A 278,238-nucleotide genomic window follows, 5' to 3' on the forward strand; every position below is an offset into this window, starting at 1 on the left:
AAGACAGTGGTTGTACACCTACTGAAGTCAAGAATAGTTTTCTAGGTCTGTTTTAGTTGCCTTAGTTAACTTCACAGAAACAAGTAGGTGCTAGCTGCTGGGGCGCTTCCAGGAGCGGCCCCTGAAGCAGCCATCCTTAGCTGGACTGCACTTGTCAGTGCTGCAGTGGAGCAAATGACTGAAACACAACATTTATTTTAATGTTGTAATGTGAAATAAAAGCCAATAAGAACTACTCACTGCTCTGCTGGGGGCTCTCCTGCTGCTTCAACTTGCACTTGTTCTACTCAGCCTCTGCCATCATCTCTGAACATCTCCTCTGTGTGACAGGCTGGGGCAGTGAAGGAAAGCCTGGAATTTTGTGTCAGGTTTAACAGAAGGTGGCCCCATGGAGGGTTTGGATGTGTCTATGTGGGGAGGTGGATGAGGGCTTTCTGTGATACCTCATGCCTTTGCGAAGTCCCCGGGGCACGCTGTTTGAGATAGCTCTGTGGTGTTATGGCGCTTTTATTCTAGATCAGCCCTGGCTTCCCTGAAATCCAGGAGACCCCTGAGCAGGTTGAGTCACACCGGTCATGCTCAGGCTGCCACCACGTATCCAGAACCAGACACTAGCCTTCTGCTTTTGTTTCATGCTCTGGATATTTGCGTGCCAGCCTGTGGAACCAGACAGGCTCTTTATCTGCAGGTCTCATTCTTTTTCTTCCCTTTGACAAAAGGAAACTCCAGGCTCCTGCTGTTGTACAGGGCGAGCGGCAGGTTCTCAGCGCGGTGTCAGCAGCGTCCCAATAGTGATGAAGGCTATCGACATGTGGGCTGTGTCCGTGGGCCCACAGCCGGCTGCTGGAGCTGGGCAATGAGCTCCACTTTTACTCGGCGCTCATTAAATCACGTCTAAAACGCTGTGTGCGGTTTCGGACCCCCTCGATATGTGAAAGAGGTGAAATGAAGCGAGTCCTGTGGAGGCTGCGAGAGGGCTGATGCACAACGGGCTGAGGGAAGTGGGTGGACTGAGCTGGAGAAGGACTCGGGTGGACTCCGTGGTGGTCGTCCAGTGTCTGTGGGGAGGGTACGGAGACAGCAGAGTCGGATTCGTGGCAGGAGGATGAGAACAGCGGTTGTGAACGTAAACGGGTCTTGTCTGAGACTGGGTACGGGGGCAAAGCCCCCTCACGTGAGGCACCAGAGCCGGGGCTCTGTGGGCGGCTCTGGAGTTCCACAGCTGGAGGGCTTGAAGAACCGACAGGACAAGGTCCGGAGCCGAGCTCTGTGCTGCCCCTGCCTCGAGGGGAGGCTGGGGAGACCCCTGAGGCCCCTCAGCCTTAATTACCACTGGCCCCCGTGGCTAATTAACAGCATCTCGCGGGGGGGGTGCGTTACCCCCACGTTCCGTGCAGCCGCTCTCCTCGCAGCCGATGGCACCGGCGGAAGCAGCCGAGGGTCCCGCCGCTGAGCGAGGCGGCCGGGGAGGCCCCGCACCCCCCAGCCCCAGCCCTCAGGTGGGCTCCGCGCCCCGCTCCCGCGCCCGGCCGGCCGGCGGATGGGTCCCGCGGGACTCCGGCGGGCGGGGAGGGCCCGTGGCGGTGCGGAGCAGCCCCGTCCCGAGGCGAGCGGACCCTGAGGGCCGCGGAGGGGAGCGGGGCCTCCTCAGGGCCGGGGCTCCCGATCCCCCGCCGCGCCGCTGCCGCCGCCTTCCCGCCCGCTGGGGCCGGGGGGAACCTTTCTCCGCCCTGCGGAACCTTTGCGGCGGAGGCGCCTGTTGCTGCCCGGGGGATCCTGCGGGTGCTCCGGCGGGGGGTGGGGGGCCGGACGCTGGGTGATGCGGCCCCCGAGCGGCGGCTGAGCGCTGAGGCCGGGACGGAGGCGGGCGGGCGGCCGGCAGCTCCCGGGGCGCGCCGCGGCCCGCAGCCCCCCGCCCTGGTGAGAGCTTGGCGGGGCGGCGCGGTGGGGGGTGGTTGCCGCCGCCACAATGGGAGCGGGCCGGGAAGGGGCGCGCCGACAGAGGCCCGCGGCCGCCCGCCCCGCCCCGGCGGGGGTGTGTGGGGAGCGGCGTGCGGTGACGGCCACCCGGCCCGGGGGGTGCGGCGGGGGGCCAGGGGACCCCCAGGCCGGGGGGCTGGCGGGGCAGCGGCTGCCGAGCCGGGGGTGGGGGGGGTGCGTGTGGAGTGGGGGCGGCGGGGAAACGGCCACCGGGTCCGGGGAGCCGGGGGCTGTCGTGGGAGCGGGGCGGCCGGCCCGGGGACAACCGGGTCCGGGCTTCGGAGCCGGCGGGGCAGCGCGGCTCGCCCCCCCCCCCGCCCAAGCACCCGGGGCCTAAGCGGGTTTCTGATTTTGTGGGCCGCATGCGGGCTGCCGCTGCCTCCTGTGGGGTGCCGTGGGCCGGCGGCGTGGGGCCGTGCTGAAGGGAGGGAACCGAGCCGGAGGGGCCTGGCGGAGCCCGGGCGGGCCTGGGGGCAGCGGCTGTCACGCTCCCGCAGTCGTCTGCCGGGCTGGTAAACAGACACGCGAAGTAGTAATTTAGTGTCTGTGTGGGACTTGTTGGTGAGCTTCGGAGGGACGAGGCGCGGTTCGTTGAGCTGTTTGCCTCTTGTCGCTTGATGCCTTCTCGCTGCTTTTGAACTTGCTGCCTCCATGGAGCGGTTTGTGGGCTGCTTTTTCTGGTGGGTGTGTTGTGACTGGCTCTTTCGGCGCTCACGTTTGCGAGGTGCTCGTAAGCTCCGCTGTTTTCCCCTCCTGCCCCTTCATCAGTTTGTACAAACCCGGTGCTTTGAAAAGTTCTTAGTACATCGCTTTAGTCTACGTGCAGCTGGGGAATTTTTATTGCAAAAAAACCCAACAACTTTAAAAGCAAAAAATGGAGCTCTTTTTCTCCTCTTTTTTGTGCTAATGAGATGCTAATGATCACATTTGCTTGCCTTTTTAACTTTCATAACGTTGGATATTCTTTGTTGGATATTCTTTGTACAGTTATCCAAGCTTCGTGCCTAGTGAATAATCACTTAGCCCGTAGGAAATGCAGAAACTTCTGTGTTGGTTTAAGGTGTTCCTGCTGCCCGGCTGAAGGTGCTAACTCCCCTCCCCTACCGGATTAGAGTAATGGACCTTGTGTGCACCCTCTGTCCACCTCAATGTGACATCAATTAGTTCAGAATAAACAGCCTTTGTTTTGGTAGTTCTGCTCTAGGGGCAGTGGCACCCAGCGGAGGGATGAAAACAAAACAGCCGGCTTAGACCACTGCAGGTGCTTTTGATTGGGAGCTCTGACCGGCCTTGGTTTGCTAAGTGAGGTTTCTTTCCCCAGGTGTGAAGCTGTACATCCTGAATATACAGAGTGAACGATGTAGCTTCTTATCCTGTGACCTTATCAGCATCAGAATGTAGGGGTTGTTCATTAACAGTAGGTGCTGAATGCGACATTTCCAAGAAAAATACACTTGCTGCTTTAAGGAAGAGCTGTTGTGGACATGTGATGTTTGTTGGGGTAACACTACCTCAGACTAAGTACCACCTTCTCTCCCCAAAAAGCTGAATGTCTAGTCGCTGTGTTCCGCTTATACTACACTTGGGTAACTAATACCTTCTGCATCCTTAAAATCCCTTGAAATTCCCATTTTGATATTATAGAGTGTTGCAGATCCTGGATGGGAACATTATGTGCTCTTTTGAGGAGAAGAACCAAACAACATATTTTCTGTCTCAGCTCAATAGTGGTTGCATTTTAGTGGAGATTTGAAAGGTATAATATGGCGTAGAAAATTGTAACAGGCCATTATAGTCTTCTCTGGGATCCAAGTTGATGTCAGAGAATAATTCAGCTTGGAAAGGGCCTCAGGAGGTGTCTAGTCTAACCTGCTGCTTGAAGTGGGATCTACACCAAGTTCAGACCAGGGCTTTGTTCATTCAGGTCTTAAACCCTCCAAAGACAAAGATTCATCAGTCTCTGCGTCCCTGTTCCAGTGCTTGGCTGTCCTTGCAGGGAAAAACCTTGTCTGTATCAGGTCACAACCTCCACTGTTGCAGTTCATGTCTCGTGTCCTTCTGCCGCACACCTCTGTGCAGAGCCTGTGCACAGCCTTCTTGACAACCTCCATGTAGGTATGGGAGATCTGCTGTCAGCTCCCTTTTCTTCTCCATTCTGCACAACCCCAGCTCTCAGAGCCTCTCTTCACACAGCGAGTGTTCTATCCCCCTGAGCATCTTGGGAGCCCGCCACAGACCTCGCTCTCGTTTATCAGTGTCTTTCTCGTGCTGGGGGTGCCCGAAGCTGCACATGGTGTTTTAGGTGGGTCTGGAAAGTGCCAGGTGGAAAGGAGTGATCACTTCCCTGGGTTGGGTGGGCTGTGCTCCTGCTGGTGCAGCCCAGCGTGCTACTAGCTTGCGTCGCTGCTGACTCCTGCTGAGCCTGCTGTCCACCACGTGCTGCGTTTTGTGCTTGTGTGTGCATACACATGCGTGTGTGTATTTGTATACACACGCACATGACCGTTGCCTCTCATCCTCATGCCGTGCATCTCTGCAAAGAGCCTTGTTAGTGTGTATGTATCCACACGTGCGTCAAGTTACACCTTCTGCAGCACTGAACAAGAGTTTTTCCATCCTTTCCTGCATATTCCAGTTGTTGCTAGTGGTGACTGTTGGCTACTTGGCCTTTCCTAGCTCTGCTACCATCAGACGTACCCTGACTGGTAGTGCCTCCCAGCCAGCAGCTCTGCCTGGTGCATTGCCTTGACTTTAATTCTCAAAATTGTGTTGTTTCAAATACCTCTTTGAGACGTATCACTTTACTAGGTTAGGAAGGGAGTGGCAGCGGAGTGAGACTTTTCCTATGAGGACTGAGTTGAATCCCATTTGATCAAATTCAAAACCAGACTGTAATAACAAAGGAAGAGTGGTTTCAAATAATGTTGTTTATGGGTGTGAGTTAAAGGAAACGTCTAGATGCAATATTTAAATTAATTTCTGTGCAATTATATTAGTCTAATTTCTTTGAACTTGTTCCCTTCAGGTACTTAGAAGTTTTTGGGAGATAATACCCTGTAGGATAAATATTCTCTGCTAACAAAGTTTCTTATTTTAAACTTAATTCTGGAGAACTTAGTTCCTGCAGAGGCTAAATACCATTTGATATTCCCGGATACTTGGTACAGGTATAATTATGAGATGTGTGTTTTCTGTTTACACAAAATAATTTCTACGTAATATTTTCCTGATTATCAAGTATGTTGAGTTAATTACAGCTGGGCTGGTTTCAGAGAACGCTCATTGCAAGACAGGAATTTGTTGTGTTTAAGCAACATTTTTGGCTATATAAAAATAAAAGAATTTATCAAGATCTGTGGTTTCCCCTTCCCCCCCACATCAACATTTATTAAGTACTTGCACCAGCACAGAAGAAGTAGAAATCAATATTTGGGTTCTGACTTGTAGAATAGCACATGTAGAATCTGATGTTCAGGTAATTTGAAACAATGAATTAAAACTTAATTTCTTGTTAACTTTTAGAAACCATAAGTTTAGTTTCTAGGGTTTTATGCTTATTAAGAAACAGAATCTTAAAGATGAAGGGGTATGATAAAGTAACACCATTTGTTGTCTGAGAAAGGGTCAGAATTAGTTGATGAAATCAAGCATCATTACATACTGTGAGAAGGAAGAAGGTGGAAGTACATGTAGCCAGAGAAGGGAGTAACTGTTGAACAGGCACCTCTAGAAGCAGGTTGGACTTCTGAGAATACGGTGGTGGTGTTTTGTTGTTTGTTTTTTAAGTCATTGTTCTGTTGAAGTAGCTAGCTGGTGACTTCTCATTCTAAGTAATACTAAGCAAGTTACTGATCAATATTTTGTACGTGGTAACCACCAAATGCTAATTGCACATTTGCTAATGGAATTAGTAAGTATGAAATTGAAACAAGTTTTTTTTGGGGAAAAAAAAGGGAGTGAAAAGTATATGCTGCTTTTAACCATGCAGTTATGAAACATCCAGAGTTGTTGCTTTGAAAAATACCTCAAAGTACAGAAAATAGGCTTTTAGAAATTCTTGAAGGTCAGAAGTACCATTGACTCAATTTTTTGTCTGAAGTGGAATAGCAGAATGTCAGTTTAGTCCTGCAAGCAGGATTGATTCAGTGCTATTGTAATTTCAGAGTAGCTGTGATAATTTAAATCTTGTTCCTGCTTAGTGGTAGTGCTGGAGTTGAGGTCAGGCTGACACCTCCAAAAATCCGGTGGCATTTTGAAGGCAACTAGGACTGTCTTGAAGGGGGAAGGGGGGAAGTATTACATGATTGAAATTTAGTAACAGGATTTTCAGCATGCACTAAAATGTGTACGTAGGAGCAATGATTTGAAGCACTCTGTGGTGGCCTGGCAGCTTGTCCCAAAGCTGCTATTCGGAAAGTGTATCTACCAGCTGGGAGTGCAGAAAGGAAGAATGAACCAACTTAGGTATTATGAGAGCTGATTATTCAAACATCAGAAAAGACGCAAAGGCTGGTATGCGCCTTTCTGGAGGAAGCATTGATTCTGGGCTCGAGAAAAGTGCTGGATAACTTCATGACTGAAGATAGCACTCAAGGACGCAGAAATCTTACGGGGAAGACTTTTAGCCAGTTGCTTTAAAATGAGGCTAAAGAAATCTGTTAGATGCTATCAGTGTGGCTTGCAGTATAAACATGGAGCACAGTGTTCAAACCTTATAAACAGTGCCCTCTACTACTGTCCTAAATCCCAGGAGGAGCTTTTGAGCTGTGAAGTGCAGTTACCAGTAGCTTCCTGAACACCTGCTTGGGAAGAAGGAGAGTTGATGAGATGAACCACAAGTCATATCAGCTACTTGCTGATGACTTGATGTGACTCTCTCCTCCTCCTCTACAAGTGAACATGCAGTGGTACTGGTAGAAGCTTTATTAGATGCAATACACTGGCACAAAACAGTTTCTACTGCTGTGACTGAAATTTCTAGCCAAGGATTAAGCATATTAACAGAAGCTCTTTTCTGCCGCTGTAACTGGTTCTACACTGGTGAACTTTTGCTGGTAGATAAGTGGAAAACCGGAGCTGGAAAAGCCCAATATACCCACATGTTTTATTGTGTAACAAATACACTGAAACTTATGCTAAACATGAGGAGGGCTTTGATCGAGGCCTAACAAGCAAACCGATGTACTTTACATAACAAGAGAGCCTTAAGAGAGACACTAAACTTATAAAAGCAATGAAAGGGCTTTTGTGGTGATTTGGCAGACTACAGGCGGGATAACTTTACTCAGGCATTCTCTGTGTAAAGGTAGCTTGATCTAATTAACAAAGAACTGGAGCTATACCAGGGCACAACTGATTAACAGAAGCTGCAGAACATTTCTGTTACTTAGCCAATATGGCTGATCAGGTGCAAAGAGCTTGTAGGGCAAGCACAGTATGGGAAATAATTGAAGTGTGGTGGATGTAATATAGAACCATAGAATAATTTGGGTTGGAAGGACCTTTAAAGGCCATCTAGCCCAACCCCCCTGCAGTTAGCAGGGACATCTTCAACTCAATCAGGTTGCTCAGAGCCCCGTCCAGCCTGACCTTGAATGTTGCCAGGGGTGGGACATCGACCACCTCTTTGGCCAACCCGTGCCATAATCTTGACTTGTACTTTCTTCCATTGCCAATGAAAATTTTTGCCAAAAATTTTTGCATGCAAAGAAAGCTTTTCTAGCCCATTAGAGCTGTGGAAATAATGCTTTAGAGACATGATAATCCATCAAAGGTTTTCTCAAATCTCTGAGAAGCTCAAGTCTTATCCAGGATATCAGCATCAGTTAAGTTTGTGTTATTGTGTTTGGAGTTGTTGAACCTGAGATAAATAGGTTCTTAAAGTGTATTGATTTCATGTGAATTTTCTAGCTGTGTGTTGCACCCAAAGGCTAATGCAACACCCACCAACCAACCAAAAATCTAGGAACCTGACAAAGCCTGGAAAGGGATTGTGGGGTGGAGGTGCTGAGGAAGCCTGCTGAGCTGACATGGAGAACAGGATGTAGCTCAAAAAGCAATTGATTGAGGAGGGCTGGTAGTAGGATTTACTCAAAGTTAATGAAATAAAGGAAACTGGTACATAGCTGATGAGTGTCAGTGCTCTGGAAAATAAAAAAATTGGAATTTATGCTCTTGTGTCAACCATACGCTTACATATGGGATTTATAGGATAGCTATATTCCCATTCCTTTTGTAACGCTAATCAATGAGGGTATTGCAAACTGAATCTTGTTCAACAGATACGGTTTCGTATGTCGTCAGTGAGTCAAAACATAGATTAAAAATAGCAGATTTAGGAAATGGAATATGAATGGAGGATTTTTCAGGGTTTTATAGTAGTCTAGCGCTTTGTAGTATTTTGATCAGTGGCCTGGAAGAAAACATGAAATTAGAGCTGATCAAATTTGTGGAGTATGTAAAGGTTGTGCTGGGTGGTGAAGCATGGAGAAGGAATGGCAGCTGTACAGCGTCCTCTGAATTGTTTGGATAAGTCAGTCTGATATGGCCAAATATGTTTTTATAGAGCTGGAGCACAAAGTTATACATGTTGTGGGAAAGGCTGGAGGGTGTAGGTCTGGAATAAAGAATTGTGCTTCCAGAAACCAGTGACCTTGGAAAAGATGGCAGGAGTGGAGCAGATATATGGTAGTATGTGAGTCCTCAGAGTAAAAGTGTAGATGTGAGAGCTCCTAATATAATAAGCTAATTACTTTTTTTGTACTAACGTACATCCATAATAACAGGAAATACTGAATAAGGACAGAGAGGTGAAACAGGTTGAGGAACATATTGACCACATTTATAGTTAGTGTTTCTAAAGAGATGTTCAGAGGCAACGGAGATGTTGTAGTGTTCAATGTTGCCTGGGTGATGAAGTCACTCATTATCAAACTTTTCTTAAAGTGCTCAATTGATTTAGCTTATCATGAGGTGTTCAAAAGTTTCTCCATTTTCTTTGGGCAAAACCAACTGTGTACCAACGGGCTCTTTAATGTAGTGGAAAAAGATATGATAGCAGCGAGTGCCTGGAAGCTAAAAAGATTATTTCAAATTAGGAAAAAGGCACAGATTGTTAACAATGAATGTGATTAACCAGTGAAGGCATTAGGAAGATGCTTGTAACTATTAAGAGAAATTAGGATGTCTCCATCTCTCGAGGTCGTCAAGTCAGGATGAAATATCATTTGAAAAAGATGCATGAGCAATATTTGCACGTGTGCTGTACATGTGTGGTGGCATGTACACTCGTACATTTGCAAACACAAGTACAGGAGTATTTGCACATGCCAAACCTATCTTGCCCAGTTGTATTTAGACTAGGTCTCTCTCCGTGCCCAAACTGGAGTTAGTCAAATGATCTGGTTATGATAGTGGTTCATTTATAGCATTCTTTTAAATATATTAAGTATACATTTTCTGTCAAGGAAATAAATGTGCTTGTATGAACTGTGTGCTTAAATGAAATCAAATGTTTGTGATCTCTGTTTTTGGAAGCACTGTCATTTTTTGATGATGGGGAAAGGAAGGGGCTGTATGGGGAAGGAGAAGGATGCCCGTTTCATTTCCTGAACAAGCTGGAATGTCTGCCTCAGTCTTTTTTCCTCAAAAATCTGATAACATGCTCTGAAGAGTTCTGCTCACCAGTAGTGAGAGGTAAACTTTATATTGTCGGTGTTGGATGCTAAGTCATTACATTCTGTAAAATTTCTTTTTAACTGGGGGAAGAAGTTACATGTGCTCATGTTTGAGTGTGAATGTGGAAGGATGCAGTGTCTTGTGTTTCTCTGCCAGTATAAAATCAGCATGTTTCTTGTCCATCAAACGGAATAATTTCTGTTGTGTGCATATGCCAGTGGTGAAGGATGTAGAGAGGGGAAACAAAAAAAAAAAGCGGAGTCCTCTCCTGCCTTGGCCATTGCAGGGATGATGACACCAAATTGGGCAGGAGTGTCGATCTGCTTGAAGGTAGGAAGGCTCTGCAGAGGGATCTGGACAGGCTGGATCGATGGGCTGAGGCCAACTGTGTGAGGTTCAACAAGGCCAAGGGCTGGGTCCTGCATTTGGGTCACAGCAACCCCATGCAATGCTGCAGGCTTGGGGAGGAGTGGCTGCAAAGCTGCCCAGCGGAAAAGGACTTTGGGGTGCTGGTCGACAGTCAGCTGAACATGAGCCAGCAGTGTACCCAGGTGTTCAAGAAGGGCAACGGCGTCCTGGCTTGTATCAGGAATGGTGTGGCCAGCAGGAGTAGGGAGGTGATCGTGCCCCTGTACTCGGCACTGGTGAGGCCACACCTGGAGTACTGTGTGCTGCTTTGGGCCCCTCACTACAAGAAGGACACTGAGGTGCTGGAACATGTCTGGAGAAGAGCAACGAAGCTGGTGAAGGGTCTAGAGAACAAGTCTTGTGAGGAGCAGCTGAGAGAAGTGCGATTGTTTAGTCTGGAGAAGAGGAGGCTGAGGGGATACGTTACTGCTCTCCACAACTACCTGAAAGAAGGTTGTAGTGAGGCAGATGTTGGTCTCTTCTCCCAAGTAACAAGCGATAGGACGAGAGAAAATGGCCTCAAGTTGAGCCAGGGGAGGTTTAGATTGGATATTAGGAAAAATTTCTTTACTGAAAGAGGGGTCAGGCATTGGAACAGGCTGCCCAGGGAGGTGGTGAAGTCCCCATCCCTGGAGGTGTTCAAAAAACATGTAGACATGGCACTGCAGGACATGGTTTAGCAGGCATGGTGGTGTTAGGGTGATGATTGGACTTGGTGATCTTAGAGGTCTTTTCCAACCTTAATGGTTCTATGATTCTGTGACTGACTGCCTGTGGGCTCTCGGTGGCCCATCAGGACCATTGGTTTGGGCTGTTTTCCTAAACCCTTCTGGGAGTGTGATGGGAAGTAGTCCAGACGAGACAGCAGCTTACTCCTGGTAGCCACTTTTCCAGATTTCGTGATCTTCTCCCCTATCACAGGAGGAGTGCATGCCAGTCGTGTGAACAGAGGAAGGGCTGTGGGAAATGCAGCCTGCAGGAGCTGGATGCTTTGCTTCTGGCAGATTGCTGCTAGATGGCCTTTCCCCAGGCGCTCCCTCGACTTCAGTAGGAAATGGGTGCGTACACCAAACAGCTGTTGTGCAGAAGAGATGTTTCCAGCAAGCGTCAGACATAATATGTGTGTCCGAGAGCTCTGGTTTTGGGGAAGGGCAGGTGCTGTAGCAAATGGCTGTCTTATCACTGGAAGAGACTGACCTGCTGGAAGCAGTCGCCTCCTCAGAGCATTTTCCAGCAAATGCTACCTTTCTGTCTCGATTGCTTTTATTATTATTTCATCAAGACAAGGTCTTGTATTCTTTTCTTTGCACTCTTAGACTGTCCTGTGCAGGAAGACTTACAGATAAAATCCTGTTGTTGAGGGAAGCTGTTTATATTTTAATCTTTGACTTTCCTTGCCTCTTGGAGGGGGTGTGTCTCTCCTTTTGTGTATCTTGCTCTCCTTAGGGTTATCTTGTCTGACCCATTTTGCTGACAAAGAGAAGGCAGTAAAGAAAGTGAGACAGAAGTTGTAAGCGAACAGTTTCTTTAATTGCAGTCTTACAGCCACTCCTTTCTTTTTTAAAAAAGTGCTCTTCTGGCTTTTGTTTACAGTTGTCTCTGCTCTAGGAGTGTTTTAAGTTAGAAAGTCCTACCCTACACGTGCACTTTTCTCCTTGCCTGTGGCTGTTGTAGGCAGTTGTATCACTGAAGGGCCGTTGGAGTCTTGCATCTGTCCTGGGGTTTCATGCATCAATGCAAGCGTTGGAGAGTTACTAGAACTCGTCGTGTAGCCCTGAGATTTTGGTGATTGGCAAGAGCAGGGCAGCAATGGTGAGTTATAATCATAGTCTTGACAACATTTTTGAGCTCTGTATGTCATTCTGGAGGGCTGTCAGCCTCCACAGCAGACAAGACTTGGGAGGACACAAAGCTTAAACTCAAGGCTTTTCGCTATTTTTTTCTCTTAAAGATAACCATTCTGGACTAGAATGGTTCTGAAAGTAATGATCCTTCTATTTCTAAATCTGTTGCTGTTTTCTTTCATTTTAAAAAATATTTTGGAATATAGTTTTCCTTAAAATATACTGTCGTGTATTTTTAATGGAATTCTCCATTTTTTCAAGTCTGTCTGCTTTAGCTACAATGGTTTTATTATTGTGGAAAAATTGCACCGCAAGAACTGGAGAGATGAAAATAAAGCAGCTGCAATTTAGCTAACATTTTTTCCTGATTTCCTTAAGGAAACTCCAAACCGGTACAAAGAAAAAAATACAGATGCTCATTCTAGATATCCAGAAACAATGAATTTTCCTTTTAAACTTGTATTTTTTTCAACTTAATAAAAAATCCCTCACCTTTGCCATACAGAAAATGGATTTGAAAGTTTTAATTTGCGATGTCTTTTCCTTGAATAGGAATAATATTGCTATCTCACTTTGATTTTTTTTTTTTTTTTTTTTTTACTGTCTTTAGGTTTCAGGTTAGCTAGATTGTATTTGTTATATGCTAGCCAAAAGAAGTTCAAGCCTACCCTTTAATGGGCTTTTTGAACTCTTACAGATTCTAATTTTTGTTTTCTTCGTGTGTGGCTTTTTGACTTGTGTTTAATGTCTTAGAAAATAAAAAAACACAATAAAAAAGGATGGGGCAGAGGGGAAGAAAACAATCTTTGGCTGTTCCTCTGTGAAATCCCGTCAGCTTCATGCTGTTGCTCCCCATGAGTACTACCAGCTAACTCCACCACTTATTGTTTATTGCAGGGAAGACTGAGGGGGAACAGAGTTAATTGTCCAGGAGTCTGGATGAGATTTTGGGGGTGGAAGAAGGATTGCAGAACTCGGGAGATAAAGATTCCATTTTTTTCTACTTTGGTTTGTCCTACTGTGCTGGAACTCCTCCTGCGTCCTATGCTAGACCGATGTCTTCCTCAGGACTGCTGAGGGGGTCTATCTCTTCTCTCACCCATCTCTTCACTTGTCTGGAACATTAGTATGAGGTTGCAAAATGTGGAAGGGGTTACCTGTGGCCTGGGTCAGAAAATGAAGACCATGAGCTGGAGTGGCAACTTCATTCCTAGCAGGAGAAGGGATGAGAGAAGGCTTTTGGGACTTCATGACAAAGATGGTTATGCTCCCTTGAGTAGTTTGGGTGAAGTTCAAGTGTTGAGTGAAACGAGCACAAAGCGAGCAGGGAACATGCGTGAGAGGCTGTGTATACCAGTGTGTGTTTACGGGCAGAACTCCTCAGTGGCCCGTGGTTGCATAGGATGGGATGGGGGGCCCCTGCTCTCGTGGGAAGCTGAGTCCTCGAGTGGAGAAATCAGGGCATGCCAGGAGCTGTGGTTTTTAAGCAGGCAGCAAAGTATAGTGTAGATTGGGAACAAAGCAAAGGCTAAGAGATCAAGAATAAAATAAAGTATCAATTCCCTGAAAATCTTGAGGAAAGGTCTATGTTCAGGGACAGCCCAGGAATATCTACTTAATTCTTGTGGTTTAACCCCAGCTGGCAACCGAGCACCACTCAGGCAGGTGCTCCCTCGCCCCCCTCGCTGGAATGGGGGGGATAGTTGGATGAGTAAAAATAAGAAAACCCATGGGTTGAGATAAAGATGGTTTAATAGGTAAAGCAAGATCCATGTGTGCAAGTAAAGCAAACCAAGGAATTCATTCGCGTACTCCCCATCAGCAGGCAGGTGTTCAGCCACCTCCAGCAAAGCAGGGCTCCGTCACGCTTAATGGTTACTCGGGAAGCCAAACGCCAACACTCCGAATGTCCCCCCCCTTCCTCCTTCATACCCCAGCTTTACGCGCTGAGCACGACGTCATACGGTACAGAACATCCCTTTGGTCAGCTGGGGTCAGCTGTCCTGGCTGTGCCCCCTCCCAGCTGCTCCTGCACCCCCAGTCTGCTTGCTGGTGGGGTGGGCTGAGAGCGGGAAAGACCTTGGCTCTGTGCAGGTACTGCTCAGCGATGACTGAAACATCCCGGTGTCATCAATGCTGTTTCCAGCTCAAATCCCAAGCAGAGCCCTATACTAGCTCCTAGGAGGAAAATCAACTCTATCCCAGCCAAACCCAGCACATTATCCCATACATAATAAGGCGTGACATGAAAACAAAGAAAGGTAGAGGGCTGAAGCAAGTAATTTTCTTGTATTCAGGTACTAAATATTGGCCCTTGATCTCAGGCAAGAGTGTTATGGCCAAAGTAAATTCATCTTCATGAGATTAAAGAAATTACCCATTTGTTCTCATGGTGCAGATTGCATCGCTTCCCTCTATCACAACGTAGAGGTGTTCCTTTCACGAGTCCTGCTTGAGTGCGTTTAGCAGAGGACCTGCCCTGACCTGGAGAAATTTCTGCCAGTGCTAGTTACCAGTTTCTCTAGGTCAGGGTGGCTTATCCTTCTGCTCCCTAGAAAGGAGCCTTATCCTTTCTTTGCCCCTTTAATGCTAGTACCCACATCTAATTGCAAGGACCTGTGCAATGGAGGCTATTGTTAAATGTTAAGGACTTACATGAGGAGATCTGTTGGTAGTTTGCTTTGAGCTCTGGGCAGCTTTAAAGTATTTGCTATGGGGAGAGAAGTGTGCATGTCAAGGGAGTCTAACTGCATGACAATTTCTGGTACTTTTGCCCTTTGAGTGGCAGTTGCATTGATTTTTCAATTAAAAAAACCCAACAAAATGGACTTCAGAAACAGATACCTCTCCACACAAACCACATAGTGATGCCATGACTATTTAAAGAAAGAGACAACTGAGAGGATGAAGTATGAGAATGTTCATGTCTCGCCTCAGATACATGCACTATCCTTTTGATCGGTGCTTGTAATGAAGGTAAGGAAGCTTTATCACAAGGACCATCTCGCTTTCTCAAATCAATACACTGTCTGTCCCCTGTACTGGAGCAGCGTTGTGGCTGCTGACACCGTGACTCTGTGGACAGTGATGCCAGCTCGGTCAGGCTATACCCAGGGCTGTTTCTTTCCACCTTCTGACTGTTTTTTCCTCTGTGCCTGCACAGCTGTTCCTGCAACTTCGCAGTAAATTACATTTGGGAACTGGATTTTACTTCTGGGTTGTTTTTCAGCTGAATCAGTTTGCCGTCCAGCCACGCAGATCGTTGTGCTGGCACAATACAGGAGTGGTGCACTGGTGGGAAAGAGCAGCTGCTGCAGAGCCCGCCGAGGCAGGGCTGCTGCGGAGAGCCTGTGCGAGGCCTGAGAAGCTGCAATCGGCATGAGGGAAAATGGGTAATTTAATCATGACCAAATGTTTATTACCCTTCTGGTGCCTGTAAAATCTGAAAACTGTCTATGTCAGGACATGTCACTGTCTCTCTAATTGGTGGGATTAGCATCAAGCTTTGGTTGCCATCTTCCGTTTATCACACTCTTTTATGGAGGCTTTGCATTTATTATTTGCATCACTTGCTGATGAAAGTGAAAGAAACAGCATTTCTGGTGTGATGTAACTGTCCAGAGGTTTAGGTTACTTTTGCAGCATCCCTACTTACCACTTGTGTGAAAAGGCAGCTGGCTGGGGCTTCTCCTTTCCAGAAGTTGTATATTCCTTCCTTAAAACGAGTGCCAGGGTTCTGGAGTGCACCTCAGCAACCAAACACAAGCTTCCGCGCATAGGGGATAAGAGAAGTCAGATTGTTTTTGCAGGGGATGTTCGGGTGTGGCAGAGAGCAGGAACAAAGAATATTTTCTTACATCAAGAAATTGTTGTAGGATTGGTGTCATTGGTTGGATTTCAAGTTTCTTGTCCATAGGTGTCAACAAATTGAGGGAACAGGACCAAGAAATAAACCTTACAAAATCAGTGCCTTTCAACACTTTGTGTGTGAAGTGTGCTGCAAGCTCTACACAGGGTAGAGCAGTTGCCTTGAGAACTGGGTGGCAAGGTGACTAATGCATAGAACAGAAGATTTGGGGTTGAAGAAGCTAGCTGCTTTTGGGATGAGATATATGGGGAAAAGCTGTTATCCCAAAAGAGATTTTTTTCTGATTTTCCTTCAGTCCTGGGAATTGGTTCCTGAATTTCTTGGGGAAGCTGTGGGAGTTTTTTGGGGGAGACAGGAGGAAGCTCTGAACTCTGGGCAATGCATAGTAAGATTTACCCTAGCCAGCATTTTAAAGTTTCTGTCCACTGTAACTTCACATCCTGTTCTGCAAGGAATATGGGTAGCTAAGGTCTTTATTATGTGATCTGAATTTGTTTATTCTGTAATGACAACAGTTAACTACGTGGGAGAAATAAGACCCAGATAATGAGTAGAGAACACTGAGTAAATGGGCGATCTGCTTAGTCATGCAGACTCTGTAAGAAAATGGTTTTTCCTGACGTTCCCTTAAAAAAAAAAAAGTTTAGAGGTGCCTTTTTCTTCCTCCTGGACTCACCATAGCACTCAGGAAAAACAAGAGAGGAGATCTTATATTTCAACTAAATCAATACTTCTGGTCAGTGAAATGCTTATTGTAACAGAATGACTTACAGAGTTGCTAGCCTCTGCTGCTAGTGTGGAACGTTTTTGTGAATATATATATATAGTTTTATTGTGGTGAGAAGGTACATCCTCTAGAAAGCCTTTAACTTTTATCATTTGCCTCCTTCATTCCAGACAGAGAGAGAGCTATGAATGAAATTGAATGAAATTTTACAGCATTGCCAGTAAATCTGCTCTGGAAGTGCCACATAACTAGTTTTCACTGTCAAAGAATGCTATTAATTGTACTCAAGAACTCCCATTGAACGAAGAGTTATAGTTACTATTCAAATTTCTGAGTTCAGCCCAAAATAAAGATTGATGAAGAATTCCTACAATTAGGCAAATAGGTAACTTTGGTAAAATGACTTGGCAGCCTTGATTCGAGATTAATAATTCAATAATCCAACTAATAATTCAAGGGGGGGGGGGGAATAGAAACGGGACAAGAAATTCCATTCCTGTTACGTTTTAGGAGAGATCAGCAGCTGAGTGTAGGGATGTTGACCTACTCGCAATGTGTGATCCCCTTCGCTTGTTCGGATAACCTGTCAGCAGGACGCTAGAGGAGCTGCCTTGCCTGCAGTTCCTTCCGTACTTGCTCGCTGGGTACAGCTGCCAGTCAAGCAGCATCTGCAAATGCTAAATGAGCTTTGATAGAAAAAGTGTTCACTTGGGGAAAGCAGTTGACTGAAACTTGCACTTAACTTTGAGAGAAAGAATCCCCCAAAGGTTAGGGTTTTTTGAAGATTACATCTGAACGCTCTTTATCATTCTGCTTCTGAATCTTGGAAACATAACATTTGAATTCTGCATGGGTGTGAATATCGGTACGGTATTATCTGTTCAGTAAGAACAAGTACTCCAAAAGACGTTTCTAGCATTTATGAAAGCTAAGTGAATTTGTACATGTGGGACACTGACATTTTTGCTCTGTAAGAGTTGTGTCTAGTAGCCAGCAGCTACTTCTGTAGGTGACTGTCGTGGTGCTTGTTCACCATACAGTGTTTTTTAATGATTTGCTAACATGTCCCTTTTCAGTTGCACCTTCCTGTCAGCATTGGATATGCCTGTGCCTGTTCGTAGTGGTAGTTAATGTCCTGTTTAACATGCGCTGGGACTGGACAGTTGGGTATGTTTACCAAAAGGGTATGGTGACCCGCAGGGTATATTACCTTTCTGTTAATATTTGCATATCTCCTTAGACAAACCTGCGTTGTGCTGCTTTTAAAGCTCCTTTGAAAGTGAGCTAAGTATGTAGAATCGTATACTCACAATTTTATAAGCTGAAAATGTACTATGTGTATGAGAAGACTCATAGCTCGGTTTCTTTTGCACAGTAATGTTTGCCATCTCTAATTGGGGTGGTTTTTGTGTGTGTGTGCACAGCGTGTTGGATCGTGTACTGTCCGGTGAGAGGCAGTAAGCTGCATTCTTTTCCCTTGCAGGCCTGTCCAAACCGTTGGGAGGTTTTGAGTCAGCGAAGTGCAACCACAGTGGCAATTCCATTTCTAAGGACAAACCCACAGGAGGCTATTTCATCCAGTTGCTTTCCATGTGAGCTGCCTATAGTGTCACTCCTAAGTGTTATCAAAAGAAATGTATTTGTGCAGGATCGGTGTGAGTGTTTTATTGTGACCTGTTTTGTGGGAAAGGCAAAGATCAACAGGTTTTGGTGACTTAGTTCTCAAAACCAGCAGAAAAGTGAACTTTGTAAGTGGCACTTAATGTAAGTTTTTCCAGCACTGTGCAAGTAGAATGTTCTGTTGGAGGGAATGACTCTGAAAAAACTCCATGTTTCTGACTGTTTTTAATCCTTTCATGGATTTTTAATGTACAGTGGAATCCAGTAAAAATTAGTTTAACGTCTGATTGCTTGACAGACTGGAGCAACTTGGGTCTAACATATGCTAATTGTCATCTTCATATTGTGCGAGTTCAAAACTGTGTATTTCCATTTCCTCCTGCTTCAGGATTTCTTGGGTTTCTTCTTTCTTTTTTCGCTTGTGTTCAAGTTTCTTTGGTAAACTGTAGGTGGCATAAATAATGCTTTCTCAAAGCGTGAAACAAAGCCATGTTGAATTCTTCTTTTTTCTAAAAATTGCGTAAACCAGAACCTCAGGGTTTAAGTCCAGTTCTGGAGAGGAAGAAAGACAAGGCATCAAAAGCAAACTCCCAGACCTCTGCAACTCATCGTAGTGAAATGCAGAAACATGACCAAAGGAAGAGTTAAGTTGTGTTTACTTTGCGCTCTGTTGGTGACAGTGTGCAATGTGACTGGCGTCTGTCTCGCAGGGGATGGTGGGTTGCCCTGGACCGCTGCTGATGGGAAAGCTTGTTTCCTGAGCAGAGACACAGTCGTCAGAGGCAGTGAATCATTCCCTGGTAATGACACGTGCTTGACACGTGCTTCTCTGGGAGGCAAAGAAAGAAGAGTGTGTGAATGGGACAATTCTGAGAAAACAGACTAGATCATCTAGGCCTTTCAGCGTTGGGAAAACATGCAATTTTCCTCATTCTGAAAGATGAAAACATTGTTTATGAGCTGTATCAGTGTCTTTCTGTGGGATGCTCTTCAAAGAGGTAAGCCATAATGTTGGCATATCGCAATGACCAAAGCCATAGCTCATCTTCACGGAATGGCAGTGACTGATCCTTGCTTGAGAGGGGATTAGCTCTTTGCCTTTTCACTCCTCTCTGTCCCACTGCTTTTGTTTATTTAATTTATTCTTGATTTATTACATAACTTCTTCTCTGGCACCTATGTATAACAAAAGCTTAAACGCCTAGAAGGATCTTTTCAGTTATCTGGATCTTCCTTGCTTGTGGGAATTGGCTCATGTCTTGACATAGTTTAGGTACTCACAAAGAGAAGGCTTGGCATGCCTCTCCCATGAGCTGACTTTGAAAATCTGTCTTCTGGAATTTGAGAATGGTTATCATTAATGCAGGGTAGGCAAATTTTTCCCAAATTAATTTGCTGCATAAAATGTATTGAATATAATTTGGAATCCTGACATGCTATGCCCTGCTGTTGAGTCTTCCCCATCATTTGAAATATTTTCTCGGGATTTCATTCCTCTTGCAGATACTGGTTGTTTTACTACAGCTATAGCACCATGGGCAAAACCTGTAAAAGCACGCTTGAAAGTGGCTTTTATGTTGAAATGCTGTTTGCTTTAAAAGCAGAAACAGTGATCAGCAGAAGGGAATTTTCTTTTTCTCAATGTTTTCTTTAGCAGTGAATGCAAGTGACATTTATACAAAATTTGCCAGAGCTGAAAGCATAAGTGGAGATTCTGTGAAGTAAGAGACAAAGTTTTTGTTCATTTGTGGTGGTGTTAATCCAGATGAATATCAGTAATGACTGGAAGCAAAACCGATCACATGCTGCTTACCTCAGACAGCCTAAACAAACCGCTCTTCTAGATAGGGTGTTTCACTGGTGAGAACGTTTTGAGTATTCAAAGGAAAGAGTTGATTTATAGGAAGCCAACTTCTACTTTAATCTGGTTAAATAGAATTACTTTTAAAAGCAATGCCACATTGTTTAGGCAAATAATTACGTCTGTTCCTATATACGAACACAAAAGTAGTTTGCCCACTTCTGCTGGCTGTGTCCAGAGGTGAAGAGCTGGCCAGTGCCTTATGAAGCCTGTGTGGAAGTGAGCACTGACATTTTACAGAGTATTCAGTTTTTTTCTTTAAAGGCTACACGATGTTGACCCTTTCGGCAGTGGGGTGTACCCGCATCCCTTGCGAGGCGCAGGAGAGGAAGGGCCCAGTGGCAGGAGGTTCCCGCAGCGGTCGGTGGGTGAGGCCGGTGCGTGCCGCTGCCACCAGCCCAGGTTGTGTAACGATCTGCGGGTGCTGCCCTGGACTCGCGCTAGCTCTTTTTGTTCGGGATCTCAGTGGGAGCTAGGCCTTATGTAATGTTCATTGTCACATTCTCCGTTCCGGCACTGTCATGTCAGCAGAGGGGAAGGATTAGCTCTCCCTTTTCTTTCTTTGTGCGTTGGTTTTAGGAGGTTTTTTTGCTTTCTCCCACCCCTTCTTGCAGCAGCTTTTGTTGTTTTTGTTGTCAGAGAACAACCAGTTTCAGGCTGTTTTTAGTATTGTGGTGCCTTTTAGGAAGGAGATGGTTAACCTAGAGACAATAAAAGAGCAGGTCCAGCAACTCTCCCAAAACTGATATATGGAAGTGTTTTTTAAAGCACATGGTTATTTTTTCTCTCGATTTCTGCCCCCCACAAATTGTGGTGGGCTCCTTAGTACTCGCTTCAAATGTGGGTGAAGACCGTGCATTGTGCCTATGTTTACGTGAGGTGGGGAGAAGCACGCTTGCCTACCTTGGAAGAGTGGTCCAGGGCAAGCAGATCCGCTCCAATTTATGATTTTACAGGCTGCTGCTTTTCCCTTTCTTCAGTTTAATATTCCTGTAGTAAACACATCGCTTAGAGAGGGGATCAATGCCACTTAGTTTCATTGTGATTTGCACGAGAGGAAATGATGGAGGAGGATTGTTTTCATCCTTCCCAGCCAGCAGTGTGTGGCCACCAGTTATCTGTGAGTCGCAGCTGAAAAACTGTGTTGCTTGAGTCTTAACAGTCTCAGACTGCAAAGGAAGAAGGGATTTCAGTCATGAAGTAAGCAGTGAAGGATGGCTTTAAGTGCAATTTGTGGGGTTTATAGCCGGGGGAAAGAAGTTCCTGTTGATTTATTTGGCAGACACGTTTGCTTTGTTAAAAACACATAGGGGATCTGCTAGAGTACTCTTGGTCAGTAACACTGTTGGCTCTTTTATTTGAGAAAATATTTATCCTTTTAAGTGATTCCCACTCTGCTTCTGTTTTTACATAACAATGTAAAATAGAGGTGTTAATATGTTACATAGCATAAATTAGAGAAGTTCTAATGTTTATTGGAATCAAACTGTCCAAACCCACTGATCTCAGGTTTGTTTCTTATTAGATTTTTAAATTGAACAGAAAAGTATTTGTTATTTTGCAGTTACATTGCAAGTTTTTACTTGCAAACTGTTACAAGATTTTTCTGTTGTATGGAGAAGCTTAAGCTCATGACTTTTTTAGTGATCAGTCTGTATACTTTATAAAAATTTTCCATTAGTTATGAAGGCTACCTATAAGGTACCAAAATTGCGCTATCAGTGATTTAGCAAAAAAGTTAGATATCTCCTGAGGAGCCAGCAGTTACCTTTGTATGCATCCAGTTTGAAGTCTTTGTGTGCGAACGGAGTACATGAGACAAAGGAATCTTATGGCCCCAATCAACCAAGCATTTTGTAGTTTTGCTGCCAAACAAAAAAGAAAAAAGATAAAGGAAATTATTACTACCATAAAACACAACTGTATAGCAGAAATTGGAGAGCGTTATGCAGCACTGACTTTGAAATACCTTGAATTTATTAAACTGTCTGTGCAAATCCTCTTGTGATTTGCCAGCATGCTCAATCCTGCTTCTATGGCCAGGCACACAGGACCAGTGTGAAGTCTTGGTTACAAAACAGGCTTTAAGGGACAAATCTTGATGAGTCCCAGATATTGGGCTTGGCTGGAGGTTGGGGAGGTGATGGAATCCTCTTTAGTATTCAGCACCGTAGTAGCATTAGTGTTAAACCTGCGCTTTCTGAAGGGATTTGTGTGGGATGGGTGTGTACTCAGCAATGAGCGTATCCTGTGCCTAAATCACTTGTGTCGTAGCAGGCAAAGAGCTTCTGTAAAGCCACGGTGTCTTCTGTGTCTTCCTGGAGGTACCGGGGAATCCTGCTCCTGCTTGCTCAGGTGGAGAAGGACTCCAGTCTTCCCTGTCCTGCATCCTGGCTTTTCACTTGTTTATATTTGTAATAGTTACATAATTATAGAATAGTGTAGTTTTTATAGTACTGGTGAGTGCAGTGATGAAAGCGGTGATGTCGTACAGAAATGGGCATAGTCACCAGAGAGGGAGGCAGTCATCACCGCGTGGCCTTTACTTACGATCTGAAATATTCTACCTTAAAAAAGCAAAGCCCAAAAACCTTCTGAACCATTTTTATCTTTGCTGAAAGACAGGACATAATACATGAGAGAGGCTGTCTTGGATGTTAATTTGATGTGCAGTTGATTGCAGGGTTTAACTTCCTGGGTAGGATAAACATGACGGCTCTTTTTTTCTCGCTGAGTAAGCAAGAGGAATTTTTTCCAAGTGTTTTCACCCAATACTCCACCCCATTTTCTCAGCGGCCTCACCATGTGTGGAACTGGGCACTGTACTGTACGGAGTTCTGGTGTGAGCTGTGGTGCAGCAGGTTTGGTCTGGGTTTCTCGGTGCTGGTAACGCTCCTCATGGCTCACGGCTCGGGGTGCAGCTTCGCTGTTCGCAGCAGGGCAGGAGGCTCGCGGGTCGATCTGATGTGGGACAGCCGGGAAGTCCCGACAATGGTAACTTTGATTAGTTGAAGATAATCTGTTTATCTCTCACAAAGTGCCCTTCCTACAGCGATTAAACGTTGAGCATGGTGCGCCTGTGTGTGCGAAGGCAAGAGATGGGGCAGGTTGGAATAATTCAGCCATGAAACAGTAGCGGCAGCTACAATCTGGCCTGTTGTGTAATTCCCCTTGGTGGAAGGCTCCGAACTGGGTCAGATCGGTGTGGGAAACGAGGGCAGTCTCACGGCTGTGCGGTGCCTACCTGCCTGTCGTGCCACGTCCCTGCGGCGTGCCGGTGCCGCTGGACAGGGTGGGAGCCATCCCGCGACCTGGGGCTGGTGCCGCAGTGGAGGGTGGCTGCCGAGCTGCAGAACCGAGGAGGAGGAGGGTGGGAGGCAGGAAGACAGACAGCAGCGTGACAATAGGCACAGAGGAGTTCACCATCTTTGTTTCACCCAGCTCCTGTAAAATTTAATTGAAGTCTTTTTGAAAGCTTCTCTTTAACTCTCCTGCATATAGCTGGGGCTGCTGAGCGCATGTCGAGAGTTAGCTTATAAGCAACACGTGCTTACTGCGAAACAAAAATAAAGCTTAGATTAAAGCCCTTTTGTACTTCAGTCTGAGAGATAGCTGCTCTCCACTGGGTTTGATTTTATTTATAGAAATACAAGGACCCAGATCCTTTCCTTTAAACAATTTTCAGAAAGAGTTTTGCATTGTGTGTTTTTTTTTTTAAGGTTCTGCAACAAACAGTGATACGCGAGAGATGATACACAGGAGGGTGCAGATGGGAGGAACAGGAGCATGTGTCATTCTTTGACCTGGAACGTTTAGTGGCGTGACAGCACTTCTGCTTTTCCTGTTTGTAGATGAGAACTCATTCCTGCCATTTTAGTAGTGTTTGTATTTCTTCTTTTTGTTGCAGGTTTTTTTTTGGGGGGGGGGGGGGGAAGGCGAGGTGGTGGGTTTTTGTGTTTTGGTTTTGGTTTTTTTTGTAGTTGGTGCTTAGTTTGCTGGGATTGTAAAACACGGACATTTTTTAATATGCTTCTGTTGATATGGTTTCTGGCAGATAGCATGCGAGGTGCTTTATAGCAGAGTATGGACAACATGGGAATAAATAAATCCCCTTGAAATCCCAGGTGACCAGCAGAGACCCACGAAGGTAACACTACTGACCATCTCCTTTGGAAATATAAGGAAACACATGCAGCTTCACAGTTACAGGTTTGAGTACAACTTGTAAAGAGTAAAACAATGTTTGGGTTTTTTAGGGCTGAATATCAGCTGGAAGGGAGTGTTGTTGCTATTTAAAAGTAAAAATAAGCTGCTGTTTTGAAATACACGTAGATTTTAACACTGTGTTTGTGAGGAAAAACTTCTCATCCTAGAATGCTTTGCGTCTGCAGTCCTTGACTGAAATCACCAGATGTCAAAGCAAGCAGCACTGGAGCTTGCGGTGCCCGGGGGTCACCGTGTTGCAGCAGCCTGACAACAGCAGGGCCTGGTACCTGCCTGACAGCAGACCGCAGAAGCTGAATGAACCTCTTCGACGTGCGTAAACTGGCACAGTTCCACTCGAGCTACTTTAGATTTTGGCCTTTTCTACCATCTGCTTGACTAAGCCAACATATTTAGGTGACACCTGTAATAGTGTAGAGACTTCGGTTGTCTCTGCCTGGTTGTAAAGTGCTCCTGGGACTGAGCGGTGAAATGCTTCCTATTCCAGTACTGATCTCCACAAAGCCTGTTCTTCCCTTGTGTTTGTTTTCTTTCAGGCCACTCCTCGGTGTTACTGAGGAGCTGAGAGGGGCAGAGCAGGAACTGATGACTTCAGCTGGAATAATTCAGCATACTTGACAGTTAGATTTTCAACCCTGCTACCGGGGTGTTGAGTTGTGTCTTTAACCTTCAAATTCATGAGCTCATCTAGTTACTGGTGAAACACAGCTGAAAATGAATTTTTTCTGTTTCTTGAAGTGTTTGTAGATATGTATGCTGCCTTATCTATCTTCTTAGAGTTTCTTTTTTTTTTTTAAGTGGCTGATTAGTTCTCAAGCATTTTATTGTTTACATTGGAAATGTGGTGTAAGTAGGGGGCAGTGGAAAATGAATAACCAGGAAATGTTATTCTCTTCTTTCTATAATGCTTTCTGGGGAATGTATGGGTAGTAATTCTTCTGAGGCTTGATTTTTGAACACATGCTTTGCTTTATGTTCCTCGAGTTCAAGGTGCCTTCTTTATGTTCCTTTCTCGTTGTGCTTCTTTCTTTCTTCTCAGCCATCTTACACAGCTCCCTTAAGATAATTCTTTGCGCGTGGAAGAGGAGAGCCTGGTTAGGCATCACTGCCCAGAAGTGGCAGTGCATGGTCTGAACAGATAAACTTGTGACTTTGTGATTGTGCTGGCCCTCTCTTGAGGCTTTATTGTTGTTTTGTACCATGATTTCTGCTTTGATGCACTGGAGTAGCGTAACAGGGGAATTATGCAGAGCCGGCTCTGGCCTTGTCCTTTAGAGGAAGGAAATGCAAATTCTCTCTGATCCATCCTTCCTTTGTGTTTGCTTTGCTTCTCACCCTGCTTTACCAGGGGATGTACAAGCTTTAAAACTGGATCTTCATTGTCTTCTGTCCGTACTGTTGTTAAGGTGACGCTGTCTCTGCTCTGTTGGTTGGAACGGAGACTTCAGTCAGTCTGTGATGAGTAGCTGGGTGACCTTCGCAGCAGGGACAGCTAAGTTGGGAGGGTGGTTTCTATCTGCGACCCACGGTCTGCATACTGTGTGATGTTCGCAGTGCTCAGGGATCAGGGTAACAGGTGTCCATATGGGATTCTGAGACTGATCCTTTTTTCTGTGCTTCATGTTTGGACAGTAGTGTTCTGAAATTGTTCACATAATGTATTTATTTTTGCATCTTGATACTAGGACTCTTTCTGCTGTGTACATGTCAAGGATACCGAGAAAGAAGTGTTTTTTGAGTGATTAGCTAATATATTGGTTCTGATATTGATTTTACAATGCTGGGCCCGTATCGTTATGATATGTTGCTTATAGCATCCATTTTCTACATGGGATTTTGTGCACAGTGTGATATAACTGTTATTTAAAAGACTGGTGGCAGATTGGTGTTTTTATACGCAGTAATCCTGTTATGATTTTGAGCCTTGAGGCTCGAAGGCTGGGATTTACTGGGCTCATTATGTACCTCTTTACTTTTCTCGCAGGGCTGCCTCACGGTAGAACATGAGCAGGTAATGCACAAGGAGCACCACTGGGAATCATGTCAGACGAGTCAATCTCAGGGAGTGATCCGGACCTGGACCCGGACTTGGAGCAGGAGGATATGGAAGAGGAGGAGGAGGAAGATGAGGAGGAGGCGATGGAGGAGGACAATGACGGGGATGATGAGGAGGACTTACTTGATGAGAGTGGTAAGTGAATGGGGTTGTGAATCTCTGCGTGCTTTTGTTATCCAGAACTGGTGTTACTAACTTTGGTGAGTGACATCTTGGTACATAGCATAAGGGTTAGGATTTGTCCAGTGCTTGGTAGGGAGAAGTGCTTATGTGGGTGTTTAGTTTAAATAGGGATTTAATGTAGGTTAAATTTGGACTCCTGGCCAAAAAAAATTTCCATCATGAAAACAAGCCACAATCATAAGCTGTAAGTAGGATAGAAGTTTTAAAATAGCTGCAGGTTCTGGGGAAGCAGTTATATAAAGAAGTAAATAAATTGATTTACAATTACTTGTATTATTAAAAGGATCCAGTGAAATTAAATATATTTACTTCACTGGCTTGCCCATAGGTAAACAATTTAATGGATGCTATGGGCAAGTGTTGCTTACAATAATCGTCTTCAGCAACTGGGAAATGTTCTTTTCTGACAGCATGGAGGATGGGTTTATTTCTGTTTGTTTTACAATATGAAAGGTGGCACTGCTGACTAAGTTGTCACCTTCTATCCTCACCTAGTTGTAACTGCCTCACTCTCCTCTTCATTTGGGACCAATATAGCTGTTTGTCAACCTGTGCTGTGCAGGTTACGTTTAAGCAAGATTAGGCAGCTGTTCTGGTTCGTGACATGATCCTAGAGCTATTTTTGTTGGTCCGGTGGAAGGGCTGATGTTCTAGAGCACATACACAGGAGTGCATGGCTCAGGTAGGAATTCCTTTTGCTGTATTTGCCACCAAACGCCTTGTACCATAAAACTACAGCCTGAGCCTAAGGGGATGCTGTATTTGCTTCCTTTAAAATTGTGAATTTTGATAATTACAGAGGGTGTGTAGATTCTTGAATGCACGTACTTCAGCCTACTAAGAATAGTCTTCCTTAGCATAGAATTAGACAGATACTTTTCTTCTAGTTGCTAAAGTATTTTTGGTTTCAAAGTACATTGTTGTCCTCAAGTGTTGTTTGTGGGTTTTTTATGTTCTTTCAGCCACATGCTACTTGGAGATGCTGTTTTGATTTAAAATCCTTGTAAAACGTTTACACAAATGAATTTTATTCTTCTGGTTTTATTGACGTGATGGCTTTTTCTAATGAGAAAGCAGCAGAAATGGAAGTGTTAGTTCAGGTAAGAAACAAGGGAATTCCCGGGAGATAGAGGGCCACAGATTACTTTGTCTCAAAGAGACTGGCAGTGACCTTGTTGCTTTGTTCACAGGAACCTGCACCCAGCAGAGCAATAGGAAGCTTGATGTTGTAGACAAACTTTAATGAATAGGAAGGAGTGGCTGTATGTCATGTCCAAGTGGGTCATTCCCCATGGTTATTTTATCATAGACCTTGTATTTTATCATCTACATCTATATTATTGTGACTGAATACTCATAATCATTTGTCAGGATTATTCTTTCCAAAGCAAACAAAATTAATGTAGCTGTATCAGAACATCGCTGATTGTTAGTGACAGCTGTTTATTTTCATCTTAAAACACTAGAACTGTGTTTATGTTTTATATTTCTTTAGTGACCAATTAAAAATAAATTTTAACAAAGGTAGGAAATAATGAGGAAGAGTAAAAAGATAATTTACATATAACTAACATAAAGTATTTTTATAGTTGTTCATTACATACAGGAAAAACTCTCTCTTACACAATCTGAGCAAAGCTAGATTGCCTCTGAGGTTTCTTATTGTCTCAGCTTTAATTCTGTCTGCCAGGATATCAGGATGTTTTCTGTGTGCTTAGCTGTATAATTATTGTTTTCTGTGGAGGTGTCCACTCTGCTTTTCCTGATACCTCTTCACAGCTACATACTGTCTCAGAAATGTCATTTGACATCTGTGTTACCTTAGACCTAATATAAAACCAGTATCCTGCTATTTGGCCTATGAAATCATTTTGTTTTGCCCATCTGATGTTTATAGTCCGGTCTCTTTGTAGCTGACCCTCATTCATAAAAATACTCTGAGGAACAGAGAGTTACATTTATTCACAAGAAGGGAGTGCTCTAATGTTTACACTATGAAGCTTTTTAAAAGCTTAATTTTAATAATTGATGTTAAAAGGTTGTTCTTCCCGTTCCCAGCTGTGCTGTTCTCCCCTCCTGGTATTGTGGTTGTTCTGTAGATGTTCCACTGGGGGTCCTGGGGGGATCCTTCCCCTGTGGATGGGGTCTTGCATATTTCTAGTACTAGAAGATTTAGAAGATTAATAATCTTCCACAGTTATTTCCTTGGAAAGGCAACAGGCTGCATATACGTTTTCTCCAAACTGAAACTGATTACTTGTTTTAAATAATAAAGATTAGAACAATTAGAAAACTAACATTGTTACTGCTTGCTTGCAGACTAGCGGCTTTGTTTGAGGAACGTAGGTTTTCCGTGTTTTGATGGTGATTCAGATTACTTAAGAACCTTCCAGGGTTAAGTAATGTTATCCACACCTGTGGATGGTGGGTAGTGTAGTCTCAGACTTAGCACTGACTTGTGTTTTGCGCGTTTAATCTGTGCAAGGGGAATTAATACTTGTGGTGGTTTCAGTTTCAGAATTTTCTTGGAGCTCTTTTTACGTTCTGGTAATGAAGAGTTTTTCTCATTTCTGCGCTGAGAGCCTGACGTTTTGTTTGCATTTAGTATAGGCTGTCCCGTAGACGGTCTAGAGTGTAAATTAGTTTGGACTTTTATGGTACAAACTTTCAGTCTTGATGAAAGTAAAACCTTCTCCCCTGTCCTCAAGGAAGAAAAAGAGCACAGATGGCTAGTTTTCTGAAAATTTCTGAATTTGTGAGAGTTAATAACCACATGGCTTATGTCCTTTGTATACTTCTTCAGTGCTGATTGGTTAAGGAACCTCAGCATCATTTGTAGGAGCCCTTATATCTGTAGTCTTTTTTTCTAGAGCACTTCTTCCAGGATATACCTACCCTGCGACTTCTAGCCCCTTCCCAGTGGCTGCCAGACTGCACATCCATCCTAGCAGCGCGCTCCAATCCTAGCTGGAGCCTTCCACTGCTTTTCCAGCCTTGTCATCCCTACCCACTGCATCTGTTCTCTCATCACTTGTGGGTAGCAGCACTTGTTTTATCATGTTTGATGCTGTGATATCAGTGCGTGACTGCTAAGAATTTGTTTCATTAACTCTCTAAATCCTTCTCACTAGAAATGTGATGTACTGATGACTGTAGAGATAAAGGGCTGCTGCAAGTCCTGCACGTTTTCTCTAGTCCTGGTAGTTGCTCAGGGCTGTGTAGAACTCTAGGAATAAAAGCTAATTTGGGCCATGAGGCAACAAACCTCCAGTATGGATTTTACAGATCATTTCAAATGCAGGCACTCTTCATACCTCAGAGCTTTCCTGAGGAAAGCTGTTGAATGTTTGAACGAATCCCACTGCAGTGCTCTGTTTTTCCACTTTCTAAATGCCTTTGGATTATTCTGATTGAAGTCTCTGGAATTCATTGTCTCTTAGACACATGGCTGTAATTCTGCTCTTAATTGTGATGGCAAGTTGCTTGTTTTTTTACCTCTGAGTATGTGGGTTAAACACTTTTTTTTTAAGTGTAGTTCAGGAGTAAAAGTGTGGAGCTGGTTGTTTCGGTTCTCTGAAAGAATGAGCACAGGCGTTAAGGCATGGTTCTCAAAGGCTGCTAGTTGTGTTTGTATTACAGGGTCTTGTGGTACAGCAGACAGGGATTGGATTCAGTACTTCTGGGTTATAGCAGTGGACAATTTTCCAGGACCATGGTAGCACTGCAGTTCTTAATGTCCAGATATACCAGGCAACACCAAATAATAGCATATGAGATGCTAATATTGTGATATGACAATCTCCACACAATTGGGCTTGTCTTCTGCCCTGTATTGTCCACTTTGCCTTTTTTCTCCTTTCCCATCCCCTCCTCCTTTCCACAGGGCTGGGGGCATGCTAGCTCTGTGGCATCTCTGTTTGGCTAGTGGAGAACAGGAGAAGATGGAGGCCAGCTACACTCCCTCTTCCTGACAAAAAGCTGGAGCAAAACAAAACTGCATTGTGTGGGGTTTCTGTAGACATGTGGACCCTTAAAGAGAAGTGCATGAGGAGCACAGTTGTGTTGGTGGTACAGAATCACAGGTCCCAGGAGAGTGGAGGACACGCAGGTGCGCTGCACTGCAGCTTCTTAGTAGGGTGAAGACACCAGGGTCAAGTCTCAGAACCTCTGAAAGCTTGGCGCAGGAGGTTAGTGAGGGGAGAGAGAGACCCTTTTCCTCACCCTAGCCTCTTAAAGCTGTCCTCATTCTTGTCTATGACATTTGATAATATCATGACAGTTTCAAACAGAATTACCTCTTGTTTCTGGGGCATGATCCAGAATGTGTTTCAATGGCTGCTTTTTGTTTGAACTTGAGTGTGGCACTCAGTACTCAGAGTTTCGAGCTTCCCACAATAACAAGGCAGGAATGCTTGACTTCAGATGATAGCCATGGTTGATTCAGATTTGAAAAGTTCTTTGCTTTCCTTGAACTCTTGCAAAAGGAAGACCTGTTTAGTTACAGGGGTCCTGCTAGATCAGCTTCGCATACAATTTTCACTTGGTTGTTGGGGAAAAAAGTGTTGGCATGAAATTGTAGCAGGAGTGTATTTTGTTTCATGTGATGTTCCTTTGTGGCTCATCATCATGGTGCGTGCAGCAAGGGATGCAATTACATTGAAAGTGAAATCGATTTGTAGCTGCCTGGATAATGTCCTTGTCTAACCTGATGGAAAAAATCAGTAGTTAATGCCATACTTACTAGAAAGTTCATTAACACCTGGAGTTATTAAAGCTGAAACTATTTTGGAAATCTGTTTTTAAAATCATGTGGAAGTGTGGGTTAATATTTTTTTTGAATGATACATGAATGCATCCTCGAGATGCAGGGAACTGCTGCTCATCTTGAGAGATCATGTTATTCATGTGCTTCCCACCCTGAAGTCATTCCATCTTTTCTTCTCCCCAGCAAAGTGCTGGAACAAAACAAAACTGTGGTGTGTGTGGGAGAACCCAGCTGGATGTGTGGGGTTGGGAACAGAGCAAATTTCTGTCCTTACAGGGAAAGAGAGGAAAGTCTTTGGTAGAAATCTGTCGATTTAGCAGGCCCCGCCTGCTCATGTACACGAGTTTTTGCTTTTCATCTGAAGTTATTCTTATAAATTAGGTCATGTTATACTCACCTATATGAAACTGAGAGGCAGAGTATGGAGACAATCTCCTGAATGATACCCAGCTAAATGATACTCTATTCTGTATCATTTTTTATCCAGATTTAGGAAGGCCCATACTGAGGAAAAAAGGGGAAGAAAAAAAAAAAAAGGTGGGGGAGCTGCTGTTAAAAAGTAATTTACCTGCACTTTTCACTTGAATTGGATAGTCTTGCTTGTATCGGTAAATGGAGATTAGTTCCAGTAACCTGAAATCTTTTTGCTTTCTACTTTTGACCAAACAGCGTACCATTTTCTCTTAGGAAACACTGGTTTTAAGTTGTCCTGCCTATCTACTAGAAAATGAAATGCATTCCTTAAAAGGAGGAGGAGAAAATACATACTTATTTGTTTAATCTCTCAACTCCTTTTAGAAAGTAGCTTTTCACAGCCGTGTCTTTGGGTGGTATCGAGGGTAGATGGGCATCTCGAGGTCGAGGCAGCCTCAGAGACTATAGCTGCTCTTTGAGGAACCCTTTAACAAGATCCTTCCATCTGCTGCAGTGCATGGGCACAGTGGACTTGATTGCTTCTTGCTTGCTGCCTCAGACTGGTGATACATGTCCATGGATCTCTTCTCCTTGTTGTATAGCTGGAGGCTGGTGGCAGGGGCTAGGGGAAGGTGCAGGCCTGTCCGAGTAAGCTTGGAATGGAGAGGAGGCTCTTTTTGTTGATTGAAAGTGGGTTAGTCAGAGAAAAAGGTGTGGGAAAAAAACAAAAGTCAGGACTTCCCTAATTCTAGAAAAGCACTGAAGATGATCGGGAGGGTTCCTTCAATTTTAAGCTCTGCTGTATTCTGTGTGTGCATATGCCAGAGTGGTGGGTGCTAGTAAGTAATAATGCTGTAATTTAATCTGCAAGTTACTGTTTGCAGAGCGCAAGGTGGATTTCCTGGTGGGGAGAGAAGGGTGGTGAATGACATCTTTCAATGTTTTCCTTCTTGGCATACTTTTATCTTGATGCTTTTGTTACTTGTGGCTGGATGCAGCTCCCTCCAGAGTTCACCAGTACTGTGTCTAAAGAGGATAGTAGGGCATATCCTGGGGGAAGCAAACCTCTGCTCAAAGGTAAATTTGTTGCCTCCACAACAGCCCTGATCTTTATAAGCCTGGGAAACCAAGCCTGAACTTCTGACTACCACTGTGCACTTCACTGTTCTTAAACAACCAGATAGATTTTAATGCTTACAGTGACTTTTCGTAGACGATCTTCCAAGCCGATAGTTGCATGCAAGGAGAATGGCATGTGTGGTATCACAGAGATGCAAAAGTAATCACTACATATGAAACAATTGACTTGTGAATTAATATCCTGCATATTGGCATGTATTTAAACCTTATCAAATTGTTATGGGAAACTGCATTACCTTAGAAAATGATCCTCATGGATCACAGTATTTAAATATGCTTTATCATCTGTGGGGCTCCACCTCAAGTGAGGTGGTGGTGGTGAACTCAGTCAGCAAACCTGTGTTTAACTGCAGAAATTGGATGCATTTCTCAGGTGACTTGCTATATAACTATGAAGTTGTGGGGTTTTTATTGTTTTCTCAGTTCCTGAAAGGGTAAGAGCATCTCCAAAGTTGCCTTGTGGCTGTTAAGCGTAAGCTCTCTGCCTCCACAAATCTTACAATCGAGACTAATGTTGGTTTCCTAAGACCCAGAAAGTTAGGAGCTGTCTGTCTTAGATGTTTCCACAATCCAGCTGAATAAGATACAAAAGGTGTAGTTAGTATCAAAGGTGAAAAGAGACTGGATACCAGCATTTGCAGATGTAGCAGTCCTGGTTACTGAGTAGTGCGGAACGGTTACACTGGAGTTGCAGGGAAGAAGGTTTGCCTCTCATGTTTAGGCGAAAGCTCCACTGATTTCTCTGGGAACTTTGCTTCGTTACAGAAGGCTGCATATTTTGCCCATTATTTTTATTCTGGCAGTTTCCCTGTGGTACAGTCTGTCTTTCAGAACAAATGGTGTTTCTGTGTGCAGTCTGAGTGGTTTCGACCTGCCTGTCTAGCAAGTGGCTGTGTACCCAGCACGTTGTGTGGGGGCTGCTAATGCCCGTAGAGACCCAGTGGCAGGCACCCAGCTCCCTTGAAGTGGCTTTACTGGACTCACTAAATGGTGACATTAAAAAAAAATATCCTCTTGGGTGCTTTGCTGGGAACAGCTAGTACCATGTGCTTTGTTCGCTCCCGTTCTGTTAGCTCTCACTGCAGGGGGGTTGGACTAGATGACCTTTAAAGGTCCCTTCCAACCCAAACCGTTCTGTGATTCTGCCAAACCCAAAGCTGCAGATTGCCTTGGTGGGATTTTGTTTGTGTTGGGGCAGTTTTGGTTGTCAGAGGGGGATAAAGGCAGGTGGAAGTCCCTTGTCTACAGGTTCTTTGCCCATGAATCTGGGAGGGATAGGGGAAGGTGGCAGGAACGGAGTGTGGGAGGCGTGGTGCCTGGGGTTTGTGAGGGGTTTACTGACCGCTTCCAGCATTTTAACTAACCCTGTGAACTAGGTTGCTCTCAAGGGGGTGAGGTGTGGCTTGAAGGCTGCTGTGGGAAGGAAGGATGAGATCCTGACGAGCGCTGTCCCCCAGCCCCCTGCGCAGGGAATTACAGACTGACGATGTTGCAGGTCAGTCGCTGAGCCTTTTGCCGCCCGCCTGCTCTGTCTGAAAGCACGGACTCTTTCCTGGTCTCCTCTGCTTACCCTCAGCAGGGGGAAGCTCCGAATGAAAACGTTCGTGACTCCTCTGCCCCTCTCCAGGCTCTCTGAGAGGGTGACACAAAGTCGGAGTGTTATATAACCCGGAGTAATGACTTGCTGTAGTTCTTTAAAAGGAGGTGATGACGCCAGAGCTCTCCTTCCTTCAGACCCGCCGACTGGGCACAGGGACTGGCTAATGTCGTGAAATTATGTGGTGTTATAGCTATCTATGCTTTTTTTTTTCCTCTTTTCTTCCTCCTTCCCTTTGATCTATTGCGTGTGATGGAATACAAAATAGAAATCATTCTACGCAATTCAAGAACAACCCACACCCATGGCTCTGCATTTTCTATATATATGTATATGCACTTTTTCAAATTTTTTTTTTTTTAGCTGTAGCTACATGCTCGCTTTTCATAAAGCTGCCACAAACGTGAGAGTAGCATGAATGCACGGGGAGCAGGGTCAACGGGCGAGTGGTTATTAGCTGAACAAAGAATTGCTGCAAGACTTGTGTGGGGAGAGATATCTTGTTTCTTCCTGCTTTTCCGATAGGCTTTGCAGGATATGGAGGTTGTGCTTTATTGCCCAAAAACTTGGCTTTTCTGTTTGCACAAAGCAGCCAGAGAATCCCTAATGAGGGACAGTCACACTTGCTGCTCTGTCATGTTTGGTACCTTTTCTCCCCATGTATTTCAGTAGTCAGCTTTGTGCCGCACCTAGTCGTTGCTAACAGATACCATGCTCCGTCATCTGCAACTTCTGAAACCACAGTGAAATCACAAGGAAACTAATTGGCAGACTTGTAATGTGGTATTTTCCCTCTTGAACAGGTAAGGAGTGGCAAAGTGACTTTGCCGAGGTCACCTGATGAATGTGATGAAGCTAAAGTCAAAATCCTCTGCTTTACATTTTAGGCAGTGCACCTTGTATTTTCAAATGTACCGGGTGAAACGCTTCTCTGTATTGCATTTGAGTTTAAACTGTGCAAGGGGTCCTTATTTTCATTTGTCCTTAACTAATCTGGTATTGTACTGTTTTTAATGACTGGTTAAATAAAATGTGCATGTAGCTATATGTTGTACAAGTATAATATTTTTAGCCAAGACGCAGCAGCAAGTTTGACAGGAGGAGGAACTGTTTTAATCAAATTACAAGCATTCTTCAGATTTTAAAACACAATATCACATCACAGTTACTGTCTTTATTTGTCATTTTAATTTCCTGCTTAGACTTTATAGAAATCTGCAACACTGAACTTTCAGAAGTGTCTGGCTCACCATTTGGATTAAAGTTTATTGATACAATACTTGGTTTTTCTTGTAATAACAGTAGTTTGTGCTACAGATGTTGAAAGTGTCTTGTTCACATTTTCTTCAGCATGCAGTTCACTGACTCAGTCTGAATAAAATTCTATGTAGGAGTCAGAAGACATTATTTTCACTTGCAAATATGCAAATAGGAATGAGAGGAGAAAACTACAAGATAAAATCTTTTTTGAGCTAGGTGAACAGAAACTTCTGGTTTAATTCTCTGTCAAAACGAATTTTGCAATTAAAACATCTGTAGGTAACCTTCAGCTATGTAAAATATTTAAATACTTGAGCTATTGGAAGCAATTTTAAAATGGCACTTTTGTATACTCTTAGCTTGTGATTTATGTCAAGTTTGCACTTAGATGAAAACTGGAATGAAATTAAAGTTGTACAAAAGCACTCTTCTAAGGTGCACAAATACATTACGTCATCATTAGCAGCAGAAGTATAACAAGTGATAGGAAGAGATGAGAATCAGTTTATTGACTATAACTGGGATTGTAACTCAACGGATTTAGCTTTGATTAAGATGATGATAAATCTCTGTGGTATAAATCCTTCGACTTAAAATCATTACATCGTATATAATAACAGCTTGTTTTCTTCAGTACATTTAAACAACCTTTGAAAGCCTGTGCCTGAAGTCTGAAGTGGTGCATGTTTTGTCACAGTGACAATCTGAAAAGCATTTGCAGAAGGCACTGCGTTTCATCACTACCTGTATTTTGTGTGATTAGATTTTTGTCACGTTATGTACAACTTCCCCCCCAAGTTCTGATTTAGGTTAGTGTGGGAAAGAAAATAAACCAAGATTTATATGACTACAAGTAAAATGAGAAAAAAACAGATTGATGAAATTTTATGCCTTAGGGTTCAGTTTGAAACTCATTAAAATCAATGGAAAGACTCCTCTGGTTTTCCATGGTTGGTCTAAATCTTACTGCAGAAGAGTTTGTACTTACAGTGCAGTGTTTGTTTAAAAAGCAAATCATTCGCAAAGCCTAGCCAACAGTCAGTTGCAAACAAGTAGTATTGTGGAGTTTGATTCTGTCTGAACTGTTTTAAGTTGATAAACACCACCTGTACCATAACCAACTCAAAACTCATATTCCTGTGGGTTTGCTGTGTTGCTAAAACAACATGGAAAACAGGACAGGGAAAGTAGCCTTAACAATATTTGTATGTGCTAGTAGCAGCTGATAATCAAGAGTGAAGTTTGGCTGTCAAGCCTAGTTTGTGTTTAATAACTTATAGACAGTTCAGATTTGTAGACAGCCTCCCCAGCTGCTGATCAGAGGGGTGTGCAGAAGGAGCTGGTGGATGTGGAGCATGCCTGTGAGAAAGCTGTGGGATGGGGAAGGGACTGCACAGCCAGCGAGGAGCAGTCAAGGATGGGTGAAAAGGTCTCTTCTGTTCTGCAGGGTGGTGACGAGGGTGAACAGCACACGGGGCAGTCATCGGAAAGAGGGGAACCACCCCAGCTTGCAGGGACTGAGAGCATGGTGGCACATTATGGATCCAGTGCTTCTCACCCGTGCTGCTCTTGGTGGGCTTGGATTGGGTCAATATTGAGCAGTTTTGGAGCTACTTGGCCTGCAGAGCTCAGCAAGGGGAGCAATGCTTTGGGAGAACCATGTTCAAGGTGGAGAACAGGCATGGGGATGGGGAAGGAGTTACTCTGGCTTAAAAGGATGGGGAAAGAGAGTCACTTGTGATATGTTTTGGGATATTTTGATGAAACATTTTAGTTGAACTGAGTTTAGTTTGAGTCCCTCCCCCATCTCCAATGTTCTCTGCTATACAGAGCAGCTAGTGTCCTGAAAAACCTTACGATTGAGCTTCTTGTGTGTGTAGTCAGATTTAGGTGTGAGTTTTAACCCGTATGAATTTGCAGTTCTTAGGGATGCTGACATTGCTGAAAAGACTTGTCAGGTGAGTAAAAAACCATGTGCTGAAGGGCCTTTATCTTGTTATGCTATGAAAATACAGATTTTTTTTTTTTTTTTTTTTTTTTTAAACAGGGGAATCTCCTATGTTGTTTGCAAGGGAACCTGTCAAGTGACGACAGTTTCTTGAGAAGCTTCTTCTGATGTACAGTACAGTTGTACAATTGCAAAGAGCTTGTGGTTTGAGCAGGAGGTAGGTGAGGTATGATAGCTAGGTAAGATTTCGGACCTGTGGGGTAGGGAGAACGTTCTTCCTTACTGGCAAGGCTGGCCTCACAGAAAAGCTATTCAGTAAATGGGCTTATCTATAACAAGATTACCTTCCATGAGGAGATCATTTTATAAACTGACTGTTTCTGGCAGATCTAATTCTTGGCTGTGTGAATATGTTTTTATCATGGCTAACAGTGATGGCCTCACAAGTAGACTGTTGTGAGTAGAAAAGGTAGAAAAATTCCTTTCCGTTTTGCACACTAAGAGGAAGAAGGAAATTTCCTTTTTGTTGCTGTGTGCAGAAGGACAGGTATAGGTTGCCTGTTTCCCCCAGTGTATTGGACTGCCATTTTCCTTGTACTTGATTACTGTAATAAGCATGATTTGGAAAGTACCCAGTTGTATTTACACGAATACTTCTTTAAATCTTGCTTCCCAGTTTCATAAATATGTTAGGTCAGATGCTGAGGTTGTGTTTGATTATTTATTCCAACCCTGCAAAGTCCTTATAAGGCTTGCTGCAAGATCCTCTGCTATGTACTTGCCTTAATATATTTGTCCCTCTTTTCCCGTTTGATAAACACTGTATGGTCTTGTGTACCAGCCAGGCTATTTGAATCTGACACAGATGAAAGGCTGTCTTGTTACTGAGCCTCCCAATTTTAATACAGTTCATAATCTTTTATTTGGTAAAATTTATGTGACTTTCATTATGAAATTAGTATCTTGGGTTTGTTTCAGAGTTGTGGTGTACCCTGAAGCAATGAGGATATTTTGATGGTAGCAACCATTCACTGTGCTCTGCCACCCTCTCGAATGAAAGGTCTGATAAAAATGCCTGGAGTCACACAGAGGGTAACCAGGCTTAGTGCTGTGTTCGCAGACCTCGAGATCAGCCTTCGCTGTTACGAGCGCAGCACGTTGTGCTGTGCTGTCCTGGAGTCCTGCAGGTCTGTGCCAGGGCTGGGTGGACACAGCCTGCTTCGGGCTGCTTGTGTCTGTCCTGGTTTTCCTGACTCTCCAGTTGTTTCAAGCAAAGAGCTGACTTCATTACTTAGGCAAATGCTCACCAGGAGCAAGCTGATTTCATTACTTCTGTCAGCCCAGATTTGCTGTTTGTTACTGGCGTTGGGTATGCCTGTGAAGGGAATCAGGCACGGAAAAAGCCTCTGTAGCATTGAAGAAGGCTGGGCATGATTGTTAGCTTCTAGGAGTTCAACCACAGCTTTAAAGTAGTTATTATCTCCTGTGCTTACTTCTCTTCTATACCTGTCCTTCTGGTGCCAGTGGATGCTGGGGAGGAAGGCTCGCTTAGAATAAGCTTGTGCTTCACAGATTCTGACAGGTTGTTTCCTAAAAACCGAGAAATCTCATTCATAGTCCATTTGCTGCGCTGAGAGCCTTCTGCTGACTAACGATGCTGTGCAAGATGCTGATTTAACGAAGCAAACGGGATGCTCTTTCCCCTAACATTGTGCAGACAGGTTACCAGCTCCCAGCAAATTAGTTTCAGTCTCAGTTGTCCAGGTTTCTGGGAAGTTAGCAGGCATCATGCAAATATTTCATAAAATCACAGATATCAAGATCATTTTCAAAGGCTGAAAGGCAGTACTACTTTTTGCCACTCATTCCACCCTCTTTTCCTTTTGCGCTGTGAAACTTGGAAGTGGGGTTACAGTCCCACATGTCCCCTGCTCTGAACGTCCTGTTGTCTGTTGGGATTCCCCTTGCGTGGGGCCCCACCAGAGCCGGAATCGTTATGTAAGGTTTTTTATTTTATTCTCAGTCTTGGTCTCTGCCACTAGTTGAACTGGATCATGGGCTGAGTGAATGGGATCTGATCCGGACGGCGTGCAGCTCCGCCACTAGAGATGAGAGAGAGAGGAGAGACCTCCCCCGTACACACCCCCTCAGCCTCCCTGCGCTTGTTCTCGCTTTTAAAACTCTTTTCCCAGGCATAACTGAGGTAGCTCCCGCTGATTGGGAACACGTACCGAAGCCAAACCAGCTGGGCAGCGCGGCTCCAGGCATCGGTCACCAGTGGAGCAGCAGCTCCCTCAGGCAGGGCTGTGTTGTTGGACTCTCCACGCAGGGGAGGAGATAGTGACATTTTTTATTTAGGCTGAACGCGAGGCATATTTAACCAGTTATGTAACGGTGACCTGGTCCCTCTCGGCTGGGTGCGGGGAGGATATATGCGTGCTGACTCCTGTCACACCGGCTGGGTGGATTCAAGCACTAGGAGCTATTTACCAAAGTTATTTTCAGAAACCTTAAGTGCAGGTTTCCCTGCCTGTACCCTGGAGTCTTTTATCAGGAGGCATTTCCCACTTGCGAAGTGAACAGCCAGTGAGAGTGGATTTAGTGCTCGCTGGGCTGCGGGCAGAGACAAGGAGTTGTCGGGAGTGACTGGAAACTTTTTGTCCTGAAGACCCGGAGACAAGAATAGCAGGAGGGCTGAGAGCGTGCAGCCACACTGAACAAGTGTTGGGGCAGAGGTCTTGCCTCAGTGCACTGAGCAGCATGTTACTCTTGGATGAGTCTCAGCAATTTCCAGGTAGGACATATGTTGTTTTTATGTGGATTTTTGTTTGTTTGTTTTTCCCCCCCTGGTTTCTGTTCCTTTTGCTTTGCTGTTACAGACCATTTGTTCTCCCACCCCTGTGCTGGAGCACCCTACTCGCTGACTAGCAAAGTGCGTCAGGAACTGAGACTCTTCTGTGGGGCTCAGGTTTTAATTTGCTACCTACCTGGCAGGGATGGAAATGGTTGAATTTTCAGAGTCTTGCAGTGCTTGTTGGTTGGATGGAGGGGATATGAGAATGAAGCTCGCTCTTTCTTTGTGCTTTTAATTCTGAAGGATTTGGTGATGTGACATTCTGGGTCTGGCTGTTATTGTTTGTGCTGCTGTCATATTGTAATGCTGCAAAAGTAGTTTTTAGCAAGAGAGGCAGCAGCTGTTAATATCAGTATGATTTTATATCCAGTGTCCTCTCCCTCACCCCCTTCAACTTTTTGTGTATACTTTCCCCCAACATCCTACACGATGAGAGTTTTGAGAGCTACTTTTGTCAGTGAAATATTTGATGACTTGCTGACCAGGCAGTGGTCTGGGCACCAGGCAGAGCTGTTGGTGCTTGCTGTAGATCCCCTAATTAGTGCCTAATAGACTAAGAGCTACTTGGCTCTTCTCCCCCCTTCATCAAATAAAAGATGCTGGTGAAACCCTAACACAAGTTTACAGTTTTGGGATGGCTGCCGCTTAGTTTGTTTGCTGGTGGGAGGACGTCTGTTGGAGAAAAAACTTTGTTCGTCTTTGAAGAACTTTAAATTTATAGTTTAACTTACTTTGAGGTCAGGTACTCGGAGATGCTAAACTGCTTCCACCTTGTTCATGTGGCAAATACCTCCAAAGTGCATGTTATGAACCTAATAGGCTGATCAGAAATGGTCCCCAGGAGTTCTGGCTCTGGGTTCCTGGTTTTTTACAGGAGTCCAGTGCAGTGTGGTCTTCATGAGGAGTTTTTGTAGAAATAAGCCATGCAGTGTTTGTTGTCCATTAGTGGGAGAGGTAGATTCTAGCAAAAAAAAAATCCTTCTTTTCTTGCTTTCTTAGTGCTCTGGTTGTGGTGGCAGGATGAAGAACCTAATTTTGGGAGAGTGTAAACTGAGAAAAGAATTACGCTACAAAAGGGGTTTGGATAAATGAGGAATCTGGGTGATACAAGTGGCTTATATAACTCAGTCTAGATAACAGGTATAAAAAGAGAAGGCGGGGAGGGGAAGATGCTTTTGGAAATCAGACTGTAGGTCGTAGATGAAGGGAGAATGCAAGGTTAGAGGCTTTCCAGAAATTTTGGGTGGAAAGGCATTTTGGGGTCATTTGTACAAACTTATGTAAGAAAGCAAGAGTGCAAATGAACTCATCCTTGTGTAGCATTGTACTCATCAAGTCATGAAGTCTGGGGCAAGGTTTGTCACAGTCTGCTCTACCAGTGGGAAAATTTCCTCTGTTTGGGAAGCATTTGTAACCAATCTAACATGGTTGTGCTCTGGCTGGTGGATTTAGGAGGATCTCCGTCCCACTTCCATAACCGTGTTGTCCCCAGAGAGGGTGATAAAACTGCACAAGGTCACGGAGTGACTCTGGGTCTGGGGCGGAACTGAGACATCATGTTCTTCCCTGCCTTTGTGATTCAACTACTGGTCAGTATTTCTTTTCCTCTCTGGTTTATGTGGCTTTTTCTCACTTCAGGTGCCTGAACACTTCTCTGAGGGGTGTTCAAAGCAGCAAGCACTTGTATATGCAGTGCATAAAAGTTTCTGGAAAGTTAGAGAGCATTTTAATTATTTTTGTGGTAGCACCCACCAGCTAGTAAATCAAAGTTTTTTGCAATACACTACCTATCCCTTGTTTGAAAAAAGGCTGTTGCTGTGCAAGAAAAATCTCTTATTTAAAAAGAGCCCTGTCTTCTCCCCATATATATGTATGCTTCTTGTTTGACCACAGAGGTAGCTGTAATTTTAGCAGCCTTGTGAAGCAACCGGTGCTTGTCTTTTTTCCAGGCTGTAATGAGCGTGGTTTTTGGTTTGTTATGTATTTTGGATGGGGGTGTCCTTGTGACATTGTGGCTTCAACTTTTGTGAGTCTGATTGCTGTGAACAACTTTGCAGCCCTATGTCAAACTCCTTTAGCAGCACACAAAGCAACACCGATATTTTGAAAAGGAAAACTAGAAAGAGATTGTTCTTTGAGTGATGGTGTTTCATCCTGCTCTTATTAGCTTTCTCCAGTGCTTTCGGTCACTTTTCTGGCTGCACTTGATGGGAGAAGTGCCAGTGGAATGCAGTGGCACACAGGCTCAAACTCAACAATTTGTGTTTTTCTCCCAAGTGATGTCTCCCTCATTAAACAGAGTTTTTGAAAATTCCTCTGAAATTACTTTAGAGACTGAAGCAGAAAAAGGGAATGCAGCTGAAGTTCCGTGCTTTGTTACAGTTCTAAAAACATCCACAACTATGTTTTGTTTTTCTAAGTAGGAAATTATATTTAAGGAAAGGAAAGAGAGCCTGTTGGTCAGAACATAGGACAGGGAGCCAACAACCTGGGAGTTACTCAGCGCTGATGCCCACCTCATTTCTTTGCCTTAGTTTCCTCCTCTGCAAGATGGACATGAGGGTATTTCACAGGTTGTTGTGAGGGCCGTGTCATGCTTATAAACTCCTTTGACACTGAACTTGAGTGCAAATGCCAGGTATTATAGTTTTTAAATTTTTCGTATACCATTGCCATCATGAGCAACAACAAAGGAGCACTCAGATGCTGAAGGATGCTTTACTCTGGGATTATTTGCCATGCTGCTCTTTTAAATTAGGGGTGAGCATCAGGTGTCTTCTTCCCACTCCCTGTTAACAGGTCCTGAATGAAGCTACGGTGAGGGCTTGATGTGGAGATTAAAGTTTGGCTTGTGCTTGTTGTTTGTTTGCCATTTTGGTGGCCTTGGAAGTGTGTGTCAGCAATAATCCCTTCTTTATTATTTCTTATTGCTCTGAGGGTATCCTGGTATAAAGCTAATACCACAACTCCCAGCTACCTAGTGTAAACTAATGCTTATGTAATCATTGCATAATGCAGAATGCTCGCTCCCCTGCTCGTCCTCTTTTCTTAGTCCCTGAAATTTATCCCTAGAAGAGTCATGGGAGCAGCCAGCCTGGATTCACTGTGCTGGGAACATGTGAAGCCCCTGTGTGCATCTGGTGTCTGAAGTTGGGAGGGGAAATTTATCGTTATCTAAATCAATATTTATCCATCTTAATAGAAAAGAACAGTTTTTTTATTTTTTTAAGGTTTTGAACTATTATAAAAATAAGTAAGGTCTGAAGGTTAGATCTTGTTACTTGTGGTTTAGATCTCTATGGCAATTTTTGTAATCTGGCTGGCAAAACTGTGTTCTGGGTTACTAGTTAACTGGGATAAGCACAAAGGGGAGGTTTCGGTTCCCTCCTCTGTGCAGCTTGTTGAAAACTTCCCAGCTCTCGAGCCTGAACACTTCCCGACTCCTGTGCTGTCTTTTATGTAACTCGGTTGCTCTTGCACACCCCTGGCTAAAGGACAAGTGTAACCCATCCCTGCGCCGCTCGCTGCCCTCACGGGCACGCTTCCTGGCTTTGTTTCCCCGTCTTGACTGAGGCCCGCAGTGTCTGTGCGAGGCGGGGGGCTCGTCAGGAGGAGGCAGTTTCATTTTAGGTTTGAGGACTTTTATTGGGAAAAGTAATTTTGATTATAGATCTAGAATAGGGATGCCAGGTAGCAGTGTTCTGCACTTCTCCAGTTCTTGCCTTCCCAAAGCACTATGAAAACGTTTGATTTGAAATTTCACAACCCTCCTTAGAGCATATCGGAGCCGGAGACGGACAAGAGATTGCCCCGTGCTCCGGGGTGACCATCAGCCTCTCCTCCGCAGTGCCTGCGAGAGGGAGGACAACCTGTGGGGCACCCACCCACACTGCATGTCGGGGGCCTGCGCGAGGTCCCGCAGGCGCTGGGCACCGCTGCTGTGGCCCGGGACTGGCTGGAGCTGCTACCGGTGGCACGGGGTGCCGGTGGCTGCGAGCCTGGGCCATACAGCGCTTATATAAGTGCTCTTTGGTGTTTATGTAACCCGGGTCTCGGCGTGCGCAGCGTTGAGGCCCGGCCAGAACAAGAGCTCTTGGGTATTTGGGGCCCGGTTCTGCTTGCATAATCCCAGGACTGGAAGATATATTGTCTGTCACCAAAGTTGGCTGTGTTTGATGTTCCCGTTTGCCTCTCGGCACTTCTTGGCTGCTTCCTTTCCCTCTGGTTTTTGGGTGGTATCTTCCTTGCTCCTGCAGAATTCCTTCAGGTCAGGAAAGGGGTTTCATTCTGCAGCATACCCTTGTCAGTAACCGATATGCTCAAAGACCTCTGAAGGAGAAAATGAAGGGCAGTGCTGCCTTATAATTTGTCTTTTAAAGTTTTCCATCGATTGGGGATTACCTCCTGCCCAAGAAGGAGTCTGGAGACAGGCTTGGCTTTTGTGTGTTCCTGGTCTGGCTCCCTCCCCGTGCTCTGGCCCGCAGAGCCTGTGCTGGTGGTTTCTTCAGAGCCTGTTTCACATCGCTCCCCTCCGTCCTCTGGCCCTGGGCCGGGGATGGAGGCAGCCTGCCATCCCTCACCAGCAATCTGCAGATTTCATGTAGGTGTCTTGAACCCACAGCGACAGATCGCTTTACAGATACCTAGAGAACTGAGGAATGTGTTACTCAGACTTCAAGCAGCGCTGTTGGTTATACCATTATGACAGTCTCTGTGTCTGGTTACGGTGACAGGTATGAACGACAGACCCGAGCTGGTTAACTCCTAGATAAATCAGCAACAGGAGTGAAGATGTTAGAGCTGATGTATGTGCCGTTTGACAGGTGAGGACCGCTTCCCCTGGGCGCAGGCGAGCTCTGGGGCTGGGCAGGCTCAGCCCGACAGATGCCTTTGTGTCTAGCAGTACTGTGGCTGTGACTCAGCAGGACACCAGCCATCGCAGCAGCAGTGGAGCTGGGCTGAGGGCGCTGCTGGAAATCGGTTGTTCCTCCGATCAGGGGGCTGCATTGCGTTGGGAGTCGAGCGGGGCCGGCGTGCGGAAAGGGGCTGGGAGCTGCAGGTCCCGCTGCCCAAGGCACGTGGCATGGCTGCCCTCTTGGCCGGGGCGCAAGCATGCCTGGCCGGGGAGTTCACATAGCTGTGGCCCTGACGAGGGGAGGACAGTCACGAGGGACACCCGGAAAGCCCAAGAGTACCCCATGCACACGAGGAACCACCGGTGTGGGCAAAAAGCTGATGCTGGCTTGGCGCTGTCTCTTGTGTCATCAGCGAGTGGGCAGCTGCTCGCAGCTGGAGAGGGCAAGAGGTGCCTGGGGCACTGGGCCCCGACGTGCTGGCGAGGCGCTGGGCCCCGACGGGTGCTGTGGGGGGGTAGGTGTGCCGCCTTATACAATGCTTATGTAATTAGGGCTTTGTGAAGCAGTTGTGGCTGGGAGCAGTGTCCCACCTCCTGAGCCCGATTATTTTCCGAGGAGAACAAAATCTGGTTGCTAATTAGCTGCCCTGCTAGTGGCTGCAGGGGGTAGCCACAGCCTCGAGTCCCCCTCTGTCCCCCGCTGCGGGGTGGCTTTGCCAGTGCTTTGGGAGGAAAGAACCGGGCGTTGATGTGTGTCAAGCCGTGGGAGAGGGCTCTGTGGCTTTCCTGGGTGTTGCAGCAGGTAGGGCCTGGAGGAAGGGAGTCTGAGCTTCCCTCTTGCTCTCGCCTACGCTGCCCTGGAGGGGTTTCACAAGGAGTTTCCTACCTCCAGCCTTGGGGTGCCCAAGTGTTTTCGTAATGCCGCCTCTGTGAGAGGGTGCTCTGTGCAGGCACCTCTCCTCCCTTCTTGCATGGCATCCCTGCAACAGCTGCACCAGCTGCATACAGAGAAAGCATATTCTGAAAATACTGAATTTTTACTCCGCAGCTGAATACAGGATGAGCGAGAGCACTCTGGCTGTTGCCAGCCTCTGAGGTGATTGCTGTGCTGCTGTTAGAGTGCTGTTTTTCAGGTGCCAAGTACAGCTGAACTCTGGCATCACCTATGCACCTCTCCAGTGCCCAGTGCACTGGGAAAACGTCACACAACCCCAGAGAATATCTTCCAGCCTGTCAGTGCCTCTGCAGTCGGGCTTTCTCTGCAGAGTCGCTTCTCTAGCCTTTGGCACAGTTGTAGTTCAGTGTGTCAGTGACTGCGAGTGTTGCAGCTGGAGCTGTGTAATCAGTCTTTCTTCTGCCATCCCTCAGTGCTCCTCCCATTCTTGCTTTGACAGCTCAGTACCGGTTGTAGTAGTACTAGCTAGTACTAGCTGGTCTCTGACAAGCTATTGCCCACAAACTGCATGGAAGTTCGCAGAACGCCTGCAATAATATTTAACTGCTCCTTGCTCTTTGTGCAAGACAAAAGGGAGCTCCCAAAGCAAGAACAGACTCCTCGCTGCGCTGTGTGCAGCTACCGTCCTCACCATGCATGCACATCCCTGTCCTTAGGGTAGGAAATAATGCCCAAAGACTCAGCAAAATAATGCTATTCGGTATCCTGAGTTTCTGTAGCGAAACGATGTCAGAAAGAAACCAAGTGTGTGGTTTGCAGTGGTATGCCTTCCCTGGAGTCATTGAAGTTACCTTAGTGGAGAAGTTGGCCTCCCAGGTAAAGGATGAACCTCTAGCTAGGCATGTTAGCTGGCTAGTAACTGAGGAGGCAAGGAAGTAACCATCTTACACAGTGTTTTGTCTACTGAGGGGTCTCTTTCAACTTCTTCTGCACAGCCTTGTGTAGGGGACCCTCAGGTTTTATCCTGAATGGCAGTTTCTGTACTCCTAGGAGTGCTGGACCATTGCTAGAGCCATGGATATTTACTTATATGTCCACAGATACTTGGACTGACAGAGGTTTGCCTTGGAGCATGGAGATTGGATGCAGCTGTAACACAGTTTCTCACACACCTCGGTGTCAGGAGAAGGCTGTGTTAGTTACAGAAATCTCACACCCCAAAAAATGTACCTGCTGCTTCCTGACACTTCGCAGCAACCTGAGCCCACTTGCAGAGCAGACTGCATGTGTCGAGAGCAATTCACTGCTGAATTGAGGATGCTAGCAAATATTCTCCAGGCTGCATCCCATGCTGTTTTATGAGAAGCTTGAGAATATTCTGCAAGGAGGAGGTGATGAGCTGTGTTTTGTAAGCTTGGTTGCGATAGGAAGTGCCCCACTGTGGGACAGATCTTAGACTATGTTCTGCATCGTGAGTTGTGTGTGGTGTTTGGGGGCAGCTCTGGCAGTCACACCACAGGGAGCATCTGAAGCAGAGATATACAGAGCGGTCACAACTCTTCCTTACAGAGATCTCGAAGCTGTAATACGCAAGTATCGGTCAAGAAGTTAAACACCTTCCCCTGCTTGTATATGCAGCTGGGGGGGGTGGTTGCTGCTGCTTAGTGAGCAAAGAAAAGCGGCAACCCCTGGTGTGCAGCACAAACCAGAGCCATGCTGTAATCAGGTCTGCTGGGTTTTTGAGACCTGGAGTCCTGTGTTTAGCTTTGGAGCCCTCAGCACAGGAAAGACATGGGCCTGTTATAATGGGTCCAGTTCAGGCCACAAATATGATCAGAGGGCTGGAACATCTCTCCTGTTAGGAAAGGCTGGGAGAGCTGGGGCTGTTCAGCCTGGAGAGGAGAAGGCTGTGGGGAGACCCTATTGCAGCCTTCCAGTGCCTGAAGGACCTACAAGAAAGCTGGAGAGGGACTTTTTACAGGGGCACACAGGGTAGGACCAAGGGGTAATGGCTTTAAACTGAAAGAGGAGAGATTTAGATTAAATAGAAGAAAGAAATTCTTCACCATGAGAGTGGTGAGGCACTGGAGCAGATTGCCCAGAGAAGCTGTGGCTGCCTCCTCCCTGGCAGTGTTCAAGGCCAGGCTGGATGGGGCTTTCAGCACCCTGGCCTAGTTGAAGGTGTCCCTGCTCATGACAGGGAGCTTGGAACGAGATGGTCTGTAAGGTCCCTTCCAACCCAGACTGTTCTATGATTCTATGACATTGCAGGCATGTTTAAACCTCTGAAGTGCATGAGAAAGGGTAGTTGTGCCCCTCTTGGTGTTCAGGGTGCCTTGCAGGACAGAGTGCCTGGGTGCGTGTGGCAGTCCAGAAGAGAGGACCAGTGGGCACCTGTCAGCTGGAGAGCTGTAACCCACCTGAAGGAGCAGCTGCTTGGCAAGTTTGCAGTCTGTGTTGGTGCTATCACCACTACCCTCAGGAAACCCTCTTTGTAGATCTGGTGCCTATTCTGGTGAGCACAGTGCAAAACATGCAACAGAGCTAGTGTGAACCCAGCAGCTGGTGTTCCAGCTGATTGCTGGTGCCCACAGTGTCTAAGTATGGGATGGGTTGACACCCTCATTGGCAACCATCACTGACCCGTGACTGTCTTCTGCTGCATGGACTTGGGCCTGCTCTTCCCTGAGCTGTGCTTGGGCATATGTAGCTGATCTCCCTGTGCAAGGCTGTTCTGGGATGTTACCCGTGGGCTGGTGGCAATCTTTTCTCATCGAGGCAACGTGGATAACTGCCCAGGTCTTCCTAGAGTGCGCTAACAGCTTAAGCGTGATCAGGCAATTGTCAACATGCAAACGTGGCTGGTGAATATTTGTGTTGTGTAAAAAGCTGTTTGTGTAGCCATGTCAGAGTAGTGTGGTGAGCTCCTGTTACAAAACCATAATTGCATTTCTCTTGTAGATGTAGGCTTGGCAGAATTGGGGCAGGAATTATTCCATCGATTACCTAATGGGACCTGTTTAGCAAGGCTATTCCCACACTCCCTCCAGCCCAAAGACCAAACCTGTTCTCATACAAAATAGGTTTTGTGTGTGTAGTTATTGTTTCTTAATGCGTTTCTAGCCCAGTGTGGGTCGCAGTTACACGCCTTGGAGCTCACTGTGCTGGAGCGCAGCCACATGGCTGCAGCAGGGAGTCTCGCTCTTCAGACCCAGTACGATGTAGGCTGTGTACACATTCAGGAGTTAAATACAAAACAGCAACAAAACAATTCCTGCTGGTAACTGCCAGCTCGTGTCGCAGGTGTGGGGGGAGCTGTTGCGTGGTTAGAACGAAGTGACTTGTGATTTTATCATTGTGTTAGTTAAGCTTTGTGAAAAGCAGCTTTAGTCATTGCAGTGGCGAGGATGGAACCAGCCTCAAGAAGCCGGCTGTCCTCTGAATCCCACTGCGGCTGAATCAGTGTGATGCTTGGTACTGTCGCTAGCGTAGCAGAGAGCTCGATATCTAGATGCGTATGTGTCAGCAATGTGGGCTGAGGCACAGATTGTGTTCCTCACCTCAGAACTTGTATTGGCAGGACAAACACCAGCCTGAGCAGATATGGCTGTGGCGAATGAGGGCCTATATTCATGCAATGCCATATTTATCATCAGATTTTAGGCTTCAGGCTCCTACTCAGATGAGAATTATCTTTAAAAAAATACCGTCTGATCCACCTGTGTGTATGTTTCACCAGAGCTTGTATTACACATGATTAAGAGAAAAGTGAAATGCAGAGGTGGAATGAATATACATAGGGATCACACAACAAATATGAGAACATGCAGAGGAGACATGTAATGGCCTCACCTTTGGGCTGCTGAACCTTTGGATTTTGTTAGCATCACCCTTGTCCTGAAGGCACCGTTTCCCAGCACGGTGCTGGTGGCAGAGTCGCTGCCGAAGGAGGTGAGGTGGGTAATAGCTTTGGTGTGGGGAGAGAAGTGCTTCCTGTTCTGAACAAGTGTGACTTTGTGCTCTCCGATGCCTTGTCAAGGTCCCCTGGGCCCAGGCTGAGAGGGCAGCAGCGTAACCAAGGCAGTGTTTGTCTCCACGATAGTCACTGGTTTAATGACTCATCCTGGAGAATGCGATCACATGTGCAGCCTCCCTGCTTCCCTTTGCCCTGTTTCATCCAATCTTTTGATCTAGTTATACAACCAGGAGTCGAGAGGGGTAGGGGGGAGGAAACAGTGCTGGAGAATTGCAGGTAATGTGACCAAAATGTGTCTGTAGCACAAATAGTAGAGCTGTTGTCTGGGAAGCCTGGGAAACTGGGTTTATTCCCAGCACAGTACTCTGTCCGCAAGTGAATGCGATGCGTGATGTCTGAGCTTGTAAGTTTAAGGAGGCATGGTGGGAGGACAAGGCTCCAAGACTGTGGCTGTGGTAGGAAAACTACTGTGACTGCAGCAGAACTCCTTCCTGCATTCATCAGGAGTTCACTTTCATCACGTAGGTTGTGGATACTTGTTGTTCTGGTGTGTGTATGACTTGCTGGGACTGATGTTCACCGAAGTGTTTGAGCTGCTCTGCTGGTATTGGCCTGTGGTGGGGTGAGCCCTGAAGTCCTAAATGGATTCTGACATAGGCTTCGAGCAAAAGCGGAGGCAGGTCCGGTGGGATGTCTGGAGAGGAAGCTTACAAAGTTGGTGCTTTTGACTAAGGTGGGCATCTGTTATCTCAATTTTAAGAGGTGATACTGGTGGTAAGGTTAATTTGATAGGCGTATTAACATGGCAGCTGTGGAGATGCCTGTACATGGAATGTGCTGTACTGAAAGCATGCTCCATTTAAGCTCCCAGATTTTTGACAAGGGATGCTCTTTGTCTCCAGATTCTACAGAGTCACAATGTGATGCTTGTTGGTTCTGTATTAGTTCATCTGCCACATTCTTCTGCTCTGATGTCTTCTTTCCTTCAAAGTTCTGTCTAAGTGTCATTTCAGTTCAGTCATTAGCTCAGATACACAGTAGAAGCGAGAAAGCTGATTATGAGATGAGGTTCAGGGTATCTCTTTGCCTGACACAAGGGGACAAGATGCTTCAAAGAAGCTATTACAAGGCTTGTCAGAAACAGTTTACTTCAAGGGAAGCTTTAGAACAGAAACGTTTCATTTCCATACTCTGCAAGCATTAGCTTGGTCACTGGCAGCCTGTTGAAGAGCAAAATGTCACATAGAACAAGGTGTCATTTCACATAATGCTTGAAGACTGAAATCAGCCATTAGAGCAACTCTGAAAATAAGAGAATGTAGAGAAAAAGGAGGGCATGTGGTTTATAATGTGGAAAGAGTATTGCCACTTATGTTTTGTTTTTAAAAAAGCTTGCCAGAAGTTGCCATTTAAATCATGAGAAAGGAGCCTGGTGATAAAACTACTGAGCTGCCTGCTAAGCCATGACCCAGTGTTTGAACCAGACAACCTCTTGCATGGTATGTTCCATTAACTTGGAAGATGTTACACAGGTGTCATATAAATGGGAATTTCTGCCCCACTTCAATGTTGTGAAACAAAGAAAAAGAGATTTGAGTTCCTTGTCTTAGTTGGAGCTCATTTGGCCCCTGTAGGAATACAGGCCCTTAGGGGCAGCAAGCATTCTACATGGACTGAAATAATTTTGCCTTGTTGTCTTGTCTGGACACTTAGGGGCTGCGGTGAGTGGTGCTAGTCTTGCATTTTACTGGGAACAGACCCTTCACCATAAAACTTTTTAACACTCTTTGAGGGGCACTGCTGTAACAGACCCCAGGTTTGACCTTCAGAGAAACACACTTGCAAACAAGTGAGAACAGGGTTTGTTGTCTGATGAATGCTCATGTAAAGCCAGCTGCTGGCCTGGCACAGTTGTTCTCATGTCATGACCCCTTGTCTCTTCAGACCAACCCCAGGAAGCTGTGTTCAGTGGTGACCATGTTGAACACACGGAGGATGGAGAATGGCAGCGCTCTACTTCAACTACCTCATCTCAGAGTGAGCGGGCAGAGCGACTCTTGCAGAACCAGCACAAGAGCCTGGCCTCTGAGGACACCAAAAAGAAGAGGGCTCAGAAACCGTCTCACATGCGGAGGAACATAAGGTAGGCAGCAGCAGTACAGAAAGAGATAAGGTCCTATATAGCCTTTTGGGTAAAAATGGAATCTCTGGACTTTGCATCTGAGCTACATTTTGCCACTGCTGGCAAACCAGATGACTTTTCTTTTCCAAAACCTTAGGATTTCACCAGTAGGAGTAGCGTGATCTCAGACTGAAGCCTGAGATCATGCTGCATGTGGGTGCAGACTTGTTCGGTATTTCAAAAGAGTGACTATTGGCTTATGGAATATATTGCAAAAATTGTGTATTTGCTGCTGGCTTTTAAAACATGTAATTGGAAAACAGTACCACCATTAAGTAAATATCCAGTTTCAGATACATATCTGCTGATGAGGATCGCGTTGCAAACAGCCTAAAATATAGTGCTTTCCGCTGCTATCCTAGGTACTTGTTGACTGAAATCCTGGAAATCAGTTTCACCTGAATTTTATAAAGCAGTGTGATTGTTTGATTGTGTAAGTCACCACGTATATTCTGGGACAGGTTGTGAGGTGGTAATTCACTACGAAATTTTGTTCCAGGGGTTCTAAAATACTCAGAGGAGTCGTAATGGAGCAGGAACTCCTGTGGCAGCAAGTGGCTGTTTTGTCCTGTGTGTAATGTGCTGGTGGTCTTTGGTTCATATTTAAGCTTGAGCAGACTGATTTTCTTAAAGCCGAAGGAATGAGCATTGAGTCAGCCTTGGAAACTGAGACTTCTTTAGGATGGAGGAGATGTCCCTGCATGTGTGGCGTTGGGTAAATTTAAAGGCTGGTTTGAGGGAGCTGGATTTCACTACTGCTTGTGCTGCACCGCTCCTCTGGCCAAAGAGCCTTCATTTCCAGGGCTGCACAAGTGAAGCTGAAGGGGAGGGGAAAGCAACTTTTGGAAGTAGTGAAAATTACCTGTAAAGGAAAGGTAAGGTGCTTTGAGAGCATTCTTTGAAACAATTGTTAAGTCCATCAGAGGTCCTAGTTCCTGAAAATGCTGTGTCAGAGGGGAATCAGGATGATGACTTTTTGTGGGAGAATTAATGCCTTTTCTTCCCACGTATCTTCTTTGAGTGACTTTGTGCATTTTCTGTTTATAAAGCACATAGCAATAAACAACATCCTTTCAGACAGAACACCTAGTCTGTGATAACCTAGTTTAAGATGATACTTACCCAGTCACATTCTTCTTCCTTTCATTATTTTGCCTCTGTCAAGCTTTTGTCTTTTCCTTGAGTCATAGTAGTGTTACCTGTAGTTGGGAAGCACAGCCTTGAAATAGCTGTAGAAGTTGTCTATAGCTTTTGGCAATGATGTTCCTAGTCTGTGTAGCTGACAGGCTACCTGAAGCTTGTCAATCATCTTTAGAGACAGCTGTACAGCCATTCAAGTTTTTGGGAGAAATAATTTGAGTGTAACCAAATTATGTTTCTCTGCTCCTGTGTTCAGAAAGCTGTTGCGTGAGGACCAACTGGAAGCCGTGACAAAAGCAGCCCAGCAGGAAGAGTTGGAGAGAAGGAAACGGCTAGAGCAGCAGCGAAAGGATTATCCAGCCACTATCCCAACTGTACCCCTCGAGTTTCTTCCTGGTAAGCCGTGGGAGATGCCACCCGAAGCAAGATTTTTAAGGATAGAAGCTGAATGAAGAAGAAGGTAGTACCATACTTGTCCAGGATTGGACAAGGCATAATGGTTTTAAACTAAAAGAAGGTAGATTCAGACTAGATATAAGAAAGAAATTTTTTACAATGAGGGTGGTGAAAAGCTGACGTAGGTTGTCCAGAGAGGTGTTAGATGCCCCATCCTTGGAAACATTCAAGGCCAGGTTGGATGGGGCTCTGAGCAACCTGATCGAGTTGAAGATGTCCCTGCTCGTTGCAGGGGGGTTGGACTAGATGGCCTTTAAAGGTCCTTCTGACCCAAACCATTCTATGATTCTATGCTGCACTTGGACTTTCAGGTGCAAACTCTTGAAATGGCAGTCACAAAGCGCTTGTTGGTTCAGTGTAGTCAGTTCCACTTCTGAGCTAGTTCTGAATCAAGATGCTGTGGTCATATTTGTGCTGTGAGTGGTCTGGCATTTGGGATAGACTGGGTGTGCGTATGTTCATCTTGTAACCTTGTCCTTTCTTGCATGTTTCAGCAAGCACTGGAATACCAGGCAGTATAAGTGGTTAAGCATCACCCTTGTCTTCTGGTGAATGTCATCTAGCATTGTCTTCTAACCTGGGTCATTTCAATCATCTAGTTTATTAGCACAGCCTTTTAGACTGGTGTAGAGGGCAGAGAAGTGCATTTGGAAGTTGTGTTGGGGACAAGGAGCTCTCAAGTTGGCTTTGCCTCTTGAGAAAATGTATATTCTTGCTTAAGTGCAAGTGTTAAAAACATTTTTACATGGGGGGAAGGAATAAGAGTTATTGAAATACTTTAACTGTCCTGAGTAGGTTGCAACCCCAGAAGAATGTTGTTGCTTGCTGAGTCACTGCAGTGGTGCTTATTTGGCCGTGTTAGCTAGTCTCTCCCCCCACATGGCAATACTTAAACGTACAAACAAATGGCCTTCATCAGCAGAAGTTGTGTATGGTATGGGGGATATAATTATTGCAGTGTCCCTATTAACAAAGGACAGTTATCGTCCCTTCAGCAGTTGGTACTTTCTCTGCTAGATGAAAAACAGCTTTTGCTTCTGAGAACCACCCAAAAAACAGAATTTAAGAAAAAGAGGGGACTTCAGCCTGTCACATGGTCAGTGTGCCCCAGCCAGAGCAATGGGTGCCATCAGCAATGGGTTATTGTTTTGGCGTATTGAGAAAGGGGGAGATTGTGACCCGGGAAGCTGAGTCATAGCAGTATTGTAGACAGTGAAAGTCTGTTATGGAAAATTCCAGGGCTAAGTTACTGGAGCAAAAGTGGAAGGAAATACTGTCTGGTTTCCGAACAGTTTTGTCTCCTTCCTCGTTATTATGAATTACTTATTGTTTGTAATTAATGTTTGTAGAGGACATCGTTTTCAGAACAGCAGAGGCTACCCAGCTCCCCCCGCAGGTCCTGGCTGGGGAAGTGATCTGCCTAGATAGTACCAGCAGTGGCAGTGAAGATGATGCTAAAGGAAAAAATAGCATTAAAGATGGTAAGTGACCAATTGCCTCGCCCTGGTCTTCTTCCAATATGCTGTTTGTTTAGCCACAAGTCTCTTGTTTTCATTTAGTCAGATGCTGCAGTAATGAATCGCTCTAGATTTTTGTAGGCCTATTGGTTTGCAAATATATGGCCAGTTCTGGGCTTGGAGTCCTAAACTGACATCTGTAACTTGGCATGTCAGGCACTCTTGTGAACTTTTGTTTGTTTTTACTTTATAAATGCACTTAATTTTGCTCAGTGCTTTCTTTTGAAGAATGCTTACAGGAGATGTGGTGTCATCTGCTGTGTAGAGAAGGAGCATCTATATTCAGATCTGGAACTGAATGTGGTTTTGTGTCCCTTGTCCCAGGTGGATCTAACCCGACTCCTTTATAACACTCGGGTAGAGTACTTTTGCGTGATTTCCTTGGTGGTCCTTAGACATTGTTTTAACAGACAAAGTGCATGTCTGGATTTGGGAATTAAGAGGACACATGGAGGAGAATGTAAAACGCTTACAGAAATTCTCATGTTCTATTTGGGTCAGCCCAAATTAACATTCTCGGAAACATGGGGAAACTCATGCTTTTATATGCTGGCCTGAGGGGCCTGATGTGTGCCTGTATTGTGCCTGCTGGCTCAGAACAGGTCATTAGGCCAGTGTGGAACTGCAAAAGTGGTAGCCGCGTTTTCCACATATGAGGCTTTCTCCATGCGAAATCCTGGCGTCAAGTTACCCTTTGCCCTTATTCTCTCCTGTTTTTGTTACTTTACAGAAGTGATTGAGCTGAGCTCAGGAGAGGATGATGCTCTCCAAATCGTGGACAGCAGTGACTCGGGCAATGAAGGGGAGGAGGATGGCAGCGAAGAAAGCAGTGGCTCTCATGTGAATGATGCCTTAAATCAGTCAGATGCTCTGGGGCAGGTCATTGTCAACATCAATCACCCACCAAATGAGGAGGACATTTTCCTGGCTCCCCAGCTTGCACATGCAGTAAAACCCCATCAGGTAGGGTTTGTTAGCCTTGAAAATGCAATGAATCCAGGCAAGCCTGCTTTCTAATCTCAGCAGGACTTCTTTGGTGAGGTTGGTGACCAGTCTGGTTGTGGCGATAGCTGTTGTAGACAGTCAAATGATAAGGAGAAGTTAAAGAAAGGCCAGGGCAATGCATAACTTTGGCTATTTTTATCATCTGATAACCAGAGTATTTAGCTCTTATTTCAAGAGCCCAAACTCATCTTCAATGACAAGATAAGAGAGATCAGAACGTACTGCTTGTTTCTGGCTATGCTTGTAACAAAATTCCTTCAGCTCTCAAAAGCAAAATATTTTATAACAATTAGAGCTCGTTGTGATGCCCAGTAAGTTTTTTACCTGAGTGTTCTGGTGATGTTCAGTGTGGCGATATCTGGCACAGACAGGAATGTTTTCCTTTGTATGTTTAGATTAATATTTTTAAAAGAAAACTGTATTTATAAACACACTAATCATCCCCAATACAGATTTCTCTGGCTAGAAATGGATTTTGTTTCATTGTTATATTCTGAAAAAGTTTTAGGAGTATTTAAAAATAATGACTTTGAGTCTTCCCTAGATTAGAATACTGTAGTGAACTTGAAACATCCCATTTATATTTTCATAGTTTATGCAGTCCTAATGTGCTTCCCACTCTGTAAATACATACCCATCTTGTTGTTTTCTCCCACTGTTCTAATACCTTTTCTACTTTTCTGTCTAGATTGGTGGGATCCGATTCCTGTATGACAACTTGGTCGAGTCCTTGGAGAGATTTAAAACCAGCAGTGGGTTTGGGTGTATTTTAGCACATAGCATGGGCCTGGGCAAGACCATACAGGTCATCTCTTTCTTGGATGTACTTTTTCGGCACACAGAGGCAAAGACTGTTCTTGCCATTGTACCTGTAAGTAGCTCATGTGAAGGGCTGGCTGAGAGACTTCCTTGCACTACTTCTTTCTTTGTGTAGAGGAGATTGATTAGTGTCTCATCTCACATCAAGCTCTATCCTACTCTTGCTCTTCTGCTTTTTTCATTCGCTGTCTCCCTGAGTTTGCGTGCTGTGGTCTGCTCATTCTGTCTGGGCCCAGCTGGGAGTCATTCCCTGTTCTAATTTTTATTCTTAAAATCTTGAGTGACTCAGCTGAGTTTTTAATCCTTCTATGGCTAACTTTTTCAGGTGAATACTCTCCAAAACTGGCTAGCAGAGTTCAACATGTGGCTCCCAGCACCTGAAAACCTTCCTGCTGATTATGACTCCAAAGAGGTCCAACCCCGCACCTTCAAAGTCCACATCCTGAATGACGAACATAAGTAGGTGCCAGTAAAAGTCGTTTTGAGCCCTTGGACTGTGTCCTATGGAACTGTTATCAGAATTGCTGTTGCAGCCAGTTTAGTTTGGGCTAATTCTGTGCCCTCGACTCCCAGATCTTTCCCACTCTGCATTTGTTGTTGATGCTGTCTTGAGAGGAGGATTTTGGTACCTGGGAGAGATTTACTGTCTCTTTCATTCAATATCTATATCTTGTACTTCCTTCTTACACGGTTGATGTGCCTTTCTGTTCTTCCATATATGCTGAGATCAGGAACCCAGTTCCAGAGACAGAGCTACTTCTGCAGAGAGGAGAAGTGCTGTGGTTTGTTTCTGGTGGTACACTGCTAGTCCTGTCAAAGTCCTGGCACTTGTAAGGCATGTGCCCCCTATACCACGTCTCTTCTGTTTTCAGTGTTGAGTTTTTTCCCCTGAGATTTTTCACAGAATTATGGATTCCTCTACCTGACAATGTGACTTTCTGTGAATTGTGTTTTCCTTGAGGAATTCTGGCAAGTTATACAAAGCCTCCTTGTTCAGAAGGCGGACATCGGTGATTGCAGTTACAGCCTGATGTGGAGTGTATTCTTGGCTTGTGGATCTCTGCTTTTTTGTGGCTCACTTGTCTTGCATGGATCAGGACACTATAGTGACCCTAGGGAACTCTCAGTTCATTGGCTATGTTCATGCACTTATCTGCTGAGGTCTTCACCTCTTGGGTGGAATGTACTTTGAATCTGCTGATGCAGCTCCAGCCATGTGTTTACTATTGGATGGGATCTGGCGTGCTCTGAGAGGATGGAGTGAGGACAGTGCGTTCATCTGAACCAGTTCTGAGCAGGCTAGCAGGGAAGGAATAATTGAGGGACACTAGTGATGGAAGAGACAACAAGCGATAAACCACTAGGCACTTACAACCATGTACGTTAGCAGCTCGTTCTGAAAATGTTTTTTGCAGAGGCAGTCTCCTCAACAGCTCTTTAAAAAGGATGCTCTCAAGTTTGATATGCTTTTGTACATGACAAACTTCTACAGCTCAATTCTGTAAGGATTTGTCATTCTCAACCCTGCTACCTGTAGCACATAAAAGGCTTTTTTCATTTCCTCTGTACCATGTTGTCTCCTAAAGAAACTTCATTGTATTCCTCTGTCCAGTTTGATGTGAGAAAGTGCTTTAATTAATTGAACAGGTCTTTTTTCTCAGCAGACTCCATTCCAGTGGTTCAACTGGAAACTGGAGAGAAAGTTTATAATTTATTTAGTTTGTTTGTTTGTTTTTCAGGACAACAGCTGCACGTGCAAAGGTGGTGAATGACTGGGTGATAGAGGGTGGTGTGCTGCTGATGGGATATGAGATGTACCGTCTCCTCTCACTGAAGAAGTCCTTTGCCACTGGCAGGAAGAAGAAAACAAAGAAACAAGCTGGCCCTGTCATTATTGACTTGGATGAGGAAGACCGGCAGCAAGAGCTTCTGAAAGGTGGGAGGCCAACCCGAGAGAGAGAGAGAGAGAGAGAGAGAGAGAGTGATCCTGTTGTCCAGCTGACTATCAACTCTGGCAGCACAGGGAGACAACCTATAACTTGCTTTTAGCATCCCTGATGTGATCAGACTTTGCTGGGCAGGATTGTGTCTTTGGAGACAGCAGGTTGTTGAGCTTTGAGTCTTTCATTTCTTGCAAGTAAGCGTGGAAGTCCGTACACCGAACTTGGGGTGTTGGCTGTGTGAGGTTTACCAGTCTGATCTGATGCAAGACACTGAACTTGATGCAATGCAGGTCATTGAGCAGAAATCAAGGGACAATCTGAGCAGTCATGTCTGGTCATTACCACATTATGCTAAATCAGAGCTAGTGTCTAGTCACATTTTATTTCCTGAATCAGCCTTGTTGTCTGCCACCCATGAATACTGCTTTTTTTGTCTTTCAGAGCTACCCTTCTTTTTCTTTTTGTGAAGTTGGTGACCATATGAATCCAGAACTTTGTCTTATACATCTCTAACTAACACTTAATGTTCCTTGTCCTCAGGGATTGAGAAAGCTTTGTCTCGCCCTGGCCCAGATGTGGTTATTTGTGATGAGGGACACCGAATAAAGAACTGCCATGCCAGCACTTCGCAGGCCCTGAAGAACATCCGCTCCCGCCGGCGGGTGGTACTGACTGGTTACCCACTCCAGAACAACCTCATTGAGTATTGGTGCATGGTAGACTTTGTCCGACCTGACTTTCTAGGCTCACGGCAGGAGTTCAGCAACATGTTTGAGCGCCCTATCCTGAATGGGCAGTGTATTGACAGCACCCCTCAAGATGTCCGTCTCATGAGGTATCGCAGTCATGTCCTGCATAGCCTGCTGGAAGGCTTTGTGCAGCGGTGAGTCCACAAGGAGTTCTCAATGGTGTAGTCCATGCAAACAGCTCCTTCATCCCAGATTAGCCTGCTAGTTTGCTGAGTTTATGCAGTACAGCTAATCACGCTGCCTTATAGAACCGTAGAATCATTTAGGTTGGAAAAGACCATTAAGATCATCGAGTCCAACCATTAATGTAACACTACCAATTCCACTGCTAAACCATGTCCCTAAGCACCACATCTACATGTCTTTTAAATACCTCCAGGGACGGTGATTCCACCACTTCCCTGGGCAGCCTGTTCCAATGCTTGCTAAACCTTTTGGTGAAGAAATTTTTCCTAATATCCAGTCTAAACCTCCCCTGGCTCAACTTGAGGCCATTTTCTCTCGTCCTATCGCTTGTTACTTGGGAAGAGAGATCAACACCCACCTCACTACAGCCTCCTTTCAGGTAGCTGTGGAGAGCAATAAGGGCTCCCCTCAGCCTCCTCTTCTCTAGACTAAACAGCCCCAGTTCCTGCAGCTGCTTCTCATAAGACTTGTTCTCTAGACCCTTCACCAGCTTCACTGCCCTTCTTTGGACACGCTCCAGCACCTCAATGTCCTTCTTGTAGTGAGGGGCCCAAAACTGAACATAGTACTTGAGGTGCAGCCTCACGAGTGTGGAGTCCAGGGGCACGATCACCTCCCTGCTCCTGCTGGCCACACCATTCCTGATACAAGCCAGGATGTTGTTGGCCTTCTTTGCCACCTGGGCACACTGCTGGCTCGTGTTCAGCCAGCTGTTGACCAGCACCCCCAAGTCCTTTTCTGCCAGGCAGCTTTCCAGCCACTCTTCCCCAAGCCTGTAGCGTTGCATGGGGTTGCTGTGACCAAAGTGCAGGACCCAGCACTTAGCCTTGTTGAATCTCGTACAGCTGGCCTCGGCCCATGGATCCAGCTTCTTAGGTATGAGTTTTAAACAGGTACCTTATCTGTCTTTGTGAGAGAATCTTAAGCTACATAGAAACCCACAGAGATTCTTAGGTTAGCAGCTCCATGTTTCTCTCAAAATCTCTGTCTTGTTCAATCTGTCAACTGCAAAATGGTCTTTATGGCTCTAATTTGCCTTGGGGGTGCAAGTAAAGTTGGGTTTGCTTTGGTACCACAGACTCTGATAATGGAGAACAACACCTCTAACTGCACCAGAGTGACCTCAGGTTTATGTTGATTTCTTAATAGTTAATTTAGAGGTGCACTTTCTGACGTTCTCTACCCAAGGATCTGAAAGTGTTTCATGAACCCTCAGTTACGAAAAGTGACAGTCTCCACCACTCTGGAAACAAATCAGCTTTGTGTCTCAGAGGAGGATTCTAAGATGCTGGACCGGTGATTTGGATGGAGTGTCTGTCATTGGCAGAGCTAAAAAGAGACCTTAGGTCTTATTTCTGTTTTTCAGCTGCCATGGAAAACAGGACTTCCATCACCCTCTTAACACTGTGACCTGTGCTAGAAGACTGTAACATCTGAGATCTCTGTAATTGTGCTTACAGTTTGTATTTGGCTGCAGGGAGAATATCTGGAAAGTGTTGTGCATTAGGGAAGTGTGCAACTAGAGGTCTGTCTTTCTGCAGCCACGTGGGCAAGAGATCAAAATCTTACTCTACAGGCAGCCACAGAGAGATCAGATCGGGAAATTCCCTTCCCGCTGTTTATCTCTCTCCATTTCCTCCACAGGCGAGGCCACAATGTGCTGAAGATTCAGCTCCCGTCTAAGGAAGAGCATGTGATTTTGGTACGGCTTTCAAAGATCCAGCGGGCCCTTTATATGGAGTTCATGAACCGGTTCCGAGATGCAGGCAACAGTGGCTGGCTGGGACTGAACCCACTCAAAGCTTTCTGTGTCTGTTGTAAGGTAGGTTTTGGCAGGAGCTGCAAAGAAATATTCTAGTATACAAGGGAAAGGTAGGAACATGAGTGAAAACAGTAGATAACTTCTCTCCCCAGAGTGCCCTGCAATGGCCCAGCGAAATTGTTATGCCCACTTCCAGAGCTGGGGTGCAGGGATGTTAAATGTCTTTTTCAAATTTGTGCAAGAAACCTGCAGCCATCAGCTGAACCAGTACTGGGCTGATACCGTAACCACTTACCTGCTGCAGTGCCAACAAGCAGCTTCCTCTGTGTTTGTGCTGTGTGGGGTGCACAGTGACCCTCTGTTTTGTTCTCAAGGAAAGAATTTGACAGTTTTCAAGTCAGGAGAGCCTTGGTTAAGACAGTTTATACCTTGTGTCATGGCAGAGTCATGTTTTCTGTTTTCACTGCCTTAATGCAGTCAGACTGGTTTTGGCTGCAGTGCCTTACAGTGCTATGTGGGGATCGTGAGGAGATATTGAACATATTAGTTCTTCACTTTGAATAGCTGTGGGGGCTTTCAGTCCACAACCACTGGCAAGCAGCAGGCCAGTGCAGGCCTCCTAACCACTTTCTTTTCTTTCCCCTTCAGATCTGGAACCATCCAGATGTGTTGTATGAAGCTCTGCAAAAGGAGAATCTGACAAACGAGCAGGATTTGGATGTGGATGACCTTGGCACAGCAAGTTCTAATTCCCGGTGCCAGCCTCAGGGAATTAAAGTCAAAACAGAGAGTAATGCTTTGGCATCACCAGCTGGAGAAGCTACCAATAGCAAGTTCCTCCAGAGCGTTGGCTTCAACCCTTTTCAAGAGAGAGCAAATCAGGTCATTACTTATGAGTGGGTGAGTACCACAGCTGGAAAACTCTTCATTTGGAGAGTTATGATAAACATAGGTTAGATACTTACACTGAAAGACAGTACCTCTTTTTGTTAGGGCAGTTTTTTGAAGTAGAGAAAAAAAAAAGACTCTTATTTAAGAGCTGGGCATTTCTCTTACATTTTCTCTACCACAGAGCATCTTGATAAGCATGTCTGTGTGCTGCTGGGTAGGGGTTTTGGGAGTCTTGAGAGGCGGGAGTGCAGGCAGCGCTCTTTTATAGCATTGTTTTCATCTGACCGAAAAAGCTGTGGACTTTGTTATTCTGAAAAAGGTATGAGGGTGGAGTTTAATCTAGATAAGATGATGGTAAACCTAGTGGGCTGGAGGAGAGGTCTTGCTATAGGGTAGAGACTCATGAGAGCTTAGGAGGATGCTCATCCATCCATCCTCCAAGAAGTTTGTTGTTTGGAGCTTCTGGAATGGGAGATAGCAGTAGTAGTTGGGAGTAACATTGTCACCTCGACCTGGCTGGATGTATATAAGATCTCTGCAATGACTTATTTCTCTCACCTTGAGACAGGATTGTTGAGCTAAACAGGGAATGAGAAACTCCACCTGTAACAGTCTCCTGTTTCTCGGTAGGCCAAAGACATCCTGTGTGACTACCAGACGGGGGTCTTGGAGAACTCGCCCAAGATGGTGTTACTGTTCCACCTAATTGAGGAAAGCGTGAAGCTTGGAGACAAGATCTTGGTCTTCAGGTAAGCAAAGTATCAACAGCTGATCCTACAGTCACTAAATGCTGAAGTGGTTGGACCCCTCCTGGTACAAGGAAGTTGTTACATGGAGTGAATGGTGTGGCAGTTCCTCTTTTCTCCTTTGTTGTGTGAGATCCTGTTTTTCCTCTGTGGATTTTATACTTCTGCCACTATGAAGTTTACTAGTGAGAGGTGTGCTGCTACAGACAGGGTTTGACAACCATCAGTGCTGTCATGGTTGGGGAAGAGTTCTGATACTTCACTTTTGCTGCTGTGGGGGCTTTCTCCTGAACAGAGATCTTGGTTTTGCAGCCAGAGCTTGTCCACCTTATCTGTCATTGAAGAGTTTTTGGCAAAGAGACCAATGCCAAATCCTCCAGGCTCAGATGGAGCAGTTCACAACTGGGTCCGAAACATCAGCTACTACAGTGAGTACAGCCAGTCTTCCTCTCTTTTGGTGTGACACTGTTTGATCCTCTGTGATGGACTAATTCCTGAAAGTCACCCACTATCTTCTTGTAGTTGTCCCTGCATGTGAGAATGCTCTTCTGAAGCATTATTCTGATTAATTCTTTTTCAAGTTGTTCCTACTTTGGTTGCTTGGGAAGACAGTGTCAGATGGATAGCAACTGACTGATCCTCTTTTTGACATCTTACTTGGATGTCAGACATCTTTAACATCTCACTTACACACTAGTGCTTTTTTAAGTTGTAAAAGATACTTTTTACTTCCTGTTTGGCTATTTTCTAAATCTTGCTTCCCAAACCAGAGTCACTGTGGAATGCTTTCACTATCTCGGGGCTGTGAATTCCTCCTCCCCTCTTCCCCAGCTTTAAATCTTGTTCTGGCATGGGGTGTTGCTTTGTCTGGCTATTTTACAGGCCAGGACTGAGAGGAGCAGTGGATACGCTGTTCCTGATTTTTGCAGCGCTGCCAGAAGCAAGCTGCTGTCCAGGAGCAGAGACATGATACCTCCCTGCACTCCTTTAGACCAGTACTCTCTGTGCTCAGATCCAGTCTGTGGGGTCTTGCCAAATGCTTTCGCACTTTTCCTTTCTCTTGGTTTCTCAAGCTGCCAGCATACATGGGGCCTTTGTGCCTGCTGCTCTTGCTTACTGTCTGTCTTGCCTAATATGGAGCCTTAATGGGCTATGCGTGTTGTAGCACTCCCAGTCTTGGCCTTGCCAGGCTTGAGTAATGTTTTGCTTGATCTTTCAGTTGAACAAATCACAGCCTGGCTGGCTGCATTGCACCTGCTTGGCTGCGCAAATTAGAAGTACAGTGTGGTCCACTTGAAGTCCTGGAGTACATGACTTGAGGAAGACCTAGAATTGGTTGTGAACCAGTGCCAAAGCTCAGTGTTTGGGAGGTGGTTTTGTTCTGATGGGATTCCTCGAAACATACAGAGCTTTTAGATGTGTCCTTAATTTCATTCTCAGGACTGGATGGCAGCATCTCTGCCTCAGAGAGGGAACGACTGATTAACCAGTTCAATGACCCCAGCAACACCTCTGTTTGGCTGTTTCTTTTGTCTACACGGTAAGTTGGTTGGAGTGGAAGGGCGCAGTGGAGGACTTGCGCTGATGCTCTGTGTATATGCATATATGGGTTTTCAGTTCTTAACTTCCTTCGTGACATGCTCTCGGGAGTCTATGGGATGATAGTGCCATCTGCTTCTGAATTCCCTAGGGGCGCAGAATTTTAGCCTTAGTCCTTTCCAACAGCTTAACAATGGTCTCGGAAACCAAACATGGGTTTGAAGTTGCCTGTATGACTGGAGGGGACTTTCCATAGACACCTTATGGACTCTTGCCTGTGATGTCTGTCCTGCCTAGAAGCTTTGAAAATTAGCCAAGGTAGCAATTTGAAATTTGCCTTTATCTTCCAGTGCTGGGTGTTTGGGTGTCAACCTCATTGGAGCAAACAGAGTGGTGGTGTTTGACGCTTCTTGGAACCCGTGCCATGACGCTCAGGCCGTGTGCCGAGTGTACCGCTACGGGCAGAAGAAGCCATGCCACATATACAGACTGGTTTCTGATTACACCCTTGAGAAGAAGATCTATGACCGTCAGATCTCCAAGCAGGGCATGTCAGGTAAGTGTGGATGGATGTGGCACTCCACTTCTGGCTTTCACTCCTGCTAGCTCCTTAAAGTCCTGTTTCTGTGGTTTTCATAACTTCTTTTTTTAAAGTTGAAAGCCAGACAGCCAAAGAAGTGACAGAGACACTACCCTAGGGCTATCTTTGATGTTTATGAGCTGGCAGTGACATGAGACCCTGTAAGAAATTCATAGCAGAGCAGTAGGGGTTGTAGAGCCAGCATCCTGCAGCAGAGTTGTGCTACCAGTCCAGTTCAGTGCCATTTACCTTCCCTGCTACTCTCCTGGCTGCTACAAGAGACTGGAGACTTGGGGGGTGGTCATCCTGTTTTCCCCTGTGCCTGGGCATTACTTGTCTTAAACTGGGACTTACTTATTAAATAGCTCTGTACCTCCGTTTCTTCAGCAGCAAGGGAGGGAAAATAGCAAAATTAAAATATGTATTCATACCTTTGACTGATAGTGCTTGCTTAGGAGCCAAGAATAATTAATTAATTCCTTCCCTTGTACCAAAAGTACCTTTTGTGCTGGCTTGTGCCAGCTGTCGAGCTGCTCGTGTAGACAATCAATGCAGCTGAGGGTTATGGTGACCCAGAAAGAGTTCTGCTGTCTGTGTTCTTCTCTGTATCGAAACCCAACTTCTGAGGCAACAGTGCAGTGTGATCGGCTCAGTGTGCTGTCTTGCACTCGAGGTGGAGTCCCCTGGAAGCTAGCCTGGCTCCCAGGAGAGTTCTGGATATAGATGTTTTCTCCACATGCTCCCTTTTGCCCTGTGTGCAGGAAGCAACATCCAAGGAAAACTTTCAGGCTCTTGTGAGGGAGGGGTCATGGCTGCTTTTCTGAGCTTTCAACTCAACATGGTTCTGTAAATTTCAGCACCTGGTTATGAACTTGAGCGTTTTTGTGGGAGGGCACGTGCTGATGTGGCTGCAGTTCTGTCCCAGGGCTTGTATGTTTTCAGCCTTTTGTTGTGAGATGGGACACCATCCGTAATTAGCTTTGTGTTCCTGCACGCCAGGAGCTCAGTGACCTGCACTGCATTGCTGTGCAGTCTGGAGCACAAGCCTGGCTTAGTCAAACAAGGTCATCTCTGAACATGGCTGATGATTTTTATCCCTGCCCTGACATTTACAGAACACTTCTGAGGATCGTGCAGATTGCAAGAAGGGAGCTCTATTAGGACAGGAGAGTAGAAAGGGCAGCAGGCAGGAGTACCGATCTGTTCCCTACTCTGCTCATTCCATTCCCTCTTTTTTCCAGATCGGGTGGTGGATGATCTGAACCCAGTGCTGAACTTCACCCGACGCGAGGTGGAGAACCTGCTGCATTTTGTGGAGGAGGAATCCAACCCTGCTCAGCTCTCCCTCAATCCAAGCAAGATGAAAGAGTCTGTTCTACAATTAGCCTGTCTCAAGTATCCTCACCTCATCACCAAGGTAAGATCAACCTGATTCCTTGCTGGCATGGCACTGCACAGGCAAGAGTAGGTCTGGAGGAGTCTGGCTGTGTGATGGGGACATGGTGGCAAAAAGGACACATCTGTGTGCTGGTGGGAATAGGTAAAAAGTTCTCTAGAGAGGGCCCTAAGAGCCCTGCCCTTCCCTGTAATATCTTGTACACCTTTAGAGCCACCTCTGTCCTGGACAGGTTTGAGGGCAGGCCGTACAGCACCCCTTTCTTCAACTTGGTGCTGTGCCAGGAAGGTGGCAGTGGCATATCACAGCTTGCTGCCTGTTCTCTTCCTGGGGTGGCTTTAAAACAAAGCTGGGACAGCCAGAGTTTCACTGGTAGTGTGGTGCTGCAGAGTGGGCCTGTGGCTGGGTGGTGTGGGGCTCTGGTGGCTTTGTGACCTCAGGGCAGGCTCCGTGCTTGCGCACATGGTAAGCGATGGCCTTGGCTGGGCAGGCTTAGAGGTGGTAAGCGATTGCTTAGCTCGCTCTTCAAGCTGAGCCTTGGTCACATCCACAGCGTTGCCCCGCACACGCTTCGCCATGACCAGCTCTGCCTCCCAACTCCCCACTTCCCTGCTCCAGCCTGGGACAGAGACAGCGCTGATGCAGGGACCGGGTGGCAGCCGTTTGGGGCATGCTGGTTCCCTCTCGTGGTGTGTCAGTGTCAAAACCTCGCTGCTGTGGGGTTGCAGGAGCCTTTTCAGCATGAGTCACTGCTGATCGACCGGAAGGAGCACAAGCTGACCAAGGCAGAAAAGAAAGCAGCGAAGAAGAGCTATGAGGAGGAAAAGCGAGCATCCGTCCCCTACACCCGGCCGTCCTACGCACAGTATTACCCAGCCAGTGACCAGAGTCTGACGAGCATCCCTGCCTTTAGCCAGAGGAACTGGTGAGTACCTGCCTCTTCCCCTTCTTCCTGTGCTGTAGACATGAAATGAGGGGGCAGAACACTCTTAGCCCTGTCAGTGGGGGCACTACACTTTCACCCCTCCTCTCTTACTAGGCGACCAACCCTCAAGGGTGAGGACAAGCCGGTGGCAAGCGTCCGCCCAGTTCAGTCCACCCCCATTCCTATGATGCCCCGGCATGTCCCCATGGGTAGTGCAGGATCAGCCTCAAGTTCCAACCCTGCTATCAACTTCCCCATCAACTACCTACAGCGAGCCGGTGTGCTTGTGCAGAAGATTGTCACCACCACAGGTGAGTTGCTGATGCTCACAGTGAGTTGAGTTGTGATGCCCACAGTGAACTGAGGAGCAGGGCGAGTTGTGGATGCCCACGTGGGCTGGGGGCAGATGGACATCAGAGCAACGGATACTGCCTCTCTGCATTTGAGTGCTTCCCCTGTACCTGGAGGACTTTACCTGCAGATGTGCAAGGGGCATGGGCTTGGCGGGTTGTTGGGAGTGAACTCCCCATGAGAGGGCCTGCAATACTGTTGCTGGTTGTCCTTCTTGGGATAACGGAGATGCTGTGCCAGAGCTGTGTGGCTTTTGCTTCCTTGGAGCCTCTGCTGCCTGCCAGTGCTGCTCAGAAATAAACCCAGGGCTTGCTTCTAGCGCAACGCGTAGGAGAGACAGCTGCACTGCGAAGGGGCTTGGTGGTGCACCTCTCCGCTCCTGACTGTGGCTGCCGTGCAATTTCACAGACACTGTTCTGTTTCTTCCCCCCCTGCCAGATATTGTGATTCCGGGTACAAACACATCCACTGATGTACAGGCAAGAATCAGTGCTGGTGAGAGCATCCACATCATCCGAGGGACGAAAGGTAAGTCTCTTTGTCTCAGCAAGACCTGTGGATAGAGTCCTAGCCAATGCTAGGATGTAGAAGGGATACAGAAAAGGATGTAGGAGCATGAGTGGGTCCCTTGAGAGGAAAAGAAACAAGAAGGGGAGGAGATCTGGACTTTGCAATGGCTCTGTTGCAGCCCATGCTTTGGGTGTGCTGTCGTGGCTGATGCTTCAGGGCTATTGCAGCTGTGGCTGCTCCTGCCTCTGAGAGGAGCTGTTGGACTTTGTGGCTGGGTGTCTCATTGTCACAACACCCACTGCATGTATTGGGGCAGCCAAACACTTCCCAGTGCTCCCAAAGCAAACTTAGCCCCAAGCATGAAGTTCTCCATCTCCCACCGGCAGCACAGCACATTGAGAGGTGGTGACCTCCAACCCGGGAAAGCTGAAAGGGTGGAAGTGAGGAGTGAGGAAGGGGCAGAAGGCCCCCCCACTGATCTCCCTGCATGATCTGTGGGCTGGCCTGGTGCAGTGCTGCTGTCCTGTTCCTGCCTGGGCAGCCTTGTGGGCTTGTGGATCCAGGGTCCTAAGCTGAGACCAGAAACTGTGAATGAAGTTGTTCTGCCTCTGTTCCAGGGACGTACATCCGGACCAGTGACGGGCGGATTTTTGCTATCCGGACCACTGGGAAGCCAAAGGGCAATGAAGACTGTCGGACTGCTGCCTCAGGTAGGGCCTTGGAACCACTGTGAGGGGCTTGCTCACATGCTTTCCTACCCAAGTGTCTCAAGCAGTGTTCCCTGGCCACCTTCCGTCATGCCTGTGTTCAGAGCCTGACCCCACAATCTCCCTATGATATCCCCATCTTCCTTTCCACTGTTGCCTCTTGGCCCCTGGGGTTTTCCTCCAGGGTTGTCTTTCTCATTTGCTCCATCTCCTTGTTTCCAGGCTCCCAGAGCTCTTCACTGGAGTCCACAAGCAATGGCAGACACAGTGCCTCATCACCACAGCTCCCCAGCGCAGAGGAGCTCACTCGGCCCATATCCCCCGACAGCCCCGAGATCATCAGCGAGCTGCAGCAGTACGCGGAGGCAGCGGCTGCCCGGGAGTCCCGGCACAGCTCTCCCAGCACCAACGCAGCACAAAGCCACCCAGCCCGCATGGACAACGCGCCCGGCTTAGCACCCCGAGGAGCCGAGCAGCGTGTGGGGATTCACTGCATGGCTCCCTCCGTGTCTTCAGCCCTGCCTGCCACCAGCCAGCACCTCGACGCCCACTCGGTGCTGGACTTACGGGGCAACAAGCGCAAGTCAACCTCACCATCGGCTCCAGAGGAGCAAGCCCGCAGGCAGCAGAAGAAGCGCCAGTTGCCATCGTCTGTGCAGCCGTACGAACACGGGTACCCCGTCTCTGGTGGGTTCGCCATGCCTCCTGTCTCTTTAAACCACAACCTAACCCATCCATTTGCCTCCCAGCCAGGAAACTCCTTGTACATGGGCACTGGCTCCTCTTATTACCAGCTGCCCAATTTACTCCCAGACCCTCATCTGGTGTTCCCTGTGACTACTGACCCTCTGCTGACAGCCGGCACCGCCAGCTCTTCTGCTGCTACCTCAGCCACCGCCAGCGTCCCCTCATTCATGCTAAACCCTTCTCTGACGGGGGTGCTGCCCAATTACTCGCTTCCCTTCACGCAGTCACTCCTGCCCGAGCCCAGGATGTTTGCTCCTTTCCCAGCCCCCGTCTTGCCTAGCAGCCTTCCCAGGAGCATGGCATCTGCCTACCCTGGCTACGTGTCCCCTCACTCGGGCTACCCGGCCGGGGGCCTCCTTCGGTCCCAGGTGCCTCAGTTTGAACCCCAGGAGGTCCCAGAGGTGGGATGCAGCTCTAATGACGAGGACAAAGACGACGATGTTATAGAGATCACAGGGAAATAATGGGCCCAGCCCCTGCTCGGTCTCAGCTCCGCCAGGAGGCAAAAGTTGCAGGACCTTTTTGGGAGTCAGGATTTCCCCTCTGGGCCACGGCAGCGGGTGGAGAAGGATGCGAAGGGTGTGGCGTGGGGGTTGTTTTGTTCTTTTCGTTTTGTTTTGTTGTTTTTTAGCTGTCAAGGATCTGAATTGTATTAGGGGCTGGGAGGTGGGAGGGGGATAGAGTGGACCTGCGAGGGCCTGTGGAGCAAGAGCCAGGGGAGGAGGGAAGCAGCAATGCAAACCATAGGAGTGCCTCCCTCCCATGCTCTGTCTGTCTGTCTGTCTCTGTTCTCTGTCTTGTCTGGAAGGGGGAGGCTTGGTGTTGCGAGTCACTGCCCTTCTCAGGCCTGGGGGCACCGGCTTGACCGCTGGCAGGGCCAAGCTCCCCCTCACACGAACTGCCTTATCTGTGAACTGCTCTCATTCCGGGAGGCGTGGGCTGGGGGGGCGACTCCAGCAGAGCTTGGGGACAAAGGGTTTTTACCGGGGAGGGACTGGGGGGACTTCTATGTCATGTGTGTTGGGGATGGGGATTGATGTAAAAAAAAAAAAAAAAAAAAAAAAAGGAAAAAAAAAAAGGGAAAAAACACCCCACAAACAATTTGTCATCCTCTTCAAACTCACGTGAAACTAGTGTGAGGGCTCCAGGCAGGCTCCTGCCGCAGCAAGGAGGGCAGGGCTCTGGCGGGGTCTCCCCCCGGCCGTCCTGGAGGGTCCCGTCCAAGGTAGGTTGGTCTTGTGGTTCTGTTGCCATCTCTGTGTGCCAGAGGAGTGGAGCAATCCTAGACATCTCGGTGGCCATCAGAGGGGAATCCTGGTGACGTCCCCAGCTCCATGGCCCTGCCAGGCTGTGTGAAGGCCATGTCTCACCCCACCGTGGCCCACCAGATCCGGGGGTAGGTGGGCTCGCTGCTGCTTCTGCACTGCGCCAGGCAGTGGAGAAGGTTGGGAGTGGACACTGGACCCAGTGCCGGTTGCTGATGAATATGTGATTGGAGCGACTTCCCCCTGCACAGAATCTCTACATTAATTTATTTCATGAGGGCATAATATTTATTGTTTGGGGGACACACTCTTTCTACTTTTAAATTAATTTCCGTATTAAAAAAAAAATAAAATGCTAGCCTCCATCATGCAGTGGTTACTCCTTGGGTTGTCTGTGTGGGGAGAAGCAGGCAGTTGACCAAAGCGTAGCCTGGAAGCAGGGCCGGCTGCGGAGGTTGCCTGTAGCTGACCCGCATCGTGTTGGCTGGATGTGCCCCATCGGGGCATCGTGCCAGAGCAGGGAGGAGCTGCTCCGGGTGTTCTGCAGCAGCCGGAGGGAGGACGGAGTCCTCTTGTCGTGGTGGGGCAGGTGGAGGAGCACATGTGGAAGCCTCCTGTGCTCATTCCCAGTGAGGAGGAGGGCTGTGAGGTGTGCGGGGTTGGGAAGGCAGAGCTCCTGCTGGGGAAGCGCCTTTCCCCACGCAGGGAATGGCACTCGGCTGTGCAGAGGCTGGCCCTAGCCCCGACAGCGGACACGCTGGCTGCTCGCCTCGGTGCCCGGGCTCCTGAGGAGAGGCTGGGCTCAGTGAGTGTGGCTGTGTGTGTGAACGCGGTAGGATGGAGACCTGAAATCCAGGAACCTCCATGTCACGTCTGGGTGTCACCAGGCAGGAGATGTGCTTGCCTGCGTGGGATGTCCCCGGAGCGCGGCTGAGACTTTGGAGCTGTGGTAGCTTATAGGGGGGCTTCTTTGGCTGGGGAGGCTGCGTTTGCTGGTGTTTGCTGGGACCAACTGGGTGTAGGAAAGGGCAGGATGCCCTGGCATCCTCCATCAAAGGGGTGCTGGAAGATGGGGACCTCCCTTCCTGAGAGAGATAGAGAGAGAGAGGGGTGTGTGTGCACGCGTGTGTTATGAAAACATAATAAAAAATGTTATGGGGCTTTCCTAGTGTCTTTCTCTGTTTAATGGACATTGTCTGTCAAACATAACCACACCGTTCATAGAAGCCTTAGATCAACAATTTAGCTATGCAAATTATTTTAATTATTTTTTTTAAAAAAACAAACATTAAAATAGTGCTTTCTTCTTTAACATATCCTAGGAGTTGAAAACCGAGGGGTTCTGAGCAAACTGCTGGACAACTTGTCTTTGGATGCACCATGGAAATAAAAATCAAAACCCCCCACAAAAGTAACAAAGCAAATTAACTGATGGTGTTCATGCAAGTTTCTCCAAAGACTTGACAGTGCTGCGTCTGTGAGTCATGCCCTCCTGTGCTCTGTGTGTCCACCTCGTGCACGACCCTGTGCCGCTGATTGTATGACGAGCTTGCCCAGATGTCCATTGCATCTCTGTGAGGCTGTCAGTTTTCCGGTGGATTTGGGGGAATGGACCTAGGCAAGGGCTTTCCTTGAGAGTAGCGAGCGTTGAGACCCGTGGGGGAGGCTGGGGCGTGAGCAGACCCTGGCCAGAGCCCTGCTGTAGCCCCGGCCCTCGCTGATGGTGCTCAGGGTAGTGGGGTTCGTCCGAGGGACCCTCGCGAGGCCCCTCGGAATGGGGCGTTCCCATGGCTCTGTGCTGGCACAAGGTGTGAAGATTCGGCTGGGGGTGGTTGGCACCGCGGCTCTGGATGCAGTACCTGTGACTGCACGCTGTTTTCTCTGCTCCTTGCCTCTGCAGGAGAGCACCCAGGGCTTCCTGAGCAGGCCCTGGCACATCCCTGTGCTGCTGTCTGGTGTCCTCCCGGGGTTCCCAGGCATAGCCCAAGCCCTGTGCCCGTAGGAGCTGGAGGCAACTGGCACTTGGCATGCGCTTTGTGCCACGACCTCGCCACTAACCTCCGGCACCAGGGCGAGGTGTGAGGGCTCTACCGGCTCCTGCACGGCCGCGGTGGCTTGGAGACCCCTCTCCGCCCTCCTGTGCCCTGGCTGCCCCCGGCTGTGACCTGCTGATGAGGGTCTTCCTTGCTGGCAGGCACCCATGCGTCCGGGTGGCTGCAGCACGGTGTGGCACCTCTCTGCCCCACGTACCAGCCCTGAGCACCCCTGTAGCAAGGAGCCGAGTCCCCTGGGCCCCCTCTGAGCCTTGGCAGCGGCTGGGGCTGCTCCGAGGCACCCGCTGGCTGCGGCGCTGTGGAAAGATTTCCTCCAGCCCACAGAAGCCGTGAGGGCATGTGGGTTATCCGGGGGCTTTCCAAGCTGGGGGACCTCTCTGAGCCCTAAAACTCCTCTCCTGTGGGACTCCCTCTCCCCCTCATCTGCCTTCCCCAGACTGCTCTCTTCTGCAGCACGTGGTTCGGCTGCCGGGGGTCCCGTCTCGGTTTTCCTGAGCCTGGAACAGGGGCTTTCACTGCACGGGTTAAATTTTTCTTTTCCTGCTGAATTTCTGTCTCCAAGTGACAGGACGGAAGCAGCTGCCAGGGCTGCGGGTGACACTGAGGACAGCAGGGCAGGACACTCTGCTGAGGTTTTTGGACACTAAGAAAGATTTCTGAGCCCAGCCCCGAGGCCGGGTCAGAGCCGCAGGAGCCTCGGGGGCGGCCAGCTGCCCTCCGCATCGGCACCCAGCCCTCAGCCCTGCCCTGCGGTGGGAGCTTTCTGCTCCTGGGGACAGTCGGGCGAAGGCTGGGTACCGCTGCAGGACGCGATGCCACGGGGAGGACTGGGGCTGCTGTATGCCCCGGGTCGCGGTGGTCTTGTTGCCCTCCTGCTGGCGCAGCTCTCGGGGCGTTGTGGTCCTGGCCCATGGTGGGCAGGATCCCATCCGCTGCGCGTTGGCCCCTGGAGCGCCGGGGAGGTTGGTGGGGTGGATGCAGGCACTCACAGAAAGTAGATATTCTGGCAAGCGAAGGATGGGATTTCCACGGGGGCTTCGCTAGAAACAGTGTGTGGTTTGGCTTCATGATGTCGGCAAATGGCTGAATGCAAGAGAATTGGTGTTGGTTTGTGGCTGGCTTCCAGGCCAGAAGCGACAAGTACAGCACACACCTTCACAGCGGGTGTTTCTTGCCACTCTGGGATGAGTTTTGTAAATCCAGTCTTGGAGGGACAGGGGGAGGGCTGGGGTGGGGGGCAGCGGTTAACAGGGGAACGTAGTCCGGCTAGCTTACAGTGGGGCTGGTGGCTCCTGGCACTCGAGTCGAGCGAGCGCTCCCTTCGAAGGGCGACGGTGCGAGGGAGGGAGAGCACCCTCCGCCGCGGCTCCCGCCCTGGGGGGCACCCGGCGCGGGGCTGGACTCCCCGGCACATCCACGGGAGCCTGGAGCAACCCATCGCCCGGTCTCATTTTGGGTTTTCTCTTGGTTTGGGTTTTTGTTTTTCCTTTTTTTTTTTTTTAAGTTCCCTTTTCTTTTATATTGCCGCCTTAGTTTGTGGCCTGTCTTTTTGTGGTTGGAAAGAGGAGTATCGCTAGAAGGGTGGGTCGGTCGGTTGGCCCCGCGCGTGATCATGTGCTTCCCTCTTCTCTCTGTCGAACGGGATGTGCTCGCCTGATCTCCCAGAACAGAGACTTTGAACAATTTGTTGTTTATATGATGTATTTATTTTTACTTGTGTTTCATGTCATTTTTTAAAAAAATAATAAATTGTAAGTTGGTATAACTGCTTGTAGTTTCTCTTTTTTTTTGTTTGTTTGTAAAAAGAATGTCAAAATCTAAAAAAGCACTGTGGTTTGGAGTGGATTGGGGCCGGGCTGGGCACGGGCATCTCTGCAAACCCCAGGTGCCCTGTTGGTGGAGCCGGGGCTCAGCAAGCAGCCGTGCCCCGCTGCCTCTGGCGGCATTCGGGCTCCGCAGCTGCCCGGGCGAGCCCCTCGCCAGGACACCGCGCTGCTGGGGCTGTGCCGGGGAGCCCGTACCCCGGAGGGGAGCGAGCCGGCGTGCAGGGGCCCCAGGCACGCAGGCGTCCGCAGTGGGCTGGGTGCTGCTGGGTGCTAGGGAACCTGTTGTGAGAGCTGGCGGTTTCCCTTCTCGGTCCTCTGTGCTTATTATTGCTGCTGATAACGATCGTTATTAAGAGCCAGGGGAAAACAAGGAGAATAAATATTCTTGCAGGGTGTAAATAGCTTTGAGTCTCAGAGGGCCGGTGTGGGCGGTGTGCCGGGGCCCCGGCGTGCCCCGTGGGGCACAGGGAGAGGCAGCGGGGACTGGCAGGGTCTGAGGTAGTAACAGCGAGGCATGTTCTGCACGGGAAGCCAAGAGATGTCTCGGAGGTGATACCCGCACGCAAGAAGGACCCCGGAGAGACCGGGAAGGGAGCTGCGGGCGGCCCTGGCTCCCTCTGACTCCTCAGAGGGGCTGGGGGTGCCTCCGCACCCGGCCGTTCTTGCTGTCCGGGGACAGGTGCTGCCACTTCTGGTGCCAGGCTTTCTGCCGCTGCCTTTCCTGGTGCCGCAGCGAGTTGCAGTAGGCATCCAGGCTGGTGCCCGGCGCCCCCAGGGCCCGCGGGAAGCCCTTGTAGCCTGGGTTCAGGTCAATCCGGGGCTGGGGGCTGTGGTGGGTCCCTCCCGGCTCGGCCCCCTTGCTCCAGCTATAAGGTGGCACCTCCATGGCCTCGTGCCGGATGACGCGGAGGCTGTACTGGGTGAGGGGCCGAGAGAAGGAGCGCTCCACCGCCTGGCACTCGTAGGTGCCCATGTCCTCCCTCGCCAGCTGACGGATCAGCAGCCCTTGCTCCAGCACCAAGAAGCGGCCGTTGTTCCTGACCTGGGGCGAAGGCAGAGCACCAAGGGGTCAGTCCCCAGGGACCAAGCCACCCCTCCACCTCATCCCTGCAGCCCTGTGCCCCATACCTCGCTCAGGCCAGTCTCCTCGCCGTGCCGCACCAGCCACCGCACAGTTGTCTGAGGGGAGCGCGCCAGGCACTCAAGGAAGGTTGAGTTCTTCTGCACCCCAAAAACCAGCTTCACGGCAGCAGTGCCTGCGTGGGGGACAGGGCAGGGGAACGGGTGAGTACCTGCATGGGAGCTGCATGATGGGAGGGCAGCAGGGAATATCCAGTGCACAGAGTGCAGCTTGGGGTCTGTGGCGGACGGTGCTGGCACAACTGGTGGGCACTGGTTTCAGAGCGCCATGCTGCCCGCCCTCTCCGGCATTGCTGGCCCCCGGGCAGAGCCGGCTGCCTGCACTGGGGCTCCTTGACGGGGCTGGGGCTGGCACTCACCCTCTGCAGTGTCCTGGCACTGGCTGAGCGGGTCAGACTTCAGCACGTCCTGGCAGCGGGCACGCCTGTGGGAGAGCAGACAGGGCTGTGGGATGGCACCCGCCCTGGGCTGTGGGACCCCTCCATGGCAGAGCACCCAGGGAAGAAGAGGAGGGCTGGGGGATAGTCAGGCAAGGTGGCAGCGGTGTCTGTGCTGATGGATAAAGCTCCAGGGCCGGCAGCTTGCCCTTCCCTGCTCCTAATGCCATCGCTTCGCAGGGGGACGGCAGGGCTGGCCCGGGTGGATGCTCACCTCTTCTCAGTGAGCAGGTGAGGGGCGCAGGTCCTCCCGTCCCAGGTGCAGTAGGGGTCCCTGGCCAGGCAGCAGTCGGTGCAGGTTTTGCCGTAGAGCTCGCAGCGGTACAGGGAGAGCTGGAGCAGCCCGTGGGCGCTGCTCACAAACAGCTCCTGCTGCTCGGGCAGGCAGAGCGGCGACAGTCGGTACCCCCAGGCTGGAGACCGGGGCTAGCCGGGGAACTGAGCTCCCTGCCCTGTGCTGAGTGGGGGCACTGGGAGACACGGGGAGTGGGGGCCAGGGCCTGCCACCCCCCAGGCTGCCCTGGCAGGAGCCCGTTCCCTAAATGTGCTAGCCCTGAGGCCAAGGGACCCAGGCAGTGTGGCTGGGGCAGCAGCCAGCTGCCCTCTGTGCCCTGTCCCTTGGCTGCTTTAGGAAGGAGCAGGAGGGAGGACTCACCCGCTTCGGTGACAGCTTCATGTCCAGGATGGGAGAAGGCATCTGGAGGGGAAGGAGAGGTGCAGCAGTGTCGGTCCCTGCTGGATGCCCCAGCCTGCCAGTGGGACTGGGACCCTGGGGTGGCCCTGGCCGACGTCCCTGCTCCCAGCTCCTCCCGCTCCATGCAAGCAGCCCGGGCTGGCCCTGCTCAGCGTGAGCAGCACAGAGCAGCCCTGCCCAGCAGCGTGCCTTCGAACCTGGGCTCAGCCCTCCCATCTTAGTGCAGGCTCTGATGTGCCTCCCACATCCACCCTGGAGACTGGACGGGGAGCTGGGAGATGGCTTGGCTCCGGTCCCCCTGGCTGCCCTCCGTGCTAACAGCCATGGGGGGCACCAGCAGTGAGGCAGGGACCCTCCCCTGTAGAGGCCAGTGACTTGCTGCAGCATCTCGCAGGGAGGATGCCACGGGGCGAGGGGAGGCCGCCTGGTCCAGCCCTGGCCTGGCCTCCTGTACCTTAGTGACGCTGATCTCCTCCAGGCTGATCACCTCGGTGCCGCGGCTCGCCCCACCGGCCAGTCCCACCTTCAGGACTTTGCCTTCATCTGTGAACGCAGCGGGAGAAGGAGCTGTCAGGGCTGGGAGCCACCCGAGCTGGCGGGAGCGGTGTGCCACGCAAGCAACCGTGCGCTGACAGCGTCCCCAGAGCTGGGGTGCGTTCCCACCTGTGCCGAGGAAGAGCACGTCGTAGTGCCGGCTCTCCGTCTCCAGCCTGTGCACCAGCAGCCGCCGCAGCCGGTAAGGTACGTTGACCCTCACCAGGACGGGCTGGCGGCCCTGCGGGTACACGGGCTCCCACATCAGCTGGTGGGCGCGCATGAAGCTGATCACCTCGTCGGGGAAGTCCTTGGTGGACTGCAGCAGGGGGTCGTAAGTCTCGCTGGGGCACTGCGTGGCGGCACGAGGGGCCACGTTAGAGCCAGTCCAGCCCACCCCGCTCCCCTCACCCCTGCCCCCCAGCTCCTTACCGTGCCAGGACGGGGATAGGGGATGCGGCCCTTGTATTCCACCCAGCGGTAGTCAAATCCCTCCTTGTGAGCGAAGGGGCCGCTGAAGGCAGCTCTCACGGCTGCCATGGAGTAGACGCAGACGGCAGAGCCGCTGAAGACACCGCTGCGGGGGGACGTGGTGCTGTCAGTGTGCCCGCTGGTCCAGGGGAGACAGCCACATGCACACCCATGCCCCTGTGCCCACACTGTCCCCTGCCAGCCCCAGAGTCGCGCACGGCACCCTGGGGGTGACAGGAATCCCTTTGGCACAGCCAGTCCAGCCTGGGGGACCGCTGGCTGTGCCGATGCCAGACCTGGGAGTCTGGCAGCTGGGCTGGTGAACCAGCTGCAGAGGAACCAGTGGAATGGCCGGTGGCCCTTCCTCTCCCAGCTGGGTGCTGGTCCTGCCCTTCTCCCCCTCAGGGCTTGCCATGGGGCAGCACTGGTGAGGAGCTGGGGGTCCGGACTGCCCCGTGCAGGGCCCAGCCAGACCCCCGCGTACCTGGAGATGGTGAAGAGGCCAAAGACGAGGGGGTTCTGGGGGTCCCGGGTGCGCAGGAGGAAAACATCCTCTGCAAAGAGAGGGGTGGAGATGAAGTGCCCTGGAGGTGGAGCACAGGTCCAGAGGATGCAGGCAGGCGTCCTCGACGCCATGCCCACCGCCCTGGGGTGTCCTGGCAGGAGCGGCCGTGGTGGAGCAGCGTTGCTCCTGGCTGTAGAGCAGGCTGTGCGCTCACCGAGCTGGTCGAAGTGGGTCTCGGTGCCCTGGGGCCCGGGGATGGAGCACACCAGGCGGGCCTTGAGGAACGTGCTCCAGCGGTTGATGAGGCTGCGCTTCCCTCCGACGTCGTTCTGCCGGGCACCAAGAGCCGGGCTCAGCCCAGCCTCTCCGAGCCTCCCCCACCGCCGTGCGCTCCTCAGTCCCCACAGGGGAACACCCGCAGCCCTGAGCTCTCTGCTCTGTAGGGGGGCTGTGCTGATAACCCCATGCCTTGTGCTGGCCCCTGCTTGGGAGGTCTTGTGGCCCAGAGGAGGTAAAAGCCCACCCAGTGGGACACCCGGGCACAGCAGGCCGGCCTTTGGTGACTGACCTTGCAGACCCGGGCCACCCTGGCATGGATGTGCCGCCTCTCCCACTGCCCCGCTTCCGTGGCCGTCTCACGGAAGAAGATGTAGACCTTGTCATCGTGTGGGTTGTAGGTATCAGGGATGGCATAGGCGCCAACAAACGCGGGCTCTGCGGGGGAAAGGAGCAGCACAGTGTGGCCCTGTGCCCTGATCTGACCCTGTTGTGTTGTCCTTGGAAGCCCTTGGGAGCACAGTGAGATGCTGAGAGTAGGCAGGGTGCCCCATGGAGACCCTGCTACCTGCGAGGCAGAGCCCCATTCCTGGTGCTCGGGCTGCAGAGTGCATGCTAGTGCGTGGGTCTGGCCAGAGGATCCCTCAGTGCTTCGCCCCGGAGAGGAGAAGGGGGCCAGACCTCTGAGCTCTGGACCCAGTGCTGGCCCCAGCCTCCTCCCTGTCCCATGGGTCCCCCTGCTCCTACCGTGTAGCCAGTGGTCCTGGTTCTGCTCCGTCCGGATGTAGCTTTGCTCGGCCCCGTGGACCCAGGTCCGGAAGAAGGCAGCGCTGCTGCCCATGAAGTCACTGGAGGTGCCCGAATAGAGCTCCCCATCTGCAGGGTCAGAGTGGGCCGTGGGTGGGCTGGGTCCCACTGTGGGAGGGCCCCTGGCAGGACACCCCTGTGTCCTTGGAGTCTTGGGGAGTGTGGAGGGGGCACAGCCTGGCTGGCACCCTGCTCCAGACCCGTGACCCAGCACGGCTTCTAGCCCCCAACCCTCCTCTCCCTTCCACAGCGCCGGCACGAGGCGGGCGGGCTGGTGACACCGCACACCCCCATGCGCGAGCCGCTCGCTCTGCACCCCGCGTCCGTGATTCTGTGCAGGACCCGCGAGGCCGGAGTGAGCCAGGGCAGGACCAGGCTCTGCGGGATGGCTCCTCTCCCTCGCACCCGCTGGGGCACCAGCCCAGGACCGCAGCCACAGGCAGCAGGGCAGGGCGTGGGCACCGCTGCCAGCGCCTCCCAGCACGGACCGTTCCCAGCGCTCCCACTTACCGACGAGGAGCCCCGTGAAGGGTTCGTGGGGGCTGTATGGGCATCGTCCTCGCCCTGATTCCAAGGAGTGCGTCACCAACCGCATGAGGGGAGCCCCGGGACCCTGCCAGAGCCAAAGTGGAGAAGTCAGCCCGGGGCGGGGAGGCTGGAAGCAGGCTGGGCATGTGCAGCAGAGTGGGAAGGAGGTTGGTGTGCTCAGCTCTACAATGAGCGGATCCCTCGGGAGACTTCCAGGACCAAGTGCCATCCCCATGGGTCACCCTGGCACTGGCCAGGGCTGCTTCTTGCCATGGGCAGCAAGGCTGTGCAAGTGTCAGGGACCATGCCAGGCTGGCTGGCCACTGTCCCCCATCTCCGGGGCACCCTCTCCCCACTTGCCACCTTCTGCAGTGGGGAGGTGGCTGACCAGGGTGTCCCTCACCTTCCCCCTGGCTCCCAGCTGGATGAAGGCGCAGACGGGCTGGTAGGAGCCGGTCCCGCAGGCGAACACGTGGCTCCTGTTGAAGGGCTGGAGGAGGCGGATGAAGTTGGCACACTCGGTCTGCTCGAGGGGAGAGGTTTGTTAGTGGGTTGAGCCCAGCTCTGGGTGCTCGTGTCCAGCCCCGTGGCGTGTCTACCCGGGAGCCTGAGCCTGGCCAGATCCTGACCTGGCAGCCAGTAAGCTCAGCCTAACCCCAGCTGGCTCAACACTCACCTCAGGCAGACCCCCACGCTCCCTGTCAGGGGGATGTGGGTGTTTAATATCCGTGGCAAACCGCAGAAGGCTGTGAGCTAGGGCTGCCAGCACTGCTTACCTCCACGTTCTTCCCCGCCAGCTGGCAATGCTCGACCTGCTCCCTGGACGCCGGCCAGAAAATCTGCAACACAGAGACCCCACCGATGCAACCCTCCTTTGCTTCAACTGCCTGGGCTCCCACGGGCACCGGTGGGAAAGGGCTCAGCCAAAAGCTGCCGCCAGGCTCAGGCGCACGGTGAGGACGCGGGGCTGCTCTGCCACAGGTCTGACACCCCCCGGGGTCCGCAGGGCCCGGCCGAGCTCAGCAGGCAGCGGGCCAAATAGGCTCAGAGTGGGTCTGGCGTGGGGACAGAGCCTGGGTGGGCCACGGCACGCCCAGCCGGTGGGCAGGCTCTGCTGGATGCCGGCCCGTGGGAACGCCAGGCTGCAGCGCCTTAATGGGCTTCCCTTTCGCTGGGCTTGGGCTGCGCACCCTGCCAGCAGGATGTCTTGGGATGACATTAGTGGACTCGCCGCTGCGGTTGTGGTAGCTCTTGCAGCGGCAGCAGGGACTGGGTGTGATAGCAGGGCTCCGGGCACTGCCCTTCCACCGGCACCCGGGGTCCACCCGGGTCTCCTCTCCTGGCCAAGCTGCCCCATCCCTCCCCGGCTTCGGCCGGTCCCAGCGGGACTCAACACCGCCAGGGATGGGTTGGCCCCACTGATTGAGACATCCTGGTGTAAATGTGTCCCTGGTGATGTTAGAGCCGCCCGGCTCGGAGCACATCCACCTCCACGCCTCGGCACTGGAACAAGGAGCATCTCCCAGGGAGGAAGGGGCCAGCCTGGCCAGGGTCATGCTCACAACCTCCTCCCAGCGCTGACCTTCTCGGGCTCTCTGCTGGGATGGTCCAGGTGGAGCAGGAAGATGTGGTTTTTCGCTCCCACCATCAGCCAGGCCCTGTCTTCATCCACCAAGAGGGCTTGGAAATCCAGCCCTTCCCCTGAGGCCAGCAACAGGCGAGAGCTGTTGGATTTCAGCAGATCTGAGGAGCACAAGGTAGGAGAAAAAGAAACCCATCTGTGAGCGACACAGCAAGCAGCCAGCAGCCCTGTGCTCCCCCTCTCCGGGTCAGCTCTGGCTACCCACCCCTGCCCCATGGGAACACAACTTTCCTGCCACTGCCTTCGCAGAAAAACAGCACCCTTGATGCCCCAAAGCTCATCATGAAGCCTCCTCCCATGAGGAAAAAGCAGTGAGACACCCCTACAAAGGGCAAAACTGCCCTGACCTTGCCCTGGGCTGGTTTGCAGGGCGCGAGGCAGGAGAGCGGTGCGGGCCAAGGAGCCCAGGTTGCTCAACTTCCAGCCTTTGCCTTTCCGAGGAGCTCTTGGAGCCTGCAAGCCTCTGCACCCCGAAACCATGGAGAGAGGGCTGAGAACACAGGAGACTCGCTTGCTGTAGCTCCCACCTTCTCCTGGGCTTCAGACTGAAAGATTTTACATGAAAAAGGTTTTGGCTATTTGGTGGGACGAAGCATCTTCCCAAGGGAAGGCTGTACAGAAACACAGCTGCCACAGCCCAGCCTGGACGCCGCTCGCCGCCGCCCGTCCCCAAGCCCTTTCGGCTGTGAAGTGGCTGCTGGCTGCTGGGCTTCACCCCAGGCACAGGGATGGGCAGGCGGCTGAGTGCCCTGGGACGCACAGACAGACAGATGGACGGCCGGTCCCTGGCCCAAGGAGCTTGTCAGGGAAGTCCCCAGCTGCGTCCTGGGTGCCACTCTGACCCCGCAGCTGCCACCCCGCGTTTCCCCCGCTACGTCCTGAGGCACAGCCTAAACCCAGCCTTAGACCAGCTCAGGAAAAGGGCTCTTAAGAGCACCCCTTTGGCACTGCTGGAGGGAAAAGCCGCCTTGCCCAGGAGGAAAATGAGCCATGGACCCGGCGCGGTCCAGGAGGAGCAGGGACAGGGCAGCGGGGAAGGCTTTGCTCTCAGGCTGTCGCTCCTCCTGTGCGGCAGCCTGGGGGCGGCTGGCATGGCCCCTCCGGCACAGTTGCGGGTGTGTGGGTGTGCGAGAGGGACAATACGCTCTTGTGTCTTGGCTGACTGCTCCTGAAACAGCATCTCCGGGGCCCGCACCGGTCCGTGACGTGCAGCGCCAGGTTCTGGGGCTGGCTGCCGGGGCGAGCATCCCCCAGCGCGGCCGGGGCGGCTGCTGCGCCGGACACGGGATCGCAGCAGCTGCCGCCCCAGCGAGCGCCTGATCCCGGGGATCAAGGCAGGAGACACCAGCACCGAGACGGGCCTGAGGGCTGCCAGAAATTCTAACACATCTCTTTTCCAAGGTGGCGGGATCTGGCTTGGGAGAGGGTGCAGGGTGGCTATGAGAGCAGGGCTCTCCGCTTTGTTGCAGTGTGTGGAAAGGAGCCGTGGGACGGAGAGACGGGGACGGGCTGCTGCTGGATGGGGACAGGAGCGCGACTGGAAACCCGAGGTGACCTTTAAGACCCAGGCTGGGACATCACGAAAATCCTGTGGAGGGAAGGAGTGTGCCAGGAACGGAGGGAGGGAAGCTGTCACGGGGAGCCGGGTGGATGGGAGCGCAGGTGGGGCGTACGTGGGGACGGGCACGGCTCCTCTCAAAGGGGACCGGCTGCCCCGGGAGGTTGCGTCTCTCTTCCTTCCACCCCGTTTCCAGGGCAGGGGGGAAGCGTCGCCAGTGCCTGCGAGCTGGAAATGGCACTGACGTCTGCTCGTCCCCGCGGGGGAAGGACCTGCTGGGCCCCAGGCAGGAGGCAGGGATCGCTGCCCGGATCCACGCCGCCGCAGCCAGGCTGGCTCCCAGCTAGCGTTTCCTTCTCCCCTTCCTGTGGTGTCAGAGCTACCGCGGGACACATATCCCCTTCTCCCAGGAGCCGCTCCCAGCTGTGTCGAGGAGCTCCCGGCCTTCCTCCTGCTCCCACAAAAACTGTGCACAGCCCCACTTCACTCTCCCCTGTCCCTCGAGCTCGCATGGGGCGTCCTCTGGATGCCACGGCTATGGGGAGGCCGATTTCCAAGACATTTCCCACCAGCTGAATGGGATTAACAGCCGAATTCCTGTCCCTGCCTGCGGGCCATTGTCACCACTGGGTCACCAGAGGGCTGCTGTGTGTTGCCAACCCTCCTGTGTCTGCCAACACTCCCAGGACCTGCCGGATCCAGGAGGAAATGTCAGCAGGGCACTGGGGAGTCAGGTCGGGGTGGGAGGGAAGGTCGAAGGTTCGTCAGGTGGGTGGGTGTCATTGAGCGGAGTGGGGCAAGGCTGGTCCCAGGGGATGTCACCCGCTGGTCCCCCCTCTGACCTGTCCTGGCCCCGTCCAAGGACAAGGTCAGGCAGGACGATGGAGGAGCCCTCCCTACTGCTGAGAGTAGGACTCCCTGCCCTACACTTGCACAGTGAGACCTCTGGCAGCGTCAATGACCAGGAGGGCTCGAGCCTGGCTCTTTGGTATGGTTCTGCTCCCTCACCAAGCGTATGTCGAGTGTGGTGGATGCAGACCCTGTACGCGGGAAGCTGCTGCGCACAAACCAGCCTCTTCTTGCTCCCAGTCCAGCTATACACACAGGGTGTTTGCTCCAAGCCCCGACCCTCGAGGCAGGGAACCAGGCGTGCTCCGCAGCAGCTGCGCTGTGGCTGAACCGATGGGTGAGCCCAGAGGAACATCCTCTCCTTTGTGTTCATTATCTCCCAAGGCCACGGTGTTTTTCTTCATTGTCGGGACCACTGTAACCGCCTTGTCCCATCCATCATCTCCGCCTGCCCCTCAGCCACAGCGTCCTCGGTGCAGGGCGACCCTGGGCTTCCTGGGGTCAGAGCCCGGCTGTGCCGGGGGGCTGTCCTCTCCCCTTCCCCCAGCCACCAGACAGATCAGACCACAGAGGAGATCCCTGCAGCCCAGGGGAAGGTTGCCACTAAATCGGGCTCCAGCCCCTCACTGCCGTCGGCTGAGAAGGGACGTGCCAGCGCAGCTTTTGGTGCCGATAGCCAGAGACCCATCAGCCTCTCACGCTCCTGAGCGCTTGCTGCACGGTGATGGCTTCTGGGTCATGCCCGGCTGGGCTGGCTGCAGAGCCAAGGCTGGCAGCAGACCCATTTGCCAGCTCCTAGCTGTGCCTGCGCCGGATTATTACAGTAAGCGGAGCCGGGAGGCGTGCTGTGGTTTCACTGCACAGCTGCACTGCTGCATGGCCGCAGAAAACAGAGAGGCTCAGCTCCGGGCAGCGTCAGGGCTGACCCAGCCTGACCCAGCTTACCCAGAGGCTGCCTCTCGCGCGGCCGCGATCGCCGGCGTGCTATTATAAACCTCCTCCTCGCCTCCGCGGCAGGGTGGGAGCCGCTGCTGTTGTTCCTGGCCCCGTGCCCTGTGCCCCATCCTTCCTTTTCTCTCCCAGCCTTCGGTGCTGTCATTTCCTCCTCGCAAGCCTGCTTGCATCTTCTCCCCCTGCCCCGAAGGGCTCTGCCTGCCTCCTCCACGCTGGGATCTGAGGGCAAGGCTTATCCTGTAGACAGATGCTCAAAGGCCTCCTTGTATTATTTTTTTTCTTGGGGTTTTTAAACCTAAACTTCTCAAGGCATTGTGTCCTTGAACCTGCTGTCTGTGAGTCACATCCCCTGCCATTGTTCACATTGTCCTTGAGCCCTCCTGATGCTGGGAGCTTCCTCTCCTGCCTCTGCCCAAGACTTGAGGGCTCTGGGCATGTCTGACCCCAGCACACTGAGGGGCTTTGAAGTCTGCAGTCCCTCTGCGCTGCTGCTGCCCCAGCAGCCCTGCTTTGTCTCCTCTGGCTCCAAGGAAAGGCAGGCTCTGCACCATGTTTCCGCGCCGGGGTATCAGTGGGGACCATCTCCCCACAGGGATATCCTGCATCCCTGGGAGGTCCAGCCCTCTCCAGCCACCAGCCAGGGGCATCTTCCACACCACCAGTGACCACTGCTCAGGGAGCAGCTTCTCAGGGTGATGGAGCAGGCCAGGAGGATGGCCCCAGACCTTTGAGCGCGATGCCGATGGGCAAGCCACACTGCTGCCTCAGAGGTGTGGAGTAGGGCTGGTTGAGCCCTGCCGACTGCCGCGTCCAGGGCAGCACCAGGGATGTGCTGAGCTGTCTGCCTGCCAGAGCAACTTGCTCTTTTTCACATAGGAGAAGCTGAATGCAGGTGACTTGGCCAAGTCCTTGCTGTAGGTCCATGGCAGGGTGACCGGGTGCCGGGCTAGCAGGGCTCTGCTCTAACCGCTCGGGTCATTCCCCTGCAGAGAGCCTTTCACTAGAGACTCTCCCCATCCGTACTTCCCTGCCAGGCTGTGTACTGTGCTACCTGTCAGCCTGCTCCTGTTGCATCTTCAGATGACAAGGGAGAGGCCCCCCTTTGCATCAAACACAAAAAGAGCAAACTGTGCCTCCTCTGAAGAGCTCATAATCTAAACAGAGAAGACAGACGCACGGGGGAAGGGTGAAGTGCAGCAGGGATAAGATCTGTCCAATGGATCAGCCTCAGCACAGCAGAAAAGGAGGGATAAGGGCAGAAGGGCTGACTGGGGCAGGACTGTGCTGGTGAGAGGCAGAGGAAGGGGCCAGCAGCAGTGCCTGGGGCTCAGTGTCCCCGTTGCAGTGTGAGCATGACAACCTGGGGCTACCCAGCTCAGCTGCAGCCCAGGACACGCCAGGAGATGCCCAGAGTGAGTCTGAGCAGAGCCATCCCTGCTGGTCCCAGCATTGTGCTGGACCAGGGCAAGGTGTTCGCCGCTCAGCGCCCTGCTCTGATGCCAGCAGCACCAGTGCAGCATCCTCAGGGGCTGTGGCCATGAAACACCCCAAGGGCTCAGCGTGTGGAGAGGTTGCAGCCATAACTGCGCGGCTGCTGCCTGCCTCCCCCCAGCCCCGGCTGCCCCTTTGCTCCCCGCCCGCAGGATGCTCTCCCAGCCCTTCCAAGCAAGGCACAGACCCCTGGGAAGCCCACCTGGGTGTCCTTACCCTTGTAGGCGAGGCGAAGGCGTGGGGCATGCTGCTTCCATGCCTTGCTGCTGCCTGGCTGCTGCAGGAGGAGGCCGAGGAGGAGCGCGGCAAGGGGCAGCCTGCGGCCGGGGGCACTTTGCATCCTGGCGCTTGGCAGCAGCTCACCCTCACAGCACCATGGTCCAGCGCTGAGTCACCGCCACCAGCTGCAAGCAGAGAAGGGGGAAGGCTGTGCGTGGGTCGGGACTCCTGTCCTGCCGGGTCCTGGCTGTAAAGGGTGCTTGAGGGACGTCAAGTGACAGCTCGGTGGGCCAGCCCATCCCCGAGGAGATCACAGAATCACAGAATCACAGAATCACAGAATAGTAGGGGTTGGAAGGGACCTCTGTGGGTCATCTAGTCCAACCCCCCTGCCGAAGCAGGGTCACCTACAAAGGAGATGCCAGGAGAGACCCGTCGGAGAGGAGCCACCAAGAGCAAGTGGCCAGCCCCCCGCACACCCGAAACCAGCTGGGGCTGCTGGGCAGCCTGCTGCAGGGAGGAGGCAGTCAGGGCCACCACGAGCTCGGCGTGCTGGGCTGTGGCTGGGAGACACTCGGGAGCTCCAGCCCCTGTCACTCAGCAGGGACTTCAGCAGACCAGCGATTGCAGCCTGCCTAGGGGAGGTGTGCGGCACGATGCCGGCACGCCCATAGCATGTGGTACTCAAGAGCACTTGGATATGAGCATCCTGGAAGAGACTGACATGAGGTAAGAGACGAGGAGTGCTTGGGGAGTAAGTACACCCTCCAACATGCTCTCAGAGCTTGGGCGTGCTTTGCTAAATATCTGCTCAGAACCCAATGCCTGGCCAGAGCCTGGTGAAGGACCCCTAATGTTCATCTTAGCTCAGGGTTAAATCTTGTCCCTCTTACTCCAGGGAGAATTCATATTTTGGAGTGCTGTCCATACAGCCCACGTTTGTGATCCCTTCGGCATCAGCTGCGGCTGTGTGTGTACACGACACACGGCTCTGGCCGGTAGCTCTGCGAACTGCCGGGTCACCGCAGACCTCTCCGAGGCCGCCAGCATCCTCTGGCTGCGGGCGCTGCAGGCTGGAGGGACTTGCTTCCATTTACCCCCCCTCGGAGGGGCACAGGGTTTCACAGCCCTGACCGCCAGCTCCCACACCTCCGCGGGGAGCGGGGCTGGCCTGGCAGCTCTCACCAATTAATTCAGGCAATTTAGATGCTTTTTCCCTGCTCACAGATGTCCCAGTCCCTAAATGGCAGCTTTGACTGACTCCCCCGCTTGCTGCATGTGAAGTTCTGCCAGTCCCTTGGTTGAAAGATTTAAAATGAGCCTTTTGGCTCTTTCCTGGCCAGAGGCTCTTGGCACCAGGCGCAGGGATCTCTGCCGCCCAGCGAAGGGCTGTGTAGGAGGGATGGTGTAGCCGAGCCTTTCTGACTGCCTTGGCCTCTGCTTTCCATAAGAAGGAGCACTCGGCTCTGCTTCGGGAAGTGGTTTCGGGCTTGCGGAGTTGGGGTTTCTCTCCCTCCCAGCAGGCAGGGAGCTGGCAGCAGCCCACGGCCGGGCTGGGGTGCAGCCCCTCGGCACAGCTCTCCTGCCCGCTCCCTGCCCTCGCTGCTGCCTTGGCTCTTGCTCTGGCCAGCTCCGGAGCCTTGCCCTGTCCCAGGAGACCTGGCACCAACCCAGGACCAGGATGCGACCTCGGGGTGGAGGCTGTGCTGGTTTCTGTCTCTCTCTGCTTTGGGGCTTTCTCAACCCATCTATCCTGGTCCTGGGCACTTTTTGACAGGCTAACCGCCTCCTAGGAAAGAAACCCACAGACATGATGGCTTTAGCTAGGTTTAACTTGCTCGTTGCTTGACCCGTTGACCGTGGAGAGGTGGGTTTCCCAGGTAGGAACCCATCAGCCACACTGGGGACCCGCTAACAGAGAGCGCTGACCCTGCTTCTCCCACAAACCCCTTCCCAGCAGGCAGAGACGACGAGCGGCTTTCCTGTGCCAGGGATGCTCCAGCAACCTTAGCTCTTCCCCGCACTCAGCCGTCTGCAGCAGAGTCTCCCAGAGCGTTCTGCACGCCCCGAGTGAGCACTGCTGTCCCGGGGTTCATCGCAAGGACATGCTTGGGATTTAACAGGGAATTTTTTTCTTTGCCAAAGTGCATTCGGTTGCTGGAGGACTCGGGAAAATGCTGGCCTCTAATTGCAGTTTTCTATAAATGGAGCAAGGCCTGTGCTAGGCTTAGGTTCGGGCTAAGCCAGCCCTGGAGGGGAACCTTTCGTGACCCGGAGCTCCACGCCGGGGTGGGTCGGGATTCTGTGGATGGCAGGCAGGGCACGGCTCCTGCCTCTGGGACACGCTCACGCATGGCACGGGGAGAGCTGTAGGGATGCTTTGCATGCCCACAGCCGAGGCCGGGGTGGTGGGGTGGGCATGCACGCTCCCATGTACGGCTCGGCTGTACCAGCACTTTTTCTCCTCGCCCCGGTGATGCCAAAGGCAGGTTTGATGGAGGCAGGAGCCGCAGCCACACACAGGAGGAACCCAGAGCCCTGGCAGAGCTGGTTGCAGGGTCAGGAAGGGTGAGGATCTCACTAGAGGGGCTTGCAGTAGATGAGGAAAGAAAAACCCGTCAGAGGACCACGGCCAGGAGGAGAGGCTTCCCCTGTACGCCATTTGTTCACCAAGCCTTTGGGGCTCCCCGCCATCGTGCCCAGGCAGCGGCGAGGGACTCGGCACGTCCGCCTCCAGACGCACAGCTAAAATCCCAGCAGCAGCTCCCGGACCCACTGTGCCCGCAGCCCCGGGCGCGGGGACATCCCTTCGCTGTGCCGGTCGGAGCGGGGACGTCGAGGTAAACACGGCAGGGCCACGGCCCCTGCCTGCAAACCTCTGCCCGAGTCTGCCCGGAGGGGAAGAGCCCGCCAGAGGCAGAGTTTACACTGCGAGGGGGAGCGCGGGTGTCTAGTGGATGGAAACAAGCTGCGGATGATGAATCCAGGGTTAAATTAAACACTCCCGACAGCTTTAAATAATCAACTGTCGGGAGCTGCGACTGTTTCGATCTCAGTTTGGGGAAGGAAGCGCTGATGAGGGCAGGCTGCCGGGCGAGGGGATGGCTGGGGGTTAAGGCAGGAGGGGTTTCACACGTGTGGGATTGCAGCCCTGTTTCGGGGGGCTGGCAGTCGCCAGCAATGCCTTGGTGTAGGCAGTGTGGGCTGACTTTGTGCCAGCAGCAATCCAGCTATGCCCCGGTGCCAGCAGTTACCCGGTGCCCTCCCCTCCCTCCCCTTCCCCTGGGGACCTGCAGAAGTCCAGCAGGTACGAGGCTCTGGGCTGTCATCTAGAATCACCGTTTCATGGCACTGAATTTTTCCCGTGGAGACAAAGTCCCTGGAAGGTCTTATCAGAGACTGAGCAGCACAGGGAAAAGACAAATCCCTCCTGTTTAAGCTGTGCGGGTATGGGAGGGAATTGCTTACCCGTGAAAGCACCAATTTCCTCCTGACAACGCCTATTTGCTGCGATGCCACGAATAGTGCAAAAACAGCCCAAATTTCAGAGGCAGCAGGGCCCCGGCTGTGGATTTATCAGGATATGCATTATCTCCGAAGGGGGACGAGCACGCTGAACTCGAGCTGCTCCGCGTTCCTGCGGCACTGACAGCAGCCCCCGCGCTGCCTCCCAGCCCGGCGCAGCCCGCCATGTGCTCCACCACTTCCACAGGCCCCGATTGTGTCCCAGCTAATCCCCACACGCCGTCCACGGCCCGGTGCCTTCTTCAGTTACACCGCAGGGCTGACTGGGCTGTGGGCAGGGGGTGAGGTGCTGGCCCCCAGCAGCTGGGGCACCTCAAGGGAGAGGAGCTGGGGAGGGGAGAGGGGCTGCACCCCGGTGCCAGCACTGAGAGACTTGGGGAACTGAGACCCCCCCCTCCCTGGGGCTGGTGCTGGCCGAGGCTCCCCAGCAGCCAAGCCCCAGCTCCCGGACCCCAGCCCCATGCTCCTGCCTCCCCTGCAGAAGCCCTGGGTGCGGGTGGTCCCCTCGCTGCCTGGGAGGGCAGGTGCTGCTCTCCCACTTTCGGGAGCTGGGGGAAAGGCGTCTCATCTCGGCAAAGAAACTGGGGGGCAAAGCCAGGCGAGGAGGTCCAGCAGACAGGACAGCCGGGCCCCACCATCAGGGAGTCTCCTGCGCTCCCTCGCCTCCCCACAGCTCAGCCCGCGGGCCCATCCTCGGCACGCTGGCTGTGCGCGTCGGTCTGCGCCACGCGACTGCGGGGCCACGCGTGCGGGGAGCGTGCCCGGCTGGAGCTGTTGGGCGTGCGCCTTGGTGTGCGCCCCTGCCCATGGCTGCCCCTCTCCCTAACGCACTGCCTGTCCGCTCCCTGCCCACGCAGGCACAGGAACCCTCCCTGCTCAGCCCAGGGCATCGGTTGCTCCCTCCATCCCGTGCAGGATGATGGATGCCCCAGCAGCTGCCGCGAGAGGCAGCTGTCGTCCTGCTCCAGCTGGGAGGACAAAGCCACCGGGGTGGGCCCCCGGCACCCAAGCTGCCTCCCCCCGAGCTGCCTGGCTGCGGCAGGACTGACGCTGGAGAAGCCTGCCATTGCTGAGCTCTTTGGGGCACAGAGGCACGGGGTGCTCCTGCAGCGTGACACCAGAGTTGGGACCACAAAAGCCAGAGGTGAAGTGGCACTGGAGTGTCACAGTGTGCCCTGAGAAATGGCAGGTTTCAGTGAATCCCTCGGCAACAGAGGTCACACACGCCCACGCAGAGCCCCAGAGATCAAGAGGAGCAGATTTTGGAGGGTTTGAATGGAGGAATTGTTGAACAGCAGCAGAAGGCTGGGGTTGCTCAAGCTTCGCCTGCATTTCTCTGCTGTCACACAGCAAGGCTGGCTGGCAGGCTCCCTTCCAGCCGGGACATCTCCTGACAGCCTCCCATGCTCCCACCTCCTGAGATTAAAGCCCATGATCGCAATTAGCCCCAGACCACCCTTTCTTGCCAACCATCGCTGCCGCAGCGTGCCCAGCGCTGCGAGCGAGGAGGAATGAGTCCCAGCTGCTGCTGGCACGCCACGGCCCGTCGGCACGGCACCCCTGCCAGGCACGGGGGTCCTCGCTGTCCGGTACTGGGTGATAACAGTGATGGGGCAGGAACAGCTGTGTGGTATCACCTCTGGGTGGTTTCAGGGGGGCTTCACTGCCTGTGGTGACACTTCAGAGCGTGAGCACTATTTTCTCCTTATAGTTCTTATGTGTCCTGATGTGCAAACGCTCCTGGTCCCTGAGACCTGGCATGTCACATTCAGCGCACGCCAGCTGTGCTGGTTCTTAGGCTCTGCAGCTGGTTTTCCTCCTCCCCTGCTGCATGGACAAAGCAGTGTCCATCCCAGGCTGCGAACGCATCCATCAGCGCTGCCCTGGCCCCCGGCAGAGCCCAGCTGTCCCTGCCCTTCCCTGCAGACTGCGGGTTCTGTCTGCCTGGGGCCTTGCTAGGTGGGAGCCGGCTGGGATCCTTATCTTTAGCTGGTGGGGGTGAATAAACCTTTATATTTGGTGGGGCAAATACAGCATCTCCTCTAACAGTGTGAAGTTTCAGCAGCTTAAGGCATGCTCCAGCTAGGACCACATCCTTTGAAAGCAAATAGGGAATTACCAAGCCCAAGGCTCTCCAGGATATTAATAACTGTTTATGAAGGGATAAGGAGCTGGCTTCACTTAACGTCCCGCTAATCCCTTTCTCCCGAGGCCGCTGGCTCAGCCCCTACCTTTCCCTTGCTACTGAGAGACTTGAAGCCTGCTCTGGCTTGGCTCTCGGGTGGCGGGCTGGGAAGGTGGCCCAGCAGCCGGGCTTGTCTGACTGCACAGCGATGGGCATGGTGATGGGTTGGAATGGCCGTGATTTCAGCCAGCAGTTCCCACGGGGCTTTTTGGTGTTCCTGAACGTGCTGCTTGAGCCAGGCCGTGCCACTCGAGTCATCTCCACTGTTCCTGCCTCTCGTTCACCCCAAGGGCATCCAGCACCAGGGTCACAGCAAGCCCAATGTGCAGAGAAAGCCGGAGGGAGACGCAGTGCAATTGCACTTTGCAAGTCTCCTCTCACCTAAAAAGCTGCCAGAGTACAGGCAGCTTCCAGGGCCACCAGGCTGCTGAGTCTGGGCAAATACACCTCGGGGAAAACCCAGGCAGGCGGGGACTTCTTGGGGCCCGGAGCGTGCTCTGACTCTCCTTGCCATACCCGCGCTGCCTTTCCCCGGCTCAGCTCATGGCTGTGTGCCTGCATCCCCAGCACAGGGCAGTGCTAAGGTCCTGCTGCCAAGCCCCAGCGCGCGGCTGCGGGATGCTGCCCAGGCCAGGGCTCCCGGAGGGCGCAAGCCGTGCCAGGATGCCAGCTGGCAGCAGCACAGAGGAAAGTTTGGAGGAAGAGGGCTGGTCTCCTCCCCAGACAACGCAGAGGGCCAGGGAGGTGGGACAAGTGCAGAGCAAGGGTGTCTCACGCTGGGTAGCAGCCCTACAGCTCACCTCAGCCCAGCCAGGATTGTCTTGGCATATTAAATTCCAGATTAACTTGGCATATTAAACTTCAAATTGACTTGGCATGTCAAACTCCCAACCTGTCTCCTAAAGCAACTAAGTTTAAAATTCTTTCAGGTTTGGGAAGGGGCTTGTCACGCTCTGATGTTGCAGTAGAGCAGAAGTACCCAAATAAGGTAGCGCCGAGGCTCTGTGCTGCCCGCTGCGCTGCCAGGCCAGCCCCCCGAAGCCTCGGGAGTCCCCAGGGGCAGCGCCGCATTCCTCGGAGCCATTTATACCACGCTGCTGCCCGCCGGCTGAAACCCACCCTTGTCACCTGTCCGCCACATGGCCCGACATTCCAGCCAGCCCTCGGCAGGAGCCGTTTTCTGGGCTTCAGACTTTCCTGGCCGTGTCTGGCTGAATCACACACATGCTAAAATCTGACAGGGGCTCCGAGGCCAGGAGTCAGCATGGGCTCTAGCCAGGGAGAGGTTTGCTGCTGCTTCTTGCCCCAAGCTGGCCAAAAAGCCTCTGCTAGGGAGAGGGGCTGGGTGACCCCCAGGATTTTCGTACAGAGCTTGCCAGCTCCTGGTCGCCAGCTTGAACCTGTGCAAGCTCAGCCACCACCAAGTGTCACGAGCTGCTGGACCTTCGGTGGCCCCTGGAAAAGAGGTGGTGGGCTTGATCAGGGTCCTGGTGGGCATGTACCAACATCCTAGGGCGCTTCTCTGGAGTGTCCCAGCGGAGAGCCGAGGGCTGGAGACAGCTCCATCCCCAGAGCTATCCCGTGAGAGAACCAGCCCTGGGGAGCAGAGGAGCATCTCTGCCTCCTGGACAGGCACGCTGCACTCTTCTCCAGCACTGCCAAGCCAGCTCCTATTGCCACCTGAAGCTGCTGAGGCTTTTTGCAACAAATCTGCACGATTTGTAAAGCACATTTCCCTCATTCACAGTGGGATTATTGCTTCCCATCTCCAGACCTACTGGGCATGGATGCTCAGCACCTCTCCCAGAGCTGTCGGCTTCACCACGTTTCCCCAGCTACAAACCCAGGGCCGTTCCTGGCGGGAGCTGGCTGCGAAGCACCTGCTCCACTGCTCAGTCACCCAGCTCATCGGCTCCAGCATCGCCAACCGACACGGCTGCCGGCCACGCTCCCAGGGCCTCTCACTGTCCCAGCCGGGGCCGCCAGCCTCCCCCGACACTTGAAAGCTCTGCAGTGTTTTCCTTTCATCAAGGGGAGCCCTGCTCTCTGCCCTTCCCGGCCCGCTGCACTAATTGGAACAGGCTGGGCAGGCATGGGGGGCTTTGCCAGAGAAAGTATTTTAATGAGGCTGGAGGGTGCCTGCACTGTTATCTGCTTCTTCTCAGAGTCTCTTGGCTGGGCTCCTCGGTAATTACAGCCTGGATTGCCGGGTAAGCTCTCTGGCTTGGAAGCCTTGGACCCCTGCAGAGCACCACGCTCCGGCAGCCTCCTCACCTTCACTCTGGCACGCTGCTCGGGGAGCCAGGGGACACGTCTTTGCCTGGGCTGAGCTCCCAAGTGGCTGGGCGACCTCCCAGCCCCCACCCCAGCAGCTCTGCTGCGGCAAATGGGGTTGTCCAGAGCGAGGCTGCAGCCGCAGCACAGGGTATTTCCTAGAATCGGCACCCGGCAGAGACACTGCAGATGGTCGGCAGGTCGTTCACCCCAGCTGGCTGCTCATTCATTCTTCCCCAGGAGACTCCAGGTCAGCCCCAGGCTGAGCTGAAGATGACGGCACATCTGGTAGGGGTTGGGGCAGGTCAGTCGCCGGTCGGCTGCCAGAGATTTGATGCGAGAGGAACCAGGGCGACTGCTGGCAGCAGCATGCTCCAAGGCAGACAGCTCCCTCGCTGCCATCTTTTAACTGCCTGGTCAAAACAGGGACAACCCAACCCAGCAGATGGTCACCAGTGGCGGCACCTCCTCCCAGCACGGCTCCCTGTGCCAGTATCCCCAGCTGGCCAGCCACCACCGCCGTGTACCATGACCGAGGCGCTGCTCCCAGGACAAAGCCACCCAGCCCTAGCAGGGCAGGGATCGACCCCAGCCATCCCACCTTCCTCCAGAGAGCAGATCATCCTCCTGCAGCACAGACCAGAGCTTGGAGAAAGCTCAGCGCTGAGCCTGGCTTCCCCACTGCCCATGCACAAGCAAGCATGCAGCAGTGCTCAGTGGCAGAGCTGTCACCACCCGCCTGCGTGGGATCTCGCACCGTGGGAAGACCAGTTCTTCTCCCCGTGGACAATGGACAGCCTGAAAGCGAAAGCCTTTTTTTTTTTTTTTCCCCCTCTGCAAAGTGCTCTGGCCAAGTTAGCTGACATCAGTGGTCTCCTCCTGGAAAGCAGGGAAGTAAACCCGAACTCGACGGTGGGAGAAGCGGCGCAGTTCCTGCGCACAATAAATGGCAGCCCGCCAGCGCGCGAGACAAGAACAATGGCCCCCCGCGGCCGTGGGCTTGCGAGCGGCTTTGTTTCAGGGAAACCACAGCCTGGGCAGGCTCCAAGTCAACTGGGGGTGACGTTCGCAACAATTGCGCTCCGTGCCGTGCCGTGCCATCCCGCCGGGTTGTGCCAGCCCGGAGCGCACACGTGGCGTGCCTGCAGGCACTGCGGAGCCGGGGGGGGGGATCGGGGGGTACGTGGGGTCGCCGAGCGTGGTGGCAGAGCCCGAGTATCCTACAGTGCCCACACCAGGGAATAATAAAGGGCTTCTCTCCGCCAGGATTATGGAGCACTCCCTCCCAGGTACCACGAAATCACGGCCACTCCTTGACATCTAGCTACAAGTAGACAATGGACTTTTATAGCTGTGATTTGGGACAATCCAGTCTCTAGGGAGGCAGAATGACTCGGTCCCCTGCACAGCGAGCCCAGCTCTGCAACCTTACACAGACCTTTTCCATAGAATCACAGAATAGTTTGGGCTGGAAGGGACCTTATAGATCACCTGGGTCCAAGCACCCTGCCATGGGCAGGGACACCTTCCACCAGCCCAGGGTGCTCAGAGCCCCATCCAGCCTGGCCTTGAACACTGCCAGGGAGGGGGCAGCCACAGCTCCTCTGGGCAGCCTGGGCCAGTGCCTCACCACGTTCAGAGGAAAGAATTTCTTCTTTGTACCTAATCTAAATCTCCCCTCTTTCAGCCTGAAGCCATCACCCTATGTCCTATCCCTATGTTCCCTTGTCACAAGCCCCTCTCCAGCTCTCTCGTAGGCCCTTTAGGCACTGGAAGGCCACAATAAGGTCTCCCCGGAGCCTTCTCTTCTCTAGGCTGAACAGTCCCAGCTCTCTCAGCCCTTCCTCCTAGGAGAGGTGTTCCAGACCTCTGATCATTTTTGTGGCCTCCTCTGGATCCATTCTAGAAAGGTCCAATATTGCCACTCAGTGCTTCAGCTTCTCTGGGCAAAAAGCGCCAGAGAAGGTACAGCCAGCTCCTGTGAGCAGGGGAAAAGTGACAATTAGGTGGGGAGGCGATGGCTGGCTCACAGGGATCAGAAAGGACCAAAGCTGGAGACCCAGTCCAGAACAGGTAAAGCTGTTTTCACCCCCTTTCCCGGTGCAGCTCATCCTCTGCAGGAGCTCCTTCCCACCCCGAGCAGAGGAGGGGTCCTCCAAGAGCGCAGGTGAAGCCACGAATGTCTCCCCGTTCCCCATCCAAACCCATTGCCAGCTGCCCCCAAGGCCAGGGGGTTTCTCAGCTGACCTCTGTGTCTTTTCTTTCAACACCAGCTTTGTTACAGCATGAGCGAGTGCCTGTAAAGACCTAATTACCCCGAGCTCCCGAAGACGCCTCTCGCTGTAATCCCAGCTGGAGTGGGGATAGACCAAACTTGGCGGAAGAGGCAGCTCCATGAGTCCAGGAGCCAAGGTTTACAATAAATCTTCATCCTTGTTGTAAACAGCCCCTGAGAGGGTGTCACAGGAGCATGGCAGAGAGCAAGGCAGCCAGAAACCCTTGCCGGTGAGAACGTCTGCCAGCCCTGCTTGGCTCAAGGGCTCGGTTTGGCAGAGAGCATCATCAGCAGCGAGTCCTGCCGAGGACCCCAGGCTTGGCTCCCGCTCCCTCTGCTTGAGCTCAGCGCTGCTTGGCAGCCCCGCAGCCCGGCATCGCCTCTTATCTCGCAATCTGAGATGGCTCAGGCCATGGCACCCCCTCTCCGGCCCCCACGCGCAAGCACATTGGTATTTGGGAGAACTCACATCCCTGGGGGGTTTCCTGTTTAAATCTCAACCTAAGGAACCGGAGCAAACGAACCCTGTCTTGCATCCTTGTGGAATTCGGCGAGATTAGATTAGGGATGAATTCTTCCCATATTTCTTATAGAGCTGATATCTCCATCCTGGTTTTTAAATTGACTTCCCCATCCCCAGCTCATAAATCACAAGGGTGTTTGTGTCTCCGTCGTTTTCAATACCCTTAACTCTGCGGGAGAAATCTATATGTCATGGCAACCCATCACATCAAGCCAGCGACCCATCGGGGCTGCCAAACCCCCCTCCCTTTGAAGGCTGTGCGAGGACTGGCCGGCGGAATGCTGGGACACGCTCCACTTGGCAAAGAGAATGCTCCCCGTGGCTTGCGCGCGGGTCGCGTGGCCGGCATGTGTGCGGGGTAGCTGTAACTGCGACCGAGTCTCCCAGAGCACTTTCCCCTTCCCTTGGCACAAGGCTGCATCCAAAAAATCCTGGTTTCCAGCTTAGCAGGAATTTCACAGCCATGCTCAGCAGCCCGTTTAATGCAGTGGTTCCTTATGGGCAATAAACTGCTTAACTGAACGCAGCCACGGCAGCAAGCTGAGGCTTGGGGCTTACCGAAGCCCAGCTACACCCTGCCTGCTAGGTGCCTCCTGACGATCTCCAGTGGGGAGAGCATCCCTCGGCCAGGCTGCCCGGCTGCCGTGTAGGGCTGCCCCACGCTTCCAGCAGCCATAATTCACACCAGAGGCGGTCTTATTTCAAGGATAGGAAGAAATAACCCTCTTTGTCTTAGCTGAACTTCGTCAAGTGCTTTGTTATTTGTTTCTAGACACAAACAAACATTTAGCCTTCTCCCTCCCACCCTCGCCCTGCATATCACAACCCCGCCGCGCCGAAACATCCACCCGTCGCTTTCACAACGCCCGAGGCGCGTAAGGCTCCCGACCCGCGGCCATCCCTACCCAGGCTCTGCAACGCTTCCGAGCAGCAGGGTTACTGGTTACATGGCTCCTCCGGAGAGCACCCGGCATTTCTCAGGCTCTGTTTCTTTTCCGCTGGCTATGTTGTACGTCCCGAGGTTTCCAACAGTGGAGGCATTGCAGAGCGGGAGGTTGAAGCAGCACAGCTTCTCTGACCCGATAGCTTTCACGGAGCCCGAGCAGGGGACCGTTCCCGCACGGGCCAGGGAAGGTAGTTTTTCTCCTCAGACCAAGGCGGTCAGAACTCCTTCCAGGCAAATAATTGATTTTTTTTCAGGCGGTGGGGGAAACTCTGAGCAGCGGCCAAGTCCCCAGCACGGGCTGGGCGGTTAGTGGCAGTCGGTCCAACATGGGACTGTTCAGCCTCAGCAGCAAAGCAGCACATCGAAGTCGAGGACCCCCAGAAAAACCCGCCCTGGGGACAGCCAGCTTTACTGCAGCCACCCAAACCTCTCGGACCCCGAGTTAATGTCTGTGAACAGACGTCCCCACATGGGATCGCTGCCGTCATCCCCACGCGGGACCACTACCGACATCGCCACGCAGGATCCCTGCTGACAACATCCCCTCGCAGGACCCCTGCCGACAGCCCCACGCGGGATCCCGGCCGACATCCCCACGCGGGATCACTACTGACATCCCCTCGCAGGACCCCTGCCGCCATCCCCACGCGGGACCGCTGCCGCGCAGCGCCCGGGTACTCACCCGCCCGGAGCCGCCCGCAGCCTCCGGCCCGCAGCCCCCGGCAGACCCCGGTGCCGGGAGCCGGCGGGGAGGAGCCGGGAGGGTTGGGGTGAGGGGAGGGGAAGGGGGGGCTCCGGGGCAGCCCCCGGTCGCTGCCGGGCCCGCAGCCGCGGGCAGCCGCCGCCATCTAGCGACACACGGGCCGGGGGCTTGCGCGAAGCCGGGGAGAGCGGCCGGCTTTTCCCGGCGAGATTCCACCCCTCCAGCTCCAGGGACACCTACGGGGGGGGGGGGGGGACACACAGTAACGCAGCCTCTCGGGCCCATCGCTCCTGTTATTTCCCGGGAGCTGGGAAACCGAAAGGCAGCGGGGCGGACGGGGTGATGCCGACTCAAGGCAGGAAATGCTGTGGGGAGGGAAATCGGGGAGGGTTTGGGCTCCGGCAGCGGCTCAGCGCGGTGGAGCGGACCCGGACATCCAAGGACCCAATTACTACACATTTACAAGACGTTTTTTTGAACTCCAGACGAGCTCTAGGCTGATGCCGCAGCCTGAACACCCACCAGGGGCTGGGGAGCACGGGGCGCGTTCCTGGAGCACATCTGGTTTGGTTCCATCCGAAAGGAATCCAGCTGACGCTCTCCCGAGCCGGAGCTCTCCAGAACTGCTCCAGGACACAATCCAAAGCGCAGTAAAGTGGGGAAAGGCGGGAGATCGGTTTCAGCAGTGCAAATTAATACACTGGAGCAGACACACCCCAGCAGGGCTCTGAAGAAAAGGGACTTGCTGCCCAACCACCCTACGGCCGGAGAGCTGCTGGGCCCCTCTCCTGTGCCCCAGCAAGGGGAAGGGCTCAAGCGAGCTGCCCAAGTTCCCAGCGGGGCCAAGGACGGTGTCGAGGCCCTGGGAGCACTAAATGGCCTCATCTGGGCCCCCACCCCACCCACTCACCCACCCACCTGCTGCCCAGTGGGCTGGGGGCTCTATTTAAGCCCCAGTCTGGGTTGTGAGCACTCTCCCAAGCTGTGCTGCAGATCCTGGCTGCTCTCCTGGATGAACTTCAGACTGGTGCAGGCAGCCCCATCTCCCAGATGGACCTCGGACCGATGGTACAGGCAGCTTTGTCACCAGCTTGTTGGCAGGGGCTGTCACTGCCATCCTGGGCATTGCTGCACCAGGGTGACCCTGCTCCTGCTGCTCCCCTTGACGGGAATCCAAACCAGCCCAACGCAGGCACTCCAGCTCCTCAGACTGACCCTCTCCTTCCCTCTGGATCAAGCCCGGTGTGACATGATGTGAGGTCGTGTAGTATGTAGGCAGATGGGCGTGCTGCAGCACAGGAGCGGCTCACCAGGGTTGCCTGCAGCAGTGGGGTTTGTAAGGTGATGACCAGAGGTGACTCCAGCAGGTGAGCTCCAAGCTGTTCAGCTGTTTCTGGGCCAGCCCATCCTCCCATCGTGTGCGACGGGGGGCTCTGTCCTTCCCCAGCTTCCTTGCAGCACACCCGAGTGCTCCGCAGGGAAGCGAGGTGTGCTTTAACAGTGGGGTGGGACTGGCCTCCCCCCGGCTGCAAACGGGCTGAGCAAGCCCTGCGCGGAGCAGAACCGTGCTCCTGGAGGGGATGAGACGAGCTTGTGGCAGCGCTGCGTGCCGCTGGGTTGGTCTTTGTGTTGCTGATCCGCTTCAGCCTCCCGGGGCCGGGGCCGGCCCTGTGCGCCCCAGCGCAAGCAGCAGGTGCTGGGCATGTGCCAGCACAATCATGGCAAGCTGCAGGTCTCCCCTCCGCAACTGGAAATGCTATAGAATCGTAGAATAGTTCGTGTTGGAAGGGACCTTTAAAGGCCATCTAGTCCACAAGCAGGGGCACTTTCAACTGGATCTGGTTGCTCAGAGCCCCGTCCAACCCGGCCTTGAAGACTTCCAGGGATGGGGCATTGACCCACCTCTCCGGGCAACCTGTGCCAGGGCCTCACCACCCTCACAGTGAAGAATTTCTTCCTTGTATCTATTCTGAATCCACCCTCTTTTAGTTTAAACCCATTACCCCTTGTTGTATCAACTGCTGCTGCCTTTTTCCTCTGCTGGGAGCAGCCAGGACACCTTGCTTTCCCTCCAGCAGCATGCGCAGCCCCTGAGGGAGGAGGGCAGGGCGTGCCGGGCAGGGAGCTGCCTGCAGCAGACGTGGCTGCTGGAGCAGCACGAGTGAGTGGGCAGCGTCATGGCTGGGGGGTCTGGAGTGCTCGGAGGGACACGCCGCAGCAGCAGGGCTCTGAGCACGCGAGGCAGTGTGAGCGCTGGAGGTCAGTGTGGGAGGTGTGTGTCCTTTTGGATGCCCATCGCTGTCGGGGAGGTTTATTCCCCATGGTGTGAGTCCCCTGGGCCAGCACCCATGGTGAGGGCTGGTGCTGTGGGTCAGCCTGGTGCCACCTTGTCCCAGTCAATGCCCTCCCCACACAAGCCCCAGCAGCGGCTTGGCCAAATCATATCCCCTTCAAAATGTGCTGGCAAAAAAAAATCCATTTAGAATTTGGACAAGGGCTTGTGTCTGTGCTTATCTTAGCTGTTCCGGTCATTATGTGACTTACTATACTGTCATTCATCTCCCTTTGAATCCTTGTGCTACTGGATGGAAGTCTCTCAAACTGCAGTTTCACAGGCATTATTCTTGTTGGCGTTTGAAACCATAATGTCCCCAGTGCAAGGAACAAAGGCTAGAATGGTCTTTCTTGAATGCATATGGATAAATACAGGGATGTGTAACCTACAGTGGGGGCGTGACTTGAGCAACAGCCTTCTCTGAACACTAAACTCTCTTAAATATAAAGACGTCTTGTCTTAAAACATTAAATGAGTAAAATTGTTCATGATACTCACTGGGTATTGTCCCATATGTAACTGGAGGCACGTACAGATTTTGATTCTTCTCTTTCACTTCAGGTAAAGAGAAGGCCTATGGATTTCTTTGGCAGATCTATAAAAATGGCTTACTGCAAGGCATTCCTTCCTAAAGACTTGACCAGCAGAAGAACTGTAGCCCATGCTTGTTCTTCTTGCTGCTGTCCCTGTGCTTTTGGGGGAGTCCTGGCAGAGCTTTGCCACATGAGGACTTGCGGGAGTGCCAAGCCCAGCTGTACCCGTACAAGCGTGCGATGGCCCTGGTGTCCAGCAGCAGCTGCCCTGGCCGTACCAGGCAAGAAATCCCCAGGGGCTGGGTTGTTTCAGTTCACTTGCAGCTGAGTGGTATGAACCCAACTCGTGGAGCACTGGGTTTTGCCGGAGTAAAGCAGGGGGTTTAATGCCACTGTTGGAGTGGCTGTGCCTGGGCTGTAGAGATGTGGTGTCTTCCTATGCCAGGCTGCATAAAGCAGTTCAGAGAGGGTCTCCAAAGGGACCTGCCAGGTCAGGGAGACGTGGCCAGCTCTGGTCTCAGTCTTTGCACTACCCCAGTGATGGGCATTTTGCTCTCCTAGGTCCATGGTGCCAGAGGACAGGTCCCTCATCCTGTGCCCACCCCTTGGCTGGCTTTTTGGGCCACCCTCACACACCCTTTGCAGCTCTGGCTGGAGTAAGCGTGCTTGCTCTGCAGAAGGAGCAGTTGCGAGCTCCTGCGCTCGGGGACCCCTCAGTGCCATGCTGCAGAGGGAAGCAGCCCCATGGCGTACCTTCACCGCAGAGCACTTGTTGCTGTCGCCTTGCTCTGCTCCCTGCAGCCCGTGCCCCCCTTGCTGTGGAGGTGCCTGGGGGGAGCTGAGCGGGAACCACGCGTCAGCAAAGGGCTGTGCCACTTCCACCCTTTGCAATGGAGTCTGGAGAGAGCCACGGCTGAGATCAAGCAGCACTGGTTTTCTTCAGCCCACAGCAGAAATGTCCTGCTCCCACCTTGCAGGAGGACAACTTGCCTCCCTCGCCCCACTCCTCCCAGGGCTGAGGCTTTCCCGGGTGTGCGGAGCCGAGAGGGGCAGCCGCAGCCCCGAGCCCCATCCTCCTGCAGCTGCACCTCTGCTCTCCTTGAAGCAGGTTACTGCTGCGGAGCGAAGTGTGTTTATGGGTTTCTTTCTCCCCTTCCCCTTTACAAATGTTTCCCTCATCCCACCTTGCGATTTTCTTCTTTTTAGAAAGCACAGCTCCAGCTCTTTACCTCAGTGTGTTCCATTTACAAAGTCGTGAACTGCTGTTGTATCAACAGTAATATGAATAAATAATGGAAATCAAAGCTTCTACTTGCTTTTCATTGGGAAAAGGGGGAGCAGTTCTTGCTCCCGAGACTCTCAGATGCTGGAACCAGCCTCCTGCACACCAACTTTTGTGGCTGATGAAGCTTCAAAGATGGACCCCTCCTTGGGCAGCAGTCCAAGCAGAAGTGCCCTGCCTATGCCTGGTGAGCTTAACATCCCCTTTGGTTCCCCCAAACTGGCCCAGATGAAGTTTGTGATTCCTGTTGCTTGTTCCCAAAAATATCCCCTGCCAGGAGCAGTGTCCTTCCTTGCCCCCACAGCCCATCCTTTTAACGCTCGTTCTGCCTTTTCTTCCCTTGCTTCCTTGCACACACGCTTCCATTCACACCAGCCTTAGTGCTGGCTACAGCTCACCCCAGCCCTCCTCCTGTGAGTAATGCTGCCCTGTCAGTCAGCTGCTCCAATGCAGGACTTCCCTTGAGGTCTATAATCAGGACCTTCCAAAAAATAAATTGTAATCTTCAGTCGTGCCCATTACCACAGGATGGCATGCAAGGCAACACACAGTACGTGGCAACAGCGCTAGCACAGCTGAGAGTAGTCTTTGAAGCATTAACAAGATAATTAAAAGATACAAAGGCAGCAGCTTTAGGTGACTGTCCTTTGAAAAATACTGAAGACATCAAAACCACTGTGCAAATGATAAACAGTCAGGGTTTCTACATCACCACCTCTGCTGCTGTTTTCTGAAGAGAATGTGATGTTTTCTGGCTTGGTGTTCATTTTTAATGCTTTTAGCTTCCTACTCTATTTATAAACACTGTTCTGGTTTGTTAATAACCTTGTTCCAGCCACCTCTTCCCAACCCCAGCGGAGGGCCCCTCCGCGTTCCCTCATCATGGGTCTCACCCAGCTGACGCACACCACGGGCGGACATTATTCGACGTATGTATGTACAGACCACACACACACACGTGTCTTCAAGGGGATGCACAGGGGCACCCTGCAGAGCAGGAGTTCAGAGGAATTAAGCCAGTGTCAAACGCAGGGGTTGCCCTGATTTTCCATGAGCTGGTACTGGGATACTCTCTCCAGCCAGGGCGGATTGCATTTTCAAGCCACACACAGCCCATCTCCTTGAAATCCCACACTTTTGTGAGTAACACGGCATTGTTCCAACATCTTAAGCCACAAAATTTCCCTTAATCCTTTACTACAGTCCTCAAAATAATGGAAGCCAACAGATCAGGTATTTCTATGATTAATATAACTAATGGGAGGTAGATCTCCCTCCACGGAGAGAAAAAGGATCCCTCTTGATTGGAGACAGATGCACCCTGCAATTAGTTATTTTTATGAATTTTGTTTCCTCTTCTCGCTGCAGTCTGTTGCTGCTCCTCTCCCGTCCCTGACTCGAGCCCTGGCAGTTGGCCTGCAAGGAAAGTGCTGCGCTGCCTCTCCCTTCGCATACGCACATCCCGCCGACTACAAGCGAGCAAGCAAGCGAGCGCAGCTCAGCCAGGGAACACACGTTATTTAGTGAGGGCCATCTGGCCAAAGGGAGCTGCTCTTACATTTCTCGGTTTTATTATCTTCTAATTAATTACGTATCGTCACTCGTTAACAGGTTTTCACTAAGATGGATGTACCCACGTGGCAAATTAATAAAATCTGAAAAAGGCTCCCTCCTATTCCGTTTGGGAATGATGCTCCGTGGGTGCTCGTTTTTGGCACCCGCAGGTGCCCGGTACCCCCAGGCACAGGACAGCCTGCATGGGGGCTACTGCTCTGCTCCCGAACTCCCCGTCCCCCTCCAGTGCTGCTGAAGCAGACGTCCCACCGCAGCCACCCTTCTTCCCCCTCTGCGCAGGAACGATTCCCAGACTGGAGAGCACCCGCTTGCTCCTCCAGACCTCGCCCCACCACGACTGCTCCCTTCCAGGGAGCTCATCCCCCGGAGCCCATCGCCTTCCCCGTCCTTGCCCCGTGTGCCCAGGATTCCCAGCAGAACCGAAGCCCCGGCTTGCTGCCCACGCTGCAGAGCTCCGTAACAGTCAGGGCCTCCTCCTGCGCATTTCTCCAAACCTTCGCCCTCCTTTGGAGATCACTGGGAGGAATGGAGATCACTGGAGATCACAAGGGTCGCTGCGCTTTGAGATGGTTGCAATACTTGCTCAGGCTCTAGTTTGTGACCGTTCCTTGTTATTTCCACTCTAACAGAGCTATCGGGGTCCTGTAGCTCAGGGTTGTCACCCATATGCCCATTAAAAGCACCGTTATCATCATCAACCCAGACCCTCCCAATCTATATAGACCCAGGCAAGCTGCTCCTGGCTGCCAGTTGTGCCACGTGGTCCCCGAGTGCCTTTAACACACCAGCATTGAAGTGACCCTTCCTCCACCTGAGCTTCCACGAGGCTCTCTAAAGCAAGCTTCCGGAGCAGCTCCTCCCCCCCAGCTGGCCCAGGAGCCCCCAGTCCCAGCACGGAGGGGGGCTCTGGCAGGAGGGGGCTGTTACAAACCCGTTCTAAGCGATGCGACTTGCCCTGGGCGCACACGTTTCCCCCCTCACACCCACGTACTCACCAGCACCACAACGGCCATCCCCACCTCCACCACCACCGGGCACAGCACCAAGGACTGGGGTGCCAGTGAGCAAGTCGAGGTGTGCTCTCTGGGGTTGCCTGTCTCGAAGATGAGGAAACGCAGCCTGGACAGGTCTTCTGCTCCCTTCAGAAGCTGGCAGCTGTTGCAGGTGGCACTTCACCTCCACATCTTGCTGTCTTCAGCTTCCACACATCTCCCATCTTCTCTCCTTTGGAATATCTGAGACCGACGCTGTGGCCTGCTCTCCACCGAGCGAGCAGGAAAGCAGCAGTGGGTGCCAGACCCAGCAGCTCCGGCACCACCCTCCTGCCCACTGGGCACAGAGCTGCTCCCACCGGCCACCGCCATCAGCATCGTCCTTACTCTTGTCACCCGCGGTCCCTGCCGTGCTCCCACACACACGCTGTCACCGAGGTTCGGCCAAACCGTTCCCGTTACGTGTCCCTGCCCAGGAGCTGCCTCTGCACCTCCCCGAGCTGCGCGAGCAGCACCTGGGCAAAGTGGATTTTCCTCTGACAAACACAGCCCCTGCCACCCTGGACCAGCATAGCTATGTCCCCACGAGGGTCCCCGATGCCACTGCCACCAGACCCAGCCCTCCCCATGCTTTGTGGGGAGGAAGAGGAGGGCTCTGCCCTGGCTGTGAAGCCCAGATGTCACCTCACATTAGTGAGACCACCATTAGCCACTAAACTCTTGCCATTAATTGAACCCATTTGTCCTTGCCAACAGCCAGGACGAACCCCACACAGGTCGCTCCTGCTCCTGAATTCCTCCCAGGCCTTGGGGCTGGTCCCCTGCTCCAGCTCACACCCTGATCCACAAGGACACGGCACCAGGAGCATCTGTCCCGGAGCTGGCAGGGAAGGCGCTGCAGGACAGTGCCCCAACCTGTCCCAGCCCCGCTGACACGGCCATGAGCCCCACAGACCTCAGCAGCAGAGAGCAAAACACAACGGGCATCTTCCAAAGCGTCACATGCTTTTAAAACATGCCGTTTTAGGCAAGGGACAAGCACTGACAAATTTTCAGTTTTATTAAAAAAAATCCTAGCAGCAAAACCTGTAATAATTCAAAAAAAAAAAAAAAAAAAAAAAAAGACCAAACCCCCAAGAGAATGTGACACAGAGAGAAAGAGACAGAGATGGAGAGAGACAGGCTTAGGGTTTTCTCCACCATTCACTCCAGTTCCTTGTAGCGGGCAAACATGACCCTCCGGACGGCGTCGCGGTAGGTCTCGTTGGACTGCCTCTTGCTGGGCTTCCCTTGGGCCCCCAGGCCAGGGCCCTTCTTCCGATTCTCTGCCTGGAAAAAGACACGGCTTGTGTTAGTCATTTCTCCTCTGCGACGGCTGCCCGTAACGAGAGAGCTTCCCCTGGGCTGCTTCAGGACAGCTGACTGCTCCCGCGCGGATCCGGGAGAAACCATTGGCCCCTGCGGGCAACAAAACCGCAGCCAGCAAGCGCCCGGCGAGACGCAAACCACAGGGCTCGGCTGCGGAGCCCGACACCAGCATACGGCGGGGTGGGAGCAGCAGCCACAACAAGCAGCGCCAGCAGACGAGAGGCAGCCGCGTGCGAGCGAGGATGGAAACAGAGCAAAGCGCCAGCGAGAGCGCTGGCCTCCCGGGGAGCTGTTTGCAGTTAGCCTGCGTTTGCAGGAGCTCAGCTGCTCTCTCCTCTAATAGAGTTCCCATGGGCTCTGGCAGCTCACTTTGAATCTCAACCAGTTTTTAACGACTGGCTTTTGCAGCCAGTGTCTGAATTATTCAGTAATACCTGCCTAGAGTTAGCCCAGGAGAGCAGGCCCAAGGCTGAAGGTTTCTCTTGCTTTTAAACCCGACTTCTCTGATTAACAGAGATGTGATCAATGAGGCCGAGAGATCAAAGTCCTGCAGGGCTGAAGTTGGCACGTGGCTTTGCCCAGCACGACTTGGAAGCGGAAAGAAAGCACATCTCTGGGGCTCTTTTGGGAGGCCTTTACAGGAATTGTACGAGGGCTGTGCTTTGCAGTCAGCTCCCCTGTCCTGCCCAGGCAGCCCTGACCAGAGGTCAGACCCAGAGCGCATCGCTGGAGCTGGGTCCTTGACAACGCCCGCTTCGTGGCCCCAGGAAACTCTCCATGAGGACCGAGCAACAGCCGGGGCCAGTTCCTGCTGTCTGCACTGGAGAGGGAATCTCGCCTCGCGTGCGTGGGCTCAAGCAAACACACGTCATGGAGCCTCAAATATTTGCCTTTAATGACATCCTTGCCTGCAAGCGGAATGTCGCAACGCGAGCTGCGCTGCGCGGTGCCTGCCCCTGGGTGAAGCACTGGCACCACGGCAGCCGGGCGACGAACCGGCCGCCCCAAAGGACTGCAGCCGCAGGGGCACGGTGCCGCTCGCCTGCCCCCGGGCAAGGGAGAGCAGTCCCTGCCTGCCAGATAAACCCTCTCCAGCAAACTAACGCCCACGGAGAGACCCTCCTGCCCCAGACGGCAGGATTCGCCCAGCCCTGCCTATCCCTGCAGCCCTTTGCTGATGGGGACTCTGCTCCTCGCCAGACGATGCACCCCACTGCTCCCTTCCAAAGTCCAGGGTCCCCGGAGGAGGTTCACCTCTTCCCGCAGCTCACGTGGGTGCCGAGCCCCGAGCTGGTGACCTGCTCAAACCCCAGCCTGGCTTTCAGCAGGTGCTCACACCCTCCCTGCTCGCCATTACTCGATTCTCAGCCCCTCCAGATCCACAGAAATTCCAACCTTTTTCCACTGCCAACACACTTGCAGCCCCTCCCAGCCTGCAAAGTTAATTAGCGCACACGTTATTCCATCAAGCGGGTGCGGAGCCTTGCAGCCTGACTCTTGCTGCGGCTGGGAACTCCCTCCAGCTGTCTTGGGAGACATTACCGGCTGCGGGACAGCGATGTGTTTGGAAAGGAGGGGAAGACTCACGTCCATTGGTGATGTTGTGCCCTGCTGGTTGTGGCCAAAGCCTTTCTTCCAGCCCGTGGACTGCACCATTCGGTTCCCTTTGTTGTTACTATCAATCCTCGGGTCATAGTCACTGCGAAAGAGGCAGAATCAATAGTCCAGTTTTGCAATGCTTTGAACATACGCCAGCGATTTTTAGCTCTACTAACAGCACCTTCATTGACATTCAGACTTCCCCTGAGGGATACCGCAGCTGCCTGCAAGAAGCACACCACCCAAGGAAACCACCCTGGTGGATTCTGTGTGCAGGGCTCAGACACCTTTGACCACGTACCTTCTTGTCCCTCCGCAGGGGAAAATACACCAGGGCACAGGAAATGAGCTCAAGCTCCAAAACATTCACAGTACAAGCAAGCCAGGAGCGTTCTGTGCTTGCATTTCTAAATCCAAATTTCAGCAATAGAAAGTGAAGTCTAATCCCCGCTGCTCTGTTAGATCTTTCTTTTCTCCCAGTGCTGTGGTCATTGAGCTCAAGAGATGCAGTGTTGATTCAGACACACTTTCTCCCACCTGGTCATTACTCATCCAAGACCATTAACCAAAACCCATAGTTTTGAAAACTGCTCAGGCACAAAAATAGCTTCCTTCTGGCAAGTTCTGCGCTCTGGCTGCTGATCACACTACAGACAAACTGCTTTAGTTTATCCACAGCTATTCCAGGAAAACAGAGGAAAGAGAAGATGCGGATTTTTAAACTGCAAGACGTGGAAGAAAGGTCTCCTTCTGAGGTGCTGTACCAGAAGGGAACAGGCAGATAACCAGTTTTGTCTTCAACACACGCCTAGCAGTTCCTCAGCCCACTGGAACACGTGAGCTTGCAGCAGGCAGGCCTTTCGAGAGCTCCGCACAGCACGCACTTTCTTCCTCCACCTACTCCGAAAGAGATGGAAACAGCTCCTAGCCATCCTCTGAGTCAGTGGAACAGATGAAACACAGCTTTGCTCTTTCTTTCAATGGCTCAGTGCCAGGACAGGAGGACAGCAAGTGCCTTAAGGATGAGGTGGATGGGAACAGGCTGCATTCTGATCCCTACCCCTGGCCAGGCACACTCTGCCGCCGCATCTCACACATTCAGCTTGTGTCTGCTTTCCCCTAAACTCTCGTCTCCACCCCTGCGCTACACAGCCCTGGCCCTACCCCTGCCCCCTCTGTGAAGTGGTGCAGCACAGCAGGCTCACACTTAGGGGACTCTGCCCACAAGAATCACAGCCTGTCTGGCTGTGACTCTTGCAGCTCTACCCCGCTGGCCGATTCCTGGCCTCGGTGTGCCCGCAGCACGCGTGCCATCCCAGCATCAGCAGCCATTACCTCTCCGAGTCCCGATCGTATCTGAGTCGTTTCCTCTCTGGTGAATCCAGCTGCTGGAATTTCTCTCTCCGGTCATTTCCTTTGTCTTTGTATCTCCCCTTCACAACAGAAAGAACAAAGTAAGTACAGGAGCTACGAAGGATCTGACACTCCACAGGAGACTGCCTCACCTCACTCCCAGCCGCTAGAAATCTGTCCTGGGCACCCACACACCCTGGATGTTTCTAGGACCCACAATCCACTTGCTCTGTCCTGATGGCATCTGTTGGGCTGACCCAGGCCTGTGGTTGCAGCCTCCCAGCTATGGCACTGGGAGCACAACAGCCAGTTACAACTGTCCCATTCCTGGCCAGGCAGCCCACACACTGCATCAATTTTAGATGGAAATCTGGGTCCCACTTAGCCCAGAGCCCAGCGCTGGCTTGCAAGACAACAGAACCACACTCAGACCCTTCCAGAAGGAGGAAGACCTGCTCTTAGAAGTCACAGCACTATCTACACGTCCAGCACTATCTACAGGTCCAGACGCAGTGTGTGCCTACAGTTCAGCCCAAGACTCTTTGGGAGGCATTTGATGATGCCCGGGCTGCAGATACAGGCATGTAAGTGGAGGGTCTGCCTGGGACCAACAACCTCCTCATGCAGGACCACAAACAGAAGCCTGCCCACCACCGCAGACCCACCTCACGCTCTCTCTTCTCCAAATACGCCAGTTCCTGCTCAGATTGTTTGATCTTCATATGTATCTCCAGGTTTTGCTGGAAGGAGGAAGACAGAAGCCAGTGTCAGCAGAGGCTAGAAGGTGTCAGGGTCATCTGCTCCACCCATAAGGAGCACAGGTAAAGCAGCATGCTCTTGCACCTGCACTATACCAGATGAAACAGCATCTTGCAGCCCAGACTACCTGCTGCCTCTCCACAGCAAGGAAGGCAGCCAGTCCTATTTTAACCTGTGTGCAGTGTGGCCCTCCTAGAAGCAAGAGCTCAAAGGCAGCACAGAACATGGGGAGGGATGTGCTAAGTTCTTACCGCTATCACACTGGTGCGTGCCAGCACCCCACCCTCCCCAAGCCTGAGCTATCTCGCTTACAGCTTAAAAAGTCACACCTTGATGTCACAGCACTCCCGTGGCAGGAACAAGCAGCTCACACAATGCTTTGAACAGAGCTTTGACGGGAACTTTCCTGCTGCTGTGTCAAACTCAGCTCAGCTCTTCCCACCCAACCCGTCGCATTTTTCCCTGCAGATCACAAAGCTGCTGAGCCAAAGGCAGCCTGTGGCACACACGCAGCCCCCCAGCCACCCGCTCCCCCACACCTTGTGCAGGTTGGAAAGCTGCTGGTGCTTGATGAGCACTTCCTTGTTGGGAAACTGCCTCCTGCAGAGCAAGCAGGCCAGCTTGTTCCAGTCGGTCAGCTTGTCATCGTTGGCCTTGGCCTTCCTCGGCTGCTCCTCGCGTTGTGCTGGTGGGTGGGGAGGCGGCAGCCACTGCGCCTGTGACTGCTCCTCCTCTTCCTCCTCCTCTTCATTGTCGCTGTCTCCTCCATACTCTCCCAGAAGTCCTATCAGAGGGTTCACCACTTTGGGCTGAGGGAAGAAGCAGAAAAGCATGACAATTTATAGCATCCAGCCTGCCCTGCCACGCGGGGCTCTGCTTCCCCAAGCAATCTTCCCGTGACTTCTGTCTCCGTTCCAGCCCAAGATCCAGAGAGCAGCATCCCAGCAGCACGGGCAGGGAGCGGCCAGCATTTCAGCACCACAGGGTAGAAGCCCTTCTGTTCTCTAGGCAGGCTGTGCTTTGCTGCCAGGCTTTCCCCGTCTGCCACAGGCCCCAGCACAAGAAGCTGGCCGAAGCAGTGGCTCTTTGGCAGGGAGGTGCTGTCAGTCACTTCCTCTAGCAATGGAGATCAGCGACCTTTGGCCTTGCACAGTCCAGAGGCAGCTGGAAGAGTTTTTTACCCGAGGACTGCTACAGTGAGGAGACCCTGCCTAAATGCAGGTATTGTATTTCCCCATGCTAGAAGCCCACGAACAAGCTCAGTTACAAAACAAACTGCCTTCACCATTCCATCTCTGATGCTCCCTCCTCTGGCAGGAGAAGCTGGCACCTCTGTCACTCAGGTCACGGACAGGGTTTGGCGAGCCTCTCTACTCCTGTACCCAGGCTCAAACAAGGCAAAAACCAGCCCTGTGGAGACACTTACTGGGGCTGCACTCTCGTCCTTCTTCACAGAGGGAGGCAACGGTTTTTTAAAGACGTCTTCTGCAGAGAACTTCTCCTCTCCAGTCTCATTCTGAAACAATCAAGATGAGGTGTTAAAACCGCCATAGCATGGACTCAGTGCACCCAATAGCTAAGCACCCATTTAAACAGGCCTCCAAGGAAACCAGGCAGTTGGCAGAAATGAGGTGGTGTTTTTGGTGAGAGAAATTCCCATTCTGGGGAATTCACAGCTCTCCTGGAGCTACGCTCTTGGTTTCAGGGACAGCTGCAGCAGCGCACTGTGCTGTGCCAGCCTGCTCCACTCTCACTCTCCACTAGACTGTGATGCTGACAGCAGCCCCAGCCGTGTCTCAGACCAGTAAGGGAGCAGGGCCAGTGCCAGGTCATGTTTAGACACCTCTGTGTGTGCACAAAAGACATGGAGACCAGGTGCAAAGCCACTGCCATAGCCAGCCAGCATGGGAGCAGAGGAACCCACCGCTCCAAGAACCGTTACAGTCCTGCTTGCCTGTGAGAAATGAGACAAAGCACAAGACCTGTCGGTGGGGAGGGGAAAGGACGACAACACCAGTTTTCTCTGCTGTGTCTGTGGCACAATACGTGGCCAGGCTCAACCAGCACAGTGGTGTTTTCAGGATCTTCCTTATACTGGACAGAGAACACCAGAGACCGCGATCCTCCAGTATTGCAACAGGATGAGCCTGTGATGCCCACTTGTACGCTCAGCAGCACAAAGAGTAGGCTGGGGTGACGCCTCATGTCTATGTGCTTTACAGAGAATGGGTTTGAAGCCCCGGACATGCTCTAGTTTAGCGGTACATTAGCTACTCAAACTTGACTGAGGAAGACAAGTGCTATGCAACATCTCACCAGGCCCGCGCTCTCGTCCTTTTTCACAGAGGGGGGCAATGGCTTTTTGAAGACGTCTTCTGCAAAGAACCTCTCCTCTCCAGGTTCATTCTGAAAAACCCAAGATTGGGCATTAGCCCATCAGCAGCATAGGGGTCTGCGAATGCACATAGAAGCCAGGAAGCCACTTCTAAGCATCCATGGAAACCAGGCAGACGGGAAAAATGACGGAAGGATCTCTACTGGAGACTCTTTCACCCTCTATTCAGACAATACCTTGTTTCTCCTAGGTCAGTGCCCTTGAAAGCAGGCATTCTCCACACCAGATGAGACTCCTTGGCTGGCTTGGTACCAACATCAGGGACAATTGCACCCCTTGGGTCCCAACTGCCCTGCGCTGGTCATGCCACAGAGCATATTCAGACCAACAGGCAAGGAGGCAAACAAAGCTTCTGCATTCATGGCTAAATCACTTCTACCAACTCTCCTGGCATTCCTCAGGCCCAGTCAGTATCACAGCACTGTTTTGGAAGATCCTGCTCCAACCGCCCATGCTCAAGCATCACTTTGGGCAGCTACTCCCAACCAGCAGCTCCCCATGCTGGGGAGACTGCGTTTGCTCACTGGGAGCAGCACTGAAGGGCACTGCCCCAGGACTGGGGCTGGACTCTGGGAGGGACTGTACAGGATGTCTGTCACAGGCTCCTATCTGCATTTGATCTCAGTTCACCTTTGCAGCCCATCCACACCGCCCGCCTCATCTTCCTGCCTGTCTGCAATGTTTGGAGTGGGCAGGAACTGCGGTTAGGGGAGAGCTGAGTCTCCGTTATTATCTGACTCGGTATCTTTAAACATTTCTTCTATTTTTCTGTTGGCTCTGTTACAACAGCTGGGTGCTTTCAGTAGTGTGAGTGAAAAGTGTGTCTCAGTTACCTGGATATTTCTGAATCCTTTACCATAAAGAAGGGACAAGAAGCCCTGACTTAATGTCAGAATAGAAAAATTTCAGGAACTTGCTCACACCTGGCCAGACAACAACCACGTTCCTGGCCTGCTGGTGACCCTATATATTTCACCGTTTTCTCTCACCGTCCCTTTCTTTTTGAATCCTCTACAAATCACTCTCTATTTTCTAACCTCTCTTACCTCAGCCTCCCGGCCTCAGATCTCTGATCGTTCCGATGCCTGGAGCGATTTACCTTAGCAGAAGTGTTTTTCCCTTTCTCCTTTTTGTCCCTGTTGTCCCTGCTGTGTGGCTCCTTCCTTTCATTCGTCCGTTCTTGGCTTCCATGCCGTCGCCTTCTGCTCTCTGTAGGTGATGAGCAGGCTTCTCGGTCTATCGTGACTTCTCTCTGAAAGAGGCGTTTGGAACAGACTTAGCCAAACCCCTGCAACCTTCTTATTGGGTGGGGAGACCAGCACAGTTAAGAAGGGACTGCAGAGCCTCAGACAACTGAGGGCAAAAGCTTCAGAACTTTGCTGGGGCAGAAGACAGTCTACCACAGCGAGGTCATCAGAGCACTGCCCTGCTCCCCCAGAACACGGACATGTTCAGTGTCACGAAAACCGGGTGATAGTCCCAGAGAACCTCTGCTGATGGCTCTTTTTTGACATCCTTGTAACTATTGCTGGCTGGGGTCAGGGAGCAAAGAGACCACAGATGAAAACAGAGCTCTGCCATCCATCTTTTGATACAGAGTCACATATTACACATACTCAGTATAATCTAGCAAGAATGTGATCTGCCCATAAGTCTACTCAATGAAGAGGAGACCAAAACCCCTCCAAAGGCAGGGCTTCAGAGGCCAAAGAGGCAGCTACAGTAACGTGTTCAGCACAGAGCTAATGGTTTCCTAGCCCCCCGTTACACTGATACTTTGGAACGCGCATCCCTTTTACACAGGTCAGAGGACTGAGAGAAAGAAAGCTGCCTCTACGCTGTCCCATGCTAGCCCGTCTTCAGGATCTAGCAGCAAAATCTCTCCAGACAAGGGCCGTTTGTAAGAACACACTATGTGTAAAGCTTCCTTCCCACGCACTCACCTGAGTCCTGGGGTCATAGTATGTCCCAGCTATGGGATCGTAGTAATTCCCAGTTTCAGGATCATAAATGTATGTGGACACATCTGATGGAGCTGAACAGAGACAGACGAGTTAACACCAGAACCTTCCAAAGGCAGGACTTGCCTTTTGCGACAAAGGCATCAGCACATACTACACCGGTGAAAGAATGAAGAGTGGGAGAGAATGATTTTTCTCTCCTGGCAAGAGAGGTATGAGTATCCTCACATCACTTGACCTACACCTTCTTTTCTTTAAGGAGTAAGAAGGGAGACTGGTTTTCACTATTTATCTGTTTTAGGACTCTGCCAAAACTTCCACATCAAAACACACTTGCAGGGGCTGTGCTGAGATCACCAGACCACAACGCTTGACCGGACAATGATACGAAATTCAGTAATTCCCTAAGAACGGGGTAATGAGTACCAGGCTCTGTCCACCCACTCCTGTGAACAAGGAAGATCTGTGCTCTTTCAAACAGCCTCCTGTTTAAAGTGGTGACGCTCCCCACATCCCTTCTGCCCCACGGGTGCATGAAAGCTCCTGACAAAAGAGGGGAGCAAACTGTTTCTACAGGAAAAGTCCAAGGCCTTAAGGGTAGGCCCACAATGTGAGGAACGCTTCCCGTTCGCACAGTGTTATTAGACAGAGCCCAGCGATACTACGTGAAAGTCAGTGAAACAATCAGGAGTGTTCTTCCAGCTACTGGCACTGCTGCATAAAGTGTATTTTCTTCTGTCTCATCTAGTAATTGCCAGGCTGATTTTATCCCATCAGTTTACCACAACAAGGAAAAGCAAGCAGCAAAGTTTCATTTATCTGCATGTAGTTTCGCACAGTAAGAATAGAGAGGAACACATCATCAGATAGGAAAATGTGACTAAACAAAGTTGGCACGGGAACTCAGAAGTGGGTGTAGCAAACAAACCTACTCTTAGCCTTTAAAAATATTTTTGGGCTGATTTCTACATGTCAGTGCCCTTTTAAGGAAGAAAAGTCTCCACAGTAGGAGTGAGGCAGAGCTTAACTTACACTGTGCTCTGGTTCGTCTCTGTGATTCGCCGCCCCTCCTGTCTCTCATGCCCCTTCTGCCCTGGAGTAAGTGAACAACACAAACAGATTAGTGACTCTTTGACAAGCATCATATTGTTTCTCCTCCCTCTCACAGGCCCAAAGTTCCGGAAAACAGCTCATTTAGCTGTACTAAATAGGGCACAAGCAGACATAGCTTTTTATCTGCAGAGGAATGGACAGTGCTGCAAAGCACAAGACCTCTGTAGCTTCCATCAATGTTTAAAGAGGTGCTCACAGCAATCCGTACTGAAGCCTCCAGCCCATTCAGTACTGGAAGAGCCCTGTAGTCTAGTAACAAGCACTAGAGAAGAGACATTCACTCCAGGAACTGAGATCAGTCATCCATTAAGTCACTCTGTAAAAGCGTGGTATAGAGTAATCCAGCCCAGAACTCCCTCAAGCAGCATCTGCACTCTGACTTGCATGTCTGTGCACATTATAAACAGCGCTAGCGGCACAGCATCAGTGAAGAGCACACTTGAGCATTACCACCCCATCTTCAACAGAACTTTCAGCAGCCCGAAGGGAAAAAGCCAAACAAAGTCAGGCCTTATCACCCCTGGTGCTCCCTCCCTTTCCAGCGACCTGCAGGGAAGCTGGGCAGACCTACCGGGCCATAGTAGGAATTGTCACCGTGGTCCCCATAGTCATTCCTGTTGAGATAAAGGTTACAGGTTCATGTCAATCTGGCTTCACATTAACCTCAGTATACTCAAAAGGATCAGCAGGGCCAATAAAGGCAGAAAGACCATCTTCACTGGCCACATATCGGATTCTGTCCATCCCAGGAGACAGTCAGACTTTGCAGATCACTGTCTCACTGTCTCTTGTAACAAGAGTTATGATCACCTCCTCCGCTGTATCTGCAAAGATGGATCTCCCCAACTGCTTTTTAAAAAGCTGAACACATTAGTTCCCTCACAATGGGATTTGATGGCCAGACAACAACAAGAGGCCATGCAATATGATGATTAATCCCACACTGCTCAATCACTGAAGCTGCTTCTAGCTCCGATGCCTTCAGCTCTCCAACATATTTTCAGGTTGTAGGAACATCTGTGCTAACTCACGTGCCAACCTTTAAGCACCTGGTCTGACAACACAGCTCTGGCTTCGTAGCACATCACACAAAGGACAACCCTACTGCCTCATCTGTCTATACCTTCTCCTCCCTGTAGCAAGATTCACTTCCACCGTACGTCCATCAATGCAGATGGGGGGATCCAGATTCTGCAGTATCTTTAGCAACCTCAGCGCCTCCTGTAAAAGGAAAGGAGAATTTCACATTCATGAGGAGGAAACACAAACCCATTTCCCAGGTCCGGTCTGCCTGAAAGGCAGGCTTCATGCTGACATGATGACCATAGTAGGACAGGAAACACATCACTTTTGTCTAAATACTAGTGAAAGGTATTTAGGATGCGACAAAAAGGACAAATGCATTTTTAGGTTCTCTGCTTGTCCTCTGACCGTTTTCAGCAGCCAGCTAGGGACTATATTTTCCTAGGGCAGCTAGACAATGCAGCACCATGGCTGCTGTTGCCCCAAGGAGTTTTGGTGAACATTCTCTGGACCAATGCCAAAGCACAGCTATGGAGCCTGGGAGTCACCCAGAACCAGAAAACGTGAACCCTCCAACGTGGGACTGTCTACTCCAGAGGCCAACAGGGCGAGCATGCGAAAACAGCAAACTACTCACAGCATGTGAATCCAGCTCAATGAAGCCATAGGTCTGCCCCATCCGCCCAGCCTTGTTCTTCATGATGCGCACGCTGGATGTGGAGAGACGCACGTATGGGGCCAGGAGCCCCACAATCACTTCTGGTGGGGTGAATCGAGTAATACGCTTCAGCATAATTGCTGTGAAGCACAATGAGAGAGGTGGCCAGGAAAGAAAGAGAGGTTAAAAAAGATAATTCAGATCTAAGTTTATTGTTACAGCATAGGTAAAACTAAACCCACTCAAAACACGAGCATGGCTTCTTGCAGTTGAGTCTGGAAGCCATTGCTTTTTCCTCTACACTTTGCAAGATGCTCAGAGTACCACATCCAAATGCTAACCTTTCCTTCCCAGAAAACAGAGCAGAAAGTAGGCCCCTTCTCAGACTAGGGTAACTTCTGGCCAAAGAGACGTTTGCTGCTGTGCTAAGTTGACTGTAACATCCTGAAAGCCAGCTTGTCCTGAATTAATTTTCCTAAAGGCAACTCACCAGCACCTTTCGAGCTGAACAGCCCACCATTACTTGACGCTATGGATTTGCACAACACGGAAACAGCCTCCAGAGCTTTTAGTGAAATGCTGCCCTTTCTGCAGATGGCCTCATGGAGTGCAAGCAAGAGGAATCCAAAACTGGGCCCCGTGCCACTCACTTCTGCTTCCTCCACCCTCCTGTGGTGTGGCTTCCTCTGCCTGTCTCTGCGAAGGCAGCTCCTGGTGCCGGTCCATGTCCCTTCTCTTCTCCTGCGAGGGTCGACGCTCTCTCCCTTCATCTCTCTTCCTTGGCTCCTGCTCTTGAGGCTGGCACTCCTGCTGCGGGGCAGGAACCGAAGCCTGGAGAGGCTGCTTTGGAGATCCTGGTTGTCCTGATAACTCTTGCTCAGTTTTTTCAAGCTTTGTCTCTGCTATTAGAGAGGAGAAATGGACTGATTCCACATACAGCGCTTCAGCACATGTTTTTCGTCTGCTATTTTCTGGCCACTGCAGCAGCACCCCTTAGAAAAGGCTCACCTGTCCTGCCCTTCACATGTTCTGTGTGTTAACACTTTGCAGGCCCGAGGTGTGTAAAGGACCAGCTAGCTACTGCTCACCCTTCCATCGCCTTGTTTCATGTTGGTCTCCTTTACCTGACCTCTCCCGTCAGAGACAAGAGACTTTGTGGCCTCCTTTTAGGATTGGCTCTTGCCTGGGCAAACGTGAATCAGGGACGGGTTTGGACATGTTCCTCCAATGTCCAAAATAATCTACACAGCAGTGTGTATCTACACACAGATATCCTTACTATGCCTGATGTGTTCTTGAACACCCATAGCTGAGCACTATCAGCTAGTAACTGTCACCCTGTCTCTATGCTAGAGGAAAACTGGGTTCAGACCCCTATGATCACTGAGTGAAATGCATCATAATACAACCACTGATTTTATCAGGTGCCTACTTACCACGGATGAGGCAGACAGTATGGGGAAACACCCTGCCCCCCAGCCTAGCTATGCAATACAGTGAAGATAAATCCCATCAAGTTTCTGTGCTTGAAAGCCTCTGAAGCATCTGGCTTCCCTTCAAAAGAGATCCTTACCTGAGCTTCTAAAGCTGCTGGAAAGAGAAGCTAAAGCTGTGGGGCTGCAAAGTCTGACACCACCAGCTCTGTACCTGCTGCTGAGGCCTCTTCCCACAAAAAGAAAGAAATAAGAGTGCAAGACTTGGCATACCAAAGCTTCACTCTTTAATGTCCCCCAGAGCACCTTCCCACTCTCGTTCTGTTCAGGCAGCATGGCAGAACACACGACCATTTTGCACATAAATGCTGGGAAAGCTGCACACTGACTTGCTTGGCTGTCAGCGCAGGCCATGTTGGACAGGCCTGTACTTATTTGTCTGCAGTTTGCAACATGCAGAGTTTTGGCTACACTTCACGAGCAGAACCTCATGTAAGATTTGCATATGAAACCAGTCTGCATGTGCAGCTGTGGAAACTGCTCACACAGACATGAGCACGACCCGGGGATGGGGAGAGCAATTCTCTTACTGAATTCTTGCTCAGCTGATGCTTCCTCTCCCTCAGAACCACCTCTGGACTCTGGGCCTGCTCTGCTCCCTGTAAGAGAGGCATATTAAAATCCTTTTCAAGACCATCAGTCACAAAGCACGCAAGAACTCACGCAAAGTTGCAGTAACACCTGTATATGCCTAAAGAGTTGTTTTGTTTCTCCCAGCAATTACAGGACAGTCGTAGAGAGGTTACCTTAATACACACGTTCTCGCAATCAGCAAAACCAGGTCAGTAACAAGCATGCACCACAATCTGTCTTCACAGCACGTTAAAGGCTCTGTTTAATTTGCTCCTCGGTAGTTGTATTACAATCCACATTTGTGTTGGGCAGCTACGTGAATTTTGCCTTCATAATGCTGATGGAGGAGCCACAGTGCAAGAAAAGCACAACCATGGGGACAGTGCTTCAGTAAATAGAGAGTTCTGCATGAGCAGCTATTTTAATGCCCTTCTGCCTGTGGTATGCAGGTAAGAAATGCAAAACGTCAGAAGTCTGCTCAAAGATACAGAGTCAAAGCTTACAGAGTGCCTGGAATACCTGCTCATCCCAAAGAAATCAGTTCCTCAAGGGAGCGTATTTTGGCGCTCTCACCCTCCCACACAAAAAAGCAAAGGTGTTGGTGGGCTGAGGAGAAGCTCCTGGAGAAGCAGAGTTCCTTTCCATTCACTTCTTACAGTCAGCAAGGTGACTTCAGCAGTTCAAGGCCTGGATTCCCCTCTAATCTGAGACCCCCAAAATCACCACGCTAAAAACACGCAGCTGCACCTCCCAAAGAAGGCGGGCTGAGGGGAAGCCATCTCACCTAGGGCCAGCAGTGCTAGCTCACAGTCCTAGAGGACACACAACCTATAACTCCGTGGATGAAGGACAACGCCAAAGCAATAGGAAGGGAAGGCCTTGTGCAACAAGACACCTTTCCACCAAGCCTCGCTAGAACAGAAAACCTGGTAGCAGCACATCCGCATGCTACATCTTTAGTGTGGACAGGGAAAAGGGTCTAAATGAAGCACAGTTAGTAACTCTCCTACACAGTGCTCAGCTAGTCCACCAAGAGGGATGCCGCAGGGAAGGCAGAAGAGAAACTTACTTGTCAGGGCAGAAGAAACATGTAACCGACCAAGCACAGGGGGGCCAGATATACTCACCATCTCTTGGGAGCTTGCAATAGGAGCAGGAAGATCTGTAGCCCACAGTACACACCTTACACTGCAACGGAAGATGGACAGCATGAGGAAGTCACGTTTTGAGGGTAGTGGGTGCAACCTACTTCAGCAGGCCAGACTCTGCAGTAGTTTCAGAAAGCACCAGCCATGGGAAAGTTACAGTGAGAGCCTGAGAGACAGGATGGGTAATGGCAGCAGGAGCCTTGGCTGGAATGGAAGGGAAATGCTCACAGGGCCCACAACTGGGATTGCCTTGGGAACAGGATTTTCACGCAACTTCTGAGCACAGATTTGTTCACACCACAGAGTTACTTCGCTAGTCCTTGAGACAGGTCCCTTCCCCCCAAGTGACACTGGACCGAAAGGCTCCATGCCAGCCAACTGACCTGCTAGCCACTCTGTTGTTTCAAAGGATCCAGAGTTACCTTTGTATTCTCTAATCTCAACTCACTCCTAAAGCAGCGACAAAGTCCTTACCTGAGCTAAACTGTAGCTACTGATGCAATTTGCTGCACAGCGAGAGCCAGTGAAGAGGTGTCTGCTAACCAAGAGGTAGAGCTGCACAGGCTCAGATATCCCCCCCAGAGCTGTCGTGGAAAGAGCCAAGTGCCCCGTCTTCACAGCTCTCTCCGAACACAGCATTCCTAACTTCCTCGTCAAGCTCTTCGTAAATGCATTGCTTCTCTTTCATACATTTTTTTTTTTTTTCTCTAACTGAAGCTCTGCAAATGCTCTGGGGCACAAGAAAGCTCTTTCAGGCCACGCTTGTGCACGGCAACAGTAGGGACACATGCTCCAACTGCTTCTCATTGCCCTGAGAGCTGTTGTGAATCCTCTGCCTGAAACTGCTGTCTCTACTTGATCTCTTGAGCGCTGCAAGCATAGACGAGGTGCCGAGCAACGGCTCTGCTGGCAACTGGCGTGCACCCAATTAGGAGAGGGTCTTTGCAGCCCAGTGTGACCCAGTGGTCAAGGTGGGAGTGTCACCAGAACCGATCCCCTCCCGCCCTGCTGCGACCTCTCAGCCTGCAGTCAGTGGGAATGCAGGCACCAAGCCCGCCCGTCGCTCTGGCACTCCTCCCCAGCCCACTGCAGCCAAAAGCACCTGCGCTGGGAGAACCGTGGGAAGGGCATGGGAATAAACCTGACCCTCGGGCAACTGTGCCTCCCCAGAAATGAGCCAGTTCCAGTCTGTACTAACTGCTGTCTGGACTTGGACTCATTTCCGTGCTTCCTTCCCCGCTGCACTTAGTACACTCAGGTCTAGATCACAGGTTCCTGCGTGAGACAGAGCAGTGGCTTGCAATCTTTTGCTGGTGAAAGCTCTGGCTACCTGGGCAGTGAAGGCACTTACGGTTACGCATGTGAACCAGAGGGAAAGCCTGTTCCATTCCACTTGGCAGAACCACTGTCTCTTTTCGGTTTTAAGGAGAAAGGATCCACACACTATTTCCCCTATGTTAAAAGGGAACCACTGCATAGGGGTGAAACTGCTCTGTACATACTTGCTACCTGTACCGAAGCAACATGCACTCGTCAGTGGTAGCAAAAACAAGGCAGGGAAAACCACAGAAGTCGAGAAGAGGCAAGAGCTTCAGGACAAGCATTACTCTCAAGGATCTTCAGCCACTGAGCAAATGTCTAACGCTCCTCTCTGCTGCCACTGCCATGAGAGCCAGCAGGGGAAGCACAACACAGCCCTCTGATCGCATACTTACACGTTTGCAGCGCCAAAACTCCGGGCACGGAGTGTACTCAAGGGTCACTTCTTTGCCACCGATGGAAAGAGTTCCCTGTTGAGACAAGGGGGTAAATGACGAATATGCCCAGCACATGCAGATTACTCAGAGGCAAAGAAAGGGGTTAAAGCTCTGGTTCCTAAAGGTTTTGCAAGCGAAACAGGGTGAAAGGGGGAGAGAGTCTCACGGTTCATTTAGCTGAAGCGTTGCCATGGAAGTGGAAGGGAAACTGCCTGTGCCCTGCTCTAGCACAAGGCTACAAAGCTGCGTGCTAGCTCCAGAGGAACTAGGTGGAAGAGGCTCTGTCACCTCCCAGGAAGAGCAGAGAGTAACCAGAGCATGAGAGGGAAACTGCTTTAACCTGCTTTGTCCACATGCTGGGAAGGGGCAGCTGGACGGCCCCCCCTCACACCAGTCACCACCAGGCTGGCCTCAAGGCAGCTACTTGTGGAGGAATACAAGGAGAAATGCCACCGAGGCGAGAGAATTTTCATACTCGGGTTAGTCTTCATGTCGCTCACGAAACCCTGGCTTTCCTTCAGAGAAATACGCCAGCGCGCAGCAAGGCCACCAGTCCCGCAGCCAGCAGAGCCGCTGCTCTGCAGCCAGCACCTGGTGGGGCCTGTCCCCAGCACCTGTGTGGCGGCTCCACGCTGTGTGGGAGCTCCACTGCCCGCAAAGACACGCTGCCTTCAGCTCCACGCGTCACGCCTTGGAGCGACGTCAGGAGCCCAACAAATCCATAAGCTTCACTGAAATGCAGATGATTTAAGGGTGAAATGAAGTTGTAGGTGCAAGTTCCCCAGTTCCTGCCCGGAGCAGCCCATAAAAGCAGTGAGCAGCAAGGATTCCTGGTGGCTCTCATCTGCTGTGGACAACACACCACGCCTGGGCATGCAGGATGCAGGCCGAGCCACCACAAGGCATCTCCTGTCACTGGAGGCACTGCCAGGCCAGGCAGTCTGTATTTCCCAATACCACAATATGAGACTTGGTGACAATAATGAGACTCAGACGCGGCTCTCCCAAGTCCAAGGAGAGCAGACGCTCTTCTGGCCTGCTGTTGGATGGTACAGGCAGATGTAAAGGAGCTGTAAATGGCCCCAAGCTATTTTGGGAACTTCTAGTGAGTCAGAAGCTTCCCAGGTAACTCTGACCCAGTAGCCTAGTCATGCAAGAGCCCCCCAGAGCAAACCATGAACATGAGAAAACAAGTCCCTAGAGTTATTGTTCAGAAGTCATGATACACCCATGCACAAATTGCTGTGCAGAACGTGAGGGAGATGCTAAGGAATACGTTTAAGTAGGAGCAAAGAATTCATGGGAGGGAATCACTCAGCAGCAGTACAACAACAATCCTTTAAGCCTTATGAAAAAGCACAGCAGAGAAAGTTGGAGACCAAAGACACTGCCCTGTCAGGTTGGGTTCTACCACCTCCCCTCTCCACAGCCTGCCTTTCATGGACCGAGGCCGTCCTTTCCCACTAGGCCTACAGGCACTGAACACTTCAGGGGTTTCCTTTCTGCCACCCAGCTGTTCTAGCACTGCTTTCCAGCGTGGATTTGCCTTTGCCTCACAGAAAGCTGAGCTGTTCCTAAACCTTGTTAAGGGCTGGCATGCACAGCCAGAGCACAGTGCTGCAACCTCAAATGGAAGGAATCTCCTCGAGGTCTACTCACAGTGTGGAGTATTGCCCACTTTACACATCTAGGAGAAGGTTCGTACCTTTATTAAGGCATGTGAGGAAACACAAGTGAGAAAGACAGGGAAGTGGAGATCAAGGCTGTCCTGCTGGGACCGTTGGTCCCTCTCCTAGGCAGGGCATCCATCACATCACCCACTCGAGAGACGGGCAGTGCCAGGAGAGCAGGCTAGGAACACCCTCGGGACCCACCGAGCACGGGCAGGGAGAGAAGGCAGGGTGCACATCCTCGCGAGCAGAGCTGCGGCCGCCCCACGAGCCCAGCGACGGCCTTGGGAAGAGCAGCTCCTCAGCAGGCAGCTGCAGCCCTGCCTCCGAGCTCACGAAACAAGGAGAACTCGGTTTGAGGACATTTCCTCTGGTGGGGCAATGCATCATACAGCTCCATCCTTCTACCAGCCATTGAGGATAACATTTGCCAAAAAGCCTTAAGATTATTTTTGGTTTATGGAAAATGTTTTTTAAGTGCATGTGGTGCTGGTCTCTACTGCTAATTCAGTTCTCGGAGACCGTAGAAAGTGTCACTTGCATAATTACTCCCTAATTTCCTTAACACCCTGCTGATTGCCTGCTCACTTTTTCAGCAAGCTCTCTCTTAACTGATTTCTTCCTGATAAACTCATTCTCAAGGTTGCAATCATCATTTAACACACCAAAATGAGTCCTTCATTTAGGATGCACATTGTCAGGATTCAGTGACTTTAAATTCCTCATTCTCCCATTTTGTTACTAGATGCCATCCCAAATATTTTCAGAACTTTTCTTTCCTCCAGTCCCTGTAACTGCTTATTCTTTTTCATCTATATCTTCTTTATTTTCTCTGCAAAACCTATTGGAAAATACTCTAATTTTCAGTTCACCACTTTCAATTGAACAGAGCTTTGTGAAATCACAAAGATTTTCTGAGAATTTCAGGGAACGGTGCTAGGGGGAAATAAAAAAGGTAAGCCCAAGGTATGCCACACGTACTGCCTGGGACCCAGACAGTAACACTCTCTTCCATATTCATGCATTTTGTCCTGGACCTCTCTCACCAACTCACCTGCACCCTCCCCATTAATTCTCCTTGTGGATTTTCAACATCCTGTACTTCTGAGCAGCTTGGTCTTTTCTTTCTAAATCAGTATGCTACAGGAATGTCTCCCCGGTCCTCACAGTCAGGAACCTCCCCCTCAAAACTAGCAGTAAACACAGGGTTGACTCACCAGTGAAGGGTTTAAAGGGCAGCACAGCTCTGCAGCACTAGAACACCGAGCTCTCAGCCATGGAAATGCCTAGATTTCCACAGGCACGAGCAGATTCTACCATTTTCTCTGAATTTCCAAATTCATCAAAACAGAGCTTCAGGACTTTATTGCTGGGAGCAATGATTTATGCTAGTCTTTGGTATCTTTCAAACACAATTATACATGTTTTTTCATGTAGAGGTCTGTTGGAGACGCAATACTGATTCTAGTCTAAGTGATACAATTCAGAACAAGCCATTTCAGCTAAAGCTACTAAAAAATCTGCATCATCTGGAATAATATCCAATGACCTAGTATGTAAATGTCACTGTGAGTAGGCTCTGATCAACCGAGCAATCCCATCATGAGCTGGTTCTAGAGAACGATGCTATGAAACCGTAAAACCTGTCTGCAGAAAGCGCACCCAGCAGGTAGCAACGTCTGAAAGTCCTTCACTGGGCAGGGGCAAAACCCACAAGAACAGGTTACTTTAAGAGAGAGAAAAAGCACTTTGGAGACTGTGTGTCAGCTGGGCACAAAGCTTTGGCAACAAAACTCTGCTTTACTCGAACAGTTTCCAAGCTCTTTGTCACCAAAGGCAGTTAAACCAGAAGCATTAAAAGTAGATCAGTAAGATCCAAGTGGTAAAGGTAACCCTAACTGTATGAAAAAAAACAGACCATGCTCCTAGTACGTGTAGTGTCTCTCATGAGGTTGGTTTTAAATCATCTCTAGTTTAACCTCTTTGCAATCGTACTACTTTAGCAAGGAAAGAACTCACCACCTGCTCCACACAGAGCACAGCTAACTCACCTGGGCAGGAGCTACTGAGCAGCGCAGGTACGTGAGCACAGACCGCTCCGTTTGTCTAGGGAAGCAAGGCAGCTACCGACAGGGCCGGGAGACAGCCTGCTGCAGGTCAGGCACGGCATGAGGCCCCCACGTCAGCAGCTTCTCTGTCAATTAGCATTTACAGTTGGCACGCTGTATTTTTCATGCTCGTTGACAGCCTTCTAATGATGATGACTGGGGGCTGAGGAGGGGGAGAACTTGCCAAAAAAGTATCTCTGTGCTCTCCAAGACCAGAATGACAGAAGAATACAAATCATCGATGTCAAAGCTTTTGCTAACTGTTTCTCTGAAAAAAAATTAGAGCATCCAAGAGTGACCTAGAAAACTGAAAAGCGGAGAGCTTTCGGAGCACAGCAACTCCCTCAAATCGAACCAGGTTTCTGCTTGAACTGAATTTGGCCAAACATTAAAACCTTCAGTAAATCTCACTTCGGAGCCTCTTAACAATGAGCTGACAGCTCTCCAAGCGTCCCAGCCCACGGGTCATGCTTCAGCAGCTACCACAGGGGCTGCCGAGCCACACGCAGCCGTGGATGCAGCACCCAGCGCCGCTGCAGACGGCTGCGGAGGAAGCGTGCTGCAGCTCTCCCGGCGGGATGGCAACCGCACGCCACCGTCCCCTCTCACAACAAAGGCCGTGGGTACCCGACTCGGTGGAACAGCAATTGTCAGTCTCAGCTTTACAGATCGCATCCCTGGAGCGGCGCAGGTCACTTCTGGAACAGAGCCAAGGCTCCGCTTCGGAGCCCCCAGATCCACAAGGATTTATATGCCCAAGCTTCCTCCTTGGCTACAACCACAGAGCAGCAACCAAGGGAGTGAGGGAGGTGCCTGCACCACAGGTGAACCATATTCAGACCTCCTCCAGCAGCTGGCTCGTGCACAAGACCAAACACCGCTTCAGCTAATTATTTCCTTACATTGTTCATAGTTTGATTAAATGGAAAATACCCGTGCCATGAACTGAAAAGTTCTGGTAACCTTCTTGCTGAGTAATAACGAAGTTGGAAGACTAACATGGTTCCACATGTTAAAAATGAGCTGAAAATACAATTTGCAAACAGATATAAAATTGCATACAAAGATTATGACAAAAGGATGCTTACGGGCAGCACAGCGAAGCAGTCACATTAAAATACCAGAATTAACCTCGTCTGTGTGATGTTAATTCAGTCCCCTTATGCATGCTTACTACAATTAGGATGGTTATTAAAAAATCATTATACATCCATCATTTTAAAATTCTTTAAACCAACTAATGACTGGTGTTTACTGCCTTGGGGAGACAGTACCCCGGGAGGCAGCCAGGGAGCGCAGAGGGAGCCCAGGGTCCCAGCAGCACTCCCTAGAACAGCCAGCTCTCATCATCCTCAGGGCATTTTCCAGTCCCGGCCTCCGAATGGACTGGATGGCACGGCACAGGGAGACAAGTGGCTGACAGCAGAAGTCAGGTCATCTAAATGTAACTGCAAATCAGACCGCTTTCAGGTTTTTCTCCTATCTGAATATGGATTATAAATGCAAATATAACAATCCCAACCGCAGCACAATGTAAATTACATAATGGCACCCCTTTTCACTGGCACAGTTCTCGCCTCTACAGAGGCTGGAGGGAAGCTGGCAGAGAGAGCAGGGAGAGCACAAGGCACTCTCCCTTAGGGTCTTCATCTTCAGATAAAGCAGGCAGACGGGGTCAGACCCCAAAGGTCCCTCTAGCCCACACATCCCCAGCTGCCCGTGGCATTCAGGAGGCAGCAGCTTCCCAGGAAGCAAGCAGAGGGCCAACACCAAGACACCCAGGAGGATGAGAGACCAGCTGGATATATTTCAAAACAAGATCATCGCAGCCACAGAAACTGGTTTCTCATCTCGTTTTTCCCATATGCTGAAGTTTTTCTCTGTGAGCTCTTTGGCAGCTGTTGTACAAGGGACTCAATTCCAGAGAGCAACAGGCAGTACATCTGCTTACCTTTGACAAAAAGCAGATGAGAAAAGCTGTGAACCCACAAACCACAATCCATCTGTAATTAAACATTTAGAAAACAGACCATGACACGGAGAGACAAAGAAATGAGAGCAATCCAGCCTGCTGCAGGGTATTGCAGCAATCTGGCATTTCCTACAGGAACAGTAACTACAAGCAAATTCCTAGTATAGCAGGACTTTCTCCAAGGCCCTCAGCCCCCTTCTCCAGCTCCCTAATCATTTGCAGCTCAAGGACTTCTTTTTACTGGCCTGATCTAGCAGTGTCCAGGACTCCGCGTTGAGCAGCTGACAGCCAGGGCAGAAGATTCAAGATACACAGGGGAAAAGGATGGTCTGACAAGTCGTGAATCCCTGAGGAATGGTTACATCACCAAGTGGATACAAACAACCCTGCTGTGTACCATTACAGGACTCTACCAAGACTAATGCTGAGATGAATCTTGCATAAATTCTGTGTTAGTGGTCACCTGGAAAGGAGGATGTTTGGCTCCTGGGCATCAGCGATGCCATAGAGCTGAAGAGCACGTGGCATGACCTTGAAACATTTAGCAGTAAGGCATTCGTTTCATCAGTGATCTGACGCCAACCAGCACGGCATGCTCAGGGCTCATGGTCTTCAAAGTCGGAGGCGGCCTGAGACTGAGAGCCCAAAGATGTCATCAGCAATCCCGAGCTAACAGAACATAATTTCAGACACATCACTGATGCCAACAAAATTGGCACTAACACAGAACCAAGGAATTAGGAGGATAACTTAGAGAGTCCTAAAGATGTAGTAGCTAAATATAATAGATTAAGGTGCTACACAATGATTATTTTAACCCAGATAGCACTCAGTGCCTCTTTTTCAAACTCCTTTCATACCAAACCCATTACCCACTTGCACTGGGACACATAAGTTTCCAATTCTACTCGCTCACAGACAGCCCTCCTCAGGCCTCCCTGGTTATCCAGGACATTCGTCCATTAGCAGAAGGTGCCAGTCTGCATTCTTTAAGTATCTTACTTCCACAGACACCCTATCCAGCCTGCTAAGACACCTCCAGTTTTCTTCCCACGATTTCTAAATTCCCTGGATACCAGCCACACTCTTAAGAAAGTCCCAGTATCTTTCTACAATTCATCTCCCCTCACTGACATCCCTTTTGCAAATATACACAGAAATCGCCTTTCAGACTATGCCAGCTCTCTACATTTTATTGCCTGAATTCTGAACTCCACTTCCACGTTAGGACTCTCAAAGTGCCTATCTTTTAAACACAGCATTTGCTTCCCTTGTCAGTCCTGCTCTGAGAACACCACCGAAACAGTCGGTACAGGCAAGCTCCCAGTTACCACTCCCGGAAGGGTAACAGGGATGCGTCGCAGCTTGAGAAAACACACAGTGTGCCTAGGACTTTACATGTTCTAAGGCCAGCTTTGGGTGGCAAGTGATATGAATGCCTTCTGCATTTTACCCTTTAAGGATATTTCAACACATCTGCAAGTTTTCTTTGATCCAGTGAAGCGCAGTGGACGTTTTAGCTGCCACTGAAAGCCCTAAAGTCTCCCTGTCCAGCTAATTCTCATCTTCAGCTTCTCTCATCCCTCTGAAGAGGGCACCTTTGCAGATCAGCATTATAGGATCACTGGAAAAACATGGAAATTTTGAAATGAAAGCTTTTCCTATACAGTGCAAAGGGGTCAGAAGAGGGTTTTTACAGTTCAGACAGTGAAGGAGTTAACAGCTCCAAGGGGAACAAGTTCTGCGCTCTGGTGTTACTGGCTGTGCTCCCGTTCCACAGCTGAGGAGAAGCATGGATGGTTAAGGACTTAGTACAGGGTAAGCTCAGAAGGTCATGCATATCAAACACTTGTTCCAGTGCCCAAAAAAGCAGGAATCAGGTTGAATCCTCTATCTGAAAAGTCTACTTAAACTATCAAAACTTAAGAGTATTTAAATATTTACCATATTGGGTATCATTATTCATAGACGGCTCTAGGGAAGGGTCCACTTGCCTCTGCCTCACCTGTATTCTTTTTCTGCTTCATCACAGTCCACTGCCTGGTCTCTGTGTTTGAACAACAGCTGCTTCAAAGACTCCAACGTAGGGATTTCCCTTCTCCCTCCAAAATGCTGCTCTAGTGCCTGGACATATTTCTCAAGACTTTGTTATATGACCACCCTTTTCCTCAAAGGTCATCCCATTCCCTAACGCTGTTAAACAATATCAACATTAAGCATGTTAGCACAATGCACTAATCCACCCCAGGACCTTCCTGTGCCTTCCCCCCAGGGGTACCTTACAATCAGCAATGGCCATAAGGAAACTGGGAGAACAATGAAGGAAAGCCCAGTCACTTACTCATAGATTTGAAGCACAATATCAAAACACTACAGAGTGTTCCCAATGCAAAATCATGCTGGAAAAAAGTCAGGCTGGAAAGGTCTGCCTTAAAGGGGACAATTTATTCCTAGACAATTCAGCGTATTTGATTAAAGATCACACAAACTCAAACAGAAGTGTGTCCTTTTACTGGAGCGTGTAACCGTGGGGTTACACACCAATTCCAACACCGCCTGACCTGCGTGGTGAAGAGAGCGCGGGATGCTCTGCGCAGCAGCAAACGTTCGCTAAGAACACGCCAACTGTAAACAGGGAAGAGAGCACTCAGAGCCTTCCCCGGCAATCCTTTCTCTGCAGCCAGTGCTCAGGCAAGCTCCCTGCAGGACAGCCTCTCTGCTGAGAGGAAAAGACCCAAAATCCCTGGGAAGAGGGAGCAGCCCTGTGGATGCAAAGCGGGGTTTGTCCTTGGAGACCTCATTTTTCAACATCCCCAGATTCCCAGCTAATGGCAGAAGTGGGTGCCTGATGCTGACCCCAAACAAAAGAACCCAGCCAGCTGCCAGGGGAAACGTACCAGCAGTGCCACACTTACCTGTGCCGTCTCAACGATGATTCCCTGCACGTCACCATGACCTCGAGGTGGCCCGCCCAAAAGCTATATCCAAATGCTTAACAGTCACACTTGGACAGAACCAGGAGGCAGCTGGCACATCTTCAGGCTGGCACCTGCACCGATTTCTACATCTGAGCAGGTCCTGCCTCTTAAGAGAGCTCTTCTTAGGAGGTGATTTGGGAAACAGCTGCTTTAGCCTCTTTGGATAATATTTGCCCAAGAAACCTGGCAGAGCATGAGACCAAAGCTAAACGAGTTCCTCATGTCAGCCTGGCTTGGGTGCAACGTAACACAAGCGGGTGCCACAGCTGCCCGCTGGACCCAGCAGCTCCTCCTTTACAGGGGCTTAAGAGGTTCATCCAGGCAACTGCACTGTGCAACACGCAGGGGTACATCCAGATCGCTCCTTCCTGATGAATGCCCAGATTTGCCGAGGAAGGGACCTTAGGGCCTTGTCAGGGCGCAAGAGGCAGCCGCAGCCACTCTCCTACATGAACATCCAGGCCCTGAGGCTGCGCTAGCTGACCTGAGCTCTTCAGGACAGTCTGGCCAGAGGGGTGAGCATGCAGGAGAGCAGTTCCTACGATAACTCTGACACTGAGAAAGGAAAAGAACACGATTCCCTGTTGTGCCCCAGCTTGGCTGAATCCCTAAGGGACTGGGAAGGATAAACAGCATGCAGAGGCATCTCCTACAACTGTCACGTAAGCAGGATGATAGCGGGTGGCTCAGGGATTTCCACTTGACTGCCACTCCTCTGGGATTCTAACGCCTGGGGATGTATCCAGCCAGGAAGCAACACGCAGCCTGGCACAGAGACCGGCCCGCAGCGCATCGCTGCAGACCAAGGGCAGACACAGAGGTACTGCCCGCAGCGCTGCGTGTGCGGCTGCTCATCTCTCAACCGCAGGCACCGGAGAGGTGATGCATTCAGGTGCTCCTCTCAGACTCAGATCGACCAGTCATCTGCCTGTCACTAACAGGTGTCTGTTCAACATTTTGGAGCTCACTATTTACATTTAATAACTGGCCCAGTATACACCAGAAGGAAGAAAACCAGACAAGCTAAGTCAGTGCAATGGGCAGAGGAGTAGGCAGTGGTAGAGGGGAAGCACTGACCTCCAATGAGCCAGGCACAGAAGAGTGCCTTGTCTTGTCAGGGGGAGAAAAAAAAAACAAACCACCTCAGCTTTCTTCTCCAGCAGTATCACAAGTCAGGAAGAATCAATCAAGCTTTCAAAAGCCCAGGACTTTAAACAGTAAAATAACTTAGTCATCGTATCATTAATGTACAGCTTCCCACCATGAGACAGCTTCTCAGTGAGACTCAACCTGATTTTACGTGTATGAAAATACATCCTGAGATTCTGAGGACTTCAAAGTACTTTCTATGTTTAGTCTGCTCCTGAGGTCCTTGATGGCAAAGTACATCGAACGTTTGCTTGGGCTTTTACTGCTATCCTGGCTCAAATATGGTACATGAAGCCCATCTGAATATTGCTAATTTCCTGCTAAGACATGGACTGTACATCACAAAAACTAAGATTTCCCCTGCTGTCTATGAAAACAGGAAAGAATTACTTTCATCCTCTTGTTCTAAAGAAGATACTTTCAGAGATCTGAATACTTAAATCTCATGTTTACAGCTTTATAGCTTTGACCCTCATTAAAAATGTAATTCATTACATGACACACTTGATTTCAGACCACTGCCCTTTGGGGAATCTACTTCTGGAAGCTGTTTGAAGACATAACTAACTGAACTTCTAGGTGGCCTGAAGCGATGGAAATGCGGGAGGACACATGGATGCTGTATCTGATAGTTGTCAATGCACACACACAGTGCCACGGTACAACAAAACAAACCTTAAGGCAGACTGCTACTTCACATCAGACGCTTCACCGCAACAAGACAACCACACATTGTACAGCTTCTGTCGCTGCAGAAGCCAGGAAGAACATTTCACCTCCCTCCTGTGTCTCCTTGTACAAAATGGCTTCAGGATCTTCCCCCATTGCCCTCTCCTGGGAGCAGTTGCAGCCAAAGATCCAGCAAGCTGATCACACAGCGGTACTGAGGGTCTCTCAGTTGCTGTCCCCTTCGCACATGTTGGGTCAAACAGGTTGCAAGATACAATGCAAGCAGAAATCCTCCCCCTCTTGAAGGAGAGAGGGTCGGGGGAAGTCTGTGCCTTTCCTCGGAAGTGCAGAGGGCTGTTGTCTGCTAGTATCCTCGATGCTCTTACACCTAACGTGTCTTCTTCTCCTGCACAGGTGTAGAATGACAGCAATGCTCCTGATCTCTGCTCCTGTAGCATACAGTGTTTCCTGTGATCTCTGCAGGTATTAAAGCTTTAATAAAAGTCTTGAAAGCGCCCTCTGGCTTGCAGGGGAATGGGGCGGATAATAACTGTGTGTCCTTCTGTGTTAAATACCTGTTTCCTTGTTGCCTGTGATTGACGGATAATGACACAATAGTCCACTCAGGCATGCCAACCCCACTTTCCACTGTAATCATGTTTCATTTCTAGTCAAGAATGTTAACAGCCCAGTTACAGTCAAATGGAAACAGAAATTCACAAATGAAAGTTGCTGACTGTTTGCCATAGCTTTGATCTTGCATCTTCAAACTTGAAACATCTGAATTTAACTTCTTCCTTGTGTGAGTCTCATAACCCAAGCAGAACATGGCAAAATTCAAGGTACTCTTTTTGAATGTACCCCAAGTCAGAGTAACCAGACTCTTACAATTTACATTAAAAGGTGCAATGCAGATTCAGCTGGGAAGAAAACAGACCAAAATCCACAACTGCAGGGAATTCCAGCTTGCTCTCGCTACCACAACCATAGCTTTGCCAAAAAACCCAAAATGGTTTCTGCAGAAAAGCAGTTTGGCCACTGCTCTTCTAAAAGAAGGAAACCATGCTTCTGCCTTCCTTAACCCCAGAGAGCATGCAGTCTGACCTTTTCTTCAGTCTCTGGATGCAACCTTTTACCTCCCTACTCCAGCAATCCAACATCACCAGTGGACCAAGGAATGGAGAAAGCAATCGCCGCCAAGATAGCACAAAAGCATGAACGAACAGTTCTGATGCTGAAGCGAACAAAAACGACTCATCAAGTGCAAACTGCAACAACATTTTGGTGTGCTCCCACTTATGAAAACAGTCCAGATGGAGATTCAGAGCTATAATCTGGCTCATATGCTTGTAAAACATATCTGGTGTTCCCCTTGACATCGCTGGGATTGGGCTCAGAAGGGCTGCAGTCTTCTTCACAATGACAGGTCTTGTGCAAACCATTATGGCAAAACCATGACAGAAAATGGTCTTGCTCTGGAAGTGAAAGTTATGGTGGGATCACTGAGATGCCTTTATTCGTGTGAACTGAACCCATACAGACATTCCCCTCTCTGCTGCCTCTGTGTCTCCTTTAAGTAACTTCAATCGTATCACCAGCACCGTCCACTTCCAAGAGTACAGAGAGAATTTCTGATAGTGCATCTGCAGTTCTGTTAGTCACCAGTTTACTTAAAGGATGACTTCAAAAGCATCAAAGCAAATTAGTGGCATGAGTCCTACTAACTTTCATATACAAGCTTGACCAAGGGATTTCACATCTTAATTCAAAATCACCTTCCTACCACGTACACAATCTATCAATTGTGGCAACACACTATCTGTCCTACATCGGATTTACCAAACTCCTATGAAGCACTTTGATGCTACAATGATAAACACCTTCCAAATGGTTACACAAGAATATATTTAGATTTTTTACAAATCTTCATAGCAAATCAACCAATCATGAATGTAAATACAATAAAAAACATACAATACACAAGAGCAGCCCAGCAGTAAAACATTGCTCTCCATCTTAAGGTGAAATTGCACCAGCACATAGCATCTGTAACGAAGATTTCCTCACCGTCACACAATTCTTCCATTAACACGTTAGGAGGAAAGGACCTGGCAGCTACCCAGACAGGGTAGCATCTGTATCCTGCATATGCATCCAAGGACTACTTCAAAATCCTTTCTAGCTCCGGGCAAAATCTCACCTGCAAACGGATTCAAAGGATGAGCATGCCGGATGTCACGTCACCCAGGAAAACGCTTTGCATGTTGGCAATGACTGAAACAAAGCTATTTCTTAGGTCTTGCTCTGCAATACAACTTTAGCCCTATGGAAGGGGCATGGAGCAGACTTATCTGTGGTACACATTGCACTGCATATTCACAAGCAAAAATTTTCAAGTGCCCCCATTTTTGCAACAGCCACGCTGGGCATGACCAAAGGTCCAGCTGCCCAGCAGTGGTTCCTCTCTTCGAGCCACCAGTCTAGGGAGCATCCACCCCCACGCACCTCCGGATGCTGTGCAGCGGCATGCGGTACCCAACGGAGGCGAGTGATGCACTGCAAGCACTGGCGTATCACATCTTACCATCCATCAGCCAGAGAGGACCGGACACTTACCTTGGCAATCACTCATGGATCAAGTTATTTAAACAAATTTCAGGAAATCACAATTACTCCTTAACCTTTGCCAGCTCAAGCTCCTGACATTGTAAATAGAACATCGATCCCAACAGAGAAAAACTTGATTAACAATGCATTGAAAGTCTATAGAGAAAGAACGGGTATTTCAGAGATACGTCATCACACAGATTTGTTAATGTCAGCTGGCAAAAAAACCCCAAAAACCCACGATCAGAACACAAATGCCCAGGGGCCTGCGGGAGAGCAGGTTCATTTTAGAGCAGGGTACGGAGGGATGCTTTACATGGAACAATCTATTTATACAGCAGCCTAAGTGAACTTCAGCACATGGAACAGATTTCTGCAACATACAGCAATATCTGAGTCCTAAGATAACCCCGCTGGGCCACGCGTTCCCAGCAGCAACCAGAGATACTAAGGAGGTCCCACTTACGCATCTGCTGCATGCTCCAAGCAGCTCACCCAGAAGCTGTCCTCCGGGACAATCCCATTACGGAGCAGCAGTTCAGCAGCAGCAAACACACACAATCCTCATCACGTGGGAAAGCTGAGGTGGAAGGAAAACAGAAGCAAGGAAAAAAGGAAGACAAGATTTTGGAATAAGAGCAGGAAGGCAGAGGGATATGGCAAGCTGGGATCACACCAGTAGAGCAAGAAGGTGCAGCTTCATAACTCTTCCAGTTAAAAGCGCACTTGTCTTACAACACTTGATTAGCATAGTTTGCTTCCTGAGGCAAGGCAGGACAGAGCTGCCAAGAAGGTTGTAGTTTTTTATCCGGGTAGGGCTAGAAGAAGTGTGTTGATAGGCAGCTGCCACTGGCTGAAGGAAGAGTGTGTGAAGTCCTTGGCAGATCTCTTACAACCTCCTATGCCAACAGAGGAGAGACTAAGAGGATTCACACGGCTTGCAGAGGTGAGATGACAGAAGATGTTGAGATGACAGAAGAGAAGAAGGTCCAGAGAACTATTTTCAGTACCAGAACTTTTTGGCAGTCACATTTTACAACAAAAGACACCCTTCTCTGCACAAGGTCTCTGTAGCCAGTCCTGAACAGAAAAGCAGACAGCGCCTTTATCACAACATGACTGCAGGATATACACATGTACACCCACGCACCCGGCCCTGTCACAGATCAGTGCAGGCAGAGCCAACTGCTTATTCACGGGCAAGACTCTGCCCAGCACTAGGAGCCTCCCACTGCAGGCTTCCATACGGATCTCAGAGGCTCGCAACTCTAATTAAATGACGGTATGATGCAGTGATTAGTGAGACACAAGTGGGAATAAACAAATGATTGACTCAACACACTAAGCCTCAGCGATGTAAGACCAGCATGAGCTCGTGACAAGGTCACACACCAAATCAGACACAAAAAAAACCCCCACATCAGCTCTGCTGCCTGGAAATCCACTCGTCTGACTACAAGGTAGCCTACTGAGGGAACTTTCCATAGGTCACTTGGATCACAAAAATTACTCCATAATGCACGTTTCCCAAATCTTTAGGATGTTTATAGAAGAAACACTGCCTGGGCATACAAGCCTTTCCCCTCTCTATGCACACACTCAAAGTGGAAGACTCAAAAGGTAATGCAAGCAACCTACATAGTCAAAAGCAGGACAGGTTTAACAGGGGAAAAAAATGTGTGCTAACGACACAACCTGAGCAAAATCCACACACCTAATATGCAACAAGAAAAGCAGAAGATAATGTCAGCTGCTAACCCAAGGAGGACATATCAAAAGCAAGGCCATCTCCAGCACTCTTAGCCTAACATGCAAACGAATTTCTGTGTATTTGTGGACACACTCCATTGTCACCACCACCCCCAACTGCAGGTTAGAGCTAAAGAGATGGAGTGACGCTGTCAATCGAGTAAATGATGGATACCAGACAGCCCGTGAAAATACACTTGAGGCAGGTGTCACGTTCCATTACAGGGGGCATTCTACAGATTCTAGAAAAGAATGCCAGTCTCCACAACTTGGCAGATCCTACCAAAAGCAAAACAACTATTTTTGACATTTGGACACACATTTTCTCTCGCAAATTGCAACACCCTCCTTGCACCACCGACTTCATCCGCCAAGGCTACAGGTCACCAGAGCAGACGCGTTCTCAGGATAACCACAAGCTCATTCTGTATTTAACTGGGAAGCCACGCAGAGCCGTGACTGGTTATGCAAACGTTTTCAGGACAGAAAGTCCTAGGCTTTGCCTGCTTGTCACAGCTTCTTGTGGATTTTGACACCAACAGCTACAGTGAAAAGCCTGTGAAGTCTGGTCTGTACCAGAAGCTACGTTGGCACTAAAGGCAGAAAAGCACTGCAGTGAACGGATAAAAGGGGCCAGGCTCAGAGCAGGAGGAACACACAGCTGATGCTTCCAGTTGCATGGCGGTGGGAGGTGCTCAAGTGAAGTGAGCACCCACAAAATCCAGTAAGAATCCCTCTCACCCTCTCCAGCAGGAAACAAGCAGGGAATGGTGGCATCGCTGTGCTCAGCAAGCTGAGCCAGGACCGCAGAGCACTGCAGGGGAAACCGCTCTCCGGACGAGGCTGGTCTCAGCGCAGCGAGGCACAAGAGCAAGTCTTGGAACAACTGCTTTAGCGCACGCCTGGGGACCTCCACAATAACTTACAAAGTATGTATATTTAAAAGTTCATGCTACAGCTCTGCCATTTTTTTCCTCTTCAGAAACAGGAGGAAAGGATTACAAAGACGTCAGTTACTAGCAACAAAAGCTAGGAAATATTCACACTGTAGGTGTTGCTAAGTTTGAGGCCCGAGAGGATTTGGAGACAATACTACATAGTCAGTCAATACTAATAATTTGCTCCTAAGTTTAAAAAAAGCTTCTTCTGCTCCCATATGTATAACAACCAGCTCCACACCTCAGCAGAGCCAGGATCTCTCCATTTCTCCTCTCTCACCTGCCTCTGTGACACGCGACAGTACACGAAGGGTACTTCATTTCCTGCCTGATTTTCTTGAATCCAATAACAAGCTTATTACGTGTGTTTCTTCTACAGATGAAGGAGTGCAAGGGAGAATTCAGATACTCAGTGGGATCCCCACGCATACAGAGAACAAGAGCCGTGGGATGTATTCCTAGAGTTGTCTCCCAAGAAGCCAAAATGATATCCTAAGACAGGAACACCACTACACCACGGGCTACACCAACCCTTTATGCAAAGAAGATTCAGGAAGATAAATGCCACACCACACTACAACCTTTCAAAATGAGAATAAAGGAGGGCAAGATTATTTAGGAGAAACCATGTGACTCAGCAGACAGAAACCCCATTTTCCACTCAAAATACCTGTGCCTTCCCACGGGAAAAGCAGCTCGTCACAGACAGTAAAGAGGTCTCCTCTCATAAAAGTCACACAACAGCCAACTTGTACCAAAAGACCAACAGGATCATCACAACCATCAGGCTGCAACAAAGGCTGCACCCAGGTTCTGCAGAACAACTCAAGAGCCCACCTGCCCTCATCGGGGCACAGGAGAGCTGGCAGCCGGCACCTAGCTCCACCCAACCTGCCGCCCGACGCCTCGGCGCGAGCCGTAACGGCAGTCCACCACAGTTCACACACGTCAGACGGGGCCTTGGAGCTGCAACAAACAGCCAACGCAACAATCAACAAGGCAAAGCAATTAATAAGGGGGGTATTTTCGTTACTTTAGCTGCAGCAATTAATACAAGTGGAATAAAACTCCCCTATAAAATTAGGGCAGCATAGAAGATGGATGTTTCCTTATCATGATGTACTTAACAGAAAGCCGCTCAAATCACAGCGGTCACATACACATGTCAGACTTATGGAATGGAGGGAGTTGGACCTGGTAAATCTGTAGGTAGCAAATTTGGGAATGATCTTAATCGAATGCTGGTCTGTGCTGAGTAAAATAGAAGGATTTCACAGTACAGAAATTATACAAAATAGGGATATAACCAATCGTTCTTTCGGCAGGGGCAGTTACACAGGCATTAAACAGCATCAGAAAAGCGCCGTCTCTGCAAAAGCTATTTATTCCAGCCTACAGATGACTGAGGAAGAGGCAGGCTGACTAGCGAGGGGCTAGGATGTCACCGTGGGCTGACACCGTTTTGCTATTTATGCTCTCGCAAGTGACTGAATTTGACAGGGATAGCTGATAACCTTCCGAAAATAACTGAACTATCAAAGAACCTAAGTTCTATCTAGCACAGGTTTTTGTTTTTGTAGCTTGTAAAAATGCAGATTAATCCTCAGTCTAAAGAGACGATCTTACAACTCTATCCTGAAAGATATTAAAATGGGTTATCTATTATCTAAGGACAACTGAGCTGTCTAACTCCCTTTCTGAATATCTCTATTTGGCTTTTACTGAGAACTTAAAAGTCAGCTCCCTCTCCTGCAGCAGGTCAGATACAAATCTTACTACTGATGTATTCTTTCTTTTTTTTTAATTTAAACAATTATAAGACCATTTTTTTTTCCCATGTTCAATCAAGAGCAACATAGGGAAATTAACCTACACAAGGCAATGCAGCAGTTACAACTCTTCCAAGCAAATTCACATAGCTTGGGTTATCCCAAGCCAAAAAGCACGCTTCTTGCATCACTAATTACAAGGTACTCTCCTAAAACACAGTGAAGATGGGCACCCGCTGGCTTTGGAGATAATCCCCTCCAACCACTCCATCTTCCAGGTCTCCTCTGCGCACACACACAGCCACGTACAGCTGAAAGGAAAACTGGAAGACTTTGTGCCCTACCTGTGCCCCAGGTAGAGTGCATGGCTGGGACCATCACCCCACCGCTAGCAGGGTTCTGGCAGCACCCTGCCTGAACGTTGGAAGGGAAACACGGTGAAATATTATCCAGCCTGAAGGCCTGCCATAACTGTTGCTGGGGAGCGTCAATGCAAGCGGCAGCTGAATGCCAGCCAGAACCTCACCATGTGCCTGTGTGTAGAGCGATTTATTGGGTACCTTTAGGCAGTCAGTTCACTTTAAGGACTGGTGCACAGAGGCTCTTTGCTGTAGCAATGGATGGAATCTGATCCAGTCAAGCACCTGTCTAAGTACATAGGGATGCTCCAACCAGAAGGGGCAGAGCAGGCATCAACAAAAGGAAAAAGAGGAATTCCCAAATTCCCAGGTATTTGGGAGTTGCTTTTGCATAGGGAGACATTATTTCATGAGAGTAGAACCGGGGAGAGAACATGGAGAGGCATTTGGTTAAATGGAGTGTCATATATAATTACAGATTCCCCAGCGACAACAAAATAAATTGGGAATTGTAGCAACACTGAAGGGCAAATAAAAATTGTCACTGATGATAAAAGTAAAAAATTCATTCTGGAGCCTTCTCTCTCTGTGCTCCTAACCATCACCCCAGTGGGAATCTGCCAGGCTCTTTCCCAGCAACAGAATTATTTCTGTAAAACATTTTCTGTAAGTTGCAATACCTCTGTAACTGAAAATAGAGGCAAATGCGAGCGCTTAGTGGGACCTTTGAAACCCCAGCTGTGAAGACTCATTAACTGTAAGTACATTTTTGCAGATGCACTGCTCTGAATCTGACTCATGACTTTCCTCCCATGACAGCGAGACTTGGGATTCAGGTAAAAAAGGCTTTAGATAATTGATATGGATCCTTACTCAGGCAAATTAGGAGGAATAAGGCAGCAGAGAAGAGACTAAGGGGATCTAGTGAAGGAAGGGGGATCAATCGTTTCGTGGTTTTTCTTAAGTGATCCATCACCTGCTGTTCCAAGGCACGGGAAGGGTAGTGCGAGATGGGAATCTATGTTTTACCTGACAAATTTTTTGCACCTTGCTTTTCTGCAGTGGACAACAGCTCTAGCCTCAAACACCAAGTCAGAGTAAAGGCTCTCCTTGGTTACTCACTCACTGGGGATTTAAGCCATTCTGCACTACGAAGGGCTGGAAATGTTCAGATTTACCAGGTGCAACTGCACATAGGGCTAGTCTTCATGTCTGCAGCTCCAGCTTGCCAAAGGGCAGGATAGATATGGAGGAGACGCACAATTAAGAATCTCTTGCACACACCAGGCGTACGGGAAAGTGGAACGTGCAAGTCATAGTGGACTCAGAGCTGCATACCAGAGGCCTCATCTACAGTCACATGTGTATGTGTGTGTGCACGCACAGCTGGGGGAGGCACTTGATGCTAGCAGACCTCTTTCCGACCGGATTTCAGTGCAAGTACAAAAGCATCAGGGCCAAAACCTGCTTTAGGAGTCTGTCAGTTACCAGCCTCTGACTCTAGCCAGCATGTCAACATACGCTAGGGAGGAGGGTGGACCATTTGGTCTCCAGCAGCTCTTTCACAGTGGCATTTCTAAGCCTTTTACAAGTTTCTAGAAACAACATTTAAACAGCAGTGTTGTGTATTATACAAGAACAGACCTTCCTTTGAATGGTTCAAAAAAACCTCATTGGTTTTCCACCACCCCACCAAAAAAAATTTTTGAAATCTTCTAGCAGCATTGACCGAAGTTTAAAGCAACCTGGTTGGCTTCCATGCATCCGATGGCCTCTTCCAAGAGTGAAAACTCCACGCAGACATAGCCATAGTCGTAACCTGGGGACAGCATTTAAATACAGACGGGAGTCATGTTAGTGCCTTGTCATAAAGAAAGCCACATTAAATATTCAATTTCCCTTTTCCTCCAATGCCAAACCCTCTAACCACCACCCCTCTACTCCAGAACGAAAAGAAGAGAAATCAGGGACTAGCTGGATGATGATTAACTGTGCAATTTATCATGAATGTAATAGTACAGAGTTCCCACTTCCCCTTACACAACCCAGTGACAGACACACCCTTGCTCAGCGCAAGAAATAATTGCTTTGGTTTTTTTTTTTACAGGCATAGTGATTTTCCATTGCTAGTTTCACATTTTGTGCTACCTTGGAGGCAGTGTTCTCCAAAGCAAGTGTTGATAAGTCATTTCGAAGTACCTTGCTGCAAATGTATTTTACATGAATAGCCAACATTTCAATTGGGCAATATTTCAGAAAGAACCAACACGATTCCTTTGCCTTTGCTATTTTTCCTTCAACACCTGCTTACTTCAGAAGTCCAATCCCTTGTATTATGAAAAAGTGCAGTGGAGCAGGAATGAGAACTCCAACTTTCTCATTTTAGTATAGATGTTATTGCGCATGTAACAAGAGGGTGTGGGAGCTTAAGTTTAGATGCAAGAAACTAGAGAGCCTTTACTCTTCTCGCTCCTTGGAAAGCGTCATCTCAGTTGGTGGCAGAAGGGACCCACTGATTCAACTGTGTACTCCAGTTACCTGCGCTGAAATGTTACGTCCCGCAGTAAAGTGCCAGGTGAACAGTACAGAAGCTAAGGCCATCCTAAGAGTCATCCTTGACGCTGAAAGTAGCTCCGAGAACTGAAGCACTGGGGAACAACCTCAAGTCACAACCTCACCCTTCACAGGCCAAGGCCACCGCACTCCAAAACAGTGCTTTCCAGACGATCGTGGGCCAAGACGCTTCTACACGGACAAACAGTGAGAGGAAATGCTTGGTTCCCTCCTGCTGCTGCTCTCTTGGCTGGTTAGGAGTGAGAGGAAAGCCAGTCCACATGTGGATTGTACCATTCCAGGCACCTGGCTGTCCTGGTGCTGAGCTGGTCTGCTCTCTCCTAAAGATGCACATCTTAACACCAGTACCTTCAAACCAGGTACCTATCTGGTTCTTATCGCTTCAGCCCCTCACCTTCCACGTGAAGGCAACTCCCCGCGCACTTCTTTCAGGCAACGCATTCCAGTCTGCTGGAAAACAACTCCCATCTCCCCCAAGCCTATGCCAAAGAACATTTGCTGCACTCTCCAATTTTTCCTTCTCCGTTTCTTTACCATCTTTGTACTTAACCGCATCAGAGACAAGGCCATACAAAACTGTTTCATCACCAAACCCTACTGATTTTTTTTTTTTTATTCTGGGACCTCTCTGCACACTGTTCTAACAACACAATCCTGACTTTGCACATTTCCCTTTATAACGAGACTCCAATTTGAATCTAGTTCGTCCTCTACCTCTCACAGGAATTTACTCCCCTTCCCCATATTATTTTAGTCAATATAATTACGCTAGAGGGAAATTTATCTATCTGTGTGCTTTCCAGCTCACTGAAAGATGCGGGCCAGCAGCATGCCATCTGTGGTGGAATGCAGCTAAAGCCACTTGATATTCTTACATGAAGTGGGCACCTGGAACTAGAGGTACGGTTTCAGCTGGCAGAATCAACAGAACCAAATCCACCCAGCTGTTCCGTAGCATCCATTCTGCTCTGCAGTTCCAGCCACACTAAATCACATTTTGAAAATGATAGCAGTCCTCCTCTCTGCAAAAGAGAGCCGCTCTCCAGAAGCAGTGCTGCCCCTTGCTGGGAGACTGTTTTGCATTCTGGGCAGACACCTCTCCTACTTCACGGCACAGCAAGCGGGCCCACATGGTCCATTTTAAAGTCTTATTCAAATCCAGAACTCTAGAGTCAGTTCTCTCCCTCCTGTTCAGAAAAGGGCTGCATAAATGATATTTGTCAGCCTGTAAGGCTCCTGATTCCCCTTCACGAAGAGATTTTTGAAAGCTGCTGTAATCATCAACTTAGGATCAGAGCGCTATCTTCTTTCCGTGTGTACATGAAGTAGGGGGTCTCCTGACAGACAGAAAGCAAGATTGCAGAAGCTTTCACTTTATCTGCTCTACAAAGAAAGGCAGTTTACATCCCAGTCCTTGTGAAGTGAATGAGTGGTTTAGATGTTGATTTAATCCAGCATGGCACAACTGACAGTGCAACGCTGAATGATGTACGTAGACAGAAAAGCTGAGACACTTGGAGGAATGTACACTACAGGACCGTTCCAAGCCTTACGTGGAGACAGTTGAGGGGAAGACCAGCACCGCTCTCCTTGTGCACTTTCTCACCTCTGCCCTCCCTCTCGAAACTCAGCCCCACTACTAAGCATAGCTGCAGTGACATGCACAATGAGAACCAAAATCAGAAACTATGGCCCCATATCCTCCCAAAAAGCAGCTTCAGGCCAGACGCTCAGTTCTTGTGGTCAGTTTGCGGAGGGATGCAATGTTCTGCAATTCACGGCGAGCTGCTGCCCTTGCACAGACAGTACCGAAGCAGTGATGCAAGAAGAGAGCAGCCTGGAGCCACTGCTCCGCTCCAAACTGATGATGAAGATCTATGGGGGCTTGACACCTTCCCCTGCCCCTAGACCCAGCCCTTTGCACAGATCTGACAAGCACACTCAGCATGTGAGAACTACAGAGTAACATCAGCTTTGGACGGCACGGCACGGCACCCCTGCTCTGTGCCCCTGTCCCCAGCTCCACCAGAGCATCCTTCCATTTTAGACCATGACGGAAAGGCCACTGAAACAGAGGCCTGTGGAACAACGGTGCTGCTACAGATCATCTCCAAAACACAGTGTTTGCTGATTTTTCCACCATCTACAATAATCACCCAGAGCACGATGTTTGAAAAAACCACATGACTTGAGGCTGGTTCTTAAGGCAGAGCAGCTACAGAGGCTCCTGCCACCAACCCTTGTGCTTCTTCCCCGCCTGCTCTGTAGGGCTGGTTCAGCTCTTTGTGTAGCAGCTGCTGAGCTTGCACAGTTTTATTTCCAAAGCCTTCACGCAGTTTGCCTGTCAGAATACAGCAATTCAGCTGCTGTTACCAGAAGCAGGGCAGCGGATTTTGACAGAGGCATGGGGCCAGGCACCTAACGGCAGGAATCAGTTCAACAGGCATCCCAAGGTAAGCTGACGTCCCCTGTCAGTAAGAGCTCTTGGACGCCCACTGGTACTCATCAGGTCATAATAGTAAAACCAAAGTGATCAAACCAGCAAAGCAAAATCACTGCTGAAGACTACAGCATGGGTTTTTTTGACTCAAGGTGCCCTAAGTTCATATGCAGGGTTTCACATGAAGATATAAAAACTGGTATCTTCTTAATTTGATTCTTCACTTACTGATTAGTACAAAACTACAGTTTTAGAACCCCACAAAAAAGTAGAACGAAGTAAGTGCTTTATGTTTTGGCAGAAGTTGATTTCCCCTCCCACATAACCTCTGAGCATGCTGCAGCATAGTTACACCGTCCAAAAGAACTTTCCAACAGGAACAGTCCTCCAGCACTTGAACTCCTTCAGATTTCGGCCCTAGCATAGCCATAAAGCACGCGTGTCCTCACCTCCCCCCATGTTTTAGGTCAACTGTGTAAAAGGACTTTTGTACCTTATTTAACTACACCTCAGCCATGCAAGTCTACAGTACCACAGGCTTAACCATGACAGGTTAAAGGAAAGCACAAGGAGAGCACGCACATAAAATTCAGGACTTCTGTCTTCCCTTAAGTGCTTCTATGTACACACAATCCTTTACAGACGTTCCCAAATCATGCTCAGTTGTTTTCTGCATTGAAAATGGGCACAATAGCTTAATACTTCGGCGTAAGAATATATTTAGAGTTCAAGGCAGCTGCTCTGCAAATGTTTGAATAAGAAACACTTTGAAACTGATGTGTTTTAGTGAAGTGAATTTTGACAACAAATAGCAGGTCCCTGTTAGTATGCCACGGTTAGGCTAAAAATCCTGAAAGCCTGCCTTAAAATTACTGTTCTTTGGCTTCAGATAAAAAGATCAAAGACTTGGGATTTAAAATAAGACTTGTTTCTCTACACGTACAGTTTCTACTGAACAACTGACATACACCAATGTGTTACTTCATGATAGTTTGTTATGTCAAAGATCTAAATAAAGGAAAACCATAACGTGGTTCTGACAGGGGCTGTAAGCAGTGTGAAGACATCAAAAAAAATAGCTCTGGAATTTCAGGAGGCCAAATGAAAAGATCACATAACAACAGCAGCCCTGTCCATGCCAAACTAAAGATACTTTCAGAAAGAAGGCACGATGGCAGCATGACAAAGGCATCCAGTTCGAGAGGTTATCCAGCTCCTGGACTCTGGGAATGAGCACGCAGTCAGCCACGTTACCACCCATCCCTACAAGTTTAAATCCGTGGTGAACTGTCACTTGTCTTCTCAAAAACAACGGTTACAAAGCCCCTGCCTGCTGTGGTGCAACACGAAGGTGTTCTCTCTACTCTGTCCTGGAAGGTAAGATGATGGACTCCTGTTAAAATAACCCTGTGTAACAGGTTGCCCAAAGACCCTACACCGAACCGGGCAGCTGGGTCAGCTGCGAAAGTGGTAGAGGCCCCTACATCTGCCAGGTGGGGCCAAGCAGCCTGAGGGCAGAAGACGATGATGGTGGAGTCTCCATAGGCAAAGAGCTTCTCACCCACCCCAACAACACTTCACTTGTGTTTTTTCCTGTAGGATGAAACAGAACTACCACAGAAGAAAAGCATTCACAGTTCCAGGCACTTGTAGGACTTGGAGAGATAGCACATGAAAGCAGAGCCGTGGCCAGCCTGCTGAAGCAAGGATGTTCTTCCTGCTTGCTCTCTCCTCAGACAGCACAGCAGAGCAGAGCGCAGCCGAGGAAATCCTTTACAGAGTTTCATCCATGTTAGAGAAGAAAGTTCTACTGCTTCAAAGGCAACTACAGTGTAAAGTATGAAGTGAATATGAAGGACTTCCATGGTCTTTGAAGGAACCTGCAATCTTACATGTGGACCTTTGCATAGCTTGGGTAGTGGAGACAGGATTTTGCACACTGTTCTCAGAGAATCTGCTGCTCTTTTGTTGGTACAAAGACCTGCCTCACCTGTGGCAGATTCTGGCAATACGCCCATGAACCCATGCACAAGTTTTTCTGTTTTCTTCAAGGAAAGATGCAGATGTAGGTCATCCACACAAAGAGTGACTACCACACCACAAGAAAATACTGGAAAACACAGGGCTTTCTCTGTATCTCTACGCTATTATGGTATATTATTACCAGGAGGCACAACACACTCGATGCTTCCAAGAACCCAGCAGCTCCTGGACATGCACAGCAGCAACTGCATCTGTGCTTACGCAGCGAGTCTTGCCATTGCAGCGGGGATGGGCAACAGTGTAGTGCCTTCCGTGGCGAGCAGAGAAAATAAAGCTGTCTGAAAATAAAGCACAGTCTGAAAAGTCGTCTGCACCCCCGCAGCACGGCAGGGAACAGCAGCAATCTATCTATGCTAACACAAGCTCAGAAGCCAAACCCGACAACTCTCTCAATACCAGCTGGTGGATTCTGAGCGTCCATAAATGTGTCAGATCTCTTTACTGCAGAGACAAATTGGTCTTCCGAGCTACTAAAGCTGAAGAGCTGTACCAGAAAAGCTTGCTGTTGAATACTAAACAGGACAATCTGCACCCAGCCGTATCCCCAATTCCTTTAAAAGGCTGAACATTCACAAGCCACACCTGGCTGCAGGGAAAAGGCCTGTCACTTCATAGTGTCCCTCTGTACAAAAAGGTGCACTCATACACACTCATTCCTGACAGCGCTGCACAAGTGAACGGCACTGAAACCACAGGATAGGAAACGCAGCTATACTCTGAAAGGCAGAGCACTACAGTCCATCCTCCTCCCTCCATCCAGGAGGACAAGACCCAGAAAGGACTTGTCTGAGGTGCCTTCAAAGGTGGACACAGGCAGCCCCACAAACTACAGTCAGAGCCCTTGATGGCTATCGACCCTTCATGGCCCAGAAGGAGGGTAGTTTGTATGCCAGCACAGTGCGGAGGAGCGAAAAACCCACAACACTAAGGTCCAACACGCTGCAGCTTTATTAAAGACAAAGTATTACATTATATTTGTACAGAAATCTGGAATCCAAGGAAGGGGGCCCTCACAAGACTTCATAAGAGGACTGGCTGCTGCGTACCTGGGAAGGTGCTGCAGACAGGAACCTGGTCTCCAGGACACTTGATCTGTCATTTAGCACAGCTGACTCAGAAAAGCAATCACTGCAATAATGTCAGCACACTGAAAAGCCTTGAAGTTTTGTGCTGGAGATGCAAAAAGGGTGAGCACATTTGTAAAAAATGTTTACAGAGAGAAGGATTATGCACGTCAAAAAGGCTGTGAGCATGTTTTATGGGTGAATGTGTTTGCTGCCTTTTCTGTCGAACAGGCCTTATAACCCTGAACCAACGCTGATCACTATCACAGATGAGGAAAGATGGGCAAGAACGCCTTTTGCTTCCAAGAGACAACGCACTACTGCAAGACTAGCCAACAGCCTACTGCCCACACAGCTGGGAAAGCTGGCAAGGACTGGTATCGACGACCATGGACTAACTCCAACTAAGTGCTTTTCTAGTCCTCACCAGGCTATTCTGGCCACAAGTAAGAATCAATTGCCTCACGCAGATCAGCGCTGAAGATATTTCCCCAGCTTCTGCAAGGCGAGCTGCTCCAGACTGCAGAAGTCTGCTGATGAGCGGGTGATCTGGCCATGCCTCAGGACAAAACTCCATGTGTGCTACAGCATCTTGTGAGCTCGTGGATGACCAGCTCAGCTCTCAGCAAGCGTCTGAGATCTGTGTGCCCCGATTCGTGTTCGTGGCTGACGCAGCAGAGTGGGTCACACAATCTTCACTGTGCAAAGCACTAAACACAGCAACAGGAGATTATTCTTCCTGCGGTGCATTAGCACCAGCCTTGATGGTGAGCCAAGTTGTCTTCTGTATAATTAGCACATCAGGCAAGATGCACCTCTGTGCCACTGTGTGTATTAGAGGCATCTCACACCAACCCACAGCATGTTCTTTGTGCCAAACCAAAGAATATAAGTGCTTGTGGGATTTGGTCCTAACCAAACACCATAGGGCTGGTGCCAAGCCCTCTTTGTGAGGAAGCCACTAGCTGCCCACAAATCCACCCTTCAGAGGGGTTTCCCCAAGGGCACTGCATCACTCCTGAAAGGAAACAAAAGGTCTCAGTTTAGCACGGTTCTGCCGCGCACCTCCAGAAACATCCCCTCCCCACGCAGAGCAGCAGCTCAGCTCTCCAGTCCTACCTAGGGCTGGAAGCTGCAGCACAGCAGCACCTGTGGCATGCAGGGCCTTGGGGCAAGCGCCATATTTCATCATGCTGACAGCATTTCTGACCTCCACGAGCCCAAACCCCACCCACACGTACAGCTACAGCATGGGAGATAAGACTCAGCTGCAAGTGGGCCAGAGAAATGCAGAGCCATGCCTGCCACAACAGGAACTCTGCTTTAAGGCAGAGGAGATCTCACTGCCTGGGGACGCACTCCAGCCATGGAAAATGGAGAGCCTGCCCCTAGCATGGAGAGGTGTACCAATTTTTACACCATAAAGGGTAAGCTTCTGGGCCTTACATTCTAAGTTTTAGCAAAATGCAACACTAAAGATACAATTTTAAATTTCAGAGGCTTCCTGCAATATTCCTGAAACGAACAATTCACTGTTCTGATACACAGGATAGACTGCACTTGGAGGGGGAAAAAAAAAAGGACTTTTTAAAGGTTTATCTAAGGGGCTTATTAATATTTAACAGGGCACCAGCATGGCACAGCTTAGTGAGAACAAGCAAGATAATCCAGTTTCTTCTAGGACTTGGCCAAGGCTGTTTAAGTTTAACAAAGGGAGGGATAAAGGGAGCAGTTACAAGTACCACATAAGGACCATGTCTGGAGAGATGACACAAGAAATATATACCAGTGCAAGAAGGTGGCTAAGCAAGCAATAAAGTACTTTTGGTGCCAACAGTACTTACTAAACCATAAGCTCTCCAAAACTGAGCAGACAGCTGCCATTAAGTGGCTGCTAGGTTAGTCACGTTTTTTGGTTACACTACATTTCCTGCATGTACCTCCACCACAGGAAGATGCCTGTCCTTTAGCACCAGTCACCTGCATCCACGCGGACATCCCTCCGGCTCTAAACATTACTGCTGTTCAGAGAGCTCCTCCCTGCTCCAGTCATCCCATTTCCATGGGTGCTTTTCTCCCCAGGGGTGCAGCACTGCATTCCCACACCCCAACCCAGGCTCAAAGGTGAGTATTCAGAAGAGGGATTAACAACCCCAACCTCTCAGTTCCTCAAGCGCTGCACTGATTTAGAGGGCACAAAGGGGCTGGGGTAGAGCCCACTGCTCTCTCGGACTGCAATCCAGCTCACCTGGTCCCTCCAGGTCCGCTCCACAGAGCTCCTCTCTCCATCTCAGTCAGTGTCCATTCTCCGCCAGGCGCTCCCAGCTCAGCAAAAACTCCTCTCTGTTTCCCAGATGGGCTTGTAGAATAAGCTAGAACACCTTCATGGGCTTCCAGCAATTTCTCAGGCTCGCTTTCCCTGAGCAGCTTTTCCCAACTGCTGGTACCAACCCTAACGTGAATCCTGGTTGGAAAACACACAGTGCAAGCTTGTCCCACCACAGACTGCATCCAGCAGAACAATTTGAACAGAAGGCTCAGAGTACGCTTCGTGTTTTCACTTATTACTTGGTCACCATTGCAGCATCTTTCAAGGGCGAAAGACTCGTCACAAGCAGCCCTTTGAGACAAAGATATCTCCGTGTACTCTCTTCTCCAGGGCATATGTGTGCGTTCAGCCACAGTTCCATGCACATCAGACACTCGAGATGGTATCTCAGGCTTTGCTTATGTTTTACATTAGTCAGGAAAGTAGAAATAAAGCTTGATAAGAATCTGGCAGGAGATAAGCTTAAAATGCGACCAAAATCAAAACCAGGACAAGGTGTGTTCGTGTTCGATTCCTCCAAGGCCAAAAGGTATCGGTTTCAAGGTCCTGGCAGTCAAAACCAACACGAGCGCGCAGACAGCAACAGGAGAACGACAGCCACGCTGCCACAAGCAGCCTGCTGCTGCTGCACGCCGCACTAGCAGCTCCACAGAGGGTGGCCCACACGGCAAAGCACACAAAAGCCTTGACCCCAGTGAGCAGATAAGCACTCTCAGATGGGACAGGGAGCTCACAAGCCGTTACCGACAAGCCCTTCACAGAGAGCTGCTCACAAGTCACCACCGCTAGCATCTACTGAAGCAGCAGAACATCCGCGGTGCTGCCCCCGCGTGAGGCAGCAAGAGGCACCGGGAGACATCATGGACTAAAGCAGCTGATGGTCTTTGAGAAGATTCCACTATCACCTCTGGGTTTATTCTTTGTGATGATTAATTGAGCAGACATGACCAAACACACTTGAAAAGGCAAGCTGAAAGATAAGCCAACAACCTAATACAGTCATTTCTGCCAAGGTTTACACATTAGGCTGGAAGAAGCGCTCTTCTCCTCACAAATGGATCAGTCTGAAGACACAGGCATCGATTCAAAAAGTCTAACTGATGGAAATTACAAGTTAATGTTGTGTAGGGTAATACTATAAAGTCTAACTGACATTTTAACATTGTCTGTAAATAGCTGCCTTTTTGATTTAAATAGAATTACTATGCTACTTCTTAAGGTCTTTCCTTTCACTAGCTTGTTTAAAATCTAGCCACCAATTCACTCTGTGGCCTTCAGAGACAAAATAACCTAAAGAATAAACAGCTTGAATGTGTACAAAAATCACAGCAGGTATATTAAGAACAGTGTTGCATGCTCAGCACTCCCTTCAGTGAAAATACGCTTCCCTCAGCACATACACAGTAGACAAAAAGAAAGGGCTTTATAAAGAAGTTGAGCTGCTTTTTCCAAGAAAACTCAAGCATGTATTTTCCCTGAAAACAGAAGAAGTCTTCTGAAAGATCATAGAGTGGAATCATCACGTCGAAGCTGCTGAGATAAGCTTTATGATAAGCATTATCTTTTTGTGAAACTGACCCGAACCTCACTTATTTCGAGCTAATTGCATGTTGTTTGTTATGGTTGTTATTGTTCTCCAACAGCTGCAGGCATTCTTCCCTCAAACAGCCTCAACACGCATACTCATGATTAATGTTATTTTTAACATTTCTGGACAGCACTCAAAAATACAGAACCCACTCAGACAGGCTTCGCACGCGCTCCTCTGTGCCAGGCTGCCGTCGCGCCATTGAACCGGCACAGCAGTGCAGCCAGTGGGCCCCGGTGTAGCCAAGAGTCATTAGTAACCCACCAAGTTTGCTTTTAATTCTTATGAATATTTACATACACACCCCGCTGTAAAAGCATTGTTTAGCCCATGACTGGCCTGTGGTTTCAAACAGGCTTAAGCTTTTCAGAAGTTAATACGAATTCAATTTCACACACTACTCTGCAGGATGACCCAATGTGAAAACCTGGATTAAGTTTACCACAGCTTCTAGTTACCCAATTTCAAGAAGAAGTTTTCACAATTCAGGAAGCTTTTATTGTCCTAGACGTAACCATCTTGCATAAGAAGGATCAAAAAGCTGTTTAAATCAGCAACTGCATTTTCAGCCTCAGGACATAATGCAAAACAAAGTCTTTGGAGTATCCACGTAACCTAGAATAATGCTACACTGCTTAAATTACCGATGTTGACTGGACAGGATTTGACAACAGCTTTAAACAGCTCAGAAAATATAAGCTAATTTTAACTTCATTCTTTTCCTCCCCACAATTGCCAGAAACACTTTTAAAAAACCTGACTTAGCAACTGAGAAAACAGACTGAAACAGAACGCAGTTTTCAGAGAGACAGCAGAAAACTGCAACCCTCATATCTCACGTGCAGCCACCAGCAGACACTAGGGCTTCCACACATAACTTCAGACTCTGTGTCTCACTCTGAGTAGCCTTTGAAACAGCGAATGAAAAGGAGGAGACAACAGTTCTCTAACACGGGCAGTAAGTCCTAATAACGTACACAGGAAGAGACTTCTGAAGAGACTCCTAGTTCAAGTTGATTTATTACTGAAAAGTGATGTGCTTCAGAAAAAGAAAACAACAGACAAATCACATTAGCACAGGCAAAAAAATGAGTCTGTTGCAACGACTGGGTTGCAGCCAGTGCTGTGCGGGTGACGACAGCCATGCCGTACCGCGCTTCGAGAGGAGGAAAGGACGCAGGAAAGATTGACTGAGCCCCTTAAGCCCTGCTTGTTGGGCCAGACCACACTATGTGACACCGGGGTGTTCTTGCGTTCAAAGGTTCACAAGCAGGTTGAGAAATCTCCTTTGGCATCTTCCAGAAACAATATACTTGAGAAATACCCAACTGCCCCAGTTTCTCTCCCCAGTTACTAAACACATAGGAAGCCTTTACATAATGTATTGACACCAAGAATTTCAGCTGCTTCACGTGCAACCCACACTGGTAATCAGAAATAACAATGATGAAGGTAGAAGCCTCTGCTTTCCTAGGTTATACAAAAAAAAAAACAAAAAAACCCACCACATAAAACAAAAAATGGTTTCTACGTATTTCCTACCAGTATTATCCAACCCAGTCCCCAGGACTCACCCTGCATTTCCTACCATCGCACATCTTTGTTCCAGTACAACTTTCTCACAAAGCAGCCTTGTAAAACATTTCTTTCTTCAGACTCCTATACACACTGACCAGAAGTACAGCAAAACTTCGTTCTTTGAATGAGGAAGAGCATCCAGACCCAGGATTTGGGTATTTGCTTATCAAACTTACGTTTTCTTTTTTAACCTGTCTTCGTATCTAAGAAGGGTAACAGTTTCATGTTACTGAAGGAGAAATGTTAGGATGTATCAGGTTTCCTGAGGACACTATTTGTGCAGAACATGCTCCACAGTAAGACCATCTCAGAAACAAGTCGTAGAACAATCCAAAGCGATTTAACAATAATTTTTTAAAATCTATTGAGGAATTAACCTGCTGTCCCATGTCAGTATTGGCTTTACTCTTCACGGCTATTAGAACAGCCTTACTGTTTTTCCTGCTGCTCCCACCTCTCTCTAGAAGCACCAGGACACGTGCTTTACCTCTGAAGTAGCAGTGAGCACAGCCATCAGTTTTGAAGACAAGAGGACAAACTAGAAAACTCAGTGGGCATTTTCATTCCAGAATACCTGCAGTTATGGCACCAAAGACTTTAACCAAACTGCCTAAGTGAGTATAGGTGTGAAAAATACCCTTTTGTAAACTTGAAACTAGAGGAAATGGAACAGCCTTCTCACCTGAGCTGTAATCTTTCAGTCGCAAGTCCTTCACAGGTGTCCCATCAGGCCCTCGGAAAGCATTGAGAATCTACAGGAAAAGCAAGATTCACTTCAGTCTCCAAAATAAAACCTCAGAACATGAAGCACTTGCTAACATACATCTCTCTCTCCCCAGGACTTCTTTTCTTTCTAGGTTAACTCTGTTACAAACTGACACATGCTCTATGTTCCAGCAGTACCTGAGAACTGTTTCTTGAGTATGGGGAAGCGTTTTTGGGTTTTGTTTAAATAAGCAAGCACCATTTCCACCACAATTCAACTGTGCAAATGTTTATTATGCTGGTTTCAGCCAGACAGTTCACCTCTGATCCTTATTTAAGGTCAGAAATGTCTTACTGCCTTTAAGAAAATCAAGGGACACAGGGCAACTGTTCCAAGTCTTATCATCCTCTGATGGACAAAGTTTCTGCTGTGAGTTCTCCAGTATCAAGCGTCAGAAGGTCTCATCATCGCAGCTAACCCTCGCAAAAACTGTTGCAAGTAAGGGTTCTCATGTCTGGAACTGCCACCAAAAAAGCCACCCTAATGCAAAGTGGAAGCTTTTGGAAAGGGAGCTTCTTTCACCTTGTAGCCTGGATTATTTTTTGGTTTCTTTTTACTAAAATCAGATATCTTTTCCATCTTTGTAAAATCTCATTTAAGCAATTTCAAGTAACTAAGAATGAACAAGTTCACTTCAGCACTACATGTCTTCCAAGCCCAAAATATAATAACAAAGTAATAAGAGTATTTGGTATACATAAAGCAATGCTGGAATTAAGGCATGCTAAAAAGAGGCTTTTAGCCACCAACACCCCACGTGCGACTGCAGAAAAACTCAACACTTCCAGATCCTCCAAAAACCAGAATACTCAGAAAGAAATAACATTGCAATCACTTCTAAATCTGGATTTTCCCTGGGGAAAGTGACAGAGCATGTGAACTACATTAACCAGGCTTAAAAATGGCACATGTAGAAACCCTTGACAAAATTTTTTGGATGAAAACCATCCCACTTACATCATCCTTTGTGGCAGTTTCAGGCACTCCTCCTAGCCGAATGAGCTTGCTTGGCTTCACATATTTGGGACAGGTCCGGTAATCTTGGTCCTTGAGTTCACACAATCAAGATGGTTTTTACAAATGAGAGACGCCAGCCCACAAGACACACAAACAGTAACAAAACAAAGCAGGGTATGATTCAAAGGCCCGTAAGCAGACTGGCTCAAATCTTTAACTGCAGCACTGTTTCGGATTCAGGGCGCTCTGGAGGACTAGAATTGCTAGCATTGTATGCTCATTGAGCTGTGCAGTGAGATCTAAGCCCAGGACAATAAAACTGGCAAATCACCCATCTCTGCTTTGCAGCAGTGGGAGATTCAAATTCAATAGTAGTTCTTAACTCAATAGTTACCATTACCTTCAGATTTCAAAGTTCACTCTGAAGGAAAACCAAGCATGCATGAGAACAGCTGTACTGTTCTACACAGGTCCACCCAAGCCAGCAGCTTCTCTCTGACAGTGCTCGTAAGCAATGTCCAGGAGAAAATAACCAAACAAGTTCTTCTATACACGACTTCCCCCCAACACGTCCCTCCTCGATCTGATCATTTTCAACCTGGGGACTTTTTGAACCAAATCTGGTTCTACATATTCAGCAATTCACAATTGCTAAATTGTATTTCTCTTGAGGAGAAAGTATTTCTGAGAGAGAAAGGGTGCCCACTACAACAACCTGGAGCACAAGGATGATTTCAAGAGGATGGCAAATTAGGACAGAACGGAAGTGATGGGACATGAACGGAAGACTCCTTCCCAGCTCCTTCCATTCTTTGGCCAACACACATTTAACAGAAACATCAACTGACAAAACCACCTACCTGAAGGCTCTTATAGGGCCTAGAATCTTTGCTGGGTTTTCCTTCTGAAAAGGACTTGTCATGTTCATAATCAAACATCTGATGTCCCGGCAGCCGGTGATCCACATCACGATACTCCATGTTCCGGTAGTCAGTATCTTGCCTTCCAAGGAAATCCAGGCCACCTTCATCCTTTAACCCAAGATCAGAATCGGTTCTTTGCTGCTCCCCCCCAGAAAGCTGCTGCTGTTGCTGCTTGTTAGCAAAGGTCTGAGGTTGCTCCTCTTGGTCCTGAAGAGCAGGAAGAGGTCCACGGCTATTTTGGAAATTGTGTGAAGTGTCATCTTCAAGACCCAATCCGAGCGATTCCTCTTCTCTGGCTGGTGCTTCCGAGTGTTGAAATTCTCCTTTTTGGCTACCAAAGGGAGTTCTATCTAGACCAAGTGCAGACTCCTCTCTCTTGCTGGTGCTTAAACCAGAGCCCTCTCTTTCTGCTAAAGGTACAGTAGATTGGTTGCGCCTAAAATCTACAAGGCTTTGATCCACAGGAGGCATTTCCCTATCTGGAAAGTCCATAGGAGGAGCCACATCTCTGCTCCTAAAATCCTGATCAGACCGGGACCTGTGCCTATTTCTGAAGTCTGACGATGGTGCATTTCTGTTTCTGAAGTCCAAATCAGAGGTGCCCACACCCCTGAAGTCCATATCAGGTACATCCCTATTTCTGAAGTCTGAATAGGAATGCTCTCTGCCCCTGTAGTCTAACTCAGACATATCTCTTGCCCTGAAGTCCGAATGAGATCCATCTCGACCTCTGAAGTCTAGGTCAAAAGACCCCCTTCCCCTGAAGTCTGATGGAGGCTCATCTCTGCCCCTGTAATCCATATTATGTGCTTCCCTGTCCCTGTAGTTCATACGGAACGTCTCCCTGTTCCTGTAGTCCACTGAAGGAACATCCCCACCCCTGAAGTCCATAGGTGGCCCTTCTCTCTCCCGGAAGTCTCCGGAGTACATATCCCTGCCCCTATACTCAGAAGAAGGTGGCTCCCTACCTCTGAAATCCATCTGAGACTCATCTCTGCCCTGGAAGTCAGATGGTGGGAAATCTCTGCCCCTGAAATCATGGTGCCCCTCCCCACCTCTGAAGTCACTACGTGGTCCATCTCTAGCTCCAAAGCTGAAAGAAGGTTCCTCTCTGTTGGCAAACTGAGGATTGAGGAGGCCTGTGAGTGCCTGGATATCAAAAGGAAGTGATTCTCTGCCAGAGAAGTTGCCAGAGTGTCTTTCTTGAGCAAGACTATCAAGGGAAGGAGGATATTCCCTGTTCCACCCGGGAGCAAACCTTTCTTCTTGGCTCCCACTGTAGAAATAAAGACAGTATTATTCATAACGTGCTTAGAGTCTGAAATCTACACAGCAGCACATTCTTCTCTAAACTTTTATAGAGTTGTGTAACAGTCTAAGATCCGCAGAAGATATTGATGTTTGGCAGTTTAAGATGAGGCAGCATACGACAGATGTGAGAAAGCAAACTTGGGTGCTCCCATTTCAGCACAATTTCCAGAAGCACTCAACAGGGAATACCTGCAATATTAATGGGTTAATGATGGTAGCAATCCACATAGTCCTGCACTGCACACAGCTCTGCAGCTGTTGAAGGTTCCACCAGCTGGTGTGTTTGTTCGTTAGCATCACCAGCACACGCCTGTGAGGAACCACTTGAGCTTAAGCTCTCCAGGCAGTATCACAAACAGCTAACTTAACACGTCATCCTGAGGCACATAAAAGCAGAGGTTACCAAACATGCTCTATTAACGTACTACAGAGACTCATTTACGCTTCCTCGTGCTGGAGTCTAAACTGGCAAAATGCTGAAAACTACCAGTTCAGACTTTGAGGCTGCCTCACAGGAATATGCCAACAATCAATGTTCAGGATGGTCCTGTGCTCGTGCCTCCGGACTGGCTGTCTTACACCAAGTTTACAATGCCATAGCCATGAGCTCTCCTGATATCTGCATAAAACAGCTCAGGAAGAGGTTTCCTCTTGAGACAGTTTTTCAAAGCCCGGTGAGGTTTTTTTTCAGATGGAGCTACCTCATTTTTCATCTAAGCGAGGCTCCAATACATTAAAAAAAAAAAAAAAAGAAAAAAGAAAAAAATATCAACACATTTCAAAATAACACCAAATGCTACTCAAATCAGTGGACATTTCCTTAGCAACTACAGCAAGTCATGTTCTTCGAGTTTCACTACAGAATCATTCACCAACAGAATGCAAGGTGACATCTGCACGGTTAATCAAACCATATACCAATTTCCTAAGCTACACGCCCCTGTTTCACCACCATCTAGAACAGTAACTAAAACTAAGTTCAAGGTCAGAATTCCCCACTCAGTAAAGTAACCAATTACACCAATAAAATCCATTTAAAAGTCAGCAGAATAGCACTACTGATACCATCACAAAACACAATCATACTCCTATTGACACCGTTAACACGTGTTCTGGAGGATACTGGTTTTTGTAGCTCAGATGTCATCAGCTTTCTCAACATATTACAGCTGGACAATTATTTGAAGTATTCTTTTTGCAGAAACCTAAGGTATGCCATAAGGAAGTACCTGTATCATGCTGATATTCAAGTAACTGAGATGGACATGTGAGCAAAGGATGAAAGCATCATGCACAACAGAGGAAAACTCTAGCTCTTGGTGCCTCCATTTACTCTTTTTTAATAGCCAGAGCCCTCTTGCAAACACAGGGCCTAGTAACAACCAGAGGAATATAAACTAAGAAAAATATCACGCTGTGCAGGTCCAGTTGCATATGAAACTTTAAAACACTTCCAGTGACATTCAAAAATGTCTTATGAAGGAGCATGGCCAAGAACACTGGGATGTGTGGTCTGCTCAACCTCATGGCGAGAGCTAAACTCCCAACATCTTCATAAAACCCTGTGTGCAATGAACGTGCCAGTATTTCTGAAGTTAAGGCAAGCACTGTGGGTGAAGAGAATCAACAACACACTATCAGTGCTTCTCTCCTAGGTCTTCACAGCCCATAGCACCAAAATCCGTATGGCATATAATCACAGCTAACCTAAGTATGGCTAGAAAAGGTGGTGTGGAGAAGGACTAGAAACACTAAAAGCAGCTGTTGTTAAAAAGAAAAAAAAAAAAAAAACAAAAAGAAATGAAACAACTTCACAGAAAAGCAGTAAGTTACACTGTCACTTAACTTGTCTATTCACTGGCAATCACACCTAGCTCCACACAGACCTCAGAACTTTTACTAAAATCGTCTGCTGACAGGAGGATGTGCAGAAATATTGACAGACAGAAAGCTCCTAGGGCTTATTGTATTTAAGAACGTTGCTGAAATAAACTGCACATTCAAATGCTTACCGAAAAGACCCCATTCTGTTGCCTTGTCGATGGTCTCCCCACATTTTGACCTTGTCTGGTAGGTTTCCAGAAAGGGGTAATTCACTCTAAGAACACCAACACAGCACGGCCTGTTGAAGAAGTAACAGGACAATAAGTCACAAGGCAAAGAATACACAGCACGTAAGAAAACCACTGCTTGTTAAGAGAAGGGGTGTCTGGAACATCTGATCAGGATCCACAAATATACAAGACCACACGGAGGCATGAATGAATTTGTTGTGTTTCTCCATGCTCAGATCCGCAAGTGTCAAACAACTTCTGAAATCAAACTGTCAATATGGGTGGGCAAACAATTTGATACCCGCTTTGATTAACATGAAGCTTTCCAACATACTGCGCTGTCTGACACTATTCAGAGCGCAGCTAGAAATGTGAGAACACCGCAATCTATAAACAACAAGGACCGTTGCCGAACAACAGTCTGCAATTAATGTTTAATCCAAACTATTTTTGCCAAAAGCTCTTTGCTGTTCAAGGAAACAATCACTACTATTGGTCTACTATGCTTACTCTGACCTCAAAAGCGTGTAGATAACAGAGTGAGCTTTGCCAATAAATCATTACAGGCACTGCTCTCCAACGCTGCCCTCATCAAGCTGAGTGCCACAAATAAGATTTGTCTCAACACAGATCTAAAATTTCATTTATTTCCACCAGCAGAGAAAGTGAGGATTTCCTGGCAATTGCCAAAGTCGGGACTTGAAATGGGAAGTACTTCCTGCTTTCCCCCCATAAAAAAAGGCTGCAGCAAAGCACAGAGCAAAATGAGGTAGGCAGCAACCCCATGGCCTCAAACCTGAGTTTGAGTGTCATGGTTGCTGATGACACCAAACTGGGAGGTGTGGTAGATACACCAGAAGGCTGTGCTGCCATTCAGCGTGATCTGGACAGGCTGGAAAGTTGGGCAGAGAGGAACCTGATGAGGTTCAACAAAGCCAAATGCAGGGTCCTGCACCTGGGGAGGAACAACCCCATGCATCAGTACAGGCTTGGGGTGGACCTGCTGGAGAGCAGCTCTGCGGAGAGGGACCTGGGTGTGCTGGTGGGCGACAGGTTAACCATGAGCCAGCAGTGTGCCCTGGCTGCCAAGAAAGCCAGTGGGATCCTGGGGTGCATCAAGAAGAGTGTGGCCAGCAGGTCGAGGAAGGTTCTCCTTCCCCTCTACACTGCCCTAGTGAGGCCTCATCTGGAGTACTCTGTCCAGTTCTGGGCTCCCCAGTTCAAGAAAGATGAAGAGCTACAAGGATGATGAGGGGACTGGAACATCTCTCCTACGAGGAGAGGCTGAGGGAGCTGGGCTTGTTCAGCCTGAAGAAGAGAAGGCTGAGAGGGGACCCTATAAATGCTTACAAATATCTGAAGGGTGGGTGTCAGGTGGATGGGGCCAAGTTCTTTTCAGTAGTGCCCAGTGATAGGACAAGGGGCAATGGGCACAAACTGAAGCAGAGGAAGTTCTGTCTGAACATGAGGAAGAACTTCTTCCCTCTGAGGGTGACGGAGCCCTGGAACAGGCTGCCCAGGGAGGTTGTGGAGTCTCCTTCTCTGGAGATATTCAAGACCCGCCTGGACAAGGTCCTGTGCAGCCTGCTCTGGATGAAGCAGGAGGGTTGGACTAGATGACCCACAGAGGTCCCTGCCAATCCCTACCATTCTGTGATTCTGTGATACCTGCTCTGGATAACCCGGGTGCAGCAGTTCAGCAGGGCTGCCGTGCCACCAGACCAAGGCTAGGACACCTGTGGATCGCACGCTGCTACAAAGCAGCTCAAAAGCAGGATTCAACCAACTGCAGCGGTTAGAAGGCAGGACAGACAGTCACAGCCAGGCCTGGCTAGAGCAGCGAAACTCGCAGGAAAGCACACAAGACCCTGTTTCTTCTCACTTCCACAGGCCAGCGCTGCCGTAGAGGCAGCAGTCGACAGAGCAGGTTACACTAGACCTCACTCCAGGGAGCGATTCCAGGTGCCGCTGCGGATGCCCAGCAGCCAAAGGGAGCTGCCCTGCCAAGAGGGAGCACCAGCTCCCGGGGGTCCATCACCAGCCAGCGAACACTCAGGTGGGAGCCGGGGACAGCAGGGCCTGGCAGGCCCCAGCAGACACCGGTGGGACGGCTGACAAAGGCAACCTGTACACCCACCGCTGACCCACCTGCCCCAGTGCCATTTCTGACGACACGGGTTCAGTCGGCGGGCCACTCGAGCCCGACAGCACGGGTCTGCTCACGCTTTACATGGATCTCCTTGGGGCAAGCGCCTCCATCTTCCCAAGGATTTCCTCCACAAGCACTATAATATTACTTTTTTCTTTCTGGGATGGGAATTTAGGAGAACTGGGACTTGCACCCTCCATGGAGAGAAGAGGCAAACAGAGATGGTTATGGCAGCCATCGTTACGGGTGGCTGTCATCAGCCCGTCCTTTTATCTGTAATCTTTTTCAGCCTGCAGACATCTCATTAAGTCAACAAGCTCACCGATGCTTAAAAAAGAAAAAGAAAAATCCTTTGCCAGCTGGGAAATGTTTGGACATAATATTCAAATAATCAGATGGGGTAAAAAATACCATCAGACTGATATCAGGGCTGGCACAGCTGAGCTGAGCCATGCAGCAACATCCGCGAGCATGAGGTCATGGTACAACAACACAGGCAGCAACGCTGGCCCCAACAGTCCCCTGTTCAGCCTGAGACGATTCGCTCCCTCCGCTCTGCCTTTGGCAGTGTGCGATGAGTTAGCTGTGCCAGCTTGTGCTTTTCCGGGTCTGCACCACAGATTATCCTCTGAAAAGAGTTACATCTAACCCAAGTCATTTCATTGACAGGGTTTACTACACAGCCCCACAAAACAAGGTGACGGCAAACCGCAGGACAAGGACAGAAACTTCTTAGACTGGCTTCCACCAACACCAAGATGTCCTGAAGGTACGCCCTGCTACAGCTGCCCCAAAAGATGCACGTTGTGATGAGACGCCGTCAGGACTCGCGCTTCAGGTAACTGCCCGCCCAGCTCCCACCTCCCTGCTCGCTGGTCAGCGTGAGTAAGGCTGTTTGCCAAAGACACACCAACACAGTCTGGGGCTGGGGCCAGGCCAGTAGGAAAGCACCACAAAAATCCACCCTCGAGTGCTAGGAATTGCGCACCAACTAGTTTTGCCACAGTTCAGTCCCAACCACGCACCTGAAGGAGATGGCAACAAAGGATGTTTCAGAGTGACAGAGTAACGTGGCAGCTGCACAACACACAACATGGTCCAGTTACTCACGGAGCCCGGATTTAAAGTTCTTTCCAGACAATAACCTACTCCACTCTTGTGAGACTCCACCTGGAGTCCTGCATCCAGCTCTGGAGCCCCCAACATAAGAAGGACATGGATGTGCTGGAATGGGTCCAGAGGAGGGCCACGAAGATGATCAGAGGTCTGGAGCATCTCTCCTACAAGGACAGGCTGAGGGAGCTGGGGCTGTTCAGCCTGGAGAAGAGAAGGCTCCGGGGTGACCTTAGAGCAGCCTGCCAGTACCTGAAGGGGCCTACAGGAAGGATGGAGAGGGGCTTTTCACAAGGGTGTGTAGTGATAGGACAAGGGGGAATGGCTGTAAACTAAAAGAGGGCAGATTTAGTTTAGATATTAGGAAGAAATTCTTCACCATCAGGGTGGTGAAACACTGGAACAGGTTGCCCAGAGAAGCTGTGGCTGCCCCCTCCCTGGCAGGGTTCAAGGCCAGGTTGGATGGAGCTCTGAGCAACCTGGTCCAGTGGAAGATGTCCCTGCTCATGGCAGGGCGGTTGGAACCAGATGATCTTTAAGGTCCCTTCCAACCCTTACCATTCAAGACCAGGTTGGACAGGGCTCTGAGCAACCTGATCTAGTTAGCGGTGTCCCTGCTCGCTGCAGGGGGGTTGGACTAGATGACCTCTAGGGTTCCCTTTCGACCCAAAACTTTCTATGATTCTATGAATAATTAGCTGTTACAATTCTAACGAGTATGCAGGAGGGCCAAGATGCCTCCTGACAGTATGCTGTGTATTTCCCTCCTCCCCTCCTAGCTGGCTCTCTTTCCTGCTGGCGAAGACACAGAGGGTGCACCTCAAACGAGAGGAAGCTCTTCTGTGGCCTTAGTTCCCCCAGCGACCAGCGGTCCCACAGCCCTCCCAGCAGACAGAGCTCCGGATGCTCCCTGGCAATTACACCCGCGGACTTGCTCAGAACGGTGCCCCCGTGCTGCCCCCGCCCCCCCAGACACCCCAGTGCCTGGCACTGCCGTGCAGGGGACGCTCCCCGATCCCCCTTCCACAGGCACGTGCCAAGCCTGGAGGCAGACTCTGTTGGATCGCTTATTTCAATTCACATCATACTATGGTAAAATAATGGCACTGTACGTCAGAAGCGTGCAACTGAGCCAGACGACAAAGCCGGCCTTCTTAAAGAACAATTTAACATTTCTGGCAAGGGGCAAGGTGAGGAACGTCAGCAGAGACCTTGTGCACCTCCTCGCCGACTTACACCCACTTTGCAACTTCTTCGCAAATTTGGGGGGGGAGAGAGGAGAAATCGGTGACGGATTAGGCAAGAAGAAGTTTCAAAGAGATGCTATTTTCAGAAAAGTACTCTGATACTCACTGCTCCTCTCCAAACAGATTTTGCCAAGGCTGCCAGACTTGGTATTTATAGACCACGAGGAAATCAAGCACTTAACAACACACAGCACTACGCTCAAAGAACAGAGGAAATCATTTGCTGCGAACAACTTTCTGCGCTCAGCAAAGTTTTTGTAAGGCTGAAGAAAGGAAAAAGCCTCTGTGAAATTCAAGTACTACAGGAGGTACGAAAGCAAACGTTTCCCCAAGCTGCAGAGACCACAAGCAGCCAAGCAAGCCTGTTATTTCCAAAGTTGAAGACATCTAATCCAGAAGTGAAGAAATATCAAGACCATGTCACTGAAGTTTGAAAGCAAAGGGAGAGAGAACCATTTCAGCTCTTCTGGGCGTCGGCTCAGAGGTTTTCACTTAAAAGAAAGGCCTGTGTGTACTTTTCAACCATATGACGCTTTTAAAAACGTGTATTAGAAACAATCAGGCAAATTTCTAAAAACCCCCCACTACTATCCTGACCTTGCCTGTCCCAAAGAACTTCACGAGTGCATTCCCAACTAGGGAGTGCTGGGAGAGCTTCACACCACCAACGCCCCGCTGGGATGGGAAAGCGGATTCCACCTTCAGCAGCATTTCCAAAATATTGTACCACGCACACACCAGCAACAACACCAAAGTCTTGTGCCAATCGTTTCAAAGAGCAAAACGTTGAGAGGTCACGGTTATTCCTCCCAGCAGTTCACGATCACGGTGCTACCCGGCCTTCACCAGCCTCCAGCACGAGCCGGGCCGCATCCTGCTCCTCCTAAGCCTTCGTTTACAGCCCAAAACCCTGCTCAGCCCACCACTGAGCCTTGCTATCTGCTGACACCTCCCCAGCGACAGCCTCGGTCACCTTCCTCTGCACCCCACCATCAATCCAGCCCCCTTTTCATCCGCTCCTTCTAAAACCAGAAGCATCCCGAGACAATTTTCACCAAAACACAGACAGCACGGTGTGAAAGCAGCCCCAATTCTGATCCGGGCTTCTGAATAATCCAGAAACACCGCAACCACCGACAGCGACGCAGACAGCAGGCCCCAAGGCTCGGCACGGCCGTGCGGGACAGCCCACGGTGCCCCCGCCCCGCGGACCGGGCTGCCCACGCTGGGCAGGGGGCTCCGAGGAGGCGACCGAGCCCGGCACGGCGCCGGTAACCCCCAGCCCCAGACTGGCCCCCCCGTCACGGGTGACCCTAGACAGACACAGACCGCCCCCCCCCCCCCCCCCCCCCCCGCCCTGAGGGACCCCACAGGGGGAACCTCGCGCCGCCTCCCGGGAAGACGCCTCCCCACCGCGGGAGACCCCCCGCCCCAGGAGGTACCCCACAAACACCAACCCTCCCCCCCCCGCCTCCCTCCCTGCCCCGCTCCCGCACCGCGGGAGACCCCCGGGCACCGCCCCCGCGGCCCCACGCCAGGCCCCACGCCAGGCCCCACGCCAGGCCCCACGCCAGGCCCCACGCCAGGCCTCGCCGCGGCGCGCCCCTCCCCAGGCACAGCCCGCGGTCCCCGCCCGGTTCTCCCCACCCCCGCTGCCGGCTGGGCCGCGGCCGGGCCGGCGGGGTGCGGCCGCCCCTCACCTCCGCCGCCGCCGCCGCTCCCGCCGCGCCAGGCCCAACGCACCCACGGCGAGAAACCGGAACTTCCGCCCCCCCGCGCGCGGAGCACGCTGGGAAGCGGAGTTCCGGCCCTCCGCCACCACACTACCGCTCCCGCCATGCCCCGCGCCGGCAGCGCTGCGGGCGGACTCCACTTCCCGGCATGCTCCGCGCGGGGGGGAGGTGGCTGCCGGGAGTTGCAGTCTTCTGGGGGCGGAGCGGCGGGCTGCCTACAGCTCCCATGATCCCGCGCGGCCAGCGGCCGACCTTGGGGCCGTGGGGCCGGGCCTGGCCAGGCCGCGGGGGCGGGGCCCGCCGGGGCGGGGAGCTGCGATGCCGGGACCGGGACCGGGACCGGGATCGGGATCGGGATCGGGATCGGGGCCGGGGTCAGGGTCAGGGTCAGGGCGGGAGGCGGCCGCCCGCCGCCGGCGTCGTCCCCCCCGCCCCGCCTAGGCCGTGCCGGGGGCTGTCGGGCGGCCCCCGCCGCAGCTGCGCCCCGCCGCGCTGCTCGCCCGGGCCTCCGGCGCCGACGGGAGGAGCCGCGAAGGTCGGTCCCGGCTGCCCGGGGTGGGGGGGGGTGTCCCGGGGCCGGCGCTGCCCCGGGGCCCGTCGGGAGCGGTGACCCCTCCCCGGCGGGGGAGGGAGCAGGACGGGCCCGGTCACCGGGCCGGGGCGTCCCGGGGAGGCCCTCACCCGCGGGGGTCCCGGGAGGGCAGCAGCTGGGCCCGGGGGGGGACGGGGCCCTGACCCGCTGCCCGGTGCCGTCCCGGGGTGCCGCAGGGTTGGCTTGGGGTGGGGGGTCTGGCCTCCCCCCCCCCCCCCCCCGAAGGTGGGGCATCACCTGCGGGGTTGGGTCTGGGGGCAGGAGGCAGCGCAGGGTGAAGCCGGGGCTCGGCCCCCTCCCCGACGGCTGGGGCTGGGGGGCTCCGGGGTCTGCCTTCCTCCCTCCTGTCGCTTGTGGCCCCGGTTCCCCTCCGAGCAGGGAGGAAGGCGCGGGCTGGAGGCACGGCCGGGCTGTGCCCTGGGGGGTGACCCTCAAAGCGGGGGCTGGAGGGGCACCCTGCTCGCAGGGGCTGGCGGCACCGAGCGGCCGTGGCCTCAGGAGGAGCCTCACCAGCCTGGTCTCTTCTCCGCAGCTTGATCCAGGGCGAGGAGGGCCATAAAACCCGCCCTTAGCAAACATGGGGCATCTGGGATCGTCGGCGTGTGGAACCAGCCCCGTCCAGGGCCAGCTGCCTCCCCCCTCGCTGCCAGGACGCAGCGGAGGAAGGCTGAGCCGCTTTCCCAGCGCTCGAGGGAAATCGGGGCCAAGCCAGGATGAAATTTTCTGGGGCCAGGGGCCTGGAAAGAGCCAGGACCGCAGGAGGGAGGAAATCCTGCTGGATTAGAGCGGCTTTCCTGACGCCTCAGCAGGGCTCGGTGCTGCCTGCTGAGCTGGCAGGATTGAGCCAAGGATGCCGGCGCGGCCCCGCTTGCGAGCGGAGCGTTTCGGGAGCAGAGGGGTGACGCCGTGGGTCGCACGCAGGTCCTGCCTCGAGGAATGGCTGCGGATGTCCACAAGAAGAGGAGCTGGGAAGTGCCCAACGGGTCGCTGGCGCCGGGAGATGGGCAGCACGCGGAGCGGTCCGAGAGCCCCACGCCGGGGCTGGCGCAGGGGACAGAGCCAGGTACGGGGCAGAGCTCGCCGCGGGGGTGAGCAAGGGGAAACGGAAAGCGGCTCCTCGTTACGCGGGCTGGGCCCTCCGCAGCCCCGCGGGCAGGGGCGGGCGGGCCCATTGGTGACTCCCCACCAGCAGGACCCGCACCCCTGGGTGCTGCAGGTCCCTCCCTGCAGCCCCCTGTCCCTTTTGCACCCTCTGCCTGCTGCCTCGGCGGGGGGGCCGGACGCTGCAAGGCCCGTTGTTCCCAGGGGCGGGCCAGGAGGGAGCCATGTTCGTGCACACCCGCTCCTACGAGGACTTGACGAGCCCCGAGGACGGGGCAGCGGCGGCGCGGAGCCCGGAGGAGAGGCGGGGGGAGCCGGCCCAGCCGACCAGCATGGAGCAGATCAGCAAGGACTTCAGTGAGCTGAGCACGCAGCTCACGGGCATGGCCCTTGACCTGGAGGAGGAGATGAGGCAGAGCAAGGAGGAGAAGCTGGAGCCGTCCCCGCAGACCACCCGCCGCGACTCAGTGCTCTCTGGGAAGGAGGAGGAGGACGTGACCATGGACGCCTGGCGCATGCACCGGAAGCATGTCTTCGTGCTGAGCGAGGCGGGCAAGCCCGTCTACTCCCGCTACGGCTCTGAGGAGGCCCTCTCCAGCACCATGGGCGTCATGATGGCCCTGGTGTCCTTCCTGGAGGCCGAGAAGAATGCCATCCGGTCCATCCACGCAGGTACCCCCCAGGGGCGGGGGGGGGGAGCGGGACAGGGGGGTGTCACGGCCTGCCCAGCCACGCCCCTGCCACCGGGGGCCACATTAGCTGTCCCCAGGGGTAGATTGGTTGCTGGGGTGGGGAGGCTGCAGCCTGGCTGTCCGTTGCAGCCCCGGGGAGCCAGGCTTACAGGCCTGTCCCCGGCCTCCCCCCCCGGGGACTCCCTCCCGAGCAGATGGCTACAAGGTGGTCTTTGTGCGGAGGAGCCCGCTGGTGCTGGTGGCAGTGGCGCGTACCCGGCAGTCGGAGCAGGAAATTGCCCACGAGCTGCTCTACATCTACTACCAGATCCTGAGCCTGCTCACCTGGACCCAGCTCAACCACATCTTCCAGCAGAAGCAGAACTACGACCTGCGCAGGCTCCTGGCCGGCTCTGAGCGCATCACCGACAACCTGCTGGACCTCATGGCCCACGACCCCAGCTTCCTCATGGGCGCCGTGCGCTGCCTGCCCCTGGCCGCCAGCGTCCGGGACGCTGTCAGCACCAGCCTCCAGCAGGCCAAGGCCAAGAGCTTGGTCTTCTCCATTCTCCTGTCAGGGAACCAGCTGGTGTCTCTTGTGAGGAAGAAGGATCAGTTCCTCCACCCTATTGACCTCCATCTGCTCTTCAACCTCATCAGCTCTTCTTCCTCCTTCCGGGAGGGGGAAGCCTGGACTCCCATTTGCCTCCCCAAGTTCAACTCCAGCGGCTTCTTCCATGCCCACATCTCCTACCTGGAGCAGGAGATGGACCTGTGCCTCCTGCTGGTCTCCACCGACCGCGAGGACTTCTTCACCGTCTCCGACTGTAAGCGGCGCTTCCAGGAGCGGCTGCGGCGGCGGGGGGTGCACCACGCTCTGCAGGAGGCCCTGCGCACCCCTTTCTACAGCGTCGCCCAGGTGGGCATCCCTGACCTCCGGCACTTCATCTACAAGTCCAAGAGCTCTGGGCTCTTCACCAGGTGAGGCGCCCGGGCAACCATCGGGCCAAGGCCGTGGCGTGGGGCACGGCCAAGCCTTCTCCAGGGGGGACTAACAGGGTGCTGTGTTCCTGCAGCCCTGAGATTGAGGCACCCTATGTGCGGGAGGAGGAGAAGGAGAGGCTCTTGGGGCTCTACCAGTACCTCCACAGCCGGGCTCACAACTCTTCGCGCCCCCTGAAGAACATCTACTTCACGGGCCCCCGTGAGAACCTCCTGGCTTGGGTAAGGCCTGGCGGTGGGGTTTGGGTGAGCCCATGTTCTGCAGTCCTGCGTGGTGGGGTACGGGGGTGGTGGCACAACACAGTGCCAGCTCTGTGGACCCCAGGGTGGCCCCCAGCCCGTGCACGGTCCTTTTGGGGGCCCAGCTGCCCCCAGGTACCCCTGTGCCAGGGAGGGGTGGCCAGGGGTGGCAGCGAGAGCCAGCGAGCTCCAGCACCAAGGGCTGTGCCATACACTATCATGAACTCCACAGTGCCACAGAGAAAACCCACTCTGGTGGCAAACCTTGGGGTTCGGTCCCCCCACTTCTGAGCAAACCAGGTGCCACGCGTTGAGGGTACCCTGTTGCCACCTGGTGTCCTCACGCTGGAGCCCTTGTGCCTGTTCCCAGTGCCCATGGGGGGAGGATGCAGTGCCAGCCCCAAGTGGGGCGCGGACATGTGCCCAGCATGTACCCTGCTTTTTTCCCCCCAGGTCACCAGCGCCTTCGAGCTCTACATATGCTACAGTCCCCTGGGGACGAAGGCCGGTGCCATCAGCGCTGTCAACAAGCTCATGAAATGGATCCGCAAGGAGGAAGACCGACTCTTCATCCTCACACCCCAGACATACTGACGGGCATCGCCCGGGACGTGGTGCCAGCTGGGGGAGCCCCCGCTGTGCCGGGGAGCCCGTCCCCCTGGGGAAGCCCGGGCCGTGGGTCCAGGGGTGGCAATGTGGGACCCCAGAGCGTGGGGAAACCCACCCGTAGGACCGTCCAACCTGGGTGTTAGCGGTGGGGTGCACAGCTCCCGGGGGAAGGGGTGAGCAGGACTTTTGTCTGCAGGCAATGCCCCCAGCTGGGGGGGCTGCCCTCCCTCTGCGGCCCCTGCCTCCATCCCTCATCGTGGGGGTCCTGGAGCGGGGCTACCGGTACCCCGGGTTGCCGGAGGGGAGCTGAGCTGAGCCTCTGGGTCCTGCTGCCTGTGCCTGGCACCCTCCTGTCTCTGCAGCGTGGGGGTCCTTGAGGGAGGTGTGGCAGCGCTCAGGGGACCCCTGTGCTGCTGTGCCCACAGGGGCCGGGTGACACCGCCCGGGGGGGGACAGGGCCGGCCTCCCCCTGCCCTGGGAGAACTGGGCTCCCTGAGTGCTGGGCAGCCCCTGGCAGTGCCGGAGCCCTGCCCCGGCGGGTTTGTCCCCTTGGCATCAGCGTGAGCCCGGACCCTTCCCGTGGTGGCCCTGAGCAGGCTGTCCCTGGGTCACTGGTAGGCAGGGTGGTGGGTCAGCCTGCCCCGGCGGGGACAGCGGGGTCCTGCTCACCTCCCCCGGGGACACAGCAGCCCCGGAGAGACTCGGGGTACCGCGGTGCTGGTGGGCTCGTGGCGCTGGCTCCTGGGCAGCGGACCCTAAAGGGGCAGCTCAGGCGCAGCCCCCTGGAGCCCCCCCAGCCTGAGGGAGGTCTGCACCTTGCGCGGGGGCACCTGCCCCCCAAACCCAGCCCCGCGAGCCAGCTACGCCCTGTGTGCTGCCCGGGGGCCACCTCCTCCCCGGCCGTCCCCAGGCGCTGGCGTCGGGCTGAGCGCCCGCAAACGGCCTCGTCCCCACGTTTGTCAGCCGAGCGCTGGGACGGGTGGTCAGGGACGGGCAGAGCCGCCCGGGTGGCAGCCGGCCGCCGAGGGAGCCGGGAAGGACCCGGCAGGGCTGGCGCAGGGACTCTGCTCCCGGATTTACGCTCCTGCCAGAGTGTAATCGCTTGTCTTTGCTCATAAACATTATCTGGACCCGAAGTCAAGTCTGGCTGCGTTCGCGGGTGTTGGGGGGGGGAGGGGGCCAAGCTAGGGGGGAGGTTTGGTCCCAGTCTGGGCACGGTGCAGTCCAGCCGTGGGGACCCGCGGGGGGCCTGGAAGCCAGCGGGGAGCGGCGCAAGGCAGCCGGAGGGTGGGAGCGGCAAAAACCCCCGGACGAATGTCGAAACCGAGTGGGAGACGCGGAGCCGGAGGAAGGAGCTGTTGGGTAAGGCACGGGGGGGCCGGTGTAACCACCGGGCCTTGCACAACGCGGGGCGGGAGCCTGCTGGGGCTGGGGCTGGCCAGGCCAGGGGACCCCCGTTTTCGGCACGTCCAGCCCCTCCTGGGACCGCAGTCCCCCCGGCAGCGTCCTGCTTGGCTGGAGGGACAGCCAGGGCCCGCAGCCCCACCGCCCAACGGCGACGGGGCGCTTGGCAGCCAAACCCGTGCGATCCGCTGGCACGAAGAGCGTCTTCCTTCGTCCGTGGGAGCAGCGGCGAGTCCCGGCAGCGCCGACACCTCCCGCCGCCGCGGGCGGCCCTGGATGGGGCCAGTGAAGGGGCTCGAGGCGAAGAACGGGCACGACCCAAACAAGCCCCACGGCTCCCCTCGCGAAGCTGGGGCTGCCCCGGCCCCGCTCTCGCCCCCCGGGATGGAACCCCCCGTGCTGAGCCTGCCGCAGTCCCCGGAAGGCCGTCCCGCCGGCCGGCAAGTGAGTCGCCAGCGCGGGCAGCTTCGGGGAAGAGCGGTGATGTCGGGCGTCGGGGCGTTGACGGCCCCTGGTGCCGCCGGCCGAGGGGTCCTGCGCGCACCCCGGGATGCCGGCAGCCCCCTCCCAGCCCCGGGGACCCTCCGACGGCTCGGCGTGGGGCTGCGGTGGGCACCCAGGGCACCCCGCCAGCCCTGTGCCGGGGGTCCCCCATTCTTGCCCTCCCACCTGAGCTTGTCCCCCCCCGGGGTGCCCAACACCGCTGCGGGTCCCACACCCCCCTGCCCCCCCCCCCCGAGCGGCCCCGACCCCCGGCTGTGCCCGCCGGTGCCGGCCCTCGGGGAGCCCCGCAGCGCCCGGTGGCAGGGCCCGCCCCGTCCCGCCCCGTCCCGCCCCGTCCCGCCGGCCCCGTCCCGGCTCGGCACGGGTCGGCACGGCTGCGCCCAGGTGAGAGCCCGGGACGGGACCGGGACCGGCACCGGCACCCGGGAGCGGGGGGGTTAGGGAGGGGGTACGTCGGGGTTCCGACGGGCTGGCGGGGGGCTTGCCCCGGTCCCGCGGGGATCCCCGTGTCCCCGCTGCTGTCCCGGGGGGCTGGCGGGGTCCCCATCGCCCGAGGTCCCCATCCTCGGCCCCAGAAGGAGGCTCAGCGGGGGCCGTGTGGGGCAGGGGGTGTCCCCGGGGGCAGCTGAGGGTCTGGGGGTGGCGGCAGGCGGGGTTCGGCCCCCCGCTGCGGGCAGCTCGCGCCCGTGGGGTTTGGGGAGAGGTTTGGTGCAGCCGACGGCCCTCCGGCAGCACCCGCCTGGCCGCGGCGGACCCCAGCACCCCGCATGCTGCCCTGGCACCCTCCCGCAGCGGGCAAACCCCTTTCTCCTGTATTTTGGCAGATGCGATGGTGACCCGTCCTCCGCGTGTCCCGACCCGGCTCGGTGCCGAGCGCCGGCGATAACCCGGCAGCGGGCAGCATGGGGCCATCGTGCCGCGCGTGCCTCTTGCTGGCGCTCGCCCTGGCCGCACTGGGCACTGGTGCTTGGCAGTGCCCCCGCATCCCTTACAGCTCCACCAGGAACTTCTCCATCCCCTACGCGCTGCCCAGCCTCGACGCCGGCAGCCCCGTGCAGAACGTCGCCGTCTTCGCCAACCCCACTGGCGCGGCCACCATCTTTGTGGCCGTCCGCAACCGCATCCTGGTGGCCAGCCCCGAGCTGCGCCTCCTCGCCGTCCTCGTCACCGGCCCGGTGGGCAGCGCCGAGTGCGAGATCTGCCGCCTCTGCCCGGCTGCCACGGACGGCCCCGAGGACACGGACAACGTCCTGCTGCTGCTGGACCCGCTGGAGCCGTGGCTGTACAGCTGCAGCACGGCGCGGCGCGGGCTGTGCTACCAGCACCAGCTGACGGTGCGGGACGGCGGGGTGGCCATCACGGCCACGCGCTGCCTGTACTCGGCCGCGGGCAACAGCCCCACATCCTGCCCCGACTGCGTGGCCAGCCCGCTGGGGACCAGTGCCACCATCGTGGCCACCTCCTACGCCTCCGTCTTCTACCTCGGCTCCACAGTGAACAGCAGCGTGGCGGCGCGGTACAGCCCGCAGTCAGTGTCCGTCCGCAGGCTGAAGGGCACCTTGGACGGCTTTTCGGATGATTTCCAGTGGCTGACGGTGCTGCCGCGCTACCGGGATAACTACACCATCCACTACGTGCACTCCTTCGCGGACGGGGACCACGTCTACTTCCTGACGGTGCAGCCGGAGCAGCCGGGCTCGGCGGCGTACCACACGCGCCTGGCGCGGCTCAGCACCCACGAGCGTGACCTCCGCCGCTACCGCGAGCTCGTCCTCGACTGCCGCTTCGAGTCCAAGCGGCGGCGGCGGCGGCGCAGCGGTGAGGGGGACGCCGAGCGCGACGTCGCCTACAACGTGCTGCAGGCTGCCCACGCGGTCCGGCCCGGCGCCCGCCTGGCCCGTGAGCTGGGCATCAACGACACCGACACGGTGCTCTTCGGTGCCTTCGCCGAGAGCCGGCCGGAGAGCCGGGTGCCGCGGGAGAACTCGGCCGTCTGCGCCTTCCCGCTCCGTCTGCTCAACCGGGCCGTGGAGGAGGGCATGGAGAAGTGCTGCGGCACCGGGCACCCGCCGCTGCTGCGGGGGCTCAGCTTCTTCCAGCCGGTGGAGTACTGCCCGCACAACGTGAGTCCTCCGCCCCGTGCCGCGTCCGTCTCGGGGGGCTGGGGGTCAGCTGGGATGCCGGGGGTGGGTCTGGGACACTGGGAAGTGCCAGTGAAGCGTTATGGACAGGGGTTGGGTTGGGCAGGAGGAGAGCGGCGTCGCCCAGGCCTGAGTCCACCCGACGCCCGTGGCAGTGGCCATCGCGTTTCACCAGCCACGGCCGCGCCGAGGAGGCAGGGTGCCGGCGGGGACCCGGCCGCGCTCCCCACCCCGGGCACCCCGAGCCGTGCGCTGCACACACGTGTCCTGGCACGTGGGCGCACCGCCGCTTGCCAAGAGTCCCTCTCCTCGCCGCGGCTGCCCCGGGGAGCGCCAGCTCTGGCCCCCACGGTGGCCGTCCCAGGGCTGTTGGGGGCCACCCTCTCCAGCATGTTTGTGTCTGCAGGCGACGGGGAAGCCCCGGGGCCTCGGTGCTCCCCGGGCCGGGGTGCGCAGGGTGCGCGGCCGCTCCCTCCTTCCCTCCCCCGGCCCCGTGGCCGCCGCCTTCGCTGGGCAAATAAAGCGCAGGCGGAAGCGCAATTAGTCACTGGGGTTTCTCGCCTGGCGCAGCCGTGGGGCAGGAACGCCGCGTCCCAGGGACAAGCTCCGGCATGGCCGGGATGGGGACGGAGGGGAGCCCTGGCAGGGCCCCTTCTGCAGGCAGGGCCCCGCCAAGCACCCGTGACACGAGTTTCGGTGTTCTCAGCCAGGCGCGGGGTGAGGCGCGGCCAGATCCCCTGCTCGTCTCACGCACGGAGCAGACAGCTCACTGCCGCTGACGCACGCCGCTGGCGGGGCGCGCCGGGAGGGGACCCCGCGCGTCGCTGGGGCCAGGGGGGACCCCCCAGCGCCCGGCGCCCCCCTTCACCCCCAGCCCCTCACCGAGCCCCGGGATGCAGAGGGCCGGCTTTGGGGTGCCCACCCCGCGGTGCCGGTGCCGATAACCACGTCCAGCTGGGGCGGGAGGGGAGGGCAGGATCTGACGCCACGCGGGGGCAGGGGGGCTGCGGATGTGTTTTTTTCCCCAAAATTATTCCCAGCCTGGAGGGATGCTTCCCAAGACGTCTCATGGCGGGAGCTGGTGCCCACCCAGGGGGGTACGGGGCGGTCGGCGTGCCGGGGCTGGCTTCGAGGCACCCACCCCACTCTCGGCCGCAGGTGAACCTCTCGGCGCCGGTGGCCAACACCAGCTGCTGGCACCAGCCCACCCTCGTCCCCGCCGCCTCCCACAAGGTGGACTTGTTCAACGGGCAGCTGGCCGGCGTCCTCCTCACCTCCATCTTCGTCACCGCCCTGGGGGACGTCACCGTGGCCCACCTGGGCACGGCAGAGGGACGCATCTTCCAGGTGGGATGGGGGAGTGGGAGGGGTGGGGGGCTCCTGGCGGGGCGGGGGGCACGCTCAGCCCCCGGCTCTGCCCTGCTGCAGATGGTGCTCCAGCGCTCCAGCTCCTACCCCCTCACCTTGGCCAACTTCTCCCTGGGGGAGCCGGGACCGGTGCGGGGTGCCATGGGGCTGCAGACCCACTCGCTGTTCTTCGCCGCTGGCACCAAGGTGAGCGGGGGGCCCGGGGAGCGTGGGGCAGGCGCCGAGCCCCGCGCTCCCCGCTCGCCTCCGCTCTCCGTCCCCAGGTGTGGAGCCTGAACGTCACCGGCCCGGGCTGCCGCCACTTCTCCACCTGCCAGAGCTGCCTGCGCGCCGAGCGCTTCATGGGCTGCGGCTGGTGCGGGGACAGGTGCGCGCGACGCCACGAGTGCGACGGCCCCTGGGCCCAGGACAGCTGCCCGCCCGTCCTCACCGACGTAGGTCTGCGCCGTGTCCCCCCGCTCCCCGCAGCTCCCGGGCACTCCCGGGCACTCCGGTGGGGAGGGAGGTGGCACGTGGGGTGGTGTGTGGTGGGACCTCTGCTCTGTCCGGAGACACCTTTACCCCCGGGATGGACATCTCGCCCCCTGGGGAAGGGGCTTTCTGGACCTGCGGCCGTCACCGGGCTCTCGGGGCGACGCGGGTGCCTCCCCTGCAGTTCCACCCCCGGAGCGCCCCGCTGCAGGGCCGGACGCGGGTGACGCTCTGCGGCATGACCTTCCGCTCCCACCCGGACCCCGACCCCCGCCGCAGCCACCCCAGCACCTCCCAGGTCACGGTGGGACGGCGGGGCTGCCGCGTGCTGCCAGAGGAGAGCCGGAGCCACAGGTACATGGCAATACTGGGGGGGGTCACGGCGGCAGAGAGGGGTCCGGGGCTGACCCCCATCACCCCCCTGCAGACCCCTGCCCACCTCCCGCCTCAAGGACTTTGTGAACGTGCTGGTGTGTGAGCTGGAGCCGGGGGGCCCGGCGGTGGCGGAGGGCCCAGCCGACGTGGTGCTCACCGTGGAGGAACCCGCCAGACCCTCCGGCTTCCACGTCCACGGCTCGGCCACCCTCGACGGCTTCGTCTTCGTGGTACGGCCCCTGCTGTGCTGGGTGGGGGGGGAGGTTGGCTCACCTGCCCGCCCACCCCGCTGACCCTTTCTCTGGCCAGGAGCCCCGCATCAGCGCCCTGCACCCCCCGTTTGGCCCCCGGGGGGGTGGCACCCTCCTCTCGCTCCGTGGCACCCACCTCTCGGCCGGGAGCAGCTGGCTGGTGATGGTCAACGGCTCCGAGTGCCCGCTGGCCGAGCAGCCCAGGTACCCCCTGTCCCAACCCTGCCGGGCATGGCGGGGTCCCTGGCACGGCAATGGGCATGGGCACCCCCTGCGGTCCCGCTGTCCCCTCCAGCCATGGCCACCGTGTCCCCAGACAGGGCGACGAGGTGATTCGGTGCACGGCTCCCACCGCCGATGGCCTGGGCGCAGCCTGGGTGACCCTGCGGATCGACGGCGAGGAGTTCCCGGCCCCCCTGCCCTTCCAGTACCGCCCCGACCCCTTCGTTTCAGCCGTCGTCCCCAGCTGCAGCTATGAGTGAGCACACGGGCTCCCTACCCCTGGGGGGGACACAGCCCTGGCCCCCCCATGGCCCCTGGCTGGGCTGGGTGAGGTGCTGGGGACCATGGGCACCCCGGGGATCACCAGCACCCCAGGGACCACCAGCATCCTGGGGACCACCCCAGGGACCTCCGGTGCCCTGGGGACCACGGGCACCCTGGAGACTGACACCTGCCCGCTGCAGGGGCTCGATGCTCACCATCGTCGGCACCCACCTGGACTCGGTGTATCGCGCCAAGATCCACTTCGAAGCCAGCGGCGTGAGGACCAAAGCCATGGTAAGCGCTGGGGCGGGAGGCAGTCACCCCCTGCCCGCCCCGTCCCCGGGCGCCATGCTGTGCCGTGCCGCGCCGGCACCCAGCGTCCCCCCGCCCGCAGGAGTGCGAGGGCCCGCGGGCGCCGGAGCGGCTGCTGTGCCGCAGCCCGGCCTTCCCCTTCGAGAGCAAGGTGGAGACGGCGCTGGGGAACCTGAGCGTGCTGCTGGACGGCACCGCCGGCCGCTGGCTCTTCCGCCTCCGCTACTACCCCCGGCCCCAGGTCATCCCCTTGGAGCAGGAGGGCAGGCGCCTGCGCCTCAAGCCCGGCGACGACGAGATCGAGGTGCACGTACGTGGGGGTGAGCCAGGGCAGGGGGTCCCCACCGCCGGGACCCCCGGGCTCAGCGTGCTCTGTCCGGGCAGCAATTGGGGCTGGACGCCGTGGCCGCCTGCATGAACATCACCATGATGGTGGGGGGCCGGGACTGTCACCCCAACGTGCTGAAGAACGAGGTGACCTGCCGCCTGCCCCGCGAGATGCGCCTGCCCCCGGCCGGGGCCCCCGTGGAGGTAGGCACCCGCCAGGTGGGCAACCCCAACCCTGAGCATCTCTCACCCCGCTGAGCCCCCCGCTCCCCCAGATCTGCGTGAACGACGCCTGCGAGGCGCTGGGCTGGGTGCTGCCCCCCCCCGCCTCGCTGGACCTGGCCACCAGCCTGGCGCTGGGCACCGGCGTCGCCGTCCTGCTCTGCTGCGTCCTGATCGCCGCGCTGCTCCGCCGGCGCTGGGGGAAACGCGGGGGTGAGTGCCGCGCTCGCCGGGCACCCCGCTGCCCGCCGGCCCCCCGCCCGCCACCCACCCCGCTGCCGCCCGCAGGGACCGAGAACCTGGAGCTGCTGGCGCAGCCCGGCCGCGGCGAGACCCCCGCCACCACCCAGCGCCCCGGTGTCGACTACAGGGAGGTGCTGGGTAAGTGGGTGCCGCTGACAGGCGGTGGGGTGCCGGGTGCTGCCCACCCCTCACCCTGCCTCCGCCTGTCCCCGGCAGTGCTGCCCACGGCGGGCAGTCCCGGCCCCGCGGGGCCGCGGGCGCGCTTCGCCGGTGCCGGTGCCGGTGCCGGCGTGGCGGGCGGCGGCTCCCCCGTGCCCCTGCTCAGGACCACGTCCTGCTGCCTGGAGGACCTGCGGCCGGAGCTGCTGGAGGAGGTGAAGGACATCCTCATCCCCGAGGAGCGGCTCGTCACCCACCGCCACCAGGTCATCGGCAAAGGTGACGCCGCACCCCGGTTTGGCGGTGGCATCACCCGCTGGCGCCGAGTGGTGCCAGCTTCGCGCCGCCTGTCCCCGCAGGGCACTTCGGCAGCGTCTACCATGGCACCTACACGGACCCACTGCTGGGGGACCTCCACTGTGCCGTCAAGTCCCTGCACCGTGAGTAGCACCCGCTCCCATGGCGCGGCCCCACGGTACGGCACGGCGAGCGGGGCACCCCACGGCTCGGCTCTCGGCAGGCATCACAGACCTGGAGGAGGTGGAGGAGTTCCTGCGCGAGGGGATCCTCATGAAGAGCTTCCACCACCCCCAGGTGCTCTCGCTGCTGGGGGTCTGCCTGCCCCGCCGCGGGCTGCCCCTCGTCGTCCTGCCCTACATGCGCCACGGGGACCTGCGCCACTTCATCCGCGCCCAGGAGCGGGTACGCGGGCACCCGGGGGTGGGGAGGGGGGGCTGGGGTCACCCCACTCACTGCTCCCACCCCGCAGAGCCCCACGGTGAAGGAGCTCATCGGCTTCGGGCTGCAGGTGGCCCTGGGCATGGAGTACCTGGCCGAGAAGAAGTTCGTGCATCGGGACCTGGCAGCCAGGAACTGCATGTGAGTGCGGCCATGCCCGCCGGAGCCCCGCCGTGGGGTCACCCAGCAGGCCTGGGGCTGCTGCCCGGTGGCCCATCCCCCCCAGAATGGTGTCCCACAGGCTGGACGAGACGCTGACGGTGAAGGTGGCCGACTTTGGGCTGGCGCGGGACGTGTTCGGCAAGGAGTACTACAGCATCCGGCGGCACCGCCACGCCAAGCTGCCCGTCAAGTGGATGGCGCTGGAGAGCCTCCAGACCCAGAAATTCACCACCAAGTCGGACGTGGTAGGCATGGCCCCCATCCCCGTCCCCCAAGCCCTGTCCCCCTCCCGCCCGCCCGCCCGCCCACGGCGGCTCTCTGCTCGGCAGTGGTCCTTCGGGGTGCTCATGTGGGAGCTGCTGACGCGGGGCGCATCGCCGTACCCCGAGGTGGACCCCTACGACATGGCCCGCTACCTGCTGCGGGGGAGACGCCTGCCGCAGCCCCGCCACTGCCCCGACACCCTGTGAGTGGGGCTGGGGGGCGGGCAGGGTGGCAGGGGGGGTGCCGGCGCTGACGGGGGTGTCGGGGCAGGTACGAGGTGATGCTGAGCTGCTGGGCGCCGGCGCCCGAGGAGAGGCCGTCCTTCGCGGGGCTGGTGGGCGAGCTGGAGCGCGTCCTGGCCGCGCAGCAGGGCGAGCACTACGTCAACCTGGCCGTCACCTACGTCAACTTGGAGCGTGGTCCCCCCTTCCCCCCCGCCCCCCCAGGGCAGCTGCCCGAGGGCGAGGATGAGGAGGAGGAGGATGAAGAGGAGGAGGAGGATGAAGAGGAGGAGGAGGACACAGCCTTGTGCTGATGGGGTGCCCTGCACCGTGGGGGCTCACAGACCCCCAAACACCATGGGCACGCTCCCCCCATGGGGGCTACAGGGCTCAGCTGGTCACCGTGGGGCTCCGTCCCTATGGGACAGGCGCTGGGAAGCAGCGGGGTGCTGTGGGGTGCTCTCCCACGGCCCACACCCGGACCTTGATGGGTGCTCCGCAGGCTCGGTCCCACGCCGGCGGGGTGCCGGGGGGCTCCGTCCGGCGCTGGATGGGTGCTGGGGGGCTCAGCCCCCCACCCGTGAGGCTGTGCCATGGGACCCGGGGCTCAGCCCCCCACCCATGAGGCTGTGCCATGGGGCTTGGGGCTCAGCTCCAGTGGATGCTGTGGGGTGTCCTGACCCCCCCAAGTTCCCGTGGGGTTTCCAGCCCCTCAAATCGCTCATTAAAGCCTCGTTATATTTTTTTCCCGGGCTGGGGCCGTGTCTTTGGGGGGTCCGTGCCCGGCATTGGCAGCGGCCCTGTCCCCCTGCATTGGGGGATGGGGGTCCTCACCCCAGGTCCCCACACCCCGAGGGTACCCACCTCGCGGGGGACGTGGGTGAGGGTGCACCCCCTGTTCTGGTGCCAGCCATGGGAGGGCACCTGCACACCGGTGCTGGCATGGACACCCCAGGCACCGTCCCCCAGTTCCTGCCACATCGGGACCACCTACGGACCCTGGGCCTGGGGGATCCAGGCGTCTGGGAGGCAATGCCAGCGTGAAGAAAAAGGGTTTTCCTAAAAATTCCCCCTCCCACCCTCTTCAGCTGCGGTTAAATATAGCCCCGGTGGCTCAGCCAGCCTGGTGGGCTCGAGGTGCTCGCCTGGCTGCCCGGCGACGGTGGGCCGCGGGGCGCGAGACGGCGTGGGGAGCACCCCGCTCTTGGGTGGGGGGTGACGGTGCCCCTGAGATCCCGCTTCCCAGGACGTGGGCCGCAGTGCTCCTGGGATCACGGGAGGATGGGCGCCCGGGCCGTGGGATCGCGGTGCCCGTGAGATCACGATGCTCGTGGGGTGATGGGTGCCTGGGCATGGGATCAGGGAGCCGTTGGGATCGTGGGTGCCTGGGCGTCGGATCACGGTGCCGCTGGTGTCGTGGAGCCCAGGGCATGGGATTAGTGTCCCTGGCATTGAGGTGCCCGTGGGACCACGGCGCCCAGGACACGCGACCGTGGCGGTGGACATGGTGGCACCCAGCCCACAGCGTCGTTACCACCCACCGATGCTTGCCGCCGCGTGAGCCGCCTTCCCCCGCTCCTCTTGCTGGTGGCGGTGGCAGACGTCACATCTGCGAAGAGCTGGTCCTGAGGAGGAGCCCCTCTCTGCTCTGGTTTTGGGGCAAAAATCCCCTAGAACAAGACACTGGGAGAGAGGAGGGGGCCGGTGACGGGCATCACCCCCTGGGTGCACATCCAGAGCTCGGGGCAGGGTGGATGCACACGGGATGCTGAAGCACGCCCCGGCCCCACGGCCACGGGCAGCTCTGCTCCCCGGCCCGTGGCCGGCCATGCGGGTCCTGCGGCCGGCACCGGCTTTAAATAAAACCTCCTCGGCTGCTCATTAAACGGCGCCGGAGCCCGGGGCTGCGTCAGCTCCCATCAGCCAAGCTGTCCGTCTCCGCCGGCGCCTCGCACCTGCACGGCTCCGCCGCCGCTCGCGGGAGGGTATTTTTAGCATGGCTGGGTCCCAACATCCCGCAGCTGGGGGGTCTGCCGGGATGGTGCCTCAGTTTCCCCGTGGTGGGGCCTCGGTGCTCCCCTGGCCCGGGTTTTGGGGTGGCTGTGCCCCCCGACGTGGGTGCTGGCCCTGCCCGTGCGAGGCCAAGCAGCACCGTTTCGGCTGCGCTGCCGAGTTGCTGTGGCAACGGGAAGGGCCCGGCACCGCGCGGCTATGACGGGCTGGATCAGAAACGGGAGGTGCTGGGGGGTGCTGGGTGCCGGGCATCAGCAGGGGTGCAGCCGAGGCAGCCGGCTGGGGCACGGCCAGCAGCTGGGATGCAGGGATGGATGGATGGATGGATGGATGGATGGATGGATGGATGGATGGATGGATGGATGGATGGACGGACGGACGGACAGACGGACGGACAGGCAGCCTGGGTGTTGCCCCCAGCACAGGGCAGGGTGGTTGCCCAGAACCGCGGTTGGGTGGCAGCTGGGTGTCGGACTCACTGTCCCGCAATGCAGGGGACAGTCCCAGGGACGCCCCAGGAGAGCATGGCTGCCAGCGCCCCACAACAGGTCGGCGCAGCAAACCGCTCGTTAGCTGACAAGGCTCTCGTGGTTACGGTGACAGGCGTGAGGAAGGCCCCTGCCTTAAGTTCCCCCGCCCCCAAATGTGCTTGCAGCGATGACAGATTTCATGCTAATTCGCATTTCTCCTGCCCTAATGATGCTGCGGGAGGCGAGGAGCCAGCGCCCGGAGTTTAACGCCACGGGTTGGTGAGCACCCACCCCTGTCTGCCGCCACCGGCCGGGATCGACGCGGGCGCAGTGCACACCGCCACGGCGCGGGGGGATGGGCAGGGGGACCTCGTGGGGTGGCATCTTGCACAGCACCCAGCACCCCTGCCCTGGCTGGAGGGTCCCAGAGGCACTGCCTGGGCAGGGGCAGGCACCCAAGGGTGGGCACCCAGGGATGGGCGCCAGGTCAGCGGCACCCCATGGTGCTGCACGGCCGGGCACGGCTGCTGGAGCACCGGGGAGAGCTGTGGGCACACGTGGCCGTGCCACGCCGCGCCGTGCCCACCCGCCGTGGCTGCGGCAGAGCTGCCGGCGTCCCGCCCCAGCAGCGCGCCTTGCACACACAGCACTTTAAATGTTTTATTTGGGGAAAGTGCTGTCGTTAGCAGGGATTAATTATTAAAATCGGAGCCATCTATAAAACATGAGTGGCTGCGCGTGGGACTGCGGGGGGCAGGCAGAGCTTGGGCATCGTCCTGCTGCCGGCAGCGCCCGGGGACGGGACGCGACGGCGTTGGCAGCTGCGGCATGGCGCCGGTGGCGTTTGCGGGCTCCTCGCGGCGAAGCGGGTGCTGCCCAGGTGGGCAGCCTGCCCCCCGCTTACCTCCGCCTCAGCCCACCGGGCAGATGGGGGGGTTGGATTGGTGGTGGGCAAAATTGTGCCGAATCAGCATTTGGGCAGCACGGCGGTCTCCGGTGCCAGCCGGCCCAGCAAGAGGTGGCAGGAGGCGGCAGGCAGCGCCGAGCTGTTTTTAGCGGCTGCCAGCGCGCTGGGGAGCCATTTTTAGAAAGCGGCAAGTTTTGCTAATGACGCCTGTGAACGGCGGCGGGGGCTGCCCTCGCCCCGGCCCCCCTGCCCGCATCCCGGGCAGACCGCGTGCCGGGCCCGGCAGCCGGCCTGGGGCACCCTCGTCCTCCCCTCCTGCTGCTGGCACCCACGTCTGGGGGCACCTGCGCTGCCCGGGGCACCCCTGCACCCGCCTGGGGGGCTTTGGTGGCCCCTGGGAATCTCTGCTGGTCTCCAGGGAGCTTCAGTGGTCCTTGGGTAGCTTTAGTGACCCTTTGGGGATCTCTGCTGGCCCCTGGGGAGATTTGGTGGCCCCTGGGGAGATTTGGTGGCCCCCAGGGGGCTTTTCTTTACCCCAAAGCTTTCCAGCCTGTAAGGCACATCTTTTTCTCCTTTTTCTGCCCCAAAGACAGTGTCTGCCCCCAGTCAGGGAGGCTCGCCCCGTCTCGGGGCTCGCTTGGGACCTGTGCCAGCCACGTCCCGGTGCTGGTCCCAGTCCCAGTCCCAGTCCTCTCCCTGGGGGCCGGTTCTCCCCCGGTGAGGAGCCGCACTGGTGAGACTCCTCACCCTGAGCAGTCTCCCCACGCCCCGGTCCCTACAGCTGCAGGTGCTGCCCCGGGGAGACTCGGGGGACCGCCAAATATCTGCCACTGGGAAGGGGAACCAAGCCCTGATGCCACGGTTGATGTCATCCCTGCGATACAGGCGGTCGCCATGGTGACTGAGCCCCCCCCAAGCAGGGCTCCAGGGAGCAGAGCCAGCCCTGGAGGCGATGGGGTCCAAGCCGGCGGGGAGGTACAAGGCTTTGTGGGCTGTCGGCATCGACACGGGGACGGGCCACACCAGGAGCGGGCTGGCTGGGGATGAGCAGCCGTGGTTGGTGGTGCCCAGCCAGGCTGGCGACAGCCCCGTCCTCACCCACGGCGTGGTCACTCACTGGGATGGACCGGAGGAGCTGTGGCACCGCGTCCTCTGCCCGGAGCTGGGCATCTGCCCCGAGGAGGTGGCAGTGCTGGCCACGGACGTCCCGCTCTCCCCCGCCGCCCACCGCGAGAAGCTGGCCGAGCTGCTCTCCGAGGGCTTCGGCGTGCCGGCCGTGCTGGTGCTGCCCCGCTCCCTGCTTGTCGCCTACTCCTGCGGCTGTGCCGCCGGCGTGGTGGTGGGCTCCGGCGACGGCACCTCACACGCGGCGGCGGGGCGGGAGGGCTACGCGCTGCCCCACGCCACCTTCCACATGGACGTGGCCGGGGATGCCCTCACTCTCTCCCTGGGCCGGCTGCCGGGGTCCCGCGGGGTCTGCCTGGGCGCCGACCCCCTGCGCCGTGCCGCGGCCTGGCCGGGCAGCTCGCTCGCCGCCTCCCTCGACACCTTCCAGGGCGCGTGGCTGCCGCGGGACGCCTACGGCGAGGGCGGCCCCGCCGCCGTGCACCCCACTGCTGCTGACCCCAGCAAAGGGCCGGGGGTGACCGTTGGCGGCTGCGCCCCCTTTTTTTTGTCCCCTTCCCCCTCTCTCCCCCCCCCACCAGCCCCCCAAAAGGATGGATGGGGTTTATTTGGCCCCGTTGCCGGGCCGACGCACGCAATTATCGCTGATTGCCTGGCGGTTGCCATGGTGACGGCGAGCACGCAGGGATGCGGTGCCGCGTGGCGCTTGAGTCACGGACACGCTGCACCCCCCTCCGCCGCACCCCACTGCACCCCAGCGCGCACCCCCCAGCACTGGGCTGACAGGTGGGGCTGGACCCCCACCCCCTCCACCCCGCCTGGGGCAGGGGGGAGCGGCCAGGTGCCCCCCACCCTGGGCAGAGGGGTACGGCCGGGTGCCCCCAGCCCTGGCACCCCCACCTCGGGCAGCCCAGGCTCGCTCGTTCCAGGGGTCCTGTGGGAGATGTCACCCCAGACCAGCCATGCCACCCCGCACACTGCTCGGGGCTCACCGCGGGGCAGTGGGAAGGGCAGTGGGTGCAGGTGGCGGTGGGCGCACGGGGCAGTGGGTGCACAGGGCGGTGGGTGCACGGAGTGGTGGGCACATGGGAAATGGGTACACCAGGAGGTACATGCATGGGGTGGTGGGCGCATGGGGCGGTGGCTGCACGGGGTGGTGGGCGCTTGGGGCGGTGGGTGCACGGGGCGGTGGGTGCATGGGACAGGGGTGCATGGGGCAGTGGGTGCATGGGGCTGTGGGTGCACAGGGCAGAGGAGCAGGGCACAACAGGGACAAACGCCATTGGGCCCAGCAGAGTCGACCACCCCAAAACGGGGCACGGGGTAGCCCGAGCACCCAGGCAGAGCCGGGGCCAGGAGCGGATGGGGTGGGCAGTGGCGGGAGCCTGGGGCTGTCCTGCCACAGGCAGGAGGCCAGCGCCGGGAGGCGATGGGCACAAGCTGGGCCAAGGGGCATGGCAGGACCCCCAGCCTGGCCCTCATGCCACGTGCCTTGAGCTGCCGCCGGGCAGCCCCGAGCCGCGCCGGGCGCCTGCCGGGTAATTGTGAGTTATGCTCCAGGTTCCCACGAGGTGCAAAGATTAATAACCATGCCGCGCTGCTGCCAGCCAGTATGATTAAACTCTTGATTAGAAGCTCAAACTACAGTGCCCTGCTAATTCCCCGGCTCTCACGCACCGTTAATTACGGGTGGCAGTGGGCTCGCGGCTCGCGGTGCCTGGTGCCGCACAGGGGACGGGTGCAGGGGATGCCCCGGGTGCCTCCACCCTGGGGTGCTGGCCGGTCGCCCTGTGCGCAGAGAGGAGATGCTGGCCTTGGGGATAGGACCCTAGCACCCCCCACCCCTGGGCCTGTGGGTCCAGGAGGCTGTGGGTGCTGGGAGAGGACGGCCACGTCCCCACGGCAGCTGACTACGGCACGGGCCGGCTAGTTTTGGGGAGCTGGCGTTTGGTGGGTGCAGGGGTGGGAGGGGACGGGAGGGAGGACGCAGCTCGGAAGCGGCACCATATGGGCCACAAATGCCAGCATGCGGCACGCAGCCATTTGGGAGGCTCAGCACACGCGGCCACGTTGCGTGAGGAGCAAGGTGCTCCGGGGGCTGGGGAAGGGGCTGGGGGCCCGCGGCACCCCGGGGCCGGGCTGGGTGCCCTGGGCTGTGGGCTGAGTTAAGGGTACCAGGTGGCCGATTTCTTGCCCCTTGGGCTGGGCCATGGGGCACAGACAGCCCCTGTGTGCGGGGGAGTGAGCAGGACCTTGGCCCCACTGCCGGGGCAGGAGGACGAGGGAAGCTGCCTGTTCCTGCAGGATGACGGCGTGGAGGCAGGACTGTGTGCCCACCTGCCTTTCCGTGGCACCTGTTGGTGCCCTCAGGGGACAGGTACCGAGCCCACGCTCAGCACCGCTAATAACCTGCTCCGGTCCCTTCCTATCCATCCTGTCCCATCCCACCCATCCCATCTAACGTGTCCTATCCCATCCATCCTATCCATCCTGTCTATCCCATCCTACCCTATTCTACCCCACCCCATCCATCCCGTCCCATACTATCCCACCCCATCCATTCCATCCCATCCCATCCCGTCCCATCCCACCCCATCCCATCCCATTCCACCCCATCCCATCCATCATTCCCGTCCCACCCCATCCATCCCATCCCACCCCGTCCCATCCATCCATCCCGTCCCATGCTATCTCACCCCATCCATCCCATCCTACCCCATCCCATCCATCCATCTCGGCCCATGCTATCTCACCCCATCCCGTCCCATCCCATCCATCCATCCATCCCACCCCATCCATCCCATCCCACCCCATCCCATCCATCCATCCCGTCCCATGCTATCTCACCCCATCCCATCCCACCCAGGCCTGGTGGCCATGGCACAGCCCGGCGCTCGGCTCCCGGCGCGGGTCCCCGCCGGCCCAGCGAGGCCTGCTGCGGCACCGGGGCTGCCCCGGCCGGGGGGCCCGGGGGGGACAGGCGGTGCCTGGGGAGATGCCCGCGGGGTGCCCCGGTCCCCCGAGGCGAGGCAGCGACCCCGTCCCCGCGGGTCCCTCTCCCGCGCCCCACGGGCGGGGCGCGAAGTTCGGCGCTGACGTCAGGGGAGGGGCGGGGCCGCGCCGGGAGGGGGGCGGGGCGCCGACGGTCCCGCCCCCCCCCAACTTGCCGCGCCGGGCGCGCGGAGCCGCGCCGCGACGGACCGACGGCTCGGTTCAGCCTGGCTCGGCTCGGCCCGGCTCGGCCCGGCTCGGCTCTGCTCAGAGCAGCTCGGCCCGGCCCGGCCCGGCCCGGCTCGGCTCGGCTCGGCGCGGCTCGGCGGGAGGGGCGCCCGGCCCCCGTTGCTGTCGGAGAGGCGTGCAGGTGAGCGCCGCGCCGGGACAGCCCCGAGCCGAGCCGAGCCGGGCAGGGCCCGGGGCGGGGGGGTTGCTGGCATTTGGCGCTCGTCGGCCTGGGGCTGCCCCCCGCTCTCCCCGCCCCGGCGGCCCGGGACACCCCGCTTCGGCCGTGCCGCTCCGTGTCCGCCCCGACGGCCGCGCGCTGCCCGCCCCGCCGGCGCCCCGCAGACCCCCAGCCCAGACGGGCGCGGTGCCGGAGCCCGGCTCTGCCCCCCGGGGCCGCCCCCGCGCCCAGCGCGGAGCCCGGAGAGCCGGCGGGGGGGGGGGGTTGGGGGGGATGGTGGGTGCTGCCGGGGCCCCGCGCCCCCGCCGCCGAGCATCCCCTCCGGCGCTGGCCCGCTGCCCCCCTCTCCCGCAGCCGCTGCCGCATCGCTCCGAGCCGGCCCCGGCTCAGACCTCCCCTGCGGTGCGCGGCCCGGGCTGCGGCTCCGCACCCCCCGGGGCTGGGGGCAGGGGGGCTCCGGCCCTGGGGCTCCCCCAGCCCTGCTCTGCCCCGGCCCGGCCGGGGGGCACATCCTTCTCCCGGGACGTGGGGGGCGGGATGGTGGCAGGGTCCCCTCCGCGGACATGGCCAGGGCAGCTGCAAGTGGAAGCAGGGCTGGAGACGGGGCGCAGGCCGGTGGCACCACACGCCATGGGGCAGAGCCGGGGCTCGGGGGGTTTGGGGGGACCCGCTGGCGAGGGCTGCACGGCTGCGTCATCCCTCCGTGCCGTCCGCACCCGGCCACCCACTTCCCCGCTATTGTCTTACACCCGCTGTTGCTTCTGCTCCCGAATTAGATGCTTTGGGGGGGAACGGGGGGGGCTGGCTGCGTGCGGGTGCCAGCGCAGCGCCCAGCTCCCCCCCCCAGCACCCCAGGGAGGGAGCGCTCACCCCTTCTCCCACCCCTCGCCTGGGTGCCCCTGCTGCGGCTGGGGTGCCCTCACCTGTGGGGCGCAGGTGCTGGCCCGATGTGGAGCTGGGTGCCAGCCTCCCTTGTGGGGTACCCCGGCTGCGCTGAGGCCCCCCGAGACGGCCCGGGGCAGGGGAGGGTGCCCACGCTCAGCCCCAGCAGGATGGGTCCCTGCTAAACCAACGGGAACTAATTTTATGAGCGCAGATTAGCCAAGCGCTCGTGGAGACAGCAATAAAACCCCGATAGATCATCCCGCCCGGGTCCCCTTTCCCGGCTGATCCCGGCATCCCGGCACCGGCAGCCTGCCCACAGGCCAGCCCTGCCCTGCCGACCCGCAGCACCAAGCCCCCCGCCATGCCAGCGCCTGCCCGCACAGCCCTCGTCCCCTTCGGCCAGGCACGGTGGCACGGCAGAGCCCGCGTCGCGTGGCACGGGGACGTGGAGGTGCCGGGCAGGGCACGTTTGCTGGGGCGGCTGCTGGGACGAGCCGAGCGTGGGCTGGAAAGCCTCTCACCCGGTCTGCAGCACGGGGAAGGGTGTCCCATGGGTGCTCCGCTTCTCTTTTGGGAGCGGGCGCACCCTGAGCGGGACGGGGAAGGGTGCTCTTGCCTGGCATGGGCTTTCCCGGCAGGAGGGTGCCTGGGTGTCGTGCGAGCTGGGAGCACCCATCCTGCGGGCATCACTCGGGCAGGCACGGGGGCAGGTCGGCCCCGAGGGACGGAGGCGGGCAGGAGCATCCCCCCGCTCCCCACACCCACGTCCCCCCCCAAATTCGTGGTCAGTCACCCCAGGGAGTGCTCAGGTGTGTGGCCTGGCTGCCGTGGGCAGGACCACCTTCCCCCCGGGGCCTGTGCGGCAGGGACGGGGCCGCGCACCCGCGGGTGGGTCGGGTGCTGCCGGGTGCTGCCCGTCCCTGCCCCCTCCGAAGGATGTGCCGCTTTCCGCATCTCCAGCTCCCATTGCCATAGCAACAGGCTCGGCGCTTGGGTACCCGCGATGCCGGCTCCCGCATCCCGCGCTGCCATCCTGCCCGCGGCCCTCGCTGCCGGGCTCCGGGTGCTGCCGGCGCGGCGCGGCGAGGCCGGCACGTCGCAGCGTGGTGTTTCGGGAGCTTTAGCAGCGGGCGATGGGTGCCGCCAGCGTCGTGCCAGCATCCCGTCGTGGGGTCCTGCTCGGGCCCATCCAAGAGGGCTGGGGGGGGCCAAGGAGCCCCGTCTCCTTCAGAGCCATCAGAAAATAACATCAGCTGAAACTTCCTCCCGGTGATGGGGTGGGAAGGGGAAGAAAAACAGTTTACGGGACCAGTTTTTTTGCTGGGAAGCTTCCGAGCAGGGTCTGGTTTCGAAGGGTTCCTGGCAGGAAAGCGAGGGGCAAAACGTCCTTCCTAAAGGGCCGGAGGAGCCGTCGCGTGCCGGGGCCGGTGGCGGGAGGGCTGGCACCACCGAACCGCGGTGCCCACCTGCCCGGAGCTGCGAAGGGGCCGTCGGGGCTGGTAGAGAGCTGAGGCTGGTGCAACTCGCTGCGCGTGTGAGGGTGTGCGACGCTGCTCTGCCTGGGGAAGCCCTGGCGACAGAAATGTCACCGTGAGGGGCAAAACCGGGCTGAGAAATGGGAAAGGGCCCCTTCGCCTCCACTTGCCTCCCCAGTGTGTGCTCTGGGTTCTGCGTTAGCCCTGGCGACTTAATAAATCATTAACGATCCGCAAACGGGGGCTGGAGGGGCTGGCTCGCGGCCGTGCCGGTGGCCTGAGCCCAGGTAGAGCGGCCGGACGCCACGGGGATGGGCACGTGGCAGCTTGCGGCAGCCGGGGAGCATGAGCAGCCACCACGCTTCGTCAGGTTTTACGTTAATTAGTGTGGCTCAAGTGGAGGGGGGGGCTGGTGCGGCTCCAGGGGGGGCTGTCGGTGCTGGGCTGCTCACCACCTCTCCCTGCCCTGCCAGCACCGGGCCCTGCGATGCCGTTTGGCTGCGTGACGCTGGGAGACAAGAAGGATTATAACCAGCCGTCCGAGGTGACCGACAGATATGACCTGGGCCAGGTCATCAAAACGTGAGTTGGTCGCTCCCCGGCGCCGGGGTGCCCTGGGGACCCCAACCGCCTGCGTGCCCCGGGCTGAGGGGCAGCACGACGCTGCCCGCGGGGGCTTTTCAGGGTGCCGGTCCCCGGCTGCGACGGGCAAAGTGCATTTTTGGGGTGGCTGTCGCTTCATTAATCCCTCTCGCTCGCGGGGGGTGTTCACCGCTGGCTCCGAGGAGGGCAGCAAGGTTTCCCCGCGGCTGCCGGCCGCAGCTGGGCAGCTCCCCGTCTCCCTCCCTCCTCCCCGCCAGGATCCGCGGGGACTGCAGCAATCCCACACCATCCCGGCTCCCCCAAGCACACCGGGAAGCAGGAGGGCTCTGCTCCGGCAAGGGAGAGGGTGGGTGTCATCTGGGGGGGGGAGCGGAGCGCTGCTGCTTCCCCCCGACTTTTACTGCCGTGCTGGGGGGCCCGTTAGGAAGCACCCCACAAAACGAAGCCCTCGGACCCATGGAGAGTGGTTTGACCCCAGAAATTTTTCCGTTGGCCTCCGAAACACCGGGACCGCTTGTCCATGGGCCGCGCCCGGCAGGGTGACGCTGAGCGGCGGCGGGGACCTTTTTGGGTGCTGTCAGAGCTTTGCTCCATCCTCCCAGCAGCCTGCCCCAGAGCCCGTGGGTCCCAGTTCCCTGCTCCCGGGGCAGCGGCCGCGAGGATTTCGGCGCGGTCGGGGGTTTGGAAAGCCGCAGGCTTTGCCGGGGCGATGCCGAATGCCCGCCGTGGGCTCCCCCGCCGCTCCGGCCCGGCCGATGGGCTCGAGCACCATTAATAATAGAACAGAAATACTGCAGCATCCCCCGGCAACCGGCACGGCTCCCCTGCTTTCCTCCCGACCGCCGTGCTCACGTTGATGTCGGGGTGTTCTGCCGTTCCCCCTCGGCACGGGCAGCTTCGCAGGGGGTCCCACGCCAGCTGCTGCGGGGAGGGGGCTTTTAAATCAGCAAATTTTCCCCCTTCCCTATCAATTTGCTTATTCCGCATAGATTCCTTTCACTGCTGTTATTTTTTTTTTCCTCTTCTGCTCCGGAGAGATTTTTAGCGACAGCTTCCTTCCAGCCCCACGGCATCTCCCCTCGCTGCTGGGATGGGGGGATGCTGGTGGGCCCCAGGGACCACCCAAGTGCCCCGAGCTTGGCGGTCCCCAGGGAGGGTGATGGCTGCGGGTGCCCTTCCAGGGAGGAGTTCTGCGAAATCTTCCGGGCCAAGGAGAAGACGACGGGGAAGCTGTACACCTGCAAGAAGTTTCTGAAGCGGGACGGGCGGAAAGTGCGGAAGGCGGCCAAAAACGAGATCATCATCCTCAAAATGTGAGTGCCGGGGCCGGAGGGGGCTCCCGTGCCGCCAGGCAAAGCAGGGACCCTCACCCGTGCCCCCGTCTCTCCGTAGGGTGAAGCACCCCAACATCCTGCAGCTGGTGGACGTCTACATCACCCGCAAGGAGTATTTCATCTTCCTGGAGCTGTAAGTTTGAGGGGCGCGGGGGGTCTGGCTGGGGGTCCCCGCGCTGTGGTGGGTCTTGGCAGCCTGGTCTGGCAGGGCCACCGGTCGGGAGGTCTTCGACTGGATCTTGGACCAGGGCTACTACTCAGAGAGGGACACCAGCAACGTCATCCGGCAGGTGCTGGAGGCCGTCGCCTACCTGCACTCGCTCAAGATCGTCCACAGGAACCTCAAGGTGGGCCGCAGGGGCGGGGGTGGGAGCACCCATGTGTGCTGGCGTGCCTCCCGCCCCGGCGCTCACGGCCCTTGCACCAGCAGCTGGAGAACCTGGTGTACTATAACCGCCTGAAGAACTCCAAGATCGTCATCAGCGACTTCCACCTGGCCAAGCTGGAGAACGGGCTCATCAAGGAGCCCTGTGGCACCCCCGAGTACCTGGGTGGGTGAGAGCCCCCTTCCCGGGGGGGCCACACTGCCGGGGTCCCAGCAGGTCTCTGATGCTCCCCGCCACCCTGTGGACCGCTCCTGGGGATTTCCATCGGGTCCCTTCTGCTGACCCTGGGTGCTCCTGGTGGGTTTCTCCTGCTCCCATCACCCCGGGGCTGATCCTGGGTGCTCCTGGTGGGTCCCTCCCCCTCACCATCACCCTGGGGCTGATCCTCAGTGCTCCCGGTGGGTCCCTCCCCATCACCTCCAGGACTGATCCCGGGTGCTCCTGGTGGGTCCCTCCCACTCCCGTCACCCCAGGGCTGATTCTGGATGCTCCAGCTGGGTCCTTACTGCTCCCCATCACCCCGGGGCTGATGCCGGGTGCTCCCGCTGGGTTCCTCCGGCTCCCCATCACCCCAGGGGCGAGGGCAGGGGGGTTTGGGGACCCCGGGGCAGGGCCGCTCTCCTGTCCCTTGCAGCTCCAGAGGTGGTGGGGCGGCAGCGGTACGGGCGGCCGGTGGACTGCTGGGCCATTGGCGTCATCATGTACATCCTGTGAGTGCGGGGCAAGGGCTGGGGGACACCAGGGGCCGTGGACCAGGCTGAGCTCCCCACCCTCTCCCCCAGCCTCTCCGGGAACCCCCCTTTCTACGAGGAGGCAGACGAGGATGACTACGAGAACCACGACAAGAATCTCTTCCGCAAAATCCTGGCCGGGGACTACGAGTTCGACCCGCCATACTGGGATGACATCTCGCAGGCGGGTGAGCCCCGCGCTGGGGGACGACACATGGGGTCCCACGTTGTGTCCTGTCCCCCCCCTGGGGACTGACCCCTTTGTGCCCCCCAGCCAAGGAGCTTGTGACGCGCCTGATGGAGGTGGAGCAGGACCAGCGGATCACGGCGGAGGAGGCCATCTCCCACGAGTGGTGAGAGACAGCGGGGGAGAGTGGGGGGGCGGGGGGGGCCGGGGGGTCCGCTCACCCCTCCCTGTCTCCCCAGGATCTCTGGCAACGCCGCCTCCGACAAGAACATCAAGGACGGCGTCTGTGCCCAGATCGAGAAGAACTTCGCCCGGGCCAAGTGGAAGGTGGGTGGGGGTGCCCCGTGCCTCAGTTTCCCCTCCCACCCCCCCACGGGCATCCCCGGTGGGGGACCCGACGCCTCGGGGAGGGGCGGCTCGGGGGCAGGGGAGACCCCCCCACGACCCCCAGCCTGTCCCCCCCCGCAGAAAGCCGTGCGAGTGACCACGCTCATGAAACGCCTGCGGGCCCCCGAGCAGACCGAGCCGGCCCCGGCCCCGGCCCCGGCCCCGGCCCCCGCCACGGACAGTGCGGCCCCCGCCGCGCAGCCCCCCGCCCCCGCCACGTGTAACGGGGAGGGGGCCACCGCCGCCGCCCCCGACCAGACGCCCGGCGAGCAGACCGGCTGAGCGGCGGCAGACCCCCCCCCCCCCCAGTCTGTACATAGCCCCCGGCATGGTGCCCCCCCCGCCTCCCCCCCCCTTTTCTACGTGCCCCGGCGGAGAGCCGGCCGCGGGGCAGAGCCCTGCATGGAGCCCCCTCCCCCCTCGGTGGCTTTGCCGTCGGTCTGTCCGGCCGTGTGTCCCCCCCCCCCCCCAATCCCCGGCTCTCTCAGTCTGTCCCCCGCCGCCGTCTCCCCCGGGGATGCCCAGAGATACGGGGCAGCCCCCCGACGCCCGCACGCCCCGCGGAGGGGGGGGTGTCGCGGGGGGACACGCGTGCATGTGCGGGATGGCGCGTGGGGCCGCGCGGGGCGCCCGGCACCCCCTCCCCGACCCGGGGTGCCCCGCCGGGGGGGTGGGGGGGGGAGCGCGTTGCGGGGGCTTCGGGAGCACGCCCCCCCCTCCCCGCGTCGTGTCCGCAGGATCCCAAACGGCCCCCCCATGTGTGTCGCCCCCCCCCCCGCAGCTGCATGCCTGCAGGGCCGGCTCTGCCTGCGGCTGCCGCCGGCGCCCCCCCCCCCCCCCGCGCTGTATCTCTGGCAAATAAAGACCCCGCTGAGGACAAACTGAGACAGCACCGGCGCCGCCCGCCCTGGCTCTCTGTGCGGCCCCGGGTACCGGCGGCACACGGGCGGGCTGGACGCGCCGCGCCCGCCATCGTTAGGCTTCAGGGTACACGGGGAGACGCGGAGGGGGGGGAGGGCTGGGCCCCGCCCCGGGACACGCCCCCCGCTCAGGCCCCGCCCCCGCCCCGGGACACGTCCCCCCGCTCAGGCCCCGCCCCCGGAGCGGAGGCGCGGGGCCCGCGCTCGCCTCTTGAGGCGACTTCCGGGCCGCGCCGGAACCGGCGGGCGCGCGGCCGGGTTTGAATCGGGCGGCGCCGCGCGGGTGCTCCGGCCCCGGGGCCGCCTCCCGGCCCGGCCCCGCCATGCCCATCCGCGCCCACTGCACCATCTGCTCCGACTTCTTCGACAACCAGCGGGACGTGGCGGCCGTGCCGTGCGGCCACACCTTCCACCGCGCCTGGTGAGCGCCCGGCGGGGCCGGCCTGGCGCGGCAGCCGCCGGCGGGCCCGGCTCCGAGGGCCCCCGCTGCCCGGCGGGGCCCGGCCGCGCTGGCAGCCGGTGGCGGCTCCGCGTTGCGGGGCTGGTGGAGCCCCGAGCCCGGGCCGCGTAGTCGCTGCTCTGCCCGCGGCCTCCCTTCACTCCGGGGCGGGGGGGAGGGGTGACCGGGGGCGGGGGGGGTCCCGGTTCCCGGTGACGCTCCCTCCAGGCGGTTCCGTGCTGTTGCTGCAGCCGCTGTGGAAGCGTTCGTGGTGGAAGGCGAGGGTTCTTCTGAGGAGATAAATGAATTCCCGCCGGGGGGAAGAGGGGAGCGGACGCTTGCTCTCCTCCCGGCGTGGAGCGGGGCCACCGCTCGCAGGGGCCGGCGGCTGCTCCTTCGGCAGCGACACAGCTCGGGCCCGCTCGCCTCCGACAGCCGGCGGAGGAGGGAGAGCTTTCAGAGGTAACCCGCCAGCCCCAGCCTGCTACCCTGCTGCAGAAATAAACCCTCCGGAGTGTGACGCCACGGCTCAGTTGCAGAATGCGCTCGCAGCTCTCCTGGCGAGCCCAGCAGGTTTGCGTTTGTCGTGGAGCGGAGGCCTGGCTCTCCCTCGCTCCGCAGGTCTGTGCTCGGTGTTGGCGGCACCCTTTGGAGCTGACCAAGCTGGGGAGCCTCTCGGCTGTTGTGTCCCGATATAGAAGCTCTTGTGCCGCTCTGCGTGTGGATCCGCTCGCTCCTGCGAAGCTGCAGTTGTTCAAAGACTCCTTCCCAGGGAGATCTGAGCTCTGTAAAAACTTTGTCCTGGTAAAGATAAGCTTGCACGCTAAATTCAGCTGGGAATTGTCTCGGAGGCGAACGCAGAGCCTGTGTGCTGGAACATGGCGTTCCCGTTAGCTGCACTGCTGGACTAAACGTTTGCGTTTCTGTTTTTGGTTTGTAAAAAGGAGCCGCATCCTTCGGTCCCCCGGTGAGTCGGGGAGTGGCCCCTGGGAGCAGCGCTCCTGGATTTGAAGTGTTTACCGTAGGTTTTCTTTTCCTTTCTCAGTCTCACCCAGTGGTTTGACACAGCACCGAGCCGGACTTGCCCACAGTGCAGAATCCAGGTAAAGCCATCGCCTCTGCACCCTCTGTGTTTCTGTGGCGCGGTGCTCTGCTGAACGGCACTGAGGAGCCGTGGCTGGGGCCTGCGGTGGCACAAGGACAAGCTTCATGGCGTGAGGTGGAGAGAACTTTCCTCAAAGAGATCTCCCCAAAGGCTTAGATCAGAAGGGGTGGTGCGAGGGTGCCCTGCTGCTGTCCGTAGCTTCTCGAGGACAGGCCTCTGTGTTTTCACGGCTTTTATGTAGGCCAAGGAAGTATTGGCGTAACGATAGAAAGGGCTGGAAGGGGTTAAGCGGGACATCAGAGTTGCATTTCTAGAGTACCCTGCTGCTGCTGTCAGTAAGCAGCCCGTTCTGCTGCACGTGGTCGTTACAAGCTGGTCCTTTGCTTTGCAGCACTTGGCCCTTGGTTGGGAAAAGCAGAGACTGGGGAGGGAAGGAAGAACGTGCTCTGCTTCCGAGATGGGAAGCCAAGGCCTGGGGAGCTGGTGGCTTAATCGGGACCCAAACTTCTGTGAAGTTCCGTGTGTCACCAGCCTGGATGCCGCCTTGGTCTTGGCGTGTAGCGGCTGCAGGAGATGTTGCCTCACACTCAGATGTAGGCTTTTAGCCAGCTGCAGCTCAGGCTTGTTCTGTGTTCGTGCTTCTTTCTTCCTCTCAAGGTCTTGGCCCTTGTTCTTTCCCTGACTTGTTGATTCCCTCTGTTCTCTGCTGCCTCTTACATCTCTGGGTTACCATGGAGTTATCGCGAAATAACATCTTATGTAGCAGTAACTATGCAATTAGCTGGTGTCATGACTGTATATAATACTTAAAACACAAAGCTGTAACTGCATGGGGGAGGTGTGGAGAGCTATCAAATTCAATTACAGCACCTTCTGCCTGCAGAAAGCAGCACGTACTTCTGTCTTAGGATTTGGCATCGTGTTAGCTCAGCGTCAGCTGCTCGGGCCTTAGCTGCCAGAGAACAGACTGCGCTCGATTCAGAAATGCCTGAGTCTGTCTGCTGCGGCGCTGGAGCCGTGCTCCCAGAACTGAGTGGGGGGGTCTGCTGCTGTGCTGATGAGCCGAAGCAGAGCAGCGTCACTAATGGCGTCGAGCACGTGATCTGGCTTGCCTGTCGTGGCCTGGTGACAAGATGGTACCTTCTCCCTCTGCGGCTGTCTTCCGTATCTGTTGTGTTTCCAGGTCTGTCCCTGTCAACCTCTTCTGTCTCCTGTGTTTAGGTCAGCAAAAGACACATCATCAATAAGCTGTTTTTTGATGTTGCCCTGGAGGAGCAGACAGCACCAGATGCAGAGACTTTGCAGGTAATTTGGCTGGGTTTTTCTTCTGTTGTGTGATGCTTCAACATCTTGGAAGCGTGGCCTGGGCTGATGGTCCTCTGCCGCCAGCTGCTTCCTGAGCTGTGCTCACTGTGCTGCGCTCTTGTTTCAGGCCCGAAGCACACCAGTGTCTCCTGCCTGTCTCTGTTCTCTGTCCTGGTCCTTGCCCAGTCTCAGCTCCACTGTAAGGCAGTCTCCGTGCGGTGGGTTAGAGTTCCCCCTGGCCAAATCTCATGTGGTGACTCAGGAGGCCTCCTCTACTTCGCTGCTCTTTCTTCTGGTTCTCACCTTACCTGGAAACCTCCTGAGGCAGCATCAAATAAACATCCAACTGCCGCTTCTCCCTTGGGTCTCAAAGCCTTGGGGATGAGGCTGCAGAGCTTTTTCCAAAAGGCAGGAGAAGGAAAAATCCCAAACGCAAGGTTTATTGCCGGTGTCCATGGCTCGGGTGCGTGCGAGCCCTGCTAACCCCTCTGGAAAGCAGAGGCTGTTGGAGGAAGCGCTGCTTCCTCGCTCTGTGCAGGCAGCTTGGTTTGCACGGACTGTGAGGAACTGGGGCGGGGGAGTGGTGGTAAAGCCTTGGTTCTCCAAGGGAAATTAGGAAAGGGGCTGCCTGGAGCTGCACCAGCAGTGGTGGACAGTGCTGAGGCTGGGACCCCTGGGGACGTTCTCCAAGTGCCACCCATAGGTGCAGAGAGCTGGGGGTGAGAAGGGATGAACGCAGAGCGGCAGTTCTCTGCTCTTCTCGTTTGTTCAGTGTGGATGAAGCATGGCTCCTTATGTCTTGGAGTTGACTGTTCCAAAAAAAAAGTGGTTGACCTTGGTATAATGGGACGCTTGTACCCTCTTGTGTTTAGAATCAGCATGTGCAGCAATTACCATAATTAGCAGTTGCCATGACAATGCTATATGTATATCATATGTTTTTAAAATAAAGCCAGCCAGACTATAATGTCAGCAGCACTGTCATTCTCGAAGACTGCTAGTAGAGAAACTGAAGGCCAAAGTACGTGTGCTGAGGAAATGAAAAAGCATCTCTGGGCACTTGAAGCTGTGTGCTCTAGAAGTAAAGCAATGGCTCGGAGGGGATAAACATTGCCTTTAGTACTTATTCAGATCTGTTCTCGCAAGTGTAAATAGATGAGTGACTCAGAAATGGGTTGACTGGAGAAAATTGCCCTAGGAAAGCTTTCTGTTCCCTCTCGCCCCCAACCCAGCATCTAAGATGGGTTCCCCCTGCCTTCCCCTCCAGGCAGGCTGTGCTGAAGAATGCTCCCTTGCTCAAGGGCGGGACTGTGGAGCTGCTCCTGCTCCAGTTACCCTTCCTGGTGGGAACTCCTCATGCTCCTGCAAAGTATGTTATGTGGTCGTCAGAGCAACATCTAACCCTGAGAGTACAGCTCTCCTAATGAGAGCACTTGGGTCGCTATCTAATGGGAAAGAACCAAATGTTTTGAGTAGATAAGCCTAGTTAGTTTGTGTGGGTATTTGCTGCCCCATGCACTGATTTGAGGTGCTGCTGGGCTGATGCTAGTTTGTCACCAGTTCGATGTTGCGTGCCGCCTTGTTTCTGGAGGTCATGGAGCACCTTAAGAACACGGGCGACCATTGTAGATGGGATTTAATGTCCATCTAGACTGGAGTTCTGTCTGCAACGGGATGTCTGCTTCTGGCCTGGGCAGGAGTTCAGCAAAGCAAATGCATGGTGGACTGTCCTCAGACTCTTTAGAAGCTGAGAAAATAATTGGTGCCTGCCTCAGCCTGAAGTGATTTCACCTGAAAAAGCCCCCAGATCTGGGGTTTGTTCCCATCCACTGCCTGTCCCTCCAAGAGCCTGGGCCTAGAGTGGTACTCTGCTCTGTAATCAACTGGAGCTGTGTCTGTGCAGCCCACAGATGTCCCGAAATGAGCATCTGGCCTCCTGCCATGAGAAGGTTGGACTGGGGTGAGGGAGTGTGCTTCAGTGTGCTGGAAAGCTGAGCGCATAGCTGCAGTCTGCTTGTCATCTTGGGGAGACAGGCTTGGGATGCTCTTTGGAGAACCAGTCTTATGCACGCGATTACGCGTGGTCAGAAGAACTCCCTCATAATCTGAAACATCTAACTGTTGTTGCAGAATCATCCAAATTATTTTCGGGATAATAACTGTCGTTGGTGCTATTCTTCATTCTCACTTCTGCTCTGAAATGTTTACGGTCAAAAAAGTGCTGGGGCTGCTTTGCTTCCCACTGCCAGGCACGAGTTTCAGCTGAAACGCTGGAGGGAACTTGGTTCCCTGGAGTAGGTGCAGACCGCAGGCTGAACACTGCAATGTGCCCAAGTGTTTCTGGGTGCTGAGCCTGAGTTTATCCAGTGTTGCTCTTAAAGATGGTCCTCGGTGATCAGAACAGCCTCCATGTGGCTCTTCCCAGAGCAGGAGAAGTGCGTGTTTTGGGCTGTAACACCTTGGTGAAGCTCATCTTGAACCCGATGCTTCCCATCGCTTGTGGTCTGGGGAGCTCAGAGCCCTTCTTCCAAAGGAGACTAGGAGGCTTCAGCTTGTTCACCTTGGTGAAAAGCAGGCAGGAGGATCAGGATTCCTGCCTGTAAACCTGCCGGGGAGGGTAGAAACCTGGGAGGACCGCTGTGTCTGTGGGGTCAGGATAAACTTGTTTGATCTTGGGAAAACGTGGTCTTGTAACTCGGGCTGGAAGCAAGAGGAGAGCCTCTATGGGAGGAGTGAAAGCTGCGAGCAGCCTTCGGGGCGGTGGTGGAGGATGAGGGATTTCAGATTAGGTTGATGAATGAGGTAATGTTACATAGCTGCCCGCAGTAGCCTGGGATTTCTTTGCTATCATGCTAATTAGCACATCTTGTGAGCTCACTAATTGTGCCTGAATAAGGCTCTGAGGTATCTTCAGGATAGTTCCTGCAGCAGAGCCAATTCCATGTCAGCCCTCCAGCTGCTGTACCCCCAGGGGCAAATCCAAGTCAGCTCTGCTAGGCTTGGCATTTAGTCCCTGCTGCTTGCGGAGCTTTGCACCCCGTATTCTCTATCCTGCCTTGATTGTCACTAGCAGAGCTTTGCTCCGGGCCCGTCAGCTCCGTGGTCACTGGTAGTGCTATTCTCGGCTCAGATTTGCATGTCGCGTTCCGGGCTGCACAGATTTGTGTGCTCTGCTTCGGTACTGTGTTGGCATTTTATTGTGGTTTTATTCCACTGCAGTTCCTGCCTGACTTGTTATGTGCTTTCCTCTGCAGTTCTCTAACACAGCTTTTGAAGTCATCTTCTGTTGACTCTTTCCTGTATGTATTTCTCTTGCTTGCTCTGTTTTTTTTTTTAAATATATGTATTATATATAGATAGCCTCGTTTTGTAACCTCTGTTTCCTTTGAATATTTGCCAGTGTTCATATCACTTCACTATCTATAATTTAAGCCATGGGGCATTTGCTTCCTCTTTCCGATTCTTAATGAGGGTATTCGAAATATTCAACCTTCCCCGCTTGTGGCATCTGGGAGATGTCACACGCCCTCAGCTTGGGTTTACTGGTGGGTTTGCTGGTGATCCATCTACGGCCATTCGACTGAGCTGTTGGCTGGTATCCGCGTCCTGGACTGCAGTGCCTTTAGCGCCCGTGGGAATGCTAGCTGGTGCCTTTGGGTTGTGTGCTTCGTTACCTTTCCAGACATTTGGATGTGCCCTCCTGTCTCCCACCTGCACCCGATGAAAGTTCACTTCAGTCCAAAGCAGCTCCTGCTCCAGTTAGTCTGGCAACATCCCTGCCTTATTGCCTTGTTTAGGTAAAACGTTATAAAAATTGTTCCTGTCTGATTTCCTGTGTTTCCCTGAGAGCCTTCCAAAATTATTCAGCTAAAACAAGATGACTGACAGTGTGAGAAACACAAGGTTGACAAGGCTAAGACGAAACTGGGATCTTCTCTTCTCCCCCTGAAGAATGCCAGTTGGAGGTGCTCTTTGCATTCCCTGTGATAGTACTTGCTTGCAACGTGGTGCTTGCTGTTGCCACGTTCCCTCCTTAGCACCCGACCGGTGCAAACGTCCTGCTGAGAAACCTCTCGGGTCCTCATGAGATCTGGTGAAGGCTCCTCTGCAGGGCCTTTCCTAATTGGGTTTTCTGTGTTGCGTTTCAGAATGAACTGGACAAGGTGAAGGCTCAGCTCTCCGTGAAAGGTGAGCTTCCGCTGCCTGCGTGGGATCGGCAGCCTGCGGTCGGTGGGTCCTGGGCTTTGTGGGTGCTAGGTCCTGAGGAACCCCTACGCAGAGCCCACCCCTCTCTGAAGCCAAGGGCGTGCTGCAGGCTGCTAACTGTTTTGTTGGAGCAACTTCTTGGAGATTTTTTCGAAGCGAGACCACCTAAAGCTGTGTGAATCTTGTATGACAGAGCCAGAGTCCGCAGCCTGACCCAGCTCCACTGTAACTGGGGAGCTCTCTGCCAGTTTAGAGGCATATATGCAGTTTTTTGGCCCCCTCTTCCGAATCACAAGCTACAGAAGTGCAGCACAGCTATATCTGGAGCAGGCTTGCCGAAAGCAAAATCGTTGGTTTGCTCAGTGGGAAACTCACAGCTGTATATGGCAAAGGCTTGTTCTTTCTAACAGTTGGGGGGGTAGAAGTGGTGCCCAAAAGCAGCAGCGGGCAGGCTTGGATTTGTTTGGCTGTTGCAGTGCCACATGTGTCGCGCGAAGAGCAGACGGAGTTCAGTGTGTGCGTTTCCATTTTCCCATCTTTAATTTTAGAGGATGTTTGAGGGAGGCAGGAAAAGCAAAAGCCCTGGAGACTTGTCGATGGGTTTTAAGCATCGACTGTAGGCAGCCTGTCATCAGAACATGAGTCATGAGCAGCGAAAGGAAAATGTCAGTCTGAGTGACAGAAATCCAAAGACACTCTAGCAGAAGGGGAGAAAAAAGAAATCTTGAAAGAATGCTGGGGGCTCACCCACGCCCTGGGAGTCGTCTTTCCTCTGGCTTCCCGGCGTGCACGAGACAGACATGAATAGCCAGTAGATTGAGGATTCAGTCCTTAGCCTGAGAGCAGAATTGGACGGTCTGCACGTCTATTCTGAGGCCTGTTCTCTTGGCAGCTTGGTTGAGTTTAGTGACTTGGTAGAGAGCCAGATCTTCTGGGGAAGGTGGCTGGGATTCTTGCTAGGATGTTATCCAGGAAAAGCTGCTCAAAGGCCTGCTCGTCTTCTCGGCTTCTGGTGAGTAGAGGTTGGGTTTGACATTGCCTGTACCATTCTCTGTTCGTGTTGGAAACGAGAAGCTCCTTCCCACCTCCTGCCTCCTTTGCTGTGGGCACTCTGCTCTCTGGTGGTTCTTGCGTATAAATTCTTCACTTAAAGATGTGCTGTGTGCTGTGCGCTGTAGAGGAGCTGTGTAATTACCAGTCTCTGATCAGCTTGCAAATGGCTCTGGAGGTGCGGAGCTCCGAGCAGACCCAGCAGGCGCTGTGGGAGGCTCGCTGAATGAGCTGAGAACTCGTTCCTGTGGCACGGGGAGGTATGACTCCTGCCATCTGCCTCTGGGCAACTGGGAGCGGAGGAGGGGGAAGCCCTCACGCTTTTGGTGGATGTGGAGTCCCTGCAAATGCAGGGAAGCATCTCCGGGCTGTGCTGCCTTTGAGGAGGGGTTATTCAGATCAATGGAGGAAAAAATGCTTTACTTGGAGAGAAATATGTATTTCCCTAGCCACCTGTGTGCTTCTGGTGAGATATGTTCCTCCTTTCCAGTCCCACGTGGCTCTCTTAGTGTCTCATCGAGCAGTGAAACTGCACTGCAGGTCAGGCTTCCATGGGATGTGGTGGAGCAATTTGGAACTGGATTGTTTGGAAGGGGAAGCAGCTTTCTGAAAAGGCACTGACTGACTCTCCGCTATTGTCTGGCTGGAGCCATGGAAAATTTTAGCAAAGACAGGAGATGCTGAGCTGAAGACTTTACCCTGCTCTCCATGGGATTAGACAGAGGGGTTGTAGCTTTCTCTCATTGCCCAACTGCTTTGAGCTTTCCAGTGATGCTGGGTGTTCCCTGCTTAGGTCTGTCAGCTCCTGGTGGTGGTAGTTGCTTTGTGAGCTGTTCTTCCCTTGTCTTGACAAAGCAAACTGAAATCTGGTGGTGTTTTCCATTACCTTCTCTCTGGTGGTCAGAGGCGTGGCGTGTGCTTGGCTCTTGGATTGCCTGCATGGGGAGGGACAGCAGGACTCAAAGGTTTTGTGACCTGCAAAAGGTGGGCGCTCTGGGGAATCCACTTAAGCTGTTGCATGTCCTGCAAAGTCCTCGGTGCCCAGCAGAGCTCTGCGTTACTGCCCCATGCCCTTCGGTGTAGGTGCCGCGGTGAGGGCGGTTGCAGCAGCGTGGTGACGCGGCAGCGTGGTGGATCGCTGGGCGCAGCCCCGTGCCAGCCCCCGAAGGGCTTGCCTGCACATAGGGCTCCCTGTGGAGAGGATGGGCTCGGGTTTCCAGCTCTGTGACAGCTCTGTGTCGCTCCAGAACAGTTTTCCTTGTGCAAGCCTGGCTGTGAGAGCCTGCAAGAGTTAAGATGTATCAGCTTAATGCTAGCAGGGCTGGCACTGGAAGCTATTAAAGGGAACTTGTTATCTTTAGTAAAGAAAATCTTGAAGCCTGCTGGCGCTGGAAGAAGCAATTGCTCAGTACAGACCCTGGTGCAGACAGCACTTAGGAAAATGGCTCTACAGGAACGGCCAGCTCCTAGCAGCCTGGAGCCTGCGACTGCAAGCAGCCTCTGTTTGTTGTGCTCCTGCTCCTGTGGGGCAGCTGAAGGCTGAGTTACCGGGCCATGACCTTTTTCTTTTTTCTTTTCCAGAGAAAGAAAAGCGGGAATGCCAGGCTGTTGTGGATGGGCTGAGGGACACTCTGGATGTGCGCAATGCCACGATAGAGTCACTCCAGAAGGTGCTGGGAGAGACAGAAATGCTGTGCTCCTCTCTCAAGGTACCTTTCCCGTCCCCGGCGGGACACCGGCACTAACGACTGCACAGTTGGTGTTAGTTTTGCTGAAGATCTCTGCAGGCCCTGCCAAGAAAGAGATGGTGCTGGTGGGATTTTGGATGTGGTGTCTCGAGACTCCTGTCTCCTTGATCTCTGAATGACAGAAGGGCAGTGTCGCTGGGTTTTCGTGCTGGGTGTATTAATCCAAAGCGAGTGGTGTCGCTGGTCTCAAGGTCCGGAGTGCTCTCCCCTGGGGTGATTCAGAGGCGTAGAAGACAGGCCTGTGGCTGCACGCTGGAGGCAGAGGTGGCCGTGGTGGGGGACAGATGCCAGCCCAGCCCGGGGGACACTGGCTGAGCCTTGCTAATGGAGTGGCGGTGCTGACGATAAAGGTAGCAGCGTGAACTGAGAGGGGGAACTGGCCCCAGTGCCCCACTGCCAAAACGCTGGCTCCCTGCAGTAGAATGTTCTTCTGAAATGGGTTTAGGCCAGGCGGGATTCAAGGAAAATTGGTTTCTTAGTTTCAATGGAGGGGAAATCAAACTGAAATATACGGAGGGGGAGTTGCAAGCTTCTGCTGAGTGGGATTTGATCCAGCTAACTCTCCTGTCTCTGTTCTGTTGCCAGGGCTTTCCTTCGATTAGGTTAGTAATGTGCGAAGTCCAGGGATCAAATATTCCTGTTGTGTTTCAGCATGCAGTGACTCAGTGTGTAGTCATGTACTGTGCGTAAACAGCAAGTGGAAGAGGGTAAGAGCAGCAGCCGCATTGCTGGGATGTCTTGTAGTGAGCAGAGCGACTTTGCCTCGGCGCTGGGCTGGGCAGTCTCTGCTCCGTGAAGACAATGTGCCTCTTGCAAGAAGATGGGGTTCAGGTGGGTGGGGTTGTGAGCTGCAGGCTGGAAGGCAGGGTAGGGAGCAACTGCACTTCCCAGGACCTCTGCCCCTTGGAGTACAGGTCTGACCCATTAGCTGAAACTGCATCGTGTTCCTTGACCTGCAAGGACAAGTGGCCCAGGGGGAGCTCATAGGTGGGTTGGGGGTCGGCTGGCTGGGTGCTGCCTGCGGCCGGGCTCTGCCAGGGGGGAACTGGTCCAGGAGGTCTGCCGAACACTGGCAGTGTGGTGCTGTCACAGGGCAGAAAGAGGAACATTGCAAGGAATTAATGTCAGAGAGGCGTTGCTGTGAGCCAGCTGAACGTTTTTTGCCTGACCGTGGGACTATATCCAGTCTGGTTGGGTGTAAAGGCGGCCTGGGCCTGGGCCGTGCCAGAGATGCTCCTGGGATCCCGGATGTACCAGTGGCAGGATACTTCTGATGTTCCATACTCCCGCGGAAACACTTGTGATGGTGGAAGCTGGTGCTTGCTGCTCAACTCAACACCTCTGTACTTGGCTTTCCTGCCTGGCACCTCGGGAGGAGGCTCTCTGGTTATCTTGCCTGTTGCAAAACCCTCTGGGTATGCTTAAGTCCCTTTAATGAAAGCTGGGCAGGGCAGAAGGATCAGGGACCTGGAGGTATCTTTTCCCTGGCATACGGCACTCCCCAGCTGAATGCTAAGCACTGTCTTACACTGCATCATTAAGAATAAAGCATGAAACCTCTGCAGTGAAAATACAGGCTTAACTAGCTGTGATACAGGTCAAGCCCACAGGCTGCTAGCTGTTCCTGCCTTCTGCTAGCACTGTTGGCTACTGCTGAACCTTTGTCTGAGAGTTTGCTGCTGTTTCGGACTGACTGAGGCTAGGGACTCGGCTCTAGCCTGGCACAAAACACTGCTTTGGGAATCTGGAGCGTGGAGAGCTCTGGTTAAGGAGAGCCAGAGATGGGCTCTGCTTAAGCAAGAGTGACACGCGAGCCTGCAACACTGTCCCTCTGCAAAGTCCCAGCAGTTGCGCAGCTGTTTGCTTTCTGTGGCAGGAAGTGGATAGATAAAATCCTTTAAATTCTGCTTGGAAGGGAGCTTTACGAGGCGATGCTCTTCGGCCAGGACTCTCGCTGCAGTCAGCACTGTGCTGAAACCAGGCCCAGAGCCTTTTGAAGCCGCTGTGTGAGGTGCCCAGGCCCACACAAGCAGAGACAACACAGGCACGTTGGCCTGAATTAGCACTGTTCCAGCCTTCCCCTGTTGTCCACCACACTGCAGACCTGTGCCTTCTCAGCTCAGCTGAGGTTCTCTGTTACTGCTGCCTGCTACCGCAGAGCCTGGAAAGGTGAAGGCTGCTGTAGGCTTGCAGCCTCTCCAGGCAGGCGAGAGAAGTGCCCGTGTGGGCGTCTGGTTTGGCTGAGGTCTCCTAGAAGAGACCCGCTCAGCATTCCTATTTATTTTTTAAGCAGCTAATGGCAAGGAGAATTGGGAGGCTAAAGCGAAGGGATCAGCTGTGCACGGAGGATAAAGCAATAGCAAGGTTTGCTTGCCGTGGGCTCCCGTGCTTTTGAAAAACAAACTGTCGCTGTGGACAGGGTGCTGTGCCGCCCCCCAAACGCTCCCAGCAGAGAGAAGGCTACGCCGCGGTTTCAGCGCCAGATTCGTCTTGCCATTAGCTCTGAGAACCTGCTGTGCTTGCAAGGAGCAGAGCTACGGGTGCAGCAGGGAGGGAGCTAAACTCTCCATAATCCTGGGCTGCTGAGGTGGTGATAGCATTAAGAGCCAATGTATGCTCCCAGCTGCCCGCAGTGCGCATAAGCCAGGATGTTTCTCTAGCAATCCCTGGAGCCTTCCTAACGGTCTGTGTGTGCTTGCTTCTCTGCAGAAGCAGATGAAGTTCCTGGAGCAGCAGCAGGAGGATAACAGGAGTTCAAAGGAGGAGGCCCGCCGTCTGCGAAACAAGCTGAGAACCATGGAGCGGTGAGATGCCGGGCTCTGCCTGGGCCTTGCAGGCTGGGCTGCATGCCTCTCCCCTTCTCGGAGAGGGAGGGAGGGGTACTGCTGTGCCTGCTGCAACATCCACCTCCACACACTGGCTTTTCTTACCCCATGAGGTTGGAAACTGCTGCAGTAGCAGGCCTGCCCTTGCCTGTCCGTGCTCTTGCCCCTGCTATGTTTCCAGACGGCTGCTCCCTAGACAGCAGCAAGGCACGGCACAGTGTACAGACTGGCCTCGCCTCTAGTGCTCCGAGCGTGGCTGCGTGCCGTTCCTGTTACCCGAGGATGCTGGGGCAGAATCCCAGCCCAGGAACAGCCAGCTGCAGGGCTATAGGGCCCAAGAGCTGGGATGTCGGCCCCGTGTGCAGTATGTATATACAGCTACCCCTGCTCTAGTCCATCGGTGTAGCACTACTTTTCCTTAGCAAAAAGTCCTGCTTGTGGTGGGGCAGTTGTCTCTCTTCCCCCCTCCCTGACATTCAGCGTGCCTGCAGCGGGAGCTTAGGCTGCACCAGCTCCTTGGGGGGAAGCAGGGCTCCACTTTCCTTCCCAGCTCTGTTGGTGACTCATGAGCTGAGGGTACATTTCTTTTGTGCAGGATTGAGCTGTTGCTTCAGAGCCAGCGCCCCGAAGTGGAGGAGATGATCAGAGACATGGGAGTCGGGCAGGCAGCGGTGGAGCAGCTCGCGATCTACTGCGTCTCGCTGAAAAAGTAGGTGCTGCGGGCCTGGCACAGCTGGCTCTGCTGTCCTGGGTGTGCCCAGGCAGGTCGCTCCGCCAAGTACTGGCAGGCACACAGGCTCTGCGGGGCTCTCGCTGCCTGTTTGGGCCTCCACTGCGTTTTGACTGACAGATCCCGGGGACCTAGATTGGAGCCTGTCACACTGAACCTTTCCTGTTGTCACTCTGGTGACATGCATATCACCATGGGAACTGTCTCCAGAGTTGTCAGTGCACCTATGAGGTGGGGATTATTATTCCCTCCGTTCTCCTTTCGTGCCTGGGGGGAAATGAGCGGATGAGGGGCTCTGGGTTGTGCCCTCTGCCGTGTCGCACAGTGCAGCTGTGGCCTCAGGCGCTCTCTGGCAAGGCGAATCTGCAGCGCTGCCCTCCCCTACCTGGAAATCCATCTGGTCCTGCTGGGCAAAACCACAGCTTCTTTGGGGCCGTTCTGATGGCAGCTGAATAATTGCAGCTTTGATACAAAGCTGTAATGAGGCGAGTGTCCCTGTGGTGTAATTGGGAATGAATGTGCATGGCCAATAGTGCGAAGTCTCTGAAAAGTCACTTAAAGTCCCCTATTTGCTGCCAGCATGGAGGCTGCTCTGTTGTCTCTCTGTCTTTTCCACCGGTAACTAAAATGTCTCTGGATCTGGCTTCCATTTTGCTGGTGAAGTCCGTTCAGGCCCTGCTCTCGGGCATGGTGTCCCATGCAGCTTTTTCGTCCCCCACAGTGCAGCGGTGCGTTTGATATGCTGTTGGTCAGTGCTGGTACACTCAGCTCTGTTCCCTGAAGGGCTTTGTCTCCTGGGTTTGCTCTGGTGGCTCTGCAGTTGCAGAGCTTCAAGTTCAGAGGCTTGGCTTGTCCCTGAGAAATTCTAGCTCAATCCTCTCGCAAACAGCATGGCTCCTTTGGTCTCTTTGCAGGGAATATGAAAACTTGAAGGAGGCTCGGAAGATGTCTAGTGAGATGACAGAGAAGCTGAAGAAGGAGCTGTTTTCTGTCAATAGCAAGGTAAAGGGAGCATGTGAGTCACCAGGGTGACATCTGATCTGTAGATCCCTGCCAGTAACCGCGGCCCAAGCCCTTTGCGGTGCCCCCCTCCCGCACTCAGCACTGTTTGAGTGGTGCGGGTGGCGTGGCAGTGTCGGCTGGGGGTTCTGGATCGGGGTGCGATGCTGTGGTGAGCGAGCGGCTCATGGGCTCTTGTCAGGAGTGCGGTCTGTGTGGAGCCAGCCCGCGTCTGGCAGGGAGCCTGGACTGGAAGGCAGCAGCACACAGGTGCTCCGCTGCTTCCACAGGGCTCTGGAAGGAGCACTGCCTTCATCCTGCACCGACCGTGAGCTAGCTCAGCTGCCGGCCCCTCCTGCTGCAGAATCGGGCCCCTAGGAAAGGTGGGAGGGGTTTGGAGCCCGCACCAGTTGAGCAGGGCTTAGCCCTGGCTTGGCACAACCACAGTCGCACCCAGCCTTGTGCGTTCAGCTGACTGAACTGGGCCAGGGCTCCTGCGTGGTGCTGGGCCAGGGCAGGAGAGGTTCCCAAGGTGTGGAGAGAAGGTGTGGGTGGCTCTGCAGGGAACCTGCTGGGGCTGGTCTGACCTGGCGCAGAGCTTGGAGCTGCTGATACGCCTCTGCTGCTGTGCTTCCCCTGCTCCAGGCCTGGCTGGAGGCCTGGGTCAGGAATAGCTTCGGCAGTTTTAGTAGCAAGTCCCCATGAAAACTGTGTGTGTGTAGCCTTGTTCTCCAAGGAGCAGGTGCTCCCTGGGGCATGCCTGCGTCCGAGCTTACAAAACGAGAGACTGTGGGTGGATTTGGCCTATTTTTGTTACCTGGCCGTAGCTGTTGTGGTCCCCTCAGGTGGAGAAGGAGGTTCTGAGATTTGCTGTGCTGCTCCCCAAGTGAGTTAGCCCCCTGCGCGAGGTGCTGCGGCTGGAATCGGGCTGCCTCTGGCTGCGTCAGTGCCACGCTGCAGTCACCGGCTTGGGTCAGGAGGATGCGAGTCAGTGCACTCGGGGCCCCGGGCTCGGCTGACGAAGAGCTGACTGTACCGACGGTTTGTGGGCTGGCCCAGACTCCTGAACCCACGAAAGCCTCTGATGTGGTAGCTGTCCACTTCTCAACCCCCAGCTCCTGGCAGGCTTCCCTGTTGAATCAGGCTCGTCCGTGTGCCAGTCCTGCTGATGCACAGCCGTCCTCCAGCCTGTGGTCTGGAATTCCTGTGCTCTGGTGCGTCCAAAGTCCTGCAGGAATTCAGAACGCAGCCACCAAGTGTTAGAGCAGGGAAAGGCTGTCGCCATCAGGCAGAAATGCTCGGAAAATGCTGTAGGAAGGTTTGTGCTGGGCAAGCAGCCCTGGAGATCCCTCTGCAGGCAGCGTGAGGAAATGGGAGGTGTTCCCTTGCTCTGATACTGGAGAGACTGGTCAGACTGCCACAGCAAAACCGAGCCTTGAAACAGGGGAAAGTAGCATGTGCCGCAGAGCGTACCGCTCTCGTGGGGGATCTGCCGTCTCCCTTACCTACATGTTGTAACCAGCGCTCTGCTGTGGGGGGGGGCTTTATTCTGCAGCTGCAGAAAACGGTTTCAGAGTTGGAGAAGACAAACGAGGAATTAAAAAGCACCCAGAAGGATCTGAAGAATGCGGACAAGGAGATCTTGGTGAGAATACCATTCCTCAGCCTGCAGTAACTGGCAGCTGGCCATGGCCTGCAGCTGCAAAGCCAGGAGTTATACTGGCTTTTGCTCAGTGACTAGGTTACCCAGCCCAGCCTACCTCTCTTATTTACCCCATCTCTGAGCTCCACCTGATGTGATTTATGGAAAAGGGGCAAAGTATCTGCTCCTAAATCTTTCCTTATCTCACTGTCTGCTTTCCCTTTTCCCCTAGAGTTTGAAGAAAAAGATAGACCTCCTGCAGGATACTCTGAAGGTCCCGTCTGTAACCAGAGAGACGCTCAGTCGGCTGGTCTTTGAAAGGTTAGTCAAGTGCGTCCTCATACAGGCCAAGGGTGGAGGTGGCGGGTCCAAAGTGAGAGCTGACAGTTCAAGTAGCTGGGAAAGCAGAGACATGCTAGTCTGGCAGGCATCGCAGTAGCACGGTCATTTTGCTCCTCAAGTCCTATTTCGTGTTTTTCTTGTTGCTGACAAAGTGGTATTTGGTTTACCTGGAAAAAGTGTGTGTGTTGGAGGGTTTGGGTCAGAATGGGGTGGAAGAACAGGCTAGGTTTTGACAAACTCTTTGTCACTATGTCCTACTGGGGAAATATCCCTGAAGGTGCTCTTCTGGTTGCCTCAGAGCTGGCCTTCCAGTGAGCGTGCCCTGGTGTACGGGGACCGGAGGTCTTAGCCAGGCAGAGGAACACAGCCTGCAAAATGGCATCTTTAACGCTTTTATCAAGCTCTTTCTCATGAGAAGCTTGTGCTATTACCCCCATACAGCAAGCTGGGTGTGTACACAGAGCAGCAGCGTGCCAGTGTGTTTCCCTGTTACAGCACAGGCCGAGGGTGAACAGTAGTTAGGGAGACTGACTATAAATTGTGGAATATGGGTTGTCTTTTCTTTGGCTTGTAAGCAGGATGGGGCCCTGGTCTTGGTCCCGCTGCTGCCTTGCAACTCAACCGTGTAGCGTGCAGCTTTGTCTTCCTCTCATCTGCTGGGTGGCAGGCGGTGGCCTCCTGATGGCTGACGCTTTGCATGGCCTTGCAGCCCCGCTCCCGTGGAACTGCAGCATCCGAAGCTCCACCGCCCAGCCCACAGCGATGAGATCAATCTAGATGCTACTTTTGATGTGGACACGCCGGAACATCAGCCCTGCAGATCTCTCTTCAGCCCTGCAAAAAGGCAGAAGCTGGATAAAAAGCCGTGAGTTTTCCCTCCTCTTTCTGCTTCTAAAGGAGATCAAAGTCTTGTTTCTTTGGAAGCTGCTGTGTGAGATCAGATAGCTCTCCAGCTGCCTGATGTTGTGCTGCAAGTTTCATCGTCATTTGCTTGGCCTTGTCTGTCCTTGCCAGCTCTACTTGAACAATAAATCTCTGCTGATTTGCTCCTTTGGCTTCTTACAGGCCTCCTGTGGTAAATCTGGCGAAGAAAGTTCTGAAGGAAACAGTAGAGGTAAAAGGACTAATCATTTTTTTTTCTGTATCGCCTCTTTGATTCTGATCTTAATAAGCTTGGGAAAAAGGACCCATTTTCTCCATGTAGGAGATGCTGTGACCATGGACCAGCCCGTCTATAGAACCACAGTACATACTTCAAAGTGCTTTGCTTGACAGTCTCCTAGAAACGCTGTATTGCTGCCTCAGGCTTCCCAGAATGGGGCAGGAGAGGGAGGGTGGGGATCCACGTGCTGATTATCCTGCCTCACATGTGCTGGGCAAACACAACGTGGGGCTGAGCGCAAGGGCTGTGGGGTCAGCTAAGGGGGCTGCTCTCCCAGCCTTGCTGGGTGCAATGTGTTGCCTCCCAGGCACTGCTCCGCGTGAGCCCCAGAGGGAGATTTGAAGCTGCTGTTCTTTGGCCTGACGTGTGGTACAGCAGAAACTATTACCCTAAACGGCTGCCTGCATTATTGCTGCTCTCTGCCCTTGGACTAAATTCAGCAGATCATGCTGGTTAAAGGGCTTCTCATTATTTTGTGGGACAGAACTGGGCAGATGATCTGGAGGATGATGCTCTGAAAGGACTCTTGCCAGCGTTCATCAGGAACTCTGTTCTCTCCAAGAAGCCATCTTCGGGTAGCTTGCTGGGTCCCCACAAGAACACGGGCACTGTGAGTATGACTGTCCAGTTGGTGAGCTTGTTGAGGGCTGGCACTGCACACCTCTGTCCTGAAGTGACCCTACCGAAGGAAGCGAATCCGGCTTTTACCTTGCCACATACAGTGTGTGGAAAATAAATCTTGGAGCATGACCTGGCTACTTCCCAGTCCTGCAGAGCTCCGGGGATGACAGATGCTCATCCCCTTCCTGGCAGCAGACTGAATGTCCCTCTGCATCCCATTCCTCCACTTCCTTGGAACTTGGGGTGTATTCCTTGTATTCCTCAGTCCTGGTGGCAAAATCCTAAGCCTTGCCCCTGCTTGGAAGGCTTGGCTTGCTTCAGGAAATGCCCAAGATACGCAAACTTTACTAATACCCTTGGGTCTGTCTTTTGCCAAAGGTGGGGGCTTAGTGCAAGCATTGTTTCCAGGTGCTTGTAATGCCTCCCCAGAACCTGTGGCCTCCAAGGCTCCCCTTCCCCGTAACCAACACAGGAGAGGTAGCCAAGGCTCTGCGCTGCTGCTCCAGGCTCATTTCTCTCTCTCTGGTAGGTGCGGATGGGCTACGATGGCTTGGGAGGCAGAACGAAGTTCATACAGCCTGTATCTTTTCCTGCGGCTCGCATGGCAGCAGTGATGCTGTGGGGGCCTCGCCTCTGTTCCTCCGCTTCAGTCTCAGCCATCCCGGGGGACACTGTCCCCTGGTCAAGCGAAAACGGGCTGGGATCCTCAAGGAACCATCAGATTTCTCTCTGTCTGACTCTGAGCTCAGCAAAGGCATTGAGGACCTGGACTTGCTCAGAGCATTAGCAGCGGTGGCTCATTCAGAGAAGCAGATTGACTAGAAATCGGTACAGTTTGCAGGGACTGCCTACGCCCTCGGGATCTCTGCGCAGCAGCGTAGGGCAGCCCTGTGCCACCAGCCATGCAGCCGAAGCCTTCGTGCCTGCGGGATGCTGCTGCTCTGCTCTGCCTGTCTCTAGCCCCTTGTGCTGGGTTTGAGAGGGTTTTTGCTGTTTGTAGAAATGCAGGAGGCTGAAGCAGAAGAAGCTGCGATGGGCTGGAAGGTGTGGCCTTCTGGGGAGCCTTGGGCTGCTGCTTCTGTGGCCTCACTGTGACAAGGTGGGGGTACCCAACGGCAGGGAGATGCTTGAGTCGATCTCCGGGGCCAGACGTGGCCCTGCTGCCAGCCTGAGGCGAGTGGAGGTGGGCAGCCGTCCCAGTGCTGTCCCTCGCGCATGGCTGGCGGCGGAGCAGCTCACTGAGCCTGAGAACTGCAGGTGTGCTGGTGCGTGTAACCCTGCAGTTCCGCCAGCGTGGCCTGCACCTGCCTTTCGGTGCTGCAGGTTTAGTTTTCGCCACTTCTGTGTCTCTGAATGGCGTGTGAGGTAAAAGGGACGTGCTGTTGTGAGGGCTCTTCTCTTGGGGTTGCTCTGCTTTGGGGTGCTGCAGGCTCTGCCAGCTGCGCCTTTCCCTGCACGGTGTCCTGGCTCTGAGACGCAGGGCAGGTCTTTAAGCACGTCTGTCAGAGCTTCAGTGCTGCTTTGTGTGGAAGGGGGAAGCGCTCCTGGACTCGTGGGTCAGCACCATGCCTGAGCTCTGCTGCTCTGAGCAGGGGGCAAAGCCCAGCCTGTCCTCAGGGAGCTGCTCTTTGGGTGCAGATGCATGGCTGGGTTCAGGCCAGTCTGCAGCAGGTATTGGATTGCTTTGTGTCCCAGGGGCCTTGGTCTGTACTTTCCTTGACGGTTTTACCTCCAGACAAACCTGGCAGAAATCCGTCCGTTGGCAGTGAGGAGCAAGAAGAAGAATGTCTCCAGGCCCACGTCTGCAGCTCCCTCCAGCAGCAGCCAAGCCAGACTGGACAGCTTCCTGCAGTGAGAGCCCCTGCCTTCCCGGGGAGCGGCGGGCAGGGCAGGGCAGAGCGCCCAGAGCACGAAGCAAGGCGCAGAGACGGCTGTGCGGGGGGCTGCTGTGTGCAGAGACACCGACGCTGCGCTGTGGGTGAGACGCGCTGCCTCGGCGAGAATCCTGGCCCTGCGGCAAGCCGGCAGGAGACCGAGCCTCTAATGCTTGGACTGATTTACCCCCTCATTTTACCCCTCCTTCCTCCTATTTTCATGCAGAATAAACAGGGTTTTCTTGTCTTCTGGCCTGCTCGGAGCTCTGCAGTTGCTGCCGCTGTTGGGCACTCTGCCGTCGGGTGGAACTGCGCTCCTTGGATGCGGCCGCCAGCCAGAGACGCGGGAAGGGCGTCTGGGGTGTCAGGCTGGAGCCAGAGCCGGGAGAAGGGGCCCAGACCTGCTGTGTGCCTGGTGTAAATAGTTCGAAGAAAGCTTCCCAGAGGCAGAGCAGCCCTGGCCCACGGCGTTGCAGGGTGGCTGTATGTTCATCATCAAACTGGTGATGGAGAGACCCACGGGCAAGGCTGGGGGCTGTTCTGCCTCGCCCTTGTTTGGGCCATGATGTCCGCTGCTTTTGCAGGCTTTGACACTGAAATCGCCGACGCGGGAAGGAGGGTGTTGGGGGTGACCCCCTGCCTGGCTTGGAAACAGGGAGATCGGTGTGCTGGTGTGACCTCTGTTCTTGGCGCGTGTTCGTGTGAAACTTGTTTATGAATTTCTATTTTTTTAATGAGATGGTAGAGGGTGTTTTTGGTCTTTTGAAACTGGTCTGCCTGGTGCTTTGAGGGTTTGGATGGGCCTGAGGCAGTGCTGGAGAATGGCTCCCTGCAGGGGAGGGGGAGACTGGTGGGGCTGAGCCTGTCGGGGGTTCTTCAGCTGGAGATGTGGGACAGGAGCCCCCCTCTTGCTCCACGGCTGGAGCAGGGCTCTTCAAGCTGCAAGGAACAGACTTGACGAGGCACCTCGCGACAGCACTCTACTGTACAAAGCTGTGAGGTTTCCCCCTCCCAGCTGCTGCAGGCTCGAAGCCTCAGTACCTGGGCTGGCTAAAAACCTGTTGTTAGGGAATAAAATGTACAGCCGTGCACACTTGTTGCCACACTGACTTCGGCCTGGTTTCTTCCCTGCTGCAGCTCTGGCTGGAGGGCTGCTCAGGCGCTGAGACTGATGTGAGCGGTGTCTCGCCTGCATCGCCTGGGGCTGGGCGGCGTGGAATGGGTGGAGAGTGGAGGAGCATGAGAAGGGGGTCCAGAGGGCTGGACAACCAGCTGGGGGGGACAGGAGGGGGACTTTAATCAAGCAGAGCTGATCCTGGAGAAGCTTGGGAGAGGCTCTGCGTGCAGGCTTTTGCTGACCCTCTCGCGTGGTGCGCTCAGCTCTTCAGGGCAGAGTGTGTGCATGGGGGGGAGAAGGGCCGGGCTTGCTCCGGGCCCCCCTTTGGCGAAGGGGGCAGTGATGGTCTGGGTGCAGGGCTGGTGAGGGACGTGGGCTTCCACAGCGCTGGGGAGCTGGCGAGGGGCCAGTGGCCGTGAAGGCAGAGCCGGGGATCACACTGAAGGACTCAGATGGGCTTTCGGGGCTCTCCTGCTCTGGGGACACCTCGGAGCCCGGGGGAAGCATCAGCATCTGAGCTCCTCTCCTCGGCTGGGGCCCCAGGGTCACCCCGCAGGCAGGCCCGGGGCTCCCGCCTGCCTGCCGCGCTCAGCCCCACGGCTGCGAGGCCCGGCGTCCCCTCCGGCAGGGACAGCGGCGCCCGCCCCGTGGTTTTAATCTGATTTCTGTGTGAAAACGAACTCCTGGGCCGCGGCGTTCTGCTGCTCAGGGGCCCTTCGCGTCCGTGTCGCTTGCGGGCCACAGGGGGGCAGCAGGGTCCTGGCGGCCGGGGCCGGTGCGGCCGGGGGGGCGGGGCCGAGCCTGAGGGCGGGGCCGAGCCCCTGGGCGGGGCCTCCTGGCGGCGCTGGGGCGGACCTCATCCGGCAGGCTGTGACCTCACGCAGGACGGGCACGCCCGTTGGCTGAGCACTGCGTGACCTAATGGGGAGGGGGGTGCCGGTTGGCCGGGCTCCCCGTGGCCTCCCCACGGGAAGCTGGGTGCTCACTGGCTGAGCTGCGAGCCCATTGGCTGGGTGCTCTGACATCACGCTGGGTGACCGTGCGGGGGAGGGGGCGCGTGTGGGCTCTGCCACCTCACTGGGGAACCCGTGATGTCAGAGCCGCTGCGCTCGCCCGCTGCACGCTGCGTGACCTCACCGGGGAACCCGTGACCTCATGAGGCAGCAGGGTGCTCATTGGCCGGTAGCGTGTGACATCCCAGGGCTGCCTGTGACCTAATGGGGAGCAGGATGCTCATTGGCTGGCAGGGTGCGATGTCCTGGGGCAGCCTATGACCTCACGGGGGAGGAGGGTGTTCATTGGCTGGTGGACTGCGACCTCCCAAGGGAGCAGAGGGCTCATTGGGCGGCAGGCTGTGACATCTGGGTGCAGCACATGACCTCACAGGGGAGGGGGTGCTCATTGGTCAGTAGCATGTGACGTCCTGCAGCAGGCTGTGACCTCACGGGCGAGCGGGTGCTCATTGGCCATCAGGGCGTAACCTCATGTGGGAGCAAGTGCTCATTGGCCTTCGGGGTGTGACCTCACGGGAGAGGGGATGCTCATTGGCTGCCAGGGTGTGAGCGCGCGGGGCGCCGCCTGGCTGGCGCGGGCGCTGCGGAGCGCCGATTGGCCGGGGCGGGGCGCTCCCGCGCGCCCGCCGTCGCCTCGCACCGCCATTGGCTGCCCCGGCGCGCGCCCGCGGGGTGGGGGGCACGTGCCGGCGGGCGGGGAGTGGAAGGGGCGGGGGGGGGGGGGAGAGAGGGCGGGGCGGCGGGCGGCGATTGGCCGGGCGGCGCGCGTGCCCGCGGCGCGAGCGAGCGGGCGGGCGGTGGCGGGGCGGCGCATGCGCGGGGCGGCGGGGCAGGCGGCGATGGCGGCGCGGGGCTGATGGCGGCGGAGGCGGCGCTGCGCTGAGGGAGCTGTCCCGCCCGGCCCGCCATGGGCAACGAGGCCAGCCTGGAGGGCGGCGGCGACGACGGGCAGGTGCCGCCCGCCGCCGCCGCCGCCGGGGCCCCGCCGCCACCTCCCGCCGCCGCCGCCGCCGCCAAGCCGCTTTCAGCACCGGGCGGCGGCGGACAGCTCCCGGGCAGCGCGCCCGGGCCCAGGTCAGAGCGCGGGGGCGCGCGGGGCGCGGGTGCTCGGGGCGTGGCGGGGCCCCGCGTGCTGGGGTGACCGGGGGCTGCGGGGGGGGGGGGGGGGGGCAGAGCCGGCGCGGGGGTGCGGGGTGCGGGCGGGCAGGGGCGGCGGATGGAGCTGCGGGAGGAGACGGCGGCACCCGTCTGGTCGCTGCGGGGGGGCACCCCGGGGTGCGGGCTTAGGAGGAGGCGGGGGTGCGACCCGAGGCTGGGGACCCCGGGCCGGGGGGCCCGACGGGGATGGTGGCGCGGTGACCGGGGCGTGTGAGCACCCCAACCACGGCCGGCCCGGACCGCAGCCACCCCACCCGCAGCCGGCGCGGCGCGGGAAGGGTCGCTGCATGGCGGGAGGGACGTGTGGCCCTGCCGGGAGCCGTCGGTGCGAAGCCCGGCGGGGACCCACGCCCGGCCCACAGAGCCAGCCGGGAGGGCAACGCCGTGGGCGCGGGTGCCGGGTTGGAGGCGTTCCTTGGAAAAAGAACAAAACACCCCCAATAATCCTAAAAAAACCCAATAATCCTAAAATAATCATCCTATCCAGAGAAATAAATGAGCGAGGAGCGGGAAATCGTGGCGGCGCTGGGGTGCGGGGGGCTCGGCAGTGGTCCGGGCTCCGCGTGTGGCGGTACTTCGACGGGGGGAAATGGCGAGCGGGAAGCTGCGGTCTCGCCCTGTGCCGGCCGGCTGCCGTCGCTGCTTGCCGGCCGCGTCCGAACATCCAGATGGGATCCCGGGATGCTACAGGGTGGCCGAGCTCCCGCGGGCTTTGCTTCGTAAAACCTCTGTTAGTTTTTATACCCCCGAGCCCGTTTTCCTTCCCGTTTTTCCAGCTCCCCTTGGCAAAGAGTCACCGACCCCGCTGCTTCGGACTCCGCCGGCGAGAACTTGTTCGCAGGCTGCTCGTAATGATTTAAAATGAAACACCCCCGCGGCTCTTGGCGTGACGGGATCAGCCGAGGGAGCCGTGCAGGTCGGCCGTCTCTCTCCGCGGGGCTCCCCGGGAGCTGCGTTTGCTGTCTGGGGGTCCTGGGGGCTGGGGGGGTCCCGGAGCGCGGTCCCGCAGTGCCAGCCGTCCTCGCTCCTCTCCTGCCAGAAACACCGGGCTGGTTCTGCCGGCTGCGGCCGAGCCCTCGCACGCTGAGCGGATGCTCCAGCCCCTCCCGGGGAGCTGCTGCTGGGGAGCTGCCCTCCCTCACAATTAATTAACGCAATTAAAGAGCTGGGCCGCGCGGGGCTCTGTGGGCTGGCGGCGAAGGCTGCTGTGGAGCGCTGGGATGGGGAAGACGCTGATCTGTGCCGGTGTTTAAAAACCGAGCGTGGGAGGGGTGCGGGGAGCTGAGAGAGCGTTGTAGGGATCGGAGTTGGAGGTAACGAAGTGGAAGCGAAGGAGCGAAGCGGCCTGGGGAAGAAAGCCGCCTTGGTGAGACGCAGGTAGAGCAGCTGTCGTCAGGGGCTCGGTGAAGCACGGCTCGCGCTGGCCGAGCAGCGGGCGTGTGGAGCAGAGGGGGCCGCTCCAGAAGCCCCGACTGACGCAGCGGGAGAAAGAGAATTTCTCTCCACTTTTGGGCAATTCATGTTTTTTTTCTCTGAATGAAGTGATCTAAATCTGTGTGCGAGCCAATGCGAACTGTGGTCCAGTTGCTTTTCTGTGTAATTTTTCACAACTTGCATGTGCTGTACAGGGAAATGGTCTGAGTACCTCCCACGATAGCCTGAATACCTTCCGTGTGCTGCACTGGATTTCAGGCTCTTGCGCTTAAATTCGTAATAATTCTGTTCAAGAAACTGCGTGTACACTATGGGGGGACTCCAGAGAGTAGAAAACATCGTATGGGAGTAACGTCCTCTCACCGGGTTGCAGCGTCTACCGATGTTTACCAACGCTGAATTTCTGCTGGCGTGCGTCGGGCGAGGCGCGGCGGAGCCGGGGATGGATGGAGGGCAGAGGCGTGCGGCTCTGCCGGCTGGGAGAGGCGAATGTGGCGCGGCGTTGCGTCGGGCGAGGGGTTTTCGGCGCGGACGGGAAGACCTTCGCCTCGTGCGCGGCGCTGCGGAAATCTGGCCGCATAGCGGGGCTGTGCCCAGCTCCAGTGCTCGGGCAGGGTGGTGCGGAGCCGGAGGAGGGAGGACAGGGTGCTGTTCGTCTGCCCGGGGAGGGGGTGGAAAGATGGAGCGTTGCTATCCCCTGGGATGGAGGGAGCACAAATTGTTTGCGGGTGCATTCGGACTGAGAACCTCCTGGCTGCCGGGCGCTGGAGGTCTGCTCCTGCAGCGGGACCCCCTGAGCGGAAGGGACGGGCTGGTTTGACGGCGCTTGGGTCAGGGGCTGGATGGCAGAGCGGGGATGATCCCATGTTCGGAAACAGGGCTTGGGGCGCAGCGCGTTCGGCGGCCGGTTTTCCCAGTATCCTGAAGAGAGACGTCATTGCTGCTCTGATCGTATTTGCCTGTGCCTGATTTATGCCCAGTTCACCCAGGTTTTTGGTCAGCTGTGGAGCTCGTAGAAGACTTTTTTTGACGGCAGGATGAGCTGAGGCTGAAGGACGGGAGAGGGGAAGAGGGTCAGTCTCCTGGGAAGCGTTGAGGACTGGCCACAAATAGCCGGGCCGTCGGTGGGAGCAGCGCTGCCTTTAGCATCGCCGTTTCCCCGGGGCTGGGGCACGCGTGCTGCCAGCAGCCAGGCTGGCGGCTGTGGGCTTCGGGGAGGGGAGGAAGCTCTCTCCCCCAGCACACCGGCAGAGACCATTGGGACCTTTGCTTTCCGGGCTAAAGAAGCCGCTTTCCTGAATACCCCAGCATTTCTCAAGCGTCCAGGTAGGCTCACTGTGAGCTGAAGGTCTTGCAGTGACCGGGAAGGGCAGCTCCCAGGACGGAGCAGCAGCAGCTCCGCTGTGTGCCTCGCGCACTCCCCCGGAGCCGTCGCCTGGCTCGGAGCGGCAAGGCAGCTGTCGATCGGGCTTACCCTGCTGTAGGTTTGACATCAGGCTCTTCAGCAGGCGGTGGAGCCAGTCAAAACGTTTTCTGTGTTAAATCATAGAATCACAGAATCACAGAATGGCCGGGATTGGAAGGGACCTCTGTGGGTCACCCAGTCCAACCCCCCTGCCGAAGCAGGGTCACCCAGAGCAGGCTGCACAGGACCTTGTCCAGGCGGGTCTTGAATATCTCCAGAGAAGCCTCCCTGGGCAGCCTGTGCCAGGGCTCTGTCACCCTCAGAGGGAAGTTCTTCCTCATCTTCAGCTGGAACTTCCTCTGCTTCAGTTTGTGCCCGTTGCCCCTTGTCCTGTCACTGGGCACCACTGAAATGAGTCTGGCCCCGTCCTCCTGACACCCACCCTTGAGATATCTGTAAGTATATATTAGGTCCCCTCTCAGCCTTCTCTTCTCCAGGCTGAACAAGCTCAGCTCCCTCAACCTCTCCTCGTAGGAGAGATGCTCCAGTCCCCTCACCATCCTCGTAGCCCTGCGCTGGACTCTTTCCAGTATCTCCTCATCTTTCTTGAAGTGGGGAGCCCAGAACTGGATGCAGTACTGCAGATGGGGCCTCACCAGGGCAGAGTGGAGGGGAAGGAGAACCTCCCACTGGGCCTCAGTTCGCTTTCCTCTCCCGTGATGGGCAGGTGGTGTCAGCTGCGACGCGTCTTCCCTTTAGCAAGCGGCGTTTGACAGACTTTTGATAGCTCTGGCAGCAGCCATTAGGCCACCAAGTTTAGACGGCGCGGTCCTGGGTGCTTGAAGAGTTCCAAAACCTCTTCTGCGAACACACTCATCAATATTCATAAGGTTTGGCATCAAATATTAATGCCTTGATTTCCAAAACAAATACACAGATTTGCAATCCACTTCCCAGGTTCGGGTTTCTCGCTGCGGAAACCAGCCTGGATGTTGCGCTGAAGGCACGCCTCTTCTCCCCGCGCTTCGGCGGCGCGAGGGGCTCCCGGACGTGCCGGTGCCACCCGCTCCTGCTCACACGGGTGGGGGAAGGCTTTGTCAGGGCTGATCGCCTTCTCTCGGTTGGCCCATGCTGACTGTGAAGCTGGAGAGATGTTTGGCTCCTCCTTGCGCGGTTTGTAGCTGCCGTAGGACGCAATCCCGGATCCTGGTGGTCAGCCTGCCCTGCGGATGTTCCGTGGTGCCGCAGCTCCAGCGACCGCATCCCTGGGGACCGGTGGGTCCCTCGGCACCGCAGGTTATGCCGAGCGGTGCGATGGGCCGGCTCCCGCTTCTCCAGCGCGCCTGGACGAAGCTGTTTCTTTTCCCTGCTGAGCACGTATTTGGTGCTTCCCACCACGTTTCCAGTGTCAGCAAGAACAAGTGCTCAGCGCCGCGGCGTATTCCTGTGGTTTATACTGGTTTGGGGAATAGGTGGTCTGCGTCTGGATGCCCACCTGCCAGAAGGACGCAGCCTGCCTGCCGTGGACCCGGCCGCTCCCTGCAGCCCTCGCCGCTGACTCCGGCCGGCGCAGTGGCACGCCGTCGGCCCAGGGTGTCTGTCTCGCAGTCCTGTTGCGATCCTGGGCTGGGTTCCTGGCGTAGAGAGGCACCCGCGGGAGGATGCGCCAGGCGGTCAGCGCAGACAGCATTCCCTACAGCCGGGGAGCTCGGGAGGGTGAGACGGGCTCCGCCGCCATGGCAGTCCGGTTTTTCACTAAGTGTGGAAAGAAGATCGTCGCTGCTCATGAGTGCCGCTGCTCCTGGACCCTGCTCAGGTTTTTTTTTCAGCTGATGAGTGACAGCGAGTGCTGCTGGTCATCCCGGTCCCACATGCTGTAAACTGTTAGGAGCGCTGCACATATTTTCTGGAGATTGAGATCGTCACTGTTGAGCCATTGCTGTCTTTTCAAATGTCTGAATGACAGATTTGTTATTTTTGCATCAATCCATGGGCACGACTGTTCTTACGAGCAGAGGTTTTTTGTCTTTTTTTAGTGCCTGGAGGTGCTAAGCTTCGGCGTGACCCCGAAGCGCTGCTGTGCAGCCTGTCAGTCATCACCGGGCTTGCCGGACTTGCTTGTCGTGTCACTGACGCTGAGAAGCTTTTATAAGCCCAGCGAGCTGGCTCCTCGCTGAGAGCACCCAGCACCTCCACCAAGCCATTGAGGAGCCTACAGGAGGGAGCGGTGTCATCGCGTCCTATTAACGCTGGGCCGTGCTTTGCTGTGAGGCTGGAAGGGATGTTCTTGGGGCGCTCCTCACCCCTACTCTGCTCATTTGTAATGTCAAAGATGACTTAACTACGCTGGTGATGGTATCTCGCTGACTCTTGGGCTCTTGATAGCTCACTGGTGCGTGTTTGGTATCAAAGATAGACCCCAGCCCCATTGACAGGCTGGGGGCTGTGGGTTGACGAGGCAGGAGAAAGGAACTCCCTGCCCATGCTGAGCTCCTCAGAGGCAGAGGAACATCATCCACCAAGGCAAGAAAAGCTGCGATTTTTTTTCTCTTTTTTTTTTTTTAAAAATGACATAGTGTGGCTTGAGACAAAAAGCAATGGTGTCCCATCCAACCTGATTTCTGGCGCTGGGTGGTGAAGATCGTCACGGTGGCTAACAAAGCTAAAATAAAATCTGGAGTTTAGAGGTCCAAGCTAGCCAAATGGCAATGAAATGTATATAAACAGTGAGCAGAAATAAGTGTAGCAGCAGTTTACTGGGGGGTGCGATGGGATGTGTGATCACACAAAGCTTAAATAAAAGCTTCACCTCCTACAATATACGGTCTCCCTCAGCCCAAAACTGTACTTTCCGCGGTGTGCAGCAGATCAGCTGTTCATGCTGCCTTTATTCCCCCTGAAGGTGTGATTAAAGAGTTTGGTGCGTTCTCTTTTGTCAAAAATGATTTAGCTGTGTTTCTAGGTCATTGTCTGTAGAGGAAAAGCGCGTGTATGTTTAATGCCGTAAAGTGTATTGGGCCTCTTCTGAGAAGGGCTACAACGAAAGAACCCCTCTCCTGCCCAGTCTGCTTCTTGAACACCAGAGTCCCCAGACCTTCCTCCTGTCCTTGTCCTGAGTGTTTCCTGTGGCAGGGTCCTTCTTGAAAACCCATTTCTTACAAGTCGCCTCAGCGGGCTGCCCTCATCCTCCTCTCGCTTCCTGACGTATGGAAGAGGCTTTACCCCAGAGCAACCAGGACGAACGTCTCCGCTCAGAGACCGTTAGGGCTCGCTGATGATGGGCTCGGTTGTCCAAGAGCCAAGTGACAGTAACAGGGTGTGTGAGGTACCGGTGGGCAAAGGTAGGAGCACAGGACTGGAGGAGACCTCTGGGCCATTACCCACTGGTAGAGGCCATTAGTCACCCCATCATATCGTCCTGCTATCAAGGTAACGGCTAAGATCTTACATGAGATACTCTAGTTTGATATCAAAATGCAGTTTTGACTTGCCTGCAGTAGTCCATGCGTTCGAGACATGCAGATGTACTTTAACTTCCGTGTGCTTTCCTGAGGGATAACGACACCTTCAAGCCCCAGTGTGTTCCAAGAGTTGGACGTGGGCCGTCCTGGCCAGCCGCTTTCGCAGCAGGGAACAGTGGTGCCTGGCATGTTCATCCGTTTCTGGTTCTGCAGCCAGATGATGGGGCATGTTGCATGGCTGGGACACAGTGGGGACACGTAGGTTACAACTTGAAGCTAAGTCTTTGGAGATGACGTGATGGTCCTACCCTTGTCCACCGTGCCCCTCTTCTCTGTGTTCACAGCCAGGCAGAAAGTGGTACAGGAGGTACGGAAGGGACATCTTATGGACACCAAGTCTTCTCACTGCGTCACAGTTACACAGTGACTTCCCGAATTGCAGCGAGCTCTGCACAGGCTCCTCTGCCCCATGAGAAGCTCTTTGCCTCCTCCCTGAAAACTGTTGAGGCCATACCTGTGTTTCTTGGTGTTTTCTCATTCTCTGTGAGCAAGCTTCAGTGCTGTGCTGTGGCTTCAGCCAGGCATGTCCTGCAGCTTCTGAACCCCATGTGAGGTGCAGGCTGCCATCTCCTGCCTGTGACTTGCTGCCTGTCCCACCTGCAGTCACCTGAACCTCTGCTGCCTGAGCATGCTTAGCTGCTGTCCGCGAGAACAGCATCTCCTGCCCTCTTCTTGCAGGGTTTCCCCCTTTTTTGACAGAACGCAGCCTGGAGCAAGCAGATACTGTAGGGCTCCAAGGGAAGATGCATCCATGCTGCTTGAGAAGCGTTGCTGAATTTTGAGTTTCTTCGAGCGGGTGTGACTAACCGTTCTTCGCTTGGCTCCGGGACCTGCCAGGGACCACGGTTTCTCAGACGTGACAAAGCAGTTTCCCACGCTGAGTAGCTTTCAGGCGAGGATTTGACAGCTCCTCTGAAGGCCGCAGGGGAAAAAAAATCACCTTGGACCGAAACGTTGCCTGGTGCAGACGTGGCAAAACGCCGTGTTTCAGCCGGCGTGCTTGAGGTTGGCATGCCCCGCTCCGACCCACCCCAGGTGCCGGAGGCACGGGCGCCTGTGTGGGTGCTGCAGGGTGGGGAGACTTTCAGAGGGCTGATCTCCGTTACTGAGAGCAGCCTTGGAACCTTTTGTCCGTTTTTTCTTCCCTGCCAGTAGAATGTTGCCTTGTAGCCTGTTTTGAGTCTTTCCTGGCAGTGGGGGCTCACGGGCTTCTCCAGTCGCCGAGAAGGACGCGAGGCTGACGCCGAGCTCGGAGCCTGGCTCCGGTGGACATCCCTTTGCAGGACCAGTGCTCTGCTGAGGACTGGAGCATTGTGAATGTGGGGATTTATTTTGGAACGTGGCCTTACTTATGGATTTTGAGCTCTGTTAGGAGACGCTTGGAGTACGTCACCTCTCCTTGGCGTGGTCCCAGGGTGCTCCTTCTCAGGGTGCTCCGTCCTTGGGGGTCATACACAAGCATGAAGTCAATATTAGATGTGTCTTTTTCTGTTGTTAAATGGATCCAGAGGGACCCTGCCCTTCTTGTCAGCCCACGGGTGACCCAGCTGGGTCTGCTGCGGGCTCCCCAGTATGAGAAGGTCTGTCTGTGGCTTTCATCCTTCCTCCATCGGTCTAGACGTGAGGAGCACGAGGAGATTTTGCCATATTTAATATCTGCAAAAGGATGAAATCGTGTGTGGGAATTACTTTCAAAGATTGACATGTTGTAGCTGTTAACTGTGGGTTTTTTGGGGTTTTTTTAAGCCAGAAAAAAACGGATTGCAGCCTGGGAAAAACAAAGTGGCTTCTTTTTTTCTTTCATCTCTAAAGAAAACATTTCAGTTACAGATATGTGAAGTTACGTGTTATAAAATAGAAATAGCTGAAATTTGGAAATGTATAAATAAGCTCTGAAGGGACTGGTTAATTTGCCTTCCTCTTGTGCAAAAACCAAATCAGCTGATAATGCAAAGCTTAGAGAAGGCTGGGGGCAAACGCAGTGCTGAACTGGATCTTTTTCCACATCGACTCTGAACTGTACTTTTGCCTTTGACGAAACATGAAATTACTTTTAATTTATTTTGTTCCAATCCTAGTTACATAAACTATTATTTGATTGTACAGCTGGACTGCAGAGCTGTAGGAGGTCTCACATTTAGGATTTTGCTGCCTCTTTCTCATTAAGCCTACAGACTGATTTCTTTAAATGCACCTATTAATCTTCTTAGGGAGACAAATTGTTGTTTGCTTGGGTTTTTTCTTTCTTTCCTTTTTTTTTTTTTTTTTTAAACACTAAACTCCCAGCTAACTGCCAGAGTGAGCGCCGATGGTTTGAAGCCTTTCCAGGTACGTCTGCGGTGCGGTTGGGCAGCGCGATGCTGGCACGTGCTGCCCTGGCCCGGCTGGGCTGGTTCGTTTAACCCCCGAAGGCGGTTACAGCCTGAGCCGTGCTCGTCGTGCTTGGCGATAACCTCCAAGGCTACAGGATGGCATAGTCATGGTGGGGTTTTTTTTTTCCATCTGAATTTTGCAGTAGGCTTTTTCAGTGCCTTTCCTACAGTAGCTTCTGTTGTGGTGTTGACTCCAAGCCTGGGAGCTCATCGTGGGGCTCCAAGTTGGAGACCCGTTACGTGCTCCTTGTAGGAGCAGCAGTAGGACGCAGCGAACCGCGCGTTGTCCTCGCAGCACGCAGAGCTTTCCCGTGAAGTGGGAAACGTCGGCTTTGTTCTTTTCTGCCCACTGACAGTAAGCCACCGTACTTCAGGTTTCCTTTCACCTGTTCACAGCCAGTTTTCTCGACAGACCAGGCAGGCGTTGGCAGTGATCCTTTGGACTTCTGCCCTTCCGAACCTTCGCTGCTCTCCTCTAATCCGCGCTGGGAAGGACTCTTAGGAGGGTGGGGGAGCCGCTGGCAGGCTGCTCCCGAAACACATCCGCGGGCTGCGTCTCCTCCGATACGAACCCGTGAGATGTCTGCGGCAGATAGCGCCGGGGCACAGCGTGTGGGGGCCAGGCGGCTCGGTAGCTGGCTGTAGATACTCCTGACGCCGGCGTACGTGAGGAGGCGATGCTGGGGTCTGCTCACCTCGCTGTAGATCGGTCCGTGCTGCTCAGCGTGTGCCCCGACCGTCCCTTTGCATTCAGGGCAGCTCTGTAGTCCCAAGGAGCGGAAATTTCCAAGCCTTCCCCTTTTTCCCCCTGTCTGCTGGTCCTGTTGCGGCTGTGTTGCTTGGGAGTCCTGTAGCTGGGGAGCACGCAAGGAAAGATGGGCTGTTTCCATTTAGCCGGAGTGGAGATCGTTGGGTCTGCTGGTCCTGCAAGCGCACCGCCAGCCCAGCCCGTCCTACCACACAGGGCTCGGCCGCAGGAGAGCAGCAGAGGGGACGTGTGGGCCTTTGCTGTCCTTTGAACCTTCCTTGGTGGGGCGTTTCAGAGCAGGTAGAGCCCGTTTACCGCTTTATTAGACTAAAGTTGTGACAGAACATCGGTTCTCGTTTGAGAGGAAGAGATGGTCCGTGTTACTACGTTATATGCCACTATTTACCTTAACCTGGCAAAAATAAGGCATCCAGAAGCATCACTCTGGGAGAAGACTCTGAAGAAGCATCTCCTTAGGCATCCCTTTTGTACTCTTTTTTGTCTGCCTTTTTCGTCTTGAAGTATCTCCTAGCTAAACTGGTTAGTGGATTAGGGCATGATTCCTGCTGGCCATACAACTCAGTTTTCACCCAACCCATGTTGGTAATTACCAACTTAATTTTCATTTATAATTAACTAAAAATATAATCCCAAACACTCTGAATTATCACATCTCTCTGTTTCTTTGAAATGTGCAAACAAAATCAGCTAGCTGCTTTGGGTAGTAATAAAATGCCTGCTACTCATCAACATACCTAAAATCCGGTTCACTTAGCAAGTTATCTTCTCAGCCGCAAGTTTTACCTCTTTTTTTTTTTTCCAAGTTTTACCCCATTTCTGCCAAGTTAAGCCTTTTCAGTGGGACCACGAGGACAGAGAGCATCAAATATGCAGATGCGTCAATCTCTTTGGGGACAAATGTTCTGGTCTGAGGTAAGTGCGGCAGGGAAATGCGTGCAGGGACAAGGCGCCTCGAAGAACTGCAGACGCTGGAGAAGTGCTTTCCTTTGATCCTGTGAAGAATTTGGCAGGGGAGTTTCAGACTCTCCTGTTTCAAAAGTACATTTAAACTGAACAGCTTGAAATATGGAAGCTGATGGTGTCTCTGGCGGTGTTGGTAATGTATTATTCTTTGGGTTTGCTTTATCTTTCTATTGTGAAGAACCAGTTTTACACACACAAATGCAATTAATTCCAAGTTTGGTTTGCCATTGGCATTTGACCTTCCAATTCAAATCTCTGAACACCAGAAAGTGTGGATCTAAGACACACAAACAGCTACATTGACCCTGACCTGTGCAAGGCATTTGGCTGGCAGCCCCAGGGCGGTGTCCTCAGCAGGCACTTGCAAATGTGGTCTTGTCTCCAGTGATAGACATTATCGGACCATGTGTGCTGGTGTGGAGAACATCAGGGATGGAGAAACTTCTGCGCCTGAGAAATGTTTCTGACAGGCACAACCTGATGTGAAGTTTTCATCAAGAGGTGTCTGGCTGGGTTGGACACAAAGCTCTCCTCCTCGCAGGGAAGCGTGGGCTCATCAGTTCTACCATCTGCCCCTCTACGTGCGCAGTACTTGGAGCTCTTGGGGGGAGACAGGAGTTCATCTCCGTTTTCTTAGTCCCTGCCCAAACGATCTTCTCTTGATTACTCTTCCACACCTTAGATGTCAGCTCTCCTGGTAACTTGATGCAACCAAAAAAGAAAAAAAAAAAGAAATTAAGGACCTAAATGGTAATTAAGGACCTAAATGGTCTGGGGAAGAGCTAGAAAGACAATTATGAGGTGGCCTAAATGCTGTGAGGTGCAAAGACGCAGTTCAACAACGGATAAAATTGCTGCAGTTTTGCACAGATGCCAGTTAAAACCTGTTAGGTCTCCTGCTTCATGTACGCAGGCTCAAACAAATAGGGGTGCAAAGCCAGGATTTTTTCTGTCGCCGCTGGCTGCAGTCACCAGGAGCTGCGTGTCTCTCCGCAGTACGGTAGTCTGATTTCTTCTCCGGGAAATTGCTGCTTTAACTGGGTTTTTCATTCCTTTTTCTAAAAATACAAGCCGATTTCTTTCTGCTATGTCATTACCCCTTCTTTTTTAACAGCGCTTCTCTTTCTGATGGATCTTCCTATTTTTTATGGCTGGAATGAGTGTTTTTCCTCGTTCTGGGCTGCGTTCGGTTGACTCAAGCTATCACGGAGATGGATAATGATACTTTTTTCTTTTTTTGCATTGGCTTTTAATTTTGGAGCATGGGTGGAAGTCCTCCAAAAAAAAGGCTGTGCAGTCTTCCCAGCTTCTTAATGGTCAAAGGCAAACTTCTTGCTGCTGGGGGTTTCGTGGAAGCGCGGGTACCCACGGGTGGTGTGGACAGGACCGCAAATGCTGTCCTGGTGGAGCCAGACCCCTGGGACAGACCCCTTTCCACCTGCCAGCAGCAAACCGCTCTCACGTCGGGCACTTGCCCACAGCGGGCCCACAGCTGCAGAAACCCCTCCGGCTCTGGGGCTGAATCGGGCCTGAAACTCAAAAGGGAGCCTTGCAAAACCAGACCTTCGTGCCACTCGCTGGGGGAAAAAAAAGCCAGAAGCAAGTCAAGGGAGCGGGCTGCCTCTGCCTTTCTCTTTGAATTGCTTTCCAGAACGCGTTTTTCCCAAAATAACTTAATTGTCTATTTTTTTGTAGATCGTTCTATATTTGTTGATGAGCATTAAATTGACATTTTCTGAGAAGTGTCCAAAATGGGTTGAAGAACACTTTGCAGAGCGGCAATATCTCATCGAGAGCCCATCACTGCGCGTGGCTATGGTTGTCTTATCATCTTCCGTGCATTTCTCTGCGTTTCTTGACCTTGGATTTCACCTGCCGTGGTGTTCCGAAACATCCATTGCAGGAGAGCCTTCGAAAGCTCATTGCGTTCAGTTTTAGCTTTGAATACCCTGAATATATTTGTACGACTCAGCAAACTTGTCCCTTCATTGTTCCCCTCCTTCCCAGGCTGTTCATGAATATATCCCATTTATCCCATGGCAGGGTCCTGCAGCTCTGCTTGTGAAAAGAGGACCATCTCCCTCTGTCCTTGGTGTCCTAAACTGTGACCAGTTACCAACCCACCAGCAGGCTCCCGCTTGTTTCATCATCGTTAGCTTCTGGTTTTCCTTCTTTCTTTCTGGATTTCTATCCTGACGTTTCTCCTGCTGAGACGATTTTTCAGACTAATCCTGTATTTGAAATTGTTCTGGTGTGGGAACCCTCATAAATTTGTCTTTAGCAAACAGCATGGCGAAGGCTGGATTTATCTTTTCTTTTGCGGTCTTGCCTTCCTGAAGTGTTTCTGTTCCATTTCAATCTTCTTTTAGCTTTCCAGATTCTCTGGCAGATTTTCTATCTCGAAAGTTTAAAACAAATTTTATTGTTTTTGGCTCCAGTTTACGAGTTGTTCCTTCAGGTGTTTGTTTTTATGTTTTATTAGTGTTTTAAATTTGATTTGCCACAATTTGTGGGGTTTTTTTGTTTGTTTTTTCTTCATGTAGATACAATTTTCACCTTTTTAACGATTTCCTTTTACTCCTGTAGCCTTATGTGCTCCACTGTTTAGTTACGTTGCCTTGCTGTGGCCATGTCTTCAACCCTTTCTTTGCAGCGTACTCTTACCTGAGGCCCTAATGTGCCAACAGGTGCCATGGAAACTTCCCCGTCTTACCCTGCCACCTGCTGCCTTTAATTTCTTTATAACAAACTTCCTCACTTTTTCTGACTCCTTTTTCCCCATTTAAATCTAAATATTACAGTAGTTGTGTGTATTTGTGTGTTTTTTCCCGTGCTGCGATAGGCTGAAGCCGAGCGTATCGCAGTCGCTGTTACGGGACGTTTCTGTCGCCAGTTCTGGTGTCTCAGAGCAGGCACCGTGCACGTCGCAGGGCGAAGTCAGGAGCCGGTAGCTTTATTCTGCATTGCTTTAGGGAATAGTTAACAACCTAACCCAAAAATGGTTTTGCTGCCAATTAAAATCGGAGAGGCTCTTGGGGGGAGGGGGGAGAGTTTAATCATTGATTTACAAGATCAGCTTAATGAACATTACGTGTCCGGTAAAAGTTCCTTAGCGTCATGCTGTGGTTGATCTTCTGGCTTTGCTGACATTTCATAAATACAGCGCAGTCATTCATGCTGTCAGTTTTAGTAGGACAAAGGTCTTTAGTTACACGTGACTGTGGCAATCGGCTCTTTTACCGTGTAGTTGCTGGAGCTGGGTTATAAGCTGTAAGTGGATGGAGGCGAAGGGCAGGGGTTGCTCTTTGGCTGGGATGCTCTGCCCATCACAGTCGTCCATTCTGGTGTCCACGGTTTCACGATTGTCACGACCCTTTATAAATTATGTGATGTTTAACATGCGTAAATGCCTTGCTCCCAGCAGTCGGTTGGACCCGGGAAGGGTACGGAGGCCACACGTCGAATAGCTAGGTGGAAATCAGATTGAAGAGACGGCTCCAGCCCACACCTCACTGTGACTTCGGGGGACATTTATCCCCATTTCAGCCACCCTTTCAGTATGTGCTGCCTGGTGTCCGTCACAGAGCCGTATCGCTGTGGCAGGGCTCCTCATCATTTCTTGCAGACCTTCCAGGTCCTGCAATAAAGAGGAGAGGAGCTCTGCAGGCAGCAGCCCACTTTACCATCCAGCAGCATCCCCTGAGCACAGCCACCCCCAGCCCTCCCCTGAATTAAAGGGGAGTTTGGTGTGCTCAACGGAGGCGGGGGGGCCTTAATGAGTCCTGCAGTCAGACAGACGTGCTGAGCATCCTCCCCTTTGGTGGTATCCTGGGGTGCCCGCTCCCTCCTTTCCTTCCAGGTCTCCTCAAGGGCTCCAAGGCTGGTCTTCGCCTGCACCAGTGGTCCAAACCTGACCCACTGACTGAACCCATTCACTGGATGAGCTACCGTTCCTGCTTGCTTTGTATTTTCCAGGTACTTCCTGAGTACCCAGACAGATACAGATGCTGGAGCAGAAATCCTGTGGAGCTTTCTAATAGCTCCGCGTTCACCCCAGGGATGGCATTTCTGCAGGCACGGCGAAGCCAGGGCTCCTGCTCAGCATCTGCGCCCTCCTGGCTCTCCACGGCGAGCTGTACCGCTCCTCTTACAGCAGCTAACTGCATCACGATCAAGAAGTGGCTTCTACTCTGTTGTTGGAGATTTACATGTAGTTTTCTGCTATCACAGAGGAAACAGATTTTCCCTGACACCGAGGCAGAATGGATATCGGACACCCCACTTATCCCTGAGAGATTTTAATGCTTTGAAGTTCAAGATCGTAAATGTTCTCAGCAACAGTTAATGTCACTTGAAAAGGAGACCCGTTCAAATCTTTCAACCTTCAGTGTGCCTGCTCCTGTAAAGCTATCTCAGAAGAAATCTCTTTGATATATATTGGACTGAGATCGTTACCTGCAGGCTCTTCTGTCATGCCAGTTGCCGCTGTCTCTGAGGGGCTTGGCCAAGGTCCTGACAGTGATGGCTGCACATTTCAGGCATCAGGAGCTGAAAGAGCAGCTCCCCAGAGCAGGACATGGTGATCTGCAGGTTACTCGGTGACTTTCTGGCTTGTGAGGGCTCGTGGGAGATGTGCAAAGGTCTCCCCTGACTCTGGTTCAGATCTTGGGGTTTGTAGAGGCTGCTCTGGACTCTGCGGGGAGCAGTTGTCTTGCATTCAGTTGCAGGTGTTCATCATGGTCTACGCAGGGTGACTCGTAGACATCAGACCTTGGGATTTTCTGGAGAGAAGTTTGGGGATGCTGGGCTGTGAGCAGCCCTTCCTCTGGTTTTATGTTGCAAATTGCCCAGGGGAAATTGCTCTTGGCTCAACCAGGGCCAAATTAGGTGCAAGTTAAGTATTTATTGGCCACATAGCAAAATTAGAATAGAATAGAATAGAATAGAATAGAATAGAATAGAATAGAATAGAATAGAATAGAATAGAATAGAATAGTTCAGGAAGGGACCTGCAACGATCATCTAGTGCAACTGCAATGGATAATGGTTCCCAAACATTTACAAAAAGGCAGTGTGTGGGAATGAAAATAAGCAAGTAAATGTTTATTTAGAGCTTAAATCAGTCATAAACCCCTCTTTCAGTACATAGGATTCAACTGAGAAGATGGCAGATGCTTCTCAGCAACCATACTTTGTTCAGCAGCGTGAGCGACAGTGATGCATTAGCTTGTTGCTGATGCTCGGCTGAATGAGACGTGATGCTAATAAGGTGGAGAATAACTGGTTTGTGGTGGACTGAGGCTTTTCCTAGTCTTGGCTTTGTGGTATACCGAATCATGCACCTACAACGTGGATGTAAACTGGAAGAATTCTGGTTCTTGTTATCTTTCCATGGACTGCGCAGACCTCTGCATTTTAAACGAGGGGAAAAGCTGGCACCAGTGCTAATTGTGTTCCCTTCTGCGAAACCAGAGGAGGAAGGTGGCACACTGTGCATCCCAGTGCTGCTTGCCCCATGGCAGGACTGTGCTGGGATGCGGTTCCTCTGGGAAAGGTCGTTAGTCTGGTGCGTTAAGGGCAAGCGGCTTATTCCACCACCTGCCTGGCAGCCCCTGCTTGAAGCCCAGCCCCAGTGGGGTTTAACAGGGAGGCAGAGGATTCGAGGATGTCGGCTTCCTCTACATTTATGAGAACAAGTATGTGGTGGAGGTTAGGGACCCGAATGATTGCCCAGCTCGGGCGAAAGCCTGGAGCGGGAGCTCAGGTTTGCTGCTCAGCGTCAGGGGATGCCCATTAGGGATGCCTCAGTCGCAGGAAAATTGCCTGACAGAGGCTGTGTCTTATTTGACGGGGAGAAAGCAACCCTGGAGCACAAAGCTGCAGGAGAACAGGGTTTTTCCACTGCTCGCAAAAGCAAGTCATTAAACACCGTGGCTTTTCATCAGAGTGTTTGTTTGGCAGCTAATAAAATACTCCCTGATGGTTTCTAGTTACCGTTTCGTACTTTCTGTTTTGTTTTCAGCTGTGTGGCACTCGCTGTTTTGAAACTATCCAGTACACACATTTCTAGTATAAACTTCTTCCTGCATGGCCATGAATGTAATTGTTGGGTGCACTTGTATTTAAGCAGGTGCTGATTTTTAATTCTGTAACTGCTTCTTTTTTTGTCCGAGCAGAGCCTGATGCAGGGTTCCCCATGTTGGGTGTCGCACGTTCAGAGCCACAAAGCTGCCGCCAGTAAGACTCCCGAGCTTGGTGGGTGTTTCAGCATTGCCAGTGTGAGGTTTTCAGTGCGCGTAGCTGAAACCGGAGGCTCTCCCCATCAGACACTTCATTTTCTCCTTGTTTATTAAAAGGTTGCATGTCATATTTTCTAGTCTGACCTCCTGATAGGCAGTATATACCAGCTAATATTTGATAGTATCCCACGGAGCTTCTATGCTGACCCATAAGCATTAGGAATCATGATTTCTGAGTCAAACCCGGTGCCATTTTGACCTAGAGTGCAACTCCCCTTTTGTTAGCTACCTCTTTTTTTCTAAATAGGTTATATTCAGCGATTCTTAAAATCAGTCGTGCGGATGTTCACACTGGGTTTCTGTCGAACCAACTAGGTCAAACCTCTGCTCGTAGCTGAGCAGCTCTAATTCATGTTCATTAACCCAGCCTCCCTTTTTTGGGTGTGAGCGTCCAAACCTCTTCTCTCTTTTCATGCTTTACCTTGATTTGTTTGCGTCTTCTACCCTTGGTTTTACTGCAGGTGAGCAGTTTGCCCGCTTTTTCTACTATTAGAAAAGACTTGCTTGTCCCCGTTTTGCTTATTTTTGATATGAATATGAAGTCAGGAGCTCCCTTCTGCAGACAAATCCAGCTCTTCTTTGCAAAGCCCGAGCAGGGCGTGCTCTTTGGAAAATGATGGTGATAGCACCATTTGTTTTCATGTTCTTTTTATATACTAGAATGTAGTAATTGGATTGGTTGCCCAGCGAGCAGGAGACCCATTTAAATATCCACCAGGCAGAGGAAGAGATACAATCCATGTTTCCCAGTTGCATAAAAGGGCTGCGGCTCCTGAAGGATTTACTTGGACCAAAAATGCCAAGCCCCCGTGGATGTGGGGTTTGGTGGCCCCACCGTGGGGTTTGGTGGCAGCTGAGTAGAGGGATGCGGCCAGTGAGTTCAAGGGGGGAACAGAAAATTAGGAGAAAACCCAAGAAATTAAGAGAAAACCAATGCACATGCTGTCTCTTGAGCTTTTCCACACACCATGCCTGAACAAGTCTGAGTTACCAGCTGTGTGCATTGATTTTGTGTAATATCAGTGTTACTTGATTTTAGAGCAAAGACTTTAACAGTGTTGGCATTTACCCTGCTCCCATGTTTGCATCTTGTATGCAAAAGGACCTGTTGACATCCCTTGGGAAGCTGGCTCCAAAATGGGTCTTGTCTGTGAAATTTAGTGGCACTGATGAACCTGAGTTAAATTAGAGCAATTTCCTTCTACAGGCCTTGACTTCACCTAGCAATTCCCAAATAAGAACGCCGTACCAATTTACTGGAGCGGGATTGTAAGCCCATACTATGTCACTGTACTGCTTCCATCTTTCCCAAAGCCGCTGCCGTCTTTTCAGTGGCACTGCCGTGCCATCGGACGTTAGGCTTCGGACAAACCATCTTTCTTCTGAAATTAAACCTTACCCAGCCAATTGAAAGCCTAACATTTGGTTTGGCTGTACATAGGATTTTGTTTTCAAAGCCTTCCCAATTCTTGTTGTATCAATGAAAATCCGACATTTTTACAGAAGGGAAAAAATCAGACATAAAAAGTCCAAGGTGCTTGTGACATCTTGCACAGCTGCACTCAGTTTTGCGAAGGATGGCTTTGACCCTTGGTTTTCATTATGCTGCTCGTGCTTCTGATCATCTCAGTCAGCTGTTCCCTCCTAGTCCTTCTCCATCTCCTCCCAGCCTGCCGGGACATTGGCACCAGCCCTAAATAGAAAGGCTGGTTTCACAGCCGTGCTTGTTCCTGAGAGGAACAAGGAAAGCTCTGCGCCTTTTTGATCAGGCGAAGTGTCTGACGGAGAAGCAGACCTGGGTACGGATTAATCTGTCAGGGTGATTTTTAGCTCTGGGCTACGTGGCAAGCAACCCTGTAATTTAGCCTTCTCCCTTGTGCAGAGCTGAGGGTGAATTTTTGTGGGTGTTTTGCAGTGCATCACACAGGAGATGGGCAGATGCTCATTTAACCGTGTGGGGAAGGGAAGAGAGGTGGTTGCCGCAGAGCAGGGGGCGAAACCCAGGCTTCTGACACTGTAGACCCCAGACCGCCCCGTGTATCACAGAATCACAGAATGTTTGGGGTTGGCAGGGACCTCTGTGGGTCATCCAGTCCAACCCCCCTGCCGAAGCAGGGTCACCTACAGCAGGCTGCACAGGACCTTGTCCAGGCGGGTCTGGAATATCTCCAGAGAAGGAGACTCCACAACCTCCCTGGGCAGCCTGTTCCAGGGCTCCGTCACCCTCAGAGTGAAGAAATTCTTCCTCATGTTCGGATGCAACTTCCTCTGCTTCAGTTTGTGCCCATTGCCCCTTGTCCTGTCACTGGGCACCACTGAAAAGAGTTTGGCCCCATCCTCCTGACACCCACCCTTCAGATATTTCTAAGCATATATTAGGTCGCCTCGCAGCCTTCTCTTCTCCAGGCTGAACAAGCCCAGCTCCCTCAGCCTCTCCTCGTAGGAGAGATGCTCCAGTCCCCTCACCATCCTTGTAGCCCTGCGTTGGACTCTCTCCAGTATCTCCTCATCTTTCTTGAAGTGGGGAGCCCAGAACTGGACACAGTACTCCAGATGGGGACTCACATGCAGTGATGACACAAATGCACAGAGCGAAGCTGCTGCTGGGAGCGGGACGGAGATGGTGCACAGCTTTTCTTTGCACCAGAAAAAGGTGAAGGCAGCCAGGAGGGAGCTCCAGCCCAGGCTGGGAGAGAATCTTGGGAGCAGCACAGTCCCGCCAGGCAGCGAGTGCCCAGCTACCCTCCTCCCTCTTCTGTGCCAGGAATGATGCTCAAGGCAAACTAACAGCACCGTGTCTGGTTTTTCTCATGGGTTTTTACTTTTTCAAGAGAGCCTTGAGCTTGTCTGTGTTTGGTGTGACGGCTTCTCTTGATGGAGCACAGCTTCAGAGGTATGGCCCTCCTCACATTGATTAACAGCAAAAACTTCACTCAGCAAAAAAATTCACTTTTTATTTAAAGAAAGGTACTTGAACTAAATAAGCCAGACTGTTAGTACTGCTAATACCAGCTGCAAAATTAGGTGGTAACTACGGTTATACTGCTAAACACTTCCGCTGTGGGTAGCTGCTTAAAGGTTTTCCCATTTTTCACTGAGCTGGGAAGTAAAACTGTGGTTTAGTGGTATTTCTATGGTCAGAGCTGGTTTGGAGTCAGAATTCCTACTTGGTGGCAAACTTTCTTTTCATATCAAATGGGAAAAAAAAATTGAATTTTTAAATTTGCAGTGAAATAACCATTCCCTTGTTCCAAACAACAGTTATTTGACCGTATATACATTAATCTTTTCAAATGATGTCATTTCAGTGTTGTTTAATACAGCATTTGGATAGTCTGTATTCTAATACATAAGCGCTGCTTTTATAAGAATTAAAGTTAAGGAGAGAAAGTGCATTTTCCTTTCTGACAGTCCTTTCTCCCAGTGTCTGAGCCTGGGCTCTCCCATCTCCGCCAGCTACGGATGCCACGCATTTTGTGGGGCAGCAGCTTTGCAGCCCTCAGCATCGGGAGGCAAACCCCGACTCTGAACTCAAGGGCGTCCATATTCGTGATGGGGGAGCACGATCCTGCCCCTGGCACTTGTTGCAGGCGTCTGGCTGCAGGGCCAGGTGCGGTTTGCTCTTTACTCCGGAGCAGATCAGTTACTCCCTTATTGCTTTGCTTTATGATTATTGCGCAATTCCTCCTTCAGAGAAGTGGGTTTCAATCTGCAGCTGAAAAGTATTCCCAAAGTGCTATTTTAATATTTATTTTCATCTGAGTTCCTATTACTGTGGCAACATGCACTTTAAATTTCATTAGTGTTATGCATTTAAGTTTCCATTTTAAATCTTTGTAAGGTCAGACCCTGCTTGGATAAATCAGCAATTTATTAAATTTGAGATTCTGAGTAATGTTTTTCCTTAAACAGCTGTAGATCACAGGTAGTAAGGGCACTAGGGCTTCTGCATTTTTGAGAAATATTCGAAGAGCACGTGCCCTGGCTGATTCTGTTACCTAAAACCCCTCTAATTACATATACACCTTCCATTGGAGATTCATTCTCGTGTGCTCGTAGTCCATCAGCAGCACGCTGCGGGGTACCTGCCCTGAATAACGTGAGAGGTCGGCTGTGTGGGACCTCGTGCCTTGCTCTCCAGCACGAGAGCTCAAGGCTCTCGCAGCCGAAGCTGCTCCCGAGCTGCCTGGAGCTGCTGGACCCTCTCCCCGAGCTCTGGGCTGGCATCCTGCACAGGCTCTGGGGGTGGGTGGCTGCCTGTCCGACAGCAGGCGCGACGCCGAGCTCAGCACCGCTCCATCTGGGTAACTGAGGTTTCATAGGGAGGTTTCACAGCCCTGTCCTGGCAACCTGGTGCGTCCCTGCTGGTTTTCTGCCCAGCCGAGACCTACATCGCCCAGAATAGGGTTCAGCTGGGGGACAGCCGCCCACACAAGCCCCTCTTCCCCATGCTTCTCCTTGTAGTAATGATTACTAAAGCAGAGCTGATGCCTTCTCTCTTAATTTCCCACTGCTGCAGCTGGTGGGAAACAAGCCCTCAGTTGCCTTCACCTGTGACTTGCACGACAGGAGAAGGTATAAGTAGCTCTCCTCCCAGCTTTGGGCTTCTGGAGGGGTTTTTCTTCAAGAGAGAGAGCTTTTCACAGTCTTTTTCCTTCACAGCAACTCCTAAAAGTAGGTTGTGAGAAGATGGTTCAGCGCGCGTTGGCCGTCTCCCCGCAGTCTGCGAAGCGAGGTGCCGCTGCCTGGTGGAGCACGGGGCTGTGCTGGAGGAGGGCTGACGGGGAGCCCTGGCTGGTGGGAGCCTCAGCTGCCCCACGCTTCTCCTTCCCGTTCTCTGCGCAACTTTCCGACTCAAGTTCAGCTCGGAACATGCCGAATAATTTACTTATATCCCTGCTGCTGGGTTATATAAGGGAAAGCTGAAATTGCGCCTTGTTTTGTAAGGTGGAACGTGTCCTTCTGCCCGTCTGAGCAATTTCCCTGGTTAGCAGCGTGGTTTCGCTGTGCCTCCTTGGCTGAGCTGGGGCTTTGTGGGCAGAGAGGGTGCTTTAGGTGTTTTCTGCTTTGACTGTCATCATTTGAATGTACTAAACCTGGCTTATTCTGTGTATTTTTAATGATGTTTCAGCACGGTGAGGAGACCAGAGCAGCTGGATCAGGCCGCAGGCCAGCGGGCAGCGTCCCCCTCCCTCGCTCAGACTGCGCCCAGCTCCCAGAGCCCCCGGGAGATGAGGGGCCGGGGCCAGCCCGGACCACCGGCGGAGGGACCGCGGAGGATGCTGCAGGTGGATGCCAGGAGCCAGGGCTCGGGGAGGTCTCCCTCGGCGTCGCCGGACCGGGGCAGCACCCCTACTTCTCCCTACTCGCTCCCGCAGATCGCCCCGCTCCCCAGCAGCACGCTCTGCCCCATATGCAAGACGACTGAGCTCACCTCCTCCCCGGGCCAGCCGAACTTCAACGCCTGCACCCAGTGTCACAGCAAAGTCTGCAACCAGTGCGGCTTCAACCCCAACCCGCACCTCACCCAGGTATGGCCGCCTGGTCCTCGCGCAGCCTTCCCGGCTGGGTCGGGTGGGCAGTGGGGTCTGCAAGGGGAGGTTCTTCTTTTCTGCAAGCACAGAAATTCCCCCTTGCTTTTGGCAGCTGTAAAGCGTTGCCTGAGAGCAAGGGCTCTGCTGGTTAATCAGGGGATAATTGTGATAATGTGAGCTATGATGAGGTGGGGAGGTAAGTTAGTTAAAGGGAGATGGTAGACCAGCAGAGAGGTTTAGTCTCTCTTGCTGGGACTGCAGAATGCTTGGCTGAGGTGAGGTCCATGTACACAAAACTGCCCTGAAGTCGAAGGACTCGGCAGCGGGAGGAAGGCAGAGGGGTTGTTGGCAACCCCAAGGTGTCGATCGTCTTAGACCCTGACTCATCCCAGGCGGTGATGGTTGGTGGCAAGTGAGTTTCAGATGGCATCAGGCTTGGTGGCAGGAGAGAAGTGCAAAGTCGTGCGTGAGATGATGCCTTGCCGGGGGAGTGTTTTGCGCCGTGTGGGATGTGTGAAATGGATGCGCTGGGTTCCCGGGGGTGGATCTGGCAGCGGCGGTGAGGGGGGGAGTGTGCTGGGGCTCACTGGGGCAGGGGGCTACCTGTGCTGACCCGTCGGGTTGGAGACCTCCAGTCAGGGTGGGAAGGGATACGGTTGCTTTTTGCAGCTGTTAAGAGCCAAACCATAGAGATTCCTGCTCTCAGGCTCAATAACAGAAGCTTAAAGCCACTGTGCCGCTCCAGTGTGTGACAAAACAGGGTTCGGGCACTGAAGTCCCCTGGGTACCCATGTGTTGCTGCCAGTAGCTGTTTCTGATAGGCACACAACGCTTGGTCCAGACAGAGTGGTTTCTAAACACCGTTGTTTGAGAGAGGCTCCTGCCTTCCAGTCCCTTTTCCCGGTGAAAGGAGAGGTGGGGTAGCAGATACGTCTGGTTTAGTGAGACATAATTAGCTGGGTTCTGCTTTTGTACCTATAAAAGAGGTACTTGCCCCTGTGAAGATCAGTATAAGGTCTCAGACCTTAACAAAGGGCCCTCAGGTGGAAATTCAGGCTCCTGCTGTTTCACTTAGATTGATTTGCTAAACAGTTATTTTGTTGTCCAAACATTGCATTGAAAGTTGACCAACTACTTGGAAAAGTAGCAGTTCAAGAGCAAATAAACAAACAAAAATGGACCAGTTGCTCAGTTTCTGGCCAGCCTGGACCTGTCTCCACTGCCTTGCCCCCAGAGCTTTCCTGCAGTGGCCCCTACCCCGTGTCTCTCCTGCAGATACTCGTGTTAAAATGTGTGTGCACGGAGTTTCTGCTGAGCGTCTCTAGGCCATCTCGTAGCATCTCTAGGTCTCTGTGCTCTCTGAAATGTGGTTGACTGCCAAGCATTTTTAAACATCGAATCTGAAAAATTGGACCTGGGATGAAAAAAGATACGGGTTGTTTTTTGTTTGTTCTGGGTTTCATATGCATTTCAGCAGCAAGCAACCTTATGACTTGTAAGTAGGTCGCTGAGGGAGCTGGGGGATGAGAACAGTTGTCCAAGATTGCTGTCTGCAGCTTGTGTTGGCAGCCTGTGTGGTGGGCTGGCTGCGGAGCGACGGTGGTTACTGCCTGCTTGGCATGTGACTGGTGTTCCTTGGAAGAATCGCTGGTGGTGCTGCTCCGGAGTCACACGAAAAGGTGTCTGAGGTAAAAAGGTGTTGTTGAAAAGGGTTAACGGGGGGCAGCTTGGAGGTTGCTCTCTTTCTTGGTGGTAGGAGCCAGGTTGGAAAGGAGCTCCACAGGTCACCCAGTCCATCCTCTGCTCAGAGCAGAGATCGGGTGAGGGAGCTCCAGGCTTTGTCCGGTTGGTCTGGGAAATGCCCGAGGATGGAGCTGCAGGTCCCACCTGCTCCGCTGCTTGACGTTCCTCACAGGGCAAAGCATCTGTCTGGGCTGGTCCCTCAAACCCTGCGGGTGCTGCGGGGCGGCCGCGCAGGGCTGCTGCTGGGGTGATTTGTGGGGTGTTACCTCCCATCTGCCTTTCCTTGTGAATACATTTTCACCTGAATAGTTGATGTTCCTGCTTTGTGCTGCAGTAGACAGAGATTTGGAACTTCTCTTTCCACTTTTTAGCGGGGTTAAATAATCAAAAATATCACATTTGCTGAGAAAACCAAACCCAAGAAAACCAAAACTGCACAACCCGTGGGACTGCCAGAAACCGCAGCTGGGGCAAGGTGGGAATTCTGGTGGTGGCTGGGTATAACACAGCCATGGGCATTGACTACAGAAAACCTGTTGAGAGCCTGGTGTTTATGTAAGCTTGAAGTGTCTTTTATATATATATACACACACACATTATAAAATAGGTTTTATTTATCTCTCTATATAAGTAAAATAACAACAACAGATTTAGTGTATGAGCTGTAGTCTCTCACGTTCCATCCTGCTGCTTGCAAGTACCAAGAGCAGCTTTTTCAGAGGAGGGTTAACGGTACCCTCTAGCAAAACGCCTTAGCTTAACAATTAGGGGATACTCTGCCCAGAAGCGTGTACATTCCTTTGAAATACTATTTTTCTTTGTCTTCTAATTTATTCTTTTTCAGGTGGCTTGGTGGTCACTTTGTCTTACAGGCAAGCAATGAATTTCTGTCATGACGAAGCAGTTGGCCTCTATGGCATCTGGAGTTGATTGCTTGCTGAGGGGGGGGAAAAAAAAGTCTTTTCTGTTTTTTTTTTTTTAATTCACTGTGTTTTTATTCCTTTGAGCACCAGCTCGTTCTTGTTTCACAAGACTGGGCAAACAGAAGTTACTGTCTGCTGCCGGTGTCAGTCAATATTTCATGTGTAGATAATCGTATTCTTCCCTCTGTTCATCTCCACGTTCCGAAACAGCCGCTGTCATCGTGTTCAGTTTGGTGGCGTGCTGGTTTTCTCGTTCATTCACTTATTCCTGAAGGTCAGCGCTCTTGCCATAAACGGTTATTTTAAACAGGGGGAAACGTGAAGCAGGGAGCTATGATGGCACCGTCAAAGAAAAGCAGTTACGAAATAGCGTGGCAAAATTTAACAGTTTGCTTACCCGCCTGTGTAGGAAGTAGGCTTTTGAGTGGAGATGTGTTATTTGAAATGCAATATTGCAACCCTAACATTCTAGTTGGATTTTTAATTTCCCATTAAAACTTTTTTCTAGTTTTTCTCTGTGTTGTCTTTGAAGGTTTTTTTTGGACAGCTTGTTCCGCAGGACCGTGCCAGCAAGGCTGTCATCTCCTCCGGGGGAAAATAGCTCCGTTTCAAGCCAGTACAATAGGTTTAGAAAATCCCCTTTTTATACATCTTGCACTTTGTAATGCTGCTCCTGTGGCTTTCGCCTGACTGATCCTGCAGCGTGTTCATCTGATTGGATTTGCTCTGTTTGGCATCATAAGGAGTAACCTGCAGGCATCCTTTCTGTTCCTCTGGGGTTTGGAAGTGCCACTGCACATTGCTAATTTGAGAAATTAATTTTTTCTTCTGTATTCTCTTAATTTTTTTTCTTTTAATTCATTTCCTCCCCATTCTCGGTGCAAAACTGAAGCAGTGTAGAACCTGGTTTTGGTTTTAATCAAGAGCGGTGGCACAGCATTAAAATACGTGTTTTAGTGCTGAAATGAAACTCGAAATGTCTGGCTGCCTGATAGGTCTACTCAGAGCTGCTTTGGGATTATAGAAAATCTTTGCATTCTTCCTTATGTTTCTGTTGTGCTTTTTTCAATTTGAAATCATGTTCAGCAGATGCAGTTTCAGAAGTATTCAGAGGCATGCAATAGGGGTTTTTTCCCCATAATGAAAAAAAGCATATTTATACATGTATGTTCTTCCCCAAATGCTTGTTTTTTTCAAAGTCCCTGCATTTGTCTGCGAGCTGTTCCGCGTGTGTTTGCTGTATTTGTGACTGTAGGAAGTGGTGATACTTGTTAAACTTCAGTTCTGGCCCACGTTTTTAGCTCTACTTAGGGAGATTGAAGAGATTCTATCTACTTTTTTACATTATGAATATAATATAATGTGATATAAAATATTTAAAGTATTTGAGACTAAATCTGTTCCCTACATGCCCCGTGCCATGTAAGATCATCACCAACCTTTGATCACGGACCTTTGGCAAGTGAAACGTAAAAAGTCTCAGTGAGGATTAAAAACTTGCTGGTTGGTTTCCCAAAGGTCAGGGCCGTTTATCAGGAGAGGAGAACCTCTCAGCAGCTCTTGAGTTATCTGTAGTGGAATGAGATAGCCACAAAAATGAAGTTTTTTAGGTAAAGGTTTAAATTGTATTAATGGAAAATAGACCATCAGCTGAGGAGAGAAGAATGAGATGGTGTAAGTATGAATGTACAGTGTAGGGCTGTATTTATCCTATCATAATGTACCAGTAGATGGTTTTCTGTTCCATAGCGTAAGAAAATTTGGGTAAAGTGGAGCAGAGCGGGAGGAGTTAGGGGAAGCGGGGGATGACACAGTGCTCAGCAGAGCATCTCTGGCTCGTCAGCACTGGAGGGACAGCTGCAGTCCAAAGCCTTCTCCAGCAGCAGGAGTGGTGCCTGCCCACAGCATCACCTCATTCAGTTAGCAAATGGCTTCACAAAAAATTAACGACCGAATGTTAGGGAAATTGTGAAGGCGTGCAGATGCTGCTTTTCCAAAGAGCCCATTTCTCATTTGGTTCATTGCCTCGGTTTTATACCTTGCAGCCTGTTAGTGTCCGATTTCCGGTAAAACCTCCCATTTTTCACAGTTTCACAGAATGGTCGGGGTTGGCAGGGACCTCTGTGGGTCATCTAGTCCAACCCCTCTGCTGAAGCAGGGTCACCCACAGCAGGCTGCACAGGACCTTGTCCAGGCAGGATTTGAGTATCTCCAGAGAAGGAGACTCCACAACCTCCCTGGGCAGCCTGTTCCAGGGCTCCGTCACCCTCAGAGGGAAGAAGTTTTGTGAATTAAGGGCCCAGCCTGAAGTATTTGCACTTTGGGAGGCTTTGGCTTGCCTGGTGACCGCTGGTTCAGCAGCCCGGCGAGCAAAGGGCTGTGCCAGGGGCGTTAGTAGTTCTACATTCAAGCGATGGCCATGGTGAAGAGCAGTAAGCCCCCGATCTCTTCCTGTCATCCTGCTCATCTCCTGCCTGTCATTCGCTGAATGTTCAAACAGATCTCTGACACCCACTGTGTAAGCGGAGCAAGATCCCCGTTGGTGTCGGTGGTTTTGCCCTGGGGTCTAATAGATGCCAAAATGGTTTGCTGGGGAGTAGCTGGGTGCGGGTCTCATGTGGCCTGGGTAGCCCTGAAGTCATTAGAGCACGACTGTAATTAATGTTTCTGTCATTTAGGTGGCGTGAAGCCACGTTTTACAATATGTTGTGCTCTGACACACTGCCCGTCCTTCCTGGATATTAATGCAGTGGTTTCTGGGACTCCGACTGTGTCCGGTGAGCTCGGGAGGCACCAAGGGGTGAGTGCTGAGGGACTGGATGAAAACAGGTGAATATATTGCTTGCCGATAGATAATTAAACATGATTTTTCCAAGAGATTTAATCTCCTGTGTCTCTCTCTGCCTTCTCAAACAACCAAAGCAGTGGCCCTCCTTCCTGGTTCTTGGCTGAGAAGCTGCGGGGCGATGCTAGCGTGGCATCTCCTAAATTTCCAAGTTTTGTCCGGGTGCGTCAGCTCCGAGGTTGATTTACCTCTTTGCAATGGGAGTGATGGCAGAGGAGGAGCCGCCAGATGACATTTATGCTGTCGCTCCTCTTGCTGAATGGCAAAGCCGACAAGGTTTCCGCCTGCCCTTGGGACCCCGCTGGCTATTCATTTTCCCGGCTGCGAAGCAGCCTCTGGCCTCAGCTGTCGGCGTGCGCGCAGCACCGCGTCTCGAAGATCCGTTATTGCGCTTGTGCGGAGAGGCGAGGCTGTATTTAGAGATTGTAGTTCTAAAGAATGAGCTTTGGGTCTGAAAAATGCTGCATCCGAAGAAAGCAGATCCTATAGCAGGATTATATTTGGCAAGAAGTGTTTCTCTGGTCTGGCATCTCCTGGGGGTTTTGCCCCGGGCGTCGTGCTCGTGGTGGCCGTGGTGGAGGAGCGGGTAGGTGGGGAGGTGAGGCTGGAGGGCTGGCTGTGTAAGCAGTGATCCTCCCTTCCATGCACCTCTCAGCAAGTTCAGCAGTATGTTTTTTTTCTTCCTGTGATCAGGTCGAAACCCCGGACGCCCTCGGGCAGGCAGGATGTGTGCTGCTGTGGTGTTAGTCAGCTCTGCGTGTGTCTGTGGTAAGGCTGTACCCTACATCCAGGCAGACCCCTGTGCTGCTGAGTCAAGCTGCCCATTTCAGGATGATTTCCCCATTGAGAGCATCCTTCTTCACGATACAGCTGTGAAAATAAATCTGTCATTAGCATTACAGTGCAGATCCGGGAGAAATTTTCCATTGGATCAGGCTGCACAATAGGAGAGAAATGCGAGTTTTATTCCAATTTGTTGTTTGTTTTTAGCAGCGCTTCGGCCAGCGGTGACCGGTATGCGCAGTGTGTGATGCTCTTTGCGTGAGCCGGGGCTCGTCATGGCTGCTGCCTTCTCGGAAGGGTGCGGCGGTCTGGGCTGTGTCCGCCCCAAGCAGCACCCGTCCGGGCAGGGTGCTTGGCTGCCGCGGGGCAGCTCCCGTCCCCGGGGCTCGGGGCTGGCATCTGCAGGGTGGGCTGCCCAGGACCAGCGCTTGCAGAGGATGTGCCTGCCTGAAGAAGCCCTACAGCTCTCCTCGGGATCGCTTCAGGAGCTGGGCGCTAAAAATATGCTCTTTGTGATTGCAGGGAATATTGTGTGTGGTTTTATGGTGAGAAAATATTGATAGAAACCTTGATTTTTATTTACCTGGACCAACAGGTTGCGTGTGTGTGTGTATTTCCCACATTTTAGCTGTTCCTCACCATTGCCCTTTACCTCTTAATCCCCTTACCCCTACACCAGGTATCCCAGCCCTCGTTTTGTCCTGTATCTGCAGTGTTGCAGTGATGGATGCTGCTGTTATCCCATGCTTGGACTTCTTTTTTTATTTATTTCTGCTCTATCTTTTTTTTAAAGGAGTGATTAGCACTGAGTAAAGCGACTAATATGAAGCTGGAGAGTAGCATACTTGTACTTGCCGAGGCTTCTTCCACATAAATGCTCGCTTGCCTTTTTGGCCCCCACTGCAGCCCGAGCAGGGGCTGCTTACTGCTGGCTGCAGCACCGTGCGACTTGTCTGCTCGGCAGATCCCAATTTAAGTTAGAGCCAACAACAACAACAAAAAGCTCATGAGTAATTCTGGCTGTTCCTCCCGGTATGCTGCCTTTTGCTGGGCTCCGCGTAGATGATTCAAATAATGCAAAATTCACTTGCGGAAAATGTCAAGAAATATCTTGGCTAAACGGTTTCTGGTGACTAATGGGGTTGGTCTTGCTCATGGCAGCTCCCCGCCAGCGAGCCGTGGCAGCAGGGACCTGACTGTTACGAGTCCTCTACTCTGCCCTAATGAGGCCCCATCTGCAGTACTGCATCCAGTTCTGGGCTCCCCACTTCAAGAAAGATGAGGAGCTACTGGAGAGAGTCCAGCACAGGGCTACGAGGATGGTGAGGGGACTGGAGCATCTCTCCTACGAGGAGAGGCTGAGGGAGCTGGGCTTGTTCAGCCTGAAGAAGAGAAGGCTGAGAGGGGACTTTATAAATGCTTATAAATATCTGCAGGGTGGGTGTCAGGAGGATGGGGCCAGACTCTTTCCAGTGGTGCCCAGTGACAGGACAAGGGGCAATGGGCACAAACTGAAGCACAGGAAGTTCCGTCTGAAGATGAGGAAGAACTTCTTCCCTCTGAGGGTGACGGAGCACTGGAACAGGCTGCCCAGGGAGGTTGTGGAGTCTCCTTCTCTGGAGATATTCAAGACCTGCCTGGACAAGGTCCTCTGCAGCCTGCTGTAGGTGACCCTGCTTCGGCAGGGGGGTGACTAGATGACCCACAGAGGTCCCTGCCAACCCCTACCATTCTGTGATTCTGTGACTGCGGGCAAGCAGAATGGTCCGCAGTGATGTGTTAGGTTGTTTGGAGGGGACAGGAGAGTGTGGCTTCCCACATGCCAGAGCGATGCGGCGGTGGAGAGGGGTGGTAAAAACAACTGCCAATTGTTTCTGAGAGCTGGGAAGTAGCCTGCTTTCTTCTTGGCATCTTCTGTCATTTGATGAATACCAAGCCCAGCAAGCTGCACGTGCTGAGCCACCACCGCCTCGCGTCATCCTTCTCTCGGTACATTAAGTTATGGCAAGCTGTTTGCTTGGGCGAGATGTGGTTTTCCTCCAGCTTTCAACTCGCACATCACTTTATCATTAAAAAGAAAAGCAAGCTGAGGATCGGAAGCGGCTGTCAAGCTCTCCGAAGCAGAGCGGGGTACCGAGTCAGAGGCTCTCCGTGGTTTTGAAGGCTTCGCTGTGTCTGCTGCTTGCTTTCAGTTCCCCATGCAGAGGAATTAAATCATGTACAGCCTGCCGTGGATGATGGAGCTGTTTTGCTCACGCAGATGCTGCTCAAGATTTTCCTACCGTCTGAGCACTTGAAATCTCACACGTGGTTGAGCATCCCTCCGGATCCCGCTCATGGCACGCAGAATATCCCAGCGAGCAGCCAGTGCACAGGGCTTCATAGCCCTCGCTTGTACGCTCCTGTCTGCCATGCGTGCTCCATGGTAAAGTGCTGCGCTGCCTTCGGGGAGTGCTTAGGAGGAAACTTCAAGCACTGTCAGTGCCTCAGTGGGGACTGAGTTAATCCCAGCTGAATTAACTCCTATTTACTGTCTTTCGACAAGCAGCAGAGAGCAGGGTGGCTCTAACGGGGGATGTCAGGCGTTACCCACTCTGCATCCCCTGTGGTGCTGTCTCCGGTGCGGCGGAGGGGTGCCTGGCAGCAGAGCCCCGGCGTGGGAGGAGATGCCATGGTGTGGCTATCACCACCATAGCCTACAATAATGTACAAGGTCCATCTGGTCCTTACAGACAGCGGTGCTTGGCCGAAGTGGTGGCATCTCGGCAGCATCTTTTTTGGCCTGAATTTAGCCAATTGCCGGTGCTCTTCATAGAGCTGTGTGGGCTTCCATCACCAGAAACCCAGCTTGCTTGTTCCTAACCCTGCCTCTTGTCTGTCTCTTGGCCATGGTCACGTGTAGGTGCTGAGAGGGGATTTATGTAGTGTGGTGGACTGAAAAATATCAGAGACTTGCGAAAACAGCCCTGAGAATGCAGTAAGGTGTTTGTGGGACAGCAGTTTGTGCCTGCTGAGGTGTTCCTCACCACTTTAATTCAAGTTTGTGCAGCCTTGTTCCCAGAGCTCACCCTCCTGTTGTAGCCAGCTCCTCATCTCGCAGACGTAATGTGCAGCTGTGCTCCTGGGCAGCCCTTGTCTGAGGGGGGGTATGGTGCTAACTGGGCTATGAAAATGGCTTATTTTAACTCTGATTGAAATGTCATTTGATCTGTGCTATAAACCTTTTGATCAAGGACAGCCGAAGGGTGGGATGTTTCGGTTCTGGATTCTGTTCATGTTGTAAATGGGCTGTGCCTTTGGCTTGGCTTTCTGCTCTGGGTGGAATCAAAGCGAAGTTGTTGGACTGGCTCAGTAGTGAAAGATGTGGTGGAAATGGGATGTGAGTAGACTATGCAGCAGGTCTGTGGGATTAAAGGTTTGTCAAAATGAGTTAAGGCAAGGATGTAACTGGCACTAAACCACCTGGAAGTCAGTTTTAGAGGTTGAAGGGCTGATGTGTCCTTCCCCTTCCTCCCTTGCCCCCTGCCCACTTTGATGCCCATCTTCTGCATCTTAATTGAGCCCTAACTGCTTGTGCAGCAGTACTGCTGCCCAGTCGTGGCTCACAAAAGTCCCCCAAGATGGGAGGAAAACTTAACACTGACTTTTTGCTCCCTCCTCACTTGCTTCGTCACGCCCTTGCTGTGTTCAAGCCATGGAATTAGACTGGCCTGACCGAGCTGAAGACCTCCATGGAGGAGACCCAAGCAGTGGGCAGGACAGCCGTGCCTGTCAGTCTTACGGAGAGGAGGTTTTGGTGCCCACCTACCTCCCGCCGCCCTCTCCCCCTTCTAACGAGCACGACACAGTATTCCTGTTAGATGGAAACAGAAGTGCAAACGCTCGGGCTCATGTGTTCAGCAAAGCCTAGATTATTCTGAATCACCCAATATCCTTATCAGAGCGCTACAGACGGCGCTTGCGTCAGCGCAGCACAGGCTAGCGGAGTCGGTGGCAGCGCTCTGCCCGTTTTAATTGCCACAAGCGAGCAGCTATGCGAAGCCCTGTCCCCAAAGAGCAAACGAGCTTGTCACTGCATGTAACTCAGCTTTGCAGGAAACGCGGGCTCAGCAAGCCTTCCCTGGTAAAAGCCTGCTCAGGGTGCAAGCGTGTCGGGGTGCAGCTGGGCATGCTGGAGCAGGGGGCACTGCTAAGCTTGGCTGTAGGAGTGGGGACTCCCCTTGGGATTTTTGTTTTGGCAATTTTTCCCCCCTCTCAATTGCAGAGTACTCCAATGCCAAAAGACGGGGAGGGGGGGAAGCTGGAAAGGCCATGTCCCTGCAACTCCTTGGGTGTGGGGTTCCTCCAAAACAAGCTTCATCGTGGCTCTGGGCCACACATTGGTTCTGCTCAGCCCCTCCCATGCTCTCAGGTGTAAAACATCATTTTTCATCCCATGTTCCTCCTGCTCTCCTGGAAGGCTCTGCCACTCCTGCCCTCTGTGAACAGAGTATGATGCCTGGCAGATAAAATACCAGGTCTAGTGGAAAGGTCTGGCTGAAAACTAGTGGTCTGTGCTAAAATTACCCTGGGGACCTCAGGGAGAGTTGAATTACCTGAATTTCTGGATTCCTCAGAAATAATGAGCCTACTTATTGTGGGGAGAGGCTTGTCCTTGAGCATGCCTGCCTCTGTTTTGCCCGTGATGGGCGGTATGTACTCTACAGATTGCAAAACCTTTCAAGCTTCAAGAAAAGCAAATGCCCTTGGTGTTTGGTGGAGCGCAGCGTGCTCCTGCAAGACCCATGGTGCTGAGGCAGAGGAGGGGCCCCCCCAAAAAGGTGAAGCCCAGTTAATCTGAGCCCTCGTACCCAGACGTGCTGGTTTCCTCCAGTCCTGAGCAACCTGCCCCAGGGACCTTTGGCAGACTGGGACGTGCATCCTGGTTGTCTTTTTTTGGAGTCCCAAGTCAGTGCTGAGATGCTGGGCCAGGTCAGCTAATGCCCTGAAATTCATTTTTACAAACTCTACCTTATGTTCTGACCTGCCATATTAATTTTTCAGATGATATGATTGTGGCTTTCAAATTGGAGAGTGCTTGGAGAAATATCACCCGAACAGGCATGCTGCTGCTGCCATCTGTCTTTGAGCTGCTCCTGGGATCCCTTACTTACGATCATTATTGCTTTATTGAGTTAGGAATTAAAAAAATCTAGCGACTTCTGAAATATTATTTTCCATAACTAATACCAGGTGCTAAATTCTCATTGAGACCCAAGAGACGTGTTGAAATAATGCTTTCTGCAGATCCTGGGCATGAAATTTTTGCAGGTTTGCCCAGAAAAGTCCCGTGATCTGATAGTTTTGAAGGACGTGTCATTTGGAGGGCTCTGAACAGCTGCACTGAGTGCATCTGGAAGCCACGTCACCCCAACCAAGAGCCAACATTGGGTGCTGGATTACTTTTTAAAAAAAATGAAAGCTGCGTTGCCCCTGCTGATGGTTTTGGCCAGCTCAAGCTGTTGCCCCAAGTGCCCCTTCTCCAGCCAACCCCTTTTCCCATGTCTTCCAGCTGCAGGCGCTTGCCCCATGCCACCCAGCCTGCATCCCACCGGGAAGCAAAGGTCTCGGCACAGCGAGACCCTCTCCCTGGGCGAGCGGGGTGCTGTGCGCCCATGCGGAGGCTGCCCACACACGGTGTGCGGTTCTGCATCCCAGCGCCCGCTGCATGCCACGGTTCGGACCTGCTTCTCCTGCTTTCCTTTCCCTGCAGCATGCCAGGACCTGGCCCAGCCAGGCAGGGGGTTAATACCAACAGAAAAGGCTGCGGGCAGATAAAAGCTTGTGGGAAGGTGGTATTTATTTGGATGTAAAATGTTTTTTGCCCCCCTGGTGTGCAGATCCTGCTGCTTCCCTCTTGCCGGCCAATCCGTCTCTTATCTGCCCAATTTAAGGCAGTTTGGGTCTGATTGCTCGCGGTCGGTGTGGCTCCCACCATTCAGCTGGAGGTTTTGATGCACAACACTCGAAAATCAGAGGCGAGACCTCTCCAGCTGAAGACCTGAAAATGGAGGGAGCAGCGATCGCTCCTGCTATCTCACCTGCAAATAATGCGCCATAGATCAGAGTCAGTCCCGTGGCTGTTAATTACCCTCGAGTTGCCTGGGGCTGGGGCAACGTGACAAGATTTATTGTTTCTCTTCAAAAGCGGTTTCTAACTGGCATTGGAGAAAATCAAAGAGGGGTGAAATCAGTTGGGACTGTGCGGTTTGCTCCTCTGTAGCTTCCTTTCCGTCTGGACGGACAGGGAGCGGTGCCGTTCCCGGAGCCCTGCAGCTCGCGTCGCTTCTCACCCAGTCCAGCGCGCTCCTCGGCTGCGGCCGCAGTGCTGGTGGAGGGGCTGGGCGCGTTCGGCACCTGCAGACGATGTGTTGAGCTGTAGGGCTTGACTTAGAAATGCTGCTATAGGAACTGTGCACCTTTGCAGAAATGTCCTGCCAGAGGCGTGGGATGGCTGCCTGGAGATAGCTGTCTGTCACAGCCCTGATGCTTTCATCAAAAATACGCTATTTACATGTAAGAGAATCTTCCTCCCCCTCCTTGGTCTGACAAATTAACCTGAGATTTCATTAGATGCTGGCCCGCTCCTGCAGACTGAGTTGTTGGCTGTGGTGGAGTGGACAGATGCCCTCATCGAGGAGCTCTGAAATACTTTGTTCAGTTGAGCAACCTGGTTTATTCCCCTGGTATTTATCGCTTGGGGTTGCACGCACCGCTGTGCCCAGTACGTCTCCACCTCTCTTTCCACCTTCTCTGCAGCCGCCGGTGCTAGGCGTGCTGCGGTAGCTCAGCGGTGGGAGCGCTGTCTCGGCAAGGGGGATGCTCCCCATGCTCCGTGGGGCGCGGGCGCTGGCCACGCAGGCGAGAAGGGGCTAAAGGCAGCCGTAACGCAGTGGTTGAGAGCGACGTGTTTGCACAAAAAGGGTGTTTGTGGGAGAATTCTTGCATGGCGAGTTTGGGGTTTTTTTGTTGTTTGCTTGGTTTTTTTCGCGTTGACCCAAAGCTGCTGCTGTTTGGAGATCTTTCAACTGAGAAGCCCAAAAAGGTGGGGGAAAGATTTGCTGCTGGGATTTTAATTTTTTTTTTTTTTTTAACTGGGTGATTTCTATTTGAAATTTTTTCTCTTCTGGTTTTAGTCATCAAGGATTCGGCCCTTCATTTGAGCAGAATGAAGCTAGCTTTCCTTGTGAGCTTGCCAGGGTTTGAAGCTGGGCTCGAGGGTGCCAGGTGGGTTCCCTGTGGTGATCCTTGGAGCCCCCCATCAGAAGGGCAGCAGGGAGCTCCCCTGACTGCACAGCTTCGTATTTTAGCTTGGGTGGTGATAGTAGAGGCAGCCTTTCGAATAGCAGGGTTCTTTCTGATGAAGGGTTTATTCACCTTTCCAGGGTGTATCAGTTTAGATCTCCATGGCAATAATGACTCTAGATCAGCATGCAAGGAATCATGATTTGAATGACCGATTTTAATCTTACTTTGCAACTACCGTTTTTTTTTTCTTTGAAGACACAGTGATTGCTGTTGTAGATTGGCTTGCAATTAAGTATCCCCTTCTTGAAGGGCGTATAATGGCTATAAAAACCCAATTAACAGTGATGTGGTTTTCAAGGTATCTGTTCGAATTCTAATTGTTTGCAGGATTTTGTGTCAGAATTAATATATTTTAGTTAGTAGATGATGACTTGTCAGCTGGGTCCAGGTGCATTTGAGTGGGGACAGGAATTCCGACACCAAAAGCCTATTCATGTACATTAAAATAGGTAGCTGGTGACTGGATGAGCTGTTTCTGGTGTTTATGGCCATACCTGTAAGCCTGTTTCAGGCGCCAAGCCCAGCCAAGTGGGTCTCTCCAGAAGAAGGCGAGACAGGAGGTGGGTCTGGGGGCAGGTGGTCTGTAGGCTCCTTTGATGGGACCATGCAAGGCTGATCTCCTTTCATAGCACGTGGCCCTCCAAAACTGCCTAAGCAGCTCCTAAAAACACATGGAAACTGCAGAAAACCATTAATTGGGTCTGAAGGCCATCGAGGTGCCATGGAGCCCTGGGGAGACCACGACCAAGAGTTCTGCAGCTTGAAGGTGGTGACTGGTCGCTTCTAGGAGACTTTTTGCATGTTGGGGCCTTGGTGCTATGCTGGGATGTGCTTCCACCAGTGGATGCCTTTGGTGGAGAAGCTGTTGGCAGGCTGTTTTTACCGAATAAAATAGCTGCTCTTCAGTGTTTGTGGTCTGTAGGACAGCAAGTAATGGACTTAGACTGGAAGGAAGATTTAGCGTCATGTTTTGGGAAGGTTTTCTAGCAGTTCGGATGGTTAAGCCAAAGCCCCTTTATTCCGCCTTTCACTGCCCACCCAGTAAATCCACAAGTGACGGGAAGTTTTAAAGTCCAAATTAGACAAACATCTGTCGGCAGTGACGCAGGCTTGTTTGATCCTGCCCGGGGCAGAGCATGGAGCCAAAACCTGTCCGAGGCCCTTACAGCCCTCTGTTCTCGCTGCTGGAGGACAGGGTGAAATCCTGAAGCCTTTGGTGGGAGTTTGTTGGAACGAAGCAGCGGCATAAATAAAACCCAGACACAGGAGCATCTGTTAGAAACAGCGGGGAGCGGAGCAGGGAGAGGCAGTGCTGGGTGCCCAGGCTGGAGGGAACCCACCAGCACCTCTCTTCTGCTTCTCAGGGAGTCATAAAGATGCTCAAGGTTTATGACAGGGCCCCGAGCCCTGTGGGAAAGCCTTCTGCATTCGTCTGGGCGTGGTGGAGGTGGCATCTGCCCCTCTGACTGGTCGGTGTGTGGCTGGTACAGCAGTTTTGCCAAGCGGTGCTTGGCACTGCGGTTCGTTACCCCTCTGCCGTGCGGAGGGGGCTGCCTGGGATGGCTTCGCCATGGGTTTGGGATTAGCTCTCCTTCTGGACACCTTCTCTTGGATCTCCTCTATCCGAGCGTGGTAAGCCCTGGCTGACGGGAACTTTCATTCCCCCTCCTCACGGTGTCCTGAGTGCTGTCCCTTGGGATAGCCCCGGCGGGCCTCCATCCTCCAGTGCACTGCATCTCGCTGGGCTTTGCTGCAGCTCTCAAGCTCCATCACGATCATCTAATGAGATTCCTGGAGAAACCAGCACAGCCAGCTCCCGGGGAGGACTGTGTGGGACACCCAGCAGTGTCTGTGAACAGAAGGGGGGATGCTCTGTGCCTGTCTCCTCCCAGGTGCCCATCCAAACCGTGTGCCTATTGAATTTGTTCAATATTTGCATCCAGCCACACAATAACCCAGAATGAGGGTAAGGGCTGTCTCAGTGATTTCAGGCAAGATCTGACCTGCCCTGGGCAGCCTCCACTATTGCTTCTTTGGCCAGGGCTTGGTAACAAGCTGGGGTGTCTCAGGATCATGGCATCTGCTTACTTTTCCTTTGCCACAGTCCTAGATTTGTATTTCGTAGATCGTGCGGCTAGCTGGGTTATAAATTATTCATGGCAGGGAACTTATCATGTTTATCTGGAGTAATTGAGCAATTAAATCTGTTTAGGTATGTAAAAAGATTGTGCAATGACTTGTCTGTCTTCAGGCCTTTAATTCTACAAGAGCATTTATTCCATGTTTAATCCAGAATAATAAAAAAAAAAAGGGAGATGGAAAATACGTTCTGCTTTGATGCATTGATCCACTCCGGTATGTTCGTTTGCAGAGGTTGTTCGTTCCAGCAGCTTCACTCATAAATCCGTATTGCCCCGGGACAACGAGACCTAACATGGCGCCTTCAGTCTGGAGAAAATGTTGAGGCCGTAGCACCTGGTCAGCAACTCCGTCTCCGAGAATGCTGCGGGTTGTTTATGCTGGCACCAGGATTCTCGTTATTGTTCCAAAACTTCCACCCCAGATGCTTGCGACTGGGTCGGAGGATCCCCATCCTCTCCAGCCTGACTGCTGCTGGGCCGCGCTCAGATGTCGGTGCCGCCGAGGTAATGCCAAGTTTGGGATGTAAAAGGACCTTCAAATATTCAAGTGCGTTTAGTTTAGTCCCTGAGCTACAGCCACTATCTCCTGTTGCTGTAACTGTGCAGGACGGTTCCCAAAGGAGCCAGAAACTCGTGGGCAAGGCTGCAACCGAGACCACTCATAACCGGATAAATGTGGAGCTGTGAAGTAAGCAAAGGATGATTTTATTCTGTGTTACCTATAGGAAACTGAGCTGCTTGTAATCTGTTTTACGTCTGTTTATCGAGAGCAGCCTGTGCTCTGTGTAGCCTTATAGCGATGACTGGCACCCTGCTGTACTGGGTAGCCACTTTACCCCCTTTGCACGCCGAGATACCTCATGGCCTCGTGTGTTTTGAGGTCTCGTCCTGCTTTGGGCAGGAGGTGCTGGTGAATGGAAAGTTTTGAGCTCCCCTACTCCCTCCCAGGCTGCTATTTTGGTTCTGCAGAAGACAACAAGCGAGCAGGACCGGAGGCTCCTGTTACTCTGGCCGGCCGTCCTTCGGCTGGCGGCAGGGCGCGGGAGCAGCAAAAGGCGAAGCAAGCCATTAGGCTTTCCTTGGCCGCGAGGGCTCGCGTGGAAGCCCCGCGTTACGGAGCGGGAGGGGACCTGGGGCTGCACTTAGAGCACATCGGCGTGCGAAGCTCAAGAGGTTGAAACCTAGGGTGAGCTCTTTGCAATCCCCCCCGGACCAAGTCCCGGGGACAGCATCCCCTGAGCACGTACAGCCGTCCAAACCTTTCATGCGCTCCTGCGGACGGGGAACAAAGGCTGTCTAAACAGGAGCTAGTGAGGCGGCAAATTGCAGGAGAAGCCTTCCCTAATGAGCTGGAAGGGCTTGTCCCTTCGCCTCGGGTGGTGGCAGCTCGGCAGTGCCTTGCCTTGGCGGGGGCACCCGTGCTCGGGGGGAGCCGAGGAGCAGCGCTGGGTCTGGAAAGGTTTCCTCCTGCCCATCCGCTCCTCTCCGCCAGCGAGGGCGAGCAGCGGGGAGCGGGGTGCTTGCGCTTCCCGAGGAGCCGGCAGCTCGATCACCGCCTTGGCCGTGAGGGTTGCTGCTGGGGGAGCGGCGTCCTGCGCATGATGGCGGATCGAGGTCAGTGACAAAGCCGTTCGGCGTGCCGTTATTTTCCTTCGGACGTTTGGTTCATCTCTGCATCGGTGGCTGCGTGGCGTGGGTAAAGGTCGTCAGCGCAGCGAGGCACGGGAGCTGGAGGGTATCTTTGAAACCCAGAGGGTCTGCAGAGCCTCGTGTGGGTCGGTGCATCCCGACGCCCTTTGGGGAGAGGAGCTCTTGCTCTGGCAGCCTTCGGTGGGTTTGGGGAGCGCTAGCTAGAGACAAGGAAACTGGCTAGGGAGTGACTAATAGGATGAAATGGCACTGTCTGATTCCACAGCTCGGCTCTCTGGACAAACGCGGTTTCCCATCTGTTGTTTGCAGTGAAGGAGAGGAGTTTGGGGGTTGGTTCCTCTCGCTCGCCAGCAAGCGAGCAAGTTGATTATTTTCTGGCAAGCATTAGCAGGAAGATTACTGACGGCTTTGGTGGCTTCACCTTCTGGGCAAGAGTGCTAAGGACTAGGTTTTATTTGTATTGAGATGCTTGAAGATGAAGATGAGCATAAGGTGGCCTTTTTCAGAAATGCCTCGGTGACCAGTTCCCCTGTCAATTAAGTGCCGAAACACTCCTAATTGTACAGTTCCCCTGGAGCCCTGGGTGCTCCTCACTGTGCTGTAGATTTGGACCAGGAAGCTTCAGCCCACGCTGCCTGCATGCTTGCAGCCGCCTCCTCTCCACCTGGATGCACCGTGAATGTTGGGGATGTCTTGGCATGCGGCACGGCCACAGACACACGACAGCTCCTGCACCTAGGGCCACACGTGGTCTCCAGAGGTGCCTTAGGAGACTTCATCTCCTGTGATTATCCATTCCCCCCACCCCCCAGATCAGACCCTGGCTGATACGCCACATTGCAGCCTCCCACGGGATGCTTTGCAGGCTTCTCGCTCCGTTTGCACGCCGACTGTGCGTGGATCCACGCAACAGGGGCTGCTTTTCCTACCCTCGATGTGAGCTTCATGGCAAGCTGTCCCTGCATCGCCGTGGGAGAAATCGGCGATAGTTGTGCTGTAAAAAACAAACCCGAAACTTCAGAGTAAGACACGTATTTGTATTTGTCGTACGCCAGTCTGCGATGGTGTGGGAAGCTTTCTCCACGCAGTGCTTTTAGCTTTTTCCGTGCATCAGCAGCTCTTCCAGGCTCTGCTGAGCTTGCCCTGCTCTCCTGCAGCCGTTCCCACCTCCTGCCTGCCTGGCAGTGTCCCGGTCCCCGCCGCAGCTTGCTGCTCTCGAGCCGAGGGCTGCCGCTTCCCTTGGACCGGGATGTCGCTTTAATCGCGGGGTACGCGGCGTTGGCAGAGTTCGGCGTGACAATGTAAAACGCGAGACGTGCTCCCCGGAGAGCTGCTGCCGAGCGGGCCCGGGAGGCATGGAGGGGAAGGGAACATTTCGCTGGCTGGCTGATTGCGTGAGACGACGGCTCTTCGTCTGCAGGCAGAGCTGATGGATTGAAGGCGCGTGAGGACACGCTCGGGCAGGTCGCTGGCGGCTCTCGGGAGCGGCCCGGCTGCTGCAGTGCTCCTCCAGGATAAGCCAGCAGCACCCATGAACGAAACCCTTCTTCATCCAGTCAGCGATCTTGGCACGGAGCCTCCCTGTTAGCCTGATTAACACAGTACCTTTGTTACCCAGATCCAGCTTTTAGTTATTTTTATACTCACATAGTTCTGGCCGTAGTGGTGGCTGTGAAAGGCAGAGGTGGGAGCTGTGACCCTGCTGCTGGGGGCATCTGCTGGGGCTTGGCTTTGTGAGAGGTGGCTCTGGGGCAGGCGCCAGCCTGGGGCTCTCAGAGTCGAAGAGCTCCTGCCGTAGGCTTGCTGTCTTTCTCTTCCCAAATATGTTTTTTCAGGATCTCCAGTTTTGTGGAGTATTACATACAAGTGTCTTGGGCAACTCGGAGAAAACCTATGCTCCTTTTGTCCTCTGATTTCCCACGGAGTTGGCTTCTCGTTTTTCAGCTAGTTGTGCACCCTGTTGTCTCATACCAGAGGAGGATGGGTTGTCTCTTCTGCTGAGCAAAGCTCGTTTGCTCCGTCCTGTTCAAAGCGGTCCACTTTGGAAGGGATTGACCATGCTTGGCTTGAGATGACTTGGGGGCTGTTCCTCTCAGCCTAAAATAATCATCTAAAGCAGGTCAGATGAACTGTGCTCCTGCAGTGCCCAACGGCCCCCTCTGACACAGGGTCGTATAGCACGGTCAGATGGCTTTGGCCACAGTGAGGTGTTGTAAATGGGCAGAGCTGGTGAGGAACCATGCGGACTCAAGTCTCCAGAATCTCTTAAATATGGTTGTCTAATGCTCTCCTATTCTTTTGGGGTTTATTATTTTTAGGTAGTAAGATAGTGTCCTGGATGACCTTCAAATGGTCCAAAATAACCAACCCTCAGCAGAGACAGCATTATTCTGCATTATAATCCCAAATTTTGGCTTGAAGAGATCTTGAATGTTCAGTTAAGAAGTCTTTCTGCTTACAGTTCATTTTAAAACTCCTCCCGTCTACTGCAAAGGCTGAACTCTATACTTAGGATACTTTTAGAGCTGTATTGGTATTGTCTTACCTCAGGAGAACAAAACAGCCTGCACATTACCAGCGCTCCCGTGCATCTGCTGATAACGAATTCAGGGGACGGACTGTTTCCACATCGTTTCTGAAAATAGGTGGTGTTAGAATAACTTTCGAAGCCTTACAAGCCCAAGCTGTCTCTATCGTTTCAGATCACTTTTAACTGGGTGCTTTTCTTGGTGTTCTTCTGGAGGGATCGATCAGCTGCAGCGCACAAGGATGCTTTTTGGTCCCCTGCAGGTACCCGTGCAAGCCACTGCTCTCCTGTACTGCGACCCTCTGCAGAGGGTCAGGATCTGGCCCGCCACGCGTGTGCCCGTCTAGAATTCTTACTGGTGTTTAGTGGGCACAGCCAGCGTGTGCTGTGCGTATTCCTGCCTACAGGTTTGGTTTTTTTTAAGGAAATGCTGGCTGGAAAGTTTTCATCCCTCATGGGATTTGCAAATGGTTGGTTGGTCGCAGCTGCGGGACGGCATCGAGAGGGGGAGGCACAGCTGGCAGCAGCGACCCCGCAAGCGCTGCAGGTTGCAGACCCGTCCGCACGTTAGGGAGGAGCTGGATTTGGGAGGGGGGTTAGCGGAGCAGTCTGGGATGTCGCGGGGCTTGCGGTGGGAAGGGTAAGTTTGGTGGTCGTGGTGCATCAGGTGCTGCCTGCGGTCAGGTGTTGGATGCAGGCGTACCAAACGTCCGTAAAGATGGGGTGGTTCAAACTTTCAAAGCTTTGGAGCTCAGTATGGGTATGAAATACCCTATAGATGAAAGGCCTGCAAGCTTTACCTCCCTGAGTCTTCTGCTGAGCCCAACAGCATGTGTATAATTTGCTTTAATGGTTAGAAACATCTGCTCTTAAAAGTGATGCTTAATATATTTGGCTTCCATTTCCAGTCATTAGTTCTTTTTATGCCTGTTTCTGCCTAATTAAGAACCTTTTAGTACCTGATATTGTTTCCACTGAATGTGCTGCTGTATCGTAATCAAGTCACTTCTTAATCTTCTCTTTGATAAACGAAAAAGATCAACCTCTTTAATTCTCTCATTTCAGACATTTTCTGCATCCCTAGAATCACTCTCGCAGATCCGGTCTATATCTCCCGCAGTGTTTTGCTAATCTCCTGAAAATGTCGGTGTGGAACCGTTGGGGGCTCTGGAAGGAGTCCCTCTGTGCTGGAAGAGGAGGCTGAGCCACCCCCTCACTCCTACCCCTGCTCCGGGCTCCCCGCACGGAGCGAGCGCAGGTTTGCCGGGCAGCAGAGACTCATCTTCGTCGATGTTTATCATTTTACCAAAATCTGCTGTGTGTGAGTGGGGTTGGCCATAGTGAGCTACTTAAGCAGTGGTGAATCCTGGTTGTCTCCCAGACCAGCCAGGTAACTACTCTGAAAACCATTTAGTATATTCACTATTCATATTTGATAGTGCTTTTTTTTATCAGCGTGTCATGCATTACTAGGTCAAAACACCTTTTGGACATCAAGGGTATTGCTTCTGTGCATTACTAATATCAAATATGCAGAGAATAAAGTCAGGTTTGCTTGCCATGACCTAAATTTCCTAAAACCACGTTGACTGGCATCTATGCATGCCCTTCAGTTCTCTGCTGCGTGAATCCAGCGCTGTCTTTCTGTCTTGGATGGATGTCTGGCTAGCTCTCTAGGGCATACCTCTACCCTCTTGGATGTTCAAGCTCGTCCAGTCTGCTATAATTTCCTCTTAAAAATGAACATCAGCACGCAGCAGTTTTCTTAGCTCTGTTAGGTCGCTTGGATGCAAAATTATTCGGATCTGCCAAATTTAAATATCTTCTGGTGCTGGTAGATGTTGTTGAATGTTCTTCTCGCTTGCTGCTAAGTTGGAAACGCTTCATCCTTATAATGAGAGTTATCCTGCTTATTCCCAAACGTTCAACGGCCGTAATTACAGCACTTCTGTCATATTAGTCTCTTTAACAGCTTTACCATCTCCACCCAGTGATGGACCCTTGTCCTTTCTAGGATGGCCTTTGTCCCTAATGCCCTCGACCAATCCTTCCTACTGCTCCCAAGAGACTTCTTCCTCTCTTCACGCGCTTTAAGCACTTCACAGCTTCTTGGCTGATGGTGGTGTGCTGAGCTCCGATACATGCTGATTTTAGGTTTGTAATGGTGCCCTTCGTTTTGCACAGCAGCCACCTTTGCTTTTAGCTGGCCTCGTTCGCCCTTCATGGAGGCATCTGTTTGATTTCAGAGCTATCATCTACATCCCCATTTTCTTTGTATTTTTCAGTATTTTCCTTGGTCAGCTTTCCTGGGGTGAAGGAGATTAGCATTCTCTGAGCAGCCAGTCTCGGGCTATTCAAAAGAGCACAGCTTTACCCCCCACCTTGTTTTGGGGTATAAAGGCAAGTTCAGCATTCCCAGAAGGTGAGCTGGAGCTAGAATTTTTGATAATTTGGGATTTTTCTGACTGATAGACATCTTATTTTGCTAGTTACCCTTACCCAGGCAGTTAGCAGTGATGAAAAAGCAGTAGGATAAATTATTCTTTTCCTATTCTTGCCCCTATTTCTGTACTGTTTTCTGAGCATCTTCCCCGTGCATGGTGAGTCTGCAGGCAAGAAGAGGAGTGTTCAGTGGACGGCAGTGCAAGCCAGCCGAATACTCCACGATTTCATCTATTTTGTCTTATTTGCTCAATTTCCCACCAAATCAGATCTTTCAGGGGTTGGATTACTAAAGATTTACGCCCAGGCTTTTCCATCCTCCTTTCTGTTTCTTGGGGGAAGGAGCTTTGGCAAGACGACTTGGCCCTTCCTCTTTACTGTCTTCCCTCCAGGATCCCTGAAGTCGTCTTTGATCTGTGTAATGCACATGTTGTGTCATTGGTTGCATCGGTAGAGGCTGGTCAGGCAATTTGTGATAATCCCAGCTAAATTTACATTTCAAATGCTTGCTCTAGGAGTGTGCTGCCCCGCTGTGTTCCCTGCAGCTTTCTGCTGCTCCTCAGGACAGATGTTCCTCAGCAGCTGCTTACCAAGTCACCAAGAGCAATTTGATGGTTTCTATCCCTTCTGAAAGCCCTTGGCTTTTTTCTGTCTGTCACCTTGTTCCCCGGCTGGTGGGCTTGTCCATGGGCAGTAGGCAGCTCATGTGGCCGTGGGACCCGGGGCTGATGCCCGGGGAGCAGTTCTCCAGCACATGTCTTGGCCAGGGGCAAAGCGGGCACCATGTGTGGTGCGGGCAGGGGGTGAACCAGCAGAGCCAGAGCTGTGAGCTGTTCAGTATTCATCGGCAGCGCTGGCTTCTCGTTAAAGCTGGCAGGCAGTCGAGGACAATCAATGGAATTCCCTCAGTATTTTGTTTGGTTGTTTGGAAGTTTGTGCAGGAGAGCGGCAAAGTATTTTTCCAGTTCCAGAAAATAAGCTAAAGCTCGTGCCAAGCTACAGTAAATACAGACGACGCAACACCAAGAGAGTGGAGCGTGTCCTTTGCTGCGTACCTTGTGGTCACGGTCCTGTAAAATCTAGATGCAGCCAGTCCCGCCGGCGGGTTTGGGAAGATCTCCTCTTCCCCCAGTTTCCGCCTTGCTGGAGGGTCTTAAAGTGCGGGTAAGGAGATTATGTGGAGAGGGAAGATTTGCATTTCTCGTATACTGGGGAATTTGTGGGGAGAGAGAACCTGACTAGAAAGGATTGGTTCTCCTTTAATCGGAGCTGGTGGGGATGGCGGGCAAAGCTGACGGGATTTCAGGAGACGCTCTCCTGAAATAGAATAGTGGGAAGAAATTCCAGGGGATGTGAAAGCAAAAACAGTGCAGGGAATTCTGTATGTCAGAAGAGAGACAGCAAGACCACAAGAAATTATAAAAACTAAGGCAATATTTTTGGGAACTAAATATAATGTGGCTTGTTTGGATCGGCTTGGAGAAACAACGATGCAGCGCAAAATTGCTGAGGAAAAATCGAGGCTGCTTTTCAGTTGGCTCCAAGCGAAACACTTGAGCAGAAGCTGGTGGGGAGAGTGGCGTGGGAGCTCAGCAGGCACAGTGGAGGCTGAGAAGAGCACAGAGCTGATGCACAGCCAGGCTTGTAAGGTGATGGGAAGAGCTTTGCTGGAGAGGAAGAGGCGATGCAGAGCGCTCTGCAGCCCAGCCAGCCCCGCAGGTGCTGGGCAGGGAGCGGATGGGGCACAGTGGGCAGGCAGAGGTTTGTTCATGCACTCCTCTTTAATTTTAATACATCTTTTCCAGCTGATCTGAATTTCCTCTATTTTAAAAAGTTTATTATTTGAAGGTTGGGCTTTGAGAGCCCTCCTGGGGAGGGGGCCTGTAAGGAGGGGTTCAGGGCACATCTACATCCCCCCTCGGGGACTAGCCAGCCTGTCCCATCACAGTACCTGCCGAAACACCGGTCTGCGTCTCTGCAGGCAGCTGCTGTGAGCAGGAAAAGGTCAAAACATGCCTGTGGTTGGAGTGCAGGGGGAAAAAACCCTGTGGCCGGGTTATGAATCAGTTGAGCAGCACCCGTGCCTCCAACTGCAGGACCAGAAGGCGACGCAGACCTGGAGACATGGGGCTGGGCGAGGCGATGGGGCGGTTAGCTTCTCTGCAGCGAGGACTCAGCCGAGCCTTACAGGTGACCCGTAACACTGGGATGAGGAGATGGCTCCAGAGATGAAAGGCAGGAAAACCTGTGTCTGGTGCGGTGCGTGCTGGCCCCTGGGCATGCAGCCCCGGGAGAGCGCAGGGGCTGGGAGCTGTCGCGTGCTGCGTGCAGCAGCCCGTGCCACACTCTGGGTCCGCTTGTCCCGGATGCTGCGCTGTTTTTTAGGGAATGCTCTGGTCCTTTTTGCCGCCTCAGTTGCTTGTCTCGGAGAAATCTTTTGCAGGCAGACTTGGTTGTCCTGCTGACTGTGCTATATATTAATATTTGCACAGCCGCTGAGCATCCTGGGGATTCCTTGTATGGGAAGGCTCACAGCTTTCATATGGCCTCTTTAATTAACTTAATTCAGACATTAGTGTGTCACAGGGAATGTCTCTCAAGGGGAGAAGTCTTTCATTTATCACCACTTAGCCAGGAAGCGTTCTATTTTTCATTTGCATCCAAAAGTTCATCGTGGCAAGAGTGAAAATCAACCATTTGCTCCCCAGTCGGTGCTTTGCCTGCGCAGCAGCGCAGACGCATCCTGGGAGGAGAACCCGCTCCCTGCTGTCCCTCGTGGGCTGCAGTGCCAGATTTTTGGCTGGGATATTGCAACCACTGCACCGGTTCCAGAAAAGCCATCTCTGCTGGCCCCAGGGAAGCATTGAGCATCTCATGGCAGCTTTTGCCCCGGGAGGTGCCCGGCAGCATGGGCAGCGTGCCGGCGCCGGGGCGCGTCGCAGTTGTACACATGCGTTGTAGCAGCATCCCTCAGGAGAGCTGCGCTGGACCTCCTGCCAGCCCGCTGCTCCTGTCTCAGGGGCCCTGGCTGTTCTCCATGCCAGCTCCGCTCACCGAGCGGGAGGGGAAAAATGGACTTCAGGGAGATGGTGGGGCCAGGAGCCCTCAGAAAGGTCTCTCTCCGCCGGGAGAGGCACGGAGTGTGCTGCCTGCGGGCTGAGAGCCTCGTGGCTAGCAGGAGCTTTGCAGCAGAAGCCTTGGAAGCAAACCAAAGCTAATTAAAGCTTGCTTTCGCACCGGCGTGTTGTGCTGTGGGTACCTGCGACAGATGGGGTCTGTTCGCCGTGACTGCGAGATGCTTTTCATGGCACCGACATGTTTCTCAGGGGTTGATGGCTGGTTCCTATAGCTACCTAGGGTTTGTTGAACCTAAGGGTGTGCTGGGGCTGCTGGCTGGTGGCCATACCCTGCCCACCGCTCACTACCCATGTCCTCTCCTTGTCTCGCAGGTGAAGGAATGGTTGTGCTTGAACTGCCAGATGCAGCGGGCGCTGGGGATGGACATGACCACCGCTCCTCGCTCTAAGAGCCAGCAGCAGCTGCACTCTCCTTCGCCGTCCCCCTCCCACTCCCCAGCCAAGCACCCGCCGGCCCCAGGTACGGATAAGTCCCCGCCAGCCACCCGTGCCGTGCCGCCCGAGCCACCCAAACCTCAGCCCACCACACCACAGAGGGAACCACACGGCCAAGGCCAGCCAAGACCTCAGGAGGCGGCCAGGTCCTCCCCACAGCATCAGCAAGCCAAGCCTTCCTCCTCCGAGCAGAGAAAGACAGCGGGAGATGTGGGGGCGAAGCCTGCTGCCCCGGCCCCTGGGGCTGGAGCACAAGAGCAAGCCCAGGAGGGTCTGACGGGGAAGCTCTTTGGCTTTGGGGCGTCCCTCCTGACCCAGGCGAGCACGCTCATGTCTGTCCAGCCAGAGGCCCCCCCTCCAAGCCAGCCATCTCCTGGCAAAGTGCCTCCAAAAATCGTCTTCAGCGATGCCAGCAAAGAAGCCGGTCCCAAAGCCTCAGGGCCACAGGGCCGGGCTGCTGCCACGCCAGCCTCGAAGCCAGACAAGCTGGAGCAGGGCGTCAAGCCGAAGGAAGTGCCGAAAGCAAGGGTCTCGTGCCCCCTCTGCAAGGCGGAGATCAACGTGGGCTCCGGCGAGCCCCAGAACTACAACACCTGTACGAGCTGCCGGCAGCAGGTCTGCAACATGTGTGGCTTCAACCCCACGCCTCATCTGGTGGAGGTAAAGGGGCTGGCGGGGCGGGTGCCTTCCGAGCCGAGGGTCTGTGCTCTCTCCTCACTTAAAATCGAGAAAAGATGGTGCGTTTTCCTTCAAAGGCTTAAAAAAGCCTTTAAAAAGCTACTGAAGCCAAGTCTCTCCCAGGGGAAGCCCCAGGGCTGGAGGCCGTGGTCCTCCACCTCCTGACAAAGACATGGATTTCATACGTGTACACTGAGTTCATGCTGGGTTTTGTGTGAGGAACAGAGCAAGGTGTGTTCGGGGTACCCCCAGCAGTGCCCACTGCTCCCTAAAGGTGTCCAAGGAGTCAGTGGACAGGGTGATGAAACAGAATTGGGTCATGCAGGTGCTGGTCACCAGCAAGCTGGTGCTGTGGATGGACACCTTGGCCAGGCTTGGGAGGAGGCTGGTGAAAGATTTCCTGCAGCTCCTGCATCCTCAGATGGTGAGGATGCAAGGAACAGAGTGAGAAGGTGGCAGGACCTCAGCATGAGGATTTCAGATCAGCTGAGGGCACACAATGTCCCATTGGAGTTTGCTGCCCTCTCCAGATGGAAAGGGCCCCATGTCGTTGTGCCTGGGGGCAGGACAGGGGAGTGGGCTGAATGGAGGATGAGTGTGGAGATATCCACGGGGAAGTTTGGGTATGAGTTGGCTGGGGATCATGCAGCTTGCTGAGATGGAGTACAAGGAGAGGAGGAGGAGGTTGAGGTGGCCCAAGGTCCACCCAGTCTCACCAGCTACAGTCTAAGAGGTCTTTGAATTGTTGTGATGCCCACCCAGATCATCTTCCCAAGCACCAAAAAGGCACCTTAGCCAACTCTAGCCACTGATGCCTGGAGAGTGGTGCAACTGGGGCTTAGCTGGAGCATCCTCCTCCCACCTTGCTAGTTAGGGAGGAGAATCTTCCAGACCCTTGGAGAAGACCTCGGTTAAGGGTAGACCCTCACGCCCTCCTCTACAGGTGATATGAGACCATTACAAGAGAATGCCCAGGGCTTTCTTCTGGAAGTGCTGCATCTCGCAGCCAGTGAGACACAAAACCAGTATCATCAGCACATGCAAAAGTTAATGGGAGCTTTAAATGACCAGAAGTAGGATTGCTAATCTTGGCTTCATTCCATGGCGGATAATTACATTTTCTGTCCCTAGCTCCTCCCTGCGGTTTCAATTACACCCAGTAATTTTCTCCTCTTCCTGAAGCTGCTGCTGTTCGTGGTCACGTTCACGGTGGAGGAGAGCAGCTCTCCCGGCGCTGTGCACAGCGTGCACGTGGAGGTGTAGACCTGTCAGATAGCTGCTGCCTTGTACATAATGCCATTTTCAATGGAAATGCTCTGCTGGTTGCTCCTGCTTCTCACCCTGAGGGCTTGGGTGAGAAGAGAAGGTGTCCAAGCGTTGTGTAGTCTCTTGGGTAGGGCTGAAGCCCTGTCTTTGCATGCCCTTGGGCAACAGTGTGTTTCCAGGCTTCAGAAAGCTCATGGGTTGATGAAGTGGCTTGAATGTGCTCCCCTGGGCACCTGCCTGTTAATTAATTAATTAGAAAATTAATTTGGGGTTGGGTTGTACTGGAGAACATGGTGCTCTCTGCAGGTACCCTGGAAAGGTGACCACTCCCCAGCGCTTGTCTTCAGGGTCACCGGCTGACACCTGGGATTAAATTTCAGATTTTAAAGGCTGGACCCTGTCTTGGCTCCCTCAGCTCTTGACTAAGCGCCTTCAGACACCCTTGGCAAACTCACCCTTGCACGTGTGTTGTGTCTTAGGGTTTCTTGCTGCTGCTCATCACTGCGGTATCCATGTGTCTTCACATAGACTCACAGCAAGGTCCCACCTGGGCTTTGTGGTGTCTTGAGTTTGGTTTCCCTTTGCACAGAACCATTATCCAGCTTTGAATGGATGGGTTAGTTTATGGGATTTGTTTTTTTAAGAGTTGAGGAATAAATGAGACTTTTGAGCTGTGAATGTTCTTAAAGACTTTCTGTGAAAAGCAAAACATTGCCAGATCTGTTAATGCAGTCAGGCTTGATCTTCTGACAAAAGTGCTCTGTGGTCTGATCCTCCCTTTTGCCCTCAGCTCACATGAGCTTGTCCCGAGCTGCCAGATTCACACAAATACCAAAACTTGCTCTTTGAAGTAGCTAGGCTTGATCCATTAATTGCTTTATGAATTAGGACCTTGACTGTAAACTGCCTTTGGAAGCTGCATGCAAACTATTGAGGTGATTTGAGCCGAAGTCAGGTACGTGCAGGGGAACGTGAGCTGCAGGCAAGACGGGCGGCACCCTCTGTACGTGCTGCTGGAGCCTGGGCAAAGTCCTCATCGCCGGCTTCAAACGGCGTGGGTCACAGGGAGGGAGAGGGCATGGGCCGTGGTGGCCCAGTTTGTGGAGGAAGGGTGGAGTTTAGCAGCAAAGCAGTGCTAAAAGAATGCACTTTGTGCACATAAAGTTGTGTTGTCACTGTAAGCAGTCGCAGCTTTGTCACGGCATTGGAGGTGGGCTGCGTGTGGTTGTAGTTTCATAGCAAAACTGTGGAACCATCTGGGGAGGGGGAAAAAAACCCTGAATAATGTCTCAACTGGTTGGGCATATTGGTCAACATCAGGAGGGGCCGCTGGTCAAAGCGGGAGGGTGCGGGAGGTGTTGCTGTCTGATGATCGCCGTTACGGAATGGGGAAAAGAAAATTGAGAACAAAATGCAGAAAACAGGAAAGGCTCTTGCCCCTGCCTGCAGCCCCCCAAAACTATTGGTTTCCCCGGAGAGACGCGTTATTATTTACCCCAGGATATTTTCATCCCTGTCCCACTCCTGATCTAAAGATGGAGTCGGAGGCTCCGGGTCCTTGTCGTCTCCTCCCACCCTCTGCAGCTGCCTGGGGAGGTATCCAAGGAGCTGCCTCCTCCCCGGCGCTTCGTTTGGCTGAGCACACTCAAACCTAATGAAAGAGAAGAAATTACTAAAAGTGCTGTTTTCTGCGGCGTCACTGAGTTGCGTAGGTGCCAAACCACCGAAGGAAAAGAGCGAGTTGAGCTTTCCACATTGTCTTTGCCCTGCCGTGGGCCGAGTGCTGGTGCGGTCTGGCCCAGCTGAAGGCTGTTCCAAGAGCATCCTGCCTGTGAGAGGCTGGGTAGTGTCTCCGAGCCCAGAGCTCCCACAAGATCCACCCGCAGGGCTGGCTTTCCTTTGGCCCTGGGTCTCGGGGACCTTCTGGGGATGGTCAGGAGGTGATGGTGAGGACTGGGAGCTGAGGGCACTTGGAGAGTTCTGGTACAAGCATGGCATTTTGGCAGCACATTGCAGGAGAAGCGTGTGGGCTGTGGTAGCCCATGGCTCCGGAGTCTGTGAATGACAGCAGAGAAGAGGAAGCCCAGAATGTGCCTCCACTTCTTTTGCTTGCTCACCATGATACACCTTACCCAGCTTTAAATAAGTTGTTTATGTGTATTAGCAGAAGTACAGGTGCCTGAAGCTTCCTCCCACCTCATCATACCTCCTCCAGGAGCCAGCTCGTGGCGACAGCACCACGAGCCGTTCCCACCAAGTCAGAGCTGGTGCTCTGGGGCTCTCCCACATTCCCCACAGCCTGAGCCTGGGGACGCGCAGGCCGGAGAGAGGTTTCCGTCAGAGGAAGACCGAGTGCTGGGCTCTTTCACTGGGGATTTAAGGAATCACGCCTGTTGACAGCACGCTCTAAGGGAACAAGAGGTCCGGTGAGAGCTGGCTTGGCGCGTGATTGCCCTGTGCTGCACGATGCTCTGCTGGTAACCCTGACTGACCCCCCTGACTCCAGGGGTTTTGTATTTAGGGAGGAATGAACTAAGCAGGTTGTGTTGCTAAATAAGCATGGCAGGATGCCCCTTTGCCTAATTAACCAGCCTGAAACAGGAGCTGTGACAGGCTTTGTTGAAGAACGCTGCTGATCCCTGGGTGCCAGGCTGGGACCCCCAATGGGTGCCTTACCCTCAAGAGGGTCCTGATTTGTGGTACCTGCCACACAGCATCCATGCCCTAAAACTGCGTTTGTTTTCTTACTTGCCCCGTGTGTTACAAGAAGCATCGTTTTCGTAACACTTGTGTTGTCATGGGTGTGTTGCCGCATCTCCCTATCTGGTCTCACCAGTGAATCCTGTTAGGTTCCTTATGATACGCGTGTGATATGTGCATTATCCTGGACGTGGTGTCACAAGTCAACATGATGCAGGAGCAGCACGTGCATGGTTCCTCTGTGGGACATGTTCCCCTTCTGCTGGTCCCCTAGGACCTGCAGCCTGGTACAAACAAGCCAGTTCACATGGCTTGCTTGCAAAGAGTTTGTGGACCACCATGTCGAATGCTTTCTGGAGAACCCTGGACCTCTCTCCGTCGCGCTCCAAGACCTCCTGCAGGGCAAAATTGGGCCCCGAGCAGAACGGGTCCCCGGGGGGTGACACTGTGCAGCTTGGGTGTGAGATGCTGGCGCCGAGGAGGGGCCCGAGCCTGCCCTGCTTGCGGGAGGCACAGCGGCTGCTCCTGCGCTTGGCTGCAGGGAGGAACGCCGGCAAAGAAGGGAGTTCGATGAGACGGAAAAGCCTCCGTGAGATCAGCCTTTGTGCAGAGCAGGGTGTCGCTTCTGGGGGATGGGTTAGAGAAGAGGGGCTGAGGAAAGGTTTTGTGCCTAAATTATTTCTGTGTTGGCACATAGATTTCACAGAAAGGGGGGGAAAAACGGAGCGAGGAGGAACATCGGGCTCCTGGCTTGCCTGCCCTGGCTGCAGGTGGGAGCTGGTAGCCCCAAGCCCGTGTTCAACCCCGGTGTGCAATGCCTCCCTGCCCCCTTCCCGAGGGTCTGTGCTCTCGCTGGGATCGTAATTAGCCGGTAGCTCCTGGCCAAAGAGGATTAGCCGGGCTAAGAGCAAGCCTCCAGCTCAGCGCTGTCCCGGGTGGAAATCCCAGCACAGGTCTGGTGTCTGGGGCCGTGCTCGGCTCCCGGGCAGCCTCGCCACCTGCTTCCAGGGGGAAAAGCGGGATATAGGTGCCTTGAGAGCAAGGGGTTCCGGAGAGCCCCATCTCCTTCCTCCATGTGATGCTCTGCGGCTGAAACCCTTCCCAAAGAGCCGCCTGCCTGCGTGCCGTGCCGAGGCAGGGGGGGACAAGCAGGGACGGGCACTTGAAGTTTGCAAGCATCATTTTCCGTAGGAACCCGGGTCCTCCTCTTCCTACTGGGTTCAGCAGGGAACTGACGGACACGCTCTGCGGCCCCTGGTGTAGCAGGGAGCAGCTGCTGTCTGTCACCCCTTTGAAACTGGGCATCCTGCGGTGACAGCTTGGCAGGGTCCCCGGGGCTCGGCTGGATGCAGAGGCTCCCGGGTCCCCTCTCCGGGGACAGGAGGAGGAGCGAGGGGCCACGCTGAAGGGTGGGCACGGGGTTAGACCCCAGAGTTTGCTGCGGGAGAAAGAGCTAGCCAGAGAAATGGGACACAGAGTGCAGCAATTTCTGGGTTTCTCCTGAATTTTCTGTGTAGAAATCATGATTTTTTTAAAAAAAAAACGACCCCAGCCCCAGGGGTATAAATATTCAGGTCAGTCACATAAACTTAAGTCAAACCGAGAGATCTGTGTATGACAGCGTGAGATGAAGTCGGCTTCGCCGGCGTGAGCCTCAAATCCCGTTACGGATTGGTAATTAACAGCTCGCTGTGACTCAGGAGTTTTCTGTGCTGCTTAACCTGCTGTAATTAAGCTGGCTCCTGCCGCTGGGCTGGGCGATGCCGGGCTCCCCGCCGGCTCCCCCTGCAAGCACGGGGGGCTGAAGCGGGGCTGGGGGTCGGTGGTGATGCGTCACCCGGCCAACGAGTCTGGGTGAAGAGTGGAGTCCCATCAGATGGGTGAGGCACAGCACCCACGGGCGTCCCACCCATGCAGTCCATGCTTCTGTGGTTGTCACAGCCCCTGTGGACCCTGCTGCTGGTGCTGCTTCTGCAGAACCCCATTAGATGTTACTGCCGTGCGTGCTGCGGGCTCTCATCTTCTGCTGGTTGCGTCTTTGGAGGTTCTAGGACTACTCCAAGTGCTGGGCTTCACCTTGCTGAGCCTGCTCTTGGCTTCCGGCCGCTTGGAAAATTATCTGAAGAACTGCTCTTCCTTTCTTTAATCAGAAAAAAAGAAAACCCAGAGCTCCAGATCCCTTTCCTCTGTTAGATGCAATTATATTATTAACAGACAAACGTCAGCCGTAGGTGAACCCTGCTGATTAACGCTTCGGAGGAAGCCGCTGCCCGTGCCTGCAGATGGTTTTCAATGGTTCATAAAACCAAACTGTATGCTCCGAGGGGTGACAGTGGCTGGGCGAGGTGAGGGATTTCTGCCTCCCTCACTTCTAAATGAAGATGTGTTTGAAGGGAATGATGCTTCCCTGATGCCAGGCTGCTTTTCCAGAGCATATTTGCTGTGCCCTAGGACTTGGAGCCACTGCCTGCTGTATTGCCATGCTCCTGAGCTAGCAAGCTGCCTGGGCCAGCAGTGTCAAGGTGTCCTCCGGAGCTGGCTGGCCAGGAAGGCCAGCGGGTATGTCAAGAGCAAAGCCCGAGTGCTCGCTGTGGAGCAGGCGGTGCAAAGATTTGGGCCTAAACCAGGGAGCCCTTTGGCTTTTGGGGTGTCAGTATTGCTGCTGGGGGCCAGCCCGTGGTGCTGGACGTCAGGGGGGTACCAGGGCAGATGCAATACCCGAGTCTCCATGTGGATGTCCTTCTCAGCAGCCCGTAAGAGTGCAGGGAGCTGCCGTGCCAGCTCTGGACCCACCACCTCGCTGCCTGCCCCCCTGCACTGCTGGGGCATAGGCAGCCCACTCCCGACAACCAGCCGGGGCGAACAAGACCCGCGGGCCAACATTCTCCAAGAGGGTGCCGCGGCCAAGCCTGCAAGACCTGACATCTTGCCATGAGTTGTCGCAGCATCGCTTGCTGCCATCAGTGGCAAACCACCACCCGCTGCGGCTGTGGAAGGCGGCGGTGCGTGTGAGTGGGCACGAGGCCGTGGTGTTGCAGATCTGATTCGAAGGGGTGATGGTCTTCTGTCCCTGAAACTTTCGTGGCGCGGACTTGTCCCTCAGAAACCTGCCTGAGCTGTCCCCGAGTAGATGGAGGGGACTGTGGCCTTGCAGCGAGGATGTGGATACAGACGCATGGGGCCGTTGCTGTGAGGGGGTTTGATATTCTCACGAGTTGGGTGCTATGAATATTAAAATTCACTGACCCGGGAAGGGCCTGAGTAACTTTCCATCTCCTGACTGAGGTTTCACAGTTTGGAGCTGCTCTGGGAAAGACTGAGAGAAGATCAATAACTGCCCTGATGCGCCTCGTTAGGGACTTTCTTGACCTTGAGAAGCTTTGAGAGGAGTTACTGATGTACACGTGAAAGATTGAACGCAGCAAAAATAGGCAAAGTAGAAGCACAGAAAGGAAGCAGGGCCAGGTAAAGCTGCCATGGTGCTATATGGATATCAGTGAGGTTTTTATAAATATGAGCCAGAGAGAAAGAAAACCCAGTTCATTCACAAAATTCAGGTGTACCTGGTCCTAGCACAGGTTTTCTGCCTTTGCTCTTCAAGTCGGAGCCAGCAGCTGTGCTGGCAGGGCAGCCCTGGGGCCCTGTACCCCGAGGAGCCCTGTGCTGACTTGGGCAGTGTCACGTCCGCTGCAGGACCAGCCCAAGAGATGTCCTCATGACTCGTCAGGTGAGCCCCACTCGCAGGGAGGTGATGCAGACCTCAGCGGACACCTTGTTAGGCACACAGCTGGCGTGGGGGCAAGGCGAAAGGTTCCTGTGGCATCCTCCGAAAGGCGTGCCAGATGCAGCGAAGAGGGGGAGATGCTGGAGGGAAGCAGGGGAGGAGGAGTGTGGTGTTACAGGGGAGGCGTGGGGCCTCTCAGCAGGATCAGCACAGCCTGGACCCTCGTTCTTGATCCTGCTGTGTCTTTGTATTGAACAATCAGTGGCTGAAGAAGCTCAGGAGCAGTCCCCAGCACAGGGACTGGCACCTAACATCAGTAGGTGGTTGCCATCTCTGCCCTGGGAGAGGCGGCGGTGGGATCAGAGGGGTCTGGGCTGGGGACTCTTGGTGGCCTCCAAATGTGCGCTGTAGGATTGCAGACTACTTCTGCTTGAGGGGGGTTGGTGCTTGGATCACGTCAGCGATGCTCAGCTTGGTGGGACGACGCGCTGGGGGCTGGTAGGACGTGGTAGCACTGACCCTTGAATCCAGGCTGCTCCGTGGGGTCCTGTGTCACGAGAGCTCTCCCCTGCCCACAGCGGGGGCTGCTGGTGGAGGTGGAGAATATCTGCCTGTGCCAGGCGCTGCTCTTAGCGAGACAAGAAGTCTGTGCAGGGGGTCGGGTTGGAGGGGACCTTTAGAGCAGCGTGCTCTTGGAGACGCGTGGTCCCTAGGCAGGTACTGGCAGCAGCCAGTGAGGCTGGAGGGACCACGTAGATCAGTCTTGGTCTGAAGGGGCGGTGGGCCGAGAGAGAAACAGCTTTTTTTGTTGGAGGAGGGGAGGGGATTTGGCTGTTCAGCTCCTGTTCCCACCCCCCGGCAGCAGGCACAGATTATCCTGATGTGCTCACAGGCCATTATACAACCTGGAGCTTGCTTTTTTTTTTTTTAATTTTTTTAATAACATACCATGTTAGTACTTTATGTGGGAACATGTTGGGACATTTAATTGAGCGTTTAATTGGCTTTGTAACACTGGATTTCTGTGTGGGTTGAGGGGGAGGCAGCTTTAGGGCCGGGCTGCAGTGGAGATGCTCGGCTTTCCGGCTGTGATGGGAGCATCTCAGACTGGCTTTGGTGTTGATCCACCTTCTGAAGCAGCATCTTTTCATTCAGTGAACCCAGTGGCGTCCTGCAGTCGTGTCCCACAGTCTTTAGCATGGTGCAGGGAACAAAGTCAGAGTGCGGAGAGGGGCTGCCGATGGCGATGTGTGTGGGCATGCTGGGGAAGAGCCGATGGTGATGCTGGTGATGGGCTTACCAGCTGGATGTGCGTGGGCTGGGGATGGGCATCGCTAGCTCAGACCAGGCTCTTGTGTTGACTCTCATGTCAAAATCGTTGTTGGTGAAGCCCGGGACAGGGCAGGCCCATGTGTGCAGCACAGCCTCCTGCAGCCACGTTGGCACCATGCTGCTGAAGCAAGCCCAAGCCTTCATCACCACGTGCATGTCCGTGAAGGCTGCGTGATTAGTGCAGCTACAGGTGAGCGCTCGGGAGTCAGCCAGCTGGGTGTTCCTTTTCTTTCTCCGTTAAACGGCCGTGGGGCTTTGCTGAAGGGACGCAGCCTGGTCCCATCAGGGCGGTGGTGCTGCCAGGAGGTGCGGGATGGAGAGCTGAGCCCTCACCATCACCATCCCTCTCCCCAAGTCTCCCAGCATCGCAGTGTGAACTGTGCGTGAAACGGGGCTTTTCTCCCTGGCTGAAAGGGTAGCCTTGCATAATTAATGTCGTTGGGGGAGCCGGGGTTCTGCCCTGCCGCAGTGCCCGGGACTCGGCAGAGCTCTGGTGCGACGTGCCCTG

The 278,238-nt window shown here is 53.3% G+C and overlaps 8 protein-coding genes across 18 annotated transcripts in view; 6 read left to right on the top strand and 2 right to left on the bottom strand.

The window, feature by feature from the left end:
* The first annotated feature begins 1,835 nt into the window (after positions 1–1,835).
* On the top strand, positions 1,836–74,830 carry RAD54L2 (RAD54 like 2). Of its 5 annotated transcripts, XM_075433121.1 has the most exons (24): positions 1,846–1,920; positions 17,988–18,096; positions 26,194–26,400; positions 52,097–52,295; positions 53,731–53,870; positions 55,280–55,411; positions 56,178–56,410; positions 57,141–57,323; positions 57,597–57,730; positions 59,011–59,207; positions 59,755–60,097; positions 61,794–61,971; positions 62,560–62,811; positions 63,433–63,551; positions 63,861–63,976; positions 64,989–65,088; positions 65,438–65,643; positions 66,909–67,084; positions 67,792–67,988; positions 68,103–68,299; positions 68,778–68,867; positions 69,467–69,559; positions 69,779–70,243; positions 72,891–74,830. In XM_075433121.1, exons 3-24 carry the CDS (start codon positions 26,250–26,252, stop codon positions 72,956–72,958), a joined length of 3,969 nt encoding a protein of 1,322 aa, XP_075289236.1. In that variant the 5' UTR covers positions 1,846–1,920; positions 17,988–18,096; positions 26,194–26,249; the 3' UTR covers positions 72,959–74,830. The 5 variants fall into 5 exon arrangements, with proteins under 5 accessions (XP_075289232.1, XP_075289236.1, XP_075289231.1 ...); XM_075433116.1 differs by lacking the exon at positions 72,891–74,830 and having other exon boundaries at positions 69,779–71,281; XM_075433117.1 differs by lacking the exons at positions 17,988–18,096; positions 72,891–74,830 and having other exon boundaries at positions 1,836–1,920; positions 69,779–71,281.
* A 481-nt stretch (positions 74,831–75,311) lies between these two features.
* LOC104334117 (semaphorin-3D-like) lies at positions 75,312–101,021 on the bottom strand. 5 transcript variants are annotated; one of them, XM_075433126.1, is made up of 19 exons: positions 100,903–101,021; positions 99,964–100,607; positions 87,551–87,738; positions 82,423–82,583; positions 81,617–81,679; positions 81,244–81,363; positions 80,823–80,925; positions 80,253–80,381; positions 79,798–79,943; positions 79,444–79,558; positions 79,209–79,278; positions 78,686–78,830; positions 78,383–78,605; positions 78,174–78,262; positions 77,681–77,722; positions 77,240–77,397; positions 76,948–77,012; positions 76,577–76,704; positions 75,312–76,490 (listed from the first exon to the last, which is right to left on the bottom strand). In XM_075433126.1, exons 3-19 carry the CDS (start codon positions 87,672–87,674, stop codon positions 76,074–76,076), a joined length of 2,298 nt encoding a protein of 765 aa, XP_075289241.1. In that variant the 5' UTR covers positions 87,675–87,738; positions 99,964–100,607; positions 100,903–101,021; the 3' UTR covers positions 75,312–76,073. The 5 variants fall into 5 exon arrangements, with proteins under 5 accessions (XP_075289241.1, XP_075289237.1, XP_075289239.1 ...); XM_075433122.1 differs by having other exon boundaries at positions 77,240–77,451; XM_075433124.1 differs by lacking the exon at positions 99,964–100,607 and having other exon boundaries at positions 77,240–77,451.
* Positions 101,022–107,776: 6,755 nt separating this feature from the next.
* RBM6 (RNA binding motif protein 6) lies at positions 107,777–167,766 on the bottom strand. The gene is made up of 23 exons (XM_075432354.1): positions 167,706–167,766; positions 161,455–161,564; positions 158,069–159,407; positions 157,209–157,298; positions 156,168–156,237; positions 143,615–143,688; positions 123,860–123,934; positions 122,124–122,184; positions 120,954–121,022; positions 119,581–119,832; positions 118,910–119,070; positions 118,373–118,470; positions 117,821–117,863; positions 117,169–117,229; positions 116,119–116,210; positions 115,275–115,427; positions 114,097–114,186; positions 113,207–113,296; positions 112,320–112,589; positions 111,687–111,761; positions 111,004–111,101; positions 109,657–109,768; positions 107,777–108,030 (listed from the first exon to the last, which is right to left on the bottom strand). The coding sequence occupies exons 2-23, from the start codon at positions 161,496–161,498 to the stop codon at positions 107,905–107,907; spliced, it is 3,543 nt and encodes a 1,180-aa protein (XP_075288469.1). The 5' UTR covers positions 161,499–161,564; positions 167,706–167,766; the 3' UTR covers positions 107,777–107,904.
* A 362-nt stretch (positions 167,767–168,128) lies between these two features.
* MON1A (MON1 vesicular trafficking associated A) lies at positions 168,129–173,089 on the top strand. Its single transcript, XM_075432931.1, has 6 exons — positions 168,129–168,273; positions 169,252–169,393; positions 169,636–170,103; positions 170,318–171,083; positions 171,179–171,326; positions 171,798–173,089. The coding sequence occupies exons 2-6, from the start codon at positions 169,267–169,269 to the stop codon at positions 171,936–171,938; spliced, it is 1,650 nt and encodes a 549-aa protein (XP_075289046.1). The 5' UTR covers positions 168,129–168,273; positions 169,252–169,266; the 3' UTR covers positions 171,939–173,089.
* Positions 173,090–173,380: 291 nt separating this feature from the next.
* MST1R (macrophage stimulating 1 receptor) lies at positions 173,381–182,346 on the top strand. The gene is made up of 21 exons (XM_075432934.1): positions 173,381–173,801; positions 174,686–175,984; positions 177,161–177,349; positions 177,431–177,556; positions 177,634–177,804; positions 178,026–178,195; positions 178,269–178,446; positions 178,526–178,671; positions 178,784–178,945; positions 179,154–179,247; positions 179,348–179,575; positions 179,650–179,796; positions 179,868–180,027; positions 180,103–180,195; positions 180,274–180,495; positions 180,576–180,656; positions 180,737–180,918; positions 180,986–181,095; positions 181,196–181,361; positions 181,446–181,582; positions 181,651–182,346. The coding sequence occupies exons 2-21, from the start codon at positions 174,764–174,766 to the stop codon at positions 181,913–181,915; spliced, it is 4,248 nt and encodes a 1,415-aa protein (XP_075289049.1). The 5' UTR covers positions 173,381–173,801; positions 174,686–174,763; the 3' UTR covers positions 181,916–182,346.
* A 10,003-nt stretch (positions 182,347–192,349) lies between these two features.
* Positions 192,350–196,382, top strand: CAMKV (CaM kinase like vesicle associated). The gene is made up of 10 exons (XM_075432878.1): positions 192,350–192,458; positions 193,661–193,792; positions 193,872–193,946; positions 194,022–194,160; positions 194,244–194,364; positions 194,834–194,909; positions 194,982–195,118; positions 195,205–195,283; positions 195,357–195,444; positions 195,586–196,382. Exons 1-10 carry the CDS (start codon positions 192,364–192,366, stop codon positions 195,784–195,786), a joined length of 1,143 nt encoding a protein of 380 aa, XP_075288993.1. The 5' UTR covers positions 192,350–192,363; the 3' UTR covers positions 195,787–196,382.
* A 365-nt stretch (positions 196,383–196,747) lies between these two features.
* TRAIP (TRAF interacting protein) lies at positions 196,748–217,534 on the top strand. 2 transcript variants are annotated; one of them, XR_012765255.1, is made up of 16 exons: positions 196,748–196,845; positions 197,909–197,966; positions 199,190–199,273; positions 203,422–203,461; positions 206,111–206,238; positions 208,987–209,081; positions 209,698–209,811; positions 210,747–210,834; positions 212,387–212,476; positions 212,706–212,794; positions 213,525–213,680; positions 213,881–213,929; positions 214,462–214,587; positions 215,128–215,178; positions 216,334–216,576; positions 216,699–217,534. XR_012765255.1 is itself a non-coding variant. In XM_075432877.1 (15 exons), exons 1-15 carry the CDS (start codon positions 196,748–196,750, stop codon positions 216,451–216,453), a joined length of 1,386 nt encoding a protein of 461 aa, XP_075288992.1. In that variant the 3' UTR covers positions 216,454–217,534. The 2 variants fall into 2 exon arrangements, 1 of the variants encoding a protein (XP_075288992.1); XM_075432877.1 differs by having other exon boundaries at positions 216,334–217,534.
* A 1,898-nt stretch (positions 217,535–219,432) lies between these two features.
* BSN (bassoon presynaptic cytomatrix protein) overlaps positions 219,433–278,238 on the top strand; it is a 93,991-nt gene continuing 35,185 nt past the window's right edge. For both annotated transcript variants that reach the window (XM_075432874.1, XM_075432875.1), the window contains exons 1-3: positions 219,433–219,676; positions 241,655–242,054; positions 267,908–268,690. In XM_075432874.1, the coding sequence (XP_075288989.1) occupies positions 219,510–219,676; positions 241,655–242,054; positions 267,908–268,690 (1,350 nt within the window). In that variant the 5' untranslated portion in view covers positions 219,433–219,509. The remainder of the gene's footprint in view (positions 219,677–241,654; positions 242,055–267,907; positions 268,691–278,238) is intronic.

The sequence above is a fragment of the Opisthocomus hoazin genome, chromosome 11 (genome assembly GCF_030867145.1).
Source record: "Opisthocomus hoazin isolate bOpiHoa1 chromosome 11, bOpiHoa1.hap1, whole genome shotgun sequence".
In the NCBI taxonomy this organism is placed as follows: Eukaryota; Metazoa; Chordata; class Aves; order Opisthocomiformes; family Opisthocomidae; genus Opisthocomus; species Opisthocomus hoazin.

Coding starts and splice junctions, on each gene's coding strand:
- LOC104334117 (XM_075433124.1), bottom strand. CDS start 87,674: ATGCAAAGTGCCCCCGGCCGCAGGCTGCCCCTTGCCGCGCTCCTCCTC. Junction 80,382..80,822: donor CTTCACGGGGCTCCTCGTCG/GTAAGTGGGAGC, acceptor CTGACCCTGCAG/ATGGGGAGCTCTATTCGGGC. Junction 77,452..77,680: donor TGAAGCTGTCACCGAAGCGG/GTGAGTCCTCCC, acceptor TTCCCCGGCTAG/CCCCGGTCTCCAGCCTGGGG.
- CAMKV (XM_075432878.1), top strand. CDS start 192,364: ATGCCGTTTGGCTGCGTGACGCTGGGAGACAAGAAGGATTATAACCAG. Junction 192,459..193,660: donor CTGGGCCAGGTCATCAAAAC/GTGAGTTGGTCG, acceptor GTGCCCTTCCAG/GGAGGAGTTCTGCGAAATCT. Junction 194,161..194,243: donor TCGTCCACAGGAACCTCAAG/GTGGGCCGCAGG, acceptor TTGCACCAGCAG/CTGGAGAACCTGGTGTACTA.
- MON1A (XM_075432931.1), top strand. CDS start 169,267: ATGGCTGCGGATGTCCACAAGAAGAGGAGCTGGGAAGTGCCCAACGGG. Junction 169,394..169,635: donor GGCGCAGGGGACAGAGCCAG/GTACGGGGCAGA, acceptor CGTTGTTCCCAG/GGGCGGGCCAGGAGGGAGCC. Junction 170,104..170,317: donor CATCCGGTCCATCCACGCAG/GTACCCCCCAGG, acceptor CCTCCCGAGCAG/ATGGCTACAAGGTGGTCTTT.
- RAD54L2 (XM_075433117.1), top strand. CDS start 26,250: ATGTCAGACGAGTCAATCTCAGGGAGTGATCCGGACCTGGACCCGGAC. Junction 26,401..52,096: donor GGACTTACTTGATGAGAGTG/GTAAGTGAATGG, acceptor TTGTCTCTTCAG/ACCAACCCCAGGAAGCTGTG. Junction 67,085..67,791: donor ATCCTCACCTCATCACCAAG/GTAAGATCAACC, acceptor GTGGGGTTGCAG/GAGCCTTTTCAGCATGAGTC.
- TRAIP (XM_075432877.1), top strand. CDS start 196,748: ATGCCCATCCGCGCCCACTGCACCATCTGCTCCGACTTCTTCGACAAC. Junction 209,812..210,746: donor TACTGCGTCTCGCTGAAAAA/GTAGGTGCTGCG, acceptor GTCTCTTTGCAG/GGAATATGAAAACTTGAAGG. Junction 215,179..216,333: donor GAACGAAGTTCATACAGCCT/GTATCTTTTCCT, acceptor TTTTACCTCCAG/ACAAACCTGGCAGAAATCCG.
- MST1R (XM_075432934.1), top strand. CDS start 174,764: ATGGGGCCATCGTGCCGCGCGTGCCTCTTGCTGGCGCTCGCCCTGGCC. Junction 177,805..178,025: donor GCCCGCCCGTCCTCACCGAC/GTAGGTCTGCGC, acceptor CCTCCCCTGCAG/TTCCACCCCCGGAGCGCCCC. Junction 178,447..178,525: donor TCGACGGCTTCGTCTTCGTG/GTACGGCCCCTG, acceptor TTCTCTGGCCAG/GAGCCCCGCATCAGCGCCCT.
- RBM6 (XM_075432354.1), bottom strand. CDS start 161,498: ATGTGGGGAGACCATCGACAAGGCAACAGAATGGGGTCTTTTCG. Junction 157,299..158,068: donor GGCCCTATAAGAGCCTTCAG/GTAGGTGGTTTT, acceptor TGTGAACTCAAG/GACCAAGATTACCGGACCTG. Junction 108,031..109,656: donor GCACAACATCACCAATGGAC/GTGAGTCTTCCC, acceptor GTCTTTTTCCAG/GCAGAGAATCGGAAGAAGGG.